Source organism: Phytophthora cinnamomi, assembly GCF_018691715.1.
Source record: "Phytophthora cinnamomi strain GKB4 chromosome Unknown Contig50, whole genome shotgun sequence".
NCBI lineage: Eukaryota > Oomycota > Peronosporomycetes > Peronosporales > Peronosporaceae > Phytophthora > Phytophthora cinnamomi.
Genome location: NW_027150983.1, coordinates 34,846 through 273,719, shown reverse-complemented (window position 1 = coordinate 273,719; position 238,874 = coordinate 34,846). Strand labels below are relative to the sequence as shown.

Below are 238,874 nucleotides of genomic sequence, written 5' to 3'. Positions count from 1 at the left end.
AGCGAATATGATCGTAGGCGAAGCTGGTCATGCGTATTTACCCCGCCCATGTACTTTTGACACTTTCAAACCAGCTGCTGGCAAGACACCGTAGTCACAGATCCATTCATCTCGCGGAGGTTGACAGTAGTGAGTGCTGTGCTCAATTGATACGCAAAAAAATAGACGGCCTTGTTCTCGATCCACCCAAGCGCAACAAGGCCCGGGTCGTCGCGAGATATGGCCAGCTTGAACGTTCCCCTAAGGATTTGCTTTGGGTGCTTTTGGAGCCGTAAGTTACGGCCTTGTACCAACCCAACCGATTCTTCTAGATAGTTCCACAGTAACGAAAACGCATGGTGCGCAGTTGTTGCACAAGCGGTACCGACGAGTAGAAACGGTCTGCAAAAACGATTCGGCAACCATATAGGGCTTGCCGTCAAAAAGGCAAGACAGATTTCTCACGACCGCTACTGGTCCGCTTTTCGTGTCACGCACACAGCCATCCTGTTGTTGCGCTGCCACCATGGCTTGGGGAGAAAGAAAAGGAAGAGCTCCTGTATGTTCAGACCGCACCCCATTACGGCGTTACTCTGTCCACAATATCCTGAGTACAGATCATCATTGTCGGCGGTGCTGTCGACCTCAACAACTCATTCTCTGGCAAAATATTTCCGCCATCGGTCATCATTGCATGCAGCTCGACATCATCGAATAAACTGATGATTACACAATAAAATCACAATATGTTTAATTGTGTATTTATGTTGACACTGTCAGCATGATCTATCCTGACACTGACAGTGTCGGCATAATTCTCGAGGATATCACATTCATGTCACCACAAGTCTTACCTCGGACGCGTTTATAAAGTTTCAATGGTGCTTCTACCTTTGCCAATTCTTTCAGTAGCAGTTAGTCCTCTTGCTTAGCTTCTACACTTCTTCCTCCTCTTTCTCGGAAGACGAGATTTCGTCTAACCCATCCTCCGCTTCAGGTGTATCTTCTTCATCCGATTCCAAGCAAGGATTTCCATCGGAGGTGAAGAGAGTGGGGGTCCAGTTGATATGAAGCACAAGCCGTACGCTAGGAGAGACACTGCTCGATACGATAGCAATTTCTGTTGCAGTGGGAGGTGCAGGAACGATCGTTGTGGTACTACCCGATCCATTGCGGTCGTCAGTGCCAGGATGGTGTTCGCTCGTGCTCTGACAGGAGGAACCACCAACAGCGTCTGAAGAAAACATGTGGATGAGTTTGTGAAGCGTATGCGGATTGAGGGTTTTTCGTTGGGTGGTTTCTGGAGTGAAGGACAGTTTCGAATCGGTCTCCTTCCCTCCAAGACCAAGATGACTTCTGGCAAACGGAAGCGCCACGAGGGTCTCACCCGGACCATAGCATAAGTGTTCTAGGAGAATGCAGACGTCATTCAAGAGGTTCTCGTCGCTAATCGTGGCATGATAGCCAACCATGGTACCCTGCTCACCGTGAAGTTGACGAAGAAGTCCAGCGAGCTGAAGGCAGCGGGCGGGGATCCAAAACTTGAATCTGAACCGTCACTCCACGAGATCATAGTCGGTTACAACAAGAAGAAAGCCAGTACCTGGGAGGTTGTCAGGATGGAGGACACCCATGCGTACTGTGTTTTCGTGTGGTCAAATGCTCGGAGACTATTGGGCAAAGAATAAGCGAGAGCTAGAAGAAGATATAAGGACTATGGGAAACAGAAACGAATGAAAACAATTTTTTAAATTGTTATGTGTGTCTTCTTGTGCTGCGGGGCCCTGGTACTCCTCTTGCAGCATGCTGATGACCCTCTGTCGGCTATGCTTTTGTTGCCGCCTACCGTGGCTGAGCTGTTACTGCTCTGAGTGGTAGTAATCTTTTGTGTGCACAATTCTGTCATTTGGCTCAGAATTTGGAAAGATATCCGGATTTGTGCCAGCATGTGTCATTTCCCCCGGGTGCGCGTGCCCGATACGGTAGAGTTCGCACAGTACAGTAAAAGCTCTCACTTCCGGTAACGAGGTCCGACCATTTCCCAAGATTTGCAATTTTATTTTAAAGGGACCGCAATGAAGCACACGTAAAATATATATTATAAGCTCAATTGCGAAGCACGAATTATAATATCTTCTACGTTGACGTCTTCGTCGTAAGTAGTGCCATTGGGATCGCCGCACCTTTCGTCTACACCGTTAAAAACAATACCAGTATGTCGGAAGCAGTTTTCTATGGCCGACTTACCCTGCAGCTCTTGCCAAATCTCCTTGCTCCACCTCATTGCCTGCAACTAATCGACGGCGTAGGACTCCTTCTTCAGCTTCTTCACGTCCTTGACCTTTTCGTACACCCAGAGAAGCTGCCTTCTCCTGTACGCCCGCTTGAACAGTGCAATGATGCCGGCGTCCATGGGTTGCAAGAAGGTAGTTGTATTCGGCGGTAGGAACTCCACGCAAACGTTTGTACACACCAGATCGCCCGTCTTATGAGAAGACGCGTTATCTAGTAGCAGCAGGATATGACGCCCTGCTGCTCGCATTTCCCGATCCAAATTGTGTAGCCATTCACGAAAAATCGGTCCTGTCATCCAGGCCTTTGCGTTGGCCCGGTATGAGAAGCCGAGGCTTTCAGCAGAGCACTTCTCAAAGCAACGGGGCTGCTTGGCGCGGCCCAGAAACAACACCGGTAGCGCGTCCGTGCCGTCAGCGTTGGCCGTGAAAGCAAGCGAAATACGGGTCTTCTTCTTCTTGACCCCTCGCGCCCGTTTCGTACAAATAGACCGAGCCGGGGCCATTGCATAGCAAAGCCCCGTCTCGTCCATATTGTAGATGTCCTTAGGAGGGTAGAGATCCGTGATTTCTTGGAGGCGTTGACGTCCTTGGGCCACGGCGGCGGGGTCAGCGGATCCGGCCTCGCCGGGCCGATTACGGTAGCGAAGGCGATGCCTCCGTTCAAATGCAGTAAGCCAGCCGTCGGAAAACCCCAGCTCCCACGCGTCACACAGCTCACGCTGAATGTCTCTTGCTTTCACCCTTATCAGCTCGCGGGACAGACAGACGTTGTGAGCCTCCACCGCTTGGATCCACGCCCACAGTCGCGTCTCCAGCTCCGCCGAGGCCACCTTCACGGGCTTGCGGCGGTTGCCATCACCGTAGTCCTTGCTCATGATCAACGCGGCCTTCTTGCGTATGTCCGAGACGGTCGACTGGGCTGGCGCGCGCTTGAGTTTGTAGTGCGCTTTAACCCATGCTGCGAGCGCCGCTTGTGACATCGTGGGGCAGTCGGTTGCCTTCTCGATGAGACCTCGCTTCTGATGTATTTTCATCCAGGCCCCCATGGCGTGCTTCTGCTTGTGTCGCTCTGTGTTATTTCTGTAATGAAAACCTGCTAAAGGTTGGCTGTGCGGTTGCTCTACGGCAATGGTTGGTGTGCAGTAGTTCGCGCCAAAACGCCCGCCAAAGTTTTGTAACAATAAACCTTTCCAAATAGATCGCATCTTTTTATCCGGGATATCACTTTATACCAGTACCGGAAGTGGGCGCGCTTACTGTACCAGATCAGCACACCAGCTGGACGGGCAGGCCGACACGTGATCCACTGTCTGTACAAACCTGCAATAATCAATGCATCAACTATTACAGCGTCTTGGTTCGCTACGGTTGGTTAGCATCCACTCGCCCCATACAAGATTTCTATGCCTGCCCACCGAAATTCAGTGAATTACTATCACGGGATGAAACTCTCGCAGCAATTGTATTTTGTGGCCCTTCAGTTCATGTACGTGTAGCTGTGTCTGTGATAACAGCATCGAGGCAACACTTCCTGTGGCAGGTCTTCCAAGCTGAGCAGGAGAATGGTGGATGCCATCCCACAGAGATATCGCCAAATTTCCACCCAACAACTTACTGACAGTAACCGTGGCGAAGCTGGCAGCTTTGCTGAGCGCTGGTCACCGAGGCGTGTCCCCACTTCAAGCCAGCAGATTGCGTCTGACGTGGCGTGCTGGCAATGCGGGATGAGCAGCAACCATCTGTTAACCACAAACAGGCGATATCGTTTTTTCGACCAATCAAATAAGCTCTATCGCTCTCTATATTTTGAGTAATTACAAAACGGACCTCGAGGGTTTCAGCAATTTTCACTTTTCGGCTCTGTCGTCGCATAACGCGAGCAGGTGCTTACATTTCGTGTTTGTATGCCCGCAGCCGTTTCTGGTGGTCAAGCTCTCTCCCCTCGAGCGCCAGCACTGCAGTGCAATCAATCCCCACTTCCGCTTTCGCCCGCGCTCGGACACCTCGTTCCCCCCCTAGTCACAGCATGCGCGCCGCCTTGCAGCTCTCCTCGCGCCGCCTTCGCGTGCCTGTCGCGCGTCTCGCCCGCACACAGTCCACGGCCGCGGCGCCCGCGTCCCTCGCCGCGTCCTGGGACCGGCCGTTCCCCTCCATCCTGGTGTCCGCCGACGGCGTGTCCGCCCAGGGCTCGTTCGCCGAGGCGCAGGCCAACTACCTCAAGCCCGACATGCAGGTCGTGCGCGAGCTGGACGCGCTGCTCCACGACAAGAAGATGGGCATCGTCGCGCACTTCTACATGGACCCGGAGCTGCAGGGCATCCTGTCGTCGCTCTCGTGGCCGCACACGTTCATCGCCGACTCGCTGGCCATGGGCGAGGCCGCCGCCAAGATGGCCAGGAAGGGCATCCAGTCGGTGGCCGTGCTGGGCGTCGACTTCATGTCCGAGAGCGTGCGCGCCAACCTGGACTCGAACGGCTTCGAGCACATCCCCGTGTACCGCCTGGCCGAGCAGAAGATCGGCTGCAGCCTGGCCGAGTCGGCCGAGAAGCAGGCCTACCTGGCCTACCTCACCAAGGCTGCCAAGACGCCCAACAGCCTGCACATCGTGTACATCAACACGTCGCTGCGCAGCAAGGCCTTCGCGCACGACCTCGTGCCGACGATCACCTGCACGTCCTCCAACGTGGTGCAGACGGTCTTGCAGGCCTTCGCGCAGGTGCCAGACGTCAACGTCTGGTACGGACCCGACACGTACATGGGCGAGAACCTGCAGCAAATGTTCGAGCACATCGCGCAGCTCCCCGACGACAAGATCCGCCAGATCCACCCGCAGCACAACCGCCGCACCATCGCCGAGCTGCTCACGCGCTTCGACTACTTTAAGGAGGGCAACTGCGTGGTACACCACATGTTCGGAGACAAGGTGACCCAGCGCGTGCGCGACGAGTACAGCCACGCCTACCACACGGCGCACTTCGAGGTGCCCGGAGAGATGTTCACGCTGGCGATGGAGGCGCAGAACAAGGGTCGCGGCGTGGTGGGCTCCACCTCTAACATCCTTAACTTCATCAAGGCCAAGACGGCGGAGGCGGTGAAGAATCAGTCCGGAGAGAAGCTGAGCTTCGTGCTGGGCACGGAGGCCGGCATGATCACGGCCATCGTGCGCGGTGTGCAGGAGACGCTGAACGCGCAACAGGGAGGAGTCAAGCCCGAGGTTGAAATTATCTTCCCTGTCTCGGCAGATGCTGTCGCGACGGAAGGCGAGGAGCTGGTGCCTGGTGTTGCTGGCGGTGAGGGTTGCTCGACTGCTGGTGGTTGTGCTACATGCCCGTTCATGAAGATGAACGACATCGACGCTCTGTTCCGCGTGGTGGAAGGCGTGTCGGCGAGCGCGACTGGCGTCGACCCGCTGTCGAACTTCTACCCGCAAAAATACAGCGAGCTGATCCAGGGAAAGACTGTCACGGACGTTGGTGTGCAGCCCATTCTTCACATGAAGTCCTTCATGGACGACCAGAAGTTCTCTGATGCTCTGGTGAAGGACATTCAGACTCGGACACCTGGCGCTGGCTGCCCGAGCTCCAACTAAAGCGTTGTTACTCGAATAACGGTCTCATGAATGTAATTTGTTCTGCTTTAACTTATGTCTAACCTCGCATGTACCAGCGTGGGTAGTCGATAAAAATGTTTTGACCGATGATGGGGCGTTGGTGTCTTTCAAGACCTCACAAATTGGTAATAGAGGCAAGCAGTCGTTGAAGAATGAAGCCCAATGCCTGTTTGCAGCAGCAAATACTACAGTATCGTCGTTGATCCACGTTCGTGTCCTCCCAGGTTCGATCACATTATTAACTGAGCAGGCTGTACAGTCAAACGTAGTGAGCATGAGGCAGTCTGGCAACGGCTCGATCCCGTGTCCAGGAGTATTTTCACTTGGTAATCAATCAACCACGTCCTCGGCGAGTCTCGGAACCACAACCAAACCCAAGCGGAGTGAGAGTGGTAACGGCTAATGATGCATGTCGAAATGAACGAACATGAACTGCTGAGGACCGAATAGCTTGTATCTATGGGGAAGGTACCACGATGACGCCTCAGTCACTTGTGACTCGGTACATGATACATGTCGAGAAAAAGTAGTGACTCACTGCCAGGTCTTGAGGTGGGGTGTTCTCAATGGCGTTGAGCCTAGGCACTCGTCAGCCCCAATGCTTCGGCAGAACCAACTGTTATTTTGTGGCGGGCTTCCAGTCTGGTCCATTGGACCATCCAAGTATCTTCTGGATCAGCCCATGGATACAGTTGTTTTCCTGACGCGAGCTCCGCCGAGGTGCGGCCAAGGCGATGTGACGTCAGCGAGTTTCCGCGTACATGTACAGCCACTGGTTTGAGGCGCAGGGTGGTTGATTATTGTCTTGTAAAGTAAACGCAGTCGGTTTTGGCTAAGGCGGTTGGGCGACGTCGTTGCGGGCATGGCCAAGCAAGCGCTGATCACCATCTTGACTGGAATCGGAGGGACGGAGTTTGGTGGAGGGACCTGTCAGTGACAGGCTGTCACTCGGTGTGGCCTCGTAGATTACGAACCAGAAGACGAGCAAGTCCTGCGGCAGGACTCCTACCTCACTCGTACATGTGAGACTCGCATCCTGCGAGTCGAAGCAGAATGGCAAACTTGAGCACAGTTCAACCATCGATACAGTTGCTATTGAATGTATGTACGAGGCACTTCGACACATGTACCGTGTACGTGTATGCTGGATGCCCGAGTCAGCTCTCCGTGACAACAACAGCAGCAGATGTCCTTTAGGCGGGAAGTTCGTCTCGTTGCTTCCCCCCGAGACTCCTTTGCCGACGATCATGGGATGGAAGTTCATCAACGTTAGTGTACATATACTGTTGACGATGGCCCCTTCAGTAAAGGTGCTCTTGGCAGGCATTGGCACAGACTGCGCCGCATCGTGCGAAGTTTCCGCCGGTGATAGTGATCGCGCGAAGTCGACGCCATGCATGCTTTCGCGATGTGCGGCTCAAGGCTTGAGTGTGTCGGTCCCATCACAAGAGCCCAAGGACTCCATGGCAAGGAGACGAGCAAAGTCCACGGACTTGCCGCAGAGTCCCCGTTATTGGCCCTATGCTGCGGCTAAGTTTGAATCGGAAGCACAACGAAAAGAAAACCTAATCGGCTCGCTGCGTCGTCGTTCCTCCTCTCTGGGCCTTCGAACGGCGTTCGAACACCAGAACCACCTGAGATTGTGGACGTCAGCAATCTGAGGCCACCGATACACCTGTCGAAGCCGCACATGCTCTTCGAGCACCAGTTGGAGCATCCAGCCGACATGTTGGCGATGCTTCAAACACGGCCGGTCGGTCTGTGTTGAGGCCTGCAACTCGGGACCGCGACTTTCAACAAACTCACTCGCTGGGTTGATGCGCGAGTCAAAGCCAAACTCGAGCAGTCAGGTACTAGTACACTGTAGAAGCGAGCATTTCGCTGTTAGCACATCTTGATCGCACTCACCGGCCAGCTGGAAGCGCGGCAGAATCTGGTCCAGTCTCAATAGCAGGGCGACCCACGGCGCTGTCAAAGCAGCTGGACACCAAATGGATGCCACCCTAACAGCAAAAGCGGATTAATGGACAGCTCTTCCTTTACGGCGCTGGTCCGCGCTGTCTGTGCCACGGGCGCTGCGTCGGGTGCTCTCTGATCGCTCCGGTTGTCCCAACACGAGGACGGAAGCCACGCGCGTGCTCACGGTGTCCTCACAATTCAATTTGCCTCCGCTGAAGCGCATCGACCACTACCAGCTTCTCTGATCAAGATGCAGACTCCGAGTGCTCTTCGTCTCGCGGCGGCTGCTGCTGCGGCCTCGCTCGCCGTCATGACTACCAACGCGCAGCTTGTCGGCACCAACCAGGCCGAGACCCACCCGTCGCTCACGACTCAGAGCTGCACCAGCAGCGGATGCACCGACGAGGACACGTCCATCGTGCTGGACGCCAACTGGCGCTGGCTGCACAAGGAGGGCACGTCCACGAACTGCTACACCGGAAACACGTGGGACAAGACCATTTGCACGGACCCCAAGACGTGCGCGTCCTCCTGCGCGCTTGACGGCGCCGACTACACTGGAACCTACGGTATCACGTCGGAGAGCAACAGCCTGAGCTTGAAGCTGGTGACGAAGGGCCCTTACAGCACCAACATTGGCTCTCGCGTGTACGTCATGGAATCGGAGGACACGTACAAGGCCTACAAGCTGTTGAACCAGGAGTTCACCTTCGACGTGGACGTGTCGGGCCTCGACTGCGGTTTGAATGGTGCCCTGTACTTCGTCGACATGGAAACTGACGGTGGCATGAAGAGCTTCCCCAGCAACAAGGCTGGCGCCAAGTACGGCACGGGCTACTGTGACGCCCAGTGCCCGCAGGATCTCAAGTTCATCAGCGGCGAGGCCAACATCCTCAACTGGACCCCCAGCAAGACCGACAGCAACGCCGGTACCGGCAAGTACGGTGCTTGCTGCGCCGAGATGGACATTTGGGAGGCGAACAGCATCAGTAACGCCTACACTTCGCACCCGTGCACAGTGACGTCCAAGGCTGGCGGTGCTTACCGTTGCTCGAGCGCCAAGGAGTGCGGCTCTGGTGACAACCGCTACGACGGAGTGTGCGATAAGGACGGCTGCGACTTCAACCCGTACCGAATGGGCAACAAGACGTTCTTCGGTCCCGGCGCGGACTTCACCATTGACACCACCAAGAAGTTCACGGTGGTGACCCGCTTCATCACGGACGACAACACGGCCACGGGCACTCTGAGTGAGATCTCTCGCTTCTACGTGCAGAACGGCGTGACCCACGAGATGCCGCACTCGACCTTCTCGGCCGTCAAGGACATGAAGTCCCTCAAGGATGACCAGTGCTCGGCTGCCAAGAAGCTCTTCGGCGACAAGGACGACCACAAGGCCAAGGGCGGCCTCGCGCAGATCGGCCTCGCTATGAAGCGCGGCATGGTGCTGACTATGAGTCTGTGGACGGACAACGTCGCCCAGTGCCTGTGGCTCGACTCGGACTACCCCGTGACGGCAAGCGCCTCGAAGCCTGGTGTCTCGCGCGGCACGTGCGCTAAGACGTCCGGTGTCCCCAAGGAGGTCATCGCCAAGCAGGCCGACGCCACCGTTCAGTTCAGCAACATCCGCATTGGTGACATCGGCTCGACGGTGAAGGGCATCAAGGCTGGCACGACCACCACGACCCCGACGACCAAGAAGACGACCCCAACGACGACCACAAAGCAGGCCACCACGCCGTCGGCGGCCACTACCGAGACTGGCAAGGAGGCTGACCCGAAGGAGGTCGGTGCTGACGCCGACACGGAGGCTGCGTCGTCCGCGTCGACTCCCGATACGGAGGCTGCGTCGTCCGCGTCTACTCCCGATACGTCCACCGATTCGGCCCCCACCACGTCCACCAGCTCGTGCAAGCGCCGCCACTAGATGCCATTTAAACTCTGATGTGTGAGAACGATTATGTGTCGAACTAAGAGCTGAAGCACCTGTAGCTTGCGTTAGAATCCTTAATGGAAATGTTGTTCCTTGTGAAGTTCCCATCCGGTCTATTACATGTACAATTCGCTCACGTCAGGTTGAGTCACCTGAGCGATCAGGCTGAGGTGACATGTCGTCCTTCTTCAGTGCGGCTGTGTTGTTACTTAAGTACAAGTTGCAACACCCAATTCTAGAGCAAACTACATTTCCATTAGGAGTCTAACCCAATCTTACTACGTGAGGCTGATCACTTTAGATCTTACGACTACGATACGCACGACACAGTCCAGAACCATCTTCACTTGGACACCCTTTGCTCACGTCTAGTGCCTGCGAGCACGAACCTTGCACGAACTCGTCGACGTGGCCGGGGCCGGCGTGGCAGTTGAAGCAGCATCAGTATCGGAGCTCTCTTCTGCAGTCGAGTTGGCTTCAGCATCGACTTCAGAGGCGGAGTCGGTCTCATTGTCAGCCCCGTTGGCCTCCGAGGAAGCTGTAGTTGTCGAAGTCGAGGTGCCGGTCGACGTTGAAGCATCCGACGAAGTAGTAGACGGCGATGTGGACTGAGAAGTCGTCGTTGTGGACGTGCTGCTGGACGGTGACTCGTCGTCCGCGGAACTGACCGAGGCGGTCGGGGAAGTCGTCGTTGTGGACGCACTGGTGGACGCTGAAGTGTCCGCGGAACTAGTTGATGTGGACGGTGATGTAGTTGACTTGCTTGTTGAAGTTGAAGTCGAAGTGCTGGTGGACGTCGAGGCGTCTGACGAGCTGATCCCGTCCACCGTGGTGCCGATGTCACCGAAGCGAATGTTGCTAAACACGACGGTGGCATCGGGCTGCTCCGAGATGACATCGTCAGGGATACCCGTCGTCGTGGCGCACGTGCCGCGAGCAACACCTGGGTCAGAGGTATCAGCAGTCACTGGGTAGTCCGAGTCCAACCACAGGCAATAGGCAGCGCTGTCCGTCCACAGACTCATGGTAAGCACCATGCCACGCTTCATCGCAAGACCAAGCTGCTCGAGTCCGCCCTTGGCCTTGTGGTCATCCTCGTCGCCGAACTCCGTCTTCGCAGCAGAGCACTGGGACTCCGTCAACGAGTTCATGTCTTCGATGCCCGACCACGTCGCGTAGGGCATCTCGTAGCTGACATCATCTTGCACGTAGAAGCGAGTGATCTCACTCAGCGTTCCCGTCGCAGTGCCATCGTCAGTGATGAATCGCGTCACCACCGTGAACGATTTCGTCGTATCAATGATGTAGTCCGAGCCCGGACCAAAGAACGTCTTGTTACCCATCCGGTACGGGTTGAAGTCACAGCCGTCCTTGTCACACACTCCGTCGTAGCGACTGTCACCAGAGCCGCACTCAGTCTCGCTCTCGCAACGATACGAACCACCTGCACTCGACGTCACCGAGCAGGGGTGCGAAGTGTACGCGTTGCTGATGCTATTCGCCTCCCAGATGTCCATCTCAGCGCAGCACGATCCGTATTCACCGGTGCCCGAGTTGCTGTCGGTAGCACTAGCCGTCCAGTTGAGGATGTTGGCCTCACCACTGATGAACTTGAGGTCCTGCGGGCACTGAGCGTCACAGTAGCCCGTGCCGTACTTGGCGCCGGCGGCGTTACCGGAGAAGCGGCTCATCCCGCCGTCGGTGTCCATGTCGACGAAGTACAGGGCGCCGTTGAGACCGCAGTCGAGGTTCGACACGTCCACGTCGAACGTGAACTCCTGGTTCAATAGTTTGTAGGCCTTGTAGGTATCGTCCGATTCCATGACGTACACACGAGAGCCGATGTTGGTGCTGTAAGCACCGTCGGTCACCAGCTTGAGGGTGAGGCTTTCCGTGTCAGCCGTGATGCCGTACGTTCCAGTATAGTCCGCACCGTCGAGCGCGCACTTGGATGCACAAGTCTCAGGGTCGGAGCAAATGCTCGTGTCCCATTCGTTACCCGTGTAGCAGTTCGTGGTGGTGCCGACCTCATACAACCAACGCCAGTTGGCATCCAGCACAATGGACGTGTCCTCGTCAGTGCATCCACTGCTCGTGCAGCTCTGCGTGGTGAGGGACGGGTGACTTTCAGCCGTGTTCGAGCCGGCCTGCTGTGCGGTTGCGGTCATGGCAGCGAGCGAGACCGTCGCCGCGACTGCCACGAGGCGAAGGGCGCTCGGAGTCTGCATCGTGGAAGGTTAACCGGAGAAGTGGTTGATGGGCTTCGGCGAAGGCAAATTGAATTGTGAATGGCGAAGGCAAGCTCGTCGGCTGGGCCGCACTCAAGTGCGATCATTGGGGACTGGTCTCGAGCGCTGTAGGGGGTGACCACGACAAGCTAAGCCCATATCAACAGCTATCTGCTGCACGCAGCTGGTTTGGCGATATCTTCCTTCGTGCGAGAAATATCGCTTTTCATCGACTATCTTGCTCTCCTCTACCCGTGACGATGGCCCCTGCAGTGCAGGCTGCACTCCCTTGGGTGTTCACCACCTTCGTTTCCGCTAATGCAGTGGTGGCTTTAGTGCAGGCAGGCGCGTTTCCGAATCGGGGCGTCCAACTATAATAGGTTGAGCCGGACCAGGATCAACGTCAGCGTTGACTGGCCAGATGGAAACAGCTTGTTGGTCCGAAGATTCCTTATCCAAACTGATGCTACCGCGATCACCTCGACCGTGAGCCCACCTCTCAATGTTGCCGGTGAGGAAGTAAGTCGTTCGTGCATCACGCACCAGCTCTACTTTGGCTGTTTTTAGTCGAGTTTTCGCGCTAAACATTTCAACATTTGCCGCAGATAGTCAAGCTGAAGGCACAAAATATCGTCACCCTCGATGTCACGTACGGATACAACACCCAAAGCTGAAACAACGTACAAACTCATTATTCGCCCCAGGCGCTGTTGTTCTGCTAGCAACCTCGCTCAACTTCATACGACAAGCAAATGCACACGTCACTACGGAAATGTAACATCTAAACACCAATGTCTAGTAGCCCTTCGTCTTGCACTGCTTGGCCGGCGCCTTAGTCTTGGTAGCTGGTGCGCGTGTACTAGCACTTCCCGAGCCAGATTCGGTGGTCGATGGGCTGTCCGTACCAGTGCTAGCGTCCGCAGGGGCGGTAGTCTCACTTGTATCCTGACTCGACTCCGCTACAGAAGAAGTGGACGCGTTGTCAGCATCTGCACCAGTCTCAGCGCTCGCATCGGTTGAAGTTTTCGAGCTAGATTTTTTGGTGGATGTGCTTGTGGACGGAGCAGTCGTCTTGGTCGATGTCCATGAACCAGATGACTCAGTTGACGCTGATGGAGCAGAGGTCGTTGTGGAAGCACTGGGAGACGACGAGGAGCCCGACGCACTCGTCTTGGTTGTCGTACTGCTGCTGCTTGAATCGGTGCTGATACCATCCACAGTTGTGCCAATATCTCCAAAGCGGATGTTGCTGAAGACAACGGTGGCATCAGCCTGCTCGGAGACGACAGTGTCCGGGTCACCACTCGTCTTAGCACACGTGCCACGCGCAACACCGGCCTTTGATGCGTCGGCGGTGACCGGGTAGTCTGAGTCCAGCCACAGGCACTTCGCCGCATGATCGGTCCATAGGCTCATGGTAAGCACCATGCCGCGCTTCATCGCGAGGCCGAGCTGAGCAAGTCCACCCTTAATCTTGTGGTCATCCTTATCGCCGAATACCTTCTTCGCTGCAGAGCACTGCTTATCCGTCAGCGAATTCATATCCTTAAGGCCTGACCACGTGGAGTATGGCATCTCGTAGGTCTCGCTGCCTTGGATGTAGAACCGCTTGATATCGCTCAGAGTGCCTGACGCACTGCCATCCTCCGTGATGAAACGCGTTACTACCGTGAACTTCTTGGTGGTGTCGATCGTAAAGTCCGAGCCAGGACCGAAGAACGTCTTGTTACCCATCCGGTAGGGGTTGAAATCGCAGCCATCCTTATCACACAGGCCATCGTAGCGGTGAGCAGTGCCCGTACCACACTCGGTCGCGCTCTCGCAGCGGTATGATCCACCAGCCTTCGACGTCACCGAGCAGGGGTGCGAAGTGTAGGCGTTGCTGATGCTGTTCGCTTCCCAAATATCCATCTCGGCGCAGCATGAACCATAATTACCGGTGCCGGAGTTGCTGTCGGTGGCGCTGGCCGTCCAGTTGAGGATGTTGGCCTCGCCGCTGATGAACTTGAGATCTTGAGGACATTGAGCATCGCAGTACCCCGTGCCGTACTTGGCACCAGCCTTGTTGCCCGTAAAACGCTTCTTGCCACCGTCGGTGTCCATGTCGACGAAGTACAGGGCACCATTCAAACCGCAGTCGAGGTTTGACACGTCCACGTCGAATGTGAACTCCTGGTTCAACAGCTTGTAGGCCTTGTACGTGTCATCGGACTCCATCATGTAGACACGCGAGCCGATGTTGGTGCTGTAAGGGCCCTTCGTCACCAGCTTCAAGCTCAGGCTGTTGCTCTCCGACGTGATACCGTAGGTTCCAGTGTAGTCGGCGCCGTCAAGCGCGCAGGAGGACGCGCACGTCTTGGGGTCCGAGCAAATGGTCTTGTCCCACGTGTTTCCGGTGTAGCAGTTCGTGGACGTGCCCTCCTTGTGCAGCCAGCGCCAGTTGGCGTCCAGCACGATGGACGTGTCCTCGTCGGTGCATCCGCTGCTGGTGCAGCTTTGTGACGTGAGTGTCGGGTGGGTTTCGGCCTGGTTGGTGCCGACAAGCTGCGCGTCGGCAGTCATGACGGCGAGCGATGCCAGCGCCACAAGGCGAAGAGTAGACGGAGTCTGCATCTTGAACAGAGGAGCCCGAAGTGGTCGATGCGCTTCAGCGGAGGTAAATTGAAATGTGAGCAATTGGTGTTCGTGCATTGGAAGCTGCTCAAAGGAAACGAGGGCGACAGAAGCGTTCTCCATGGATGCTGCTTGGCAGCACAGACGCGACTCCGTCAAGCGCAGCACGCGCTCGCCTAGAAGTCCGTCCTGTTGGCCCTATGGTCTTGGTGAGAGCATGTTGCCGCGTGATCATGCACACCGAATGAGCGACGCTGTCACCGATTGTACTGAGCGCTGGTTCTCTTTGCGCCTGAAACGGACAGCGGGACGGCAGGATCGCCGCGCGCCAAGCAATTCTGTGGTGAAATTGCGATGACTGCCACTGTTGCAGTCGTAAAACTGAAGCAGCGGAAGGTTCGTCCCGAGCAGCTGTTCCCATTTACTGAAGTTGAAGCCTAGTCCGGCACCGCGAAAGTCTCAGCAGCAAGGCCTGCACCGACGCTTGTCAGACTTCACACAGTGCCACCAGTCGGACTTCACACATGCCTGCTGCATCGTGTCTTTGGTGTCCGTGCTCGACGGCTCCGCGAAGCAGACACGTCAAGACGCTGCTTCTGATTCGAGTCACTCGTTGCCATGCTTTAGTTCCGCCGCAGCAGACGATGGGGCCATCCTCGCGTCGCTTCCGTCGCGCGTGCTTCGGCGATCACGAGCATGCAAGTTCGTCGAGCTCACCAAGTAGACTGCAGAGTCGAAATTGCCTCGGCTCACATCGTACTTCGAGGTGCAGATGCATCTCATGTTTCCTTCCTGCCTTTTCACGTGAGCCCGAAACATACTTCAGTCGAAGCAGGGTTCTCCGTTCTGCATGCACACTACTGCAGCAACCACGACAGTCTGCACGAAGGCTGCATGCTGAACACCACGCTCGGCGACCACGAGGTCGCGCGTAGGTCGCCTGGAAACATGCTGGTCGAACTTGACTTTACAGTGCGTGTTTCTGCCAGCCGACCAGCAAACGCCTGCCAACACGTGCTTGGGTGGGGCGATTCCGTCCGCCCAGCCGGCTCGGGCGTCATGTTTAACGGGTCTTTGCGTCGAGCTCAGCTGAGCTCAGCGCGATGTCTTCCGCACACATCATTGTGGGCCATCCGTCGCCCTCTGTCCCCGAAACACGTGTGCGCCAATTCCGAAGCAGCACAGGACGACGATGGACGCGCCGATCGACGAGGGCACCAAGCGCACGGTGCAGAAGATCCCGCTGCTGGCCACGCGCGCGGGCCCGCGCGACGGCGAGCAGTGGACCAAGCGCCTGAAGGAGGAGTACCTGGCGCTCATCCAGTACGTCAAGATGAACAAGGAGGCGGACAACGACTGGTTCACCATCGCGTCCAACAAGGCCGGCACGCGCTGGACGGGCAAGTGCTGGTCCTTCCACAACGGGCTGCGCTATGAGTTCGACCTCGAGTTCGAGATCCCAGCCACGTATCCCGTGGCCAACCCGGAGCTGTGCATCCCCGAGCTCGAGGGCAAGACGTCCAAGATGTACCGCGGCGGCAAGATCTGCCTCACCATCCACTTCGCGCCGCTCTGGCAGAAGAACGTGCCGCGCTTCGGCGTCGCGCACGCCCTCGCGCTCGGAGTGAGGCGCACATACACACACACACACACACACTGCTGCACTTGCGGCCTTGACCGGGTTCTGACTGTTGTTGTTTTTTGCTACTGCAGTTGGCTCCGTGGCTCGCTGCGGAGGTGCCCGACCTGGTGGAGCGCGGCGTGATCACCCCCGTGTAGATGCAGAGGAAAGTGGTGCACGCCCTTGGTGGCTGGGCTGGAGATCGCTGCTTTGAGGTGCAGACGACGGGTTTTGAGGGCGAAATGCTAGTGGCAGAGCTGAGGAGTTCAGCAGCTTTGGGTTTTTATACATCTTCCTTTGGATTTGTTACTCTGATGCGCTTGCTGTCTGTAGTCGTGCATCGGCACGTAAATAATGCAGTCTACGCGGTCGGCGCTCGATCGGCGCACTTGCTCGCTTCGGTTGCGGAGCGGCGCGGTTAGATGGGGTTGTCTGCTTGACGGTGGTGGTCTCAGCGTGTCTGGCCCGATGCTAGGCACTGTGTGGAAAGCGGGGGGTCCTTGAGTTACGGCAGGAGCGAGAAGAGGCGGTGCGGAGACAGCAAGGTTGGTGACGGGACGGGTGCGGGTAGCATACATAGAGACGAAGCTGGGGACGACGTGACTATCGCTGGCATGTTGGAGTGGGAGCGCTGCGACTCGCCGTGTGAAGCTGGACCGCTGGAGCTCATTTTGGTGTGGGCGCAGCAATATCCTGAGCGTTGGGCCCACTTGGGGCATCCGAAGTAGTCGCACCGCTTGCCTCCACCGTGCGAGCGGCACAACCGGTTCTGGTGAGCGTTCTTCGTGCAGCCACTGACGTTACACTGGCGGCCTCCGCCGTGCGACTTGCACAGACCGCGCGTTTGTGCGAACTTGGAGCATCCGTCTTTCTTGCAGCGCGAGCCGCCGCCGTGTTCAGGGCACTTGCCTCGACTGAGGGCGGACTTGTTGCAGCCGGAAATGTTGCAGACCTTGCCACTGTGACGATTGCAGAAACCTGCCGAGCGGCGAAGGTTGGGACAGTCGGGGTATGTGCAGCGCAGTTGTTTCCTGTCATTGCTCGAGGATGAGGTGGCGGCAGTTGACGACTTTTTCTTCTTGAGCGGGGGCATCGTCAGCAGTGGCAGCGGTGCAGGTGGGAGACATGACGTCAAGAAGGACACACCGGACTTTTCGGACTTGACTCCACGCATGTCCGAGTCCATTGACACACTGTCCTGGAAAAACGGTTGCGGAAGACGTGCGAACTCTTGAACAAACACGCGAGGTGGCGAGACAATCGCATTGACAACGGAGGCGGGCAGCGGAGACTGGTTTGGCAAGGAGAAGCTAGCGCAACTGCGGCTGGACAACGGCTGCAAGCGCGTGAAGTGGGGTGAGTTGTCGAAACAGATCTGTGGAAATGAGACGTCAACTTGTTGGTTGCTGCGCTTGGAGAGGCCGGGAGTCGAAGCACCGAGTGAATCCCCGTACAGCTTGGCGGGTGTGGGCGGCAGCTGCCGGGGCGACGCAAACTCGCCCTCGAGGAGCAGCTCGCGAAGAATGTCACTTTCCTCGGAGCCTACAGCCGACGCCCGTCGGTCTGTTTCAACGAAGCCATTTGCGAAGAACATCTTGGGACACTGGAGATGAAGGAGAGAGTTGAGTGACCAGCTACGTGTTGAAGTGTGTCGGTGGGACACTTCAACAAACGTTTAGGTGGAATACAGCAAGCTGAAGAGGCGTGACTGTGGGGAATGCTTCGCCGTAGGGACGGGAAGTCGAGAAGTGATCTCGAATCCGCAATCGTCGGGTGGGGCAATGTGCCAAGGTCGGAACGCAGAAATGCCAGTCGATGCAACAACCGGTCACCCGCCAGTCAAGGCAGCTGCTGCCCTACTGTGCAAAACGACCCGCGCGTTTCCGAAACGACCAGTTGGCCTCAGCGTTGGTTGAAGAGCTGGTTGGTATTGACGGTCAGACTGTTCCGCGAAGACCAGGAGTTGCCACCACCAAGCCGTGCACTAGCAGACCACGCCCAGGGCGCTGTCGTTTGCCGTTGGCAGGTGTGCCGTTGACCGCCTATTAATACCGTTGCTGCGCAGCGGATTCATCCGTTTCAAGCCAGATGACTCTGAACGCTACGTTGGGCCGTTGGAGCTCGAACCGTTATCGGACTCCAAAATGCATAACGGATGCCACCACTGCAGCAAGTGCGGGGCACGCAACTGAGCGTGGCGCGAAAACGAGCGGGGTATGCACACCAAGCTCCAGGATCGGTTTTCTGTGTGAGCAGCGACTCCGTGGATCATCTGAGGCTGGAATCCAAAACCACCACGAACGGATCAGGATGAATTGACAATCCAATTCAACACTCGAGGAGGCACTAAAGTGACGAGACACGGGTTGCCGCTCACCACATTCCCATTTCTCTTGGTCGGTAAGGACTCGTCAAGTCAAGCGTGCCTCCCGCTTGCATATCGCCCTGACGAATCTTTCGCTGCTCGAATCAAACTTAGTTGCTCTAGCTTGATTGGGACCTTGCACACCGGGCAGGAGGTGAATCCATCCTTTTCCATCTGCATTAGTCGATTAGCAAAATAATCAGTATACTCCATTTTCCCACACCCGTACATCGCATCCATGGTTGATTACCTTTTTCCAACAAGGATGGCAGCAAATGTGGCCACAATGTGGTGAGGCAAATGCCTTGCGTGTGATATCGTAACACACAACGCATTGTGGGTCCTTGATGATCGCTGCCGTTGGAATGTGCACATGCTGAGTCTTCCTCCGCTTTTGCTGAAGCCGTTCGAAGAACGTTGACATGTCTTTAGACCGTGCTTGAACAGAGCCCCTTTGAGCACCGCCAGCTACTGTGATATCCAGTCCATGGCTCTTGGCAGCCTCAATAAACCGATCGCACATGGCACCATTCAATACCTTCGGCATCAAGTCCAATAGCTCCTTGCAGGCTGGTTCTCGAAGAAGATCACAGATGCCACTCAAAGCTGCATCGAAATCTTCTCCAGCGTGAAGCTGTCGCACAAAGCCGTACAGTTTTGGGACGTCAGCAGGCTGAAGCACCTTCCTTGCCACGGCGGGAAATTCGGCTGCAAACACTTTCTCGCCTGTCGTCTCTCCATCTGGTGTAGCGCCAGTTTCCTGTTTAGCCGAAAATTGTTGTCTTGCACTTTGCCACGACTGCGTGTCATCCCCATCGACAACAATGGCGCTATCAACGCTACCATCTCCGTTCAGGATCCTTGGTGCCGTAAATGGACGTGCAATCGAAGACGTTGTATTGACCATTGCTGACTTGGATGTAGATATGAGCAGTGAGCCCAACGACCGTTTCTGATGGACAACTGGCCTTGGCATGGCTGGAGGCGGCAATACTGCTTTCCTGGGTTCTAAACATTGAAATAATGCAATATCTGTCGGTTAACAACCAGACCAATTTGTACTGAATCAGTAACACAACGCCAAACCTACCTGTTATCTCAGGATCAGGAGGATGCCGAAGAAGCTGTGGGTTTACATATGACTGGCCATCTCCAATCGCCGTTTGAGAGCCTGACAGCTCCGACGCATTCGTGGATTGGCTAATCTGTTCACTATCGCTATCAGATGACACCTTGGAAGCCTTTGACAACGCTCTCTTCGACAATCCAATAGACTTGGGCTGCTGCAGCACCTTCTTGACAGATGTCTCTGGTACTGCCCTTGCTTTATTGTTCTTGAAAAATCGAGTCAATCCAATATGTGCTTCACCTGCAAATATGTTACACCACGGTAAGTAACCGATGTAGCTTCACACAACAGTTGAAGGGTATCGCACGAACCGTAGCCTCTGCATGTGTGGCAATAGGGTTGCAACCATTTCGATAAGCATTCCTGCTGCTGCTTCAGCGCAAATCTCTCATCCAGTAAAATGATGGCTCCATAATCATGCCGATGACGAATGACACGTCCAATGGCTTGGTTGACTGCTCGCGACGCTTGCTGGATATACCACGCGTTGCCAGTAAGTTTCTAGCACGAAAGAATGTTAGCGGATTGCTGGCAATACATTGGCGACGTCCAACTACTTACCAATTCTCCAGTAGGCACTACTGATTCATCCAATATGCTCTTCTTCAGAACAATCTTCGGGTCTTTCGTTGGTGGGAAAGGTAAGCCAGTGATAACGACTGCTCGTCCTTTATCGTTTGAGAAATCAATTCCTTCACTGACCTATTTCACAGCACAGACCACACATACGCAATTAAGTTCACAAGATAAGACCGAAATGGTACGTCCTACAGTCGTACCTTTCCTCGACACACAGCAAAAAATACTGCTCCTTTCGGATTGTCTGTGATAGCTTGATGATATTCATCAACCACTGCTTTAAAATCCGCACGACCCCGCGGCTCCACAAATGTTTGCTTCTGTTGGACGATGCGGTCCCAAATCGATAAAGCTGATTCACCCACTGCGGGACGCCGCCACTTGTCGATGCTCTCCTCCAAAATGGAATAGGAAGGGAAGAAGACAAGCAAACCGTGGGGAACGAGACGAGTAAAATTCACGATTGTGTTCCCCAGTTCCAGAAGGTAAGTTTCAGTCGACCGGAAATTGTAGCTTGAATTCAATCTTTTGCCAGTCACACCAGTGCCCACCACACCCACCCAAACCTGATCGGCGTCAACCACGTGATTGTTTTCAAGGCGTACCGGGAAGTCGATCCCGAGCTCTTTGACCGTCGTATCAAGCGGAGAAAGAGTTCCACTATGACACATCGACAATGATGTAATTAGATACCAACATCAATTTGACTCATAATAATCAACCTTACCTCGTTAGGATAACGTTGTGGACGTTGTTGGCGCAAATTTCACGGAAAGCTACTCCAGGATGGAAGCACCAATAATTGAAGACACGGGTAGTCGTCTTATTTTTCCGACCACCGTTGAACAGGCGACCTGCATTTGAATACCTGCTATGGAAATTTCCCCAGGAGTTAATAGATTACTTCGGGTCATGAGGAGGCATCTTGACGCACCTTTCTCGGACTTCTTGAATGTGAACCCTATAGTTTTTTGCTGACTAAAAACAAAATCGAATATTAGAGTTGGATTACTGACGAATTCAGCGAGTCCAAAGAGGGTCACCTGCAGATGCTGCTCTTTGCTTCGAAAGATAGTACCCAAAAATGACAGCATCGTATCGAGCTTTGAAGCAGCTCGTTGCGAATCATCTCCTCCATGTGCCACTTCTATAATTTCTTCAATCATGTTGAGAACAAGCGGACATGTCTCGAAGTTCACGTTGAACTGCTCAAAGAATTCAAAAATATACTGCCCCGGCTACAATGCATAACAATGTAGGCTTCAGTGAATCGAACGCACTGGAGTTAATTTTATTGTACGCTGTTCTCACCTTCGTGAACCCTCCACTCGAGGACAGCGGGAATCCGTTAAGACCTTTGTCAATCTCCATGAAGAGCGCTCGGAGCGTTTGAGTAGACTAGCACGGGTATCGTTAGACACATTATCGCATGTGCGCAGAGAGAAGCATAATATCCATACCTCCATCGTTAGATTGCTGCCAGCTTCCAGTTGAACGTTATTGTTTTGCAGAGCCCTGATGAAGGTGTCAACTTCAGAAATGCACCCAGATATGTCGTTCGATGAAAGCGCGTAGGACGCAGCTTCACTGGCTATCGATTCCTGGGCATACCACGGTTCACGCATATTAAACAACAGCCCACGTACATATATGCAAGCCTCCAACGTGTGCGTACCACATTGTGCGCTTCGTCGAAGATCAAGATCGAGTTTTCAATAGAAATACCGATTGAGCGACGAGCCATAGGATCAATAAGATAGTTGTACGGCACGAAAATAATCTCAGCTTCAGGTAACATATTCCGTGTCAGGAAGAACGGGCAAATCTGCAAAACGGGCACAAATCACCGTTAATCATCACGCCTGACGCCGACTATACGCCCAGCACCCACAGTCTTCTCCTTCATAGTCGTCACCAGCTCTTCAATGTCCATAATTGGTTGCGCCTGCTTCTTGGACCTCTTTGCGTACGCATCGAAGCCGAGTTTGTACATGCACCTAGAGCACCCATCTCCTGATCAGAACCAGTCCTTAATCTGCATCGCCAGCCACGACACCAACCTCCTGTCCTTGCAGGTGGAGCGACACGCGAGGTTCTGCCGCGTGCCTCGCAGCTTGGACACCTTCTCGTTCACGCAGAGGTGCTCTCTGGAGCCCAGCACCGCCACGCTGGGGCGGTAGGACGTGTTTTTGAGCTCCTGCACCACCTGCTTCAGCTGCGAGTGGGTCCGCGACGAGTAAATGATCCTGGGCAGCTGCGGCGAGTCGCTCTCTGCGTCGCTGCCGTAGCCTTCGTAGGCCAGCGTCACGCCCGGACGCTTCGCAGCGCTTGAGGCAGCCGTTGCGTTCATTCCCAGCGTCTTCTGCAGCTGCCGCCGCCATGCCAGCGTCGCGCACAGCAGACACAGCGTCTGCTCCCAGAAATTTCGATAAAATACGTTAAGTAAAAGTTATAGTAGGGATTTCTTATAAGATCTGCAAAGACTGGCGGACCTTGCCCGTGCCCGTGGGGCTCTCCAGGATGGCGTTCTGCTTGGACGTGAGCGCCAGCAGCACCTTCTCCATGTACACGAGCTGCGAGTCGTAGGGCGGGAACGGGAACTCCACGGGGATCCCGCAGATCTCGAGCCACACCATCACTCTTGCGCTCTTCCGCACTCGCGCCGAAACCCGAAATGTTGCACTTGTGTACGCCACACCGAAATGTAGTGTTACACAACACTATGGGCCGTACACAACGTGTGTACTGCACACCAGCTTCGAGCTCGTCACTTCAAGCGTTAGGATGCCGTCTGCCAAGCTCGCGGTGGCGCTCTACCGCTCGCTGCTGCGCAGCGCCAAGGTGTTGGACGCCCACGAGGCCTTCAAGGCCCTGCTGCCGCGCGAGGTGGAGTGGCGGCGCGGCGCCAAGTGGTGCGACTTCTTCGGCTCCGGCTCCTCGTGCGCGGCCGCCGTGCGCTCCGAGTTCCGCTCGCCCAGACCTCGCGCGGAGCTCGACGACGCGCTGGACGAGGCGCTGCAGATCAACAAGGCGGTCTCGGAGCGCGTGCACCTGCTCTACCGCGACGAGGACGACCGCCAGCTGCTGCGCTTCACGGAGGTGGCGCTCCCCACCACGTTCGACGAGAAGTACGAGTGGGAGAAGGCTCAGCTGGCGGAGCAGGAGGCGGACGCGCTGGCCGCGGCTCTCGAGCTGCTTCAGAGCGCGTCCCACCTGCTGACGAGTGACGGACTGGACATGACCGACAAGATCCGCCTCGCCACGGCCTACTACGTCGAGTCCATCAAGCTGTTCGAGACGGCGGACGCCCACGCCTACCTTGGCTGGCACTTGTACCTGGACGGGAAGGTTGACGAGGCCGTGAGCGAGTGCCAACGTGCCATTCAACTGGACCCGGCGTTCGGGAACCCGTACAATGACTTGGGACTCATTCGAGTCGACGAAGGCAAGCGAGATGAAGCTCTGGAGCTGTTTCAGAAGGCGAAGGCGGCTCCGCGCAACGACGTGAGGCACTATGCGTGTCAAAACCTGGCGGCCCTGCATCTGGAGGAGAATCGAGTCAAGCAGGCGTTGCATGAGTATATCGAGTCGCTGTATTGGATGCGCCCTGATGAGACGAAGCGGAACATGATCCGAAACACGGTCAGTGATATGGGAGATGTATTGATCACCTTGGCGACGAACAAGACGGCGACGGAGTGAGGACAATGATCTGGTGTGTGGGTGTGGTGGTGGTGGTGGGGGGGGGTCTCAAGTAAATGAGTTGTGCTGAAGTTTGTTTTTTGCAAGAACAAGGCCGTTGCTTAGTCATGGAGAACTTGGAGTGTGAATTCAACGCGTGCTTTACGAACTATTTAAGTGTCGTCGCTATGCTGGTGTTGCCGTTGGACCTTTCTCCGCCATTGACGCCCTGTGCGTATTGTGGCTGATTGAAGCATATCAGCAGTCGTCCAAAAAGCAGCTCGTTCACCTTCTTCAAAAGCAACGAGAACTTCGAAGCCATCTGCGCTGTTTTCCAAAGCAAGTACCTCTACCCGACCTGCACATCGAACAGCGGTTGCGTTGTCGGCAGGACCTTTTACATTTGGGCGGTCCTGCTCCAAGCGAAACATCAACCAGGTTGAAGATTCCTTCTCACTTTCGTCATGTTCGTCTTCAGAGAGCTTGAGTTCCTCTTTTGTATCGACAAATTCACGAATCCTCTGGACAACATCCTGTATCGAAACGCAGCCAAATTGCACTGAACGAACACAACCAGGCATCGATTAGCTACAGGCAGTACGCTGACAATACACCAGAGACGACATACCTTCTTGACTGTGTAGCGGCACCTGGAAGCAAAGTTCCTGTCTACGATGGGCTTCCTTACGCTTCCCCAAAACCTTTGTCTGCACAGCCAGTCATTCCAAGTTAGCCAAAAGCTTCACGGCTAATTGCATACTGTGAGCGGATTTTGCCGATATGGCTGTGGTAACTTACAGAGGGATCGTCCATCACATCGGACGAAAATGTCCACGCGATTCCCCAACGCTTGGTCCGTCCTTGGAAAAACTCAGTAGTCCTAGTACTCCGCACTTGCTTTTCACGGAGCATCGCTAGTAGTTTACGCAAACTCGACTTCCTTCCAACCATCGAGGTGAACCAAAGCACGCGTGTCTGCAATTCCACACTTTCTGCGATCATACTTCCAATAAAAGCAACCTCTCCTCCTGGAAACACCATTTCGTTGGCACTGCCCATACAACTTGCGTCTGGGTTTGTATCCGCCTCGTTCATATGGTCGAAGAACGGCGGGTTGCACATGACAAAGTGGAATCTGCGATCTGGTGGCTCATCCTGCAGCGGTTCCATCAGCAATTTGTTCGTGTGTGTCCGCTTGACCGAAATCACCGTTTCCAGATGATTGCGGACCACGTTTTTCTTCGCACACTCATACGAATCAGAGTCGATCTCCGTCGCAATGAATTTCCACTTATTCATGGTGGCACCAAGCAGCGCGTAGATACAATTCGCCCCAGTCCCCACATCAATCCCCGACACTAGCATCTCTTCAGTAGTGGAAGGCTGATGGTTTTCGCCTGCAGTTTGCTCCACGAAACTCTTGCAGGCTGCTTGACTGAGCAAGTCTTCGATCCAGTGGAGGTAGTTAAGTCGATTCGGCAGCTAACAGCAATAAAAAAGCAAAGGTGAGGTGGCACAATTCACACCTCAACCGGTTGACGAGTCCACCTACCGGTGGACACAAGCGGTTAATGGGGATCTCCCACTCCAGCCCGAAGTCATGCAGCAGCAGCGTCTTCGTCAGCTCCCTGGGCAACAGCATGCAGCCTCAGTCCACCCCGCTCATCCACTGAAAACACCAGTAAGTATTACAACACCTGACTGCGAAGGGGTCGTCCCACGCGAGCGACGCTCGACACTTGGCCTCGTCGACATTGCGCAGACTGTCGCAACGATAGTCGGTCAGCAGTGGAACAGCGACCAGCGTCACCAACTGAACGCGCCACTTACTATTGCTTGAACTCCGGGTATTGCTGGCCCAACGCGTAGAAGTCCGGCGGGCTGTCCTTGTATCGGTTGCGGTCGTGCGCCAGAGCGCCGAGGTGCGGCGTCGGCCGGCGCCTTTCGCCGCGCATCGGAACGGAGCTGCTCGCCAGCGAAATTTGCCTCGTATATGGCTAGTGTACCACATAAATGGTACCGCTGGCGAAGTTGAAGTGACCGACACTTCAGTAGTTGAAGTGAACGGAGAGTTCCAGCACAAGAGTTTTCTGTGAGAACTTCACCACATTCGGAGTGATTGATGATGGAAGCAGCTTCCGTGAGTTTCACATTTTGCAATCTGTCTCGGAGCAAAACACCCATGAAACTGATACACGTCATTGCTGTTGGTGCAATGCTCATCGCTTTGGTCTCTTCTCCAGCTGGCACGGCTGAAGGATTGACGGCTGAAGCCATATCAAACAATGGTGAAGAACTAACGATGACTCGTCGGCTTGATAGCAATGTCGGCTCGGATGAGCATTCGTCGGAGGTCACGTCTAACGAAGGTGAACGCGAAGGCGACGAGAGTGACGAGAGCGACAACGTTTCAAGTGTCCAGAAAGCGGATTCAGAAGACTCAAGTGATGAAGAAGGATATGAGAGTCAGGACTCTGATAGCGTCGACTCCTACGAAGAAGATTCCAACGGCAAGATTTCCCAACGCGCTCACGGCTCCGAATCCAATGACACTGACCACGACAGCGAAGAAGCTTGTAGAAGTGATGACAGTGAGCTACTGCGCACTCCCGTGACGAGGGTTCCAACGACAATAAAAACGACGAGAGTGCGGTATTAAACGATGAAGCCGAAGCCGAAGACGAAGACGATACCGACGACACCGACAACAATGATGAAGATGAGTACGAAAGCGAGTAGGGTGGCTGCAGCATAAAACGTTGCACTATGCCTTGCGGACCTGAAAAAAGCTTAACATGTTTCTATATGACCTAATAGCAGGGCACTTTGCTTGTAGCCGCGTTTGAGTAAGAAGTGTGCCACTGCGGTTGGTTTCTATATCATGCATCAAAGCGTCGAGCATCCGCCGCCTTTCGCCGAGCTTGGCTGCTGCGAACCGAAGCACGAGGTCCCTCTGATCGCCTTGATTTGTTCCTTGTAGTGCTGGCACCGGTATTACGGCGAGCAAACAGGGGTGTTGCTGTCGCCGTAGATGATTTCGAGGTTGTTGACGATGTACCGGTAGCTTCATCCAGGGCCTGCACCACGTACTTTATAGATACGGCCGTGGCCTGCAGGTCGTCACGCATAGACGCCATAGCTGCTTCGCGAAGAATGGCATTCACATCTCCAGCGGACAAACCAGCAGTGCGCTTGGCCAGGTGGATCGCTAGTGCCTCGCGAGAATCGATGACTGGATCGTCAGAGTAGTTAACAGGAACCTCCTCCAGAGCTTGGAAAATGATTTCGCGTCTTGCATCTTCGTCGGGGAAGTCGACATGAATATGAACATCAAAACGTCTGCAAGCAAACAGAGGTCGTGTTAGATATGTTGGTGTGAATTCGCGAACAGCATCGTACGTACCCTGGCCGAAGAATAGCTGGATCAAGCAGTTCCTTGTGTGTAGTGGAGGCGAGGATAACAACGTGTTGCTTCAGAAAGTCCATGCGCGCCTCGTCACTTGCTAAGCTCAGCTGAAGCTTGGTTCGGCTGGTATTAAAACCATCCATTTCGACAAGTAGCATACTCAACATGCGATCGAATGTCTGTTCGGTGCTTGTATCGAAGCCTCGCAGTGGTGCAATACTCTCGATTTGATCGAAATACAGCACACAGGGTGCTGCATTTCTGGCAGTGGCAAAGAGCTCGCGCAGAGCCTTTTCAGTATCACCAACAATCTTCGTGAGCAGATCGCTGCATTGGACAGACACGAAGGAAGCAAGACCACGGCGACGGACTTCTTCGGCTACTGCATGAGCAAGGTGCGTTTTACCGGACCCTGGCGGCCCTGTTAACAGCACACCTTTCGGTGGAGTCGTCCCGAATCTTAAAAATCGGCTGCAATCTTCTAGTGGCTCTATCAAGGAAACTCGTAGAGTTTGGATGGCATCTTTCATACCGAAAACACCAGAGAAAGCATCGGAAGACCTGTTTCCGCCGTGACTTTGAATAGACGTAGACGCTGGTTGTTGTTGCTTTTGAGATACGTGATGCGTCTGAAGAACAGAAGGGTAGCTCACAGCACGAGCCTGCTCAAAATGGCGAGGGCAAACCGTAGCGATACCTTCAGATTTTGTAGTTGCTGCCTCGTTCAAACAATACTGCAGTGCTTTCTGGCAGAGGCTCAAAAGATCGGCACCAACAAATCCACCGGTGCTTTCACTAACCTGATCCAAGAACCCATGATCAAGTTTGTCGTTTTGCCATGTCCTCGTTATAATTCGCAGAATCTCGAGCCGTTCAGTTCGAGAAGGGGGCTCAATCTTCACAATTTGATCCAACCTTCCGTTGGAAAGAACTGCGGCGTCCACATCGCCAGGACGAGTAGTAGTACTCAACACGTATACGCGGTGTGACGACGCCTTTATCTTCTCAAGCGACGAAAGCAGCGCACCCAGGACGCCAATCTCCAGAGCACTTTGCGAATCTGCTAACGCGCGTCGAGACCCAGCAATCGCTTCAATTCCATCGATCAGCAACACGCACGGAGCTTGCAACACTGCGCTCTCGAAGATCTTGACCAGCTGCTTCTCTGACTGACCAACATACGTCTGGAAAATATCCGCCGCATTCAGAAATATCGTCTTCACCCCGATGCATTTGCAAATAGCCTGCGCTAGTGCAGTTTTACCGATTCCAGGCAGTCCACTGACGAGAGCACCCACACTTGGTTTCACCGTGCCCACTCCTTCCTGCTCCGGCGGTCCAAGCCGTTGCAAGATCGTCAGCAACAGACTCCTCGCGTATTTGTCAACTCCTCCAAGTTCTCTCGCCACTTGACCCACATACACATCAACCGGTTGGAATGCTGCAGCTTTCAGCGCGCCCTTCGGTTGCTCGTCCCCTACAAAACGCAACTCAACCGTCGAGGTGCTCGAAACCGTGGCGAACTGCTGGCAACAGCCCGAGCCCGCGGACTCCCACTCGACCTCCGCAAACCTCACGGCGTCTCTGCGGTTCAGCCAGGTCACCGACGAGCGCCTGCCACTCCACACCACAGCTCCGTCCAGCAGCTTGGCCGCGATCCGCTGCAGCCCTCGAGCCACAGCACTGGGAGGTCTCGTCCGAGCCAGAAACTCCACGCGGACGCTGGCAACGACGCCGCACCTGCAATTGCACTTTGTCCCTCCAGTCGCCAGCTCCTCGTCCCCCGCCGGTTGCACTCGTAGCGTCACTCGTTGGCCCTCTGCGTTGCTGGACAACTGCAGCGCCTCAGCGAGTCCGAAAGACAGCGACGACGTGGCCGCCGCACCTCGCAGCTGCGCGAACGCGACGCGCTCTCCATTGGCCACCCGCACGTACTCGTGGCTGCACTGCACTGCAGCGCTGTAGAGGACGCAGCGCTCGTCCCTGGCCGTCGCCACGGCCGACGCCGCGCCGCCCACCACCGCCTCCACCGTCGTAGCCATGTCTTTTATGATTGCAGCGAAGTAACATTTCCCAAACCGGTGAGAATGAATAACTCATAGCGTTACTTCACCGTACGCTTTACCACGCCATCGTCGCGCAGTGTATCATAGCTGCTCGGGCGCGATGGACGTGTGGTTCGTGACGACGCAGTACCCCAAGTTCGGCGACCAGCCTCCGTACGAGACGGTGACGCACCCGGCCGTGTCGCCGCACGCGCGGCCGTTCTCCATGCGCCTGCCCGCGCTCTACCTGGTCTGGGACGCCAAGCGCGGCGTCATCGCGCTGCGGCGGCGCGAGCGGCAGCTGGCCGTGAGCCGCTGCGGCTTCGTGCTGGCGGGCGTGTACTTCCAGGTGGACCAGGCCACGGCGCTGCAGATCCCCGTGGCGCTCAAGGTCATGGACCGCGCGCAGGTGCTGCTGCAGCGGGACGACGTGGAGAGCGAGATCCGCGTCATGGGGCAGCTGCAGATGGGCGGCATCGACGCGCCGCTGGCCAACGAGCACATGGTGCGCTGGGAGTACGCCAGCGACGCCTTCAACCAGTACGTGGCCACGGAGTACGTGGCCAACGGCAGCCTGCAGGCCTTCGCGCACCGCCAGGTGCACCAGCTCATGTTCCGCCACCTGCACGAGTTCGCGCAGGAGAACGGCGCGGCCCCCACCAAGCTCGAGTGCATCTCCTACGTGTACCGCGGCAGCGGCCACGAGTGGATGAGGGAGGGCATCGACATCTTCAAGGGCCTCGTGCGCGCGCTCACGTACCTGCACGCGCAGAACGTGGCGCATCTGGACCTGGACGTGTACAACGTGGCGGTGGACGGACGCACGTGCCCGAGGATCATCGACCTGGGCAGCAGCCAGATCATGGACAATAGAGGACTCGTGGGGGCCGGGTATGTGAGTATCAAGTGCAAGCCGCTGTTCGTGTCGCCGGAGGTGAGGTCCCATCAGAGGATGGCGCCGCCGAGGCCGGGGTTCAATGGCGCGGCGGCGGATATGTGGGCCGCGGGGGTGATTGTAAGTTGTGCTGTGATATTTTTTATGGCAGGGGCCTTGAGGCGTGGAGGAGTTGGTTGGCTGACAGGTTTCTCGATGTGTGTGGTCTGTAGCTGGTGCAGTGTATCGTGTGGGGTTTCCGCGGCGGACCCACCTATTTGATGTCAAATACCAATTGGCGGCGAGAGGTGTTCAGCCATATCGACGCAACGTGCAGTCCCAAGACTTGTCATTTGTGCGTAAACTTTATCTCCATCCCCCCACTCATCGGAGCGATTATCAAGCAGTTGCTGCACGTGGACCCGAAGCAACGCCCTTCAGCGTACGAGGTCGCAATAGCGTTGCAGGAAAACCGTCAAGTGCAGCTGTTCCCTGTTCACCCGCGGATACAAGGATGAACGACTACAAGCTGAAAAACGAATCAGACGGCTAAAACGCCGTGGCGCGTTATTAATTATCAAGAAGGGAAAGCCACAATGCAGCCTGGAATTTTGCTACGATCTTGGCTACTGCGCGTACTGCTACATCGGTAGTTGCCATGCAGAATTTAGTGCCTACTGGTAGCAGGTGGCGTCGCGAAAGGAGATAGCAGTTGTACCGATGAGGTGGTAGAAGATGAAGACGTGGTGTACTGTCGTAAGATGTGTCGTTCTTGCAAAATCGACATCGTAAAGGTGAAATCCTCCTGGAGTAGATAAAGTAGAAAGATACGACACGTTGACAAGGAATCGTTAGCATGTCAACCCGTCGCTTAAACAAACTAAGCAAGCCTCCTACCGAGAACAACGTAAATTCGCCATGCTCATTTTCGTCACCGCACGAGTTATAAATCTTCACGAGTTCTCGGTTATCAAGCCCAGGGAACTTGGATCGTACCATGGTAGCAAATGCTGATAAAGACAAATATGTGAGTATCGACGAAAGCACACCACAACGTGAGGCCTCAAGCTATCATACCATCGAAGTGAGCTACGCCAGTAGCGTCTGGGATAATTTCTTGAAAGATCATTGCCCATTCATCCCGTGTCCTGTGTTTTTCAGCAGAACATACAATATGAGTGAGCAGCACCTGACGTCGTAAATACGAGATTATTATACCTTAGCTGGTACTGCATCCACACTTTCATCACCATGTCCAGTACGTCATCAAGCCCAAGCATCGATAGCATTGTCATCGAAGATCGAGCCACCGTAGCTCCTGCATCCTGACGTGAAGGAACCGATATACTTTGGAACGCAAGCATTCGCTGGCGCTGCTCTTTGCTATCAAACAATCGACCAACTAGTGGATCATCCACAAGTGCTTTCAGCACCGACTGTGATACAGTACAAGACTGGAAGTACGCTGCTTCTAGTCGTAACGCGAGTTGTCCTCCTGGGATAACATGCTGGAGTGCCAGAAGATAAAAGTCCAACGCAGTTTGGGGCAGTGGACGATCACCTGGGATCGCGTTCATGAAGCGTCTGAACCATTTCACACGCGTAGCCTCAGGCACGCCCACTACCTGTTTCGCAGCGAGCAGCAGATTCACAAGCTTTCTTTTCGCAAGCGGCTTCAAGCCCAGCTCGAGCATGTAAAGTTCCATGACAAAGTCTGCCAATGATTGGCGCTTGCGGTTCATGGCGTCGTCGTGTTCATCAGCAGCTATCTTGGCGATGTATATGCGACCAATCTCGTTAACAATTTGATAAGTCGTCCAATTCTCCTCGGTTAGTAGCTCCTCCTCGGTCTTCGGCTCAGACCCTCCTGTCGTCTGTGTAATCGTCGTACTGAGAGTAACTTCTTTCTCTGTCATTGCTCGGAGCGGTTCGAGCAGCTCTTCACACTGTCTTCGTAATTTCTCTCGGGCTCTTAGCTTCCTGCGACCCTGGTTCAACTTGCTGCTGGTTTGCACACCGGTTTCGACTACAGTTTTGGTTGTAAGTTTGAAAACGGTGGGGTCAAAGTCTGGATCATTGAAATCTGGGAGAACGTTACGATGGTACAAGAGGAACGTCGTAAAGAGCGCTGGGTTCGCTTCAAAAGGTTCCTGGTGGCAAGGAGAATTAGTTAGCAAGGAGCTGATACTACTTCGCGATCAAGCGAATGAAATGTTACCAAAAGCAGATCTGGATGCTCAGCAAATAATCTTGAAATCAATGCGGGTTTACGGTGAGCAACATCGACAAAAAACTCAGGGTGTTTTTCAAGAGTGTCTCCGAGGCATTGAGGCACCGTTGCAAATACCGCATTCAATATCGTGGTGTCCTCCCGGACGATTTGGGGCAGCGTTTGAGGGTTGCTCTTGATTACAGAACTGACGATCTCGGGGGATGAAGCAAGCACTTTGGTAAGTGTGACATTGCATGCTTGGAGTACATCTGCAAAAAAAAACGTTTGAATGTTAGTACCAGTGAAATTCTTAAATGGAGCGATGCCACCACCGACCCGAGAGAATGTAAGGTTTTGCTTTAACAACGGCCGCAATAGCAGAGGAACGGTTCAACAGGAGATCGGCAAGTCCTCGGGGATGGTTGATCAAAAATTCTTCGAGAACGCTCTACAAATGAGAACACTCCTTAGCAATAAGCACCTAGCACAAAGTACACAACATACAGTACCGTGCTCTCTCGAAAGGTGTGGCTCAGAAGAGGTAGCAAAACATCGGATCGCTGCGTAAGAACTTGCGAAACACGATACACGTTTTGCTCCAAAACACGCGCTACTAGGTTTTCCGAGCCCTGGAAGAATCATAAATTAGCCTGGTATTAAAATGAAGTCACAAGTGGGAACTTGCCTGAAATATGTGAGCGGTCAAATACGGCGAGCGCCAGAGAATAGCAGCAAACTCCTGAGGATGGCGGTCAACAAGATGCTGGAAGAGGGCTGGGGCGCTTTTCTCCGTCATGGTGCCAGGTGGAGATGAATTTTCCCCGAGCAAAGTATCAATGTTTCCTAGAGCGAACTTTTGCAGTTCGATTGAATGTGCCCGTGCTATGGCAGTCAGCAAACGTGCTATATCCGAGGCGTTGGTGCGCTGCATCAGAAGTTCGAACAAAGCGTCTGCCCTCTCCGGAATCTCCGTTTCCAGATGATATTTGAGTACCTCTTCGCACGCTGAACCAGCTAGCAGACTAATGTTACCACGTAGAAATAACTCGAACAGCTCCTTCTTATCTTCGTCAACATCTAATTGATTGATCAGGGCTTCGATACGCTGTCGAAACGACAGATCATTGTGTTTGTCTTGCCAGGGATAATTCTTCAGAGATGCCCGTCCACTACATGGCTGTTGTGTTTGTTCGGCATTTGCAATGTTCTCCAAAGCCCAAAAAGCTTCGAAGTAGAGAAGCTTTCTCTCTCGAGGTAGGTCGTCATCTTCTCGGCTGGGGTCTTGAGATGCTGGTACCAGAGTATCCACGGAATTGTTCAAGTAAAGCCCCGACTCAATCACAGTGATAATGACATCCAGCACCCGCTGATATTCAGGCAACCGTTGCGGAAGCTTTCTCAAGCAGTCCATCGCGATCAACACTGATAGTTCATCAGGATCCGCCTTCGCTACCAGTTTGCGCCGCAATAGATCTGAGGGAAAACACGTGCTGTTAGAGCGTCTGAATTGAACGGCATCACAGGAGTCGGTGAACGTACATGACTTTTCGATGTGGTCATTGATTGATTTCCAAAGCCGAGAGATGTCATCAGACGTCGCGTGGTCACCACAAGCCCAGTCGTCGACTATGTCGCACAGAAGTTGGTCTTGAGGTGAAGGAGAGCTGTAGCGCATCCAGCAATGTCTGTTAGAGACAACAATAACCGACGTCTAGCACCGCTAATTCAGATGGAACGCACGAGTCCTGCAAAGTGAAAAAGTGCCGTAGCAGGAAGGTCGTTTTGCGTTTGGCTTCCTCGTGGGCGCTCCCGTCAGCACTGAAGGCCCCACCGCGCGATATAATGCGTTGCATCTTGAATCGGTTCAACGCTAACTGGTTATTGCCTCGGATTCGCTGGAGCTCGTCCACGTCTAGACGGTGTGTGTGCGCTAGGAGGCACGCCTTGATCTCAACGTGCTCCCTCGCCCGCGTGTTAATTGGGAAGAGGAACTGCGGGTCGAAGTCCCTACTGCTAGCTGCTTGCGGGGGTTCATAGACCAACCGACCCTCGTGGTCTCTTGCCACGGGAGAGCTCGCAGGACGCTGGTGGGTCTTCTGGCTCTCCAACTCATTGGCATCAGGGATCGCAAGCCGCGAGAGGTTTGCTCTAGCACTCTTGCATTGCAGCGGAGACGTCGCAGCCACTGCCAGGGGCTTGGCACTGACAGGACTGGAAGGAATTTTCTGTCTCGGAGACACGAACGAGTCGGCTGGTTTCCCGGACAGCCTGCGAGTCGTCTGCGGCCGGACTGGCTGCGCTGCGTGTTTGCTCAGCAGCGGGTCGTCTCTCACAACTCGAAGGTTCCCGCTCGGAAGCTGCAGGTGACGCAGATTCGAGCTCCGATCCCCAGCATCTCGGCCTGAAACTCGAGAAGGAGCAGCCATGTCACCCCTCCCCCCTCAGCTCGGAAGCTGGACGGAAAGGCAACAACTTAACCCCGTCGCTAAACAGCCATAGCATAAAAATAGTGTGGAATTATAACACCAAAAGACTTTAGAGAATCCGTCTTTAGTTGGCGAACCGCGCTCCGATGGCGCCGCCGGGGTGGCTCTCGCGCAGGCGGTCGGCCCCGTCGGCCAAGTTCTCGACCAGCTGCTGCACGATGGCGTTGCAGACGGCCTCCTGCACGACGATGCTCCTGGCGGGCACGGGGCAGTCGGCCTCGTCCTCCGCGGCCGCGAGCACCGCCACGTCGCTCTGCTTGCTCAGCGGCGAGCGCGCGTCCCCCACGATGGCCACCACGCCGCAGCCGGCCTGGTGGAAGAGCTTGGGCAGCGGCAGCAGCTCCGCCGTGCGCCCGCTGTGCGACACGACGACGACCACGTCGCCGCGCTTCAGCCCGCCCAGCTCGCCGTGCACCCACTCGCCCCCGTGGACCCACTGCAACAAGTTGCAACAGTTTGCAACAAATTGCAACAGTTTAGCACCAGAGTTTGCCAGCAACACCTTAACCGCAATGATTGGGGCCGCACCTGGCTGCTGATGGAGATGGAGGACAGAGTGGACGCCAGACGCCGCGCCACGGCCCCGGACTTGCCGATGCCCGTGACGAACACGCGGCTCTGCCGGTCGTGGCACTGCAGCACGCGCGTGACGCACTGCGTGAAGCTCTGGGCCGCGTCCGAGTCGCTCGCCAGAGATCGGAACAGCTTCTGCTCGTGATGCAACAAACTTCAACTTTTAGTTGCCGACTGGCTGATGGAAAGCGTTGCCGTACGGACCTGCAGAGCGTAGACGTCACTTGCCACGGAGCGTAAGCTGGCACTGCCGCATGCGAGAGGGTCCTAGGTACAGGGCAAAGGTTTTCCCTTTAGCACACGTTTGCCTCAAGAGTTTTCCACGTTTTGCTGCCACCTTGGCGCTGGTGTCCGAGCGGATAGAGATGCCGCTAGAGCCGATTGCACGCGTGCAAGACGCAGCTGAGCGGCGCGCGAGGAGGGTGTGCGCTTGGAGCGACAGGGAGCGGAGCATGAGGTCGCGATGGTTGCCTGGAGTTGCCTGGTCGTGCAGGTCGTCGTTTGATTGGCTACAAAGGTAGGGGCGATAGAGAGGATCGCGATGGACGTCGCGGAGCTTTGGCGACGTGAGAGGGAGATTTTGGAGAGGAAGCGCCGGTTGCAACTGAGTGAGCGTCGGAAGCAACGCCGCGATGAGGTGAAGCAGTTTGTTGCAAGTGGGGGTGGGCTTGCACTGCCAGCGACGACGTTGGCGGAGGTTGAGGCGGTCACGAGTCGACCTGGTGCGGACGCAACGACATGCTTGGTGTTAAATGGAGAGGACCAGCCAAGATGTTAACCTTTTGAGCGTAATGTATGTGACAGGTTTCCTCCGCGAGCAGTTGAAGTTGTCGAATCTGACACCGTTAAGGCGGTGGTATCTGCAGCTGCAAATGCTGGTTGCCGAGGACTGCAAGACGCCGCAAGTTGGAGACGACATTGATTCGGCGTTGCAGGCGTGTGTGAGGGCATTGGGTCAAGACAAATCTTGCTTCGACGTGGTGTACCGCCAAGGAGCGCGGGTGGCTGACGCTCGAGAGGCTTTGCTGGACGAGAGTGCGCCCATGGACGTCCGGGAGCTCTTGAGCTTCTCCACCCGCAGCAACGGCTTCATCTGCCGCGTCACATGCGTAAACGACGGCAAGCAAATTGCAGTCAACTGCAGCGAGTGGATCGACAACCTGCAGACACACCTGCAACTTCTTGTATCCCAAGAAGCTACACCCGTGTCCGCAGCAATCTCCTTTATACACAACGCACTCCAGCAACACTAAATAAAAGACAAATAAAGGCTTCCGTCGCATTTAATGAGATGACAATCGTTGTATTTCCCATTATGCTTCGCACCACCGCAATATCCAGCTACCGATTATGCAATCAGCAACTTAAGCAGTCAGAAGGCAGGCGCCGCCGGCGGCCTTGATCTTCTTCTCGGCCTCGGCCGAGAAGTACTTGGCCTTGACGATCACGGGCACCTCCGGGAGGCGGCCCTTGCCGAGCACCTTGAAGTAGCCGGCCTTGGTCACGTCGATCACGGGGGCCTTGCCGTCCTTGGCCTTCTCGGCCTGCTCCTTGGTCTTCTCCGAGACCAGCGTCCACAGACGCTCCACGTTCACCGTGGGGCAGTGCGTGCGGTTGCGCAGCAGGTGGAAGTGGCGCATACCGACCTTACCGAAGTAACCCGGGTGGAACTTGTCCATCAGGATGCGGTGGTGGTGCTGGCCACCGGCGTTACCGCGACCACCAGGGTGCTTGCGGTGCTTGCCGATACGGCCGTGGCCGGCGCTCACGTGTCCGCGTTTCTTGCGGTTCTTGGAAAAACGGGACGGCTACGCAGGCACAAGCACACATAACACACGGCCTGTCATTTATCTCGCTCAGCCAGAATAATTTCTCTAACACTGGCGCTGGCCACAGCTTGAGGAAGGTTAGAGAGAGAGGAGGAGGGAGGCGAGGTTGCCGTCCTGTGCCGTATCGAAAGAGTTTCCTTTTCCTGTATACGTTGCCCCGCCAGTTGCCGTTGCCTGTGTGTGTATACGCGATCACTGCGTCCCCCTGTCTCCCTCTTTCTCTCGCTGTTGCCTGTGGCTGTGTTCATTCCCTTTCGCCCGAAAAGCAGAGGGCCTTACCATATTGACTTGGTGATAAGCGAATGCGAATGGGAAGCGCTAAGACCAAAGGGCTCTCGGTCGGCGGCGAATGGTTGGCTCGTTGGCTCCCAGCCCCAAGCATACAAACGCCGAGTCAATCCGGCGCCACATACAAACTCAAGTCAAAAGGGTCTGCGGCGACCATCGGTTACGTTAACCGTTGACCGGTTCGGAGTAGGTGTAGGGGTAGCACCCGAGATGGCTACATTTGTGCGCATGAATCGTCGCAGACCATGGAGCAGCAGGCTGAAGTTGCGGCGATGGACGCTGCCTGCTCGACCACAGAGAATCAAGACGTACAAGCAAGTGCATCAGATGAAGATGCTCTTGCTGCTTCCAATGATGTGTCTAATGCTGCGGAAGCCTCCCCCAGTGAAGAATTATGGGTCCGCAAATGGGACGACGCCAGTGGCTCGCTCTATTACTTCAACTTGCGCACACAGAAGAGTTCGTGGGAGCAGCCACAGGCCTACAAGGCCGTCTTCATGTCGGATCCAATGGACATGGACTCGGGGAGGGCTCCCGAAACTGTGGAATCTGCAATTGACCCTAATGACGAGCAGCTGAGACTGCAACAGCAGCAGGAGCAGCAGAACAGCGCGTCCGTGGCGATCCAGAGCTTGTACCGCGGTTGGAAGGGCCGCAAGCGCGTGAAGGAGGCGAGGAAGTGGACGGAGCAGTTCGATCCGACGACGGCACAAAAGTACTACTACAACAGCGAGACTGGCGAGTCTCAGTGGGAGAAACCTGCCGACTTCTTGACGGGGGTCAAGGATGAACGAAGCGCACGAGCGGTGAAGATTCAGAGTGTTTATCGAGCCAAGAAGGCGCGAGACCGAGTGAAGCAGCTTGCTGATGAAGAGGACGAGGAAGAGGAGTTGATGGAGCAGCAGATGCTAGATGAAGCGGAAGCTTTGGCCCAAAAGGAACTAGCGGCGACAGTTGCGGACGAGTCGAGCCCCCGAGTGGTGTGGTGCGAGTACTTCGACCCTCGATCGGGTAAGTATTACTATCGCCACGTAGCCACGAATGCCATTACGTGGGAGAAGCCGGAGACATATGTGTCTTCATGGGCGAAAGGTAGCAAGCGCGATCTAGCGGCGCTGTCGATTCAGTGTGCAGCAAGGAAGCGGATCGCGACCAACGATGTTGAGGCGAAACGGGCGAAGCTGCGCGCGCTCACTGATCCGGCTGCCATGCAACTAAAACTCGGAGAACTCAAGCAGGTATCGGTGGAAATCCAGGCAGAGATCGACGCTCGAGCACTCGTTTCGGCCGAGGAAGAGCAACAGTTCCCTCATTTGATCAACTTGTTGTCAGGGTGGCGAGAATCGCTTGAAAGCATCAAGAACCACATCACGTCGTTGGAGAACCAAGGAGAGGATATATTACTCGCAGAAGGTGTGGCATCTCGTGTTGCGCAAGCAGAGCGATTTCATAAAGCCCTGGCTGAGATGAGAAGTGAGTGTCTAACTGTACTCAGGAGTATTCTGTTGATGAACAGCTACTTCGTAGACCTTGACGTCCATCGTATCAATATCGCCTGCACCACTTTCGCCAAGTGGAAGTTGCACGAAGTCTGCGCACTCCGGGATTCTCGTCTGGTGGAAATTATTCAAGGCAGTGACATTAGTCAGATACTTGACAAAGCAGAAGCTCTTCTTCGTCGGGCAATGGGGCTAACGGACTTCAACAGCGCATCGACTTCGTCGGATGGGAAACGCTACGAAGACTGGCATCCATCAGTAGCCGCGGCACTTATTGGCGTCAGTGAGATGAAAGAACGCCTAACGCAGAAAACACAACTTCTTCGTGGTTATCGATCTGCTGAGGCCAGAAAGAGAGAGATTTCTCAGATGGCCGAGGAGGACTTGTTGGCCTCGCGACTAGCTCAGCTACGGCGTCGGCGGGTGAATGATGAAATAGACCATGCTGCGTTCCTTGTCAAGTGTCAGGAATACTGGAAAAAGGGCTTGAATCAGCGAGAAGAGGACTTACATGCAGCTGTTGCTCTTGAAAGCTCCAAACTGCATATACGATCGAAGACCCAGGAGGCGCCACACGCCGACCCAACAAGCGATCCAAACAACCACGACAACAAGTTCAAGCTATCGATATGGGAGGCTACCAAGGAAGGCCTTTCAGTAGATGATGTTCGGGCAATGGTGTTTGCAGAGATGCAAAAAGCTCGCCGCCTTGGGTACGACTTCTTGGTGAAAACCGCTCGCTCCGACCTCGGGGAAACTCTTATCCAGATCGCTTGTTGGTGGGGCCATGCGGTACGCAATGCATCGCAGAGAGTAGCAATTGTGAGGATCTAATCCCCGGCTGTATCTCAGCACTTGGTCAGATTCTTCCTAGAGGAAGGCGCTCAAATCGACGGGGTTGACAGCACTTGCAATCGTTTCTCCCTCTTGCATGAAGCGGCTCGACGAGGGCATTCGCATGTAGTACGTGGATACTTGCTGAGATGTACTACTAGCAACCTTCAATTCTGTGAACTGATCTTGAATTGTGCTGCTAGATTCGGATTCTTCTCGATCACGGGCTTTCATGCAACCTGACAGATAGCACTGGTGATACGCCATTTCACTGGTACGTCCACACAAGATCTTGCAAGTTAGTTTTTTTACTTGGACTCATGGAGAGCTTTGGTGCTGGTGGGGTGGCGCATTCAGGGCTGCGCGTAAGAACAACTATAGTGCCGTGCTCACCCTTTTGGGTGTGTATTCTTCCGATCGAGACAAGACTGCTGCTGATGCTATCATCAAGACCGTTCGCTACAAAAATTACAGAGGCAAGATGGCTTCTGCCTTGGCAAAAGGCGAACGTGTACGTGCTGCCTTAAAGGCAGCAGAGGAAGGCCGACTACCTCCTCTACGTCGTCCTCGTACGGGAGACAGCAAATCAACTGCAACGGGGTTTTCACGACGGATGACGGAAGTTGGCCATCGAGATCGAACTCGAGGTATCAGCCCCAAGAAGGGCAAGACGATGGCAATGCTGAGCAAGTCCACGAAACACGGTTCTACCCTCGATATTGATGAGCTGGTATCGAGGTAACGCTCTGCAATGAAGGCTATTTTAATGTTTCGTCAATGCATCCTCGACCTCATTTGTGCTGAAAAGAGCAGTTTGACGAGAGCTAGAGGTGCCCTGCGGCTCAATCACGGTCTACCGCCGCCAACAACCTGACAAACAATTTATCTTGCTTTAAGTTGAGTAGAAGTACCATGCTTGCGATATCAGCACCGGAGAAGATGGAGCAGCTCATGTAACAACGCCTGGACTTACAATTGTAGCGTTTGCACTCAAACTAACCTTTTCGCTACGAACAGCACTGTGTTTTCTCAGCGACTGCAGCCACAGGCCCTACAACGATTAAGCGTAGCCGGTAAGGAGTAGTTATTCTATTTTTCAAACCATAATGCTAACCATGCTTGATGTTTCGCAGATATCCTCCAAGATGCCTCTGCTGCGGCACTTATGCGAGAGGAGATTCCATCGCTGGACACCTTTCACGTAGGAAAGCAGCAGAAACCGTGTTTCGGGCGCATTTTAAAGTTTTTGCATTTGCACGAGCCCACTGGCCTCGAAAAAGATGAAGAGCACAAACGTGCAGCAGTGCGCTATCTCGCACTTCGGACAATGCTGCAGCAGTGTGGAGATATTAAGGTTAGAACGACTCCATGAAAGCATTTCAGGCGTATACGTGTACGTGACCTCCGGTTGCTGCTACGATGCAGATATCCAATATCCAGGAAGCTTGTCTGGACAAGGTTCTTCGCTGGTTCGAAGCAACCGAAGCAAACGCTTTAGTACGTGCCAACAACATCCAAGGAGAAAAACGACAGAAGCATGATAGGAACCTTATTTTTCCCATAGACATCGTCGACCGGATCTACACCAATCCTTCCGCCACGAATGGTATGCTCGTGTCGTCTCACTTTACACAGTACTTGTTACTGACATTCCTGGCTTTGTAGTCTCCTAAGAAGACCAGCTTAGCTCCCAATCAATTGCTAGATAAATGTGCCAGCGAGACGAGTTTTCTCCCGGCAAAGACCAGCACTTCGAACGCCACGGTAGCCGCAAAGCTTGAGGTACGACTGAGGTCATGATACTTGCATCACAGTACTAATGGGCTGAGCAAATTTTGCAGAAATACAAAATGCCGGACCTGCGAGCCTCCCATATTCGTCGAATAGCTGAGCTGCGTTCTCGCGGTGCGGACGTCTCGGAGGCGGTATGTTGGCTCCCAACAACGTCATAAGAGAAGAATTGAGCTGATATTATGCAATGATGCACTTCCAGAGTTTACCGATCGAAGAAAATAATAACATCGATTCTAAGCGCGAAGAATCCGAAGACTCTAGGCGCCAAGCAGTACAAGACCGAATGATCGAAGCCACATTCAAGCTGTATCGCCCCGAAACGGACGCAGAGGTTCGAGCGCAGTGAGCCTTTTCACTGCTTTGTTGGATCATCTTACATTTACTTGCTGTTGTTAGCGCGAGATGAACCTGCTGTGGCTCAGACGGCGGCAAGAAGACGAAACTACGCGTATGAAAGATGAGGAGGTTCAACAGCGAGTCCAGAAGTGGTCAATGGACCGCAGTCGCGATGAATCGGAGAACCTCAGAAAGCGCGAGTCTACAAGGTTAGTTGCAGGACTTAACCAGATCTTGCAGGAGGGTGTTGATCAGGATAAACCTTTCGCTTGGCGGAGCTCAAAAGCCCTCCACCCCGATCTGATTGGAATGGCCGCTCCATCAAATCAGCCTGCAAGTGCTCCGACGAAAGTTGGTATTTCGACGACAACAGAATCCAAGGAAGTGGTGCAGCAAGAAAATGTTGTCACCCGTAAACAACCTATGCAACCTCTTTCAAGCGGCAAGCAGCCCGGCCAGATCGTGGTCAAGAACAGAAAAGCTTCGGTGGCATCTGGGGGTGGCATGCACTTCCGAAACCAACTTCCAGCGAACTATGTCCCCCCTGGATTAGCTGCAACCTCGTCTGTGCCAAAAAGTAAGCGCGACTCAACATCTACCCCGATAAGCGCGAGGCCTGCTTCGAGCAGCAAAGAGTCTTCAGTCTCGCGCAGCAGCATAGACAGACGTGCCTCCGGGGTTTCTGACGATCCATCCAGCGCTAGTGAAGAGGAGGACGATGAGTCAGCGACAGAAGACAGTGCAATGAGGAGGCAGAAAACCTTCCGTCACGAAATTCGCCATCAGATGAAACTTCAAAGCTACCATGTACCGTGTTACTACGCTGGCGGTGGAGATCACACCGCCACGACAGGGAACTTCAAGCCGCAAAAGGTACAGCTCTACAATTTGTCCATTACCCGACATGAGTATTGATTTCCTTGCATGAACTGCATGTCCTTAGGCGCACCCACGAGGGACGATACCAGTACAGCCGTTGCCAGCGGACCCCGAGCTCCGTTGTCTTCAAGAAGCCAGCGAGATGCGTCGAGTGTTCGCCCTTCCTATCGATAAAGCACTACAGGTTGGATCAAATTGCTCTGTGCCTCTTGTAGGGATACTACAGAAGTAACCACACCTTTTCTTTTCAATTAGCAGAAGCCAGCTCCTCCTCCCATAACCACCCGAGAAGCAGAGCGGGAGGTCTCGTCGTCGCGGAAATCGGGTCGCTCCGAGACGAGCAAGCCGCGGCGTAGATCTAGATCCTCCAAGGGGAAGCGAGCCCCGACCAGTGCTCGTAGTGGTGCCGCTGTCCTGCCCCGATCAGCCCCAACCTACACATTCTCGGAGCCGCCCGTCACCGCCTCCACCAGCGACCTGCGCCAGTCGCAGCTGGAGGAGCTGGAGAAGATCCGTCGGCTCTTCGAGGAGAATCACTTGACCCTCTCGCCCCAGGCCCTCGAGCGCGGCCTGCTCGTGCCAGAAGACCGTCCGCTGCTCGAGAGCATCACCAACCTCCCGGTCGCTGGCTCACGGCTTCTCATCAACCCGCTCACGCGCCGCGCAAAGACCGCGAAGCCTAGGAAGAAGCTCAGCGCCAAGAAGAAGAAGGGCCGAAAGGCCAAGAAGAGCGCGGGCAAAAGCACCAAATCGCCCAAGAGCTCACGCCCGAGCAAGAAGTGACAACTTCAACATCTGAAGCAGATGTAGCCATTTTGGAGTCGATCACCGAAATCTGTGAGAATCGATACATTTTGCACCCATTTTCAGGGGGTGCCGTAAATAATTATATCTGTTTGTGGATGTAGCCATGTCGATGTAGCCACAAATGCCGTGGTCTGTTTTCACAAACAGATCTCGTGTATCAATATGGACCTCGAGGCCGAGAACGCCTCGCTGCGGGCGGCGCTGCGAGCGCTGCAGGAGCGCTACGACGCGCTGGAGGCGTCCGCCAGCCAGCAGATCCAGGCCCTGACGGACGAGAACGAGCTGCTGGCCGAGGCCAACCGCCTGCTGCTCGAGAAGCAGGCGCAAAGTCCGTCGCCCGCGTCCGCCGACCCTAAACGTCTGCTGCAGGTGCCCGACGAGCTGCTGCTGCCCGGGCCGGAGCTGGCGATCCGCCCGCTGGCGGCTCTGGACGACGTGCACGCGTTCGGCAACCTGCTGAGCGTCAGCGCGCACGCCACGAGGCCCGAGATCGTCGTCAGCGGCGGCGCGGACAAGTGCATCTGCGTGCACGACTGGCAGACGGGCAGGAAGCTCTGCGCCGCCTCCACTAGTGCGCCGGTGCTGGCGCTGGCCTTTAACCCAAGGAGGCAGTTCGCAGACTACTTCGTGGGGGCGGGGATGGACGCCAAGCACGCGCTGTACAGGCTGGCGAGAGGCCAGGCGGACGACTGGCACGTCGAGACGCTGGGCGAGTTCAGTGACCACACGAGACACGGGGCCTTCAAGGTGGCCTGGAGCGCGTCGGGGCTGCTGTTCGCCACGGGGTCGAGCGACAAGTCGCTCAACATCTACCGGTGCTCGCAGCTGGAGGGCGGGGCGAACGTGCAGTGCGAGAAGATCAAGTCCTTCTACTTCAACGGCACGGTCGAGGCCATCGTGTTCGCCCCAGAGCCCGATCAAGGGGCGAGTAAGCACGAGCTGCTGGTCATCGCGGTCCGAGACGACTGCTACGTGCATTATGTCGACTGCTCCACGTTCGAGAAGGAGAGGTGAGCACCATGTTGAGGCGGGGAGGCAAGAGCACTGCGGCCGGGTCTAACCTCGCTGTGCTTTGTTGCTGGTGTAGAGTCAACATGAACCCGGACGGCATCGAGCACGTTTCGTACACGATCATGGACCTCAGTCTGTCTCCGAGTGGGAAATACCTGCTGGCGGCCACGGATTCCAACCGAAACTTCATCTTTTCTGTAAGCAGCGAAGGCTTGGTGGTTGATTCCTTCCTCGCCGTGTAGGATACGGTAACTAACCTACTTGTGCGATCTTTTGTGCGTGAAGGTTAAACGGAACGTGGCACTGAGAAGCTTTTACGGGCACAAGGCTGGGCCGTACAGCCAACCGCGTGCAGCTTGGCACCCGTCAGAGAAATATGTGATCTCAAATAACGAAGAGAGTGGCGCCATCTTTGTGTGGTCCATTGCTTCGGAGCGCGTTGTGGAAACGTTTGATGCCCACGAGGCACTAGTCCGCGATCTGGTATGCCCGGCAACGGTATCTTCCTCAGGCTCACCCATGCTGGTCACCGTGTCGTATGACAAGCGAATGAAGGTGTGGGAATCGCCGCTCGCGAAAGCAGGAGTCGAGATATGTAAGTAAGGGCAGTAGACTGGATGCTGCATGTTATGAGGTGTTAATCTGAGCGAACACCTCCTTAAGATCTCTGATCTCCTGCAAAGTGGCCATCGTTGTGGCTTCCCAGTGATCCAATTTGGCTTGGATGACGCTGACCATGCTTTCTTTCCCTTGAAGTTCTTGCTTCAGTGTTTCAGCGTCGACGCGTTGCTCTAATGGAGACTGGATACGTTGTCGAGGTGCGTCTTGTCCTGGGATCTTCTTGCGATTGCTGGCTAGACTGCCTACAAGTGGTCGTGACCCTGACCCGGAAGTTGTAGGTCTCGGTGGGCTTCCTGAATCCCCGCCAGCGGTGTCATTTTGAAGGCTGGATTGGGAAGACGAATTATCAAGGTGCGGTCGTGAAGGTCTCGCGCGTCCATAGTCCACCTCAGGTTCTACCACGAAAGAGCTGTAAGATCGAGAGTTCGATAGCAAGAACTTGATCAGGGATACGGAACACACCTTTCTTGTTTCTAGGAGCAGCTCCGTCAGCGACCTTCTTCGCGACGCTATTAGCCTTGCAGCTCTTGTTATGGATCGCGAGTCGACCTTCAGCAAAGGTCCTACCACAAAACTCGCACGTCTCCATGCCATGAACGTTGTAAGCTTCTTGGGCGGCTTGGTTAAGTGCCTCCACTTCTTGCCGAGTCATTCCCCCGCCGCCTTCGCCAATTCTAGGTGGAGTTTTCGGAATAGGACGACGCTCATTCTTCGGTTTGAGTTCTTCCTGAACATTATCCGTACCATTGTCAGTTGACACCACTGTGAAGAGCACCAGCAATTGTACTCTTTGTGTGATCGTACCTGCTGGACCCAGAGTTTCTTGCACTGTTTCAAATGAATTTCGAACGAGGACAAACCGTACTGACGCCCACAAACATGGCACAAACGGGTGACAGGCCCAGCCTTTAAACCTACGCAGAGCACCGGACGATGTAATGAATTTCAAGCACGTTTTCAACCCTGCATAGCGCGCCGCTACCTGTTGCCATTTTGCCGAGAAGAAGGAAGAGCAATGAGACGAATGCGTCGGTTGAAAACTACATAATTTGACAAGAGACCGTTTCGTAGTTGTCGTCCGTTGCACTCATACCATTTTCTTGCTAAACGAGCGGGTAATCCCATACGTCGTCGTCGTCTTCATCGCCACTAGCAGTCGTTGCTCTCTTGTTGTTCGACCGTTCAAGTAGTTCCTTGTGGCGAATGCCCACTTCAAAACACCACAGCAACCGCTTTAGTGGGGCGTATTGCTCTATTGCTGCGTAGTGGCGTAGAGTCGATAAACCTGCAGCCTCCTTTTCGTCGGAGAACATCACAGCGTTTTCCAAGACACGTTCTGCGTGGAGTTGTCGAAGCTCGCTCTCGCTAAGCCTCTCCAACTTGTCTACAAAGTTTGTTCGCTGTCGCTCAGTGAGGGCTGGAAAGCCAGTAAAACGCTTAGCGTCCTAGATGCAAGGAACGTATCAAAGAGCGTGAATTCCAGTAGCCAGGCTCATGTGCTAGGAAGGTAAATCTCACCGTCTGCACCGCATTGAGTAGTACATTGACTCCTAGGAGCTGCTTCGCCTTGTTCACATACTTATCGTACTTCGACCCTGGGTTGAAGATAACTTCAGTGATCTTGTGGTTCATCAACAAACTTTTCACGATACTCCGGTATCCCAGCGATCGAATGTCTGGGTTATCGGTAACGCTGAAAGAACATGTCGTGGTCAAGTACTGAGCTCTTACATCGTCTGTCTCAACATTCAACTTACTTGAGCGTTCGAAGGGTGTTGTTAAACTTCCGCAACACCCCTGCAATTTCACTGATACCCTCGCAGCTAATTTGGCAATCTGTCATACTACATGGAAAATGGGAGACAGAGAATAAGGACCCTTTCAACGAGATGAATCCTGTTAGAACATTAGTACAATACGCACTTTAGCGAAAGCAGCGTTGCATTCTTCTTGAGAGCAGTTGAGACATCGACAGCACCAGCATCTCCCAGCGGATTTTGTGCGAGTGTCAAGGACACAATCGTGCAATTCACTTTTAGCATTTCGGCAATGTAAACGGAGCACAGATAATCCAAATAGTTGCCCACCAAGCTGAAACAAGTGAAACGTGAGCTGAATGCATCACAGAATCCAGTTATATGATAAAACGTACCTGAGTTCGCGGAGTGTTTTTATTCTCCATAGGGCGTTGCACAGCGACTCCAATCCAGAGAGCCGCTTTTCGTTAGTGCTGTTGTGCACCAATCTGTTCCGACTGAGATCAAGTTTTTCCAGCAAAGGGAAATCGTGAATAACGTTTGCGAACGCTACAAGCCCGTCGGATCGCAGGTTTACGCCACCGAGACTGTACAATATAAAACGAACGCGCCTGTGAGTACAGCTCAATTGCTAGTGAAAGCATCGAAGCAGCCTTACTTAAGCTCAGTAAGGTGTCGGCAGGACTTCAGACACTCAAAAATGGTTGTGATGCCATGAAAAATATTCGCTTTCGGTCCCGTCAGCGAATTTCCGGACAAATCTACTTTCAGGATTTTCTTGCGCTCTCGCTCAATGAGAACGCCGATTGCTGCGGCGTCCAAGTGGTTGAAGTCATGCCCAGAGAGAACCACGCTTCCACCATCTGCAGCCTGAGTTCGAATGCTTTCAACTGGGATCGGGCAGTCCGAGAACTGCAGCGTCTGCAGCGTGGTATTTGTCGCGCGGGCAATATCGATCGCCGCTTGAACACTCAGCGATATCCGTGACAAATTCAGCACCACCAACTTACACGTCTTGGAACGCAGGTACGGCACCAAAAGCCCCACGAACTCGTCGAAGATGAGGAAGCCGGAGAGGTCGAGCACAGTTTTCCCGCCACTTGCAACGTCGCGTACACGCTGCACGATCACGTCGCCCTGCGAACTCTTGAAGTTGCCTTTGCGATGCAGCACCTTGACCTCGAACAGCAGTCGCTGGTAAGCGTCAGTGATGGAGCGTCGAGTCTCCTCTTCCAGCAACACGTCCACGTCGGGAGGCACATCGCTCGGCTTCTCTCGACGCAAACCTTCGGCCGCACGGGGATCCACCGACTCGAAATGCCGCAGCAACTCGCACCCAGCGGTGCCCCGAACTTTCACCTTCGCTCGAGCCTCCATCGTAAAAAAAAAACAACACTAGCGCACTGATGCTGGACTATAATTGGCTGACGACTTCAACCTGTACAGAAAGCACACTTAACTACATATAGCTTAACGTATGTCATATTGAAACTAAATCACCAAAATGGCTACACAACAGCGGATCCTATGATCTTGAAGCGGCACACGATGTGGACTCTGCTGTACCTGCATCTCTGTCTCCTTGCATTGCTGCTGCTCTTCACGCCAGTCGGTGCAATTGAAGCAATCCCCCAAGCTGCTGATGCCGACACCGTGGTCAATGCTGACACCTCCAAAACCATTCGGCTGGACGCCAACCTGTACATCCCGGACGGCGGAGAGCTGCTGATGACCATCCAAGTGCCGCACGAGCCCATCCAGATCCTGCCAAAGGGCCCAGCTAAAGTCGTTCGGGTGTATTCCGATCATGCGGACGGGAGATTCGGCGTCGGGGAAGTGATCAACATTTTCGTGCAATTCACGAGTCCCGTCAAACTTTTGGGCCCCGGGACGCCCTACCTGGTGCTGAGGACGGGGTGCCACTCGTCCTCGTGCCAAGTGAAGGAGATCCAGCGACTGCGCTGCCAGGCGACGAACGGAAAATTCTCCCTGGGCTTCGGGCCTCAAAAAGTGGGCAACATCCCCTGGGATGCGACGGCCAAAGTGTTCGCCGCTTACCTACAGCGAATGAACCGGATCGACCGAGTGAGCATCAAATACAGCATAGATGAGAACCGCGCATGCACGTTTTTCGGGAACAACATCACCATTACCTTCGAATCTATGAACATTGTTGGGGCAGATGGAGATTTGGTGGAGTTGACGGGGGACGCGACCAATGCGGCAGGAGACGGAGTTGTGCTCGATCACATAATGTATCCGCCTCTTGTAACGGCAACAGCATGGGAGATTCAGAAAGGGGTTCTCGTTCCCGACCGGAAGGCAAACTTTGTGGCGCAGATTGCCCCTGACACGCTGAAATTTGTGTATACAGTACAGACTGGTGATAACACGACTCGACTGGACTACGCCAATAGTGACTCGCTTGCACTGTCACTTCGGACGTATAACGGGGTGCGGATTGTAAATGACGATGGCACGAATGTCCTGGCGAACACGATTTTACCTCCACCCGGCTTTGCTGGTGATTGGGAGAGAGGTCTCGGTACGAGCTTGTCGAACAACAACGCACTACAGATTGACGTGACGCCCCCATACGTGACAACAGTGACTTCTCCGCATGATGATGGCACTTTTGGTATCGGGGAAGTGATTTTAGTGCATGTGTATTTTTCGCAGCCGATTGTAGTCACTGGACTGCCTACAGTTGTGCTGGAGACTGGGGCCGTGGATCGCATTATCCCGTTTAACCAAGTAGTGCTGCCGGCTGGAAACATTGCGGAGTTTAAGTACATCGTGCAGGCGATGGATACTACACCTGATCTCACCTACACTGGAACGACTGCGTTACAGCTTAATGGTGGATCAATCCAAAGAAAGTCGACTACACCGACAACAAACGCCGTTTTGACGCTCCCTTCCAACGGAGAAACAGGCAGTCTATCCGTCAACAAAAACATCATTATCGATACATCGAACCCGAAGATTTTAAGCGTGACGACGACAGCCAAAGATGGAACGTACACTGCTGGAGATTCAATCCCTGTTATTGTCACTTTTGATACGCCAGTGGAGGTGACAGGGGCCCCAGTGCTGCTATTGAGCACAGGAAGTGTTGATTTGTTTCCGGGTCAATTCGTGCTGGCAGCACCGACGCTTACGTCGGCTTATACCGTTGTCTTTCCCTCGTTTAAACTTGGTCTCTCAACGGCATCAAGCAAGGGAATGCAGTTTAAAATTGGTGGCCAGATCTTGACTGTGGATTCCGTGTCAGGAGATGAAGTGACCATGTTGGAAAAATACACCGGCGCAACGGTAGACCCAGGTAACCTGATAAACAGACCTAATATTCCGATCTATACACCAGGATATCGTCCGGCTACATACACGAGTGGTAGTAGAACCAGGGTGCTCATATTTACATACGTGGTTCAAATTGGAGATGTATCGCCTCATCTGGATTATATTTCCACTGTGGCACTGCAAGTGGGTTCGGGATCTATTAAACGGCTATCCACAACCTCATTTACAAATGCTGACCTTACGCTTAGTACGCCTGGAAATTCTGGTAGTCTCAGTAACGTTTCATCAATTGTGATCAACACAGACGCTCCCCAAGTTTTACAAGTAAACGCGATCACTCGTGATGGAGTGTACAAATCCGGCGATGACATTTACTTCGAGGTGCTCTTTAGTCTCCCGGTTATACTTTTCCCTATAGCCTCCGTGCTGACAAATGTTGCCAGTGCTGCAGTTGAACGAGTTGCAGTCTACTCTGAAGGGAGCGGCACGACTTCACTAAAATTTAGGTTCGATTGCCTAGATGATGATCAAGTAACTGTGTTTGACTATCCAAACCCAAAATCTCTACGAGCGTCTTATGGTTCAGTGTTGGGGTGGATTCGAAGGAAGTCTGCTTCCCCCTTGCTACCCGCAGTACTTGATCTGCCTGCAGTTGGACTTTCATCAAAGGGAATCTCCATCAATCAAGCGTGTGAAGCAGTGCAGGATGTGTCCACTTCCCATGAGGAAGGCACGTACGGAGTTGGAGAATCGATCGACCTTCTAGTGACGTATTCTGCCAGCGTGAATGTTGACGTAACAGGCGGAACACCAACTCTGCTCACCACGACTGGGAACCGCGCAGTCTACCAATCTGGAACAGGAACGAAGACTCTCATTTTCACGTACATTGTCCAGCAATCAGACATTACCGGTCAAGTTATGTACCCTGATCGATTCTCGCTCAGAACGAACGGTGCTATCATAAAAGGTGTGGTTAGTTCTGCGCTATCGTCGACACTATTGCCTCGTCCTAAATTGAGCGAACTGAAAACAAAAGACGCCTTGTTTGTACAAACTTCTCCTCCTGTCGTGGTGGGCGTGTCGACACGAACGCAAGACCAAGTCATTACCATTGGAGATTCTATTGTGGTTTCAGTTAGTTTCAACTGCCCTGTCAGTGTTCCTCCACTGTCAGTAGGCACAGGAATACCGATATTGATGCTGAACGTCGGGACAGGTAATGGTGTCCCATCGTCGTATGTTGCGGTGGAAGACTACGCAGTATATTTCTCGTTCACAGTATCAGCCGGCCAATCTACCAGCAAACTTTCGTATTTCGGCAGGACCGCGTTGAAATGCTCTGGAGGCAAAGGTTTAAACACAGATCCTTCGCAGAACGCAGGACCACCGAGTGCTGTCGAGTTCAGAAACCTGTTGGTTGCAAGCTGGGCCGAAGTGTCGACCGCAACAAATACGCGACAAATTCGAGTGAAGTCGTTCGACTTGCAGCAATTTCCTCCTCTTTCGAACTCTGAGGACGGCGGAAAAGTGTCTTCTATCGTTAACTTCGCGCCAACTATGGACGCAAGCGCACCTGCGTTGGTGGTATTCTCCTCAAAACTTTATCTGCTGTGGGTAGAAACCACCTCCGCAACTAGCAACCCGACGCAGATCCGTGTGGCCGTTCTGGTTAGCCGATCTAACCAGAATTCCGCAGCTCAATGGAGCTTTGTTGATGCTCAGCCTGCTGTTAGCTTAGGGCTTAACAAAGTATCGACAGCAAGTGCAGCGGGACCTCATGCAGTGGCTCATAGCTCGAAACTGTATGCGGCGTGGCACGAAAGTGCTGCAGGGGTCGCTCAGATTCGAGTCGCGGTGTTCAATGGTGTAGACGCAGCGCCTACGTGGACGTTTGTCGATGGGAATCAAAATACTCAAGGGATCAATTATGCTGCCACCCAATCCGCTCAGAACGTGCGCTTGTGCTCGTGTGCTTTCAAGGGCAGCTCCACAAAAGTTCTTTATGCAGCTTGGGCTGAAACATCCGCCACAACTGGCACAACACAAATTCGAGTCGCTGTTCAAACCGGCACAGACTTGCTACCAACATGGACATTTATTGATGGCAATGGGGTGACGGGACTCAACGTCGATACCCAAAAGGTTGCCAAATCCCCCTCTATGCAATGTGTTGGAAGCACCAACGTTGTGGTTGCCTGGCAGGAAACCACTGCCAGTGCCGGCTCACTGATTTTTGTGAAGAAATTTAGTGGTGACTTGACGACGCCGCAGTGGACCCGACTGGATAATGGAAATGGTTTGAACTTTGACATAACCTTGTCCGCGCAGAATGTTAAACTTGCAGTTCAATTACTTGGAACGATTGAGACTTTATTTGCAACTTGGGACGAAATGGATAATACCAACACGGCAACTCAAATCCGAGTCGCGAAGCTTTTAGCTGGCACAACACCGTCTTGGAAGTTCTTGGACAGCGGTAAGCAGGTCTCAGCTATAAACGATGACACAACACATTCTGCTTCCCGGCCTATTCTCGTGTTGAGACCATCGCAAGATAGTGTCTTCACAACCTGGCAGGAAGTACATTCGAATGGTAAAACGCACATAAGGAGCAGCATATTGGCTGCTTCTGTCAGAGAATGGCAACCAATAAGCCAAGGCTGTGTTCTCCGCAAGTCAACTACCTCCACGACGGCAGCTAATTTGCTACTTCCCGAATTGAACACACCTGGGGCACTAGAGTTCGATCGATCAATTCAAGTTGAAACTTCGAGTCCTATCGCGGAAAATGTGTTTCTGGCAGGTGATATATACTCATCAATTACGTCTGTCAACACGATTCAGACAATAGATGTCTTCAACGTCGCTAGCATCACGCAAGGCGAGTACAAACTTATCTACAGCGACACGACGGAAACTCCTTGTATTAGCTGGAATGCACCAGCGACTGGTACTGGGTCATTGCAGTCTGCGTTGCAATCCATTTCTGGGTTAGCGTTACAAGTTTCTGTCACGCAGGATACGAGTGCTTTCCACGACGGGTATCGCTATACCATTACATTTTCATTCCCCTCTATGGGTTTACTGCCCCTCCAAGTTAAAACCACGCCTGATTCAACGTGCAAAAAGTTTATTTGTAATGCTGCTACGGCTCGGCTTGCATGCAACCTCGGTCTTATCCAGCCGAACCAAAACTCAAACATCCGGACAGCTGCTGGTGTTGTCGATGTCGTGGTACGTTTCTCTTTTCCTGTTGTCGTGCCAATCGGAAACCCAAAGTTAAGTATCGATGTGGGGACCACTGGGCGAGACGCCATGTACACAACACGAAGTGCCTTGCAGGAGATTGATGTGGGAATTAACATGGCCAGTCCCGTGCTTAGTGGAGGCTTCCGGTTGTCGTATGGCGACTTCAGTACAGGTGTCGGCTTGGGGACAATCTCTACGACGGACTGCATTCAACTTTTAGCAAATGATGATGACGGCGCGCAGGAAATACTCTCCAAGTTGGATGCAATTGATTTGATTAATACGATAGGAATTTACTCGGTGTCAAGACGCAAGCTACACAATGGATATCGCTACGGAATTGAGTTTCGCAATAGCGGCGACATGCTAGACCTAGTTTCCGCAGATTCCTCAAATTGCCCAGCCGTAACTGGCAGTACACAGACGATCGACATCACTGCCGCCTCTCAGATATTGACAGGAGAGATCATGATTCAGCTTGGCGACGTCAAGAGCGGCTGCATTCCATGGAATATCCGTGCCACCGGTCCAACGAACTCGATGGAGGCCACTCTAGCGAATCTGGAAAGTGACCGAGTTATCCCAGTGCAAGTTGTAAAAGACCCCTCTGCTTATGCCAACGGCGCAAAGTACTACGTTAGCTTTACAGCTCAGGTGGATGCGACGATGCCTCTTCTTGCCTTTACCGACGCTGGTTGCGCGGTATTTACTTGCACGGATGCCAATGGTGCTGCTGCTGCATGTACCAGTCTCTCGGTCAAATCAAACGCAGATTTCAGCGTTACTCGTGCTGCTTCGGAGGCCATTTCCTTCCGTTATCTCGTCCAGTCCAGCGATGAAGCTACCGCTCTTACATATAAAAGCACAGCGGCACTGGCGGGTACAATACTTCGGTCTTCCATGAATCCGACACTGGCTGCAACTTTGACGCTGCCGCGACCCCCTGTGGCGCTTTTGTCTCAAGATGGAACTACGTCCATGGCAGTTGTCAGAGCGGATCAAGTACCGATTGTTTCGCGCGTGCTTTCATCTACAGTTGACGACACATACACAGCTGGGGATGTGATAATTATTCTGGTCGAGTTCTCGGAGAATGTCATAGTCGACGGCAAACCAATCTTAGAGTTGAACTCAAACGGAGAAGCCTTCTACACATCAGGCAGCGGTTCAAATGTACTGACCTTTTACTACGAAGTTCAGGCGGGGGATTCCTCAATCGATTTGAACTATGCATCTACAACAGCTCTTCGAACGTTTACAGTCCCCAACTCGAAAATGAGATGCGCCTCGTGTTCTGGGTCTGGTATTGACGCTGATATAACACTCCCAGCATTGGCTAGCGCAGCGAGTCTTACGGGGAACAGTACCTTGGTAATCGACACCACAACACCAACGGTTGTTCAAGTATCTTCTAGTCGAACAAATACTCCGGTAGGAGGCGTTGGGTATGGCCCCGGGGATATCGTGGACGTCATTGTGACTTTCTCGGCGGATGTCACCGTGTCGGGGTCTCCGTCCTTGTTACTAAACTCTGGTGGAACAGCAACATTCTCATACGCTGGTTATCGCCAGCTTCTGGACATCGGTGTGAATGCTGTCGTGCCGATTACGTCCGGTCAATTCGCTTTCACATACAACGGCGATATGTCGGGGTGTATTGACTACGACGATGCTGATAGTGCTGCTGACACATCGCTTAAGTCGCAGCTGCTAGCGTTTGACGCACTCGCTTGGATTGGTGTTGTATCGGTCACCAAGACCGCAAAAAAGAATGGGAATCGGTTTGAGATTATCTTTGATTCGACCCAGGTGGTTGACGTACCTCTTGCTATCGAGCTGGCAGTCTCAGACATATGCGATCCTCTCCAGCCATCGTCAGCTGCACAAGAGGCTCTCGTCTCGAGAAGCATGGATAGCAATGTCGTATTTCAATACACAGTCGGTGTAGGCGACTCCGCCACGGTACTCAACGTCGTAAGCACTAGTATTTCGCTAGCGAATGGCACAGCGTCTATCATGCGCCAAGCTGCCGTCCCCGTGATTGCAGCAAACGTTGCGTTGCCATCCTCCACGGCACCTCAGAATCTGGCCCAGACAAAGACTTTAAAAGTCGACGGAACTCCTGCAGCTATCACCGATATCGTATCTGACTCAACCCCAGACACGTACGGAGTCGGTTTTCCATCAGTAGCAAGTCCAACGACAGTAGCGCCTGGCGAAATTCTGTTCCATCTCGTGTTTTCTCGTCCCGTATCGGTCGTTGGTTCCCCCACGGTGGAGTTAGCAACAGGATCGTTGCGTCCAAGTGGCGAGTCTATACCAAACCGATTCGCGACGTTTGTGAACCAGCCGCAGCCAAACCAAGTCGCGTTCCTGTATCACATCGAGGAGAATGATTACAGTGCGAACCTATCATTTCCGACTCTCAACGCTCTCACCGGTGCCAATGTTTATTGCGTGGCATCGACGATGTCTGTTCGGGCGTCGCTGGTACTCCCGAGACTCGCGATCGCGAGTGGCAATTCGGTGATTAAAATTGACGCGTATTCCGTTCCGGCGACTGTGAAGCTAGCCTCGCCGCACGAAGACGGCGTGTACGGCGCCGGCGAGGTGATCGAAATCCAGGTGACTTTTTCGAAACAAGTGGTGCTTTTGTCGGGGTTGAATCGGAATCAAGACTGGCACGCGCGCTATCCTGTTGCGTTGGAGTTTCAGAACAACATCTACATGATGTGGACTGAGCGAGACGACATGCACACTCCAACGAAAAGCTATTTGTACTTGCGAGTATTCTCTAGCACCAAACTGGACGTCGTGGCTACGACCTCAGTGTCTGCTATCAACCGTCTGCCAAACACTATCATCGAGAAGGTTGCGCTGACGGTGTGGAAAGATAATCTGTACGCTGCGTGGGATGAAGGAGGCCTGCTATACTGCGCAGTGTATGAAGGTCTTACTTCGACACTTCCATGGACTTTGATTCCCAACATGGGGGCAAACAAGAACTTGGCGATGACTGCGAGTGACCCGGTGCTACTTGTATACAACCTGGAACTCGTGATGATTTGGAGAGAGATATCGCTCCCAGCAGGAAGCAGCACTTTGGTCGGCCAGATTCGCGTCGCAGTTCGAAACGATGACAACGACGCCCCATTGTGGATTTTTCACGACGGCAACCAGCTGGACACAGGTCTTAATAAGAACCCACTGAGAGACGCAGATGATCCCGTGTCGGTGGTTTATCGCGCTAGAATGTATGTGTCGTGGTCGGAGTTGAACGATGGTGGCGTGTACGAAATCGTCATCGCAAGACGCAACATTCAAACTCGAGATTATTCGACGTGGACATATCTGAATGCGCTTCCTTCAACTCGTCCAGCATATAGTTTCCTATCTGCATACAGTCCTCAGTTTGCTGTTCGGCGCAGAGGGATTGAAGACATGGCGCTGCTAATTTCATGGTATAGGGATACTGTAACCAGCAACGTCTCTGAAGTCATAACTGGTCAAGTTCTCGACCTGGACTGGGAGGCTTCGGTGACTGGAAGCATCCCCCAAACTATCAACGCTGCGGAGGCAAACACTACAGTCGACAACGTGAACCCCAACACTATTAAACAACAATTTGTCACGTGCGGAGACAGTGTGTTTTCATCCTGGCTGGATCTGGAAGGCTCATCTGTTACCGACAGCTCTTATGTTGTAAAACTCGCCACACTACCGATTGGCGCTGACGTGTACACCGGGTGGACTTCAGCAGCGAACCAGAGCAACTTGAACCACAACCCGAAGCGTGATGCTATTGACTCGTCGTTGGTGTGTTCCACTGCTTCTGATGGCACACGTCGTGCAGGACTGGTTTGGACCGAGTACGACGGGTATTCAATCAAGCTACGATTTCGTCACTATTTGGTTGTACCAAGAACACCTGGTACAAACTCTACAACCTACGGCGAGACAATAGCGGGAGATCCCATACTGATGCTGGCTACTCAATCGAACCCGCTTGGGTATGCTGCATGCATTGACAAAAGCGGATATACCACTACCGTGTTAACGTTTACTTACATCGTTCAGTCAGGGGAATCCTCACCAAAGCTAGAAATCATGGGAAACGATTCGTTAAAGCTCAACGGTGCTGTGGTCCGCGACGTTTACGGCCAGGATCCAGATTTCACATTGTTTCCAGACGCAGCGGATCTGCGAAGCTTGAGTTATAATAACCAACTGGTCATCGACACAACGCCACCTACAGTGGTGTGTGTGACGTCCACGAACCCTTCGGGGGAATACGGCGTCGGGCAACTTTTTCAGTTTATGGTCACATTCTCCTATCCTGTGGCTGTCATTGAAGGCGATGCAGCAAGCCCTCCCACACTCTCGCTTCGTACAGATGAACTGCATTTATTGACCAGCTCGCAGGGGGTTGCTACTTACGTGGGGGGCTCTGGATCAACTGTATTGGGTTTTGAATATATTTCGCGGCAACAAGACTATTGCGAAGACCTGGACTATATGGACACGGCTTCGCTCGCACTCAATGGTAGCAGCTGGGCTATCAAGAGGAATTCCACGCGTCCGGTAACGGACGCCATTCTCACTCTTCCGCCGCCAAAGTCAGCTAATTCTTTGAGTGGAAGTGGCACAATTGCGATCAAACCGACGCAACCGAGTGTTATCGGCGTAACCTCTTCCACTCCTGATGGAACATACTACCCGGGTGACTCGGTTCTAGTTGACGTCATTTTTTCGTTACCTGTTGTCGTATTTGGGTTCCCTGTTCTTCTGCTGGAGACTGGAGGTGATTCGCCTACCCGAGCTCCACTAACATCCGGTAACGGGACGGCAAAGCTCACATTTAAGTATGACATCCAAGTTGGAGACACCAGCGCTCACTTAGATGTGGTAGATGACCGGGTCGGAGACGATCAGGCGTATTTTGTGATGTCGCTGGAGCTTGCCGGGTACTCTGAGATTATGCGAGCGTCTACGAACCCCTGCACTACTGCGGTGACGGCTTTGCCAGCTCCTGGTCTAGCGGGGTCTTTATCTGTCAGTAAAAACATAGTGGTTGACTCGACTGTTCCTGCTGTCATAGATATTAGCTCGCCTATTGCCGATGGGACCTACGATATCGGTGAACAGATCGACGTTTTGGTCGCATTCTCTCGAAAGGTGGTGGTGGTCGGAGTCCCCGAGCTTGTATTGAACGTCCCCGCGGAGTACGAGCGAACTGCTGTGTATGCCGATGGTTCGGGTACAAATACCCTCCGGTTTTCGTACTTCCCCCAGCAAGGCGACAACTCACTGAATATACCATTAGACATTTTGGACGAGAACTCCCTGATTGTCCGCCCGCTTCTCGCTGGCATGGAATATTTGCAGAACCCTGCGCAAATACTCTGTTTATCGTCAAAACCTATTTTACCTGCGAATCTTCAGCTACCGGTTCCTGGAGTTGCAGTGCGTGCTGATGCTGTGTTGAGTCTTGTTGGAAATAATCAGAAAATCTTCGTCCGAACGGATGGATTCCGCGTTGAAGCGCTCGCTGCAGACGTTCCGAGTGGCGAGTACTCTGTTGGCCAACGAATCGTCATTTCAGTTATGTTTACTGATTCTACCGTCGTGCAGGGATCTCCTCGGCTCAAACTAAACGCGAACGCAGCTACCTACGGGACGTATATCGGAGGAACTGGGTCCTCGCAACTGCAGTTCGAATATATTGTGGCAGCAGGGGACAGTTGTTTGGCACTTGAAGCCGCCTCGCGTACTGCACTGGAGCTTAATGGCGGGGTAATTTCTGATAGTGAAGGGATATACGTGCCTTTACGCCTTGGAGCTCCATTACAACCGGGCAGTTTATCAGCCAATTACCAGATTCAGATCACTTCAACACCACCTTTCGTGCAGCGAGTTTACTGCAAAGATAGTGATGGTACCTATGGTGTAGGGGATACGTTACATATCGCTGTCGAGTTCTCGCGGAATGTTGTGCTTCAAAACCCTCAGGTGGGACCTTTGCCATCTATACTGCTTCAATTTGATGGGGGTTCACGATCGGCAGCTTATGCTTCCGGTAATAATACGAACACGTTTGTATTTACGCTTCTCGTAGCGAATGGAGATTCGTCGTCGCGACTGGATTATGCTAGTCAAAATGCCTTGACGGGCACCATCTTCGCGTTGTCCACGACTCCTACAACCGCAGTCAATTTAGTACTCCCAACACCAGGGCAAGATGGAAGTTTGTCCGATTCTTCTGCGAGTGGAGTGACCTCGACGCCACCGTCAGTTGTAGACATCCGTGCCGAGACTCGCGATGGGACGTACGGCCTCTACGACAAGATCCTGCTGCAAGTTCGCTTTTCATTCCCTGTCTTTGTTAGTGCTGCGGCTGCGCAGTCCTGTGCGCTGACGCTGGCAGTCGGAGATGTTGATTTTCGAAAAGCATCCTACATTGGCGGATCTACCACTGCGCAGTTAAGTTTTACGTACGTAGTGGGGTACGGAGACCACTCATCGCGACTCGATTACGCAGCGGCAACTAGTCTTCAGTGCTCAGTTTTGCAGTCGACAGCAGTCCCGTCGCTCTTGGCCACGAATGTGCTCCCATTGCCCGGCTCAACGGGTAGTCTCAGTTTTTCATCTGCACTTCGAATCGATGCGGCATCTCCTCGAGTTTCGTCTGTATCTTCAGGGCTTGCGAATGGCGTCTATGGCGCGGGACAGCTTATCGACATCCTAATTACATTCTCAGATGCTGTACTCGTTCCAAACGGGAATACTCCACGATTGAGACTCGCCGTTGCATCAAATACCCCCGTAAATACCCTGCTTCCTAGTTCTGCCGAGCCATTTGCTACGTACACGGGAGGGTCCGGAACTAATGTGCTGAGGTTCGCGTACACTGCACGGGAAGGTGACATGGCGCTACCGTTGGAATATGCTGGTATTGACGCTCTCTCGATGGCTTCGCCCAATTTGCAGTTGACAGCAGCAGCGAATGAACTAAGACAATATCGATTTGTGTCACTGAGGCTGCCTGTTCCGGGAGCTACGGGGAGTCTGAGCAACAACCGAGACATCCATATCGATACATTGGAGCCTCCCCGAGTGCTAAGCGTGGGAACGCCGATGGCCGATGGGATTTACACTGCAGGCGATACGATCACCGTTTCTGTGACGTTTTCAGCCCCCGTGACTGTAGCAGGTCTAACGCCTACTCTACTCCTTGTCACGGGCAATCCAACTACAGACGATTCCGGTAAGAAAGCTATCTACGTTTCTGGATCTGGTACAACCGTTCTTTTGTTCGAATACCAGGTTCAAACTGGGGATCAGATTGACCGATTAGAGTACCAGCCCTGTCCACTTGCAGAACGCAGCTTTTCCATGCTGAAAAAATGGGACAAGCTAGTTATTTGCTCGAGTTCAGCGAATTCACTGCAACTAGGTGGTGTTGGTAGCAGTATCAAGCGTACGTCAACTATTCCGATGACGGACGCTGTGTTGGACCTTCCAGAGGTAAACGACTGGGCCGAGGTTCGGTTCGACACAACAAGCGATGATTTTATCTACGTTACTCAAGTAGAGCCGATAACGGGTATTGCGAAAGCCGACTTGACGCTGATCCCACCACTGGTGAACGAGTTCAGCGTTTCACAACAACGATCGGCTATCAACATCTATAGCAATGGGATACCGGACCACACAACCAAGCTGCGCGATAGTGTCAAAGAACAAAAGTACTTTATAGAGCTCCAGCGGTTCCCGACTCTGCAGAGCCAACCACTAAACCTATCGTACGTACCTGACGGGTTCAGCGGAGTCTTCCTCAATGGGATATTGTTCAAGAACAACAACAGAAGTGCCCAAGCCACCGACGACTGTGGCGGAGCGATCGATGCTGCTGGCTACTACTTCTACGTAGACCTTCCCACGTGCTATCTTACAGAAGTGCATGAACCACGCCAAGTAACACCAGGATTCGTTTCTCGACCTCCATCGGTAATTGTTGGATATGCTTTTGATGGTTTCCCTATCTACGGCTATTATGATGAGAATGGAGGGCTTCCAAGTGATTTGGACGAATGCAATGGACGTATCCGACAAAACGGACAGTACGCGTATCATCTACTGCCGCCTGAGACTTCGTCTTTGCCGTTCATGCCTTGCCTGAGGGGAATTGACACAACTTCTGCTTCTCTGGCTCAACTTGCTGTCTTCCGCTATCCGACAGACATTTCGGCAGTAGAAGGCTTGCCGTTAGCCGACTTGACCAAGTTTGACAGCTTTGTTATCGATGAAAACCCCACCCCACTTCACGCTGAAGTATGGCTCAATCCTGAAGGAATGACTGTGGTGTACACATCAACCACTGTAATTGTCCGGAGCACGGGCGTACCTCCCGCTGATAGCAGCTTTGGGCCATTCCCGAATGCATACAATCGCTACAGCGTGTTCGAGCAGGATTATGTATTCCAGTTCCCACGGAACCCGGTGGTTAGTGCGACGACTACATCGCTACCACTCGATATTCCGATTGGCGTTATGGTGAACGGGGTGCCGTTTTACTCTGCCACCTCCACTGTCTACGGCGGCAGTGTGCTAGACAGCAACAACCCAGCCTACGTCTTGTTGGACAAATGCAATGGACTCGTGGACGCTGGCGGAGATTACAGATATTATGCGTCGCCAGACTGCCTGTTACAAGAGCTTGGTGATACGGCCGGTCAACCTTCGCCTTTGGTGGGCTTCGCGTTCGATGGGTTCCCTCTCTATGGGCCATACGCCGAGAACGGCCAAGCACCTAGTGATCTCGACGCTTGCAACGGACGCATAGGAGACGATGGTACATATCGGTACCATGTAACCCTGGGCCCGCCGTTCTTGCTTGGTTGCTTCCGCGGCACTCCATCAACCGACCAAATAAGTCGAGACGCGGCGACGGACTTGTACCGAAGCCTAAGTTACGCGCACGCACTGCGTCTGAACACGGACCATCCTTATGTGGCGCACGTGTACACCAACAAACGACCAGGCAAGTACGTTGCTGGAGAAAGTGTCGACGTGGTTGTGGAATGGTCCACACCGGTTAAGGTTGACGCAACGGGCGGGGTACCCTCTCTTTCGATTCAGAATTCAACGCGCCCTGCAACGTACGATTCGTCTCGAAGCACCGAGACGCAGTCCGTATTCCTCTTTATAGTACAAGGGGACGATGTTATGCTCGAAGAATTTTCGTACAACTCGGACGTAGGTATCAAGCTTAATGGAGGACGGATCACTCGGCTGGCTAAGCTTCCCGTGCTGGACGCTGATCTGGGGCTGGTACCAGCAGATCTGGACGACGTTGAAGTAATTCGCACCAGGACGGTAGGACTCATATCAAAGTTCCAGCTTGTGCGGGACTTGAGTGTGGAGCTTCGCGGGCTGTATCATCCCAGAGCGCAAGATTTGCGTGCTCGCATTTTCCACGGCTACCGCGAGAGCACGATCTTCGACGGCTGCTGCGCCACCCGCGACGCCTTTGGCGTGCCTGATGTCCCGGACGTGTTGACGAACCGCGCACAGCTTGCTTCGGAGCCACGAAACCCAACTAGTGGAGTTGGTTGGGACTACAGTTTCAGGGATTCTGATGGTGTGAAGAACTTGGCGCAGGATGGAGGTGCGACGGCACTTCAGAGTTCAATCAGCGGCACATGCGGGCCCATGAATGCTATCGACGGGAAGATACGCAACGTAGCGGTGTCAACTCAAACGGTGGCTCGTACCCTCCCAGCAAACGAGGTGAACGAGTCTGCGTGGTGGGAACTTCGCTTAGTTGACCTCTCCACCATTGGGACAATTCGTATCTGGTTGGCAGGGGATGATGATCTCAATGAGCAGGAGTCAATGCTTCCATTGTGGGTCATGCTGTTCGACGGCCCAGCCGTTATGGACGTCGAGAGCTTCGCGGACGCATACGATCGTGCCATTTTCTTGTTTCGTGTCGACTCGAGGCAGGCTAATCGGAGCGTCATTTCGGTTGTTCCTCCACTCGGTACCAAAGCCCAGTATGTGCGCCTTGTTGCAGAGAGACCACGTGGAGTTATGTCACTTGCTGAAGTAGAAGTGTTTGCGGAGCAGAACTACGTGTTGTCGCAGTATGCTGGTGGCACTCCTGTTCGAACTGTTTACTACCCAGGAGGCGAAACGTGGTCGCCGGAAGAACCTTTCCGGTATGCATTTGGCGCGATGCCCAGCGAAGGTACTTGGATACTTGCCATCGAAGACATGGCCGTCAACGGAAGTACTCAGGCGCCGAGGTCGAATGCTACAGCAGGAGGCATTTCAGATTGGGTGATAGACATCACCAACCAAGCGGGAGAAACTGTGTCCTACTACATGGACTTTCAGGCGCAAGTGCACGCACTTCCGAGGCACGGAACACTGTACGTGTCGTTGGATGAGACCGAGCGCGACCACCTTGACATCGATGGTAACGGAATCCTAGACTCCATGGAGGCCGACGTTTACCTTCGACGGTACTCCCCGAACAACTACATTGACCTACCAACGAACACCCGCGATCGCGAACTGAAAGAGTTCCTACTTAGCTATGAGGAATACGGAGGCGTTCGAGTGCTGCGCGACCCCAGCGAGAGGCAACTGCGCCTACCGTCACTGGTGTGCGATCCCGCGTGCCTCGCTGCTATCAAGATGGACCCGTACTTTTATGTGGGGCAAGAAGGAGACAAGGCTATGAAGTTCCTGCGTGTAGTGGGCGACCGGGTGGTCAAGTACGTTCCGGATGCTGGCTTCCGTGGACTCGACGCCTTCACGTTCTCCGTTGCCATTACCGGGCAGGAGTCGCGGGTACTCGGAACGATTCAACTCACGGTGAAGGAATGCGAGGACCCGGACTGCCGCATGTCCAGCTTTTTGTTGCACCGCAGCACGAGGTGATGACTTGACGGACCGTACAGTGTCCACCTCGAACAAGTGTAAGTGGCTTTCACCGGATCGTCGTGCAGATCATGCAGTGAAAGCAACGAGCTTGCAACTCGAGGAACTGCGTGTACATGTATTCATCATGTGGTCGTGAAAAATAATCGATTTTAATCGATAATTTTTCTTAAAAGTATGTGGGTGTGCTTCAGTCAGGGTTATAATTTGGTGAGCACGATATATTTTTCTAGTGAGAAGGAATTATCAGGTAGATCGGAAACGATGCGTATAGCCGCTTAGTGCAATGTTTGACTGCTCGCCGTCTCCAAACTTCTGATAAGAGAATCTTCGTTAGGTCGTCGCAGCTTCGTATGTGTTCCTTCCTTCCATCGCAAGTCAGACTACGATGGTAGAATTAATTTAGTACCGAGCCGAGCGCATCCAGCATGGATGCTGTTAATACATATTGAAGAACAGTATTGAACAAGCGTGTTCAAGCTGCGAGCTAAAACATCGGCGGTGTCCGAACGGATTCGATGGGTGATCTGTTTCCAGCGGGCCATCGCTGGCCCAAACTAACGACGGATTGAGATCTCATTCCGCAATTAACCTGGCCACACCGAAGTATCCTGACAAACTATCCATGAGGATTTACAACACTATCACTCTTACAGCGGTTATTGTCGCGTTCCCGTCAATGCCGAACTGAGCGTTCTGACCCATGGTCGGGACGATGAGAGCATTTTCCTTCCGAGTACAGGTCATGGGGGAAAAGGAAGTCCATTCACATGCTTAGCCTGGGACTCGATGAGTCAGGTTGAAGGGCGTCGACGCGTGGTAGCTGAACCGCGGCGCCGTGGATCGGAGAGGCAGCCAACCCAGGGAGTGGTGTGGTGGGTTGAACGCGACCGCGACCGCGGCGTGATGAAGCCGAGAGAGTCCGTCGGTGGAGCGTGATGGTCGTGCCGCTGCAAAACAGCAAATGCCCTCATTTCTATCCTAAGTAGCGTTGGGAAAACCTATCCGCTCGGAAAAATCACTTTACGCCTCGCCTTCGGCTCCTCGTAAACTACCCATGTCAATCGCCGACTGGGAGCTGGTAGTCTCCGCGGCTCCACCAAGCAAGAAGTGCCAAAGCCATTTGCGCAGCACGAGTCAGAGCGACAAGTCTGATCAGTCTGATGAAGACGACGTGGCAGCCAGGACGACGTCAAGGACGACAAGAAAAGCAAGGAAGAGCCGAGAAGGGCCAGAAGGAAAAGGAGCGCACGGATGATGAGAAGAATGGTAGTCTTGAGGCGAATGGTGGCAAGGAAAACGAGGCAGATGGGGATATTAATGAAGAGGGCGACAAGAAGGACAAAGAAGACAAGGAGGATAACGATGATAAAGAGGACAAAGAGGACGAGAAGATCAACGAGAACAATGACGACAATGACGACGACAAGACGGACAAAGAAAACATGAAAGACAAAAGAAGGCAAGGAGGATAATGTGGACAAAGAAAACAAGAAGGGCAAAGAAGACAAGGAGGATAACGAGGGTGAAGTGGACAAGGAGGATGATGAGTGCAAGGATGACAAGGAACACAAGAATGATGACAGGAAGAGCGAAAAAGAAACCAAGGTTGAAGCTAAGGGTGAGAACACAGGGGATACGGGAGAAAAAAACACGAAGAGAACGACAGCCATGACAAGGGTGGCAGAGGCAACGACAAGAAAATTGCGGATGAGGATAGTACTCTTTTTCCTATGATTTTTTCTTAACACTCAACATCAAGAGTGGACGCCGCCCAATACTGCTTCATCAACTTTTCCGAGAATACTGCATGGGAAACTTGAGTGAATGGTAATACCAAGCTGTAGCCGATCCAATTCACACGACAAACCTCGATCAGTTTCACTTCAGTGTTTTCGGCAAGTTAACGACTGTGAGACACCAATTCTGACGCAATGAACGTTTCACGTTAATGTGTTCACCAGTGTTGGTGAGCAAGCTGGTAAACTCAAGGACAAAGTAACGCTACTGAAAGAAGATGCAGCTCGGGGTGCAGGCAGTTTACCTGCCTGTGGGCAAACTTGAGTTACTGGCGGAGGTTCTGCGCGGCAGAGCTGGCGGTGGTAGAAGTCGACATGCCCGACTTCGTCGCGGGGTCCGTGGTGGCGGCGGACACACCCGTCTTGGTCGCCGGATCCGTGGTGGCAGCGGACACACCCGTCTTGGTCGCCGGGTCCGTGGTGGCAAAGGACACACCCGTCTTGGTCGCCGGATCCGTGGTGGCGGCGGACACACCCGTCTTGGTCGCCGGATCCGTGGTGGCGGTGGACACACCCGTCTTGATCGCCGGGTCCGCGGCACTCGCAGTTTCCGCCGTCTGAGAAGTGTACGAGCCCGCCTGGGCTGAGGCGACCGCAGTTGAAGTTGAAGTCACGGTGCCACTGACAGCAGCCGAAGTACCGATTGCAGTCGATGGAGTGCTGCTTGTCGTAGGGGTGCTGTTGGACGTGCCGGTCGTCAAGGTGGACGCTTGCGTATTCGACGTATTCGACGTAGTGGAGGCACCGGTTGACGATGAAGGACACGGAGTCGCAGCGCCGTTCGACGTCGCTCCACCCGAGACGGTAGTCGACACGCCCGGCCAGGCCTCACTTATGCCTGTGCCTGTGCTCAAGCCACTGGTGAGTCCGCCGTTCAACCCACTCGTCAACCCGCTGGTCACAACCGAAGGCGTATCATCGTCGCACGGAGTATCCGCGGTGGTGCTGGTCAAGGCGTTGCTTGTGAGGCCGCTGGTCACTCCACTCAAAAGACCACCCGAGAGGATCGAGGACGTGTCTTCATCGCACGGCGTTTCCACCGTGCCACCAAGCATGGTGGTGCTGGTGTCGGTCGAGTCGCAACCATTGCCCGCCAACAACTCGGTGAGGCAGGCCTCCAAAGACGGAAGGAAGATACTGGCACAGGCGGCGGCTAGGGCGAGCTGGACGGCGTATCGAACGAGCATCTTGATGCTTGGTTGGTGGAGAAGAGCACACTCTTGGTTATGGGTTGCAGGGGACAAATTGCTAAGTGACAAGAATCCATAGGCGCCTTAGTAGGAGGCTCTTAAAGTAGACACGTGCGGCAAGACCTCTGTACGTCGACACCTATCGGGCGACTAGCCGCTAGTCGGCGCTAGTCTAGCTCCAAGCGCTACTCTTGCGAGCCGGAGTCGAAGCATGATGACCATCCCGTCCGCTGCTGCATCACATCGGTCGGTACATGTACTTGCATCGCTTGTAAAGTATTAAAGGTAGAAAAGGCGTGTGCTTTCACGAGTGGATATCCAAAACGCATTGGAGGCTTAAATCTCCGATGTAGCCGTGCGAGATCGTGCAGCTCCCGAACAACTTCACTGCCTCTAAACGAACACCGACACAATAGAAATATTTGGGCTGACATAGCAGAAACCTCGTTGGCCGTAGAATCGAGCTCCGGTGCAATGAATCAAGAGCCCAGTATTCGTATTCTTCGTTGGGTGCTTAGTAGGGTCCATGTGACAGGGTAAACAGTGCTTACCCTGTCACATGGGCCTCCCTTACATGGATACCTTTGAATGCCTGTACCTCTACAGATTTCCTTGTCACCATTCTGCATAAGGTGAGTTGTGCGTCCTGCTCTCTGAACCTCCCAAGTACTGGTGCGGTATTTGGTCTACACCTTCTGACTAGAAGTTCTGACGTTCCCGAAGAGGGATATCGGCATGAGGGAGATGAGCTGAAGCAACCTGCATCTATTGTAACTTACGCCTTCAGGACTGAACAGGCCTCGTTACTGCATCTAGCGCCACTGCTGAGCAATACACTCGCGTCGGGTGTGTTCATCAAGAATTTCAGCGGATTTGGGACATTTGACCTTTGCACGCTCTCGTTTCAAAAGTCCTCAAAGTGCATAGTGATCCCTGCTGGGAATACCGGGGTTATTTTCTTCAAACTGAGACTGTTGAGTTGACCAAATGACGGGAAGCGGATGTGGTCAATGGGGCCAGAAGGCCCGTTACCTCACAACACTGAGAATCATTATCTTCCATGCATCACGACTTATGATTCTCAATGGTTGAATACCCGCACAATATAATAATCAACACATCCTGAGGGTGTGTTCACCAGTTCCCCAGCGCATTAAGCGATCCACCAACTCAGACTCACTCAGCAGACTTCTCTATTCGCTAAACCGACTGAGTCGTATGCCGCTATCTGCTGTCAGCAGAATCGCACACTAGGGTCACGTAAATATGGTCTATAATGGGAGAGTATGCAATTAGAGGTTCACCGCTGGTTTCCATGCCACCGTGCCAGGACTCTTTGTGGTGGGATCGCCGACAGTCTAATCACTATCAACGTACACCATGTCTGCAATGTGGCTTTGGCCTCTGCACCCTCTATTATCGATGTGCTTGGCTTCATCCGCCACGTGTATGTACTTACTGTGCTGCTTGGGGTCTCCATCGTCGCTACAATTGTCGCTTTTCTTGCGCTGTGCGTACTCAGTGCAGTCGGTGTTCTGTGGTGCTCCATCAACTACGAACCAGGGCATTCCCCAAATATAATGCGCCTGTATCCATTCCACAATAAGCTGCTACAATTGCGTGATTATTGTCGACTTGTAGAGTAAAACGAATTCACCAATAGCTCCTCCGAAGGGCCAACATAACTCTATAATCACCGGGTTAGCACGAGTTAGCTGGCCGAACTGTGTTGGTTGACTCACAGTCAGCACCTGATGTAAAAGACTTGTTAGTGGATCGAGCCCCAAAGCCGCAGTAATACTTGCAGTAACTTATTGGTATTACTTACTGATATCCCACGATGCTCCAATGATAGTAGATAAACTGCCGCCAACATCTCCTCAGTAGTACGGCTCGTACTCCATCACCACTACTACCATTGAGTTTTAGAAGGAGGAGGAGGGGGAGAAGAAGAAGGAGGAAAAAGTACATGTAGCGGCTGGATAATGAGTAGTTGAGTTTTCACAGGATCGAGTTCGAGGGCTCAGCCAGTGTGAAGCACAAGAAGTTGTGATGTTTACGTCTAATCCAGGTACATGAGAGATAGTGCATCAGTATGTTGCGATGTCTCTACCTGCCGATTCCGTTGGCCATGTCAATTACTCATTTTTTAGTGTATACCATTATTACTGGCGGGTTTGGTACGTCACAACAATCAGCTTTTGTGGAACTGCAACTAAAGCTTCTCCAAGGCTGGGATAGCTTGGTAACCCATGACAACTTCTCAATAAATTATGTCCTCAGCGCGGCTTTGGGCACAGTCAGCCGTCTAAACCGCAAACAAATCAAATCAAATCGAATCACAAGAAATTGTGCCACGTCGAGATGTGTGAACTAGCTAGCCATTGCTCCAATATGAGGAAATAAACTACCACCAAAGATTTACCAATGATACGTGCGCACTTGTACTTCCTCGGGTGTACTACCAAATATACTGTCAAGCAGCCTTAATTTTTTAAAGGTAGTTTAAAAGCTACTTAAATTATCCAAAAACCTACTGTAGAGATTCGCATAGGTTGAGATAATAATCTTACAACCGTGAGGCAGACTGTAGTTTAGACTAAAAAACTAACGGTCGTTGGACTTGAGTTATTCCCTCTTGAAGCATTGTAGCTGCGGGTACGGGATTAATTTTACTGTTTGCCAAGTTTGTGAATATGGTTCGTGACCCCACTCCTGAGTAAGGAATCAGTCAAACGCACCAGCTCATCGAAAATTTGTATGCTTGATCGAGCGAAGGTTAGTAGCAGCTCTGGTATGAGTCATACGTCATACCGTATATGACGCACAACGCCAATCATCAGTACTGCAGTGTTTATCGGGGTCTCTGGGTTTTGTAGGAAGGCTTCAGTTGAATTCGGACTAGGTTTGGAACAAAAAACACAGTATGTACATGTATGTTGTCTAGCATAGAGCCCGTTCCTCCTGCTCAAACGCACCTCTTGCGCCTGCTTCGCAGCCGCAGCATCTGCCCACGCTACACTAAAGTATCTCCGCATCAATCTCCCTTCGGACGACATTCAAGCGAATAGATTATTTTGGGCCACGCACATTTGGTGCAATAAACATTAAAGCCTGCTACCGAACTCCATACTACGTTTGGTTGGTATGGGCATTTCGCTTCATCAATTTGGACTTGCTGGAGATAATGTGTAGGTAGTATAACATATAGTACAGACGTACCACGCGGAAGTGTATCTGCTGCGCATATCAGGCCTTCACTTCAGCAGTTTTATCTCGTCCATGTGATGAATACATAAGTGGAAACCAATAAGAAAATTCTTTGAAGTAATATCATTATTAATTGGCGAAGACCAAGCCATAGTGTGGGGGCGTCTCAGCATCGACTCCTGAGTGTTCTGCCGTGCGCGTTCGAAATAAAGAACCTTCTGGTGGCCGTATTCACCCACCCGCACGTCATCGCCGCTCGAGTCTTCATGCTCGCTCTTGTTGCGTAACCCTAAAGCTCATGCAGGTTGAGGCGGCGCTCTTGCGCACGTGAGTTCCAGGCGCATTAGTCGATAGACCCTTCGAGGTTGCTATGGCGACGAGCGCTCGTTGGTTACTTGGCGATAGCACCACCGTGGTGGAGGTGCAGTGCCCAACGGCCCGCTGGGCGTGCTGCTGGACGGCAACGACCTGGACCTGCTCGTGATCGAGGGCTTCGGCCGTGTCGCCGTCGCGCCCGGGGCAGCGTGGCGACGTGGAGGCCAGCGGCCGCATGCCAGTAGGCAGCCCGTGAACGAGTACGACTTCGCGACGGACGACCTGGGCTTCCAGCAGGTGCTGCGTGAGCGCTTTTATGAAACCCTGTACTAGTAAAAAGGTTCACGACAAAGTGGATATTTGGACAGTCGATCGGCAGTTTTCAGTACTGTACATGTACTGTTGTTATGAATCGATGATTGAAGCACCTCGTTTTGCTCGCTGCGACTCCTTGATTGGCTGGATGGTGTTGAACCTTGTTAGGCCCCAGTCGAAGTAAAACCGTACTGAGATTCCAAGTAGGAGCAGGGGTAGTAGAATGCGACGTTCTGGTCGAAGTACCGTAGACGCGCTCCGGAGTTCGTTCCCAAACACCAACGTGGTCAGAACGAGTTCTGGGAATGTAATAGCAGTTCACACACTGCGGGCCGGTGAGAGGCTCGTAGTGGCCCTGCAAGCTACATACAAGTGAGCGCCGTCACACAGGGACCAATGTTGACCTCGCCTACCTCCGTGCGCAGTCCTACATCAAGAGGCAGCGTGCGTTGGCCTCAATGGGGCTTCTCTCGCAGCGAAATGCATTGGTAGTGATGTGGGTAAAGTTAGCATATGACCCAAAACTCGTTCCGAGTCAGAACCCCATACAGAACGGGTCCAAAATCGAAACTCGTTCTGAGTGCCGCAAGCGAGTTTAGCCAATGAAAAGCAAGTTCATTAGGAACGAATTTCAGAACTTTTACTTAGGCCAGCCGCCACTCGAAATGTGCCATGATCCTGTGAATTTCATAAAAAAGTAATGATTTCGAAAGCCGGTGTAGTGAGCCAGTGAGAAAACCGGTTTGTGACATGGACCTCCAAACCAGGACAAACACCAGCAGCGAATTGCCGTCCGCAATTCGCAGCTGCCGGGTGTGAGATTCTCCTCGCACGATCCGGGATGTGTTGGCGTGCCGTTTCTTGCTTTGATGGTCGTTCGTTCGAACACCGTACATGTGCTGTATTTTTTGTTTTTCCCCCAAATTCATGTGTGTACAGTGCGAAACTCTGTACAGTGCAGCAATGAAAGCAGTGACATGTTCAGGAAAACCTGCCACCTTCCTCATTGCATTCGATTCACTAACAGCTTTGCGTTTGTGCTGACAGAAGGACAATGTGCCAAGTTGGCTCCTTATTACTAAGTAGGACAATAGTGGAGTACAATTACAGTCGTTTACAATATTTACTATTACAGTACAGTATTGCGGTGAGCTGCTTACGCACTCGAATCGCGTCCCATCATAATATGTACGAACTGTAAGTAACAAAACCTTGCACTATCTCAGAAAGTTTCCCATTAATCTCGAACAAGTGTCAAACTGGTTGCGAAGTTGTATTGCGGTGTGGCAAGATAGGGGATCTTCAAGATAGGATCGTGTGCTGTTCGTACATGAACACAGGCACACGACGGCCTGCCGATCTTGGTTCTGCACTACCCCCGCGTAGCGAGGGTCTCGCTCAAGCTGCTTGAGGTGCTCATTCAGCAATTTGCCGTGCCAAGCACACCGCCCTCGACCCACCCGGCAGCAGTCCAATACTACCAACCTCCAACTCAAGCACCATGAAGCTTTCCTACGTCATCGCTTTTGCCGCCGTGGTTGTCGCCTCGATCACCGTCCCCGCCAGTGCCACCACGGGCCTGACGACCCGCAACCTGGCTGAGGAACTGCAGGTCGGCCGTCAGCTCGGTGCCGGTGGCCTCCGCGGTGCGAGCCAGCAGGGAGACGAGACCCAGAACACGCCCACCCCAGGCAACACCAGCCAGGACGATGGCAAGCAGCAGAGCCAGGATGACGGCAAACAGCAGAGCCAGGATGACGGCAAGCAGCAGGACAAGAAGGATGACAAGGAGAAGAAGGATGATGGTGACAAGAAGAAGGACAAGAAGGACGACGGCGACAAAAAGAAGGACCAGGAGGCCGAGAAGGAGAAGAAGCAGCAGGAGAAGGAGAAGAAGCAGCAGGAGAAGGAGAAGAAGCAACAGGAGAAGGAGAAGAAGCAGCAGGAGAAGGAGAAAAAACAACAGGAGAAGGAGAAGAAGCAGCAGGAGAAGAAGGAAAAACAAGAGAAGAAGGACCAGGAAAAGAAGGAAAAACAGGAAAAGAAGAAGAGCGACAACAAGGACTCGGGCAAGCAGTCCGAGCAGCAGGGTGACAAGTCCGAGAAGCAGGGTGACAAGCCCGAGAAGCAGGGTGACAAGTCCGAGAAGCAGGGTGACAAGCCCGAGAAGCAGGGCGACAAGTCTGAGAAGCAGGGGTCGACGCAGGGCGACAAGTCCGAGAAACAGGGGTCGACGCAGGGCGACAAGTCCGAGAAACAGGGCGAGCAGTCCGAGAAGCAGGGGTCGACTGAGCCGCCCCAGCAGAAGGTGGGCCTGCAGTAAGCAGCGGCAATTGACTCCAACGAGTAGAACAAGAATGCTGGCGATACCGCAGTTTCTTCTAGGTGCATGTCTTGTCAGCAATTCAATCAATGTGTCCATTTAGTGCTTCCGTCACATATTTTCCGTTATCAAAGGCAAACAAACTGGTAAGTAGTATGTGAGCAGTCTTGTTGCTTGATACTCTAGGTGTCTATGAGACTATCGGGATGTATTAATAACCGTTCAAACAGATACATGTATTATACTGTAAATGAAACTTAGGTTATCCTAGCGGCAGAGCTAGGATTCTATGATCGATGACATCAGAGCTCAGTGCCATCAGGGCGTGTGAAGACTGAGAACTTCATGCGGGCAACCTGCAATACCGATCCTGTTATGCCGGGGCTTCCCGGGACAAAACGCAAAGAGTTCATCGACTGCACCTGTTCAGTGACCTGCGTTCATCATGCAGAGGACTGGATGCTGGAAACCTGCGCCCCGACTGCTCGCCTTTCCTTGCGCCGGGGGCAAAACGGAGACGAGGTAGGCCTCTTAAAATTAGGCTGTGTGCGAAGAAGAGAAAATACAGAATGCCCAATACCATTTTGTGCAAATCGCTGTTAAAACTCTGCCCTTCCGGGCTATCGAGACTGCTACGCACTGTATTGCTTCTTCGAGCGTGACCCCGTCCAGAGGTTATGGCGGAAGTTATAGGAGCCATGGACTCCAGCTTTCGATGCTCCTGGGGTGGAGGCTGTTGATTTTCCCGTCCGACCACGATGTCCATGACGAATGGTGCCATCTTCGTGAGGTGTTTCTCATTTTATGGCGCATCCACTCAGCCTTTGTGCTCCACGCGCTATGGTGTCTTCGGAACGACATCTATTTCCACGGCGTGCGTGCGATCAGCTCAAACATTCCCCGTTTGAGCTGCTCGTTTCAGCAACACTACCTGCACCTCTATCGCCGATCAACCGAGTTCAATCTTGATAGTGACGAGATCAGGACAGTTTTGCGCCGCCTGGGGTTCCCTGAACCAATTGATGACGACATTATTCAACTCGCAATTACGCGTGAGTGGATACCTCAGCCTTAGGTTTGATTTAGTTTTCACTTAGCCAGCACTACGACAGGTCTACCTCGCAGTTAATCAACTGCATTCTTCTTCTTCTTAACACTACCCTTGTGCAAACTAAAACCACCCCTCTGGAACAGCGACAAAATTGGATCCCCAAGTACGAGGCTGAGCTTGGACTTCAGCCTTTGAGTTCAAGTGTTGTTAATGGAGAAATTACCGAGGCATGATGCAAATTCTATCAAGCGTTTGGCCGCAAAATTGCACCAGCTGATGACGTTGCACTGCATCGTTTGGGCCCGCCGTACCGCCGGCAAAGCGCTGCTGGTTCCTGCGTGAGCAGAAGCACGTCCTGCCTGCGATACATGTAACAATTGGAGTGTCCATGTATTTCGTTTTAGTCAGACATGCTACAGCTAATAACTGTAGTTAGATGGTATTCTACTGCCTACGTCCTCCTCCTCGCCCGCACATGCTGCGAGAGGTAGATATCGTTCTGCTGCGTCGTGTTGTACGTGGACTCGGCCACGCGGCTCAGCTCCACCATGCGAGCGAGCAGGTCGTCGAATGAGCTGCCTGGTAGCTGTAGCTGCTGTATGCGCTGGATGACGTGAAGGTCGAGTCGGTAGACTACTTTTTTTTTGAGTGAGTTCAGCGTCTTGAAGCAAGTCAAGAACCCGCAGAGAACAGCTCTAACCAACTATGCAATGGAAGGCCAACTCCAGTCGCTGCAGTAAGCAGCTGTGAGATTCTCCTCTGCACGATCCGGGATGTGTTGGCGTGCCGCTTCTTGCTACATGCACGATGGTCGTTCGTTCGAATATCATACTGCATTTTTTTAGGGGGTTTCCCAAATACCTGTATACCATGTGTGTACAGTGCGAAAATCTGTACAGTAATGAAATCAGTGACATGATCCAGAAAACCCGCCACTTCGTGTCACGCGCCGACTTCTTCCTCATGGCATTAAATTCACTAACAGCTTTACGTTGTGCAGACAGATTGACAATGTGCCAATACTACTTATTCCTAAGTATGGCAATTAGTGGACAGTTGTTTACAGACTTACTACAGCACAGTACATTATGTGTTGCGGTGAGTTTCGAATGGCGTCCCTACCAGTACGAACCTGTAAGTAACAAAACCTTGCACTCTCTGGCAGCGAAAGTCTCATTTTGATCTCTCGTTGACGCAAATACGCATCAAAGCGGTTGCGAAGTTGTATTGCGGTGTGGCAAGGTAGGGGGATCTTCAAGATAGGATCGTGTGCTGTTCGTGCCGTCACAGGCACACGACGGCCTGCCGATCTTGGTTCTGCACTACCCCGTGTAGCGAGGGTCTCGCTTAAGCTACTTAAGGTGCTCATTCAGCAATTTGCCGAGCCAAGCATACCGCCCTCGACCCACCCGGCAGCAGTCCAATACTACCAACCTCCAACTCAAGCATCATGAAGCTTTCCTACGTCATCGCTTTTGCCGCCGTGGTTGTCGCCTCGATCACCGTCCCCGCCAGTGCCACCACGGGCCTGACGACCCGCAACCTGGCTGAAGAACTGCAGGTCGGCCGTCAGCTCGGTGCCGGTGGAGGCCTCCGCGGTGCGAGCCAGCAGGGAGATCATACCCAGAACACGCCCACCCCAGGCAACACCAGCCAGGACGATGGCAAACAGCACGACAAGAAGGACGACAAGGAGAAGAAGGATGATGGAGACAAGAAGAAGGACGATGGTGACAAGAAGAAGGACAAGAAGGACGACGGCGACAAAAAGAAGGACCAGGAGGCCGAGAAGGAGAAGAAGCAGCAGGAGAAGGAGAAAAAACAACAGGAGAAGGAGAAGAAGCAGCAGGAGAAGAAGGAAAAACAAGAGAAGAAGGACCAGGAAAAGAAGGAAAAACAGGAAAAGAAGAAGAGCGACAACAAGGACTCGGGCAAGCAGTCCGAGCAGCAGGGTGACAAGTCCGAGAAGCAGGGTGACAAGTCCGAGAAGCAGGGTGACAAGCCCGAGAAGCAGGGCGACAAGTCTGAGAAGCAGGGGTCGACGCAGGGCGACAAGTCCGAGAAACAGGGCGACAAGTCCGAGAAGCAGGGGTCGACTGAGCCGCCCCAGCAGAAGGTGGGCCTGCAGTAAGCAGCGGCAATTGACTCCAACGAGTAGAACAAGAATGCTGGCGATACCGCAGTTTCTTCTAGGTGCATGTCTTGTCAGCAATTCAATCAATGTGTCCATTTAGTGCTTCCGTCACATATTTTCCGTTATCAAAGGCAAACAAACTGGTAAGTAGTATGTGAGCAGTCTTGTTGCTTGATACTCTAGGTGTCTATGAGACTATCGGGATGTATTAATGACCGTTCAAACAGATACATGTATTATACTGTAAATGAAACTTAGGCTATCCTAGCGGCAGAGCTAGGATTCTATGATCGATGACATCAGAGCTCAGTGCCATCAGGGCGTGTGAAGACTGAGAACTTCATGCGGGCAACCTGCAATACCGATCCTGTTATGCCGGGGCTTCCCGGGACAAAACGCAAAGAGTTCATCGACTGCACCTGTTCAGTGACCTGCGTTCATCATGCAGAGGACTGGATGCTGGAAACCTGCCGCCCGACTGCTCGCCTTTCCTTGCGCCGGGGGCAAAACGGAGACAAGGCCCAGTAGGTACACGTTGAAGTGTCTTGCCGGAAGCGATCCAGTCACCACAGTCGACCAAGCTTCGTCGACGCTTCGAGCGGGGAAGATACCTTTGCGTCATGCGACGCCTGCTGGATGTTCTTGCCCCGGCTTCCGTGCGTGGCTGCGTTCGCGACCGCGGGGTGATACGATGTGGTTGGGGAGTAGAAAGACGGTCTTATACGTGTATGTATACTAGAATGCAGCAACAATGTGCGGCCGACAAATCTCAAGCTCGATAAGAATTTTTACAGGAACCGCAGAGGGGGCGTGCTCTCTGCGCGGGGCCTTTACGGACTGCAATCGGCCGTCCAATGCAGTGCAGGTCTGGGCAGCACAGTGTCGCCACAGCAACGACAGGAATATCTTGAATTTACTACGCCGTGTGGTGGGTGATCGCAATTGCGTTGCTTCCTCCGCGGCAGCAGCCCGTCACGTTACGTTCCGGCGTCCTGTGGTGAGGAGGGGCGTGCGCTTCAGACAGTGGCTGACACACTCGCGACCATGTGGACGATCCTAGAGACTGCAATGCAACGACAGACACGGACAGAAAAACGGAGACCGTGACCCCATCTAAACCCACATCCCACGCCGGACAAGTGCACCGCCGCACGTCACTGAACTGCCGCCCGCCTGAAGCGTGGCGATTCTGTTGCTGTCACAGATTCCGCGCACACAATTGCTGTTGCTGTGTGCGCGGGATCTGCTTCTTGGATCCTTCACCGAAGCTCTGAGCGTTAGCTTGTCACCGCGCCTGATCCCGTGAGTAACGGTATTCCCATCAAACTTCGTGCACAGCAAGCACACTCCTCAACGAACGCGCTTTTATTTTAGTCTTGGACTAAGAGAAGCTGCCTCCCCGAAATGGCGGACTAGAACTGAGTGCGTTTCCGCTTATCATCTCCGTCTGCGATTCAACTGGCACCCCCAGGTGGCCGCCGTAAGAGAGCGCAGGTTGCACACAGCGGCTGCTGCTGAAGCAGCCTCGTCTTGCCAGGAGGGAGCTCATGTAGAGGCAGCGCCTCTGACTTCGGACACGCTCGGGAAGCGAAATCCCTGCGACCTGACTTCGCATCGACGCGACAAGCTCCCCTTCTCTCGAACATAGCCGGTGTGCTGTTCGAAAGGATTTGATTGACATGCTCCATGGTCGAGAGCCTCAGCGATGGATGCTACCTACTGGTTGTAGGTGCTGCCCCAAGGCTGCGGCACAAGGCGAGACAAGCTCATTCAGCATTTTGCCGAGCCAAGCAAACGACCCCGCTTGCTTAATTGGAGGCCCGCTTCCAATACAACCTACCACCCCCGGAGCACCATGCAGCTTTCTCGCATCATCGCGCACATCGCGCTCGCTGCGGCGATCGTCGCTTCCACGACGTCGCCCACGGACGCCGCCTGGGGCTGGATGACCCCGAGCCACGACACGAAAGATGTCAAGGCCAACAACATCGTTCAGGGTCTGCAGCTTGAGCGCAACCTGGGTGCCGGCGGCGGCCTGCGCGGTTCGCAGGAGCAAAACATGCCGAGCCAGGACGACGGCTATACTGGCCAGGACCAAAACACCCCCAGCCAGCAGGGCAACACCAACCAGGATGATGACCACAAGGAGGGCGAGGAGGGCCAGCACGAGCAGAAGGAGGACAAGGAAAAGAAGGACGACAAGGAGAAGAAGGAGAAGAAGGACGACGACCACAAGAAGGAGAAGAAGGAAGACGACCGCAAGAAGGATAATAAGGACGACGACCACAAGAAAGAGAAGAAGGACGACGACCACAAGAAGGAGAAAAAGGACGACGACCACAAGAAGGATAATAAGGACGACGACCACAAGAAGGAGAAAAAGGACGACGACCACAAGAAGGAGAAAAAGGACGACGACCACAAGAAGGAGAAGAAGGACGACGACCACAAGAAGGAGAAGAAGGACGACGACCACAAGAAGGAAAAGAAGGACGACGACCACAAGAAGGACAAGAAGGACAAGAAGCACGACGACGGCCACAAGCAAAACACTCCTTACCAGGACACGCCTAGCCAGGACTCGCCTAGCCAGGACACTCCTAACCAGGACACTCCTAACCAGGACACTCCTAATCAGGACACTCCTAACCAGGACACTCCTAACCAGGACACTCCTAACCAGGACACTCCTAACCAGGATACGCCCACTCCGGCTCCGGAGAGCCCAGTCCAGGGTAGTCACGACAGTGAGGAACCCACGCCAACTCCGGAGACACCGGTACAAGAGGCGCCCACGCCGGCACCGACCGCTCCCGAGATCCCCACACAGGGCGAGTCTACCCCGACGCCGACCACCCCGGAGATCCCGACGCAGGACCAGTCTACCCCTACGCCGGAAACCCCGGAGGTCCCCACGCAGGGCGAGTCTACCCCGACGCCGACCACCCCGGAGATCCCGACGCAGGACCAGTCTACCCCTACGCCGGAGACCCCGGAGGTCCCCACGCAGGGCGAGTCTACCCCTACGCCGGAGACCCCGGAGGTCCCCACGCAGGGCGAGTCTACGCCGACGCCGACCACCCCGGAGATCCCGACGCAGGATCAGTCTACCCCTACGCCGGAGACCCCGGTGCAGGAGGTGCCCACGCCGGCGCCGACCACCCCGGAGATCCCGACGCAGGACCAGTCTACCCCTACGCCGGAGACCCCGGAGGTCCCCACGCAGGGCGAGTCTACGCCGACGCCGACCACCCCGGAGATCCCGACGCAGGACCAGTCTACCCCTACGCCGGAGACCCCGGAGGTCCCCACGCAGGAGCAGCCCACCCCGGCTCCGACGACGCCTGAGGTTGTCCAGGGCAGCCACGAGAACGAGGTGACCCCCGCCCCGACGACGCCTGAGGTCCCGGTGCAGAACACGCCGCCCACGCCCGAGACGCCCGAGCAGCAGGTGCCTCCTTCTCCGGAGAACCCCGTTCAGGGCAGCTACAACAACGAGGTGCCCACCCCAACGCCGACCACCCCGGAGATCCCCACGCAGGACCAGTCTACCCCTACTCCGGAAACCCCGGAGGTCCCGACGCAGGGCGAGTCTACCCCTACGCCGGAGACCCCGGAGGTCCCCACGCAGGGCGAGTCTACCCCGACGCCGACCACCCCGGAGATCCCGACGCAGGACCAGTCTACCCCTACGCCGGAGACCCCGGTGCAGGAGGTGCCCACGCCGGCGCCGACCACCCCGGAGATCCCGACGCAGGACCAGTCTACCCCTACGCCGGAGACCCCGGAGGTCCCCACGCAGGGCGAGTCTACGCCGACGCCGACCACCCCGGAGATCCCCGACGCAGGACCAGTCTACCCCTACGCCGGAGACCCCGGTCCCGACCACCCCGGAGATCCCCACGCAGGACCAGTCTACCCCGACGCCGACCACCCCGGAGGTCCCCAAGCAGGGCGAGTCTACGCCGACGCCGACCACCCCGGAGATCCCCACGCAGGATCAGTCTACCCCTACGCCGGAGACCCCGGTGCAGGAGGTGCCCACGCCGGCGCCGACCACCCCGGAGATCCCGACGCAGGACCAGTCTACCCCTACGCCGGAGACCCCGGAGGTCCCCACGCAGGGCGAGTCTACCCCGACGCCGACCACCCCGGAGATCCCCACGCAGGACCAGTCTACCCCTACGCCGGAGACCCCGGAGGTCCCCACGCAGGAGCAGCCCACCCCGGCTCCGACGACGCCTGAGGTTGTCCAGGGCAGCCACGAGAGCGAGGTGACCCCCGCCCCGACGACGCCTGAGGCCCCGGTGCAGAACACTCCGCCCACGCCCGAGACGCCCGAGCAGCAGGTGCCTCCTTCTCCGGAGAACCCCGTTCAGGGCAGCTACAACAACGAGGTGCCCACCCCGGCCCCGACCACCCCGGAGATCCCCACGCAGGACCAGTCTACCCCTACGCCGGAGACCCCGGAGGTCCCCACGCAGGAGCAGCCCACCCCGGCTCCGACGACGCCTGAGGTTGTCCAGGGCAGCCACGAGAGCGAGGTGACCCCCGCCCCGACGACGCCTGAGGTCCCGGTGCAGAACACGCCGCCCACGCCCGAGACGCCCGAGCAGCAGGTGCCTCCTTCTCCGGAGAACCCCGTTCAGGGCAGCTACAACAACGAGGTGCCCACCCCGGCCCCGACGACGCCTGAGGATGTCCAGGGCAGCCACGAGAGCGAGGTGACCCCCGCCCCGACGACGCCTGAGGTCCCGGTGCAGAACACGCCGCCCACGCCCGAGACGCCCGAGCAGCAGGTGCCTCCTTCTCCGGAGAACCCCGTTCAGGGCAGCTACAACAACGAGGTGCCCACCCCGGCCCCGACCACCCCGGAGATCCCCACGCAGGACCAGTCTACCCCTACGCCGGAGACCCCGGAGGTCCCCACGCAGGAGCAGCCCACCCCGGCTCCGACGACGCCTGAGGTTGTCCAGGGCAGCCACGAGAGCGAGGTGACCCCCGCCCCGACGACGCCTGAGGTCCCGGTGCAGAACACTCCGCCCACGCCCGAGACGCCCGAGCAGCAGGTGCCTCCTTCTCCGGAGAACCCCGTTCAGGGCAGCTACAACAACGAGGTGCCCACCCCGGCCCCGACGACGCCTGAGGATGTCCAGGGCAGCCACGAGAGCGAGGTGACCCCCGCCCCGACGACGCCTGAGGTCCCAGTGCAGAACACTCCGCCCACGCCCGAGACGCCCGAGCAGCAGGTGCCTCCTTCCCCGGATACCCCCTCTGTGACTCCCGCTGCGACCAAGTCCCACACGTCGGACTGCGCTTTTTAAGTTAGCAGGGCTTTCATATTGAGATATGGGTTTGCACTCGCTTTATGTGTTTTCGAATGCCAGATTTCATTTTTGAGTTTTTAATTCGGTATGATGTGTTTGCTATTATTAATATGCTCAAACTATAATACTACGTGCCCGGGCGTCGCTCAACTAACTGTCGTTTCTGACGCGGCTTTACAGAACTTAAGGGTATGTGTAAACTTCCTGTATCTGTCCGTCGCGAAGATTGTCGACTGTGTAGTTGAAGCCTGCAGCCAGACCCACGAATGTACGTACCACCAAGGTAATTTGTATCTGAGAGCCGAATGGCGGCACAAAGTTTTGTAGAGGTGAATCCAAGCCTACACATCCGTGTAAGGTTCTATAGGCGATATGCACGCGATCACCCAACTAAAAAAAATGAGTGCTTGGCTCGTGATCCATCGCAGCGGGGACGCGATTTTACCAGGACAGCAGTAGACAGAGAGGTGTCTTTATAGTGTTGCTATTCATTACGAGCGTAGATACGAAGAAACGATGCAGCAGCGGACGAATGGTTCATCATGCATCGACTCCGGCTCGCAAGAGCAGAGCTCAGCACTACAGTAGTCGTCCGGTAGACTTTCACTCTAAAACAAGAAAGATCTATTTGAATACCTGTCGCTTGTCGCAGTGCTCTTACTGTCGGCATTGAACAGCAACTACGATCGGTATGCCGTAGTTACAACAACTAACTAAAATTTAAATGTACAGAAATTCATTCGTGCTAGCTTCTCTTCGTGCGGCGCACGACTTTGTATTTTGAGTGAACATGCCAGTAGCGTTAGAGAGTATAAAGACGGGCAATTGGACTGAAATTTCGTTACCTAAATTCGAAGAAGCAGACGAAACAAAGCTACGACATTTAGCTACCTAAATTTGAAGAAGCAGATGAACACCCTGCGTCGATTTGTTTTTTGTTTGTTTGTCGTAGCCTACACGGCATGGACGCGGTTACAGGCAAGCTCTACTTGTTCTAGTCTGCGACTGAGGAAGGAATTTACAAAAACACAAAGACCTATATTCCAGTGAAGACATCTGTGTACTGCGAAGTAATTGTTGTTATGATCTGAAGAGTATCAATTGATCATATAACCAATGATAGATCGACAGGAAGATTCTTGATACGGTAACCTGTCGCCTCGTACGCTCGAAAGTGCGAGCCGAAAAGAACTGGTACGTACAAAAGTGCGGTACGGCGTTTTACAGAGAACTTGCAAATGTAAATTGTGAAGAAAGCGATGAAGTGATACGAATGTTGCAGGTTGCAAATCGCGGCCACGACAGGATCAACCGTCGCCTCCACCCTCAGGTCCACGCCATTTTAACGAGTCAAACCATCTCTGCAGTTGGAGCCCTTGTTCTACTCCAGGTACTTGGAGCGGCATTGCATGGGTTAACCTTCGTGCTACATTTGATTTAACGCGATTGGCTATTAATAATAGATTTCAAGAATATGAGCCTTTTGGTTAATACACTTCGCACTTAGCCTAGGTGGACGAATCAGACTCTACCTAACAGTTATTAAACATATTGATACTAACTAACAGTTATCTAACATATACAGCAGCTAACATGTTAGCGTTAGTGAGTATGGTGCAGATGGCTATCGATGCACTCTTCTCCCGCTTTGGTCACACCACATCTCGCTTCATCGCCGGGATATCCCATACCTACAGGCCGAAGGAATCCTTCCTGTGCACCTCATCGACCCCATCGAGCTGATCAGCCGCGTCCCCTCCGAGCGTCGTCCATTTGCGGATTCTGTGGGAGGATTGGGCATGGTCGCACATAACTTGCCGGGCTTCTCGCTGCTCCTGCTGCTGCTGCTTTTGTCTGTGGCTAGTTCTCTCGCTCTAGGTCGCCGGTACATTCGACCCTCCCCAGAACTGGTGGGCCCCGCAGTCATGTCAGTTGAACCGAGAACTGCTAAGCTTACAAACAGCCAAGGCTCTCATAGTTTTGGTGGGCTCCTTTCACATAACCTATTTAACGAAGCATCCCGGGATCCCGGATCCCCGACTTTACAGGCTTCTCACAAGAACCCGGGAGACCAGCTCCCCCTAGGAGGCTTGGTTGAGACCATGAGTCGTGCGGTTGATACCCCCAGGCAGCAGGAGATCAAGCAGCTCCAACGTGTTTACTGTCGGGGGGAGCTGCTGCACGAGGTGCAGATGCAAGAGCTCTTCGCGGACAGCAAACACTTTGTGGACATGCCGATCAAGGCCACGTCGACGGTGGAGGAGGTGCTGACTCAGTTCCAAGAGCTCAAGGCGAGCTTCGGCGACAATACAACGGCAGACTGGAAGGCGCGGCTCGCTGCGTTTGTGGATCAACACTTCGACCCGCCGGGGGCGGAGCTGGTTCCAACTACCCCACCAGATTTCCACGAGGGCGAGACGCCGACCAGAATCGCGGAGATCAGGAATGAAAGTCTGCGAGGGTGGGCCATGGAGCTGCACAAGCTGTGGAAGGTGCTCGCTCGCGTCCCAGCGCCCGCTTCAGCAGGCGAAGAGTCGAAGAGCTCATTTTTGCATTCGCTGCCGATTGTTGCAGCCCCAGGTGATCCACGGAGCGCGCTGGCTCGGCAGTTCCATGGAGAAAATGTGCTCGTTGTGCCTGGAGGCCGCTTCCGCGAGAGCTACTACTGGGACTCGTACTGGATCGTGCAAGGACTGCTCGTTAGTGGTCTCCACCAAACCGCTCGAGGCGTTGTGAACCACTTGCTCGAGTATGTGGATGAGTTCGGCTTTGTCCCCAACGGCGGGCGCATTTACTATCTCACGCGCTCGCAGCCCCCGATGCTCTCGGATATGGTGCGGATCGTTGCCAAGCTGGACGGCAATGCTACAGATGAGGGTGCAAACCCATGGGACCTCGAATACTTGCGCGCTGCGGTACCGTTGCTCGAGCGCGAGTATAATTTCTGGATGCATCGGGGCGCTCATGGTCACGCTGTGGAGGTTCCTGGTCCACAAGGTGAGACTGTTGTCCTCAACCGGTACGTGGCGCATGCTGGTGAGCCAAGACCCGAATCATATCGCGAGGATGTCAGTACAGTATCCGCTGCGTTTAGCCAAAATGACACGGCGGACAAGGCTGCACTCTACAACGAAATCATCGCCGCAGCTGAGAGCGGCTGGGACTTTAGCAGTCGATGGTTCGGCGACTACTCAACGTTGAAAACGATTCGCACCTCGCGCGTGATTCCCGTGGAGCTGAACTCCATTCTGCACCGCGTGGAGCTCAACCTCGCAAAGTTTCATGAGCTTTTGGGGAATTCTGTCGCCTCATCACGATTCCGAGAGGTTGCTAGCACACGCATGCGGGCCATGGATGCCGTTCTGTGGAGCGATTCAGAGGGCTGCTGGAAGGATTACCTGCTAGATTCTCGTGAGCATTCCCGAGTGGCATCCGTTTCCAATTACTCGCCGTTGTGGGGAAGAGCGTTCAATGCGTCCGACTCAGATCGGCTGGAGAAAATTGTGGTATCATTGGAGAAGTCTGGATTGGTTCAGGAAGGAGGAGCCCAAACAACGACTTCCGTCACAGGCCAGCAATGGGACGCGCCCAACGCTTGGCCGCCTTTGCAAGATATCATCATCGAAGGTCTGCAGGCGGCCGGCACGCCTTCATCGCTAGCCTTGGCAACGCGTCTTGTCCAGACGTGGGTGGAGGCGGGCTTCGTGGCATGGAAGAAGACTGGGCTCATGTTCGAGAAATACAACGCTCAACAGCTTGGCGGTGTCGGTGATGGGGGTGAGTACACGCCGCAGTTCGGCTTCGGCTGGTCCAACGGCGTGATTCTCTCATTTCTTACCAAGTATCAGAACCAACTAGGCGACGTTGCTGAAGTTCGTCGTCTTGTGGGTGGCTCCGATGCTTGATGAGGTTGGAGCTCGTCATGATGACTTGTTCTCTCATCAATGAAAGCCTGCGCTGGGACACATGCATTAACAAGTACGTTCTACCTGCTGATACAACCTCCCTATCCCTATTTGTCGTGTCACCAACATATTGCCGACCACTTGCTCGCATCTCTCTTTTGACGGAAAATGATAAGACTGCTAAGTAAATGCACTCACAGACAACAACGTACCGTGCATGAACAATGTATTTGAGAGAGAGAAGTGAAAGCATAGAGGTTAGCCAACCGAGGGCTCAAATCGCGAGCGTCACTTGAGTGCCACCCAACTAGCACCCCGTTTTGATTGTCTGCACACGAATTACCCAGATTCGCCTTCAGGATTGTTCCGGCCGTGCTGCAAATCGAGCCTGTGAAAGTCATAATTTTTGCTCCACCGGGTCCCAGAAGCTACTTGTAAGGCTCGTTTTGTGGCGGGCTCCACCAACCACATAAGTCGTGATTCCTGTGAGTTCTGATGCACCGCAACGCTTCCCAGCGCTGTAATTTTCTATGATCAAGGACCGCTTCGGCGCAAATTCTGCGATCAATTCGTGCTTGTAACTCGGTTTAGGCTTGCATATCTCTCTCTTGAATGGCGCGGCCGTGCCGCTGCAACTACTCGACTTGGTACAGTTAACCCATGGGCTAACCTGGAACTTTTTCAACATCGTTGGGGTTGTCATAATACGCGTCGAAGTGAACGAAGGAAGGCGTCTCTCCACTGTCGTAAACCTTGTTGTATTGGGTCGCCGTGCTATCGGTAACACAGGAGCTGACGTCGACAGAGATACACCAGCTTACCGAGTTCGTGAACGTTAGAACTGTTGCGCCCGTCGATAGGCTACGAAGCTCGCAAATGGGGTTCTGTGGCACTCGCCATCGCCAACGTAGGCGGGGATGCGCGATGGCGTAGAGGTACAGCCTGCGTTGCCATTGTACTCCTCGACGATCATGCATGGTGTCCATGCACGCGGTTGAGAGTCTTACAACGCGGTAGTAACGAGCGACACTGGGTAGGCTTGAGTTGTGACTGCTGCTCCAAGAAGTTATCCCGCCGCACAGACAAGGCTGCCCACCCATGTCTTCATCATGTTCACTCGACAGGTTAAATTCAGGGCTGAGAGAGAGTACAAGTCTGTTCCAGATCGCTACGAAGCCTCCACTAACAACCATTAGAAGAGAAGACAATTTCTATGCCTTGGTAGCTACAAATCGAGTCCTCGCCTATGGGTCACTTGCGAAATAACCGACATCAAGATACGTAGTACTACACGAAGTAGATGATTTGTTTGGGGGGAGGGGGGTGTCAAATCCACCCCAATCAAATCATCGCCCCTCGCACTACGCAATTGCCTGTCCTAGATAACCAATCGAAGCACCCTTTTTTCTGGCGAAAGCCTATATCTACGATTGCTGCCCAGCACAATAGCTGAAGTTGCATGCACATCACGGACCGTGATTCACGGTCGATGGGAGAGTTATGTAGATTGAATGCAACGAGAATCATCGGCGCCGAATTAGTTTGAAACAAACACAAACGAACCGTGTCTAAGATCGGACATTGGGCAGTGGTCATATCAAGGTCTGAGTTCTAAAGATCCCGGTGTAAGTACACTGACTGACAGGGATAATGCATAAGGTAATTTCAAATAACTGAACCGAGCCGCTAACGTAAGGAAATGACAGGAAACTTCTAGTGGCATTTCGAATCCTCGCGTATGGGTCACTATAGGGTAACCACTATTGAAACAGCCGCGAAGAATGCACTTTAGTACGCAGGGTAGTAAACCTGATAAAATAATATTGAATATTATTCATAGCGCTCTTCGAGCAATCCATCGCAGACAAAGTACCAACGCTGCGAAATCTTACGAAATACGTTGATTTTAAATGAGTGCGTCCATCGCGAACCAGAGTGCCTAACGAGTCGTGGCTGAATGCGGGTTTGGTAAAAGACTGGATTCACGTTCGAGAATCACAACGTATCTCGTTTATGCCAACCATCTAGGCGACACGGTCGCCGTGTTGGTGCTTCCAATGTTTGATGAGGCAATACTTCAATGTAGTGCATCATTACTATATTATCGTGTCGGAACTCGTCTTGATGACTTGTTCTCCATCTCTGAAAGCCCGCGCTGGGACACATGCATTAAGCTTAAGTTTCCATGCACCTACCTACCCTACGACTAATCTATGGGTTGCAAACCAACTACGATGTTGCGTTGCTATAATAAAATAGATATTATCTATTTTGCCGTCCATCAGCTCCTAGCGCTCGGCACTGCAGCCAGTGGCGGCTCGTTCTGGTTGCTGCCAAGATCGTGACTGCTGCTTGTAATTGGAGTCTTGCGAGTCATGGAATCCGCCGCAGCCAAAAGCTGTCGAAGTCTCTCGTCTCCGTCTCTAGTAACCAGTCCATCCAGCGCTGTCTGTCGGTCAATCTGGACAAGTTGCAGGGTCTCGAGCACCTCGCTCCCGTCCACTACTCTTGCGTTGTCTCCAAAATGCTGCCGAACGTTGTTACCTGCATCTCTTTTCCGACCCACGCACAGATGCAGTCCGCTGTCGTACTGACACACTTGAGCGTACATCTTGTTGGTCACTTTCAGCTGCTCCAGCAATTCCTCCAGCGTCGGCTGTTCCACGAGTCTCATCGTTTTACTGCGCAGAACCTCGCCCGCCTTTACCTCCATTCTGGCACAGGCCTCCTGCTCGAACCGGGCGTCCCCCACTGACACCAGGTCCGTGCGCATCTTCAGTCTTGCGAACACCTCCTGCACCTTCAGATGGCTACACAGCGCGTCAAACGTAGCACACTTCCAGTCAAGTTGGCTACCCCCGGTGCCGACGTGGTGGTGGTACCAGTCTCTGGCCGACACCACCTGCACCCTTTCACTCTCCCCATTGCCACAGTGGTGCTGGTTGTCCAGCAAGAACTGGCGGAGCTTTGGCAAGAAGTGCTCGGCGCTGGCCACGACCCAGGGCAGCGACGCGGCCGTGACGATGAACACGGGTCCGAACCGAGCTGCGAGTTGAAGAAGCTCCAGAGCTTGGAGCTCCAGCAGCTCCAGGCGCTGCCGATCCATCGGGGTCAATGGTGACTGAGCCGGCTTTTGTTCGAACGTCTCGATGTCCATGGGCGGAGCTCCGTCGATGAGCCCGTGCGCGACCAGCAGACCCCGGTGGTGTAGCCATGTTGTCGGGCACAGGGTGTCGTCCCAGTCGAACACCGACACCAGAGGCTTCTTGGTCGCTTGGGCGCTGGACGCAGTGGTCATGGACGTGTAGGAGCGTGCTGGAGCTCTGGATAGTGGTGGGTTTCGCCCAGAGCTGCTGCTGTAGCCATGTGTTGACACGCGCATATTGGCCGTTACGGAGCTATTGATGGATGGAGCGCAAGTGACCCGAACGGCGCGGTGATTGGCTGAGCCGATTTTGGCTACAATGTCCTGATGATAGCTGCAAGTGTCATCTAAATTTGCCCCGAAACGAGACCAATAACTGGTCGAGCTGCTCGAGAGGATCTCCAAACATATACAAGGTGCAGGCTTTTGCAGCCAGACAACGCAAGGGGCTTTCGTCAAACGGATACAGGGTTGACTTGTTACGGTAGCAAGACGAGATTCGCTCGACTACGAAAAGCGAATCTCGGCGTCCTCCGGTTGCGCCCGGCGGCTAATGGCTTCGCTTTGCTCGGGTGCAGCTCGTCATGGCGACTCACCACAAGTGTTTCTCCCTGATTTCAAGTACTCGCTGCACAAGTGCTCAAGACGCTGGAAGTTCTGATGGAGGCGATTGAAATATTTCTCGTCGTGGTAATTGTAGTGCCGCAGCAGGCTGCAGCGTTCACGTACCAGCAATCCGGCTACTGGACCACCTCCGACTGCTCTGGAGCCCCCTTCTACATGGACATCTTCCCCGAATTCAACTGCGGACAGCGCAACATCACCTACGACTGCTCGTCCTACACCTTCAACAGCACCGAGTACTACCGCACCGTCATCTGCGTCGCCGACACGCAGGAATGGACCAAGAGCTACTACAAAACCACCGACTACGTCATGATGGAGCAGTTCAACATGTCGGCGGGCGACTGCGACGACTACTTCGAAGGCAGAGTGTTTCTGGCCAACGACAGCTGCATCAAGATGATCAACTCGACGTCGTACCAGAGTGCGATCGCCAGCGTGGGGAGTGACGGCTCGGAGAGTTTGGAATTGTTCGAGGACAATGCGTGTTCGACCACCGCAGCGAAGAGTTTTTCGGTTGTGAGTTCTGTGGTAGAAGAGCATTCGTGCTATGATGGCGAGTACAAGTTTTACTCGGAGAGCGACTACACGTCGGGCAGCGGGGCCTTTGGCAACAGAGATAATAAGAGTGATGGAAACCCCGACGGTGGGTCTTCTGGTGGCACCGGTAGTAGCGGACAGAACGCGGATACAAAATCAGCATCCGGTTTGAGCACGGGGGCTTCTGTGGTGATTGTTGTGGTTGGACTAGTGGTCACTGTCGTATGCTGCATAGTGTTCTGGTGCCGGCGACGCTCGAAGAAGAAGAACCAACAGTTAACCAGCTCGACGGTTCCTGAGGACGTCGGTAACTTCGTAAATGCAGTATTGGCCATGGAAATCCCACCAACCAATGCGGCGACTATTAATTCTAGTAGAGGTGGAGGGGAAGGTGGAAGTGAAGAGGAATCGGCTCTGTGGCGTGACGAGGCTATCCTCGGAGCTCGAGTTCCGCGTGAAAAGGTTGTCGTGAAGCGTTTGATTTCCCGTGGTGGATACGGTGAAGTGTACATGGGGACGTACAACAGACAACGCGTAGCTGTGAAAATGCTACTGCCTGAGACACGGAAGAGCAAGGCACACCGGATAAGTTTTCTTGCGGAGGTGAAACTTATGGCGACGCTGGAACACCCGCGAATCGTCCGTCTTGTCGGTGTTGCGTGGGACTCGCCAAATGACCTCTGTGCTCTGATCGAGTTCGTATCCGGTGGAGACTTGCGTGCTCTACTGAGCAAATACGAAAAGGAGCATCGACCGATCGGATTCACGTACGAGAAAGTCAAGATCGCTTTCCACGTTGCCCATGCTATTACGTACCTTCACACGCTAAGCCCACCCGTTATCCATCGCGACCTAAAGTCCAAGAACATCTTACTGACGAATGAGCTGGATGCGAAGCTCACGGACTTTGGCGTCTCCCGTGAACGCGCAGACCGCACCATGACTGCAGCAGTGGGGACGTCGCTCTGGATGTCGCCCGAAGTTATGATGGGCGAACGCTACAACGATAAGGCCGATATTTTCTCCTTCGGAATAGTGCTGTCAGAGCTGAACACGCACGCAATGCCCTACGCACACGCCAAGTCCCGCGATGGATCCAACGAGCGCCTGCCAGACACAGCGATCTTGCAACTCGTCGCTGCCGGACGTCTTCGCGCCGACTTTTCTCAGGGCGGACCACAGTCTATCATGGACCTTGGACTATCGTGCGTTGCTGTGGACCCAAAATCGCGACCGACAGCACCCGAGGTACTACACCGTCTGCAAAACGTCATGCGAGACATAACCAGCTAACGGTTCGTGAGAGTCACCGTTAGTGTGTCGAATAGCGTAATTGACATTTCATTGCAGTTCTTTACATCGTGCATGTGCTATCAGTCACTATGAATTCCTTTCGAGCCTATTCGCGAAGACAGTCGTACGTGGGTCGATGGCTTCAAGAACATTGAAATCCTGACAATCAATCCACTCGACTGGCTCGATCACTTCACAATCTTCTCATACGCCGAACAGCCAGCTACATCACAACGTCGGATGACAAGTGCAATACCAGCATACATCTCGCTCGTAGCACTAGTGCTCCGGCAGCAAGCTGCAGCGTTCACGTACCAGCAATCCGGCTACTGGACCACCTCCGACTGCTCTGGAGCCCCCTTCTACATGGACATCTTCCCCGAATTCAACTGCGGACAGCGCAACATCACCTACGACTGCTCGTCCTACACCTTCAACAGCACCGAGTACTACCGCACCGTCATCTGCGTCGCCGACACGCAGGAATGGACCAAGAGCTACTACAAAACCACCGACTACGTCATGATGGAGCAGTTCAACATGTCGGCGGGCGACTGCGACGACTACTTCGAAGGCAGAGTGTTTCTGGCCAACGACAGCTGCATCAAGATGATCAACTCGACGTCGTACCAGAGTGCGATCGCCAGCGTGGGGAATGACGGCTCGGAGAGTTTGGAATTGTTCGAGGACAATGCGTGTTCGACCACCGCAGCGAAGAGTTTTTCGGTTGTGAGTTCTGTGGTAGAAGAGCATTCGTGCTATGATGGCGAGTACAAGTTTTACTCGGAGAGCAACTACACGTCAGGCAGCGGAAGCTACAGCGACAGCGGAAGTGAGAATGATGGAAGTTCTGGTGGAGCTGAGAGTAGTGCTGGCAGCAGCGGATCTAGTGTTGGGGTAATTAGTGGAGATTCGTCGAGCTCTGGGCTTAGTACTGGCGTTATCGTGGTTATAGTGGTCGTCGCTGTGTTGGCCGCAGTCGGGATCGGGTTGCTGGTTTTCTGGTGGGGACGTCGTTCGGTAGGGAGAAGACAAGAACCGAACGGAGCAAAAGATGGGGGCGAATTTGTGAGCATGGGTGAAGGAGTGACGGCGATGACCGCAGATGACATGTTCAATTCTGTGTCGGCCGGCGATGGATCAGCGTTGTGGCGCGATGAAGCCATTCTTGGAGCTCGAGTTCCGCGCGAGAAGGTGATGATTGAGCGTCTTTTGAGTCGTGGAGGGTACGGCGAGGTGTATGTTGGAACGTACAATGGGCAGCAAGTTGCAGTCAAGATGCTGCTCCCAGAGACAAGAAAGAGTAAAGCGCATCGTATCAACTTCCTCACTGAGGTGAAGATCATGGCGACTCTCGAGCACCCGCGTATCGTTCACTTGGTGGGAGTAGCGTGGGACTCGCCCAACGATCTCTGCGCACTCACGGAGTTTATGACCTGTGGGGATTTGAGAAGTCTGCTCAGCAAGTACGAGGCGGAGAGTCGACCGATTGGCTTCACGTACGAGAAGGTCAAGATCGCGCTGCATGTTGCGCATGCTCTCACCTATCTGCACTCGCTGGACCCACCCGTGATTCACCGCGATCTCAAGTCCAAGAATATTTTGCTGACGCACGAGCTGGATGCGAAGCTCACGGACTTTGGCGTCTCGCGAGAGCGCGTCGACCGCACCATGACTGCAGCTGTCGGCACGTGCTTGTGGATGTCACCCGAAGTTATGATGGGCGAGCGCTACGACGACAAAGCGGATATTTTCTCCTTCGGAATAGTGTTGTCAGAGCTGAACACGCACGCAATGCCCTACGCGAACGCCAAGTCCCGCGATGGATCAGGTGGGCGAATGCCCGACACGGCCGTCTTGCAACTCGTCGCTGCCGGACGCCTCCGCGCCGACTTTTCTCGAGGAGGCCCGGACTCAATCATACAACTAGGCCTTGCATGCACTGTCATGGACCCGAAAGCACGGCCGTCCGCCCCAGAAGTGCTCTACCACCTCCAAACAGCCCTGAAGGAGATGCAGGTTCAAGCAGCAGAAATGTAAGTATTCGTAGTTGTCACACGTCGCAGGTACTAGTTACATGTATGATCGTAAGCTCCAGTTCCAACTGCACCTGCACCACTTGCAACACCGAATACAACACTGAATGAACATTTTACATAATGCTGGATTCAAGAAAATGAACAGAAATACAACAAGCTGAGCCGTCTTCGTCTACGTCGCGTCGAGCTCTTCCCAGCAGCATCAAGCTCCTCCTCAAAGACGGGAGAAACTCGTTAGAGCTTCTTACCGCCCTTCTTCTTCTTCTCGTCCTTCTTTTTGTCCTTCTTCTTGTTGTCCTTCTTCTTCTCATTCTTCTTCTCGACCTTCTTCTTCTTGTCGACCTTCTTCTTCTTGTCGTCCTTCTTTCCGTTGTTGCCCTGAGCCTCGAAGCTCTGGCCACGCAGGCTGCGGGCAACGCCGAGTCCACGGTCGACCTGCTGCTCTTCGGCGAAGTGGTCGGACGTCAAGCCTGCAGCGGCATTGGTGGGAGCGGAAATCGAAGCGAAGACCACGACGGCGAAGGCGATGGCGTACGAAAGCTTCATGGTGCTCTGGTTGCGGATGGAATCGAGTTGGGGGTGTTGCTCGTGGCTCTGCAAATTGCCGAATGTGCTTACCCGCGCGCTTGCTTGACTTCATGTCTGAGAGGGGCGGCCGGAAAGTCCACCTCGCACGTAAGATAGTTTTTTCATTTAGCTCTGACGAGATACCCAGAACAAAGCCAATGTATCTCGTCTGTTCGAACAGCACAAGAGCTACAGTACTGGTATCATGGAGTTCCAGCAAGAGATCAAACGCAAAACTCTGATACAGCAGTGCAGAGCTCTTCTTTTTTTTACAACCGCCGCTTCGTCCGTATGTTGCATCGCTTGCCTCCACCATAATATCCACACCATAAGCTCACGCCAGTGTCTGATCCGCACGGTCATCGAGCTCCCCGGCACAGCCCGAAGATTTCTTACCCATGAGCACAGTGCGCGCAACATCGGGTTATCGCTAATACTGTAGAAGTAATGCGCACGATCTGCGACGTGTGACAACCACACATGGCTACATCTATCAGTAGGAAGAGGCAGCTTTTCTAGCTCAACGGAGTGCACTTAAAGATGGTTACATGTTCAGACTGATACTACATGTACTGTGCATGTATAGCATGTGTGTTGCATGAACAACTGATCATCATCTGGCGTCGTTGTTCTGGATAGCTCAAAAAATCTACCATTGATCTACGACAGATTGGAGCCAAATGAAAAACAAACTGTGTGTACCTTACGGGCGAGGTGGACATTCCGAACGGTAAAAGCAACGTTTGCTAAACCGCCCCTCTCAGGCCAGGTACACCGGTCGTGAGTACACAAGCACATTCGGCAATTTGCAGAGCCACGAGCAACACCCCCAACTCGATTCCACCCGCAACCAGAGCACCATGAAGCTTTCGTACGCCATCGCCTTCGCCGTCGTGGTCTTCGCTTCGATTTCCGCTCCCACCAATGCCGCTGCAGGCTTGACGTCCGACCACTTCGCCGAAGAGCAGCAGGTCGACCGTGGACTCGGCGTTGCCCGCAGCCTGCGTGGCCAGAGCTTCGAGGCTCAGGGCAACAACGGAAAGAAGGACGACAAGAAGAAGAAGGTCGACAAGAAGAAGAAGGTCGAGAAGAAGAATGAGAAGAAGAAGGACAACAAGAAGAAGGACAAAAAGAAGGACGAGAAGAAGAAGAAGGGCGGTAAGAAGCTCTAACGAGTTTCTCCTGTCTTTGAGGAGGAGCTTGATGCTGCTGGGAAGAGCTCGACGCGACGTAGACGAAGACGGCTCAGCTTGTTGTATTTCTGTTCCTTTTCTTGAATCCAGCATTATGTAAAATGTTCATTCAGTTCATTCAGTGTTGCACAGTATTCTCGTGTTTGGAATGTAGCCATGTCACCCGTCACACGTCGCAGATCGTACCTTATCGCGTGGCATAGGTTTTCATACAAACACGACTTTTGGAGTCTGTGGCATGCGTGAACATGGGTGCGCATCGCGACTTCCTCCTTATCTGCGTCTCCGTGGACGTCTAGTTCACTCGGCGTTATTTGTATGAACCGTAGGTCCTCCTCCTACATCTGCGCCGAGAAGCAACGCCAAAAAGCCCTACAAGCGGCCGCAATGCAAGCACGAGGGCTGCACCAACCAAGTCAAGTCCAAGGGCCTATGCAAGAGCCACGGAGGGGGCATCCGCTGCAAGGTGGACGGATGTGACCGCTGTGCCCAGAAGGCGGGGCTCTGCTACACCCACGGGGGCAAGGCTTGCTCGGTGGAAGGCTGCGACAAGAGCGCCCAACGGAAGGGACTATGCTACGCCCACGGCGGCAAACCGGCCGAGGCCAAGCGGTGCACTGTGCCAGGCTGTCTGATGGTCGCGCGGACAAGAAACTTGTGCAGAGCTCACGGTGGAGGCGCCCAGTGTGAGGTCGAGGGTTGCGAGAAGGTGGCAGAGCCTGGTGGTCGCTGCGGAGCCCATGGCGGAGGCAAGCGGTGCAAGGAGGAAGGCTGCTCCAAGAGGAGGGTGTCGAAAGGGCTGTGCTGGGACCACGGCGGAGGGACGAGATGCAGCCTCGAGTGGTGCGAGAACCGCGGGGGAAAGAGCGGGTTTTGCAGTGCTCATTGGGCGGAGAAACGGGGGATGGAGGTGCCTGGAGATGCCTCCTCTGATGACGATTGGGGGATTGACAGCGACGGTGCCGAAATCGCTTCCAGCTGGGTTGCTGCTGCCTCGACTGCAGATCGACGTACTACGGAAAAGAAATCCAACCCCGAGGTTGATGTCGTGCGAAAGGGGAAAGGAGAAAAATCATCGGATAGGGCTGCTGACGATTCGAAGAGTGAAACTTGAGCAGATACCACTTGTTGCCAGTAATGTGGAAAGCAGCGTTTTAGTCCACAGAGTTCTTCATCAAATCCTGGGACGGCACGCTCAACGTTAAGTTGGCGCAGTTGTTCGATATCGCGCACGAAATACGGAAGTAGCGGATCTGCTCCGTCGGGTTGCAAGCATAGTTGTGTCCAAAGCCAGCAAAAACATCGAGGTGTAACATACCCGTAGCTTTTGTGGCAAACGGGTGAAAGTCGCTCACTTTTGTCCACACGGTATCGGATACCATTGCTTCGTCGTGCAATATAGGCGCACAAGTGGCTCGTTTTCTTTTTCGGGCTGAGGTGGGAGAGTATAGGTCAGATACTTCTGTTGCGTCGGCCGAGTTTGAATCCTTGGTCTTGGAATGGTTCGAATCTAATCGGGAATTGGTCGTTCAATCAAGCAAACTCCAACGGTGTCACCAAGGCCTGCCCAGCATCTTCGTCGGTGAATGTTGGAGCTGTCAATGCAAGCTGCTGTCGACGACGTTCCCGTGGTGACCATAGCGTTGGTTGCATGTCGCGAATCCTTATCCACGAAGGGGGAGGGGGGCACTCGCTGGTACACGTTGGACGGTGGTGAAAGTGGAGTATCTTCTTGTGAGACGTGGAAAATGGGGTACAGATTCACCACTACTAAGGACCGCTACGTCGCCGGAAACACTGCAAGAAATGGGCATCTTAATATCGTGCAATGACTTGTGAGCATTACCCATATAAAACGTTATGAGCTGGCTGGTTTCCACATGATTTTCTGCAAGTAGCAGCCGAGTGCGGTCATCTCAAGTGGCTTCATGCCAAACGTATGGAGGGATTCTCGACGGATGCAATGGAATTGGCGGCCGTATATGGGCATCTCGATAGCTCCTTGAAAACCGCAACGAGGGATGCACCAGAAAAGCCATGGACAACGCCGCACCTATTGGGAATTTCGCCGTATTGAAGTATCTCCACAAAAATCGACAGGAGGGCTGCATGAGTGAGGCAATGCAGCTTGCTGCTTCAAATGGCCATTTGGAGGTAGTCCAGTGGCTCCACACGAACCGAAACGAAGAAAATCCCGGAGCAGCTTCGCGAAAATACAGTGGCGAAATTGTTGTGTAGTATTGTTCGGGAACTACCCAGAGTCATGCTCGTATCCGTGAAGCCGAAAGCGAATTAGCTTTGATGAAAGAAATGGACGAATTGTCGCCCCTATTGCTTACTCTAGGTAAGCCACTTGGGCTTTTGCCTCTCGTCGTACTGAATCGTGGGCGTGAAGAACTCGATGAACTGCTGGTCCAGCAGACGCATGCGAGGACCCGCAAAGCGGCAGTACTCGTCGATAATGGAAGTCAGCGACCAGTTCTCCATCTTGCGCATGCACCCGATCACACACCCCGTACGGTGGGTTCCTTTCGTGCAGTGCACCAAGATCGGGTGGTTTCTCACATCTTCAAAACAGGACAACACGGTCAGACCAGCAGGAACGTGCCCCCCTCCCAGACTTTCATACCCAATGCTTACCGAGCAGGTGACGCAGTGCATCAGCCATTGCGTCCGGGTTGATGCTGATGAACGGCTCCTGTAGTCACCAATCTGGTCGCATGAGTGGGTGCTCTTCCAGTTGATCAATTTGTCTCAGTCGCCGCACCTTGTTGCCGTCAATGGGGCATTGAAACACCTCGATGTTGTTCTCCTTGAAGAAGGCCACGTTCTCCGGCTGGTGCTCCTGGTGGCACAGGTATCTGCAAGTTCACAGAAATCCCAATCAATCCCAGTGGTGAGAGCTGCCAATCCGTTCGCGCTTTGGTGTTGTTTACGTACAGCACGGACTTGAGCCCGAGCTGCTGCAGGAAGGCGTGGTTCTTGCGGTTGGGGAAGCCCGAGCGGTAGACGCCCGAGGCCACCATGGAGAAGTTGAGCGGCGGGATCAGCGTCTTCTCGTACGTCGACATGCTTGAATGGAGCTCAGCAAATCGCTCTTTCTCATTGGGCAAAACGAACAAACCTAACTTGCTACGGCGGAAGGCGTAATTAGGAGTTCTGTCGATGTTAAAATTGAGCGATAACTTCGTGTTTTCGAAGGACGTGTTAGCTCTCAAGACAACCTTCTTGTCACGGAATCAGTAACTACGCGTTATGAAGGCAAAAGGGGCTAGAAGCTTGCAACAAACGGCTTCCCTGTATTTAGCGTCTGGCCTCTTAGCATCGGCTTCCGCATGGACAACTCGAGCCATTCGCTTTTTCCATCGTGCAAGTGTTTGTAGTTTTCGTGTGTCAAGTCATTTCTTTCTCTGCAACATATCACGCTCGCTCTTTCCTGGCGAAGCCCGTAACGTCCACAGCATTCGCTTACGCGGAGGCCTTGGACTTGTAAGCCGAACCGTCCGAGAACTTGTCCACCCACTCCTGGTTCTTGAGCGGGGCGCCGGGCCACGACTTCTGGAAGTGGTCCTCCGGCTTGAAGCTGGACGGGTCCTCGATACGCTCCACAAGCTTGTGCTTGAACTTGCGGATCAGACCTTGCACGGGCCAAGCGGCGGCGTCACCCAGAGCGCAAATAGTGTGGCCCTCAATCTGGCGCGAGATCTCCTCGAGCATGGGGATCTCCTCGAGCTCAGCGTCACCCGTCTCCATGCGGGTCAGCACCTTCTCCATCCAGCCCGTGCCCTCGCGGCATGGCGTGCACTGGCCGCAACTCTCATGCGTGTAGAAGTGCGAGTACCGGCGGATGGCGCCCACCATGTCCACGCTCTTGTCGAAAATGGTGACGGCGGCCGTACCCAGACCGGAGCCGCCGCGCTGCTTTAGGTCGTCGTAGTCCATCATGATGTCCTGGCACAGCTCCTCGTCCAGCACGGGCACGGACGAACCGCCAGGGATACACGCCTGAAGGTTGTCCCACCCGCCGCGTACGCCACCGCAGTGGCGCTCGATCAGGTCGCGGAGAGGGATGCTCATCTCCTCCTCCACCGTGCACGGGTTGTTGACGTGTCCGGAGATGCAGAAGAGCTTGGTGCCGTGGTTGTTCTTGCGTCCGAGGCTGGCGAACCACGAGCCGCCGCGACGCAGGATCGTGGGGGACACCGCCACCGTCTCCACGTTGGTCACCGTCGTGGGGCAGCCGTACAGGCCCGTGTTGGCCGGGAAGGGCGGTTTGAGGCGCGGCTTGCCCTGGCGGCCCTCGAGGCTCTCGAGCAGACCCGTCTCCTCGCCGCAGATGTAGGCGCCGGCGCCGCGGTGCAGGTACACGTCGAAGTCGTAGCCCGAGCCGCAGGCGTTGCGGCCCAGGAAGCCGCGCTGGTAGGCCTCGTGGATGGCCTCCTGCAGGATCAGCGCCTCGTTGAAGAACTCGCCGCGGATGTAGATGTAGGCGGCGCGCGCGCGCATGGCGAAGCCGGCGATGAGGCAGCCCTCCACGAGCTTGTGCGGGTCCTTGCGCATGATCTCGCGGTCCTTGCACGTGCCGGGCTCGCTCTCGTCGGCGTTCACCACGAGGAAGGACGGGCGGCCGTCCGTCTGCTTGGGCATGAAGGACCACTTGAGGCCCGACGGGAAGCCGGCGCCGCCGCGGCCGCGCAGGCCCGAGTCCTTGATCTCCTGCACGATCCAGTCCGGGCCCATGCACAGCAGGTCCTTGGTGCGGTGCCAGTCTCCGCGACGCAGCGCGCCGTCCACGCGCCACGTGTCCTCGCCGTACACGTTGGTGAAGATGCGGTCCTCGTCCTTGAGGCCGCCGTACACGCGCGCCATGGCCGCGGGCTGCTCCGCCGCCTGCAGTCGGTTGCATGCAAGTTGTATGGTTAGCCAGAGGGCTCGCGACAGTTTATACTGCAGGACGCCGTAGAAGGTGTCAGAGGGAGGCAGGCACGTACGGCATTGGCCACAGCAGCGCTGGTGCGGAATCCGCGCGCTGCTCGACGGCGACAAAGAGAGAGAGAGAGAGAAATGGGTGGGTGAGTGGGTGAGTGAGTGGGTGACAGGCCTGGGCTGCTGACGGACGACGCACCTTGGGCGAGCGACTTGTGGGCCACGCGAGCGGCGCTCTTCATGGCTTCCTGCTGCTCGTGACTCGGCTGAACCAAACTCACGCTGGCCGCACACGACGACGCCTTGGACCCCCAGAACGTTTTCCCCCTGCGTTGTGGGCCGTACAAATCCATCCGATTTGACAGGGATTTGTGCTGGTGTGGCGAACATAATGTCGTGTGGTAGAACATAAAGGCAACTTCAACGTGCATCGTTTGGAAGGCAGGTGTCCTACGAGCGGAGTGAGAGCAGCTTCGGTGGCGAAACCCCCGAGAGAATCGGTCGATGCGGAGGAAGCGTGGTTTTAGTGGAAGGCTCGAGCAGCTTCAGTCGCATTTCCCTATACTTAGTGCCTGCACTGGGCCGTTGCGGTGGGCAACTTCCCACTTCGTAATTCTGGCCAGCGATGGACTGCTCTGCCGATCCCAGCCTTCTCGACAACCGCCCCACATTCCAATCTGCGCTCTCGTAGCTACCCGCCAACCGGTTTATAAGGCGTGACCCAACTACAAGGATGAAGTCTGCCGTAGTCCTGTCAGCGGTTCTGCTGGTCGCTGGCGTCTACGCGGACAGCAAGTCCACCACGTTCCCAGGGCGCTGCGTGACGACCAAGGACTGCACCACGTACGGCAGCAATTACGCGTGTGTGTCGGTCGACACGAGCGTCGCCGGCCTCGAGCAGCTGAGCATGTGCATTCCTGGCGATCAAGTGTGCAGCGGCAGCATCGCCGGACTCTGCCCGACGTTCATGTCCTGGCCGGCCAAGTATCGCGTGATTCAGCCTGTATGCGCCTTCGTGAAGGTCGAGAACTGCGACCAGCAGTACAACGTAACTGTGTCAAGCACCGCTGGCAGCAATGGCTCGGTAGACGGCGAGTCGGACATCACTGTGAGTGCCGCCAATGGCACTGGCACAGTGCAGTGCTATCAGCGCAACTTCACTGTCAACAACGACTATGTCGTCGTGAACGGTATCTACCAGTGCCTCGATGAGGCCAAGTACGTTGCTAACAATGGAGGCTACATCCAGAACATCACCGACACGGTGGTGGAGCAGTGCGGCTGGAATGCCACGACTCAGACGCTGTGCAGCGGTCAAGGCACGTGCTCTCCCATCGTGGACTTTGCGCAGGACTATGAATGCAAGTGCAACGCCGGCTACAACTCGTCCGACTACTGCTACGCCGTGACTTCCAACGAATGCAGCAGTGTCTCGCAGTGCGGGACGCAGGGAACGTGTGAATTCAGTGGGAACACGACCAGCGGTGAGTGCTCGTGCAGCGCGGGTGCCACGGGTGACCAGTGCCTGCTTTGCGACGCTACTGCAAGCGCTGGCACGGTTTGCAGCGGACATGGCACATGCAGCACGAGCGGCGTTTGCACGTGCAACAAAGGCTACAACGGAACATTTTGCGGAGACTCGACGGGTGAGAAGACCTCTTCTTCCTCAACCACGTCCGCTGCTGCTTCAGTGAAGATGGGAATCAGCGCAGTTGTTGCTGCCTTGCTCTTGGCCATCTTCGCGTAGACTTACGTAGGTAGTCACAATGCATTGAATGAACTGCTTTACTTGATCACTCGCTACACATTTGCCTTGACAGAGATTGCTCAAGAGCGAAAAGCACGGTGCCTTTTATTGACACCACGCTGTGCTTTCCTACTTCTCTAATTACCTACTGTGCCAATTTTGCGAGGCTAACCGGTGGCTTCGAAGCAGTAGTTGGCAGCCGCCTGTACGTCACCTTTCTTCTTCTGCAATGCCTCAACGGCAAGCTCGCGCGAGAAGCCCATGTCGAGTAGCTGTTGAACACGTTTCGACTTACGGAAGCGAATGACAAGCGGGCGCGTCTGAGCCTTGATCATCTTCAACGCGCGGTCCACCTGGTAGTGCTGCAGTGGATGCCCGTTGGCTTGCAGAATGGTGTCGAATAGACCAATCTGGCCGCACTTTTCGGCGCCGAACATGCCACCCTTGGCCCCGCGAGGGAAGCTCGTCACACACAATTCGTTGTCTATCTTCTCTAAGTACATACCGAGTAGTAGTGATTCGCCAAAACGCACGTCGTACTCGTCTTCACCTAGCAGCGCGTTCATAGAGATCGTACGAGGGCACATGGCGATAGCTGCAGACACCGGCGTGATGTTCTGCGTGATGGAGTCGCGCAGGCTCAATTCCTCCATTTCGAAGTCGGGGTTGGCCTCCAACTCTGTTACTGCATGTGTACCTCGGCTGCTAGGGATCGTTGTTTCTTCGTCCACACTGTGAAGTTCGTCATCGCCTTGTCGCCGCAGCGATGGCCGTTCAATGTCGGGGGATTCCTCCTTAATAGACGGAGGCATCATTTCCCCTGGCTGAGAGCCCACAGATAAGCTCTTCGGTCGGTCGATATTGAGGGAGCCATCGTTCACGAAAATCCCGACCGACGAATCTTTGCGCTGATCAGGAAGCTCGTAGAACAGAAGCACCGGCTGGAATCGGCCCTTCAGGCACTCAGATACAACATTACTCCACGATCCCATCTCGAGCACGCGCGAGTCATCAAAGAGCAACCACATCTTGTGCGCTGTGCTGTAAAACAGAGCCACGTAATGCCGCCCGTAGTAGCAAACAAAGCCACGGAGGCGGTACGTCGTACGCAGACCACCATTCTTAAAACGGATGACAGGCCCGGCGGCGTCAAAGCACTTGGCCAGATCCAAGCGGTCATCGATGTTGTTCAGCACACCCTGCACCTGTTCCTTCGTGGCAGATTGGGTAGCCCAAAGAATCGAGACTGCGAACACCATGGGGAATCGATGGATGACCCGTTCCTTGTTGAGCTTTCCACTGCAACCCTTTTGCTCACACTTGGAAGCGACATCAGCCTCCTGGGATGTAAGTCGCCGGAACATCTGCTCCGTCGATTCGTACTTGCACGCATACAAGTCACTCGCGTACGTGGAATACACGAGGTTCGAGTACAGGTCCCACGGCGAACTGTGATTGCAAGATCCGCACACATATCTGTCGTAGATCTGGTGCGAAAAGACCAAGTGCGGGATACTGTTGTCGTCGAAGACTGCTTGGGGTTTCTCCTCGTAAGTGTCAGTGCTAACCACGCGAACTAGAGACTTGACCATCATCGTTGTCTTGTGGGTCTCCTCAATTTCCGTGGCGTCCGTCTGCTGGTGCATCAAGTTCAGCAAGGCGAGCAACGTTTCCTCGGCATCGTACATGGCGCCTTCCTGGAAGTTCTTGTCCGCCGAGTACAGCACACTCAATCCCTTACGGATCGCCCGCGAGTGCAGAACTCCACTTGAAGTGTCGTCGTACTCCATCATCATGGACTTCAGCGCACGCAGCACGTTGGACTCCACTGTGCGTGACTCGTCCTTCACCTCGACGTGCAGCAGGAAGTGGCGCATGGACGTCAAGTGCCAGAAGCTCTGGATCACAACGTTCAAGAAGCAGTTGTTCTCCCCGGAGGCGTTCAGCAGTCCTCGATGCACCGAGGCACCCTTCACCCACAGATTGGCCTCCTTCTTGGTGTTGCTGCTGCTGGAGAAGAGCGCAGCTGCATCCGAGGGCGAGTCCGAGCTCTGGTCGCTGCCGCCGAGCGACGCCAGCGACGTCTGCGGCGGCCAGTCCTCCTCCTCGCGGCTGGTGAGCACCCGCAGGTGGTGGATCCAGTCGCTGGCCGCCGTGGCGGTGGGGCCGTCGATCTCCAGCACCTTGTCGGCGTGGTCGTCCAGCTGCTTGACGCTCACGAGGAAGGCGAAGCGCCGGCCGTCCCAGGGCGCCACGCCCAGCACCTTGTAGCTGCGCAGCGGCTTGACCAGCCCGGACTGCAGGTCGCCCGTGCTGGGCTGGAACTTGAACGTGCTGAGCTGCAGCGTGTCGCGCGTCAGGATGCAGTAGCGCATGTGCCGCGGGCGCACGTTCACCATGCTGCGCGTCTTGAGGTTGAGCCAGCCGCGGTGCACCACCTCCCCGAAGGCGGACTTGAGGGGGCCGTTCTCGCTGGACAGCGGCGTGGGCTCCAGCGCCGTGGGCTGCATGACCGACAGCTTCATGGCCGACAGGTCGTCGTCACACACGCCACATGCAACGAACAACAGTGAGTCAGGGCGTCAGTCGGCGGGCGAGCGAGGGTGGGGGTGGCTGCTTGCCGCTAGAGTCTAAGCGGTTGTAACCTACCAGGAGGGGAGAGGGCGAGGGCGAGAGGCTCAGGGGCGCGGGCTTGGACGAATGCTGCCCCGTACCGGAAGCCGTCGCGTCGTTAGACGTTTAGCTGCGGGAAGGCACGATGGTCCGACTCGTTCTTCGCCGGCTGGACGGGCTCCGATTGGTGGATTTATTTTTAGCTGATGACGTTGCAGACGAAAAGTATCGCAGCGCTCACTTCAACTGAACGACGCAGGGGCAACGACCGGGTCCGCTTGCCACGAACTACGGTATACAAGAACGCTGGACTTGTCACGGAGTTGATGCGCTATTTACTTGTAGTACTTGCTTGGGTTGGTTGGTTGATTGCTTGACGCCGGCGTGTCGAGTTGCAGGGCTGCGCGAGCGAACGAGGTTGGTATCTGCTACCGCGCGTGCGGGCGATAGGCGTCGAGTGGCGTCAGGTTGCAGTGGCACATCGCGCACTTTGAGCACGAACAGCTCCGCAATGTATTATCCTCCCTATGCAGCAAGTGGATCCGAGCTATAATAGACGCACAGCAAACGGTGACACTCAGTTCACGTCCGAGTCGTCGTCATCCGAGTCGTCGTCTTCGTCTTGAGAAGAGGAAGTCGTGGCTGGGTTGCCGCGGTTGCGAGAGCTGCGACGCAGACCGGGGTGGTCGTCCGAGACTTCGTGCGGCTGTTTAACCGAGTGAGTGCTATTAGAACTCACACACAAAGCAGGTGACAAGGAGTTGAACGATGCTCACGTACCGACTGCCGCCTCCGCTTGCTGCTGCGAATAGACCGGCTCGGGGACTTCCGCTTCCTAGCCACACTGTTTCTTGTCGAGCGCCGGGGCTGATCATCGTCTTCCTCATCATCGCCGTCGTCGTCTCCGTCTGTCTCGCTACCGGCGTCATCGTCACTTTTCGCCTCGAAAGCCTCTTCCTCATCGCCGCTCTTGTCCGAATCAGCAATTGTTTCCTCCTCCTCCTCCTCTTCTTCCTCCTCATCAATATTTGCGTAATTTACTTGTCGCCGGTTGCGTAGAGAGCGCCTGCCGATGCCCTCAAAGTTTCCGGTCGCATCAAGTACACCACTGGTAGCAAGCTCGTGCTTCCAGCGCTCATTGCGCTTCCGCTTTTCTTTCTGGCGTGTGAGCTTCTTGAGAGCACCGCGAGACAGTGCGTGCCATAGTTGTAGATCGGCTGAATCGATTGATAGTGATAACTCCTGCACCAGCAACTCGACTGATTCCAGGTCGTTGCAGACCGTCTCCCAGTCCGTACCACCAACCTTTGCGCACCGACATACCCACACCGCTGCATTGGGCACAGTCGCAGCATCTTCCAGGATGAAGTAGGAGCGACCCGCGGCATCCGTGCCGATAGGTTCATTTCTCTGTTAAAAGACACCAACAACAGTCAGCACACAATTGCCGGTGGCGATTCCAGGCAAGCACGACTTACCATAGATTCTGCTTCTTCTTGGTCAATTTGCTCGACGAGCGTATCATTGCGGTCAAATTGAATTTCACAAAGAAACTTCAGTATTGCCACTCGCTCCGCGACGGAGAGGTCGAAGTAGAACTCTTCTCGCTTCTCTGCGTCACTGCTGCTAGCTGGGTACTTCATGTCTTCTGCAATAGCTGGCGGGTACTCTGCGTCGCGCAGGAAGCGCAGCAGGTGAACATACCAAGGGTATTTTCTACAAAAATGAAGTGAACACGACTTAGCAATGGTCGCGCAACAACCACTAGAGACGATTCGACTACGTACTTTGACATGGCGACGTTGACGTTAGTCAGCAGTCGGGAGTGTAGCTCCTCACACAACCCGTCCTCCTTCGGCTGCAGCAAAGTGTTCGCCAGGACCTATAATCCGCCACATCACAAAGCAAACACTGAATAAGCCCATGCCCTCACCAGCAGCACCAGAACAAAACCATCTCTGCATCTCACCTCCAGCGTCGTCACGACATTCGAGAGCTTCAGTCCGAGTCGGCGGAAGCGCTGCAGGAACAAGAACACGGCCGCAAAGTTGCAGTCCGTCTGTAACGCGTGGAGCCTCTGCGTGGCGTCCAGTGGGCTGCATTTGGGGAACGACACGCCTTCGGGCGCGGCCACGCCGACGAGGCTGCTGATGTCTTCCCACGAGGTCTCGTCGTAGATGAACTGGCAGCGGCGGCAGTTCCAGTCGCCGTCGGGCAGCTCGCCCTTGATCCCGTAGCACTTCTTGTGCACTGTCATGGAGCACGTGGCGCAGCGCAGCTCGCAGCGCGTGGCCTCCTCCGTCTTGGCCTCCTCGCACACTCGGCACTCGTCGGTGATGTGGATGTAGCGCTGCACAAAGTTCCTGGACGCGCCCACCGCCTTCTTCTTCTTCTTCGCTGCGGCCGCCGGCTGATCGACGTCTTTGCTGGCTGCAGCAGCGCTGTCCTCTGGCTGCGTGGGCTTCTCGCTGGGCTTCTTGTCCTTGGCGGCAGTTGGCGCGGGCTTGAACCACCGGTCCAGCGTGTTGGTGGGCGGCTTGGGCTTCGCCTTGGGCTTGGGCTTGCTGGGCTTCGACTTGGGCTCGCCCTTGGCTGCCGGCTTGCTCTTGGCCGCGGCGGCGGCCTCGCGCGGCGAGCCTAGGAGCGCCGCGGCCTCTTGCTCCGGCTGCAGCGCCATCCTTTGACAGCGTTTTGTGCGTTGGCGCCAAAAAGCGCCAAACATCGTGTGTCACACACCAAACAATGTCGCTTGAAGGTGGATCCGATCATATACATAGAAGGTGAGAGTCTATGTATTGTAGCACTATTTAGCGTGGTCCACCGTATATTAGTGTGGCGCACAGCAGCTTCGTTTCGAGCCGCCCGCCCAGTCAGTCACTCGTCAGGCCCGACCGAGCCTGCGGAGAGGGAGTGAGTGGCCGAGTGCGACGTGGAGCCCCGAGAGCGTTAGTAGCCAAGAAGCCTCGAAAGCGCGAGCCCCAGATCCCGGATCCCTTCCCCCCCGTCGCCAGCCAAGCCCGTTTCCCGCCCGCGAGCAGCCATGGAAGACGCCAAGAACCTGCACCGCCGCCTGCTCAAGTTCACGCGCGGCGACGTGACGGACCAGGGCGAGGCCCTGGAGGTGCTGCGCGCGCTGGAGAAGACCGCCGTGACGTACGCCATCCTCAAGGAGACCAAGATGGGCCACACGGTCGGCAAGCTGCGCAAGCACGAGAACGAGAAGATCGCGAGCCTGGCGCGGCTGCTGGTCAAGTCGTGGAAGAACATGGCGCTGTCCCCCAAGGCCTCGTCCTCCGCCGCCTCCAGCAGCAGCAGCAGCAGCAGGCTCCACCACGCCAAGAAGGAGGCGTCCCCCAAGCCCAGCAGCTCCGGCTCCCCCGGCTCCAATGGCCTCAAGACGGCGCCCAAGCCCGCGGCCGCGCGCGTCAGCTCCACGCCATTCATTCCGGCGGGGCTGGACAAGGTGCGCGCCACGGTGCGCACCAAGCTCAAAGAGATCCTGGAAGCCTCCGAGGGCGGAGACCCTGGCCAGGTGGCGGCCGCCGTCGAAGTGGCCATGGCCAGGATCTACCACATGGGCGCCCCCGGCGAGCAGAAGAAGGAGTACATGGCCAAGTACCGCCAGTTGTCGTTCAACCTGAAGAAGAACGCCGAGCTGCGCCAGAACCTGCTGGACGACAGTGTCAGCGGAGACCAGCTGGTCAAGATGACGGCCGAGGAGCTGGCCACGGAGGAGAAGCGCGCGCAGATCGAGAAGCTGCGCGACGACGCGTTCCAGGAGGCGCGGTTGGACTGGGCCGAGGCCAACCACGACAAGATCCAGAAGCAGACCGGTACCGAGGGCACCAAGGGTCTCTTCACCTGTGGGCGCTGCAAGTCGTCTAAGACCAGTAACACACAGAAGCAGACGCGCAGTGCCGATGAGCCTATGACGGTGTTCGTCATGTGCCATAACTGCGGCAACCGATGGAAATGCTAGTGTAGCGAATGTCGACCATGCCGCGCCCTCCCCTCTCCTCACCACCTAGTGTTCGTATAGCTAGCTGCTCCTTGCATTGTTGGAGCCATGTTGCTCTCCCTCCAAACTTCTCTGCATCACAACCCGTGAAAACAAGTCACGGCAATGGGAGGGGAGGACACAGCAGATGCACCTGCATGCGCACGTACACGTGGTGTATCTTGCGCTAAGTACCGGTGCGGCCTAGTGTTTTCTGATAGCTCTGCCCGGCCAATGTTGGTACGCAGCCAATGTTGACGCGAGCTGCGTGTAGAAATTTATAACGAGCTTATCCCCCACAACCTGGCAGCGTGCTGGTTCCTTCGTGTTGTTTTTTGTGATACATGTAGGCAACTCGGGCCCTGGCAGCCAGTGGTTCAAGCAAGTTGAAGTTAATCAGGTGTGACCAGCTCGTCACGACAGACAATGGTCTTTGGAGGTGGGCGAAAGGCCTACACGACCGTCGACGATTGAGGTCGGAGGTGAATCAACTATTCGTGCAGGCCAACCACCTCCAGGGGTTCGACAAGCGAGCGTCGCCGTCTCCAGACGATCGTGCGTGACGGACTTGCTTCAACCCCTTTCGAATATGATTGGATACATTATAGCTACTGACTGTGTATGCATTATCAGAGATAGAATTAACAACGATTTGTATCGATAACAAATCATCACTGGTATAAGGCATCAAAACATCCTGTTCACTTCAACAAGCGGTTTAGGACAACCGGTGAATGGGACGCGCCGCGAGAACGATACGCTGGCCCACCACTAGGAGAGCTCCATGGCGAGTAGTGGCGGTGACTCGCTGAGTCAGATCCGCAATTCAGCCGCCGCCATTCTCCAATTTCCACCCAAGCGAGTACCACCTTCTCCGCGCTACCAGTCGATGTCCCCGTCGTCTACCAGCTACGCCCCGAGCTGCAACAACTCGGCGGAGAGCTCTGGGCGCGATGACGTTGGGGTCTTGAAGCGCGCCACAGTACTCGCTGACTTGCTCAAGTGGTGGGACGACCGCGACATCGCCCGTGAAGGCGAAAAGCTGCTCCTGATCCCCAAAAGAGACCATCAGTGCGACCAAGCCACTCAACGTGAACACGGTCGACCCCAGCACCAGGACGCTACTCCTGCTACACCGAAGCGTGCTGGGCTACTGAGCCGTGAAGTTTTGTTCCGGGTGCTGGAGATTCTGGTGGTGATGGCTGTCGTGGCTGTCGGGTTGAGTGTTTTATCGACCAAGTCGACGGACCATGGAGTCAACAAGGCACCGGCGTTCTCGCTCCACCGGTCTGGCGGGAAGTTGCTAAGCGGGGGACACCGCTTGCGCTCCTTTCTCCGCAATATGAAAAGCCATCCGCCAGTGTTGAGCCACCTCCCGACGGACGCAGATATCCCGCTTGGAGTCCATGTGGAGCTAGAGAGAGCCATGGACATCTACTGCCGCGGACCGCTACTCCATGCCGTGCAGATGGCGAATGTCTTCTCTGACAGCAAATACTTTGTGGACATGCCGATTAAAGAGAACAGCAGCGCGTTTGATATCCTTGTGGACTTCCAGCGTCGAGGACTGGCGATGACCGAGTATCGACCGAATGTCTACGACTCTCACGAGCAGCAGCTTCGGCGCTTTATCGATGATCACTTCGACCCGCCAGGCACGGATCTGCTACCGATCACACCGTTCGACTTCCAGAGCCAATCTCACCCACCCATGGTGGCCGAAATTCAAGATGACGAGCTTCGAGACTGGGCGTTTGATCTGCATCGAATTTGGCAAAGTCTTGGACGCATTCACAACCCGAATGTCCGAGGATCGCTCCTTCGGTCTCGAAAGCTGGATGATCTGACCTTGAACCGACCTTCCAACGTGCTGATCGTGCCTGGTGGACGCTTTCGCGAAAGCTACTACTGGGACTCGTACTGGATCGTTCAAGGACTCCTGGTGAGCGACATGCCGATAACAGCTCGGGGAATCGTCAACCACCTGCTCGAGTACGTGTCCGAGTTTGGTTTTGTGCCCAACGGAGGTAGAATCTACTATTTGACGCGGTCCCAACCGCCCATGCTTACGGATATGGTGAAGCTGGTCGCTCGTCTTCCGATCAACGGTAACGAGAGTGAGTATGACGACGAGTATCTGCGAGCTGCACTGCCCATCCTGGAACGCGAATACGACTTTTGGATGCAGCACGGTCCATGCGGCCATGCAATCGAGCTGACCAAGCGAAACGAGAGTGCAGGGGATACGGACAGAGCCACGTACATCTTGAATCGCTACACGTCCAATGCCAACCACCCTCGACCCGAGTCGTACCGAGAAGATGTTCTGATTGCTGCGGAGATTTTCGATCGCACCATGCAAAGGGAAGATGGCAATGCTGCGGCCACGGAGCGATACAAGGACAAGTACTACAACAATGTCATCGCTGCTGCCGAGAGTGGGTGGGATTTCAGTAGCCGATGGCTGCGAGATCCGCTCGACATGAAGTCGATGGTGACCTCTTCCGTGGTTCCTGTAGAGCTGAACTCCATCATGTACCGAGTGGAATGCAATCTGATGGAGTTCAATCGGCATTTGAGCAATGAGGATCGTGCGCAGTTTTTCAAGCGAGCTGCAGCTCGCCGACTGGAAGCCATTGATGCAATCCTTTGGAGCGAGAAGCACCACAGTTGGAAGGATTACGACTTGGAGACGGACTCGCACTCTGCGACTGTCTCCGTGTCCGACTATACACCTTTGTGGGCGAAGGCGTTCAATTCAAGCGACATTGACCGCCTCAAGCACGTTGTAACCTCACTCAAGAGTTCGGGACTGCTTCAGGTCGGCGGTGTGCAGACCACGACGATTTTCTCCGGTCAACAATGGGACTCGCCCAACGCGTGGCCGCCGGAGCAGGACATCGTCGTGGAAGGCTTGCTGGCGGTTAACACCACGGAGTCGCACAGTTTGGCACGCGAGCTATCGCAAACGTGGATGCAGGCCAGTCTGACAGCATGGAAGCAGACGGGCTTGATGTTCGAGAAGTACAACGCGTCCGAGGTCGGCGGCTTGGGTGCTGGTGGTGAGTACTTCCCGCAGTTTGGCTTCGGCTGGACGAACGGCGTGATTTTGAAGTTCCTCACGATCCATCAGAATCTCTTGCTCGCCGAGTAGTTGGCGAGGTGACCGAATACACAAGCATTACTAGCAGTAGACAGTCTAGGTTGTAGCGTGATAGCAGTGAATGGACTAAAAACCAATAAAGCATACAAAAGAAAAACATCATATAAAGCAAGAACGCGAAGGTGTGCAGAATGGACGCCACACACGGCAATCGCGTGTGGCCTCTCCGCTTTCTATTGCGTTCGGGCCGTTGCCGGCCTGACGCGCACTACTTGCTTGCAGTCAAATGCACAGCTCGATGTGTAGGGCATGAACTCCCAACTAACCATCATCCCGTGTTTAGTTGGCCGTGGCCGGCGTCGCAGCGGCAAAGACGTACGGCTTCGCGTTGCGGAAGGTCGACATGTCCCGGATAGAGTTCGCGTGGAACTTGTACTCCACCAGCGTGTTGGAGTCCAGCATGAGGATCTCCTTCAGCTTCTCACTGCCACATAATAATACAATTGGTAAAGTCGCCACAAGCAATAAATGAACTACAGCACGCACCCGATGGCGAAGCGGGTGCTGTCGTCCGAGTTGTCGGCGTTCCAGACGGACAGCATGTCCTCCTTCGAGCGGATGGCCATGGCGATGCCGACGACGTCGAGCTGCTCGAAGGCCTCGCCGATCGCGGCGAAGACCAGGTCCTGCCACATCTTACCCAGCACGTTGGCCTTCTTCTTGATCTTGAGGATCCAGCAGCCGCCCTGCGGGAACGCCTCCCACATCGGGGCGCAGTTGGGCTGGTCCCGGAACAGGTACAGGTTCACGTCGCGGTTCAGCTGCGACGGACGCTTCACGTGGATGTAGTGGCTGCAGCCAGCAGCAACAACAAAAACAACAGCAAAATCAGCACCACTTAACCCCCCAGCACCTCTTCCACCTTTATCAGTAGCAACTCACCGCCAGAAGTCCTCCACCGTGTTGAACGTCGCAATCTTCTGCAGGTTCGACTGGTACGTTCTGCTCAGCAATAACACCACCGTCGTCAGCATTGCAACATAGAGCAACAAGGCACTGCAATTAATTGCAGCATTGTCACTCACCCCACGTCGATCTTCTTGGGCATCTTCTTGTCGTACCTGCAGCGGCAGCAACCAGCAAGACACAACAGCACCAAAGCCTTCCGTCAGCAGAGCCCTCCAGACCCCAATCGGCCGCCAACGACGCACGCACCAGAGCGACCATCCCGTCTGCAGCGGGTGCTCCTCCTCCTCCCCCTTCTCGACGATGGCGGGCGCGGCCGCCACCTCCTTGTTCGCAACTGTCGGTGGCGTGTCAACCGCCAGTCGATTCCAGCGCCGCACAGAGAGCACAAAGTCAGTCAGAGTTGGCGGCCAATGCCTTGCCAGCGCGCTGCAGTCGTGGGCACGTTGGAAGCGCCGAGCGGCGGCGACTCGCAGCGGCGCGGCAGGCAGAGAAGGCGGCAGCGACAGCACGTACGCTCCTCGCCAGCCATAATTCGTCCTCAACTACGTTTCGTGGTGTGGGCCCGTGGCCACTGTGGTACATACCGGTATTTGACGCTATTCATGTCTCAGGCGGTGGTGTGCCAATCCCTTGTTTTATTGGCAATACGTAGCGACTTAGCACAACTCGGTATCTCACCCATTTAAAAGGCCCTATTTAGCGGTTGTCGTACTGGCGTGTCGAGCCGGCGGTTTTACCGGTACCGATAGGAAGTCGAGGACGCGACGTTTGCTCTTGCATGGACCATTCTGTTTGCATGACAAGAGCATGTTATTGCTGAAAGGGTGGGCAAGTCAAGCACGCACAACAAAATCTCAAAATCCTCCTGTCCTCAAGCCGGACCCTTGTGATAGGGCCCACGGAGTAGTCGTACTTTTCGTCATGTTGGTTGGGATGGCGACGGCAATGACTGGGGCGGGGGCATTCTGATGCTGGGTCTGCCTCCTGCTCGCCAGTGGCACCCGTGTCGACGGGAGGATCGATCTGGGGCTCTGGCCTTGGCAATTCTGCGGGTCTCCGCTCCAGCCGGCCGAGCGACGACGAAGCTCACATCGGGCACCGAGCCATTGGGACGAAAGATGCTGGCACAGCGAGGGAAGCAGCCATGACGAAGCCCGGGGCTGGCCCCACTTCCGGCTTGCTGTCGGGTTCAACCGCACCGCCGAATGTGTCGTCCAGCGCAGCTTGAAGAACCATCCTCTCACGTAATAGTATCTCGGCGTGGCGGCGGGCACGAGCTGCACTGCATATCTCTTCGCGCCGCACCACTTCCTGTCGCAGCTGCTGGAGGCGCTGTTTGCATCTGTCAGACGAAGGCGGGCATATCGAACAGATCAAGCCGCGAGGCGAAGATATGCTCCACGGTCTCGTCAACGCCTCCCTAGTACTCGATCATCCGCATGGACATGAGGTACGTTTCGTACTCGTGCCCAAAGAACTGCTGGATGGAGTCCATCCAATCCGATGGACCACTGCTCGGGGTCGGAAATATTGCGAGACCCCTCAGGGCTCCGCTACCGGACAATGTCCAGGAACTGCGTCACGCTGAAGCCGCCCAAGGAGGCGCGGAAGCGCTCCACGAGCGCGCGCTAGAGGGTTTGGTACTCCCGGTCGACGGCCTCCAACGTGTTGCGAACACTCTCGTGTTCTCCAGGAGGAGAACACGAGAATAACCGCTCTCCTCAATGCATTCTCCACAACACCCCCATTGTCCTTTGGCCAAAGCTGATGACTGCCGTGCTGGCTGTCTGGGGGCAATTCTTGTACACATCCCTCTTGAGCGAAAGCGAGATCAAAACGACCTGATGAGAAAGAGTGCAACCGGAGGTGAACACCAGTGTCCATTATCGTAGGTTCACAAGCCCACACTTCCATGCCGCCACTACGAGCCATGCTCACCAGGGACTTATCCAACTTCAGGGCGGCCTCGCCTTCGTTGGTACCTCCATCACCACGCATCCGAATTGTCAGGGGGGGTTGCTTCGATTGCAATAGAGTTCGTGCGTCGTCACTATCGCTTTTGCCACGTCTTCGGCAGTCTCCTCGCTTCATCAAACTGCGCTGCATCCACCATGAATCTTTGCTGTGGTTGCTCCTGCAAGCCGTAACAATAATCACCTGCTGCACGCTCCTCCTCCTCGGCAATCTCCTCCAGGATCTGCACCGGCACATTGGGCACTACAACAGGCATGATGCCGTCGTCCGCAGTCACCTCACCATGCTCCGGCTCACCTTCAATGGCAATTTACTGCTGCGCACCGTTGTACATTCACTACAGTGGTGCCACCATTTTGGTCGGGGATAACGATCGACCCCATTATGGTCAACTGGCCAACGAAATGTAACGGATGCGGCCTGGTGCACCGCTACAACGGACCCTCTTCTTACCCTCTTACAGCTTAGCTGCAGAGGATGATGCACGCCACCGACGTAAATGGGCGATGGCAGCAGTAGTGGTGATTAGAAGTCGTTAGTTGATCTAAGTGACTACAATATACCACAAAAAAAAAAAAAAAACGATCGACCCGCCCAGGTCTGTCTCGACAGCCACGACCTCCTTCTCGGTGTAATCTCCCGGGTCGTTGGCCATCTCGATGGTCTGCTTGCAGTCCTCGACGTCACCCACGGCGATAACCTGATCGTGGTCGCCATCGTTTCAACATATCCGGCTCCTCCTGGTTGGCGTACGGATTCGGGTCGCTGTCAAAGCCCGGCAGCGGTTCTGGCACAGGATGTCGCCATCGCTAATCTTGACAATGCGCTGCTGCTTGCCAGTGGGGGATTCAACCACCTGGGCTCGAGTCTCAACGTAGTCTCCGGTGCTGTCCTGGATCTGCACGGCGTCGTCGGGCTGGCCCACGACAACGACTGGCTCGGTCTCACCACTGGGTGTGACCACATTCACGACCTGAGCGTCCTCACTCAACTCGGATGCCACGTCAGCAGGCAGCTCCGGCACCACCACCGTGGTGATGTCGCCCTCAGCGTTGGGGACCAAGGTCTTCTGCTCGCCGGCCAGTGCCTCGATGAACTTGGCCTCCGTCGTGGAGTAGCTGCCCTGGTCGTCGCGGGTCGCGATGGTCTGCTTGCCGTCGCCGACGATCAGCACTTGGGCGGTGCCTCCGTCGGCGTCGGGATCTCCGTCTGCTGGCTGTCGGCCGGCGCGGCGGCCTCGCTCGCCGCATGCAGTAGAACATCTCGTGGTCCGTCGCGATCTCCTCGTCGGCCTTCACCTTGGCCTCCTTTCGCCGCCGAAGCCAGGAGCTGCCACGAACCAGGATCACATGCCGCTACGCGCCGTCCTCGGCAGTCTCCTCAACCTCACGGGCTGCCCCTAGGCGATGCTGTCTCGGAACTTCGTTCCAAGTGCCCCGAAATTAAAAATTTCGGGGTACCTGTGAGAATCGATATATCGTCAGTCGAATCGCCCGAAATTAGCGCTTACTTCGAAAACTTATCGATTCGAATCCGTCCGAAATTAGCGCCGAAGGCGCTTTGGCTCGGCTTTGGAACTTGATAGTCTCTGAAACCGAATCGCGTTCCCGAAATTAGGCCGGGAGAAACCCATTCCCGAAATTAACTCGGCGAGTCTGCCAAACAGGCGCACACAAGATCGCGCCATAGATCTTTCTGGATCCGGGAGAAACTGTTTTGCATACTTCCGCCCATATACAAGTTTTTGCGTTGTGTGCTAAGTTTTAGGGTAGTTGAAAGCCAGAAACTTGGTTTAACGCCGATTCTGGATTTTACCGTGAATACCGGCTTTTGACGCCGATTCGTATGTTTTAACGCAGATTCTGGGTTTTACCATGGATTCTGGATTTTACCATGGATTCTTGTGCTTTAACGCTAGAAACCCGACTAAGTGCGAGCGTTGCAATGAAAAGTGTAGCCATGTTCACGTCGGAGACCTTCGTTGTTGTTGTTGCTGCTGCTGCTGAGGTGCTTGCCTGCTTGCTTTCTGCTGCTGGTGGCTCGCTCTATATCACCCCGGAGCAGCGCGTTTAGACCCACGTCGAGTGATTGTCTCCAACTAAAGCGGCGTCAATCAACCCGTTGTAGCCACGTTCACTGGAACTTGTTCCAAGACGCCAGTCTCCACTGTTGGTTGGATTGCTGTCTTCCAGCAGCAACCTCACCGCACATCGCCTGATCTTCCCCCAGCTCTTCTCCTCTGAGCTGAGTAGCTAGCAGAGCTCCTCGAGCTATAACCGGACGATCTCCATCTTGCGTGGCTTGCTGGTCAGCAGCTGCGTCTTCTCGTTCTCCAGCGTCTGCTCGCACTGCTTCACCGCCGCCTTCAGCGTCGTCAGCATCTCCTCGAACCTGCGACCACAATTCACCAAAACGTTACGCCGCTTTCCGCCTAGAACCTAAAAAGTTACAGCGGGAATGTAAACTAAACCAGACCTGCGCTGCACCTCCTCCTGCGCCTCCTTCTGCTGCTTCAGCTGCTGCTTCAGCTGCTGCTCCAGCGCGTCCGCCGCGGTCTTCTGGGCCTCCACCTGCTTCTTTAGCTCCTCGGGCGACGCAGTGAGGCCTCTGGGAGCCACAGGCGCGTCAACCGCCGCCTCCGCGCCGTCCAGCAGCTGCTGCGTCCACTGCGCGTTCTCCTGGTGCCGCTCGAAGCAGCGTCCTGGCATTTTTTCGCGTTGAATCAACTGAGTTGAAACACATGATTAAAGGCTTAAACCCCAAACAGTTGATTCAACTGAGTTGAAACACATGACGGAATAAAGCGGGGTTCTCCATCTCGACACGCTGTGCAGCATGGCGTTGCCGATGATGGTGTTCTCGCAGTTCTGCAGACCGAGCTGGCCTATGACCACGTCCGGGTAGTTCTTGTAGTAGGCGTGGCGGCCTCGATGGCGGCCAGGCCGAACGTCTCGGTGTCCTTCTCGGGTCCACGAACTTGTGCGCGTGATGACAATACATCTGTACTGTAGTCGTCGTTTGCTTTCACGCGCCTTGCTCTTTCTCAGTACTATTTGCACGAGTACTTCGTGTCGAGCAGGACAATTGCTTCAACACTTCAGCACACTTTTTCTCATTTGACAAAGTGTTGGATGTAACGAGGAACGACGTTATATATCTACGAACGAGTTACCAAGTGAGTGGACAGGAATCCTGTTCCGTATTGCCAGGTATCCGATGTGGATATCGGGGTTTCCAGCAGCAAGCTTCATCCCAGATGTTATGAAGGAGTCTCGAGGTGACCCGAATGCGCGAGAACGACGTGATAGACAGATTCAAACTAATACGTAGGACACAGCAGTCGCTCATTCGTGAGTTTTCTCACTTGTCGCTAAGTGTTCTCTCGCGCTTGGTGCCCGCGAACAGATCCGGTGAACACTTTTTGCTGGGACACGTGTGAAAACAAACGATGACTACTGTTCAGTGTACTACATGTAGATCACTACAGTACAATGTACTGTACCTTAGTCATCGTTGGCGGCTAGCACTTTCTTAGTATGCATTATTTGCATGCACGAGTACTTCGTGTCGAGCAGTGCAATTGCTTCAGCATTTCGGCTTTCTCATTTAGACGTAACGAGGAACGACGCTATATCTACGCACGAGTTATCAAGTGAGTGGACAGGAATCCTGTGCACAGACATGTTCCGTATATCCTGTCAGGATATACGGAACATGTACAGTAGGCTGGGATTTCCAACGCTGCAGTGCAATGATTACATTTTGTTTCTTCATGGTTGCGTCAAAGTACAGGCGCGGACGAATTGGTGCACGGTATGCAGCTCCATCTCAGCTGTAGCGATCACTGCTGCAGTGTGAGCGTGTGTTGTCATAATAGTCTCCATGTTCAAGTGATAACAAAAACAATCGTGAGTCTCGCCAACAACACAGGCAGCTCGACCTAGCACGATGAAAGAAGCCTTGTTCCTCGAAGGTTCGACAAGACTCTTTGGCAAGAGTTTTGAGCCCAAGCAGGTGCAATTCCCAGGCACAGTGGATCCGATCCGTCTACATTGTCCGCCCACCAACCCCACAGGCTGTACAGTGCGCGTCAAAACTATAGGACCACCCCTGTGCTCCCTTATAACTCAATCAATCTTTATCATTTTGAGGTGGGGGTTCGACAGTAGGACCTGCTATGCGCTAACACTCGCGTTTTTGCACTTTAACGGGTGGCTCGTATACAAGACACTGGTTGTGCAAGGTCGACAAAATCCAATATTAACCGAAACCCCGTACAAGGCGATATGACAAGAGATTTGTAGTGGGCATACTTTCGGCAGTTAGTTAGACGCGTTAGCTCGTGCAGAACACGACGGTTACTCGCGATCCTACAAGCAACCTATTAAGTGCACTCGGACGCGAACGGGGGTGTCGGACTGAGGCGTAGATTTTAAAGTACGAGTAGCTGTCGACTGAGGCTCCCATTCACTGATCGTTCTATAGCAAATCATAGGGATACTGCTGACTTACCACTGAGATCTACGTTGGCGATCGCTTCACGCTCAATATCGCTTATGAGGCTATGTCGTGCTCCACTGCTACAGCTAACACTATTTACAATGCTAGGATACTGTCACAGCGAGCTCCCAGAGTGCTAGTGTCAACGTGCGAGCACCCGAAAGCATGCCCACTACAAATCTCTAGTCATATCGCCTTGTACGGGGTTTCGGTTAATATTGGATTTTGTATTGGGATGGGCGTGGTCCTAATTTGTGTCGACCTTGCACAACCAGTTTCTTGTATACGAGCCACCCGTTAAAGTGCAAAAACGCGAGTGTTTGCGCATAGCAGGTCCTACTGTCGAACCCCACCTCAAAATGATAAAGATTGATTGAGTTATAAGGGAGCACAGGGGTGGTCCTATAGTTTTGACGCACACTGTAGTACACAGGGTGTACAGCCTGAGGCTGTGCAGACCAGCAGCAGCAAATGTGCCGCAGTCGTGTTGTTGCAAGCGAATGCGGGAACGGCTGCCTCGATGGTGACAGTGGGTTGAACCCATCCGCCTCGTTCAAACAGCAAAAAATGATCTGCTTTCTCGGGGATTGTCGGTCGCAACCTCGGACAGCTCCAGTCCTACCATTTCGCAATAGCCAGCGCCGCCTTCAGAGTTGAGTCTTCGGGTGCCAGGACCACGCGATGGAAACTCTGCGGTTGCTTCGGTCTCTAGTTTCAAATAATGACCAGCCCGCACGCGGCCGTTTTCGTGGACCCCTCGACACGATTGACGAAGAAGTCGACGCATCAGAGACCAACGAAGCTCAACGGAGGAGGAAGCTGAGCGGCGTACTGCGGATTGGAGACCTCGCCGCGCTTCCCTGGATCGGATGGCTGTTTGTCTACGCTTTCGTGCTATTCTGCTTCTCTGCTAGTCGCTGTGTCGTTCTCAAGTCTTTGGTGACGATGTATGGGAGTCCTCGGGATTACACGGTGAGCTTCAAGATTGCAGCATTGACTCTCGGCTTCATGGAAGATTTCGTCTGCGCGACCTACTTGGTTTGTATGCTGTGGCTATTTGACACCTGCAAACTCGCTGTTATGGATCGGTTAAACTCTCGAGCTCGCGAAGTGATCGTGCGAGTCGTCGGAAGCATCGCAACCTTCACTGCTTCGTGGGTCTTGTTCGTCGTGATGATGGCTCCTTTCGCCGCGGACTTGCTGCTGGTGATTAACCGCGATATGCGCTTCTCGCTTGACCTCGTGGCCACTTTGATCAGGGAGAGACATCACCTCAAAGCTGCCCCGATATCGACCGAGGAGATCCACAGAGGCTACGTGACTGCAGCTCTTGTGGCAAGCGCGGCTACGATCTTTGCACTCGTGAGGACGTGGGATAGGTGGGCTAATCTCGCGTATTGGAATCCAACGCACATTGTGGTGGACCCTGCCAGCGCATGGGGTCGTAGTGTCAAACTGACTACTGGAATGGCTACCACATACCAGGAAGTAGCACTCGAAGAGGGTGCTGCTAGCCCGAAATCTCCAAACACCTTTGAAGACAAGGTCCTGGACAAGCTCTCGTCCTCGAATGCAAACTCCACGTACAGAACGCTTATCACCAACCACACTATCCAAGTGGCCGTAGTTCTCATGGGTCTTGTGGTCGTACCTGCGCTAGTTGTGGCAGTGCGTTGTGAATTCTCGCCTTTGGTTGCGTATTCGGCGTTGAACGCGACGCTGAATGAGCTATTCGGACACGCTCTGCAGCCCGCGCCGGCAGATGCCACGTTCACAAACGTCAATATTAACACGAATTGGCTTGAAATGTACATTCACCCGACCGAGAGACACAAGCTTTTCGGGGACGACTCGCTTTACCGCCTCACGACGGGATTCCGCGGAGACCTGGCATTTGACGTTAGTGTATCGAGCGAAAACCCGCCGAATGTCTTGGTCATCAGCGTCGAGTCATTCCGCTACCGGGATTCTCGGTATATGGTTGGGGAGGACGATCCGTCCAACTTGTTCAAGGACACTGACCTCACCATTACGCCGAACTTCGACAGGTGGGCGAAGCGTGGCGTTGCTCTTCGCAATCTCTGGACAAGCGTTCCTACAAGTCGGTCTCTGGAAAGCGTCCAATTTGCGCAGCTCCCGTATGACAGTGCTACTAAAACTGCCATCACTGGAGGAAGAGAGGACACAGAGCTTGCAGGTTTGCCACAGCTTTTCTCTGCCAAGGGATACGAAACCTTTTTCTCGACTGGTTCATCGATTGACCTTGACAACTGGGATATCTTCCTCCCTTCGCACGGCTTCGAGACCGTGTGGGACAACAAGAAGATGATTGAGCTGGCTGAGGCGAACTATAACATCAGCAATGAGGATTGGTCTGGCGAGGAGCACCGGGGATTTAACTGGGGCGTTCACGACGACGTAAGTTTCCAGATCCTTGGCGACCTTCTCGTCAACAAGACGAACAATCAAACGGAACAAATGGCAAACGGAGAGCCAAAGAAACCATTGTTCATCACGCACTACACGATCACCAGTCATGCACCGTTCGAGTCGTGGCCAACATGGTACGATAAGTCCGAAAAGCCCGATTTTTCAGCTTTCTACGAAGGACACGAGCGGGCAAAAGAAATTCAGCGTTATCTCGAGGCGAGGTACTTCACTGATTTGGAGCTGGGAAAATTCCTGGACCGCATGGCCGACGAGGGCGTTCTTAAGGACACCATTGTCGTCATTATGGGCGATCATGGCACGGCACCCGAAGTTGAAGTGATCTACACGGAAGAAGAATCCATGACACGGGTGCCAGGTGTCATTATCGCCGAGGGGCGACTAGGAAAGTCTGCAGGCCTCGTGATTGAAGACGCTGCCGAGCACTACGATATTCTCAACACCTTGGCGGATATCACGGGCGTTCCCGAGGGGGGATTCCAACAAAACGGGGTTGGGCGCTCGCTTAAGCGTAAGGTTACGTTTGGCGAGCGTGCGGTCTTCAGCAACGTTCCTGGCCGTAAAATGTCTGTCGTTCGAGGCAGACAACGACTGCGCTACGACAGTGTGACCGACGCAGTGCTGCTGCATGATACTGAGACCGACTACAATATGGCCGAAGATCTGTTACCAGGTCTCTCGCCCGAAAAACAAGCAGAATGGCTAGCCTGGCGCGACAACGGGCGCAGGATTTCTGCGTATTACACGAAGCGGTGGGACGAGAACTGTTTGCTGGCAGTAAACTGCACACAGATCAGCTAATTAGATTAACTGCGTTATTATCAAAATCGACGCCATCCTTACGTAAATGCACATGACCTGGCTGAGTCGGTTGAACCATTCAAGCTCGAGGATAAAATGCGCAGGATGAAGAATCAGCCCGAGGGTATGTGTGGAGCATCGTCGAGGCACAATGGCTGGGTCGCACGAGGACCCAGTTCTGCATGCTTTCACCACCAGAGAGAAGAAATCGTGTTTAGATAAGTACTGGTAGAGGAGGCTCACAACGCCTCCGTGCGAAATACAACCACATCACGGGAGCCTCATCAACAGAAAGATCAGCGTGCATTTAGGTACTGTAACGTAGTCGGATGTCCCCGTTGGAATTCGCTCATTGATTGATAGCCAAGCTTAAATTGACAACAGTTTGCTAGGAACGGTTCTCACTTAGTCGCATCAGTTGGTGCCTTGCTGGGCTTACGTGCAGCGAGCACGTAGTCAAAGCCGAAGCGTATCCTGCGTTGTTCGTCCTTGGGCAGTCCGCCCGACCCGAACACCTCTTCCAGCCGTTCGTCCACGCGGTCGAGAGCCTGTTGCATGGATTCGGCGAGCTCGCTGTCTCTGAACATGGGCACATGGCGTCTGCCAACCTCCAACTGGCGTGTGATCGCCGACCGACCGTACACATTGGCAAGCCGGACGCTGTTCGTGACCTCCAGTCCCGCTTTCTCCAGCTGCCGGTGCGACCAGTCGATCGGGTACTCCCGATAGCAGCGTCGACCAGCAAGTAGCAGACAAGCGTCGCGGGTGCGTGCCACCTCCTGGATAAGTTTGCCAGCCTCGTCGTCGGCGTCGTCGGCACCAGCCGGAATTTGGGACTCGCTCAGCGGCTGCAGCCCCACCAGGTAGATCCTTCCTCCCGGGGCCAGCATCTTCTCCAGGCGAGCACATATTTGGTCTTGGTAGTACGGCGCGAAGCCCTCAATGGCGCCCACGAGGTAGTCTGCAACAAACAAGCAAGGTGTCATGACAATGTAGCCATGATGAAAGATGTAGCCATTTCACGGTACCGGCGATAATGACGTCGAACGGCTTCTCGGTGGCCAGGAACTTGGCGTTCTGCCAGTTACCGGCGTGGACCTTCAACGGGGTGGCGTGCGGCGTGGCGCTGGGGGCGAACTCGGCTGAGAGTTCGTTGGCCAGAGGCTTTTCACCTGTCACGGCCACTATCTCCGAGATAAGCGAGGACGCGTCACCACGCAATAGCCACGTGAGCGAGTGGCGGCCTGTGCCGGCGTCCAGCACACGCCCCCACGAGGAGCTGGTGGCCTCCAGATGCTCGCGCTCGCGCTCCTCGATCCAGCGGAACAGCGAGTCCGTCTTGGGCTTGGGCGTCATAGCTTCGCTTGTCAAAAATGGCTCCCGTTTGCGATCCATAGTGGAATCAAGTCAAAAGGGCGTGGTGTGGTGTACCCAAGTTTTCTGTGAATTGACATGTGCAATTTTATCGGAATGAGGGCAGTGCTTGAATCAAACTTTGATGGGCAGCATGTCCAATACCAGGTGCTATGATGGTCGACTCTACATTGTAAAGGAAATATTCAAGCCGACGTGCGGCCGTATGCTTTCCGATTCCCGGTGAGCGGGTGTTGCCATCTTGTGCATATTACTGCGAGTGCAGCAGCTTGCTGAGCAAGCTCCATTCGCGTGGACAAGTTTTCGCTGTACCGTAAACGCTTCGCTTCGTTCACTCGAAGAGATCCCAAAGAGTTGTTGCGAAGCCGTGAGCCACAATTTGCCGTGTGCTGAGGCGAAACAGGAGGATATTGAAGATGGATCGGTGTGCTGTTCGAACACATGGGATAATGGCTAGAGCTCTGTTGCTCTTTGCCTAGCAGTTTTCGTGTTCGAATGCTCTGCCGCTACCGCGACTAGGCAGCTGAGAGAGCTCACTCTCCAATTCCCAGAGTTAAGCGCAACCCACTCTACCTCAACCTACCCAAGCACCATGAAGCTTTCGTACCTCATCGCCTTTGCCGCCGTGGTCGTCGCCTCGACTGCCGTCCCCGCCAGCGCCTCCACGGGTTTGACGACTAACAACCTCGCCGAGGACTTCCAGGTCGCCCCGGAGCTTGCTGCCCTTCGCAGCCTCCGCGGCGCCAACCAGGACAGCTCCAAGGGCGATGACAAGAAGCCCAAGGGCGAGCACGGCGACAAGAAGAAGGGCGGCGACAAGAAGAAGGACGGCGACAAGAAGAAGGACGGAGACAAGAAGAAGAAGGAAAAGAAGGAGAAGAAGGAGAAGAAGGAGAAGAGGAAGGAGGAAGAGAGAGAGAAGAAGCACGGCAAGAAGGACGGTGACAAGAAGCACGGCAAGAAGGACGGTGACAAGAAGCACGGCAAGAAGGATGGCGAAAAGAAGCACGGCGACAAGAAGCACGAGCAGAAGGACGGCAAGAAGGACCACAAGAAGACTGACGGCAGCAAGAAGTAGATGGTCTTCAGTGAGGGTCCGACGCGTTAGAATCGCCTCTCGGATACCTTGTTTTCGTTTCGTGCGTACAGTTATCAAGCCAATAAATGTGCATTCGCCATACATCTTTGCACAATTACAAGTCTGAGTTGTAACCAGTGCTACATCGCCGATGTCACCTTGCATTTCGCTGAACCCCCCTCCGGCTTATCGAAGCAAAATTGCACTTATGCGAACAATTTGACATCTCGCCTGTGGCGAGTCATTGCTACCGGCACAATGCCGTCGAGATCTCGGACGCTCGAGGAATGTTTCAACAAGCTGTACTGCTGGAAGATCACGTCCGAAAATGAAGCTGCGCGATGTATTTTATCTTCCTCCTTCTCGGCAATTTCGCTTACTTGGGTGAAACACACGTAGCAACACGCAGAAAACTTGCACGATTGAGACGAGCGAGGAAATACCAAAACAGTGATGGACAGGTATCTATACTTTGGGGAATCTATCTATTATAGCTATCGTCGTCAATGTCATGCCGAGTTGACAGCACTCAGCCCGCCCTTAGTGAGGATGGACTTCAGTCGGGAGCCACGTCAGCTTTAGAATCTGCTCGAGTCGTTGAGCCACTTCACCATGACCCGCTTCGAATGCGATTCGAACGGCATCTTGAATGCACACATCACCTCTCGGCTCTTTACGCACAATCTCGCTCAGCCACAGCACCACGTCGAGATGTCCGTACTTGGCGGCACTACGCAGTGCATTGCCCGGCATCTGTTCACTTCTGTTGGAGTAGATCCACTGCACCACCTCCAAGTGGCCGTTTGCCGCCGCACTGCTCATGGCATGTTTGGTGCATCCCTCCGACCGGTTCTCGTGGAGGAAGCGCACGACATCCAGATGTCCCTTTCCAGCGGCGTAGTCCATCGCCTCCGTGCTGCACGGCTCGCTGAGGTTCTCGTGGATCCACCGCACCATGTCCAACCGCCCGCTTGCTGCCGCGTAATTCATCGCCCGATACGTGCACCCTTCACTGCGGTTAGCGTGGAGCCACTGCATAACGGGAAGATGTCCGTGTTCCGCCGCCGTGTCCATGAGAAATCGTCCGCAACGACTCGAACCTTCGTGGCCGTCACCCCATGAAGTGCGTTCCGGGTAGCACTCGTTCAGCCACTCGAGAACGTGCACGAAGCCGCGGATGACTGCGGCTGCCGCCATGTATTGCCCATTGTTCCAGTCTGGGTCACGAGCTGCAGCGTAGTCGAGTGCTCGTTTCGGAAGCCCCAGTCTGCACGCACGCCCAACTTTCTTGCGGGACGAGAACGGGTTCAGGTATTCGTCCACGAGCGTCACGACATGAGGCAGCAATTCCACGTTGTGCTTGTACAAACTCTCGCGGCAGACCACGAGCGCCGTGGTGAGCTCCGGAAAGTCCCGGTCCTTTGCGAGCAGCATGGACGTGTATTTCGAGAATGGAACAGCCCACGACTGCACGTTGCCATGCTGGACTGAAGTACATGTATCCATTGATGAAGTCGAGAGGTTTCACAACGGATCGAAACGGACATCGCACTTCCAGCACATGAGAACGCAATGCGCGATTTGCCAAGTATTTCGTGTACTGGCTTGTTGTCCGCTTGCAGGCAGCGTAGCGCTGGCCAAATTTCCAGTTTAGCTATGCACAACAAGCTGAAACTTCTACACAGCTATGCAGCAGGAAGAGCAGGCACGTTGAAGCCCTACTCCAGCCCCGCAGCCACCTGACCTTCTCGTCGAGCACTCTCGGTGACATCACGGTTGCACTCATCGTCCAGGGTACTCTCGGACAATGCTGTACAGCCACTCCACCACGTTCACACGGCCCTTTAATATTGCTGCATGTCGGAACGCGAATCTTGCTTGTCTCTCGTCTTGGTTCTTCGAGTAGAAGTACTGCACGATTGCCAAGTGGCTGCTTCGTTCACGGGGTCCCACCCGGACCCTCCCCTGCGGTTCTCGTGGAAGAAGCGCACCTCCGCGAGAAGCCCATTCTCGGCGGCATCTTTCATCGCTCGGGTGCACCCTTCGCTGCGGCTCTCGTGCAGCCATCTCACCATGGCGAGGTTTCCGTGCCTGGCACCTCAATCCATCGCACGAGAAGTGCACCCTTCGCCTCTGTTCGCATGCAACCACGGCACCACCAACGGTGGTTGTCCGTGTCAATCAAAAAGCGTCGGTGTTCACTCGGATCGTCTCGCCCTTCACCCCACAGCGTCCGGTTAGGGTGACACTCGTTCAGCCACTCCAGCACGCGAACGAAGCCTCGAATGACAGCGGCCGTGGCCAGGTCCTAGCTGTTGTACACCCCGCTCGTCCAGCGTAGATCACGGTCAGCAGCGTATTCGAGAGCTTCCTTCGACACTGCAGCGGGAGGTTGACAGAGGGTTCAGGAACGCGTCGATGAGCTAGGAAGCGACGTCGCGTTGCGCTTGAATAGACTCTCGCGGCAGGCCACTACGGTCATTACGGGGAGACTAGTCTTCAGACATACTCACAGGTACACGATCTCGTTCTTCCAGCGCAGATTCACGGATGAATGACCTCGCCCCTTCCACCGCAGAGATCGTGCGGATGATTCGAAAGCCATTGGGGGATCCCCACTCTGGCTAGAAGCACAGCGAGGAGCGCATTCAAAAAGACATGTCCCGTTCAAAAACTCCACGTACATTGCCATTCTTCGTAGCTTTCTGCTTTGGAAAACCCACATTGATTCTGCATCACCCGTGGCCTATTGCAGACGCTTGCGCTTGATCGATCGCTCCAGATACTCCGCCACCTCCAGGCGCCAGGACCTACGTGCGATTTCCGCGACCTCGCGGAAGCACGCGTCGCCTCTGCGTTGCTCGTGGGCCACGCCACACAGCCACTTGACGACGTCGAGGTGACCGTACTGGGCCGCATGCCTCAAAGCAACTCCGACGCGACCGCCGACGCAATTCGCGTACAACCACTGCACGGTTTCCAGGTGCCCATGCATCGCGGCCAAACGCATGGCGCCGCTGATACTGGGGCATTCGTGAGACCGGTTCTCGTGGAGGAAGCGAACCACATCAAGGTGACCGCGTGCGGCCGCCCAGAGCATTGCGTTCGGCGAGCACGACTTGCTGGTGTTGTCGTGAAACCATTTACGCACGTCGAGATGGCCACACGCAGCCACAGAGTCCATGACGCCTTCGGAAGGAGCATAACCCTCGCTCCGGTTGGCGTGAAGCCACTCCAACACCGCCAAATGGCCATTCTGGGCGGCACCGTTCATGGCGTACTTGGTGCACCCTTCATGGTGGTTCAAGTGCAGCCACTTGACCACCTCGAGGTGGCCGTTGGTAGCGGCGTCGTCCATTGCGCGGGTGCTGCAGCTTCCGGTGTAGTGCTCCTCAAGCCACCACACGATGTCGAGCCGGCCGTTGCCTGCCGCGTAGTCCATGGCTCGATGTGAGCAGCCCTCGCTCCGGTTCTCATGAAACCACTGGAGCACCGGAAGGTGTCCGTGCTGGGCGGCGACGTCCATGAGCGTGATCCGGTCGTAGCCAGTGTAACCATTGTCCCAGGCGATGCGCGAGGGGTAGCAGTCAAGGGCCCACTGCAACACGTGCACGAATCCACCCTTGGACGCCAGAGCGCCAATGTCGTAGCCGTCCACCCAGTGCGGGTCACGAGCTGCAAGGTACTCGATTGCTCGTCTTGGGAGACCGAGTTCACACGCTCGGCGCACGCTCCAGCTGCGCGAGAAGGGGTTCAAGTACATGTCCAGAAGGCGCACGATGTGTGCGAGCGAGTCCGCGTCAAGCGCCAGACACGTGCGGCACACCATCAGGGCGCTGGCCAGCACGGGGAAGTTGTCGTGCAGTACGGCGGCAGAGTCTCTCATGGTTGCCACTCTTCACCACTGCCCGGTGAAGGTTTGGGAATGAAAGCCTTCGAGGGCACGATACCGTGTTTCCTTTCTGCAAATGCCGCGTCTTCTAGGCTTCTGTGGTTCTCGAGCAATATAGTGGAAATACTGCGTGGTGATGCTCGGATTTCTGTCGAGGTGACCCGTGAGGCCATCGTCGCGACTTCCTCGTTCGTGGAGAGTGATGTCTTAACGGCACTGTATGATGAGCAGCGCATTCCAGCGGAAATGGTTGTTGCGGCGTTCAGGAAAGCGTAATCCCAGAAAATGGAGGAACTCATCAAGTTTCTGCCAAGCAAGGTGGTTCAACAACAAGGTCTCGACGCTGCGCTGGCTGCAGAAGTAACGAGATGGAAGCGCCTAGACGCTGTAACATTTCGTGAGTAGTTTCTGACTGCTTGAAGATGACAGAAGAACCGGTAGACCCCTTCCACCTATTGCCATTGTATTGCCTCAACTTGTAGCTCATGCATACCCCTTCTTCCTAGTGCAGTGTGAACCGCATCCCTTGAACTGTGTTGAAAATGTGTTCAATCTTTCACCACTCCTTACGCTGACACGGACGGGTGCCTCTTTAGCACTGCCTGCTCCACTGTAAACTCACCAAACTGACGCGTCAACCGTCGCAGATACACCTCCAATAGACTATGAACGTCGCGCATCACAAGCTCAATGACGACTTCGTCCAGAAAGACAGCTTTTCAAACACAGAAAAATGAAGATCTCAGCTTGAAGAAATTGCCATACATGAGAATAGACAAGTGAGACTTACCGAGATCCTCCAGTTTCTTTAAAGTGGCGGGGTCCAGCTGCGTGCGCTCAGCTTCAGCTTCAGCGTTCGGATCGTTCACTTGCTCTTGCGTTCCGTCAGCGTCAGCCCGCAGTCCAAGGAGATTTTCTGTCGACATGAGTCCATTCGCCAGACGAGTTAGCCTTGGAGATGTTGACAAGCACTACACGTCACGTACCGATGCCCCGCGTGGAGTTGAAGAACATGCAGAGCACCGCCGCGTACTCGTCTAGTTCATCGATGGGTCTGAAAAAAATAATTCGGGGCATAAGCTTGAGCTCACTGCAACAACCCAAGCACCTCCATCCAACCTCACAGACGTACACTGAAACTGACGGTGCAGCGCCGACGCGTTCCACAGCAGCGATGGCCTGCTTCTTGACCATCCGACCAAACCCGAAGGCTAGGTTCGTCAGCTTCCCGATTCCAGACGAGTGAGCGTCTGCATGGCCCTCTTCGGCCTGGACAACACAGAACTCATAAGCTCCCCAACCTCCCATACACACAAAAAGCAATACTCACGCCGCTGCTGCGTGTCAGCTGCGGTGCAGCCGAGCTCTTGTCCTGCGGCAGGAATGGGAACGACCGGGTCAAGTGCACGCGCTCCTGTCGTGCGAACTCCAGCAATGCGTCCAGCTCCTTGGTGAACGCTGCTTTGGCCGTGTCCGAGGACAACGGCAGCGCATGCTGCGCGACACAAAAAGACACAAACTCTCCGTCAAGCTCTGCTTTTTGTGTTCTAGACAGCAAAATGGTCTTCTTCAACAACGGACACTGGTCTTCTCGAGGCCCTGCTTGAGCTGGTGGAACACTTCAACTTTGAGAGGCACGCCCGCCAGCTTGGCCCGGTCTTGCTGCCAGATCTCCTTGGGCACGAAGAGCTTGGGCGAGAAGAGCGCCCCCACCTGGATGGACTTTTCGATGAGCTGCATCAGGTGGAAGCACCCGAACGGCTTGGACACGACCACTTCGTGGTACCGGGTCTAAAATACGCCACAATACACAAAAAATAGTCTTTGGTCAGTGAAAAGTGACGACCATTTTTGCAGCCTACGGACGTTGATATTGAGCGTCGGCATCTGCTCCAGCATCTCCTTGGACACGCAGCGGCGCGTGGCCGGCGGCAGCAGCGACGCCCTGTCGCTGGAGGGCGCCGGCGAGTAGATGGAGGCGGCAGCTTCGGTCGAGAAGATCTCCACTTCCTCCTCCTCCTCGCAGGCGTCGTCCACTTCCATCTGCTGCTCCGACGGTTCCATTGTTCAAATTGCGATCCTGTGTCATTTTACATTTTGGTCGGACCAAATTGGACTAAATACACTATTTTAGTGTCGTTGAAGTGACCAAAAGCGTACAGCTTGAGGAAGGCGAAGACAAGTACGTAGGTCGATAGATAGAGTAGATTGCTTTGAATGCTCAGGCTTCTGCATCCCCAAATCGACATAATTTCAATGGGACGGATGGCTCGTCGTCCATGCTGCTGATATTACCGCTTTCATCTGAACCTCTTACATCCTCTTCCGGTTCTACCTTCGCGTCCTTGCAATGTCTGTGCATGAACCTCCCAATAATCTTAGCTGGATTAACAGTTCGTCGGCGAATCTTCGGCCTATGAATGCAAGCAGAGGTCGATGGTTAGTTTCCATCCACTCCTAGCCGCTCATGGACGCATCACTCACCGGGCCCGACGCCTTGCCCAACGCCTGCAGGAGCTGCTCGACTTCGTCCACGTTGTTGACGTACAGGTGCGCGTTGCTGGGCTTCTTGCCCACTGTGCAAGTGAACACGTGGTGAAGCGGACCCTCATCGCCCGCTGCGAGGAAGTCCTCGAAAGTACCGTTTCCAGCTCGCCCGTGCACGCTCTCCTCCGTGCGTTCCGCGTAATAGTCGTAAATAGCTTTGAACATGCTCTCGTCCGTGGTGTCATCGCCGATACAGAACAGGAAGTCCGGGTGCCCGTGGCTAATGCTCGCGTCTTGCGTCAAGATCTGTCGAGCCACCACGCCCTTGTTGAGACCCTCCGGCACAATCTCCAGCAAACCCTTCTTGCGAATAACATTGACCGGCAGGTCACGGATCACTTCCTCCAGGTCATTCTGCAACGAGTTGGCCTGCAGCAGCCCCCACTCGGGATCCGTGGAGCGGAAGTTCCAAGCAATACTTTGCTGCGCATAACGAAGCACGCTGCCGTTCGTGCGCGTGCAATAAACTCTCAAGATTGGATCCACTGCCTCACGGACCGGGCGCCAGTCGAACTTGAAGCTGTGCTGGTGCCAGTGGCGGTCGCTTGGGTTGCTGTCATCCTGCATCGTGGTATCACCCGCATTATCGATGTCAATGGACCGAGCCCACGAATAAAGCGCACCATTGTCCGACACGAGGCCAAGGCCGCGAATGTGTCCAAGCGATGCAGTTAGATCCGACTTGGTCACGCCACTGACCACGAATACCGTGTTACGCGGGTCATTGCTCAAGTGTGTCAGAGCGTCCATCATGCGTGGCGAAGGTCGCTTGCCTGTCACAGCCGTGAAATCTTTCTTCACATACATCGCAATATTTTCACGAGCGATGATAGTACCACCGTAATCTAGCAAGAACACGCGACGCTTGGACTGCATGTACGCCTCCATGACCCTGTTGATGTTTAGCTGCTTGAAATCAGACCGATCACCCACGCGCATTACGTGTGACCGACCAATTTCCATGTCCATATACTCCATGTTCGTGTATTCCTCGTCACCCTCAGCATTGTCCGTCGCCTCATGCAGCACAGACAGCACCTGTTTCGTCCAGTTCGCAGCAGGCTGGTTAGTGATGTACGGTAAATCTCGAGCGCGACGGCCTAGCCGTTCCTCATCGCTCATCGTCAATGCATGGTCCAGTGAGTTCACGAGCCCTGTAATGTTCCACGGATTGACACGCACTGCGCCATTAAGGACGCAACAGCAAGCAGAAAATTCGCTCAGAATAACCACGCCTGGCCGATTAGACGGGTTTACACCCTTCGCAAACACAAACTCCAGGGGCTTCAGGTTTAGTCCCTCGCGGATGGACGTGACCATTAAAATATCGCTGGCGAGCCACAGCGCTAGCCGTTCCTCTATAGTCAGTGGGGAAGGCGATTCCTCGTAATCAATACACTCGGGGCCGTGCGCCTTGGTAATTCGATCAACCAGCTTCCGGATCTCGTTGCTGCTGTAATTCTGATCACCCAGTCGAGTTTGTGTCAGGGTCGCACGCTCCACAAATACGAGTTTATCTTTCCACGACGGGCAGTTGCTGAAGAACTGCTCGAACGCCAGCATTTTAAGCGGGATACCGCTTAGCCGCTGGCAAACATCTACGCCGGCAATGAGAACCTTGCCAGCATGCTTTTCGCGAAGCTTACGCGCCATTTCTTGCACTTCTGGACTTTCGATAACCTCACGGATGAGTGTTGTTTCGATACCCACGTGGCTAATCGTAATAACCACGTTGCGACCGCGGTAGTCAACACCCAGGTTTCCACCGCGCCTAGACTGGTACGTGAGGCCGAGGAACCGTTTGCACGCATTAAGGAAGTGACGCGCGTGATCGAAAGAGTGAAAACCCACAATATCCACATCCAGCACGCCCTCCAGCAATTGCGTGCCGTGCGAGAGCTCTCGGAACACCTCGGACGTAGGGAAAGGCACGTGCAAGAAAAACACCATCTTGGGTCGCTTGCGGTTTTCGCTCCTGCATGTGTTAGCCAAGTACGACGGGAATAACAACAGGTGATAGTCGTGCACCCACACTGTGTCGTTTTCCTTGCACAACTCGCCAACCCGGTCAGCCAGCAACCTGTTCACCTTCTGGTACGCGTCCCACCACTCGCCATTGTTGCGTTCCTCTTTCCACTCAATCACCTCCGCTCGGTCCCAAATCGCGTAGTAAATATCGAGAATATCGACATTGTGGAACATGGGCCACAGCTTGCTTTTGCAGTATCCGCCATGGTGGTTCGCAGCCAGCTGGCGGTCAATAAACACGGGGATGCAGTTCATGTCCGCCAGGATGGCCGTGATCTCGCTCTTGTCGTCCTCCGAGAGCTCCTCCTGGTCCATGCGCGCGTGGTACGTGACGCAGCCCACCCACGTGGTGTTCATGCTCTCTGCAATGCTGTTCTCGCTCCTGGAGATCAGGCTGTCGCGGTTCCACTGCACGGACCAGGACCCGTCCTCCGCCGACTTGGTGAGCTTCACGGGCAGGTGGTAGCACACCAGGAAGAGCATGGCGTCGGGCGACGGGTGGTAGCTGGACGGCATGTACCTCTTGTACCTGCTCTGGAGCTTGCTGGTCTGGCGGAACCTCTGGCTCGGAGAGCCCGTGACGCTGCTGCGCGGGGACTTGAGGTCGACGTCGTCCTTGTCGAGCGCGACTCTGGCGGCCAGCCTAGCGGCGGCGTCCTTGTCCTTGTCCTTGTCCGTGTCCGTGTCCGCGTCCTGCTTGGCCTCGTCTTCCTCGGCCACGTCCGCCATGTCCTCGGACGCGTTGCTCTGCCTGGGGGTCGAGGGGGCCTCGTCCCTGCGGCGCTCGTAGACGAGCGCGCGGTCGCTGCGCTCGCCCGTGGGGACGAGCTCCATGTCCTGGTCGAAGTCTCCGTACTCCTCCACCACGAGCATCTCGCGGCCCTCGGGCACGAGCACGCGCTCGCACTCGATCTGCTCCCACGAGCTGAAGACGCCGCCCGAGAAGAGCGCGTACATGTACTGGTGGGGCACGCCCCGGGGCAGGATCATGGGCTTGACCGTGCTCCAGTACGGGTAGTCCTCGGGCGTGGTCACGAGCGTCATGCTCTCGTTCGGGTTGAAGTGGCCCATGACGAAGGACGAGCCCGAGCAGTGCACGGTCTCGCCCAGGCGGCTCTGCGCCTTCACGCGCAGGTGCACGCGCGTGTACGTGCCCGTGTTCACGTCGCCGTCGGTGGACGACGCCGTGGACTTCCAGCTGGCCAGGTGCGGCAGGTGGCCGGCCGAGCCGGGGGACGTCGGGCCGTCCGTGGCCGCGGCCGAGGGCGGCGGGCCGCCGCCGGGACTGGCGCTGGAGCTGTTGCTGTTGCTGCTGCTACTTGGCGCGGCCGAGTCGTTGGCCGCGCGGCCGCGCTTCTCCGGCCGGAAGGACGTGGGCAGCGGCGGCCGCTTGCCGTCGTGGACGCCGGCGGACGGCCACGTGGCCGAGCTGTCGCTCAGCGAGAAGCCAGGGTGGTCGGCCATCGGAGGGGGAGCACGCCAAGACGGGCCGCTATCTATCTGTCGCCCGATGGGCCGCTGAAGAAACGTCCTAATCTCGTGTGGCACACCCAAAATGAAGCGTACTTAGGCGGAAACGCAAGATTCGAGCGCGAGCCAATCGTTTGCGTTCAAACGTCAGCGGCCTTTTGACTGGCCCTGCTTCCCCTCAGTCAGTCGGTCAGTCAGTCTCACTTTCCGCTCGCGTCTCCGACGGCCCGAACGCCCATTGAACACCTCCGCACTGCAGCTCTAGCCATGGCGTCCGACGACTCGAAGCCCGTGCTCTCGAAGGAGGAGAAGGCGGCCAAGAAGCTGGCCAAGCTGGCCAAGAAGGCGGCCAAGCTGGAGGCCGAGGCGGCCGGCGTCAAGAAGGAGAAGAAGGTCAAGAAGGAGAAGAAGGACAAGAAGGAGAAGAAGAGCAAGAAGCGCACGCGCGACGACGACGAGGACGACGACAGCGCGGACGCCACGTCGCCCGAGATCTCCGAGGACAGCGAGGTGGAGGCGCCCGCCGCCAAGAAGCCCAAGGCCGAGAACGAGAACGCCACGCACGTGGGAGGCCAGGAGAACCCACCGCTCGAGAGCTTCGACATCTGCGCCGACACTGTGGCCAACCTCAAGGCGCGCGGCATCCACACGCTGTTCCCCATCCAGGCCATGACCTTCGACAAGATCATGGCCGGCAAGGACCTCATGGGCCGCGCGCGCACGGGCATGGGCAAGACGCTGGCCTTCGCGCTGCCCGTGATCGAGCTGCTACTCAAGGACAAGCGCCCACGCTCGCGCGGCCGCGCGCCCCGCGTGGTGTGCATGGCCCCCACGCGCGAGCTGGCCAAGCAGGTGGCCACCGAGTTCGAGCAGTCGGCGCCGCAGCTCGCCACCGTCTGCATCTACGGCGGCGCGTCCTACCAGTCGCAGAACAACGCCTTCCGCAGCGGCGTGGACATCCTCGTGGGCACCACTGGCCGCGTGATCGACCACATTGACCGCGGCAACCTGCGTCTGCACAACTGCGAGTTCCTGATCCTGGACGAGGCCGACACGATGCTGGAGATGGGCTTCCGTGAGGACGTGCAGAAGGTTTTCACGGCCATGGAGCAAGTCGAGAACCAGAGCTCCGGCAGGCGCCAGACGCTGCTTTTCTCGGCCACCATCCCCAAGTGGGTGAAGGATGTCGCCGACAAGTACATGCAGAAGGACCGCGAGTACGTCAACCTAGTGAAGGACTCCGACGACCAGGCCTCTACGGACGTGCAGCACATTGCCATCCCGTGCCACTGGCAGGGACGCCCCACGCTGCTGGCCAACCTGCTCGGTGTCTACGCCAAGAAGGACTCGCGCACGATCATTTTCGCTGAGACGAAGAAGGACTGTAACGAGCTTGCTGTGCACCCCGAGATCAAGACGGACTGCCAGGTGCTGCACGGTGACATTGCCCAGGAGCAGCGTGAAACCACCATGAAGGCCTTCCGCGAGGGTCGTCTGCGTCTGCTGATTGCCACGGACGTTGCCGCCCGTGGTCTGGACATGAACGTCGACCTCGTGATCAACTCGGAGCCTCCTCGCAAGATGACAGGTATGGCCGATGTCGACACGTACGTGCACCGTTCCGGTCGTACGGGCCGTGCTGGTAAGAAGGGTATCTGTATCACACTGTACACCAACCGTCAGCGCGACCAGCTCAACCAGATCGAGCGCAAGATTGGCAACAAGTTCATCATGAAGGGCCCCCCTGACCAGGAGGACCTGATCAAGGCGTCTGCCGCCAAGGCTCTGACTGAGATCAACAACGTCGACCCGTCCATGATTGAAATCTTCCAGGAGCAGGCTAGCGAGCTGCTGGGACAAATGGAACCTGAGAAGTGTCTCGCTGCTGCGTTGGCGTGCATCACGGGCCACACGAAGCCGCCGCGTCGCACGTCGCTCATGTCTGGAGTGCCCGACTACGTGACCGTGCTGTTCACGAGCTCTAACTTCATCCGCGCGAAGGGCTACGTATGGAACGCTGTGAACCGTGACATCCCCGAGAACTTCGCGAACGACATTAAGCAGATGACTTTGACGGAGGACTCTATGGGTGCGTGCTTCGACCTGCCTATCGCTGGCCTGGAGCTTGTGGAGAAACTGATTGAGGAGGGCGGTATGAACTGCCCGTATTCGATCCCGAAGACGATGCCAAAGCTGCAGCAGTCCGCATACCAGATGCGTCAGCAGAGCTTCGGTGGGGGCCGTGGAGGTCGCGGCTCCGGTCGTGGTGGTGGCCGCGGCGGCCGGAGCCGGGGCGGCAGCGGTGGTCGTGGGCGTCGTTACTAAAGTACTTCAAGCAACAACCTTGATCCAGCCGAGAACCAGGTGCAGGGCGAGGTGGTAGTTAGATAGGAATCTCCCAACTCCCTAACGTTAAATATTGTATAGAGGTTTGTCATTCATTTTTCACCCAAAATACTATACGTAGTACTACCGACCAAGCATTTCAAAACGCAGTCGAGCACAGACGTACAGTATTGAGGCCCTGGTCCAAGTGAAGAACGAGTGCCAATGAACCGGGGGTTAGGTTAATAGTTGAGATGCTTGGCCACGACTGGCACATGTGCTGTGGCTGGTCCAAGTGTGCACCGCCAACCACCACGGCCACCGTTCATCCTGCCGCCCCGAGCTAAGTACATCATCGTCAAGGCGACACGCTTGACTAGCTTGTGGTTGGCGTTGGGGGCGGGATGGCGCGTGGTTGCACTGTAGATTTGTTGCGCCAAATTGACTTGACCTTAGTATGGTAAAATAAGGAGATATGATAGGCCACTTTGATCTATTTTATATGGTCTGATTGGATAATACAAAGGGCAACTATGGGCCATTCAACCGTAGGAAAGAAGCCAGCGCTACGCTGGCAGCAATGATAAGCCGAGGGATGTGAGGGAACCAGGCGATTTATTTGCAATCACTTCCAAACTGACGGCCAACTACACAACCTACAACTATTGCACGTAACATCTCAAGTACGATGACGGCTACCGAGGCTAAGACTGGCGGCGGCCTTGAGAGATTCAACGGCAAGTCCTACACTATGTGGAAGGACAAGCTGTTGACAAGCGGCAGCCTGAGGCGCTGGTACTCATGGCCGACTTCCTGCGGAGCAATCCGGAGAAGCCAGTGTCACCGACCACCAAAACTCCTGAGCAAGAGGCGCTCAGGATGAGGTGGGACGTGGTGCACTGGAAGAGAGGGAGGGGCGGCTTGCACAACCTGCTCAATCAGGTTCTGCCCAATTTCTTTCTGTCGACACTGCCGGACGTGGTGTCCGCAATAGACCCATGTGAGGTGATCCGGCTCCTCGAGAAGGATTTTGGTCAAGGGGACGTTGCCGGCCTCATTGAGTTAACACGGTCTTTGACTAAGTTGACATGCAGCCCCTGGCACGACCTAAGAACCCTATTCGCGCAACTTAAGAAGGGAAGGAACGAAATTAACAGGAAGACGCGCAAGCTTTTTGACCAGGACCTGGTGACGGAGTTCTGGCTTTGCGTGGAAGTGCTGTCCCAACTGCCGAGCGAGTTCTGGGCCTCGTCGATTTCGATGTCCAATGAGGACTTCACGATGGACAAGGTGGAGGGAGCTTTGCGCCGAATTTTCGGCGACAAGTCCAAAAGAGAGGTGGGCCTTATGGACAAGGGCCAATGTACGCCCATCGACAGTGTCCGGGCCAAGCCTGGACAGAAGCGAAAACCCACCGGAATTGAAGGAGAAAAAACATGCTTCTACTGCTTCGAGGTGGGGCACTTTAAGCCGGACTGCCCCACGAAAGCGGCCGACAGGGACCCGAACCGCCAGGGCGGGCCTCTTTTCCGGACTAACATAAAGACGGCCCCGGGCGCTAAGAAAGCGAGGAAGGCTGCGATCAACACCATCAAGGCGGTGGTAGTCGACGGAGAGAAGCGCTCGACAGAGACGGAAAAACCGCCCTCGAGAAGGCCGAGGAGGACCAGATCTCCGAAGCCTGGATCCTGGAAATTGCGAGGACGACGGCAACTCAGCTAAGTCGCCGCTGCCAACGGATATGGACGAATTCGAAGCTATGGTACGTAAGCGCTATTCGTCTTATTTGAGTTATTTACGGAACCTAAAGTTAACGAGTGATATGTGGGTCGTTGAACGTTGTACCGGTGCAGGCCGAGGAATAACCCAGACCGAAGCTGGTTTACGGGAAGCCTGCAGCCTGGTCAGGGCCACATCTTCACCTACGGTAATGGTACCGTTTCACATAGTGCACATAAGGGATCAATAAAACTTAACGTTTTAAACCCTGAAGGATATTTGAGTGCGTTAAGTTTAAGCGATATTTCGTACGACCGGAAATGCGATAGTAATTTACTGAGTGCATGCTATTTGGCTGAGCAAGGTTACAGGCACTTTCAGTCGAAATCTGGAGATTTCCTGTTTTTCTTAGGAAAAGACTTCAAGCTATTGTTTGCAGCAGTGACCATAGGCGAAGTATATTACTTACCAAACGTTAAACCAGTCCGAACGAACGTTGTTGCTGTCCAAAGCAGTAAATTTGGCTACACGTTGAAATAATGGCACTAACGACTCGGCAATGTTGGTAAAGAACGTCTCATTAAAACGATAAGTAACGAAAAGATAGTAGGATTGCCAAAACTTTCCTACTCTGACCTTAAGTCGGTACATTTCTTTTGTAAGACATGCGCACAAATGAAAGATCGCAGAATGTCCTATAAGAACATGGTGGGAGTTAAGGCCACTGAGCCACTCCACACTCTCCATATGGACTCTACTGGAAAGTTAAGGGTGAGTGGATTGTATGGTTCATTTGGTTACCACTATGCTTTGTCTGTTGTAGGTGATGCTACAGCTTATAAGTCGTACTTTGTTGTGAAATCGCTAAAGGAAGCTCCCGGTAAGATACGAGACTTATTGAAAAATCTGTCAGTCCAATTTCCGTTTAAGGTCAAAAGAATTAGAACTGACGGAGGTACTGAATTCCTGAATACAGAAGTATCTAAATTATGTTCTACACTCGGTTTAGATTTTCAAAGTTCAAATGCCGAATCCCAAGAAGAAAATGACATTGCAGAGCGAGCGCACCAGACGATGATGGCTGGAGTTCGCTGTGCACTTAGAGGAGCAAATATGCCTGCAAAGTGGTGGTCAGAAGCCTAAATTATATTGTAGATGTCACCAACCGCCTACCGATGGCTAGACTAGGGATGGAGACCCCGTATGAGCTACTGTACTGTAAGAAACCAAATGGTCTGGCATTGCAAATTTGGGGTACGACGTGCTACGCACATGTACCCAAAACAAAGCGAACGGATCCAAAACTCGGTGATCGAGCGATCGTGTAACGGGGTTACACGTACAAGTGACTACAAGCCACTTGTGAATTTAACAGATAGGATATCTGTTAAAAGTTTTAGATACTTCCTCACCTTGGTGTAAGGCACACCAATGGATACATTGAAGTGGGCCACTACAATGAGTGGTCCACACCTACCCAAAGATCCTATTGGTAGAAAGCAGCATCTTTCTACCAATTAGAGACGTGCATATTGGCGGGGCTCTGACAGCCAGCCGCTGTCAACCCTTTCATAGATGATAAACAGTTTTAGCAGATTTTGGAGGAAGATCAATTTACAAACAATACAGTTCTCATTTTACCTAATCTAAGTCACTTGGAATCCTATCTGATTTAACTTATATATGTGTATTCAAATATAATTAACTCAAGTAATTACTAAGTACTTACGCTTCCTCATACACGAAGCGCAACGTGTAAGCTAAAGTAGTGAGCCAAAGTAGGCCCACTACAATTATCGCCAGTGTGAAAAATAACGAGGTCCCGGACATCGACGCGGAAATGCGTGAACAATTGCGCATGGACATGTCTGAAACTGACGTGAGCGAAAGAGTGATACAATATTTCAAACGGTGTCATGACATCATCGATGAACACATTGGAATCAAGTTTTCACCGGTTCTGATGGCAGGCAACAACTTTGCCGTATTCTGATCGCGTCGTTAGAGCCCAAGGCTCTACTCGATGAAGTGCAGCGTGCAATTTGTTTTAGGCGCGCAAAGCGAAGGAAGACGAAGTGCTGCTGCATGACCTGGTGCTAGAGAAGACACTGGACCAGGAGCGTGCACACCAGAGCCAGAAGCGCACAAAGCGCGATAGGAGCGATGGTATCGCTGAGCGTCCAACCCAACGGGGCCCTGTCAAGCAACCAATTAAGAAACCAAGGCTCACCAGCGAACCACGTAGCGCGAGCCCACGGCCGCCTACGAAAACAGCTGCAGATCGGCCAAAGGTGCCGCCCACTCCATGCCCCCACTGCAGCGATATGCAATGGCTATCGGAATGCCTGAAGGCATCCGATGATCAGAAAGCTGAAATACGCCGCAAGCTTCGCGCACAGCGAGCTAGCGACGGAAATAAGCGAACCGTTGCCAGACTCAAGCGTCTGCGTGAATGTTTGCCCTCCGAAGAGAAGTCGCTCCTACTAAATGGAGTAAGGTCTGTGCCATTCTGCGCTGACACCGGCGCGGATCGGACTGCTGTCGGACGACAGCATGTCGAGCAACTACAACAATTGGACCCATCAGTGACTGTACGGTCTCTTGAGACCCTAGTTGTGAACGTAACTGTGGGGGACCATGAAGTTACCTGCATGACATCTGTCCACCTATGTTTGCTGCTTAATACAGCGGCCTGGCCCGTCTCGCTCCATGAGCCAGTAGAGTGCCTTATTATCGATGACGACGATCCTGAATTTATTTTAGGGCAACATGTACTAAAGTCGCTCGGGATCGATATTGACCGGCAACTGGAGCAGTTGGCGGTGCGTGGGGAGGACAAAGACGATGAAGAACTTGAGGTAGAGGATGATCTGCCAAGCCTGCCCTCCTCGGGCGCCGACAACGACCTCCGCGGGGCTTTCGAGCAGCTCGTGGCCATGGCACTGAATCACGGCTTTCCACGCAGGTTGGAGCCGTAGCTCCGTGCCATAGTGCCGAAGCATGACATCTGGAGGCTCGAGTTGGGCAACGACCCACCTGCAAAGGTGGACCCACTGAAAATTCGACTCAAAGGTGGTGCGAGCGCCGTCAAAAGTAAACCGCGGCAGTACCGTCCCGCGGTGCGCGCGTTTCTACGCGAGTTCAACGACAGGCTCGTAGAGCTCGGCTGGGTATATGAAAACCCAAGCAGCCGCTGGGCCAGCCCAGCGCTGCCGGTACGTAAGCCCGGTGAAAATAGCGATGAGTACCGCCACACATGCGACTACAGAGTCGTGAATGACCTCATCGAGGCACTCACCAGCACGATGCCACATATGGCTACATTGCTCGAACATACTCGAGGCAAAAAACATTTTGGCTTGTTCGACCTACTGAAAGGGTTTTGGCAACTACCGCTAGACGAACTTAGCCAGGAGTTAATGTCCTACATTACGGACACCAAAATTTACACTCCTCGTCGTGTTCCTCAGGGATGCTGTGATGCCGCCGTGCATTTTCAGCAGACGATGGAGCGATGCTTCGATTCGCTGTTGTATGGCTGCATAGTCATTTGGATTGATGATCTACTTCTATTTTCCGATGACATCGACACCTATGTAACCAAGTTAGAGGAATTCTTCGACTTGGTGGCTATGTATGGGCTCAAACTGAGCGCGAAGAAAAGCAGTATCTATCAGCAGTCTGTCAAATGGTGCGGGCGCATCATCAACAGTGATGGTGTTTCGCACGACCCCTCTCGCATTGACGCGCTACGGTCGATGCCTTACCCGACCACAGTGGGCCATTTGCAGCAGTTCCTGTGTGCTGCCAACTGGGTGCGGGAATATATTGTTGACTATGGTCATGCTGTAGAGCCATTACAGCAGCGACTTGATACCGCTCTCAAGCGTGGAAAACGCTCAAAGAGCGTCGCTGCTGGCATCTCGGTCACACTGACCGATGCAGAGCGGGTTACTTTTGACAAGGTGAAGGACCTATTGGCTACGCCGGTTACTCTAGCACTCCCAGACGACTCGGCCACCACTATTGTGTGCTCTGATGCGTCTAATAATGGCTGGTCAGTAATTGTGACTCAAGTGTCGGACTACGACGCTAAAATACCTGTCACCGCACAGCAGCACAAGTTGCTCACGTGCCTCAGCGGCACTTTTAAAGGTTCTCAGTTGAACTGGACGGTGATTGAAAAGGAGGCATAGCCTATTGTAGTGGCCTGTGAAAAACTAGACTACCTAGTGATGCGACCTCAGCAATTTCGCCTATTCTGCGACCACCGCAACCTTATTCATGTGTTCGCTCCGCACGTGAGCATTAAGAAGCACATTAGAGGCAAATTACTGCGGTGGGCGTTGAAGCTCATGTCATACCATGATATTATAGAACATGTCGACGGTGTAGCGAATGTGTGGGCAGACATGCTGTCCAGGTGGGCTGGGCAGCCAACAATGAAGGTCAAGTTGAAGCGATTTACTAAGAAGCAAACCAAGAAGCAGCAAGCAGCCCCTCGAGCACACTCAAGGCAGGTCCTCCGGCCTCTAGACGACGAAAGATTCGTCTGGCGCTCACTGGCCGAGATTCGAACTGCACAGCAGCAGAAGCAGGCTCCTGTATGGTCCGTCAGAGACAACGATGGCGTCCTACGGGTTGACCAGCGGGTGTGGATACCGCGAGCGAGCTCAAACTTGACTCAACGCCTGTGTGGCATTGCACACTGTGGGGCCCAAGGCCACCGAGGAGAAACGGCAATGGTAAATCACCTGCGCCGCATCTTCCACATCCCCAACATCCGGGGTGTGGTGCACGCATTCGTGTCAAGCCATCTACTCTGTCCACATGTGAAAGGTCCACGAACGATCCACCGGTCATGGGGTGAAACGATCGGAACGGAGTCCTACATTGGGATTTTCTCTCTATGGGTGAGTCGTTTGGAACCAGCAAATACTTGCTGGTGCTCAATGACCACGCCACGCACTTTTGCGAGCTAGTAGTGTGCGACACTGCGGACAGTGCAGTTGCTACGGCAACCATTCTTGACTGACACAGCCGATTCGGTGTCCCACCAGTATGGGTCAGCGACAACGGTAGCCTCTTCAAAAATGAAGTTGTGGCTGAGCTCTCCAAGAGGCTCAAAAGCCAGCAAACTTTTACATTGGCATACAGTCCTTGGATAAACGACTCTGTAGAGCGCGTCAACCGGAGACCACACAGTAGATCCGTGCTATCATTCTAGAGTACAAAATCTCTGCTAAGGACTGGGTTTACCTAGTACCTCTATTGCAATCTAGCATTAACCATACTGCTGTTCCATCGCTCGACAACCGAGCTCCGGTTGAATTGTTCACTGTACTGCCATGTCCATCGCCATTGGCAGAATGCTACCGCGCTAGTGCCAAGAAGCTAGTCAAATTTCCGGGCAATTCGGCAGCCATCTCCAAACATTTGGCCGCATTGCGCAACAACCTGCACAAGCTGCACCAGCCCATAGCTGACCAGCGGCTGAAGCAGCGCCTGCTCAACAAAAAGCGCGAGCGCGGGGAGAATGTAGTGAACTTTGACGTGGGGGACTATGTCCTGCGCTCACGCGTTGACGAGAAGAGAGACAACAAGCTCCTCGTTTCGTGGCAAGGGCCATACACAGTGGTCCGTGGCGACGCACACTCCTTCCGAGTACGTCACTTGGTCACTGGGGATGAGCTAGATGTCCACCCATCAAGACTTAAGTTCTATGTGGACAGTAGTCTTCACGTTACCGAGGAAATCCTCGAGCACATGGCCTTCCAAGACATCCTTTTGGCCATTAGTGAGCTGAAAAAGCATCGCTGGAGCACTACAATCAAATACTATGAGATCCTAGAAAGCTGAGAAGGCTTGGAGTCTGTAGAAGACTCGTCGGAGCCGCTAACAGCTCTTGAAAAAGAAGTCAAGGTTCTACGTGACCAATACATTCAAAAGCAAGACGCCAAGGTGTGCAAATACTAGAAGGACTACCAGTCCCAATTTCAATAAATTTGGATGCATACTTTTGCCAAAATCAAACATTTTCTTCAATCCCTTCCTGGATTATGCTACCATGTAGCTATGCAATGTATAATTATTTTGCACCACTTCCGACCCCAAACGGTCCAATATTAACTCCGAAACAATTCGGTAAGTTCAACTTCAACGCGTTGCACCTGTAACACTTGTTACATAGCATAGGCATGGTACAACGGCCCGTTACACCTGGTACATATCCCGGTGTAATTGCCTAGTCGAAACCACGTTATCGCCACTAGCTAGACCATGCTTGGGGAGGCAGTGTAGTGGACGAAATCTCCAGCCTGTCCAAGCTAGCAGCTTCAGCACCAACTCGTCGCAGTCAATAACGGCAAACGTGATGACTGCGACAACAAATCGTGTGCATAACGAAAAGCAAGCGTAGCATAACGTAAAGCTGATGACCAGCCAGAAATCCAGTGCGCCATAACGACAAACTTGATGACTAGCTAACGACAACCTAGATTACAGTAGCTGCGGCTTCACTGGTTAGCAGGAGCCGCAGCACTAGGAGTACCTCGTGTCCTATTCACTTTTGCTATGTACCTTTGGCAATACACTACGGCTAAACTTCCGGGAACTTCGCCGACCCCCCCCCCCCAGCGTGTCTTCGATTTCCCTGCAGACACTACATTTTCCAAGTAATGCATGCACCAGCGAGTTTGATACATTTCCTGTTATTGATTTTCTTTCTTCATTTGCATTCGCAAAGCTCGCGTCTGTGCATAGCTCTACCTTAATAGTACTATTTCCATTATACTCTAAGCCATACTCCGACGTTCCTTTCAAGTACTTTAGTACTAGCTGAGCCGCTCTCCAATGAGTCTTGTTATAGCAAGATAAATACTTGCTCTTACAGCGTTTGCTATATCAGGTCTAGTGCCTCTTACTAAATACATTAACGAACCAACCAAACCCCGGTAATCAAACGGCTGAGCCGCTATCTGTTCAGGCGTTAAATTGATTTCCTTTTCTAAAACCACACTCTTAGCCTGCGGTGTGGGCTCTGTAGTACAGTCCTTCATTTGAAACTTTTCTGAAAGGTCCTGAATGTACTTCTGTTGCGACAGACGCAGTGTTTTCTTTTCTAGATCTCTTTGGATCTCCATTTTCAGCAAATAGTGCAACTCACCCAAATCTTTCATAGTAAACTTGGCAGACAACTTAGCTTTTAGATCATTGATTGAGCTCAAGTGTGAGCTAGCGATCGTAAGGTCGTCCACATACACGCACACAATAAGCGTGTGTGTGACTCCTTCGACCTCCCACCTTTTCAAATACAAGCAATGTTCTTTCTTGTATATGGAAAAGCCTAATTCTTTCAGAAAAGCATTTATTACTTCATACCAGATTCTGGGGGCCTGTTTTAGACCGTACAGACTTTCCTGAAGCTTACAGACTAGCTCAGATCCATCGCGGAATCCTAGTGGGTGTCTCATGTGGATACTTTCACTTAGCATGTCATTTAGGAACGCAGTAGAAACGTCCATTTGGTGTAGATGCAATTCTAGAATTGTAGATAGTGCGAGCAAAAGCCGCAGGGACTCGTACCTAGCGACAGGGGCAAATACTTCCTGGTAGTCAATACCGTACATTTGAGTGTTCCCTTGGACTACCAACCGTGCTTTAAAACGGTCAACTGAACCGACCGCGTTATATTTGACGTCGAACACCCAGTGACAACCTAATGCTTTCCGCCCTTCTGGAAGGGTTACTAACTGCCATGTGCCATTCCTTAGGCCCTGGTTTCTCCGTCTGGGTCTGGGAATAAATTAAACGATTCTGATTGGCTGGCTGTTTATCCCCAGACAAGCCATTAATTCCCACCTCCAAGGGGGTGGGAATTGTTTGAGGATTTTATTCCGAGATAGGCATCAAGTCGGAGAGGCAGACAATCGCGTGGTTGCCGTGGAAGGCAAAGGCAACGACGCTGCAGCGCTTGTGGCACGTACTCGGGGGACCCGGGAGGAGCGCGCATCGTCTCAGCCGGAGCTTCTTCGCGGGCAGAATCTCCTCCGTCGCCAGAGGCACTCACAGTGGCGGGCTGCGCAGGGGGTGGAGAGGCCAGCAGACGGAGCGCCGCATCCGGCGCGGGCAACTACAGCATCTCCATGACACTTGTTTGCATGCCGATATAGTGGACATTTCCAATTGAGAGGCGTCCTCCCTCGATGCTAGAAAACGATTTTGACAGGGTATGTAGCAGCAACACAATCCCCAGCTCCAGCAATCTGGGGACAGCGTTGGGGAATTGCAATTTCGTTTATTCCGAGACCCAGTCCCAGACGGAGAAACCAGGGCCTTAATAGGACCTCAAATTTTGTCCTAATGGCACACTCCCACTGTTTAACGCGTTCGCTAGCCCGCGCCTCCTTTATAGAACGTGGAATGGGAATGCGTTTCTTACACGTTGTAACGTTATTTAGCAGTGTGACATATTCTGTGAGCCTGACGTTACGGGTTCTTTTTCGGGTAGACCTCCGTCTGTCTCGGCTGACCCCTTTTTCTACTCCCTCTATTCGGGATGTCGGTGGTCGCGTGACAGATACTGAAGTTATGGCTTCAACTTCGGTGGTCGCATCAACGCCAGCGTCTGTTCTAGATCGCTTTCCCAAATTCTGTATGATCTTTTCTCCTTCCTGATCTACGCTACTATCTTCAGTAGGGAAAGATCTTTGTATCATAGCCTCTGTACTTGTTGAGCTGACGTTACGTCACGAGCTATAAGGTATTTGTTCGCCTTGACGTCTAATAGCCGATACCCCTTATATTTGGGTGTCAGTCCCAAAAGTTTACACTCGATCTGTAGTGGGTCTAACTTGACTCACTACTTTAGCTTACACGTTGCGCTTCGTGTATGAGGAAGCGTAAGTACTTAGTAATTACTTGAGTTAATTATATTTGAATACACAAATATAAGTTAAATCAGATAAGACTCCAAGTGACTTAGATTAGATAAAATGAGAACTGTATTGTTGTAAATTGATCTTCCTCCAAAATCTGCTAAAACTGTTTATCATCTATGAAAGGGTTGACAGCGGCTGGCCCACTAATATGCACGTCTCTGATTGGTAGAAAGATGCTGCTTTCTACCAATAGGATCTTTGGGTATGTGTGGACCACTCATTGTGGTGGTCCACTTCAATGTATCCATTGGTGTGTCTTACACCAAGGTGAGGAAGCATCCAAAACTTTTAACAGATAACCTATCTGTTAAATTCACAAGTGGCTTGCAGCCACTTGTGCGTGTAACCCTGTTACACCATCCCCCCTTAAGGTTAGACGCGCGGGGTCTCCGCACGTCAATCTTCTGAATTGACCATTCGTCAATTCTCCGCGCTTGGAGAAGAAATCCGCGCTCATTCAACGATGAGCGCGCCCCAGACGAAGAACCCGAAGGCGGTGGAGAGTCATCCCTCCATCGATGACTACTTCGAGCGCCAGAAGGCGAAGTATGGCGACGTCGTCGACTTCGACGACGACGATGAAGACATGGAGGACGAGAAGGACTCGTCCTTAAAGCGCAAAGACTCAGTGTCGAGCGAATCGCTCGACCCCCATGCTAAGAACATTCGCCCGCGTGAAGGGGACGAATCAGACGCTTCGAGTCCGAAGCGTTCGCGAACTGAGAGTGATACCCCACTCGCTTCCGCTGGGGCTCTCAGTACTCCGCGCGCTGCTGCTGCAGCGCGTGATGTCAAAGCTCAAGGCTCTCCGCGCGCTGCAGGTGCAGGTGCAGCGCGCGATCCATGGATGCCGTCCGCGCCCGAGATCGCGGACCGGTATGGGAACTCGGTACCTCCGAATGAGGTGCCGTTATACGTATGCAGCGCCATCAAAGACGACGCCGTGGCTGCCGAGCTGCACTTTGATGCGGAACGCATCAAACGCGCGATTATTACATCGGACTCTTACATGAGCTCCGATGGTTCCAAAGCAAGAAGACATCTTCTCGCAGCTAAGTGCCCGAGTGACAGGCACTTTGTCAAAGTTGGAGCGCTTTTGTTGAGAACTTCAACAAGAACCCGAGTGCTTACCGTGATCGGATTAAGCAAGCGCGTGATCGCTTCGAGACGTACTCGAAGCGTGGAAAGTTGGAGCAACTCCACGTTGCTGCGGAGGAGGCTCGGGTGCCGTGCGCTGTGCCCGAGGGCTTTCAGTGCGCGAAGTGCTTCCCAGGCGCGGGCTGCTTGAGCGACCGCGACCTGAACGGGTGCACGTCATTCCATGTGCCTGAGAGTCTCAAAGAGCTCCGTGCTAAGTTCTTAGCACGTGAGGGTTCGGGCGCTAGCGATGACCGCAGCGCTCGCACTACTTCCGCTGCGCCAGCGCGTACTGCTCTTCGTACGCCCTCACCATTTCCGGAACGTCCTCCAGCAAGACGTTCCGCGGCTCCCATGTATCTTGACGGGGAGAAATCCTCTCCGACGAATACGAAAACGAGCCCCTTGAGGGTTCGTTTTCGGGATACTATGGTCAACAATCCGCTCAATAATACAGCAGGTTGAGCCGTGGGCGTCACGGATCGGCGGTGGCGGGGGTGGGAACACGCCCCAGGTATGATCAGCCCCGGGCTGATCAGTATGCGCCTCTGCACGACCGGGTGACCGCCGTGGAGCGTTTGCAGGGCGCTGAGTTCGCCGCCCTGAAACAGGAGCTGGCGAACGAGAAGGCCCAAGTCTCGCAGACCGCCTCGAATATCCAGGTCGAGTTGGGGACCCAGATGAAGGGGTTGCTCCAGCGCGTCCGCGCTCTGGAGGAGAGGCTGCTCGTCGCCGAGGCCAAGGCTTCCGCTTCTGCCTCGGCTCCTGCCGAGGCTTCGGGTCAGCCGAGCTAGATGGCTCGTGCTGCAGGTGTGGCTTCAGCCGTCCGACGTAAAAGATCGGATGGAGGCACATGCTAGACGGTATGTCTAGCGTGTAAGCGTTGCCGTGCCGTGCCAACACAGTGAACGGCCCGATGAAGCGCGGAGCAAGCTTGCTTGCTCCGAAATCCGAAACTGCATGTCTAGGCAGGTTTTGTGTAGCTAACAAAACTAATGAACCAACTTTAAATTCATTTGTGTTGCTTCTGCCCGCATTGCCTGCGTTCAGCTTCTGTTGATCAACAGAAGCCGCTATTGTGACTTGGACAAACCGAATTACGGCTTGTCTTTTGGTGATGAAACTGATTGCATCCGAGCTGAAGTCATTCAGCTCGCTCTCCGCTAGAGGCCCGGCCTCTGCGTGGTTCTTTGCGGTGTCTGCGCCCTGCGCAGACCCGTGGTCGTTGGCCTTGTTGTTGGGGGAGTCTGCGCCCTGCGCAGACTCATGTGGTTTGTCCATTGTTGCAGCTGACACTGTGCAAGTGTCAGCGGTTTTCTGCGGCTGCTGTATTGCAGTCGTAGATCCTCCCCCACTTAAAGTGGGAGCCATCACTCCGAGTAAACTCGGTAGGCGTGGATGCCGCATGGCATTCACGTAGAACGGTGTATGCCCGGTCGAGGCATGCACTGAGTTGTTGATGGCAAACTCTGCCATCGATAAGCACTCGCTCCAGTATTGGAACGAGTGAGCGTAGCTCTTCAGAATGTCGACGAGCACGCGGTTCACGCGCTCGGTTTGGCCGTCCGTCTGCGGATGATCCGCAGTCGACATGGAAAGCTGGCTCCCAAGAAGTGTAAACACTTCTTGCCACAGGTGCGCTGTGAAGCGCGGGTCTCTGTCCGACACGATGTCGGACGGCATGCCATGGTGTTTGAACACCATGTCGACGAGCAGACGGGCCGTCTGCTTCGCAGTCACTTCTGCCGGCACCGCGGCAAGATGTACCATCTTGCTGAAGCGGTCGACGAAGACCACAACACCGGTATTCCCTCCGCTGTCCGGGGGAAGACCAAAGATGAAGTCCAATGACATGGACTTCCAACACTCCGACGGAGTCGGTAGTGATTGCAGTGGAGCCTGCGCGAATGGCGCAGGCTTTATGCGTTGGCATACCTCACAAGCACGGATGTACTTGTGCACCCACTTATACTGGTGGTACCAGTAGAAGTCCGTATGTCTTCTCACGTCCGAGATGTCCCGCAGTCGGGGCATCATGATATTCGTACATGATCCTGAGTCGCAGGTCATGGTCATTTGGCACGACAACGCGGTCCGCGTTGTCGTCGACTGCATTATAAAGAAGCAGTCCGTCGTGCACCCGATATCGGTGTGCACGCGCACGAAGGTGCTTGGGCAGCTTCTGACGAGACTTGTCAGAAGGCGCTGTGCCATAGGCCAGCAAGAGTTTCGTGTCCGCGTCGTGCGCGTACGCGGTCTTCACGTCGTCCAACAGAGACGACGTGGGTGTGCTCGTTCGCATGGCGTCAATGGCATTGACGTCAGCTGCTTCTGCATAGTCCGGCCGACGTGATAACGCGTCGGCCACTACATTCAATCTTCCGGGTTTGTATTCGACCCGGAAGTTGTACTCCGCAAAGAATGAGAGCCATCTCGCCATTCTTTGTGATATGTGGCGACTTCACTGCGGTGCGCCGTGATGCATGGTCGGTGTAGACCACAAACGGTCTACTTCCAAGCAAAACACTCGGAACTTTGCGAGTGCATATTTCATGGCAATGAGTTCCTTGTCATGCACCGGATAGTTGTGCTCAGCTGGCTTGAGCTGACGCGATTGGTAGTAGACGACACGATCACGACCCTCGTGATCGTGCTGCATCAACGCACATCCGATTGCAAAGTCGGATGCGTCACATACGACGTGGAATGGACGATCTTGGTCAGCCACTGCCAAGATCGGTGCCTCAGTCAAGCCCCGCTTGACTGCATCGAATGCCTTTGGCAATCGGTTATCCAATTCCACACAGCTTCCTTCTTAAGAAGCTGTGACAGCGGGCGGATCTTGCCCGCGTAATCCTCCACGTACTTGCACAAGTACGTGGCCAAGCCAAGGAACTGCCTCAGTTCCTTGACACTTGAAGGCGTTGGCCATTCATTGATCACTCTGACCTTTCCGGGTCACCTTTTCCGGGGCGAACACCATTCTTCCCTACGAGACACCCGAGGACGGGTATCTCGCTCGCCCCGAAGATACACTTCTTCAGGTTCGCATAGAGCTTATGCTTTCGCATAAGCTCAAGTAGCTTCCGGAGATGCACCCTGTGCATCTCTACGTCGGTTTTCCCGTCCACAGCCCGGCTGTGGATGAACACATCGTCGAAGTAGCTCGGTGCGAAGTCGCGCACCGAGCGCAACAAGTGCGTCACGCACCTGTTGAAGGTCGCAGGGGCATTCTTAAGCCCCTGTGGTATTACTAGCCATTCCCAGAGCATGCCGTTTGGCGTGCTCACTGCCGTGAGAGGGATATCGCTCTCACGCATTAGGATTTGATAAAATCCATCTCGCAAGTCGAGAGCACTGTAAACGGTGCTCCCGGCCATCGAATCGATGATAACATCTTTTCGCGGTATCGGCGTCTGCGCCGGTACCGTCGCATCGTTCAGCTTGTTGTAGGCATGAACGATGCGCCATCCGCCCTGTGGCTTTGACACAGAACGTCGGAGCACTGTGCGGGGACTTTGATTCCCGCACTTGTCCTGCTTTACGACGACTTTCAAAGAAGTCGTCGATCGCTTTTACTTGCTCTCGCGGCAGTGGCCACTGCCGCGTGACACAGTACTTCGTGCCCGGCACGAGATCAATCTCGTGCTGAATGCCCTTATCCTGCGGAAGCTCCGCAGGAATCTCTTCCGGGAGTACGTCTTTGTACTCCCTCAACAATTCGTAATAAGGACTCGACTTTAACGAGTCCCAACCTTGTTCCTCGAAGCGCTCTCGCTTCGTCTTCGCACTGAGAGTGTCTTCACTCTCAGTGGTACTTCCCATGAAGGGCTGTCTCAGTTGTTCGCTCGCGCTCTCCGTTCTTTCGCTGTCCGAAAGAACGCAGACTTGCTCGATGCGTCCATCGTGCAAGTCGCGCGTGAAGCGCTTCCAGTCATGACTGGAAGCGAAGTCAACTCCGACGCCGTCGTCGGAAGGTTAGCGAATTCCATTTCACGATACTGGAATCCAGTATCGGTGCGCGTCAAGACGCTTAGCGTCTTGACATTCGGCGTCACCGCCGCAGTCTGCCCAGCAGACTGCTCTTGTTGCGTCTCGGTCCCGGACCGAAACTTGCGTAGCGTTTTCCGCTTGCGCCGTCTTCTTGTTGTGCGGAGACCGGCTCCGCACAGTTGTTCTTCTGGTCCAGGCCCGGCCGTGGACAGTTGTTCGCCGGCGGACCCTGTCCGCGGGCGTGCGGTATCAAGCCCGGCTTGACCGCATGTTCCTTCGTGCAGCCCGGCTGCACGGTAAAGTGTCCCTTCGCCGGCAGACCCTGTCTGCGGGCGCGCGATATCAAGCCCGGCTTGATCGCATGGCGCTTCGTCGTGCAGCCCGGCTGCACGACAGCATGTAATTGCGTCAGTGCGGTACGTTTGCAACCGTCCGCACTGTTTGCAGCGTCAACTCCCGGAGTTGACACGCCTTCGTCACCTCGACGCCATTCATTGGCGGAGCCCCTCATGACCGAGGGTGCGTCGGCTCCCGGAGCCGACGCGCCGTTGTCGACCTGACCACTTCGGGTCAGGGACTGTCCCTTACACGCTTGAACGTGGGTGTTGGTTCCCGGAACCAACACATCCTTTGCTTCTGACGTCGGCAGCATTGCCGACGTTGGTTTCACTTGTGCGCGTCCTCGCGCACTTCCTGGGCACTCCGGGACAGCAGCATAAAGCGCTGTCTCGACTGATGAGCCGCGCGCACCTGCTGGTGCGTACGCTGCGGTAACAGGGCCATCGCTCTCTGTTCCGCTGTCGCGTCCGAAGCGCACGAGCGTGCGCTTCTTCCAGTCTATCACCGGATCATGCTGTGGCTTGCTCGGCATGCCCATTACCACGTCGAACTTATCGTCCAGGTCCAGGACGATAAAGTGTTCGACAAACACTCGTTGTTTGTACGAGAAGCGCACGTTCACGACGCGCTTCTCGGTCTTCACGATGGCACCTGTTGCCAGTCGCACTTCCAGAAGACTTCGAGGTACACTTACCTCCTCGAAGTCAAGACTCGGCAGGCTCCGTAGTCGAACAAAGTTGCTCGACGCGCCTGAATCTACCAATGCTCGAAGAGAGTCACTCACTCTCTTCGAGTAAACCTCAAGATGACTAGGCTCGGCCTGTCATCTTGTTTCTTGCAGCGAGAGCTAGTCTCACTGGGGGCTGCAGTCCTCAGTGTCGCGTGCCCGATGTCGGCACGCGTGACAGCATTACCAGTAGGGCGCCCCGCGCCTACTGGATGTTCGCGGTTTTTGTTGGTCCGCGGCGATGCCCAGCATCGCCAGGACGGCCACCTCCAGGGGGCATGGGAGCTGTACACTCCCGTGCAAAGTGACCGATCCTTCCGCAACGGAAGCATCGCACGTTACCTCCCTGCTGCTGGTAACCAGCAGTTGTTGCGTTCGAGAGGTCCATTGGCTTCGAACCTCCCGTCCTCGCTACCGGGCGCGGTTGCGGCCTCGGTACATTTGCATGGAGTTCAGCCTGCCGCAGGCTAAACTCTTCTTGCATTGCGAGAGTAATCGCAGCTTCGAGAGTACTCGGGTACTCTCGGAAGAGATAGGTCTTCACAGGCCCATCTCTCAGTCCCTTCATGAACGTGACGACCTTAGTCGCCTCGTCTATCGGGTTGGTCACGATGTTCGAGACCAAGTACCGTGCACGCTGCGCGCAAGCATGAACGTCATGCTTACCCTGCTGAAGGTCGAGGAATTCCGCCCTCGACCGGAACTCATTTTGCGGGGTTCAAACGCTTGTCTGAGTTCCTCTTTGAATATCTCGTACGTGCTAAAGCACGTAGGATCTGAGAGTCGGCGTCCATACGCCCAACTCCTTGCGCGTCCGCCAAGGCAGGACATGGCGAACGCGACCTTCGACAGCGGGTCGACGATACGTCGAGCCGCAATGGCTGTGTCGAGTTCGACAAGCCATCGGAGGAGAGGCTCGCCCTCTCTTCCCACGTAATTGCTCACGCTCAATTTTAATGATTGAGCACGCGGTGTCGTCCCCGACGACGCTGTCGCTGAGGAAGCAGCATCGCGCTGCTCCTTCATGATGAACCCCAGAGCAACACCATGTTGCTCTGTCGGCGATAGCGTACGCAGCATCGTAGCTATCGCCGCCTCCCCAATGACTGTTGACAGTCGTTGGAGGGCCTCCCACTATGGATCTGACAGGTGGGGGTAGTCCGCGCGTGCAACATGCGTTGCAGGCGTATTGGAGCTCTCCATGGGCACCTCCGTGCTCATGGGGTTCTCGGCTCCGCGTTCGTACACCCTGTACGAACGCCACGTAGTCGGTCGTTGGACGGACTACAAAGTGCTGCCAGGTGTAGCAGGCCTACTTTAGCTTACACGTCGCGCTACGTGTATGAGGAAGGGTAGGAGTTTATTAATAATTTGAATTATGTATACTTGAGTCCGCAAGGGTAATATAAATCAAATAAAACACCAAGTAGCTAGTTTAAGGTAAAATGAGAACTGTATTGTTTGTAAATTGGTCTTCCTCCAAAATCTGCTAAAACTGTTTATCATCTATGAAGGGGGTTTACAGCGGCTGGCTGTCAGAGCCCCGCCAATATGCACGTCTCTAATTGGTAGAAAGATGCTGCTTTCTACCAATATAGGATCTTTGGGTATGTGTGGACCACTCATTGTGGTGGTCCACTTCAATGTATCCATTGGTGTACCTTACACCAAGGTGAGGAAGTATCTAAAACCTTTAACAGATATTTATCTGTTAAACCATACGACAAATGTCATGCACAAGTGACAGTTGTCACTTGTGACCGTTGTCATGAACAAGTGACTGTTGTCACTTGTGTGTGTAACCCCGTTACACTAGGGACGCCCATCGGCGAGGACAGTGGCGTCCTGCAGCTCAACCGGACCGAAGAAGGCCCTGGATCACCTGGCAACTACGCACTCGGGCGGGACGTCATGTCCGCAGGCGGCGGAACGTGCTGAACGCGTGCCGAGCGCTCCGTGCGGGGGACGGCTGTGGTGAAGTGCGTTTGGAAAATGAGGGGAATGAGAGCATCTAATCTGATGCCAAATGGTGCAATCATTTCGCACACCCTCAGATGGACACAATCATTTCGACATGGATACAGATACTGGTGAAGATCAACCGGTACCAGTAAATTGGTACACCTTCAATAACTCCGACCAGGGAGCCAGTTTGGCAAATGTGAGGCTGGGGACCGCCGACACGTGGCGTACCTTAGTATATGGCAGAGAAATGGAGAAGCTGTGTAGTTTTAGCTATTTACCCAGTAACACGGAGAGAGATTTTCCTTGCAAGACACTAGCGCCTTCCATATTCCGGAGCTGGGAAGTATATTAGCCCCCTCCGACGACCAAGGAACGCAATGTCACGCAGGGAGAAGGCACTCAAGTCCCCGGATAGCTTGGCCGGGCTGCACACATATCTCCACCGCTCCAGATCCCGCCAGAAGGAGGCGGTCAAGCACCAAAAAACGGACAAGAACGATTGGAACACACCCAAGGGACAACATCGCGTAGATTAAGTTTATTCGAGGCAAAATCGACACTCTAACGACTGCTGCGTGAAAGGTTTCCACGGCAGCGTCAAACCGAATCCCCCAAGTGTCGTCCACACCTGTTCGACCCAAGATCAAGCCCGACATCTTCCAAAGTCACCTTGGAAGAGCGTAATAGCCCACACCGACGGGTACACAAGGTGAGCAAGATCTTCAGGCCCTTCACGGCAAGCGGAATACCCCCTCCATTAGTCGGTAGTCTGGACACCTCTGTGTGTGAGCGCGTGACGCGTCGTAATCTTCGCGAAACCACTACACCACAACGTCGTGTCAATTTCCCCCGCTAGCACGTCGACCAGGTTATCGTCGTTCTTCAGCCACCTGCATTCTTCCGCGTCAAGCGGAGCTTGAAATCGTATAGTGAAAACAGAACTTATCATCAAATTGCTGTTCGTAGAAGATTTTCCGATACAGCGCGTCCGCTTTCGCGTCACTTGGGGTCTTCGTGAATGCACCCGATTCGCCAGGTTAGCGCAACTTCCCCTCCAATCTGAATCTTACCCATCATTGTTTGAATGAAGAGAGCCTCGCGAATGGTCGACAATGAAGAAAACTGCAGAAGCTGGAACATCAAGCACAACTGACCAAGGTTGATACCAAGACATGTTTGGATGTAGTGGGTCTAACTTGACTCACTACTTTAGCTTACACGTTGCGCAACGTGTATGAGGAAGCGTAAGTACTTAGTAATTACTTAGGTTAATTATATTTGAATACACAAATATAAGTTAAATCAGATAAGACTCCAAGTGACTTAGATTAGATAAAATGAGAACTGTATTGCTTGTAAATTGATCTTCCTCTAAAATCTGCTAAAAACTGTTTATCATCTATGAAAGGGTTTACAGCGGCTGGCTGTCAGAGCCCCGCCAATATGCACGTCTCTAATTGGTAGAAAGATGCTGCTTTCTACCAATATAGGATCTTTGGGTATGTGTGGACCACTCATTGTGGTGGTCCACTTCAATGTATCCATTGGTGTACCTTACACCAAGGTGAGGAAGTATCTAAAACCTTTAACAGATATTTATCTGTTAAACCATACGACAAATGTCATGCACAAGTGACAGTTGTCACTTGTGACCGTTGTCATGAACAAGTGACTGTTGTCACTTGTGTGTGTAACCCCGTTACACTAGGGACGCCCATCGGCGAGGACAGTGGCGTCCTGCAGCTCAACCGGACCGAAGAAGGCCCTGGATCACCTGGCAACTACGCACTCGGGCGGGACGTCATGTCCGCAGGCGGCGGAACGTGCTGAACGCGTGCCGAGCGCTCCGTGCGGGGGACGGCTGTGGTGAAGTGCGTTTGGAAAATGAGGGGAATGAGAGCATCTAATCTGATGCCAAATGGTGCAATCATTTCGCACACCCTCAGATGGACACAATCATTTCGACATGGATACAGATACTGGTGAAGATCAACCGGTACCAGTAAATTGGTACACCTTCAATAACTCCGACCAGGGAGCCAGTTTGGCAAATGTGAGGCTGGGGACCGCCGACACGTGGCGTACCTTAGTATATGGCAGAGAAATGGAGAAGCTGTGTAGTTTTAGCTATTTACCCAGTAACACGGAGAGAGATTTTCCTTGCAAGACACTAGCGCCTTCCATATTCCGGAGCTGGGAAGTATATTAGCCCCCTCCGACGACCAAGGAACGCAATGTCACGCAGGGAGAAGGCACTCAAGTCCCCGGATAGCTTGGCCGGGCTGCACACATATCTCCACCGCTCCAGATCCCGCCAGAAGGAGGCGGTCAAGCACCAAAAAACGGACAAGAACGATTGGAACACACCCAAGGGACAACATCGCGTAGATTAAGTTTATTCGAGGCAAAATCGACACTCTAACGACTGCTGCGTGAAAGGTTTCCACGGCAGCGTCAAACCGAATCCCCCAAGTGTCGTCCACACCTGTTCGACCCAAGATCAAGCCCGACATCTTCCAAAGTCACCTTGGAAGAGCGTAATAGCCCACACCGACGGGTACACAAGGTGAGCAAGATCTTCAGGCCCTTCACGGCAAGCGGAATACCCCCTCCATTAGTCGGTAGTCTGGACACCTCTGTGTGTGAGCGCGTGACGCGTCGTAATCTTCGCGAAACCACTACACCACAACGTCGTGTCAATTTCCCCCGCTAGCACGTCGACCAGGTTATCGTCGTTCTTCAGCCACCTGCATTCTTCCGCGTCAAGCGGAGCTTGAAATCGTATGGTGAAAACAGAACTTATCATCAAATTGCTGTTCGTAGAAGATTTTCCGATACAGCGCGTCCGCTTTCGCGTCACTTGGGGTCTTCGTGAATGCACCCGATTCGCCAGGTTAGCGCAACTTCCCCTCCAATCTGAATCTTACCCATCATTGTTTGAATGAAGAGAGCCTCGCGAATGGTCGACAATGAAGAAAACTGCAGAAGCTGGAACATCAAGCACAACTGACCAAGGTTGATACCAAGACATGTTTGGATGTAGTGGGTCTAACTTGACTCACTACTTTAGCTTACACGTTGCGCAACGTGTATGAGGAAGCGTAAGTACTTAGTAATTACTTAGGTTAATTATATTTGAATACACAAATATAAGTTAAATCAGATAAGACTCCAAGTGACTTAGATTAGATAAAATGAGAACTGTATTGCTTGTAAATTGATCTTCCTCTAAAATCTGCTAAAAACTGTTTATCATCTATGAAAGGGTTGACAGCGGCTGGCTGTCAGAGCCCCGCTAATATGCATGACTCTGATTGGTAGAAAGATGCTGCTTTCTACCAATAGGATCTTTGGGTATGTGTGGACCACTCATTGTGGTGGTCCACTTCAATGTATCCATTGGTGTGTCTTACACCAAGGTGAGGAAGCATCCAAAACTTTTAACAGATAACCTATCTGTTAAAATCACAAGTGGCTTGCAGCCACTTGTGCGTGTAACCCCGTTACACCATCCCCCCCTTAAGGTTAGACGCGCGGGGTCTCCGCACGTCAATCTTCTGAATTGACCATTCGTCAATTCTCCGCGTTTGGAGAAGAAATCCGCGCTCATTCAACGATGAGCGCGCCCCAGACGAAGAACCCGAAGGCGGTGGAGAGTCATCCCTCCATCGATGACTACTTCGAGCGCCAGAAGGCGAAGTATGGCGACGTCGTCGACTTCGACGACGACGATGAAGACATGGAGGACGAGAAGGACTCGTCCTTAAAGCGCAAAGACTCAGTGTCGAGCGAATCGCTCGACCCCATGCTAAGAACATTCGCCCGCGTGAAGGGGACGAATCAGACGCTTCGAGTCCGAAGCGTTCGCGAACTGAGAGTGATACCCCACTCGCTTCCGCTGGGGCTCTCAGTACTCCGCGCGCTGCTGCTGCAGCGCGTGATGTCAAAGCTCAAGGCTCTCCGCGCGCTGCAGGTGCAGGTGCAGCGCGCGATCCATGGATGCCGTCCGCGCCCGAGATCGCGGACCGGTATGGGAACTCGGTACCTCCGAATGAGGTGCCGTTATACGTATGCAGCGCCATCAAAGACGACGCCGTGGCTGCCGAGCTGCACTTTGATGCGGAACGCATCAAACGCGCGATTATTACATCGGACTCTTACATGAGCTCCGATGGTTCCAAAGCAAGAAGACATCTTCTCGCAGCTAAGTGCCCGAGTGACAGGCACTTTGTCAAAGTTGGAGCGCTTTTGTTGAGAACTTCAACAAGAACCCGAGTGCTTACCGTGATCGGATTAAGCAAGCGCGTGATCGCTTCGAGACGTACTCGAAGCGTGGAAAGTTGGAGCAACTCCACGTTGCTGCGGAGGAGGCTCGGGTGCCGTGCGCTGTGCCCGAGGGCTTTCAGTGCGCGAAGTGCTTCCCAGGCGCGGGCTGCTTGAGCGACCGCGACCTGAACGGGTACACGTCATTCCGTGTGCCTGAGAGTTTCAAAGAGCTCCGTGCTAAGTTCTTAGCACGTGAGGGTTCGGGCGCTAGCGATGACCGCAGCGCTCGCACTACTTCCGCTGCGCCAGCGCGTACTGCTCTTCGTACGCCCTCACCATTTCCGGAACGTCCTCCAGCAAGACGTTCCGCGGCTCCCATGTATCTTGACGGGGAGAAATCCTCTCCGACGAATACGAAAACGAGCCCCTTGAGGGTTCGTTTTCGGGATACTATGGTCAACAATCCGCTCAATAATACAGCAGGTTGAGCCGTGGGCGTCACGGATCGGCGGTGGCGGGGGTGGGAACACGCCCCGGGTATGATCAGCCCCGGGCTGATCAGTATGCGCCTCTGCACGACCGGGTGACCGCCGTGGAGCGTTTGCAGGGCGCTGAGTTCGCCGCCCTGAAACAGGAGCTGGCGAACGAGAAGGCCCAAGTCTCGCAGACCGCCTCGAATATCCAGGTCGAGTTGGGGACCCAGATGTAGGGGTTGCTCCAGCGCGTCCGCGCTCTGGAGGAGAGGCTGCTCGTCGCCGAGGCCAAGGCTTCCGCTTCTGCCTCGGCTCCTGCCGAGGCTTCGGGTCAGCCGAGCTAGATGGCTCGTGCTGCAGGTGTGGCTTCAGCCGTCCGACGTAAAAGATCGGATGGAGGCACATGCTAGACGGTATGTCTAGCGTGTAAGCGTTGCCGTGCCGTGCCAACACAGTGAACGGCCCGATGAAGCGCGGAGCAAGCTTGCTTGCTCCGAAATCCGAAACTGCATGTCTAGGCAGGTTTTGTGTAGCTAACAAAACTAATGAACCAACTTTAAATTCATTTGTGTTGCTTCTGCCCGCATTGCCTGCGTTCAGCTTCTGTTGATCAACAGAAGCCGCTATTAGACTTGGACAAACCGAATTACGGCTTGTCTTTTGGTGATGAAACTGATTGCATCCGAGCTGAAGTCATTCAGCTCGCTCTCCGCTAGAGGCCCGGCCTCTGCGTGGTTCTTTGCGGTGTCTGCGCCCTGCGCAGACCCGTGGTCGTTGGCCTTGTTGTTGGGGGAGTCTGCGCCCTGCGCAGACTCATGTGGTTTGTCCATTGTTGCAGCTGACACTGTGCAAGTGTCAGCGGTTTTCTGCGGCTGCTGTATTGCAGTCGTAGATCCTCCCCCACTTAAAGTGGGAGCCATCACTCCGAGTAAACTCGGTAGGCGTGGATGCCGCATGGCATTCACGTAGAACGGTGTATGCCCGGTCGAGGCATGCACTGAGTTGTTGATGGCAAACTCTGCCATCGATAAGCACTCGCTCCAGTATTGGAACGAGTGAGCGTAGCTCTTCAGAATGTCGACGAGCACGCGGTTCACGCGCTCGGTTTGAGCCGTCCGTCTGCGGATGATCCGCAGTCGACATGGAAAGCTGGCTCCCAAGAAGTGTAAACACTTCTTGCCACAGGTGCGCTGTGAAGCGCGGGTCTCTGTCCGACACGATGTCGGACGGCATGCCATGGTGTTTGAACACCATGTCGACGAGCAGACGGGCCGTCTGCTTCGCAGTCACTTCTGCCGGCACCGCGGCAAGATGTACCATCTTGCTGAAGCGGTCGACGAAGACCACAACACCGGTATTCCCTCCGCTGTCCGGGGAAGACCAAAGATGAAGTCCAATGACATGGACTTCAACACTCCGACGGAGTCGGTAGTGATTACAGTGGAGCCTGCGCGAATGGCGCAGGCTTTATGCGTTAGCATACCTCACAAGCACGGATGTACTTGTGCACCCACTTATACTGGTGGTACCAGTAGAAGTCCGTATGTCTTCTCACGTCCGAGATGTCCCGCAGTCGGGGCATCATGATATTCGTACATGATCCTGAGTCGCAGGTCATGGTCATTTGGCACGACAACGCGGTCCGCGTTGTCGTCGACTGCATTATAAAGAAGCAGTCCGTCGTGCACCCGATATCGGTGTGCACGCGCACGAAGGTGCTTGGGCAGCTTCTGACGAGACTTGTCAGAAGGCGCTGTGCCATAGGCCAGCAAGAGTTTCGTGTCCGCGTCGTGCGCGTACGCGGTCTTCACGTCGTCCAACAGAGACGACGTGGGTGTGCTCGTTCGCATGGCGTCAATGGCATTGACGTCAGCTGCTTCTGCATAGTCCGGCCGACGTGATAACGCGTCGGCCACTACATTCAATCTTCCGGGTTTGTATTCGACCCGGAAGTTGTACTCCGCAAAGAATGAGAGCCATCTCGCCATTCTTTGTGATATGTGTGGCGACTTCACTGCGGTGCGCCGTGATGCATGGTCGGTGTAGACCACAAACGGTCTACTTCCAAGCAAAAACACTCGGAACTTTGCGAGTGCATATTTCATGGCAATGAGTTCCTTGTCATGCACCGGATAGTTGTGCTCAGCTGGCTTGAGCTGACGCGATTGGTAGTAGACGACACGATCACGACCCTCGTGATCGTGCTGCATCAACGCACATCCGATTGCAAAGTCGGATGCGTCACATACGACGTGGAATGGACGATCTTGGTCAGCCACTGCCAAGATCGGTGCCTCAGTCAAGCCCCGCTTGACTGCATCGAATGCCTTTTGGCAATCGGTTATCCAATTCCACACAGCTTCCTTCTTAAGAAGCTGTGACAGCGGGCGGATCTTGCCCGCGTAATCCTCCACGTACTTGCACAAGTACGTGGCCAAGCCAAGGAACTGCCTCAGTTCCTTGACACTTGAAGGCGTTGGCCATTCATTGATCACTCTGACCTTTCCGGGTCACCTTTTCCGGGGCGAACACCATTCTTCCCTACGAGACACCCGAGGACGGGTATCTCGCTCGCCCCGAAGATACACTTCTTCAGGTTCGCATAGAGCTTATGCTTTCGCATAAGCTCAAGTAGCTTCCGGAGATGCACCCTGTGCATCTCTACGTCGGTTTTCCCGTCCACAGCCCGGCTGTGGATGAACACATCGTCGAAGTAGCTCGGTGCGAAGTCGCGCACCGAGCGCAACAAGTGCGTCACGCACCTGTTGAAGGTCGCAGGGGCATTCTTAAGCCCCTGTGGTATTACTAGCCATTCCCAGAGCATGCCGTTTGGCGTGCTCACTGCCGTGAGAGGGATATCGCTCTCACGCATTAGGATTTGATAAAATCCATCTCGCAAGTCGAGAGCACTGTAAACGGTGCTCCCGGCCATCGAATCGATGATAACATCTTTTCGCGGTATCGGCGTCTGCGCCGGTACCGTCGCATCGTTCAGCTTGTTGTAGGCATGAACGATGCGCCATCCGCCCTGTGGCTTTGACACAGAACGTCGGAGCACTGTGCGGGGACTTTGATTCCCGCACTTGTCCTGCTTTACGACGACTTTCAAAGAAGTCGTCGATCGCTTTTACTTGCTCTCGCGGCAGTGGCCACTGCCGCGTGACACAGTACTTCGTGCCCGGCACGAGATCAATCTCGTGCTGAATGCCCTTATCCTGCGGAAGCTCCGCAGGAATCTCTTCCGGGAGTACGTCTTTGTACTCCCTCAATAATTCGTAATAGGGACTCGACTTCAGCGAGTCCCAACCTTGTTCCTCGAAGCGCTCTCGCTTCGTCTTCGCACTGAGAGTGTCTTCACTCTCAGTGGTACTTCCCATGAAGGGCAGTCTCAGTTGTTCGCTCGCGCTCTCCGTTCTTTCGCTGTCCGAAAGAACGCAGACTTGCTCGATGCGTCCATCGTGCAAGTCGCGCGTGAAGCGCTTCCAGCTCATGACTGGAAGCGAAGTCAACTCCGACGCCGTCGTCGGAAGGTTAGCGAATTCCATTTCACGATACTGGAATCCAGTATCGGTGCGCGTCAAGACGCTTAGCGTCTTGACATTCGGCGTCACCGCCGCAGTCTGCCCAGCAGACTGCTCTTGTTGCGTCTCGGTCCCGGACCGAGACTTACGTAGCGTTTTCCGCTTGCGCCGTCTTCTTGTTGTGCGGAGCCCGGCTCCGCACAGTTGTTCTTCTGGTCCAGGCCCGGTCGTGGACAGTTGTTCGCCGGCGGACCCTGTCCGCGGGCGCGCGGTATCAAGCCCGGCTTGACCGCATGTTCCTTCGTGCAGCCCGGCTGCACGGTAAAGTGTCCCTTCGCCGGCAGACCCTGTCTGCGGGCGCGCGATATCAAGCCCGGCTTGATCGCATGGCGCTTCGTCGTGCAGCCCGGCTGCACGACAGCATGTAATTGCGTCAGTGCGGTACGTTTGCAACCGTCCGCACTGTTTGCAGCGTCAACTCCCGGAGTTGACACGCCTTCGTCACCTCGACGCCATTCATTGGCGGAGCCCCTCATGACCGAGGGTGCGTCGGCTCCCGGAGCCGACGCGTTGTTGTCGACCTGACCACTTCGGGTCAGGGACTGTCCCTTACACGCTTGAACGTGGGTGTTGGTTCCCGGAACCAACACATCCTTTGCTTCTGACGTCGGCAGCATTGCCGACGTTGGTTTCACTTGTGCGCGTCCTCGCGCACTTCCTGGGCACTCCGGGACAGCAGCATAAAGCGCTGTCTCGACTGATGAGCCGCGCGCACCTGCTGGTGCGTACGCTGCGGTAACAGGGCCATCGCTCTCTGTTCCGCTGTCGCGTCCGAAGCGCACGAGCGTGCGCTTCTTCCAGTCTATCACCGGATCATGCTGTGGCTTGCTCGGCATGCCCATTACCACGTCGAACTTATCGTCCAGGTCCAGGACGATAAAGTGTTCGACAAACACTCGTTGTTTGTACGAGAAGCGCACGTTCACGACGCGCTTCTCGGTCTTCACGATGGCACCTGTTGCCAGTCGCACTTCCAGAAGACTTCGAGGTACACTTACCTCCTCGAAGTCAAGACTCGGCAGGCTCCGTAGTCGAACAAAGTTGCTCGACGCGCCTGAATCTACCAATGCTCGAAGAGAGTCACTCACTCTCTTCGAGTAAACCTTCAAGATGACTAGGCTCGGCCTGTCATCTTGTTTCTTGCAGCGAGAGCTAGTCTCACTGGGGGCTGCAGTCCTCAGTGTCGCGTGCCCGATGTCGGCACGCGTGACAGCATTACCAGTAGGGCGCCCCGCGCCTACTGGATGTTCGCGGTTTTTGTTGGTCCGCGGCGATGCCCAGCATCGCCAGGACGGCCACCTCCAGGGGGCATGGGAGCTGTACACTCCCGTGCAAAGTGACCGATCCTTCCGCAACGGAAGCATCGCACGTTACCTCCCTGCTGCTGGTAACCAGCAGTTGTTGCGTTCGAGAGGTCCATTGGCTTCGAACCTCCCGTCCTCGCTACCGGGCGCGGTTGCGGCCTCGGTACATTTGCATGGAGTTCAGCCTGCCGCAGGCTAAACTCTTCTTGCATTGCGAGAGTAATTGCAGCTTCGAGAGTACTCGGGTACTCTCGGAAGAGATAGGTCTTCACAGGCCCATCTCTCAGTCCCTTCATGAACGTGACGACCTTAGTCGCCTCGTCTATCGGGTTGGTCACGATGTTCGAGACCAAGTACCGTGCACGCTGCGCGCAAGCATGAACGTCATGCTTACCCTGCTGAAGGTCGAGGAATTCCGCCCTCTACCGGAACTCATTTTGCGGGGTTCAAACGCTTGTCTGAGTTCCTCTTTGAATATCTCGTACGTGCTAAAGCACGTAGGATCTGAGAGTCGGCGTCCATACGCCCAACTCCTTGCGCGTCCGCCAAGGCAGGACATGGCGAACGCGACCTTCGACAGCGGGTCGACGATACGTCGAGCCGCAATGGCTGTGTCGAGTTCGACAAGCCATCGGAGGAGAGGCTCGCCCTCTCTTCCCACGTAATTGCTCACGCTCAATTTTAATGATTGAGCACGCGGTGTCGTCCCCGACGACGCCGTCGCTGAGGAAGCAGCATCGCGCTGCTCCTTCATGATGAACCCCAGAGCAACACCATGTTGCTCCGTCGGCGATAGCGTACGCAGCATCGTAGCTATCGCCGCCTCCCCAATGACTGTTGACAGTCGTTGGAGGGCCTCCCACTATGGGTCTGACAGGTGGGGGCAGTCTGCGCGTGCAACATGCGTTGCAGGCGTATTGGAGCTCTCCATGGGCACCTCCGTGCTCATGTGGTTCTCGGCTCCGCGTTCGTACACCGCGTACGAACGTCAAGCAGTCGGTCGTTGGACGGACTACAAAGTGCTGCCAGGTGTAGTGGGTCTAACTTGACTCACTACTTTAGCTTACACGTTGCGCAACGTGTATGAGGAAGTGTAAGTACTTAGTAATTACTTAGGTTAATTATATTTGAATACACAAATATAAGTTAACTTAGACAAGACTCCAAGTAGCTAGTTTAAGGTAAAATGAGAACTGTATTGTGTGTAAATTGAGCTTCCTCTAAAATCTGCTAAAAACTGATTATCATCTATGAAAGGGTTGACAGCGGCTGGCTGTCAGAGCCCCGCTAATATGCATGACTCTGATTGGTAGAAATGTGCTGCTTTCTACCAATAAGATCTTTGGGTATGTGTGGACCACTCATTGTGGTGGTCCACTTCAATGTATCCATTGGTGTGTCTTACACCAAGGTGAGGAAGCATCCAAAACTTTTAACAGATAACCTATCTGTTAAATTCACAAGTGGCTTGCAGCCACTTGTGCGTGTAACCCCGTTACATTGGATCCCTTCGCAGTGTGCAATTCACTCAGCACTTCACTTAGTGCACTTCACGCGAGATAGGGGCTGTTGTGCGCTGTGGGCGTACAACAGCTCCTCTCATGTATAATGATATATTCTGGTTTTTGGATCCAGAGGTAATGGGTGGGTCATTCTGACCCAAAATGACTCCATTGCTTATATCTACAACCCAAACTAACTTCCGATACTTAAAACTAAGTTAAGCTTACTCAAGAGCATAACTGAATGTAGCGGCTTTTTCGCCTTGGCCCAGTATTGCATACTCCTGATATCCGTTCGGTATCGAGAATAGATTCCCATCCATAACTTACGGATATCCGAGTAATCTATTCTGCGAGGCGAAGGCTTAGACATGCGCGTTTTATACAAAACCTAATTGCCAATTCACGGTATCATGGCCGATGCGAGAAAGAGTGAAAGCTCCGACGCTACCTCATCGGAGAGCGTCAAGCGTGCGCGAACGAATCTAGTGAATCAAGTACATGAGCGCAATACCTGCTGAGAGATTTATGCCACCGGAGCCCACACACCAGGCTAGAGACTTGGTCTGGTGGGGTACCTGTGGCTATCCAACCCATTCCGGGACGAGAGCGATGGAATCGCACAGACAGAACAGGTAAATCCACAGATCCAGGGGACCGCACAGAAATACCGATATACCTTCCACCGCCCACTATTGAAAGCATGCTGGGGGTTGCACCCCCAGACCCCCGCAGTAGAAAAAATAACTCCGAGTTGCGGCAACGGGTCCGTTCGCTGGAATGCTCGTCGCTGGACCCGATTCCGCAAATACCGCGCGGTCCTGCTTCGCGGGCACCCCGCGCGGGTTTGCTGCGACTACGCTCCTCGCAACCGCTCACTACCGTCTACTATTAACAGCACTACTTGTCCCATATTTTCACAATCTGTGGATTTCACCGATTTGTCTGTGTGATTTACCTTACGTACCGCGTCCGGGACCGGGTTCCGACATGTGGTCGCAGCTACGAACGGCAAATCGGTGTGTGTGTCCACATTGCTCAACATTTCTTTTTACCGCGGGCGACAGTATCGGTATCGCCATTGTGGGCAGATCACGCAAAAAAATATCCAGTCAGCGGCTAGAAATGGACACCTCGATATTTTGACAATATTGTTGCGGACGGAAACAGTTTAACCTTTACTCCCCACAGAGCCCACCTATAAATATTTGTTTAGAAGCTACTGCAAATACCTAGTGTACGTAGTTCGTTTAAAAATAGAGAGGAAGGTCTGAGCTATCCAGCGCTTTTTTTCGGTCACAAACGAAGCTGTCTTCAATGTAAAACTCGCTATGGGAAATCGTGTTCAAGGAAAGTCTAAAGGGACACTGGGCAAGGAGGGTGTCGTTCTGTCGATCGACAACAGCAAACGCCAGCCATGGTACAGCGTTCAGTGGGGCGATGGATCAGTACAGGCAGTGTCGGCGCGTGCAATACAGCTACTACAGCCCCTCAATAGCGATGCAGCCACGCGGAACCAGCCTACGGCGTCTCTAGAGTCGATTACCGCTTTACTGTTAGCTGGTGCTGATTCGGGGCTTGGCTCGGGTGACTGGTCATCTTCTGAGTCGGAATCGTCTTCAGAGGAGGAGGAAGATGAAGAAGATAGCGTAGATGTTACGTCTACGATGGTCTCTGGTATTTCTAACGACGGAAAAGTACTTGCCCACAACCGCATCTGGGAATTTTGCTCCGACCTTCTTGTCGACCCTGCAACGCTGCAACGCAAGCGCAAAACTTTTTTTCGTTGGCCATCGACGCTAGCGTTAGGAGAAAAAAACCTTCGCCAAATATTGCTGCTTGATGTACCCGTGGTCGACTATACAAACAACTCTACAGCACACGAATGCCAGGTTGGTGGAGCGTAAGCAGTGCCCAATTGCTGAAAGCGACTTGTTTCGCTTTCTAGGAGTTCGTCTTGCGATGACAGTCGAGCCTCGACGCGGTCCCTTGCGGACCTACTGGGAAAAAGCAGTCCCTGAGGGCATGGTTGGCACAGCCGTTAACTTTGGCGAGCGCTACTGCATTATCCGACATGCCTTTGAAAATATTTCGGCCGCGCTCTCTTTTTCCGATGATGTACCGTCAGATGACCCATGGAAATCTATTAGGCCGCTGATAGATGGATTTAATTCACGCCGTCGCGATGTAGTATCACCCGGGGAGATTATTTGCGTGGACGAGTGCATGAGCGTCTGGCACGGAAAAGAGGGTAAATACTGCCACGATGGCATACCTCACAAAACAAAAATCCCAAGAAAGCCAGAAGGCGTGGGTGCTGAACTCAAAGCTATAGCTGATGGTGATTCGGGCGTGCTATTGGGACTAGATTTGATGGAGGGAGCTGAGCGCCAACGTCAGAAGCCATACCACGCGTTGTTTGGTGAGGGCACAGCGATTGTACTTCGGCTTTCTGAAGTTTACAAAGGTAGCGGGCGTACCGTTGTTGCAGACAGTGCGTTTGCTTCGGTTAAAACCCTTGTGCAACTTGAAAATCTGTGCGGCCTTTACTTCATGGGAATGGTCAAAACAGCATCTCGGGAGTATCCGAAAAAATATATGACGGAGTGGTTTGGCACTGAGCCCGCTCCCGGGTCATTTAAGATGCTACAGAGCAAAACTCCTAAAGGCACCACGATGTATGCTCTCTGTTGGGCTGACCGCAAAGCGAAGCGCCCCATCTCAAACCGCGGAACGTCATTTCCTGGCAATGACAGCGTTCGCCGTCGACACAAGCTCATCCTAGACAACGACCAGCTGAAAACTATATAGTACGATCGACGTATCCAGCGCCCGCAAATGGTGGAGCTCTTCTTCTCGAAGTTCTCGGTGATTGATGTTCACGATCATCTTCGACAGGGTAGCCTCGAGATGGAACGAACTTAGCACACAATGCAGTGGCAGCACGGTGTGCTCGCTACTGTGTTTGGCATGGCGGTAGTGGACGCTTTCCGTGCCTATCAGTATGAAGCAGTCGAATCTGGGTTCTTAGAATCGGCTATTGTCGACTTCAACACCTTCATCTCTCCATTGGCATATCAACTGGTCTTCAATGACTTTGTAATGCACCGCTCGACGAGGGTCACTACTGCTGCTGATTTCCGTGACGACGTAGCGCCACCAACTCACACACTCTATGCATTCAGCACGCTCCCCCAGTACAAGCGTCTTAGCGGAACAATCTTGCGTGCTCAGCGCAAATGCAGTATTTGCGGGCGGAAGGCCTCGTTTTACTGCTCTGGGTGCTCGGACCCACTGCAGAACAATTTCGTTGGTGTTTGTGGCCTGAAGACACGTCGGGACTGCCACTCGCTCCATTTAAACACTACATTGGGCTAACTAGTAGTCTCTAAAAACTCTCTCTAATACATTTTCTTTTGCATTTAACTAATCCGCTTAAGCCCACCCGTGGGATATTTGCCGATCCCACGCGTGGGCTTTCAAGCTGCGTAGTAAAGATTAAAATTTAAAAACAACGCTGGTGCAGCATATCGAGAAGCGTAACTTTCAACTGGGCTACAGCTACACCAAGTCACAGCTTCGCTGGCTCGAGATATTTTGGTGGGACATTCGAGCGGCGTCGAATTTGTGCTTGGGTTCTGGTGGGACCTACAGTAGTAGGGGCTTTTGCAGCGGCAATCGACGTCGGACTGCCAGCCCTCGCAGACAGGATTCTCGACTTCTACCTCCATCCACTGGATGTCATCCAGACGGAAACCAGCCTACCATATATTGGTCCTGATTGATCCCTCCAGAACACAACGGTAGACAAAACCCGGTATCCTGGAAAGAAACTCCATCGCATCAGGCCCTGGTCCAAGTGAAGAACGTGCTCCGCGCTGGGCAATTTCAAGCCTTTCAATTGGCTAACGGTTTTGGTACACGGTACCCATTTGGACCAGTAACACAACTTCCTGGAACGCCAGCGCGACGTGTGCCAGGTTGGTACTGCCAGCCAGAGAATTATTGTGCTAGCGATGGATAGTGAAACAGTTGCAATATGTGCTGTTGTTATTGCCTGTGCCGCCGCTGCTATCATCTCGGTTGCGGACCAGCGCAGCCTTCTTGGGCCTCCAAAGCACACCTCAACATTTAGCTCGACGACCTTCGAGCAAGCTTTGCATGCCAAGCACACACATTGGTTCAAGAAGAAGCTGCGGTGCGACAAGGCTTCATTTCTGTTCATCTACAGAGCAATCTTGTTACGTGCAATAGTTGTAGTTGGCCGTCAGTTTGGAAGTGATTGCAAATAAATCGACTGCTTCCCTCACATCCCTCGGCTCATCCTTGCTGCCACCGTAGCGCTGGCTTCTTTCCTACGGTTGAATGGCCCATAGTTGCCCGTTGTATTATCCAATCAGACCATATAAAATAGATCTAAGTGGTCTATCGTATCTCCGTATTTTACCATACCAAGGTCAAGTCAATTTGGCGCAACACTCCCACTAAAGATGCCAGCGCGCCCTTCAAACGATTTCCTGACCAGTCGACTTCAACCTCTGTACTCAGATTATTTCGTGTCGCATACCCAAAATTAAAATTTCTGGATAGTGAAAATTAACTTTAATTTGAGTAAAATGTACTCAAGAGTGCGGGGCTTGCAGCCCAGACCGGCAAGAAATTCAAAGCTAGGGTTAGGTAACACTTAAAAAATGAGGATTTAGCCCTTATCTGACCTTAAATAATAATTATGCGGCAAAATGCTTCCTTTCTTGTTAACTTTAACCCTTCCTCTTGTACTTTTATCGTTCTTATGTTGAAAAACTTATTGAACGCGTTTCTTTTACTTCTGGCTTGTTAATAATTGCTTATGGCACAAAGTTCAACTTTATTTGTGTTTGATCAACAGTTATTTGTGGTGTAAAGTATTATATTTGCCTAAGCGTAGTCAATCGGTAACTTACGCGTGACAGTTCTTTACGCCCATCATAAAGCGGAGTTTTTCAAACTGGCCTTGACTTAGTGGCTTTGTTAACGCATAGTGTTAGTATTACAGTAGGTAACACTAATACTTTTCTCTTCATGTTTATCACGGGCATACAAATGCTTGATATTAATGTGTTTAGTCGACGAATGACTACATGGGTCTTTTATTCTACTAATTGCGGCTGTATTATCACACCAACACTGTGTCGGTAGTACTTGGCCGTAACCCAATTCAACCAATAGTAGTCGTAACCACATTGCCTCTCTTACACCGTCACTAGCGGCTACTAGCTCTGATTCCACTGTGTTAAGACTAATACAATCTTGCTTAACACTTTTCTGTAGTGGAGGAAATCTCCAGTCTGTCCAAGCTAGCAGCTTCAGCACCAACTGGTCGCAGTCAATAACGGCAAACGTGATGACTGCGACGACAATGCCGTGCATTGCACGGGGAAGCTCTGGATTTACAAGTCAGTTTTTCAACTTTTATATTTAAAATTTATGTGGTGATTAAAGTAATTGTAGACCTCCGCTTCGCCCTGAGACCTTCAGCTGCAAATAGTCAGTATGGTAATTTCACGCTTTCGACATACCTGTGGATAGTTCGCTGTGGGTAGCACCAACGTGCTCGTGGCCGTGGGGCTGCTCGTCATGATGTACCCGTCTCTCACCAAGGTGCGCTGGAACCTGGTGCTGGTCACGATGGTGCAGAACTGGGTGGTCGGGCCCTTCGTCGTGTCCTTCCTCTCGTCGGCCTTCTTCAGCGGCGACATTGGCTACATGACGGGGCTCAGCCTCGTGGGCTGCGCGCGCTGCATTGCCATGGTCGTGGTCTGGAACAGCTTCGCGGGCGGAGACGCTGAGTACTGCGCCGCTATTGTGGTCATGAACTCTGTACTCACCATTGGACTCTACTCGCCTTCCGCGGGCCTCTTCATCAACGACCTCCCGAGCAGAGGTCGGAAAAAATAGTGCAATACAATAAATAATCAGTTTTTTTTTCAATATATTTTTATTACTGGTCTCAATACAATATAACATTGACCCAATTATTGACAATAAATTTGTAAAAAGTGCCCCAGAATCTAGCCAATAAACCTCCAGTCTATATGCTAGGGTCACTTGAGTGCAGTATCACCGCTGGCGCAACACTGTGTGCGCCCTGGCTGCCGGGCTATAGAGGCTACTACGCATTGTTTCGTCGAGTGTAGGTGTTGTGGCAGAACCATAGGCTCCAGATTTCCGATGCTCCCTGGGGTGGAAGCTGCTGATGTTCCCGTGTGACCGCGATGTCCATGACGAATGGCGCCATCTTCGTGAGACCCTTCTCATTTTATGGCGCAGTGCGATCAGCCCCCCCCCCCCCCCCCCCCCCCCGTTTGAGCTGCTCGTATGGCAACACTACCAGCACCTCTATCGCCGATCAACCGAGTTTTTAATCTTGATAGTGACGAGATCAGGACAGTTTTGCGCCGCCTGGGGTTCCCTGAACCTGTTGATGAGGACATTCAACTGCCAGCTAGCACCAATAGATTGTGAAAATTGCGATCTCAACTGCAGTATCCCTCTGTAAAGTGATAGCAGTTGTATCATTTCTGTACCAATTTTTATTATTGTTTAGCTTGAAATTGCAGTTTTTATGAGTGGCAGACGGTGGATCCAATTCAATATCATACTGTATTCGCGGACCTCTGCTCCCGAGCCACCTGGGCATCGATTCGAGCGCCGAAATCCACGTCGCCATGTGCGAGGTCGCCAAGAACGGCGGCATCTACGTGAGCGCGTCGTTCGTGACGACGCTGCTCACATGGTACGCGGTCACCAAGGCCAAGGGTGCCACCTGGTACTTCGACAACTTCACGCCGCGCATCGGCGTGCTCACGCTCAAGGCGCTGCTCTTCACGATCATCGTGCTGTTCGCCTCGCAGAGCACGCGCATCTCGTCCAACCTGGGTTATCTACGCCGCCGTGCCGCTGCTCATCTACTTCATGTTCGTGGTCTCCTTCCTGATGGGCTGGTGGCTCGGGACCACGTACGAGCAAGCCGTGACGCTGTCGTTCACAGCTGCCAGCAACAAATTCGAACTGGCGCTGGCGGTGGCCATTGCGTCGTTCGGACTCAAGTCGGACCCAGCGCAGATGAGTGTTGTGGGCGCGTTCATCGAGATCCCCACGATGCTAGCGCTCGTGTACCTGGCGTTTTGGTTCCGGCCGGGGTCTATTCGATACAGTCAAGGGTTTGGATCTCCTGCGCGCGAAGCTCTCGAATGCGTTGAAGCATCAGCCACAGCGGTGAGAGTAGGTCTTGTCCTGTGTGCTTTTTGTCGCAAAGGTGAAAGTGAGCTAGTTCCCGTTGGATGGGAGAGAAACCATGCGCCCACGTTAGCTCCGCGTGCTATCATTGCACCGAAACTAACTACGACAGGACTGTGAGCTGGAGCTAAGTAATATGGAATATTATAGTATGCAATATTGTAGGTATTTCTAGTTGTTGCTCGTATGAGTGTGTTTGGTGACCATCATTGTGTTGGATGTGTATTGAGCATTCAGTTTTGGTGTGAAATGATAGCAACGGAATAATGCAGATATAAATCTGTTGTGGTGCTATCATTTCAAAATTGGGAGGGGTTTTGGGATCGCCCCAACAACTCTGGATTAAAATCCAGAGAACAAATCGTGTGCATAACGAAACGCAAGCGGAGCATAACGTAAATCTGATGACTAGCCAGAAATGAAGTGGCGTAGGGAGCGCCGAGAGTACGAGGAGACGATCCGGAGCCACGCCAAGGAAAGCACGGGCGATCTCATCGTGCCGGTCAAGAACACGTTCGACGAGGGGCTACTGCGCATGTGGTGCCTCCTTCGTTGGCACATTTCCATTGACGACGTCACCGATGCCCATATTATGGATGAGGTTGATAGAATGTAACGGGGATATACGCTAAAGTGGCTACAAGCCACTTGTGCTTTTAACAGATAGGATATCTGTTAAAAGTTTTTGATACTTCCTCACTTTGGTGTAAGTCACACCAATGGATACATTGAAGTGGGCCACCGCAATGAGTGGTCCACACCTACCCAAAGATCCTATTGGTAGAAAGCAGCATCTTTCTACCAATTAGAGACGTGCATATTGGCGGGGCTCTGACAGCCAGCCGCTGTAAACCCCTTTCATAGATGATAAACAGTTTTAGCAGATTTTGGAGGAAGACCAATTTACAAACAATACAGTTCTCATTTTACCTTAAACTAGCTACTTGGTGTTTTATTTGATTTATATTACCCTTGTGGACTCAAGTATACTTAATTCAAATTATTAATAAACTCCTACCCTTCCTCATACACGTAGCGCGACGTGTAAGCTAAAGTAGGCCTGCTACACCTGGTAGCACTTTGTAGTCCGTCCAACGACCGACTACGTGGCGTTCGTACAGGGTGTACGAACGCGGAGCCGAGAACCCCATGAGCACGGAGGTGCCCATGGAGAGCTCCAATACGCCTGCAACGCATGTTGCACGCGCGGACTACCCTGTGGTGTTGCAGAACACACAAATATCGTCAGATGTGGATCTCCAGCACAAACCACAACAATCGCCGAGTTAGGTCGGCGCTTGTTGGCCTGCGCAGGGGTTGTCCCCTCGCGGTTCGGTCCAACCGGGACAGCGGGTGTCTCGCCTCTCGCCGACACCTGCCAACCAAGGTCCACTCTTCCGGAGATCCGCCGAGCTAGCGGACTCCGTTCACAAACTCCTGTGCCCTCCACCAAAGGATGGACGGCGGCGCGCTAGCGCTTTTACAGGCCGCCGGGGCAGAAGCAACCCGACTTGAAGAGTAACGGCACCCGGGCTGTCCGGCGTACCGGCTCGCTGAGTTAGCGAGACTTTTCTTTCGCACTTGGCGAGCACCCAACGCCCAATCCCGGGCCGACCTAATCTCTTGGCGCTGCCAGTCGAGTACCCTACAAGCTATGCCTCTCGGGTACCGACGGCAGGCATAATCCGACCCCGTGCAGGGACTTACCGGAAAGTGTGCACGTGTTGTGGGCCTAGAAAATTCTGCTCTCTTTGTTCTTAGAGTCTCCTGGGCGCCCTGAAAGGGCGCCTCCACTATTCCTAAGGTCCTATACAAATATCAAGTGAAATGGAGTGGTTTCGGATCTCGGCCGACCCTTCACCCTCTCAGCGACGCTTCGAACTCGGCGGAGCCGGATAAGTTGTCCGGATAACCCGGCGAGCTCGACAGGGAGGTCTCGCCGACTCGGCTGAGTGCTGCTGGGCTCGCCGGGGCCCACGCTTGGTCCTCTTGTGCGCCTTCTGGCCGTGCACCGCGTCGTCTGGGCGGTCGGCGGCTCTGTTTAGCCGAGCTCAAGGCCTGGAAACTGCCTTGAACTCGGCTGAGCGTCTCCTAGCGTCCCCGCACTCGGCCCGTCGTACGTGCGTCTTCTCCTTGCGTGGCGCCACCCGTCCCTGGTCTCCGGTGCTCTTGATTCCCATTCAGTCGGCCGCGGTGCGCCCGTGAAGCCTGCGAGCTCGGCGAGCTCGGCGGACTGGCACAGTGTACCATCCAGCCGAGTAGTACCGTCGGCGCCGTTTTCCCGGTCGTCCTGGTACCTTGTTCCGCCTTAACTTCGAGTGCTCCACGAAATCTGGTGTTCCCTACACCACTACTGCCCCGGTCACGTTCCGAGCCGAGGTGGTGAAGGACTTGATCATCACTCTGGGTCAACCTTTCTCTTCGGCTCCAAACCCAACGGTCTCGTCATTCTTCCATCGTCATGCCGAGTCGCGACGAGCCCACTGCCTCCTCGGTAAGTTGCTTCCTCGTTTAGTACTTGGCGGTTCTCAGGTACTGACCAGCTTGCTCCCCCTTTCTCCAGGCTTCATCACCAAGTGTTCCAAATCCACAACCGCCTCTAGGTGTGGTGAGGTCCGCCGAGTCGCTTGGTCGGCCGTCCCGGGCTTCAGGGGTCAGCGGTGAGCGAGATGGCTCGCTCATCGATCTGACCAACTCCCTGGAGTTCGACCGGGAGTCTGGTCCGGCTTCTCGCACCTCTCCCCTTCGTCCGCCGAGTTCGCATGGCGACACCACTTCGGGCGCCGCCGGTGTTGGCCGGTCGAACTCGGCGGAGCAAGCGAGCCTAAGCTCCCTTGAGGCGCTGGTGCGGGCCGAGTCGGCTAACCGTCAGGAGGAGAACGCTGCTCTCGCCCGACTCCTGGCGTTCATCTCGACTCGGCCTCCTCCTGCCATAGACCCGGCGGGGCGACGTGCTCTCCTCTCCGCTTCTTCTCTTGCCGAGGTCACGGACGTTCTTCAGGGCCAGCAACCTACGCCGAGTTCCGCGAACGACGTGGCCGCTCTCCGGGTCGAGCTGAGCACCGCCGAGTCCGTCAACACCCATTTATCTCGGCGTTTAGACTCACTGGCTGTGGAGAACGCCGAGCTCCGGGACAAGCTGGAGGCCGCCGAGCGCGAACGTGCTCTTTGGGAGCGGGAGGCTAAGAAGTTGGCTCCATTTATGACTTCCCTCCGTAAGTCTCTGGCTGCGACCGAGGCCTCCCTCAAGACTGCCCGCGAGGACCAGTCAAAGAAGGTGGCTGCTGCTTTTGCCCACGCTGAGGCCTTCCGGGCACAAGTCAGGGAGCGCGACGCCGAGATCGCGCGTCTCGTTAACGCCATCTCGGCGCGGGACGCTGAGTACGCTACCTTGCAAGGGGTGGCGGCAAAACACTTCGAGCAGCTCACCGAGTCAGCTCGGCTCCTCTCGTCTGGGGACTCTCAGCCTCTCCGTCACGCTCAGGCCACCATCGCCGACCAGCGCCGGGTCATCCTGAACCAGAAGAGGATCATCGCCCGCCAGGGGTTTCTGCCCATGCACGACCCTCACATGGCTGCAGCTGCTGGTGCCGGTCTGGATGTACCAGGGCTCGACCCCGCCGAGCTGCAGCTGAATGCGCGCTTGTGTAGGGTGTTAGCGGCGAGGTTCCCGGAGGTGATGGACATCCCCGCCGGAGAGACTCGATCGGTCGAGTTGATCATTCATCCTCGCCAAGATGGGTCGTCAGCGACTCCGCCGACTTCGGTGGTTTCGTCGAGCTCGTCGTTTCTTGGCGTCTCGACTCGCCCATCTTCTCCAGTGTGTCCGCCGAGTTGCTCCGTGGCGCCTGCATCTGCATCTGCCGCAGGGTCAGCTCAGTCGACCCGCTCGTCGAGGCTCCGGCGGAGTAAGTCGGTGGATCATCTTCATCGAGCTCGGCTGGACACTTTGACGCCAGCTGAGCGGCTTCGCCGACTCGCGAATCCCAAGTCGCTGACTGCTGCGGGGCCCCGGCGGAAAGAGCACGTACCGCCTCCTCAGCCTTACGCCTGTCCCCTTCCTGGCGAGCCTGGGCACGAGGAGGCTGTTGCCTTGCTCGACGAAGTTACCCAAGAGCTTGGTCTGCCGAGCGTCTCTTCCTCGAGCTCGGCGGACGTCCGAGCCGGCGACCTCGGTGAAGCTGGTTCAGCCAACGACTCCGCTCTCGACTTCGACGAGCCGGATCTCACCGAGCCAGTGGTTCCTCTCGTTCCATACTCGGGTTCTCCATCACTTTCACCGGCGGTTGGTTCCGATGCTGGTACCCCGTCGGCTGGACAGGTGGTTCCACCTGCAACGGCGGCTGCCTTGTCGGCGAGCTCCGCTCCAGTCCCGAGCTCGGCGACTCCAACGCGCGTCGGCCCCTCGGCTCCGGTGGTCTCTATGACCGCTTCCAGCTCGGCGAGCCCTTCCGTGGTTGGGAGCGCGGGTCGCTCGGCTGCTGCTTCGGCTTTGGCTTCGGCGACACGCCGGCTATTATCTTGTTCGATTCCCCGGTCATCGCCGCGGCTTCGTGTCCGTGGGGCCGACCGATCCAGTTCGATTTCGTCGACCGTACTGACTCAAGCTCCAAGTACTCCATCGAGTTCCACTCGGCCTGCCGTGCCTTCTGGCTCCGCCGCGCTGACTTCGCCCTCCGGTCGGCCAGCCCGAGTTAAGGCGGCCACTGCTCGGGTCCTCAGTGCGCACCTCCTGCATGAACTGGACACTCCCGACGACGTCGTCCTCGGTCGACTGCACTCCCAGGACTCGTCCAGCGGTAACTCCGTTGACCCCACTGGGACGTCGGCTCACCGGCTGAGTATCTCGGACGGGTCTTCGGATTCCGATGATGGTGGAGGTGGGAGCGATGGACTCGGCGGAGTCGTTCCTAGGTCGAGCTCGACTGCTAGCGACGAGTGGGAGGAGAAAGCTGAAGCTGATGCAGAGGAGAAGGAAGCACGGAGTCAGGATTCACCGGACTCCGACGACATCCCGCTCCGTTCCCTTGTTTCCAAGACCCTGTCTCCTCCTACCGGCGAAGCTCAGTCGTATCACGCGGCCCGTCGGACCTTACTGGGCTCCTCCGCCGAGTCGGATGACTCGGACTCGGCCCATCCCAAGAAAACAAACACACGGTCTAAGAAGAAGCGCGTTCACAAGCACAAGCACCGGCACCGGCACAAGCACGAACGCAAGTCCAAGCACGAGTCGAAGCATCGATCCAAGTCGAAGAAATCAAAACGCCGAGCTTCTCTCGACTCGGCGGATGACTCTCGGTCAGCTAAGCGGAGCAGAAAATCGGCTCCGCCGAGTTCCCCTGGGTCGGCTAGCTCGGCTAGTCATTCTCGTCCAGCTCCGCCGAGTTCTCCTGGGTCTGCTAGCTCGGCTGGTCGTCTCCGGCTGGCCCCAGCTCGCTCAGCAGGGACCCGGATCACAGCGGGGGACACTGGTGTGCACCCCAACCTGGTGTTGCCCCTGGCTCTGCGGATTTCGTATACCGTGTTGCAGACTCGTGCCGCGCAGGCGGTCTCGCGGGACTCCCGGATCTCTCTGCAGTTGGCTCAACTGAAAGAGCTGCGGTTCCTGCACTTTGGATCTGCCCGGTGTTGGAACGCGATCCTCGGTCACCAAACTGGGCAGATTGCCGTGGATACTTCGACCGGCAAACCCCGGGTGCCTCCCACCAAGTGTTCTCCAGCTGGCATCCGAGCTTTCGCGGACGTCTTCGATCCTGGCCACCCGGCGCAATGCATCCGCCGCCTCCTTCCTGACACCCCTTTTCTCTTCTCTCCGCGGGTGTTCGAGGAGGCGCGATCTCGACTCGCTAGCTCGGCTAGGCCGAGTAACTTGATGGAGCGACTGGGTGATCTTTGGGTGAAGATTCGCGGTGAGATTCCGGCTCCGGTTGGCAGCAAGCGTTCGGGCGTCGACAATCCAACCCGGTACTTCGTGGCGCTGTATGAGCGGAATCACTGGCTCGTCGAGTCGAGTATCCTGATGGGTCTTCACCCCTCTCAGAATGTCGGCTCGACCTACGAGGAGATCGCGGAGTCGTACGGGCTCTGGCTCTTGTACAAGGCTGCTCGGAAGCGCCGCAGCGACGCCCTTCGGAGCTTGATGACTATCCTGCCCGACGAGCTACATTCGGCGGTGATGAAGGAACTCGGCGGATTGGCAGCTCCAGAGGTGGACGCCGAGCTTTTCTTCGAGCCTTCCGTTCCGTTATACCCACTGGTGAATCTCTCCTGGGTGCCCTCGGACAAGGGTTGGTGTCAGGCAGCGAAATCAGTGGATTGCAGCGAGCCTTGGCGAGCTTGGTGGTTGACGGATCCGGCGGCCCACCCTTTCAACACGTGCTTCAGATCCCGGAACGTCGAGTTCTTGGTGTTCACGTCGAAGGGGGTTGACCCTCGTCTGGTGGAGGACTCGGTCGGCGAAGACGTGGACTTGGATGAGGCGGACCCGCCCCAGATGTCGTCGAGTGCCCCGGTCCCATCCAACCGGTCAGGCATCCACATCTTCCAAGGGTGTGAAACCGGAGAACTCGGCTGGTCGGCGGAGGACCTCGATCCGCCTTCTGGGTCCCTGCTCAGCTCACCCAACCTGTGTGGGCCGTCGCCGGTGTATTCCATCTTCGGGCCAGCGTCGCCCGAAGGGCCTCTCGACTCGACGAGTCAGTCGGTGCTGCCTCCCGGCTCGGTTGGTGTCTCCGCGTCGGCCGCTCCCGGTTCTGGCGGCCCCGTGAGCTCGACTACAGCGGCGAGCTCGGCTGCGGCAGCAAGTCCAGTGATGGCGGCGAGCTCGGCGAGGGTGGCGAACTCGGCGGTGGCTGCTAGCTCGGCTGCTCCTGCTAGCTCGGCTACCATAGCGAGCTCGGCGAGTGGTTCCATGAATTTATTGGCCGCGGCTGCTTCGCTTGCGGGCTCGACTACATCATCAGCACACCGTGATGTTCAGCTTTGATGTGCCAGCTCGGCTCCTCGTGATTTCCTTTCTCCATAACTTCCATTTCGTAATTCATGCAATACATGTAGTTTGACGCAGTAACCTTCTTCAACTCGTCTCGGCCTGCTGGTCTTCGCCGAGTCGGTGGATCATCATTTTTCTGGTGCAATAGCTTTTAAGCCTCATCTGCAACTTGCACCATTTGCAGACGGTTTTCACGTTTCTTTTGCTGCAGATAGTCAAAGAGAAGTCCTCCGCACGAGAGGTTTGACAGTGGTTCCCACGTTGGCTCATCGCAGCCGACCCACTTCACTCTGAACATCCTCTGCGTCCTGGCCGTGCTTGTAGATAGCGGTAACTCGTCTTCTAAAATGGCCTCGACTTCGTACTTGTCAGCGTCCTCGTCCGGTTCCCAGCTGTCTTCCGGGAGCAGTTCCTCATCGAAGTCGAGTCGGTCCGACTCGGCGAGCTCGGCTACCAGCCGAGTTGACGGTCTCTCGCCGGGTCCAGTAACGGCTTTCAGCCTGGATACGTGGACTACAGGGTGGAACCGGTATCCGCTCTTGTCAGGAAGTTCTAGCTCGTAAGGGAACTCTTCAACTTTTTTTTACTCTGAACGGCCCATGCCATCGGTGGGCGAACTTCTTGGTCAGACCGGGTTTGACTCTTTCCATGAACAACCACACTTGGTCACCTTCCTTGAACAACGACTTCCTGGGTTCAGAGAGCTCGGCGGACTCGGAGGACTCGGCGGATTCAATGCCTCCGTCTATTCTTGTCCGCCCGGCTGAGTTGTCTTCTCCGCCGAGTTGTTCTGACTCGGTTTCTGGATCGCACCGCTGGGTTTCACCTCAAACACTAGCAAGGACAGCTCTCCTTTCGACTCGGCTGAGTGCTTCGTTGTGTTCCCTCGCTCGCCGGGCTTTCTCCCTTAGTTGGAACCCGGCGGCCAGTCCTAATGCTACTTCTCTCTGTCGGTTGGCTTCTCGGCGGCACTCCACAGCTCCCGCCGAGTCCGCCGAGTTGCCTCCACCCTGGCGGACGGACTCCGTCATAGCCTTGAGTGTAGACCTAGCGTCCCAGCCGTGTACCAAGTAGAACGGTGTTTCCCGCCGAGTCGAATCTCTTGAGTTGTTGATAGCATGGACCAGCTTCTCGGCTACGTCGTCCCAGTCGGCTCTTCCACGTAGACGCGGACCGTCTGTATCATGGTCTTCACTGACCGCTCTTGCTGGCCGTTCGCCTGTGGCCTGTAACTCAGCGTTGCTCTTGATCTCGACTGCATCATATCTGAGAACTTCTGGAAGACTTCACTCATGAACCTTGGGTCTCGGTCGTGTCGAATCAGTGACGGGGCTCCGAACCTCCGGAACACGCACTCCTCGAACGCCTTGGCGACCTCAAGTGCCCCTGTCTCGCTCATAGCCTTCGCGATCACGAATCCAGTGAAATGGTCTTGGAATAGCAGTAAAGCCGTGTTTCCCCGCCGAGTCTTCGGCAGTGGGATCACGAAATCCATGGACACGATGTGGAACGGTCTATCTGAGACCACGTGGCCCGGCGAGTATCCTTTCAAGTGAGGCTTGCTCTTGCTGGTGCTACAGTCTTCACAGGCTTGGACATGCTTGACCACATCAGCATATAACCCGATCCAGTAATAATCCGCCCGCACTCTATGGTAAGTCCTGACGATTCCTTTATGCCCTCCTTCGACGGAGTTGTGGCAATTTTGCAAGATCTCGTCAATCATGGTCGTCGGAACCACCAACCTTAGCGACAAGCCCAGTTCGCCGAGTTCGTTCGGTCTTCTCGCCTTGTCTTGTCGATACAGAAGGCTGTCTTCACTGAGTACGAACTCTTCGGCGACCTTTCCGGCATTGTGAGCTCGGCGGAGTGTTAACTGGGCGTAGTCGCCCCGCAGATAAGCCTTGAGGTCCGACCACCGCAGTTCTTCATCTTGCGCTTTGGCGATTCTTTGGCGGCGTTCTGCCTGTACGAGCACTGGGTCGATATCCATAGCGCTTGGTTCCCGGGCTTTGCCGAGTTCCGCAGGGAGCTCGGCTAGGCTTACCGGAGTTCCTCGTCTTCCTCCGAACTCGGCTTCGCCTTCCACCGCCCGTCTCTCGCTTGGAGGCCTGCTGTCTTGCTCGAATTCGTCTGGTGGACCCCTTTCTTGTTCCACTGGTGCCGGGTCGTCCTCGAATCGGACTCGGCGAGCTTGGCTCCGCGTCACCGCTGCGACCTTGGGTTCTAACTCGGCTTCCTCCGTCGAGTCTTCAGCTCGATACAGCATCTCTTGGATTCGATTCAACGTTTTCAATTGGGCCTTCCGCTCGGCGTTCAACACCACCTTCCCAGCCTTGGCTTCTAACGCTTCTGTCGCGAGGGAGTCGGCCGCCGAGTTGTAGAGGCGCACTACGTGGAGATATCGAACTGAATCCAGCTGTTCGACTAGCTTCTTGTGACGTGCCAACTCGACTTGGAGTGCTTCCTTCTTACACGCGATCACCCCCATGGATTGCTGGATTGCAAGCCGAGAGTCACCTACGATTACCAGATCAGTGACCCCGCGTTCTAAAGCGGCGGTCACCCCATTGTTCATGCCAGTGTACTCGGCTATATTCACCGTGGTCGACTGGAGGTGCGCACTCGCAGCGATCTCAATGTGCCATTCAGGCAACCGCCACAAGATCCACGAGCAGCTGCCGTAGCCACCGTTTTTTTCGGTCTTCGCCGATCCGTCAAATGACAGTACGTGCCCCTTGAAGGCAACTGGTACACGCGCATAGAGGAGTTCTGGGTCCACCCGGAAGGTCGCCGAGCTCTTAGACGGTGGGGCTACATGTGCGAGGAGTTCATCGAGTCCTACTGCCGGGGTTATCGACGCCTGCAGCAACTGAACGAAAGCTACGTCTTGTTCTCGGACTCGCTTGACCTTGAGGTGATACGGCGACAGGAGCACTGCAAAGCTGACCGCTCGGCCATAGAGAGACTTCGAGTTAAAAACCCATTCGAGCGTCGAGAACCGCGTGTAAACATTAATCGTCTTCCCAGCGAGGAGTGTATGGCACACTTTGATGAGCTGGAGAAGGGCTAGTACTTCCTTCTCGGCGGGGTGATAGCCGAGTTCGTTATCTTTGAGCACTCGGCCACAGAACCGGACTGGGTGGAGTTTACCATCGTGCATCTGCATCACTGTGCTACTCAGCGCCCAGTCGTTCGCGAATAGCATAACGTGGACGTCTTCCGCCGAGTCGAAATGCCGCAGTATTGGGGCGTCTGCTACCTTCTTCCTCAACTCGGCGAACGCTGTCTTGGCTGCGGATAGGTCACCCCCTGGCTCGAAATCGGTGTCCTTAAGTTGGTACAGTACGGCCCCATACACTGCCAAGTTCTGGATGAACAGGGCGTAATAGTTCAACGCTCCCAGGAACGCCTGCATTCCTTTCTTCGTCTTTGGGAACGGGAGCTCGGCGATGGCCAACACCTTCTTCGGATCGGCTTGAATCCCTTCCGAGGTCACCCCATGGGACAGGAAGTCGACTCTGGGCTGAACGAAAATACTCTTCGGGAAGATCACACTGATTCGACACTCGGCGAACCGGGTCAACAACCTGTCCAAAGTGTTCAGGCAGTCGTCGAAACATCTTCCACCAAAGCAAATATCGTCCACAAACGACCTGCGCTCAAACACGGGGGCCACCTGCGACTCATCCGGTTCTCCAGTCGAGAAAATATATCTGCATCCGGGCTGTTGATAAAGTCTTCAAGCGGATCGGGCTCAACCTGAGCTCGGCGATCTGCTTCGAACTTCGACATCGGACTCGACTCGGGTCTGAACTCGACTAAGTGGGTCTTCCGCTGAGCCTCCGACTCGGCTTCAGCTCGGCGGATGCGCTCGGCGAAGGCGGACCATCCACCCTTCGGCTGCACGTAACCCCACAGTGCGTTGTCGATCAATCGTTGATATATCATGGGTGCGTTCTTAAGGCCAAATGGCATTCGTAACCACTCAAAATGACCCAGTGCGCAGACGAACGTCGAGATCCACCGAGCTCGCCGAGTCATCATCACCGCCCAGAAGCCGCTCGCTGCGTCGAGCGAGCAGAACCACAGATAACTCTCAAGCTCGGTGAGCAAATCATCCACCAGTGGCATGGCGTATTCCATAAGCAGCGTGACGGCATTGACCATCTTATAGTCGATGCACAGGCGTATGTCGACCCCATTCTTCTTCAGGACGATCACTATTGGGGAGGCCCACGGGCTGTTGGAGAACGCTATGAGTCGTGACTTCAACAGCGCCTTGAGCAGCTCATATAACTTGCCCAGGTGTTTCAACGGAACTCGGTGGGCGCGTTGCCGGATGGACTCATGCCCCTGGACGTCGATGTCGCATTCCACTCCATACGCCGGTGGGGGCACCGCGTTCCCACTAGAAATCATAATGTGTTCGTGTGCCTTCAATACGTCCACCAACCGCTTGGACTGCTCCGCCGAGTGGGCCTCGCACGTCACGTTACTCGCTGAGTAGTCGAGCTGCGTCGGGACGACCTCTGCCAAATCAGGCAGGAAGGCCAACTCGTGAGCGTAGTCCTCTAACGCCAGATCTACTGCGGAATGCTCGAACTCGGCGGACTGTTGCTCTGCTATGGTTTTCCGCGCTTCGCCGAGTCGTGCAGCGAGGAGGTAACGTAGCCGGAGGTTCTCCTCCGGGTCCTCATCCAGGAATTCATCACTGACATCGACTTCTTCGCTGTTGGAACGTCCGGAGGGCGGGCCAGGTCCGGTCTCCCCCGGGATCAACTCGACTGACTTCGAAAGATGTGTCGACTGTTGTCCTTGCACCCTTGACTCAGCTGAGTTGCTCGGCGAGGAGGGGCCGCTCTGACCGGTTGGGCACGTGGCCATATCCTGGTCGTGTGTCAAGGTGAGGCGGCTGTTTCCGTCGACAACGTCGCTCTCATCGCCTCCCGACTCGGCGGAGTCATCCTGTGGACTCCATTCGCTGTTAGCCGAGTTGATAACGTGGCCGTCGTTCGCGTCTGATAGATTGGACGGGTTAGTCCGTCCAGCGAACTCGGCTAGCTCTTCTCCTCGCCGAGCCAGCAATTCCCATTGCTGGGCGCACGTGAGTCCCGGTTCGCTTCCTGCTTCGGGGGGTCGGGCGACCACCGCCTCAGGCTCCTTGTACGGTCTACGTTCCACAGCTGGCGGCTGTCGTGCCAGCCACCCTTCATACAGCTGCTGTTCTTTGTTCAATAGCACTTTGTCGATAGCTGCTTCATAGGCCAGGACCTGCCAGTCCCTGTACTTCGCCGAGCTCAGCCGGACATATCCCTCGGGAGGAAGTACCCCATGCGGGGCCCACGCAACCACCGAGAAGTGGGCTGGGCACCAGACAGCCACCGCCCTCACATTTGTGAGCACTACGCGCACGGCTTTGCCACTCCTGTTGACGATCACGGTGGGAACCCAGTCTCGCGTGCGCCGCATCCACAAGTCGTGCGTCGAGCCGTCGGGTTGTTGCTTACGCAATTTGAACTCGGCGGGGAGCCTACTCGGCAAGCTCATAGGCTCCGCAGGCCCGTCTGTGATGTACAGGCTGTCCCGTGGCATTTCCGCTGCATTCTTCGATCGAAGCAGCGGAACGATCACCTCGTCGGGCAGTTTGGCCGTCGAGTTAAACAAGTCGAGTCGGATCCCCGCAGGGATCATGAAATCCGTACCTAGGATTAAGTCGACTCCTGCATGGTGGTTCATAATCCACACATCGAACTCGTAAGCTACTTCCCAGCCGAGAGTCACTTTCACTGTCGCCTTGGTTTGGGTTGGGATTTTGTATTCCCCAATGCCTTGTACATCGATCTGCATGTCGTGGCTCACGACTCGCTGCTTCAATCGCAGCTTCTTGGCGAATGCTTCCGTGATGGCTGTCACATTCGCCCCCGTATCCAGTAGGATATTCGTCCGCTGGTCGTTCACCGCTCCCATCACAAGCGCTCGCATCCGAACTCGGCGGTCGAACTTCTGGGACGACCACCACCCCAATTTCTCTCCAGAGAGCAACTTCATCACCTTCGGGGTCGTCACCGACTCTCTCGTCCGCCGAGTCACCACCACACTATTCACTATCGCTCGGCGTTCTTCATCCGATCCGTCGAGCTCACTGCCATTACCGTCGTTTTCACTTGCACCATCACTATCCTCACTCCGTTCTTCGGGCCATTTTGCTTCGCCGACGAAAGCAAACACAAAGTTCGCTTCTACTGCCGACTCGGCGGACTGTGGCAGCCCGGTAGTGTCCAACCCAGTCAGTGTTGGCGGGCCGCCGAGTTTAAATCACTCGGCGTATAGAGGTCTTGTAGATCATCTGGCACCTTGGACTTGTCAACATTTGCCTTGACAAACGAGGCCAGCTTCTCATAGCGTTGGAACAGTTCACATTGCCCTGCATCATGGACTTGCTTGCAGAACTTGCATCGCCGACGGCAGAAGTGGACGGAGTGGTTGGCTCCATCACAGGCGGCACAGGGACCGTACGGTGGGCGTTCACGGGAGTCACGACGTCCATCATAGTCTCGGCGCTCGGCGGGCCGCCCAGTTCGCCCAGTTGCCCCGGGCGGAACTCGGCGAACATCACCCCTTAGTGTCTTCGCCGAGTTGTTGCGATCGCCAGACCAACGATCGCGATCGCTCACGTTCCCAGCGTCTAGGAAATCTTCTTCCGAGTCGTCCGCCGAGTCCGAACAGCTATGATAGCTGTCATCACTGCGGTCGCTCTCGGAATCGTACCGAGCCATGCGTCGCCGGTCCGCCACCTCGTACGGATCATCCTCCAGCACTGCAGCTGCTGCAAGTCGGCGGTCCCGGCCTTCATCTCGGCGCAGTCGCCGGTCGTCTCGGCGATAATCTCGTCGATCATCTCGGCGATCTCCACGTCGATCATCTCGGCGTTCGTCTCGTCGGTCATCTCGGCGGAGGTCACTCCGCCGAGTCGACTCAGACCGTTTCCCATCTCGACTGTACGCTCCTGCGAGCCGGTCCCGCTGCTTCTTCCGCTTTTCCCCCATGATCTTCTGGTTGATAATCTTCTCCACTTTCTTGATGTCGTCGAGTTGCTGCGGATAGAGAAGGTCCATGATGTCGTCGTCTCCACAATTCAGCAAGAAGTGCTCGACGTGATCAGCGGCGTCCGGCCCCTTAGACTCATACTGGATCTTGGCCGACTTCGCATATCCGTTCAAGCGTATCAGGAAGTAGCACACAGGTTTGTTCTCCTTGCGCCGAGCTGAGTAGTAGCGCGTACGCGCTGACTGGTCGAACTGCGAACAGTAGTAGTCCAGGAATGACTCGCTGAGAAGGCTCCACTTCCGCTGAGTCTTCTTCGGCAGCTGGCGGTACCATCCTTTAGCTGCGCGCCCTAAACTCAGCGAGAACGGCTCGCACCAAGCATCTTGTGCCATCCTCGTGCCTTTCATCTCGTAGATAAATCGCTTCAACCACTTGAGCGAGTCTTCAGAACGGTAACGCTTTCCCTCGAACTCGGCGATCTTGTCCAGCGAAGCGTGGGTACGTACTTCCAAGTACTGGGCGCTGTCGCTGTCGGTGTCGTCGAAGCTCAGTCGCTTGATTACCGCCTTCGTCGAGTCTTCCGCCAAGTCTTGATAATCCCTTTCTTCTTCGTCGTCGTCTCCGCCGAGTTCTGCTTCGTCCGCCGCGTCGTAGAACTCGGCGTACCGACCCCCACTCGACCTCTCTCTCACAGGAGTCTTCATGTGGGAATCTTCAAAGTACGGGGTCCCATCCGTCGCCCGGAACACCTCACGCCGGCCTTTCTTCGTCTCCGGCGTCTTCGGCAACGGAATCCTGCTGGGGTCTTCGCCGAGTTGCTGGGACTCGGCGGTTCGTTTTGCGATCGATTGCCGAGGTCCCGCCGGTTGTTCGAGTCCGAACGCCCATCTCAGTCGCCGTTTCCACCGCATCAACTCCAGCGAGGCTCGCCTTGCGGTCCATCCGTCCAGCATCAAGCTGCTGGGCCGACTCGTGCACCGATACCCCATTGCCTTCAGAAGCAGCATGGTATCCTCCGCCAACTGGTTGACATCGGTGCTATTCACTGGCTGGGCCAGCTCCGGCCCCAGCATAGGCCACTTCGCTTGGGCCATCGCCACCAGCCCAAACATCACCATCCAACCACTCTGCGTCTTCATCTCTTCGCCGAGTCGAGCCAAAACCTTGTTCGCACTCGGCGTATCCGCATTCTTCGTCGCTCGCGGTATTAGGGGCGGACGGTCCCCTGGAGCAACGTCGTCATCATCATCGTCCGCATCATCGCCTAGCTCGGCGGTTAAGTTTCGCTGAACTGGGCGCGGGTTTCCCACGCGCCCAACTTGTAGCGACAACTCCTCGACTTCGTCGAGTAGTTCCGCCGTCGACTTCACCGCGTCATACTCGGCCTTCATCTCTAACTCTTCCTCATCATCACTTCCATGGCCTCGGGCTTCCTCATCGTCGAACGAGACCGAGCGCGTCACTTCCGCCGTCGCGTCCATAACCATCGCCGCCGTCGAGTCCGTCGAGTTGGTTAGCTCCGCCGAGTTAGCTCTGGCCGTCGCCAGGCTCGGCGTAACAAATCCCTTGACCATCTTCTCTCTCCTTGCTCTTCTCAAACCTTGGTTAGCTGGTACCTACGAAACACAAGCACACCCCTGTTCCCGGGTCGCGGCACCAGTTGTGGTGTTGCAGAACACACAAATATCGTCAGATGTGGATCTCCAGCACAAACCACAACAATCGCCGAGTTAGGTCGGCGCTTGTTGGCCTGTGCAGGGGTTGTCCCCTCGCGGTTCGGTCCAACCGGGACAGCGGGTGTCTCGCTTCTCGCCGACACCTGCCAACCAAGGTCCACTCTTCCGGAGATCCGCCGAGCTAGCGGACTCCGTTCACAAACTCCTGTGCCCTCCACCAAAGGATGGACGGCGGCGCGCTAGCGCTTTTACAGGCCGCCGGGGCAGAAGCAACCCGACTTGAAGAGTAACGGCACCCGGGCTGTCCGGCGTACCGGCTCGCTGAGTTAGCGAGACTTTTCTTTCGCACTTGGCGAGCACCCAACGCCCAATCCCGGGCCGACCTAATCTCTTGGCGCTGCCAGTCGAGTACCCTACAAGCTATGCCTCTCGGGTACCGACGGCAGGCATAATCCGACCCCGTGCAGGGACTTACCGGAAAGTGTGCACGTGTTGTGGGCCTAGAAAATTCTGCTCTCTTTGTTCTTAAGTCTCCTGGGCGCCCTGAAAGGGCGCCTCCACTATTCCTAAGGTCCTATACAAATATCAAGTGAAATGGAGTGGTTTCGGATCTCGGCCGACCCTTCACCCTCTCAGCGACGCTTCGAACTCGGCGGAGCCGGATAAGTTGTCCGGATAACCCGGCGAGCTCGACAGGGAGGTCTCGCCGACTCGGCTGAGTGCTGCTGGGCTCGCCGGGCCCACGCTTGGTCCTCTTGTGCGCCTTCTGGCCGTGCACCGCGTCGTCTGGGCGGTCGGCGGCTCTGTTTAGCCGAGCTCAAGGCCTGGAAACTGCCTTGAACTCGGCTGAGCGTCTCCTAGCGTCCCCGCACTCGGCCCGTCGTACGTGCGTCTTCTCCTTGCGTGGCGCCACCCGTCCCTGGTCTCCGGTGCTCTTGATTCCCATTCAGTCGGCCGCGGTGCGCCCGTGAAGCCTGCGAGCTCGGCGAGCTCGGCGGACTGGCACAGTGTACCATCCAGCCGAGTAGTACCGTCGGCGCCGTTTTCCCGGTCGTCCTGGTACCTTGTTCCGCCTTAACTTCGAGTGCTCCACGAAATCTGGTGTTCCCTACACCACAACCCCCACCTGTCAGATCCAGAGTGGGAGGCCCTCCAACGACTGTCAATAGTCATTGGGGAGGCGGCGATAGCTACGATGCTGCGTACGCTATCGCCGACAGAGCAACATGGTGTTGCTCTGGGGTTCATCATGAAGGAGCAGCGCGATGCTGCTTCCTCAGCGACGGCGTCGTCGGGGACGACACCGCGTGCTCAATCATTAAAATTGAGCGTGAGCAATTATGTAGGAAGAGAGGGCGAGCCTCTCCTCCGATGGCTTGTCGAACCCGACACAGCCATTGCGGCTCGACGCATCGTCGACCCGCTGTCGAAGGTCGCGTTCGCCATGTCCTGCCTTGGCGGACGCGCAAGGAGTTGGGCGTATGGACGCCGACTCTCCGATCGTACGTGCTTCAGCACGTACGAAGTGTTCAAAGAGGAGCTCAAACAAGCGTTTGAACCCCCGCAAAATGAGTTCCGGTCGAGGGCGGAATTCCTCGACCTTCAGCAGGGTAAGCATGACGTTCATGCTTGCGCGCAGCGTGCACGGTACTTGGTGTCGAACATCGTGACCAACCCGATTGACGAGGCGACTAAGGTCGTCACGTTCATGAAGGGACTGAGAGATGGGCCTGTGAAGACCTATCTCTTCCGAGAGTACCCGAGTACTCTCGAAGCTGCGATTACTCTCGCAATACAAGAAGAGTTTAGCCTGCGGCAGGCTAAACTCCATGCAAATGTACCGAGGCCGCAACCGCGCCCGGTAGCGAGGACGGGAGGTCCAGAACCAATGGACCTCTCGAATGCAACGGCTGCTGGTCCCAACAGCACGGAAGTAATGTGCGATGCTTCCGTTGCGGAAGGATCGGTCACTTAGCCAGAGAGCGCACGGCTCCCGTGCACTACAATGGTGGCCGTCGTGGCGATGCTGGGCATCGCCGCGGACCAACAAAAACCGCGAACATCCAGTAGGCGCGGGGCGCCATACTGGTAATGCAGTCGCGCGTGCCGACATCGGGCACGCGACACTGAGGACTGCAGCCCCCAGTGAGACCAGCTCTCACTGCAAGAAACAAGATGACAGGCCGAACCTGGTCATCTTGAAGGTTTACTCGAAGAGAGCGAGCGACTCTCTTCGAGCATTGGTAGATTCAGGCGCGTCGAGCAACTTTGTTCGACTACGAAGCCTGTCGAGACTTGACTTCGAGGAGGTAAAGGTACCTCGAAGTCTTCTGGAGGTACGACTGGCAACAGGTGCCATCGTGAAGACCGAGAAGCGCGTCGGGAACGCGCGCTTCTCGTACAAACAACGAGTGTTTGTCGAACACTTCATCGTCCTGGACCTGGACGATAAGTTCGACGTGGTAATGGGCATGCCGTGGCTTGCACGGCATGATCCGGTAATAGACTGGAAGAAGCGCGATACTACGAAAAGATGTTATCATCGATTCGATGGTGGGGAGCACCGTTTACAGTGCTCTTGACTTGCGAGATGGATTCTATCAGATCCTAACGGGTGAGAGCGACACCCCCCTCACGGTGGTGAGGACGCCAAGCGGCATGCTCTGGGAATGGCTAGTAATGCCACAGGGGCTTAAGAACGTCCCTGCGACTTTCAACAGGTGCGTGACGCACTTTTTGCGCTCGGTGCGCGACTTCGCGCCGAGCTACTTCGATGATGTGTTCATCCACAGCCAGGATGTGGACAGGAAGACCGACGTAGAGATGCACAGGGTGCATCTCCGGCAGCTACTTGAGCTTATGCGAAAGCATAAGCTCTACGCGAACCTGAAGAAGTGTACCTTCGGGGCGAGCGAGATACCCGTCCTCGGGTGTCTCGTAGGGAAAAATGGTGTTCGCCCTGACCCGGAAAAGGTCAGAGTGATCAATGAATGACCAACGCCTTCAAGTGTCAAGGAACTGAGGCAGTTCCTTGGCTTGGCCACGTACTTGTGCAAGCACGTGGAGTATTACGCGGGTAAGATCCGCCCGCTGTCACAGCTTCTCAAGAAGGAAGCTGTGTGGAATTGGACAACCGATTGCCAAAAGGCATTCGATGCAGTCAAGCGGGGCTTGACTGAGGCACCGATCTTGGCACTGGCTAACCGATTTCGCGATCGGATGGACGCTGATGCAGGACGATCACGAGGGCTGTGATCGTGTCGTCTACTACCAATCGCGCCAGCTGAAACCAGCTGCGCGAAACTATCCAGTACATGACAAGGAACGCCTTGCCATGAAGTATTCACTCGCGAAATTCCAAGTGTATTTGCTTGGTCGTCACCGCAGTGAAGTCGCCACACATATCACAAACAATGACGATATGGCTCTTATTCTTTGCGGAGTATAACTTCCGGGTCGAATTCAAACCCGGAAGATTGAATGTGGTGGCCAACGCGTTATCACGTCGGCCAGACTACGCAGAAGCTGCTGACGTCAATGCCATTGACGCCATGCGAACGAGCACACCCACGTCGTCTCTGTTGGACGACGTGAAGACCGCGTACGCGCACGACTCGGACACGAAACTCTTGCTGGCCTATGGCACAGCGCCTTCTGACAAGGCTCGTCAGAAGCTGCCCAAGCACCTTCGTGCGCGTGCACACCTCTATCAGGTGCACGACGGACTGCTTCTTTATAATGCAGTCGGCGACAACGCGGACCGCGTTGTCGTGCCGAATGACCATGACCTGCGACTCAGCATCATGTACGAGTATCACGATGCCCCGACCGCGGGACATCTCGGACGTGAGAAGACTTACGTCCTTCTCAAGCGCGACTTCTACTGGTACCACCAGTATAAGTGGGTGCGCAAGTACGTCCGTGCTTGCGAGGTATGCCAACGCGTAAAACCTGCGCTGTTTGCGCAGGCTCCGTTACAATCACTACCGACTCCGTCGGAGTGTTGGAAGTCCATGTCTTTGGACTTCATCTTTGGTCTTCCCCCGGACAGCGGAGGGAATACCGGTGTTGTGGTCTTCGTCGACCGCTTCAGCAAGATGGTACATCTTGCCGCGGTGCCGGCAGAAGTGACTGCGAAGCAGACGGCTCGTCTGTTCGTTGACATGGCGTTCAAACACCATGACAGCCGACCGACATCGTGTCGGACAGAGACCCACGCTTCACAGCGAACCTGTGGCAAGAAGTGTTTACACTTCTTGGGAGCCAGCTTTCAATGTCGACTGCGGATCATCCGCAGACGGACGGCTAAACCGAGCGCGTGAACCGCGTGCTCGTCGACATTCTGAAGAGCTACGCTCACTCGTTCCAATACTGGAGCGAGTGCTTATCGATGGCAGAGTTTGCCATCAACAACTCAGTGCATGCCTCGACCGGGCATACACCGTTCTACGTGAATGCCATGCGGCATCCACGCCTACCGACTTTACTCGGAGTGATGGCTCCCACTTTAAGTGGGGGAGGATCTACGACTGCAATACAGCAGCCGCAGAAAACCGCTGACACTTGCAAAGTGTCAGCTGCAACAATGGACAAACCACATGAGTCTGCGCCCTGCGCAGACTCCCCCAACAACAAGGCCAACGACCACGGGTCTGGGCAGGGCGCAGACACCGCAAAGAACCACGCAGAGGCCGGGCTTCTAGCGGAGAGCGATCTGAATGACTTCAGCTCGGATTCAATCGATTTCATCACCAAAAGACAAGCCGTAATTCGGTTTGTCCAAGACGCAATAGCAGCTTCTGTTGATCAACAGAAGCTGAACGTAGACAATGCGGGCGGAAGCAACACAAATGAATTTAAAGTTGGTTCATTAGTTTTGTTAGCTACACAAAACCTGCCTAGACATGCAGTTTCGGATTTCGGAGCAAGCAAGCTTGCTCCGCGCTTCATCGAGCCGTCCACTGTGTTGGCACGGCACGGCAACGCTTACACGCTCGATCATGCGCCTCCATCCGCCCTTTTACGTCGGGCGGCTGAAGCCGTCCCTGCAGCACGAGCCACCTAGCTCGGCTGACCCGAAGCCTGCAGAAGCGGAAGCCATGGCCTCGGCAACGCCCAACCTCACCTCCGCGGACGCGCTGGAGCAACTCCTTCATCCGGGTCCCCAACTCGACCTGGATATTCGAGGCGGTCTGCGAGACCGCCGCGACTTGGGCCTTCTGGTTCGCCAGCTCCTGTTTCAGGGCGGCGAACTCAGCGCCCTGCAGACGCTCCACGTCGGTCACCCGATCGTGGAGCCACCGAAACATTGGAGGAAATAGTTGGAATGGATACATCTCTTCACATGATAACGACCAACTCAATAGATCACAGCAACGGCAAGCTGCTCTGTCATCTCTGCAGTGTGCGAAACATAAAAAGTCGCGATATGGGTGCACCAAGTGTGAGGTGGGTTTTCATGTAGAATGCTTCACGGCCTTTCACAACAGAGACAAGCTCAACCACTCACCTCAGCTACGATCGGCACTGGAGGCACTCTGTCGCGCCTCCACCGATGAACCCGTGGCCTTTACACGCACGAAAAACAACAGAACGATCATACCTATTGCACAACTGAAACTACCAGAGCCATAAGCATAATACACACCATTCATACCTTTAGAGAGTCTGGCCAGTACGCCGTCAGCTTCCTGGCCACGCAGCGAGGTACCGGGCCGCGTAGATTGCCTGGCATCTGGTAGAGACGACTCAGTGTCTGCCGCAGCACACGATTGCTATGCTTGCGCCGCATCAGCTTGCTCTGCAGACATCCCGCTGCCAGCCACAGCTCTTCCTCATAGTTCTTCCAGTCACAGGGCGATGTGCCGCACCAGCAGCAGAAGGGGTCGCGTACAGGTTCCATGGGACCTTAGTAATAGCACGAGCGGTCAGGAGCTGCACAAAATTGTAGAGGGAGGCATAGGAAATCAAGCGGTTCCAATTGGATGAAAACAGGCTCACAACTGATATTTCAGTCATACGATTAGTTCTAGTAGAGGTCCTGTAGGACCCATAGAAATTCGCTGGTAGTTAAGGGGTTAAACGCACCTTATTGGATATCGCGAACGTTGCAGCATTTCTGGTTGCCCTTCCTGCTAGGTACGATCGAGCCGCCTGACGCGGGGCAGGCATTCTGGGTGAAGTCGGCGGTCAAGAAGCCAGAGGTTTCGTATCTGCTGTCATCCCCTGTACCGCACAACATCAGTTTTCAGCGAAGTACGCAAGCCCTGTTTATAAACTCATTAGTCAACGTTGGTTGCAAGTTGCTACAACTAGACGCAGATTTTAAGCAGGGGTGCTTGTTGAGGCTTTGCGGCCTTTGCAATACCAGAATAACGTTATCTCTGCATTTGGCGGTAGATGCCGTTCGATAACGACAAGCAATTTGTGATTGGTTTAAAACATACTACACAAATCGATTGGTCGAAAATCATAGCCATTCGCATCACTGCCGGTGTGAACACGAAGACGCGAAGCTCTCCGCCTGTGGGATAACGCTCTCGCAGTAGGCCAGGACTTGCACGATCAGGGGTACCAAGGATCACGTCGAGACAGGCGAATATACGTACGTTAACGGCACATAGATGCTTTAATGAAGCAGAACTTGACCTATATCTACCCGCACATGTACAACTACATCTGCAGCAGCCATGTGATCCCATAGCCGATCGTTTTCATTTTATCCGAACGACATGCAGCCGGACGTGGTATACACCTAAACATGCATTGTCCGAGCCTACTCATGAATGTCAGAGCTATTCTAGTCTGCTAGTACTCGGTGGACATCGACCGTATCCAGTGCATGTACACGACAACTACGCATCACCAAGCAGCACTAACACGACTGTTGTGCGGGGGTGTCACACTACTAAATGATGAACGGCGTGGAAAGCGTATTCGGCAGGTACGTGCCGCAAAGATAGCACCAGGTAATACGGAAAATAATTAATTAGTGTTGTTCCAGCACTACTGACCTGTTGGCGTTGCACAGCTCCTACTGACCTGTCAGCGACCGTGGCTAACTGTCATTGTCAACATATTATCAATATTGAAGACCTGTTAGTCCGAGAAGCTGTTGCTTGACTACAACAGAGCACCCCGGAGGCGATCAAACATCATCGCCAGACTCTCTAAGACTCTATATCAGTTGTACTTTTATCGCAAGTTTGGCCGACTCGATGCCAGCCAGTCAAACCCAACATCTCCCGTTGTGTATCAAATGACATCTAACGCGTTCTACGTGGTACGTCTGCTCCTTTATCTAATGATATATGCGGCGCATGGAATAATGTGTTACATTTTGTAGGCGGCGTACAGCGCGGCGGCTCCGTAGCGAAACATAAATGAGGTGTTAGGTACTCTGGCGGCCCTCCATCTTTCACAGTCCCGTGGAAACGAACGGGATTCTCGGTAGGAAGACGACGAGACCGACCAAGTCAGCTTCTGCAGCCGTCCCCATCGGTCGTTATACAAGTGCTCAATCCAATATGGAGATGGCATATCACTCTGTTGGGAATTGTGGACGCTCCGATCGACGAAGTTGTCAACGTTCCTCAACACGAATACAGTTATATTTGTTTTCAATAAGTTGAATTAAATGTTTATTTGCACGTAACGATTGGTCAACCAATTCCGCCAATCGCATCGAAACGGATCGAAAATTACTATCTAAAAGTTGTGAGGTTCAGATAGAGGTGTGAATCCGTACTGTCAGCACACCTACGCGTTTCCACCCCTCTGGTGTGGAACTGCACGGTGAGTCCCACTAGCAGGTTTGAATGGACAGACACCCCGCGCATATTAATGTGGTCATTAGCTGCAACTTCATCAGCAAACTCGCGATGCAATTTCATGTCAGCAAGGCACCGGTAGATCCGCAGTATCACCGGTAACCCTAACAAGGCCTCAATCAACGAGGTGGCTTACTATTAGTGGCATTACCGCCGTAATGCTGCTGCAAAAGTTTGGGCTGGATCATGGCCAAAATGACGATAGCGCGAAGTAAGAGCTGGCGTAGCGGTGGCAGCGACTTGCCGGTGTCGCTGCAATTGCTACTTACTGAAAATCGTCAGCGTGGGGATGACCATCGTGAAAGCCTACTCCATGACGGTGTCGGTGTTCAGGATGGCTTCCGGCAGCAGGACATAGATTGTGTACTGGTCTTGGCAGCGGAGTGCTGGTGTTGCTGCAATTGCTACTCACGGACGGCGACCTCGTCATTGTCAGCGTGGGTGTGGCCATCGTGAGCGCCGACGCCGTTGTGATGTCGGTGCCCAGGTTGCCCTCGGCCAGGAGGACGTTGGTTGTATACTGGCAGTGGCAGCGGCATGCTGGTGTTGGTGCAATTGCTACTTGGGGACGTCGGCTTGGACATCGTCTGCGTGGTGATAGCCATCGAAAATGCCGACAGCGATGGGCATGAAAACCTTTGAGGGTGTTGCCGTTGTCGTTGGAGGGGGGGGGGGGGGGGGTCGGAAGGGTTTGGGAGCGCTAATTAGTTGACTGAATTGCAAAATGTTAGTTTTTAAATACTTTAGGCGATGTGAAACCCCACGTGTAAAATTACCAAAAATATTGATGGGGGCAAGGGTGATATAGATACATATGTCACGTTGCACATGTACGCGAATTATTCTAGTTTGAACGTTAGTCGAAAGCAGTGGGGACAAGATTGTTGAAGTAGGAGGCGTCGTAACCTGGCCTGGTGAAAACACCTAACGCCGCGAGCATTCCATCGGGCATCGTGGAAGTGCTGCTTTGTAGCACAGCGAATCCAACCCTGTACTTGGTGCATCTCATTGATCACCTCGGTGTAGTTGCGAATAGATCTTTTAGCTATATTCCGCCCTCCCCGATCCGCTTCAGTCAGTTCACCACGTTATTCTGCCAGCCAGCACCTGCCTAAAAATCTTTCGCAGAAGATCACGTGATGCTGTAGATTTTGTACGCGGCTACGGGTCTTACGATATGTAATCTGAAGTTAGTTCGTACAATAAACGGTAGTTTTGTTTGTCAATAACCACGCATTCGTTACCTTTGAGTTGGCTAGACAGGTTGGGACAAACGCTCCGACAAGAGTAGTGGCCTTGTTATCATTTTCGAATGCGTCCTTTTCAGCAATATATAGAGGTAGTTCAGGGACGCCCAACTTGTCCAGGCAGTAGTCCACGTGGTTGCAAGAATTCAATCTACATCGATTGGTCTAAATCGGAACATTAGCGCTGCACACTAGTCACATCTTCTCGTTTACGTACCGATCGGTGGTGACAACCAGGGGCCTCGAAAAATGGCTCTCCGAATCGTACCCGAAATTCCTCAAGCGTGACCTCATCCATTGAAGCAAGTTTGACGGTCTGTAGCAGCCGCGAAGAGAATATGAAAATGATGTGGTTTCTAAACTCGAGGGTGAACCACATCTATCCCACACGTCTGCCAAACTCGATACAGAGATCCCCAGGGTCAAACCTTCGGTTTGAGAGGAAATCAAGGATGTGCCAGTCAAATCACCTATCCTTGGGAAATATACGATCCAATTTGACGGAATCTGAAAATATTGGGGTGCGCCCGGATGCATCAACACAAAATCAAAATCACGGTATGTTACAGCTTCACTACCGTACTGGTAATCGGCTTTATACCGTCGTGATATACCTGCAATCAATACTGACACTCGTGCGCCGCTGCCCAAATTTGTAACCAATACCGCATCGCCCCTGTCCTAAGCGAACTGCAATGTATGTAGTTTACGGTACATCTGTTGCCAAGTCTCAGAATTAAATTATAAAAAGTAAAAGTTATAATAATTCTTGGTATTTTGGATCAATCAAAAGGTATGGACACGGCGGGAATTGAACCCGCGTCCATCCGCATAAAACAGCGGCGCTCTTTCCCAATTGAGCTACGTGTCCAAGCTCGCTTGGTTACCTTCGCAATTAAGTCTCATCAAAGTAATGTGTTGTATTGTGCATCTAGAAAAACTCACCGTCGGAGCTGCTGGAATAATCATCATCACTACAAACCTGTTTGCCTACAGTTCCAAAGTAATCTAACTGAGCCAAAGATCTGTAATGTGGTCAATGCCTAGAGACTTAACTGGAGACTCTACCCTGCGCGTGTCACCTAGCAGCTCTGCGCACGCAAACCCGCTAACACTCGTCTCCGCACTAAGGTCGTTCCAACTTTCTGCAATCCAAGACGCAATATCAACGCGCTTTGGCGCCACCATTTCGAAAGCTGAGCTCGGTTCTTGTTCTTGGACGCGGCTAATCTCCACATAGCAACCTCTTGCATCTCGTTTCTAGAGATAACTGCAATTTGTTCATCAAGCTGACCCGCTTTTCCGCTCGCTCTTTCTCACGTGCATGATGGTCAACAATCTGAGCGTGGAGATAGTCAACCCAGCGCTGCCGCAGGCGACATTTAAATGGCTGGTTCCACGCCACGTCAGCGGGTTGGCATACCTACGTATACCGTGGAGGCACCTTCATCAGTATGGCATTGATCGACGCAGCATATTCCAGCACCTCCTGGGTCCAATGTCCCGAAAAGTCATCCCACAGAAGTAACAGCTTCTCGTCTATGTTATCACGATAGGCGAAATGATACCACAGAAATTGGAGCGAGATGTAGGAGTTCCACCATGCTGTAGGGTTGCCGTAAATGCGACAGCCATGTAGCGCTTGAAGACCAAATATCTCTTTCCACAAACGAACGCTAAAGCCATGCCGAACTGCGTCATTATCGTTTTGAATGTTTTTGATGTCGTGACGTGCCGCACTTGTAAATGACGAACGGCGCACACTGGTTTCCGTGCCAGTCGCCCAGCAGCATCACAGTGGCACGCTCCTTGTCCTTGCCGCTACACATGACCCAAACCGTCTGAGCTCCTTTGCTGGTAATAGTCTTTCTAGGTAGGTACTCGAAGAAGTCAGCTAGAACAGCACCTCACACACACATCGATTAGTGTAGCTAACAAAAACCAGGTTTATGTAGTTGTTGTTTTTACCAGTTTGATCAGCGTTGTAGACGTTGCTGATTCCGTGCTCAATGATTGCAGCTCGTACCTCCCTGCTAAACTTCTCCTTCGCGAGCGCTGCGTCCTCTGGCGTGGTCTGGCCCTGGCCAGTTCGCGCTCGAATAGATAGCTTGTGTCTGCGCATGAACCGACGGCGCCATGAATGAGACGCCTTGAAAATTGCGAGGGAGAGTCCTTCGTCGGCTGCAACTTCCAGCGCCTTGTACTTCAGCTTCTGGCACGAAAAAGGACAGCCATCCTTACGCATAGAGCTGATCCACAGCACAATATCACCTTCAGCGTCACTAGAGAGGACGGTGCCCTGTCCACCGTAGCGTAGATTCTTGAGGTGACCCTTTCCTTCATCACAGACCGCTACAATGGGACCCTGTTGCTTTTTCCTTTTTGAAATCTGATGTTTCCGCAGAGTATCGGACTCGCTGCAATTTGGATAGAAGTGTGCAATAGCTTCGTTTACAGAATAACCAGCAGCCAGGAATTCGAGAAGGTGGCGCTTGTGCGTATAGTCGACTGCAATGCGGGTGTAGCGCTTTGGCTTTTTGCCGGTTCCTGTGGTGCGTGGTCTACCCATAGCACTTTGAACACTGAGAACGAATGGCTGGTGGCAGCCTATAATTAGCTGGTCAACATGGAATTTTAACTACAGACATGCGGTGTCAATGCATTGTTTTCATTGGCTAAAATAAAAATCCGCTTAGGACAAAACTCGCTTAGGACAGGGGCGATGCGGTATTCACTATCCTACAACATCGTTCCAACATCTCGCTTACATCATGCCCCCTATCATCAACAATCTTTCAACGTCATTATACGCACCTACATGCGTCTAAGTTGTCCAGATCCATCCCGCCCGAACATTTGTGGGATCAACAGCATGGCTGTCGGGCACGATGACTCAAATGGGACCGCCCTGCCTCTTAGATTGTCTTGTAGCAGCCCCAACCTTCCTGGAGATCAAGCCCAGAGTGCCTTTTGTGGGAATGACGAACGGCGCGGAATTTGCCGCGATCTCCCCCACTTCCGACGCAGTGTCGAATACGAGACGACTCCCGCGCCTCAACAGACCGGGCAAGCTATCCAGGATACACATGGGCAGGCTACCCCCGGAAACAAGGAGCGTCTACCCCCGCTAGTGCTCAGAACAAACGGACTCCAAAAAAGACTCGCACCTCTACACGTCGCTGTATCCAAAGAACGCCACCTCCAGCGCGTAATGCCGAAGATGGCATGATTCCACTTAGTGTAGCGTTGTCAGTCGCGGACGCCGCAGAGCTACGGATAGTGCTGGACCTCATGTTCAAGAAGCGCAAGCCAACTGGATGTTCATCTGCCTTGTCTGTACAGAGAAATACATAGGTATGGACAAGCGCGATCGGCGATCTCAGCACGCGCGGTGCGCATACTGTACCAAGTGCAATGTCGAGATTACGTTTATGAAGTCGGTCACAACTCATGTCACCAAGCACATGCCGCGGTGCCACCCGTACATCGTCAAACAAGCAAAACTCGAGCGACGAATGCAAAATCAAGTACAGCCGCTTGTTCATCATGAAGCCAATTCGGCCTCGATTGAATTAAAAGAACCTTGCACGGAAGCTGAACAGACCCGAACAGACGCCTTGGCAGCGATTTGGACTTGTAAATCGGATCGTCCATTCACGGCTGTAGAGGACAACTACTTTCGTAAGTAATCAAGGCATTTAAACACAGTTCGAGGGCGTGTCAAGATTCCGAAAAGCTGGAAAGTGCGTGAGCGACTTGCAACAATTGCTGTTGATCTCCTATCAGTGCTTAAAGAGGAAATTCGGGTGGAGTGCGAATAGTATTCAGCATCATCGGATATATGGACATCCAGAAACAAGCTCGCATTCATTTGTTTTACTCGTTACTACGTAGATAAGGGATTCAACTTTCGCAGCTGGGTGTTGGAGGTAAAAACACTGCCAGGAAAGCACGACGCAGGTACCGTTAAGGACGCTCTACAAGAAGTTTTGATATCATGGGGCTTCAATAAAGAGAAGTGCGTCAAGCTTCTTCGTGACGGTGCTACCAATGGCAGCAAGGCTTGCGATTTACTCGGACTGAACTCGATGTCGTGCTTGGCGCACTGTCTCCACCTCCTGGTGGGATCTGGAATTGTGAAACAGAAGTCGGATACGCCAACAAAACAACTGCTTAAAGACGCAAAATCGGACAAAGATGTCGATGATGCAGTTGAAGCAGAGGCCTGTGAGGAAATTGACGCATTTATTGGTAGTGCGTGCGAGAGCGCTCGGTCGGACCTCGATAAGCTGCGTTCGGTGGTGGAGCAGTTCCGTAAACTAGCAGTATGTTTTAGCCGGTCGACGAAGGTGATGGATAAACTCATATATCTTAAAAAAAACGCCACTTCAACCAACCACCGATTGCGCCACACGTTGGAACAGCGCTCATGCAACAGATTCGTTCAAATTTGAAAAAAAAAATCGAGTACGTAGGTACGAGCGGTGAGTTTGCAGATTCTATAGCTGCTCAACCAACTACGGAGCAATGGTTTACCATTCGCTGCTGCTTAGTAGTTTTGCTGGATTCATTTGCTAAAGCTACTACTGGGCTAGGAGGTGAGAAGTACCCTACACTTGTCATGGCGGTTCCTGTGTTTTGGCAGGTGACAAGAAAGCTGAACAACCAACCAATTTTTGCATCAGTCGTTCGTTCCGTTGGAAACGAACCATATGTTCCACGAGTTGAAGCGCTCATGCACTCGATCCGTAAAGCATACCTTCAGCTTTTTGATGATCGATTTATCAACCCCATTACCGTGACGAAAAGATCACTAACGCTTTGACTACCGGTGCAAGTAGTGCTGATTGTAGACATGCTACTGTCCATAAGAAGGCCAAATAATGGATATGATTGGGCAACAATAGCTCGCAGGGTAAGGGGGGTTGCTTACGTGCAGCATATTGTCCAGGAGAAATGTAGTACACCATGGATTATGCACTCGTTTGGCGAGGCTATGTTAGAGCACCACAAAAATCTTTGAACGTGTCGTGTTTTTTTTTTCATTCCCGCCACAAATATCTTTGTCCCCCCCCACACACACTTTCTACGCTGGAGACCAAGATCGCCGATGCACTGGCAGTGAAGATGGTGGAGCCTCGGCAGATGGTGAACGTGGGCGGATAGAATGCACCCAATCTGTGGTGGCCTGCGTGTAGATGATTGTCGTAATGGTGCTTGCGCTGCAGTTCGAGGTCGCCAAGGCGTCGGGGCTGGAGGTGAAGGGGGCGGTGGGGGCATGATCTCCCCACCGCTCCTACTGATGAATGTTGCGGTGGAGATGGCGATAGCGGCGCAAGCATTGAGGGAGCGCCGCCGTTAGTTCAACCAGTGGTCCCCGGCGTATGCGTAGGCTGTGCGATGGTGCTTGCTCATGTGTTTGCAATGGTCAAGGTTGGGATGTTCATCGTGAGCGCCGACACCGTGGTGTCGGTGCACACGTCGGCCTCGACCAGGAGGGCGTTGGTTGTGTAGTGGGCGTGGCAGCGGAGTGCTGGCATTGCTGCAATTGCTGCTCAGGGACAGTGACGCCGCCAATGTCCGTGTGGGTGTGACCATCGTGAGCGCCGACGCCGTAGTGGTGTCGGTGCTCAGGTTGGCCTCGTCCAGGAAGACGTCGGTTATGTACTGGCAGTGCCACCGGAGTGCTGGTGCTGGCATTGTTGAAGTGCACGTGTGCACTGCAAGCGAGCGGCTGAGGATTGGCCGCAGAAGATGCGTCGGCAGCTGCGACTTTCCCTGCCACCTGAGAGTGGTAGCGCGGTAGTAGATGCAAGGTACCATGTAGAGGCCGAGCTGGCAACATGTAGCTGGGGCAGAGTTAAGCTCAATCTCACTCTCTCTTTTAATGCATCGTTAGCAAGTGCAATCCCGCCCGAGGGCAGGACTTTCAATAGGTTATGAGTCCAATGACACGAGCCACCGACGAGGCCAGCGTCGACGGCGCACAAGCCCCGACGCCAGCTCCGCCCGTCACTAGTCGCGCAAGGACTGACATGGTCGACGACCCTGAAGAGATGAGCGCCGCCGGAGTCCGCGAAAGGGACGAAGGCACCACGGCTGGCGCTAATGCGCCGGCAACTGGAGATAACGCTGCGGAGCTGATGCCACTCCTGCGAGGAGTAGTCGGACAACTGGAGCGACTTGAGGAGTCGCAGACCAAGCTCAAGGCCTCCCAAGACAAGCTCGAGAAGCGGTTGGGAGAGGGCGAGGCGAGGCGCGTGCGCCCGCAGCAGCCCACGACGCCGCCGATGGACTCCAGCTTATTCGCGTCCGCGTTGGGTCGCGGCGCCCGAATGCACATTGACTCGCTCGGTGGGTCGCCGCATACGCCGCTCACCACGACGCCGAGGCGTCCGGTGCTTACTCCGCAGTACTTCGGGCTTCATCAGCCGGGGTACGGAGTGCCCATATCGAATCTGCAGCGCATGTACGCCGCGGCGCAGGCGCCCCAGCCACCGCCGGCAACCACGCCAGCTCCGCCGAATCACCAGAAAGACCAAGCCCAAGCTGGGCATCCGCCCTTCCAGCAAGGAGGCCAGGCCGTGCGTTATCCTGACGCACGCCAGAAGAAGCTGGCGATACGGCCGTTCGAAGGCAAGGAGTTGTACGTCGGCCTGGGTTCCGGGTTCCTCGAGTGGGGCCGCCGTTTCGAGCGGTGGGTTGCTTTGGGGCAGTCAGCGTGCGGCTTCGCCTGGCCGGAGGATGTCAAAGTAGACCTGCTAGGACACTACCTCTCGGGAACAGCGGAAAGATACTACAACAAACAAGTTGAGACTTGGTGGGCGCAGATGCCCACGCTCCAGTTCGTGATGGAGCGCATGTTGGACCAACATCACGCCCGCGCAGGCGATGAAGCTCTTTACGTCGCCCAAGGAGTCCAAACGTTCGTGGCCCGAACATTACATGTATCTCGTGGCCATCTCCGAGGCATGCGGCGGAGGCGCCGACTACATCGTGTTGAACAACATCGTTCAGTACGCGTCCGCGGACTTGCGGACGGTACTGATGGCGAAAGTCGACGGTACAAGAATGGACTATCTCCAGCAGGCGGAAGAGCTTGCCCACTTTGCGCAAGCCTGGGAGCTCGAGCCCGCCAAACGCAAGAACCTCGGCAGAGAGGTGGCCGGTGCAGTGGGCGAGCGACGCGGGAAGGAGACAAGGACCTGTCATGAGTGCGGAAAGGTTGGGCACCTGCGAGCAGTGTGCCCCAATCGAGCGCAAGGAGGAGGCCGGAAGCCGGACCTCACACTGGCTGTGAATGAGATACCAAGCAAGACTGGTGAGGCGTGGATACTGGACAGTGGCTCTACCCGCCACTTGGTGACGAACGCGTCGTGGCTCGACGACGCGAAGGACTGCGAAGATGAGTGCGTGCAGCCGGACGGCAACGCGCTCAAGGTGACAAAGCGTGGGACGCTTACGCTGCGAGTCACTGCATGCGGACAGCCGCAGACGGTGAAATTTACCAACGTCTACTACGCGGAGAACGTGGCCCACCTGCTCTCGCACGGGCAGTTGGACCAGAAAGGATACTTCTTGATGCGCAAGAGCGGACGACCTGTCGTCGCTACCCACGATGGAATGCATGTTGCGTTCGATGTCGACCTCCAGAAGGGCGTCCTGGTGGTACCAGGCACAGTGGAGTGCAAGGCCGAGATGCCCTCGGACGTGATCATGGCGGCGCTGCACGAGACGGAAGCGGAGCCCGTGGGTGCGTCGGTGGACGTCCAGCAAGGCACGTTGGTGGACTTCCACAGGCGCCTGGGGCACCTCAACTACGACGCAGTCGAAAGACTCGCGCAGGTCCCAAGCTCGGGGATCGAGATCATCGACCACAGGCGCGTCAATTGCTTGACGTGCGCCCAGGAAAGCAGTCGAAAAGCCGGCAATCGCGAAAGGATACCGGTGTGCACTCCCCGATTGGTCGCATAGGAGGCGGGATTTGCTCCGACCTCAAGGGGCCCATGACACCGCGGGATCGGCTGCAGAACAGGTATATGGTCAATTTCGTGGACCATAAGACAAATTACTGCCGAGTGTTCCTGGCGAGGACAAAAGATGCTGCATCAAAGCAATTTGAGCACTTCCTCATATTTTTCGAGAAACGATTCGACTGTCGAATTCACGTGCTAAGGACCGACTCAGGTGGAGAATATCAAAACGTAGACTTATTCTGCAAGAACACGGGTGTCGTGCGTCAAAGGAGCGAAGCCAACAATCAGGCAAGCAACGGCAAGGCCGAACGCATGCACCGGACCATAATGAATATGGCCGGGTGCATGATCTTTGCGTGCGGCTTGCCGCTCAACTTCTGGGGTGACGCGGTGCAGTATGCGGCGTATATCTTGAACCGGTCGCCGACGAACTCCAACCCGGGACGAGCTTCGCCGCTCAAGGTGCTGACTAAGCAAACTCCACCTTTGGGAGAGATCGTGGTCTTCGGGTCACCATGCACGGTGTACCGTGACCCACGAAACAAGAACTTTTCTAAGCGAGCCCAATAGGGCATGATAGTGGGCATCAGCGAAGAAACCAAGGGGTACAGGGGATTCCTACCCAAGGACCGGGTGGTAGTGACCACCCAACACGTGAAAAACATCGAGACGCTGGATAAAACCCAGAACGAGCAGGTACAACGCCTGTATATGCGTGAAGACGACGGCACCGACGAAGATGAGTCCACGGGTGATGCTGCGGTTGCCGCTAAAGCGGCCGACACTGGAAATGCTACGACTGCTAGTCGGCGCAAGAAGAAGGGCAAGGGGCGTGCCACGAAGAAGCCCTGGCACCGCGAAAGGCACATGACGCGATCCGCCGCGCGCAAGGCTGCCGAAGACGCGGACAACTCCGACCAGCACGAGGAGCCCAACACGGGTATCGTGAACAACGTAATGGAGGTGGACCCCAAAAACTCTCGCGAGGCTATGCGTAGCCCGCACCGAGATGGCTGGCTGAAAACCATGACCGAGGAGCTGGAGGCCCTCGAGAACAACGAAGTCTGGAAGATCGTGCGCATGCCGAACGGCGTGCGCGTCTTGCACACGAAGTGGGTCTATAAGACCAGACGAGACGCCGAGGGGTTGCTCGAGCGACTCAAGGCTCGACTTGTCGCCTGCGGCAACGAGCAGGAATTTGGGGTCAACTACGGCATTAAGTTCGCCGCCGTCATCGAGATGACGAGCGTGAAGATCATCCTAGTACTGGCCAGGAAGTGGGGAGTGCCTGCTAAACATGGAGACGTACCGAATGCCTACGTAAAGGTCGAGAAGGAAGCCGAACTAGACATCTACCTACGAATCCCGCAAGGGATGGTGCTCCCGAAGGAGCTATTGGTGCAGCTTGGAGTGACAAGCGTCAACGAGGTTGTGCTGGAGCTGCGCAAGGCGCTCTACGGCCTGAAGCTGGCCGGCCGACTCTGGAGCAAATTGCTTCACAAGAAGCTGATCAGCATCGGTTTCGCCCAGAGCCTGGTAGACATGTGTGTCTACTTCAGGCTCCAGGCTGGTGTTCTGCTAGTGGTGGGCGTCTATATTGACGACCTGCTGGTCACCGGGACCGAGCAAGCCGCCGTGGATGCGTTCTTCGGTGAGCTGGACACGCTCTCAATCAAGGATCTGGGGCGTGCACACAAGTTCCTGGGGATGCGGGTCGTATACGACGACACCGACGGGTACTACCTGGACCAGGAGGTGATGATCACCAACCTGCTAAAGGAGCATGGCATGGAGCACGCGCATGGAGTGCGGACGTCAATAGGAGATGACTCAAATGAGTGCGCGCACAAAGACGCTGGTCTGCTCAAGGCGAACGAATACAACGGGGCAGTGACCATCTCGGACTTCCAGTCATTAGTGGGGAGCCTGCTGTGGCTTGCGAGGTGCACTCGGCCGGACATTGCGTTCGCCGTGCACAAGGTGACTCGGAGCACGCATAGTCCAACCATGGACGATTGGAAGCTCGCAAAGCGTATACTCCGGTACCTCACGGGGACTCGAGAGCTGCGCCTGGGCATGCAAGGCAAGGCCGACTCGGACGAGCCACTGGAGGTGGTCGCGTACAGCGACGCTGACTTCGCCGCTGACAAAGAGGACCGCAAGTCCATCACGGGCCGACTAGTGACGCTCGACGGTATGGCTGTAGCCTGGGTTTGTCGGAAGCAGGGAGGTGTGTCCCTATCGACGATGGAGGCCGAGTACACGGCGGCCTCCGTGATGGGACAAGAACTGTTGGGAGTTCGCGAGCTGCTGAACAACCTCAGCGTGCCTCTGGTGATGCCGATGCCCCTACGTGTCGACAACCAAGCGGCACTCAATCAGTTGAACGGAGAGAAGGCGTCGTCAAAGGCGAAGCATATCGACACCAGAATTAAGTTCATCGTGCATTTCACCAAGACGGGGGTGCTGGCGCCAGAGTACTACGAAGGGAAGAGTATGCCCGCGGACGTGCTCACTAAAGCACTGCCAGCCCCGAGGCTGCGCGAGCTGAGGGGCATTGTCGGACTGTCCTAGTCGGTTTGGTCGCATCGACCGACGAGGAGGAGTGTTGAAGTGCACGTGTGCACTGCAAGCGAGCGGCTGAGGATTGACCGCAGAAGATGCGTCGGCAGCTGCGACTTTCCCTGCCACCTGAGAGTGGTAGCGCGGTAGTAGATGCAAGGTACCATGTAGAGGCCGAGCTGGCAACATGTAGCTGGGGCAGAGTTAAGCTCAATCTCACTCTCTCTTTTAATGCATCGTTAGCAAGTGCAATCCCGCCCGAGGGCAGGACTTTCAATAGGCATCACTGGAATTGCATCGGGTGGACGTCGTCCTGGCCCTCGCGAGCGTTGGGGTGGCCATCGTGAGCGCCGGGTCCGTGATGGGGTCGGAGCCTTTGTTGGCCTCGTGTAGCATTGAAAGTGTGTGACTCCACTGCGAGCCGCAGTCTGCGACGCTTGGTGCATAACGGTATCTTTCCGTAAACATTAAAGTTTTAACGTTAAAAATTTGCGGTACTTGCCGTTATCGTGTGTAACGGCGAAAACACTACTCAGGAGCAGCGACAAAAATAGATTCCCAAATATGAGGCTGAGCTTGGCCTTCAGCATTTGGGTTCGAGTGATGTTGCTGAAGAAATTACCGAGGCATGATGTAAATTCTGTCAAGCGTTTGACCGCGAAATTGCACCAGCTGAAGACGTTGCACTGCGTCGTTTGGGCCCGCCGTACCGCCGGCAAGCGTTGCTGGTTCCGGCGTGAGTAGAAGCACGTCCTTCCTGCAATACATGCTACAATCGGAGTGTCCACGTATTAGTCAGACATGCTACATCTAATAACTAGATGGTATTCTACTGCCTACATCCTCATCAGTACTATTATTTAACACGGATCATGTAAAATATTATTTCATCGGTTATTTAACCCCTTGGTTCCCGGAAAAAGGGGGCCAGAACACGTAAGCGAACGTCGTAGCTTACGACTTATCCATGTACCATTGGTTTTGTATGAGGCATAAATAGGACGTGGGTTTAGGTACATAAGGTTTCGAGAGGTTTTCAATTCAATGTCGTCAGTTATACACCTTTTAGATATCGAAAGCAGCGGCCATGTCGTAACTTACTCCTCGAGAGCAAATCTAACGATAGAAAAAGAGCAGAGACGTTGCGCAATGAATCCAGGCAAGCCAAAAACCAAAGAAAAAAGGTGCGTTGCTTAAAAAAAATGCATTATCAAGTGCCTACAGCTCACGCATCAACTGAAACGCAGCTCACTCATCACAAGCCTACTCATCCTCGCTGCATTCTTCATTGTCGGACTCGCATCCGTCGTCGCTGCCGTCTGCGCGGAGCTGGAGTTCGCGGCGGGTCTTCTTGCGGACTCCAGCTGTCTGGCCGGGACGACGCAAGACCACGCGCGTCCCTAGGTGCGTTGGGATCGCCTCGCTGGCGCCGAAATCGTCGTGCCAGATCTCAAAACAGGTCTTGGCTTGCCCCTTGTACTAACGTCGACTTTTGTTACACAGCCAACACTTTGCGTCGTCCACCGAGCAGCGCTCACAGAACCAGGTGGTCTGGTAGGACTCTTGTGCTTGTTGACTCGCAACAGCGCGCACACCTTGCAGGCACGCTGCCTGCGCTGCCTGCGCTTCTGGACGCCACTGACCGTCACCCAGGCTTCGATCCGCTACGACGCGTGCATGTGTCGTGCGCGCGCTCGCTTACGCTTCTGCGACCCAACCGTCGGCGTGGCCACGACTCCAACGAAGTCGTGGGGCTTCATCTGCAAGAGGTTCTGTAGCAGCGCGAACCACTCTCCGCGCGTCAGGCAATGTATGCCGGCCATCCTCGCTGCCTCCTTGTGCGTGAGGTACGCGTTCACGAACGCCATGTCCACGAAGCCTAGGAAAAGGCTTCGGCAGTACTTCTGAAATTTGGTAGAGGTCTGCAGAGAGAAGCGCTGGAGGCGGAGCTGATCGTGCACATCAACTCCGCCCATCCAGCGCTGGTAGTTTGACACAGCACTCGGACACGGGACGGTTATCGGCCCCACACGCTTGCCATTCGGCCCGATGCTCGACTCCCTCATCGCCGAGCATCGGGCGGAATGTCAAGCGTGTGGATAGTCCGACTGTGGTGTCAATCTGGGATGCACCCACCGCCGGACTCGCAGCGCCCGTGTCTGCCGCCGAGCCAGTGTCCGCCTCTGAGCCCGTGTCCGCCGCCGTGCCCATGCCCGTGCCCGTGCTCATGTCCGCCGTGACCGTGCCAGTAGTCTGTGCTGCCGCTGCGCTGGCAGGCTGACCCGCAGATGCGATTATCCCTTCCATCACGCCGGACTCAAGCGCATACGCGACTAGTGCGTGTTCACCAGCGAATACTCCACTACTATCAGGTTTCACGTATCTGTAACATACACACAGGTCATATTAGTTCAGATTCAAACAGCACGCATTAGTCTATACGTACCGCCTTTCCGTAGATAGACCTCTAGGCTTCTTGTACGTCCAGCCCACCGCCCGAAGTTGCCGCCACAAGAAGGGAAAGTCGAGGTCGCGGACAACTGCGGCAACGGCGGAGGTCTTCTCGCGCTTGTTTGAGCGGATGCGCACCAGCCCGCAGATTCTGAAATGATGAGTGAGTGGCATGTGTCCATCGGCCGGCCCCCTAACCCAGCTTCGTTTTGGCGGGATTATGTCCCCGCCGTTGAATTTTCTCAAATACCTCTTTGGTCTTATAGTTTTGAAATGACTTAAATAAAGTATTGCCCGAGCAAATCTCTATTGTTCCTCGCGCTATGTCGTAAGTTACGACATAGCAAAACTGATACGTCGTAAGTTACGACGTCGGGAACCAGGGGGTTAACCATCTACATTTACCCTAATTGGACTATTTCATCAGAATCAGAAATCGAGGAAACTACTTCTTAATACCATCTGGTGCGAAGGAGGTCTCCTCCAAACCTCCAAGCACCACAAAATGAATCTAACCTATTTAGCGCATTGTCGCTTGATGTAAATTTTCTGAGTTATAGAAATTCGATCCATCCTGATATTTGAATATACAGTCAAACCTGTTTATATGATCCTCCCTATTTGAGCCTTGCCATTTATTTGATGCAAGCTTTGTTGCTACCAAATATTTTACTTAGCTTTTGTATAACCGCTGTTTATATGTATACAAGGTATATGAGTCACATTTTGGAGGACCAAATTAGGTCTAACCTGTTTATTTGATTCACACTGTTCACGACCACACACTCTTCAAACCCCCCACTGCTCAACGCCCAACGCCCAACGCAAGCCAGCCCCCTTCCCTCGCAATGTCTCCTCGCACCTGTCTGACGCTAGAACAAAAGCTCCAAGTGCACCTAAAGCTCAAGCAGAATCCTGGCATGAACAACCCCATGCTCGCTGAGTGGATCTACGCGACGTTCAAGGCCCGGGTCAGCCGTGCCACACTTGCCCGACTGCGCAACCTGCCTTCTTCCTACTTCAGCCACGTTGACCTGAGTTCAACCAAGCGGCGCCGAGTGAAATTCCCACAGTTCGAGCGGGAACTGAGGGAATCTTTCTTTCAGAACGACGCTAAAACGGCAATGGCGGACGACGTGCTCCTGCTGAAGGCGCATCAGCTGGCGGAGCGCTTAGGCATCGATTCCACGCAACTCAGGTTTAGCAACGGCTGGCTCCAAAGCTTTAAGAAGCGCAATGGTATCCGCTCCCATATGCTACACGGAGAAGGTGGAGATGTAGAAGATGATGCAGTGCGTGATGCCAGGCTAGAGCTACAAGAGCTGGTAGCACAGTTTGCAACCGATGATGTGTTCAACTTCGATGAAACGGCGCTTTTCTATCGCCTGGCACCTAACCGAACGTTAGCAACGACTATCCGCAAGGGCAAGAAAAAGGAAAAACAACCTTTGACTTTGGCCTTCTGCTGCAACGCCACTGGTTCCGACAAGCTCGACCCAATTGTCATTGGTACGGCCAAAAACACGAGGTGCTTTAAAAAGGGAGCGGCAATTAAAGGTAAACCTATATTGTACAAGTCCTCCAAGAACGCCTGGATGACATCCGTCATTTTTGACGAATGGCTGCACCACTTCAACATGAGAATGGCGGCCTCCAATCGCAAGGTCCTACTTCTAGTCGACAACGCTTCGTGCCACAAGATTCTACGAAACCTGACTCATGTGACCGTCCACTCCCTCCCTCCTAACATGACATCCACTGTCCAACCGCTAGATGCAGGTAAATATTTCATCAGTATTGTGGTAAGACCAAAACTAACCAACTCTTTTACAATTTTTTTTATTTAGGTATCATCCGGTCGTTCAAGGCTCGGTACCGAACGTTTTTGTGCGGTGGTGTTTGGATGCGCTTGAAGCTAACATTACACGCAAGCTCAACGTACTTGAGGCTGTCCAATTCTCTATAGATGCTTGGGCTGGTGTGACGCCAACGACGATTACAAATTGCTGGGTTAAAACTCGCATTTTGGGCGGAACGATGCTGGGAAGGGTCCGCGCTGACACGAATTACATTGAGGCGGTATCCGGCAATGAGATGGAGGAGTTGACAGCGATTTTATCGAAGTGGGAGGGCGCTATGAGCGCTAGTGAGTATCTGGCAGTGGACGAGGACGTTCCTGCGCACGAGCCAGATGTGATAGTGGACGAAGCAGCATGAAGTGATGCAGTTTCGCAGGACGAGCAGGAGGAGGAGGAGGAGGATCAGGAACCCACAATTCAACCTGCCATCGCTCTGAGACACTGCATGGAGCTGTCTGCATTTCTGCTTCAATGCGGAGAGCAGACTGATAGAGAACGAAGAGCTTTACAGACCGTGACCGCTTTGGTTCGGGAGACTACAGTGAACGCAAAGCGGCAGCGAATTATGCGCGATTTCTTTACGTGCACCACATAATTATTTTTTAACTGAGTCCATTTTATATGAGTCATTTTTGTAGATGGCCACCAACGGGGCCTCATATAAACAGGTGTGACTGTAGTAAGTATAGATAGTCATATCATACGATCCAACGATCCAACTACCATCCATGATTGCTCTATCATTCAATTCGAAGTATTCATCACTTGAGGCTATGTTAAAAGACACATCCTACTGTAAATGGTAAATGAAACAAACCTGGTTTGCTTATAGACGAGAATACAGTATCGTTGATAAAATGTTAGGTCCATGCGAACGTGGTAAAGGTTTAGAAAAGGAGGTCAAGTACAAGAAAATATATTTCTCGTGTAATATGACCTGATCCATTCTAAAAGTGCGAACAAATATGAACGAAGTAGCAGATTCGTGCCCACAAGAAATCAATGCGTAAATTAGCTGGAAGAGTCAAAATCAAGAGCGAAGACGCGACTCAGTAGATTTCAAATTATTTTTTTCAAATTGACTTTTGATGCTAGCACTATACTAATTCCATTCTGATACAAGGCTAAAAAAATATAACAAGTTTTTACGACCCGAAATATAGACCTGATATATATATATATATATAGCTATGCTTGGATACGAACTCGAAGGACTACGCCGGCTTAAGATCAAACCCATTAAATGGGGTACCAGCAACCGGCTCAAGGTGCGAGGACGCACAGGTAAGATGGTTTTTGTCGTAAAGCCAAGCCTTCCTAAAAATATGCGCCTCATTGCCAAGCAATACAAAGTCTCCATGTATAAGCTCAACAAGCGAATCTCACCCGATTATGTCCAGGATGTGAAGTATAAGATGGCTCAGGGTATATACGGGGAAACGCACTCAAATGAGCATATCCCAGCAGGAGATTTCTACCACAAGCTTGAGAATGTTATGAACCCTCAGACCAAGGCTTACAAAGTCAATATTGCTCTCGGATATACGATGTATGATCCCGCTAATTCTATTTCCACCCTCGCGTTGCTAATACCTACGTCTTCGACAAACCATTCAATATCAATAGCTGTGCTGACGTGTGAAAGGTTATCACTAAGATTCGACAAAAGGAGTGATCTGACACGCTCAACTATCCGAAGTCAGGAGTCAAGGTTAAGGAGATAACGGGTTTCAAGATCGTTATCGATTATCGAGACGATACTCTTGGTTATAGCTACGCTCTCGTCCCTGAGTTCATTAGAAACATAGATATATCGTCAAATTTCCTCGAACCTATGACAAATGCGTATTCTTTTGCATCGTTTATCATCTACAGGAGAAGAAGCAACGAAAGGTAGTATTGATGTGACGGAAGCATTCGAGCGTCATTGTTCATACAAGAAGCTAAACTACTCTCTAAGTCTTTACAAGAGCTTCAAACCTGCCGTCTTGCTTAAATTCGATCAACTTGAGGAGTGCTTCAATCTAAATATCAATATCTATACATTTGATAAAGAGACTAAAACAGTTGAATGCAAGCGTCCGACCGAAGGACTCTCAACATTCTATCATATGACAATCATGCCTTCTACATCATGGATATTGATCGTGTCCAAAGCAAATACATTTGCCCTAAGTGTACTATGGCTTTCGACAATGCTGAAAACATGCGGTTCCACAAGAGGAATAAGTGTGATCAGATCAATCTCGAATCATTCATCAAGGTTCCCACCGTCTATAATGCTAAGGAGAATAGCACCAAGCGAATCCTTCGAAAGTATTTTGCCAAGGATGTGGACCACTACCTCGATCACTTTATCGTTTTCGACTTCGAAGCCATCCCTGAGGACTACGGCCAAAAGCATGGTGCAAATACTATATTCGATACCAAGCGTGTTCATGTTTCAGTCAGTATCTGTGATTGCTTGACTAAGGAGAAGCAATGCTTTGTCAATGAGGATCCTTGTGCTCTGGTCAAGCATATGATTGTCTATATTGAGATTGTGTCAAACAAGATCGAAGACTATAACAGAGCCAAGTTTGATAAGCTCTTCAAATCTATTTATTTACAGTTTTTACACCTTGATAAAGCTTATCCAGGGATTATGGATGGAGTAAATCTTGGAAAAATTCATCAGAAGAAGAAGGAAACCCCTAAGTTGAATACATATCTAAAGCTCAATAAAAACTTATAAACGATGATTGTGATAGAATAGAGTTACTCGTTGGACAGTCACCTACGATTGGATTCAATAGTGGATCGTACGATCTCAACCTCATTCGCAATGACCTATTCGATATTATTGAGCACGATATCAAGAACGGTGGCTATATGTGCATCGCTACAAAGGCGTTCAAGATGCTCGTCATGATCAACTACGTACCCGCAGGGACAAGCTATGTGAAGTGCCTCGAAACGTACCTCGATAAGTGTAAACGTGAAGACCCGATTCGTTGTACCTGTGAGTTGGGTAAAGGTGTATTTCCATACGGATACATCACGAGCTTCGATGTTCTCAATGAGACTGAGCTACCACCTAAGTCAGCGTTCTACAGCAAACTTCGTAAACAACACATCACGGATGAGGAGTATTCCTGCGTACAGTTCGTTTGGGAATACTATGGGATGGAGACGATCAAGGACCTATTAGTTTGGTATAACAATCTCGACGTTGTTCCACTAATCAAAGCTATTAAGGCTCAGCGTGAGCTATTCAAGCGCGTCGATCTCGAGATGTTCCTCGATGGAGTGTCTTTACCCGGTTTAATTGAAAAGGTTATGTATCAGATCATTGAGTATATATCCCAGGATAAGGCACCAGCTGATCCATTTCCATTCCCACTGAAGAGCTTCCAAGTCTATATCACGCAACAAGATGCGGAAGCTAAACTTGAAATCGGAATGACTATGACTCATATTGCTTCGATAATGCGAAATCAGAAGTATCTGTGCTCTCTATGCTTCTGCAAGCTCGACGAAACGTCTGTTTCAGTCGATCGTATCAACAATAAGCTCGGCCCCATCGATGAGAACGCTATGATCACATGCATTGAATGCAACATCGTTCGTAAGGATAGGAACATCGAGGCTTTCAGATATAAAAAGCTGATTGAATTCAATGCTATCAGTTAGTCTTCTCGATTGATGAGGAGGAGTCAAATATCTATCGTAAGATGAAAGATCATATCTCTGGTGGGCAATCTATCATCTTCAGTCGCTACGCGAAGCGGAATGAGACGAAGATTCGTGGAGGTAAGATCTGTAAAAAGATCATCGGCTACGATGCTAACGCTCTATACCTTTGATGCCTTGGTAATGTTATGCCTTGCGGACGACTTACCACTATCGAAGAGTATGATGGTATCATTGATGATATCAAGAATGATAATATCTTCGGCTTCCTTGAATGTGATATTGAGACTCGAGAGTACCTCAAAGGCTATTGCAGTGAGATGACACCAATATTCAAAAACGTTGATATCGAACCATCAGCGGAGGTAATTGGACAACATATGAACGACTTCAATGAATTGAGGGGCAAACCCAAGTCAAAGCGAGGGCGTACAAGCTCATTGGAAGCTACTTCGGGATGAAAATATTGATTTACACGCCTGTGCTCAAATGATTTCTCAGTCATGGTTTGGCCATCACACATACATACATTTGTATCAAGGCGAATAGTCATCGTCCATTCAAGTCATTCATGGACTAGGTAACCACTGCACGACAAATAGGTGATGAAGATGATACCAAAGACGTGATTGCTGATATGAAGAAGCTTGCTAGGAATGATGCTTTCGGTAGCTCTGGTATGGGTATGAGCAAGCACAAGGAAGTAAGCTACGAGTCTGATCCAAACGTTATTAACAAGGCTATCGAACATTTAACTCATAAAAGTCTGACCGAGTTCAGTGGTGGAATAGTTGAGCTTAGCAAAGATAAACGTCGCCTTAATCGTACAAATCCGATTGAGCTATCAATCACCATCTATCAGTTAGCTAAGCTACGTATGCTTCAATTCTACTATGATTGCATTGATTTCGACTTCGATCGCGCTGACTTCGAATATCAGGATATGGATAACGATAGTGGCTATATTGCCTTTAGCGACGAGAAGCCTTTCCCAAATCTTATCAAGCCCGACCTTATTGGTGATTTCAATGAGCATAAGTATGCGTGGTTTCCGAGGGATGATAAGAAGGATAAAGTTGCTTTTGATCGGAGAACACCTGGCTTGTTCAAGGAGGAATATCGTTGCAATGCTATGGTTAGCTTATCGAGCAAGAACTACGTCTGCTACGTTCCCGATGAGGAGTGCAAGATCAAAAAGGATAAGTGGATCATTACGGAAATGAAGTTTATTTCAAGCTATCTGCCAAGGGGATTCAGAAATCTAAAAATATCACAGAGCTCACTCCTGAGAAATTTGAATCCGTTATCAAGAAACGTATATCGATTCAAGGTACCAATACTGGTTTCCGTGTCTGTAGAAATACGAATTCGATGATGACTTATACACAAACCAAAACAGCTATGGGGTATTGTTACGATAAGCGAAAGGTGGGAGACGATGGTATCTCAACCAAGCCACTTCCCATTTAAGATAGCTCTGGAGAAAGCTATTATAGAGTAAAGCTATGGACGATCTACTTGAAGATTTATTCTATGATCCTGAAACAGGATTCATCTCATCTCGGCTCTCTATCAGAAGGCTGAGCTAAAGATCCTTCTATTCGATTAAAGGACGTTCAAGAGTGCTATAAGGATAAGTTGGACATATTGCGTCATGTTTCACAGAACAATAACTATGACAACTTCAAAATCGCTTCTCTTGATCGTAACGCATGGCAAATGGATCTAACCTTCTAGGAGAAGATTCCGATCTTACCAGGAGTCGATATCAATTCTCGTTTAGGTTTCGCGAAGATCCTCAAAAATTAGGGAGCAGCAGCAGTATTAACTGGAATTGAACAATTCGTAAAAGACGAGAAGGTTGATATCTTCACATCCGATAGTGGCAAGGAGTTCTTTATTCGAAAGGTTCAGGGGTTTCTCAAGGAAAACAATACAACCCACTACAACAATGATGCAGGCTACCATGAGACGATGGGCAAGATTGAACGCTTTAACCGAAGCATTAAAATGCGACTATTTCGCATGAAACGACCCTTGACGGAAGGCCTCCTGGCAAGCTTAATATCCAACTGCAACAACACTTGTCATACGGCTATTAAAATGACGCCGAATCAAGCCAAATGCACTGTCAGATACAACGATTTTGATCATTATAGTCAATTAGCTGAACGTGTGGAGAATGATATGAGGATATGAGTTACAGTACTCTATCGACTCTTTAAAGGTGTATTTGATAAAGAAAACGCGCGATGGAGCAAAAGTGGCTATGGAATCGTTGGTATCGACGGTTATCGGGTTCAGATTCGATCGAAAAAAAGTCATAGACTCTACAAGAGTCCCAATGATATTAAACTATTCAACGCTCAGACGACTGACGCTCCATTCCAAAGCGGCGAAATCTATGAGTCTCGGCGACTATTTGAACACATAAAAATGCCTTCCGGCAAGCTCAAATACTTAGTCAAATGGAAGGGATTTGACGAACCGACATGGGAGAGTCAAGACAATTTGAGGTTGATCAACAAGGCAATGTGAAGCAAGATTGAGGGAGAATACTTCAGACGATCAAAGAGTGATTGAAGCTAAATTTCGTAAACTCACTGGTCTCGGTTTAGGCATCTCAATAATCCTCTGGTCAATTCTTTTCTTAGGATTATGTTTTCTAAGCTCCTCAGCCTGATCTTGCTATTATCATCTACGCAAGCTGACAACGGATCGTAGTCAAAATACTCAATATCCATATTTTCTTGGCTATAGTATATGTATACATAAGTATAACATCCTGAGATAAATATCTCTATGACTTGCCTAGCCATCACACTACTTAAGAAGCCATGCTCAAGAGAACCTCTCCCCTGCGGATATTGCTCTCAACTCTCGAAGGACTACAAGATCCAAATGTACAAAACATAATTGAAGAAGATGCACACGCGGATGCGCATTTTACTCAGAGAAAGTCAATAATATGAATATGATGCACACTGATATCCACCGACTCGACTACATTAAGTATCGACTTCAGCTGTTAGACTCGACGTGCCCATATCGATTCATATGTTGCGATCTTTGCTACAAAGAAAACATATTTGGGCTACCACGATGTGTACCAGGATGCCTACATACATCTACTCCAGAGACTCAACCCGATCGCCCATAAATTCACCATGAGATTATGGGACTCATCCGATGACATACAGGACTCAACGGAATATAAACGTCGATTTATAAATAAATTATCACCCAACACATATAGGATTCGACAAATGTTTCCTAATTTCACATCGCTAGCTCAGCGTGAGCAAAACCGCATTGATATACTTGAACGAACGAAGCTCCGCGTCCGACAGAAACATGCAGCTCGACAAATGTTTGCGGAAGCGTCATAAGCATCGGACGCAGGTAAAACCATCTCACTTGACAAGTGGTCCACACAGGACTCGAATGATCAGGTTGGAGATGATGATTTAAAAAAGCCTTGAGTACTAACTGAAAATCAAGATAATTCACTAAAATCCTCCCAGAAAATCCCTGAGATCTCATCACTCGGAATCAACACTGATCCACTGGAACCAAAACCTATTATGGTGGAAGCTGACACGACTGAAAAACCAATCATGGTTGAAGCTGAAGCAGTTGCTAAACCATCTACGACAAATATGGGGACTACAGCTAAACCAAATTTGATGGATAGCTCCGTCGGTGTTAAACCTGATATGCTGATGTAGGGATTGAGACCTTAGACAATGTAGTCATCCGAGATCGCGAGGAGCAGGTTCTATCACGAAATTGGATAAAAGCCTTCTACAAAGCTAATCCAAACTGGGCGACCATCGGAATCCATCCTGTTATGAAGTATGGTAGAGATGCTGAAAAACGTGTCATTCGGGAAAATGGTTCTCTCCGTTATGCACGAAGTGGTAAGAAATTAAAAAATATATGACTCAATCGATTGGGTTGATACTGAAGATAAAATCCGAGATGTTCTTTATGATGGTGAGAGCACTTCGATTGATGAAATAAGTGCCATGCGCGCTGAAGATAATTCGATCGGACGTCAAAGTCGACATCCACCACCGCGATCTGATAGAAAGAGGAGGGGCGAATACGATTTTGAAAATCTAGATACACCAATAAAAGATCCAAGCCTTAATCTAAAATATTTAGATCTATCGACTTCTTCAAAGTTAGATGGCAATGATGCTAAGAGCAAGCTGACATGGGTTATCATTCAGAATAAGGATTTACTCGAGGCTAATAAACTTCACAAGAGCATCACCCCAGTGTTCAAAGATGGTAAAATCTATAGTAAAGGCTATCTGTAGATCGACAATAAATGTATTGCCTTTTTTGTAAGGATTATAACAGACATTGGCCAGCTGACCAGGAAAAAGTTAGTTGGATACTTGCTCTTGACAGGTTCTTATCAATGATCAAGGAGAAAGGGCTGAATTTTAGTATCAAATACTGAGATGACTAGTGAGAAGGTTGCAAAACCTCATGAGCTCGCTGAAGATCTGGTCGACGAACGACCAGGGGGTTAAACTGGTAAAGATGAAGACATGAAAAAAACTCCCTCTGTCCCAGATCTTGAAGCTAAATTGATCCTCACTGCATATTATAGGAAGTTTGCTGGAAATGATATCAAAATTGCGGTAAGATTAAGCCAAATTTTTAATTCGGACAAAGATGTGAAGGTCCACCCAACGGATTATCTCGGTAAGCCAACACTTGCTAAGCCATTATATTTTAGGAATGCTCAGGACAATGAAGTGAAAGGCAATCGAATGTCTTATCTAATGAAAACGATACGATGGATGGACACTTTTCAGTCTCTTCTAACTGAACTTGAAGACTGTGGAAAATATGTTGATGATACCGGAGACACGACTATCGAAAAAAATCTTTATGATAATCTAAAGTTGCTGCGAGAAGCCATCTTCAGCAACGTTTCTGATGTCAAAACACCACTTGGTTATGAAGATTACGGTGATGAGAACCTTCAAAAGGGCTATCATGAAGCAGAAGCAACGTTTCAAACATATGGAGAAGCTATGAGTCAATTGGAGAAGCATATCCACGATTTAAAAAATCAAACTCAGACGCCGACAGAGAAGCTATAAGAGCATCAAGAGCAGCGATAAATGCAACTAAGGTGGCTTATTCGATTAAACTTCGCGAATATCAAATAGCTGAGGCCCAACCCCGTGTATCGGGTCGCGGTGGACTAAAAGGCCGAGGGCTACGAGGGGCAGGAGTAGCGCCATTGGAAGGTGTTGAGCACAAAGGTAGAACATACAATCTCAACGACATTCAAGGCAAAGCGACTCCATCAGCATACGTTTGTCGCAAGATTGGTTCTAAATTCATACGACTTGACCTTGACATGCGAACGCTGACCATCGTTCAGCCTAATCGAAGAAAGGTAGGTCCGATGCGTGAGATCGGCGATTCTCTACAGACCATGACCAAAGACCTAGTTTTCGGAAACGATATCAGTCAGGCAAAGTATGATCATCTATCTATCGATGATAAAAATCTCTTCAAGGAGTTCCTAGAAATGACCCGACTTCGATAAAAACTTCGATCAGCACCTTGAAGATCCGCTCGAGTCGCTTCAGATGGAGTACGATAAGCTCAAGGGTGAGATGATGCTCGGTAATACCAATCCATCGATTTTCAAGCAACTCAAGGCAGTATGCGTTGACATGTACTCCAATCGAGTGATTTCTGATTCTGAATTCAAATCTATTATAACGCGACTACGTAAACGATAAGCATGGGCGCAAGCACCTAAATCAGATTTCTAAGCTTGCTTATCGTCACGTTCACGATAAGCAAGCTTAGAAATCTTGATTTAGGTGCTTGCGCCCCTGAAACTATGATTTAATGTTAGTACTAGATACCAAAAACATTTCCAAGAGCTGAGGGCTCTATAACCTCAATGCTGATCAAAACGTTGCTGAGCTTACGGCTATCATGAAGGATCTGCTGATCGAAGATCGCCGGGGCGAGGCTGCGCCCGCTCCAATCAGGCGACTGGGCGTACAAAAAGAAGGAAAAAAAGACGATCAAAACCTTCGCACTATGAGAGCATTGAAGCAACTATTTTTTTTAACTCATCCAGTCGTCCATACACATCGAGTCGATCCGCTTTGAGAATCTCCAACTCAGTCTGCTGTCTCCGAATCAGCTTATGGAGGAAGCAACTCATTTTGGAGTAGTCAACAGTCATCTGAAGTCCTTCCAGATCAACAGACTCGTCCTCGACATGTAAATCTGGATTCAAGTCGTAGTTGATACAATGGTAAAGGTAGTTTTCCACGTGAAGTGAGGTAGTAGTGTTGAAGCAAGGCGGAATGAGCAAGCGGACGAAGCTGGGGAAGATATGGTTTGAAGCAGAATGAAGGCATTACGGCCAAGAACTCAACTTGAAGACCCAACATCTAGTTGTGCAGAAAATGGGTAGGTGGGCTGGCCAATGCCGATCCTGGACCAGGAATCTTGGCCCCCCCTTGCTGTCGTGGTTCATTTGGAGTTATGTCGACGCGGGAATCAAGCCCTCACGACCGCGCCACCGTACAAGTGCTGTGGGCGTTTCACCAGCATTGCGTCCAGCACAACGCCTGCCATATCGGCGTAGTTGTAGGAGGCAATCGGAGCCCATAGCTACGTGCTCCCGTATATCCTGCTGGACCACACACGGCACGGAAGCCAGCTGGTGGCGGTGGACGACGCGGTGACCGCTACGCCCTCGCTCTGCTTCCAGGTGGACGTTCCCAGGCACGGATGCTTTCGTCTGGAGCTCGGCATAGAACCGTACCACTGGTTTCGGCGCGGCTCCATGTCGGTCCCCAAGGTGACGACGGACCGTGTGGATGACGTCTCGGCTTGCACGTTCAAGGAGGACTCCGTGGACCGCGTCACGGTCGACGGGTCATGCGGCAACTCGCCAACCAAGCATAAGACGAAGCGCCAGACGAAGCACACGAAGACGCACAAGAAAGCGCACCGGAAGAAGCACCAGAAGAAGCACTAGAAGCACCAGAAGCAGTACAAGACTCAGATCCATGTCATGGTCCGCGACGCCAGCAAGCTGAGAGTTGGGAGAAATGAGCGTCGGCGCCATGACCAAGTACAATGTCGGGAAGTCCTTCTCCGTCATTTATGCGCACGGTGCGGTACACCCACTACGAAGCTCGATTTACATTTCTTCGGGGGCTTCTCACTTCTCCACACAAGCACCCAGTCATTGGATACGTGGCCGCAACACTCCACCGACGACAACCAAAGCGCGCAACAGCTAGTTTTCGGTTTGCCTGGTGAGCGGCCCTGACGATATCGGGTAATGCCTTCGAGCTTACGTTCCCCTCGACCATACCGTAGTGGGTCTAACTTGACTCACTACTACAGCTTACACGGTGCGCTACGTGTATGAGGAAGCGTAAGTACTTAGTAATTACTTGAGTTAATTATATTTGATTACAAAAATATAATTTAAATCAGATAAGACTCCAAGTGACTTAGATGAGGTAAAATGACAACTGTATTTGTTGGTAAATTGATCTTCCTCCTAAATCTGCTAAAAACTGTTTATCATCTATGAAAGGGGTTTACAGCGGCTGGCTGTCAGAGCCCCGCCAATATGCACGTCTCTAATTGGTAGAAATATGTTGCTTTCTACCAATAGGATCTTTGGGTAGGTGTGAACCACTCGTTGTGGTGGCCCACTTCAATGTATCCATTGGTGTGACTTACACCAAGGTGAGGAAGTATCTAAAACCTTTAACAGATATCCTATCTGTTAAAATCACAAGTGGCTTGTAGCCACTTGTACGTGTAACCCTGTTACACCAACCCCCCTTAAGGTTAGACGCGCGGGGTCTCCGCACGTCAATCTTCTGAATTGACCATTCGTCAATTCTCCGCGCTTGAAGAAGAAGCTCGCGCTCATTCAACGATGAGCGCGCGCCAGACGAAGAACCCGAAGGCGGTGGAGAGTCATCCCTCCATCGATGACTACTTCGAGCGCCAGAAGGCGAAGTACGGCGACGTCGTCGACTTCGACGACTACGATGAAGATATGGAGGGCGAGGAAGACTCGCCCCCAAAGCGCAAAGACTCAGTGTCGAGCGAATCGCTCGACCCTCATGCCAAGAACATCCGCCCGCGCGAAGGGGACGAATCAGACGCTTCGAGCTCGAAGCGTTCGCGAACTCAGTGCGATACCCCACTCGCTTCCGCTGGGGCTCTCAGTACTCCGCGCGCTGCCGCTGCAGCGCGTGATTTCAAAGCTAAAGGCTCTCCACGCGCTGCGCCTGCAGCGCGCTATGGATGCCGTCCGCGTCCGAGATCGCGGACCGGTATGGGAACTCGGTACCTCCGAATGAGATGCCGCTGTACGTGTGCAACGCCATCGAAGATGACGCCGGGGCTGTCGAGCTGCACTTTGATGCGGAAACGCATAAAAGGCGCGATTATTACATCGGACCCTTCCATGAGCTCCGATGGTTTCAAAGCAAGAAGACATCTTCTCGCGGCAAAGTGCCCGAGTGGCAGGCACTTTGTCAAAGTTGGAATGCTTTTGTTGAGAACTTCAACAAGAAGCCGAGTGCTTACCGTGATCGGATTAAGCAAGCGCGTGATCGCTTCGAGACGTACTCGAAGTGTGGAAAGTTGGAGCAACTCCACGTTGCTGCGGAGGAGGCTAATGTGCCGTGCGCTGTGCCCGAGGGCTTTCAGTGCATGAAGTGCTTTCCAGGCGCGGTCCGCTTGAGCGACGGCGACATGAACGGGACACGTCGTTCTGTGTGCCCGAGAGTCTCAAAGAGCTCCGTGCTAAGTTCTTAGCACGTGAGGGTTCGGGCGCCAGCGATGACCGCAGCGCTCGCACTACTTCCGCTGCGCTAGCGCGTACTGCACTTCGCACGCCCTCACCATTTCCGGAACGTCCTCCAGCAAGCCGTTCCGCGGCTCCCATGTATCTCGATGGGGAGGAAATCCCCTCCAACGAATACGACAACGAGCCCCTTGAGGGTTCGTTTTCGGGATACTATGGTCAACAATCCGATCAACAATCCAGCGGGTTGAGCCGCGAGCGTCACGGATCGGCGGTGGCGGGGGTGGGAACACGCCCCGGGTATGATCAGCCCTGGGCTGATCAGCACACGTCTCTCCACGACCGGGTGACCGCCGTGGAGCGTCTGCAGGGCGCTGAGTTCGCCGCCCTGAAACAGGAGCTGGCGAACCAGAAGGCTCAAGTCGCTCAGACCGCCTCGAATATCCAGGTCGAGTTGGGGACCCAGATGAAGGGGTTGCTCCAGCGCGTCCGCGCTCTGGGGGAGAGGCTGCTCGTCGCCGAGGCCAAGGCTTCCGCTTCTGCCTCGGCTCCTGCCGAGGCTTCGGGTCAGCCGAGCTAGATGGCTCGTGCTGCAGGTGTGGCTTCAGCCGTCCGACGTAAAAGATCGGATGGAGGCACATGCTAGACGGTATGTCTAGCGTGTAAGCGTTGCCGTGCCGTGCCAACACAGTGAACGGCCCGATGAAGCGCGGAGCAAGCTTGCTTGCTCCGAAATCCGAAACTGCATGTCTAGGCAGGTTTTGTGTAGCTAACAAAACTAATGAACCAACTTTAAATTCATTTGTGTTGCTTCTGCCCGCATTGCCTGCGTTCAGCTTCTGTTGATCAACAGAAGCCGCTATTGTGACTTGGACAAACCGAATTACGGCTTGTCTTTTGGTGATGAAACTGATTGCATCCGAGCTGAAGTCATTCAGCTCGCTCTCCGCTAGAGGTCCGGCCTCTGCGTGGTTCTTTGCGGTGTCTGCGCCCTGCCCAGACCCGTGGTCGTTGGCCTTGTTGTTGGGGGAGTCTGCGCAGGGCGCAGACTCATGTGGTTTGTCCATTGTTGCAGCTGACACTGTGCAAGTGTCAGCGGTTTTCTGCGGCTGCTGTATTGCAGTCGTAGATCCTCCCCCACTTAAAGTGGGAGCCATCACTCCGAGTAAACTCGGTAGGCGTGGATGCCGCATGACATTCACGTAGAACGGTGTATGCCCGGTCGAGGCATGCACTGAGTTGTTGATGGCAAACTCTGCCATCGATAAGCACTCGCTCCAGTATTGGAACGAGTGAGCGTAGCTCTTCAACATATCGACGAGCACGCGATTCACGCGCTCGGTTTAGCCGTCCGTCTGCGGATGATCCGCAGTCGACATGGAAAGCTGGCTCCCAAGAAGTGTAAACACTTCTTGCCACAGGTGCGCTGTGAAGCGCGGGTCTCTGTCCGACACGATGTCGGTCGGCATGCCATGATGTTTGAACACCATGTCGACGAACAGACGGGCCGTCTGCTTCGCAGTCACTTCTGCCGGCACCGCGGCAAGATGTACCATCTTGCTGAAGCGGTCGACGAAGACCACAACACCGGTATTCCCTCCGCTGTCCGGGGGAAGACCAAAGATGAAGTCCAATGACATGGACTTCCAACACTCCGACGGAGTCGGTAGTGATTGCAGTGGAGCCTGCGCGAATGGCGCAGGCTTTACGCGTTGGCATACCTCGCAAGCACGGATGTACTTGCGCACCCACTTATACTGGTGGTACCAGTAGAAGTCCGTATGTCTTCTCACGTCCGAGATGTCCCGCAGTCGGGGCATCATGATATTCGTACATGATCCTGAGTCGCAGGTCATGGTCGTTCGGCACGACAACGCGATCCGCGTTGTAGTCGACTGCATTATAAAGAAGCAGTCCGTCGTGCACTCGAAAGCGGTGTGCACGCGCACGAAGGTGCTTGGGCAGCTTCTGACGAAACTTATCAGAAGGCGCTGTGCCATAGGCCAGCAAGAGCTTCGTGTCCGCGTCGTGCGCGTACGCGGCCTTCACATCGTCCAGCAGAGACGATGTGGGTTTGCTCGATCGCGTGACGTCAATGGCATTGACGTCAGCAGCTTCTGCGTAGTCTGGCCGACGTGATAACGCGTCGGCCACTACATTCAATCTTCCGGGTTTGTATTCGACCCGGAAGTTGTACTCCGCAAAGAATGAGAGCCATCTCGCCATTCTTTGTGATATGTGTGGCGACTTCACTGCGGTGCGCAGTGATGCATGGTCGGTGTAGACCACAAACGGTCTACTTCCAAGCAAATACACTCGGAACTTTGCGAGTGCATATTTCATGGCAAGGAGTTCCTTGTCATGCACCTGATAGTTGCGCTCAGCTGGCTTCAGCTGACGCGATTGGTAGTAGACGACACGATCACGACCCTCGTGATCGTGCTGCATCAACGCACATCCGATCGCGAAGTCGGATGCGTCACACACTACGTGAAATGGGCGATCTTGGTCAGCCACTGCCAAGATCGGCGCCTCAGTCAAGCCCAGCTTGACTACATCGAATGCCTTTTGGCAATCGGGTGTCCAATTCCACACAGCTTCTTTCTTAAGAAGCTGTGGTAGCGGGCGGATCTTGCCCGCACAATCTTCCACGTACTTGCACAAGTACGTGGCCAAGCCAAGGAACTGCCTCAGTTCCTTGACACTTGAAGGCGTTGGCCATTCATTAATCACTCTGACCTTTTCCGGGTCAGGGAGAACGCCATTCTTCCCTACGAGACACCCGAGGACGGGTATCTCGCTCGCCCCGAAGATACTCTTCCCGTCCACATGCTGGCTGTAGATGAACACATCATCGAAGTAGCTCGGCGCCAAGTCGCGCACCGAGCGCAACAAGTGCGTCACGCACCTGTCGAAAGTCACAGGGGATTTCTTAAGCCCCTGCGGCATTACTAGCCACTCCCAGAGCATGCAGCTTGGCGTCCTCACCACCGTGAGGGGGGTGTCGATCTCACGTATTAGGATCTGATAGAATCCATCTCGCAAGTCAAGAGCACTGTAAACGGTGCTCCCGGCCATCGAATCGATGATGACATCTTTCGTGGTATCGGCGTCTGCGCCGGTACCGTCACATCGTTCAGCTTGTTATACGCACGAACGATGCGCCATCCGCCCTGTGGCTTTGACACAAAACGTCGGAGCACTGTGCGGGGACTTTGATTCCCGCACTTGTCCTGCTTTGCGACGACTTTCAAAGAAGTCGTCGATTGCTTTCACTTGCTCTCGCGGCAGTGGCCTCTGCCGCGTGACACAGTACTTCATGCCCGGCACGAGATGAATCTCGTGCTGAATGCCCTTATCCTGCGGAAGCTCCGCAGGAATGTCTTCCAGGAGTACGTCTTTGTACTCCCTCAACAATTCGTAATAGGGACTCGACTTCAGCGAGTCCCAGCCTTGTTCCTCGAAGCGCTCTCGCTTCATCTTCGCACTGAGAGTGCCTTCACTCTCAGTGGTACTTCCCATGAAGAGTTGTCTCAGCTCTTCGCTCTCGCTCTCCGTTCTTTCGCTGTCCGAGAGAACGCAGACCTGCTCGATGCGTCTATCGTGCAAGTCGCGCGTGAAGCGCTTCCAGCTCATGGCTGGAAGCGAAGTCAACTCCGACGCCGTCGTCGGAGGATTAGCGAGTTCCATTTCACGATACTGGAATCCAGTATCGGTGCGCGTCAAGACGCTTAGCGTCTCGACGTCCGGCGTCACCGCCTCAGTCTGCCCGGCAGCCAGTTCTTGTAGCGTCTCAGTCCCGGACCGAGACTTGCGCAGCGTTCTCCGCATGCGCAGTCTGCTTGTTGTGCGGAGCCGGGCTCCGCGCAGTTGTTCTTCTGGTCCAGGCCCGGCCGTGGACAGTTGTTCGCCGGCGGACCCTGTCCGCGGGCGCGCGATATCAAGCCCGGCTGGACCGCATGTTCCTTTGTGCACGGAATGTGTTCCTTCGCTGGCAGACCCTGTCTGCGGGCGCGCGATATCAAGCCCGGCTTGATCGCATGGCGCTTCGTCGTGCAGCCCGCCTGCACGACAGCATGCAAATTGCGTCAGTGCGGTACATTTGCAATCGTCCGTACTGTTTGCAGCGTCAACTCCCGGAGTTGACACGCCTTTGTCACCTAGACGCCAGTTATTGGCGGAGATCCTCACCGCCGAGGTTGCGTCGAATCCGGGAGTCGACGCGTCGTCGTCGACCTGACCTCTTCGGGTCAGGGAGTGTTCCATGCGTACTTGAACGCGAGTGTTGATTTCCGGAACCAGCACATCTTCATTTTCCGACGTCGGCAGCACCGCCGACATGAATCCCACTTATACGCGTACTCGCGCTCCAGTTGGGCACTCCGGTGCCGCGACATTAAGCGCTGTCTCGACTGGCGAATCGAGCACACTTGCTTGTGCGTGCGCTGCGGAAACAGGGCCATCGCTCTCTGTTCCGCTGTCGCGGCCGAAGCGCACGAGCGTGCGCTTCTTCCAGTCTATCACCGGATCATGCCGTACAAACCACGGCATGCCCATTACCACGTCGAACTTATCCTCCAGGTTCAGGACGATAAAGTGTTCCACAAACACTCGTTGTTTGTACAAGAAGCGCACGTTCACGACGCCCTTCTCGGTCTTCACGATGGCACCTGTTGCCAGTCGCACTTCCAGAAGACTTCGAGGTACATTTACCTCCTCGAAGTCAAGACTCGGCAGGCTCCGTAATCGAACAAAGTTGCTCGACGCGCCTGAATCTACCAAAGCTCGAAGAGAGTCACTCGCTCTCTTCGAGTAAACCTTCAAGATGACTAGGTTCGGCATGTCATCTTGTTTCTTGCAGCGAGAGCTAGTTTCACTGGGGGCTGCAGTCCTCAGTGTCGCGTGCCCGATGTCGGCACGCGTGACTGAATTACCAGTAGGGCGCTTCGCGCCTACTGGATGTTCGCGTTTTTTGTTGGTCCGCGGCGATGCCTAGCATCGCCACGACGGCCACCTCCAGGGGGCATGGGAGCTGTGCACTCCCGTGCAAAGTGACCGATCCTTCCGCAACGGAAGCATCGCACGTTACCTCCCTGCTGCTGGTAACCAGCAGTTGTTGCATTCGAGAGGTCCATTGGTTCTGGACCTCCCGGCCTCGCTACCGGGCGCGGTTGCGGCCTCGGCACGTTCACATGCAGTTTAGCCTGCCGCAGGCTAAACGCTTCTTGCATTGCGAGAGTAATCGCAGCTTCGAGAGTACTCGGGTACTCTCGGAAGGGATAGGTCTTCACGGGCCCATCTCTAAGTCCCTTCATGATCGTGACGACCTTAGTCGCCTCTTCAATTGGATTGGTCACGATATTTGAGACCAAGTATCGTGCGCGCTGCGCGTAGGCATGAACGTCATGCTTGCGCTGCTGCAGGTCGAGGAACTCCGTCCGCGACTGGAACTCGTTTTGCGGGGGCCCAAACGCTTGTCTGAGCCCCTCTTTGAATATTTCCTACGTGCTGAAGCACGTAGGATCGGAGAGTCGGCGTCCATACGCCCAACTCCTTGCGCGTCCGCCAAGGCAGGACATGGCGAACGCGACCTTCGACAGCGGGTCGACGATGCGTCGAGCTGCTATGGCTGTGTCGAGCTCGACAAGCAATCGGAGGAGAGGCTCGCCCTCTCTTCCCACGTAATTGCTCACGCTCAATTTTAATGGTTGAGCACGCGGTATCGGCCCTGATGACGCCGTCACTGAGGAAGCAGCATCACGCTGCTCCTTCATGATGAACCCCAGAGCAACACCACGTTGCTCCGTCGGCGATAGCGTACGCAGCATTGTAGCTATCGCCGCTTCTCCAATGACTGTTGACAGTCGTTGGAGGGCTTCCCACTATGGATCTGACAGGTGGGGGCAGTCCTCGCGTGCAACATGCGTTGCAGGCGTGTTGGAGCTCTCCATGGGCACCTCCGTGCTAATGGGGTTTTCGGATCCGCGTTCGTACACCGCGTACGAACGTCAAGCAGTCGGTCGTTGGACGGACTACAAAGTGCTACCAGGTGTAGTGGGTCTAACTTGACTCACTACTTTAGCTTACACGTTGCGCAACGTGTATAAGGAAGCATAAGTACTTAGTAATTACTTAGGTTAATTATATTTGAATGCACAAATTTAAGTTAAGTAAGATAGGATTCCAAGTGACTTAGATGAGGTAAAATGACAACTGTATTGTTTGTAAATTGATCTTCCTCCTAAATCTGCTAAAAACTGTTTATCATCTATGAAAGGGGTTTACAGCGGCTGGCTGTCAGAGCCCCGCCAATATGCACGTCTCTAATTGGTAGAAATATGTTGCTTTCTACCAATAGGATCTTTGGGTAGGTGTGAACCACTCGTTGTGGTGGTTCACTTCAATGTATCCATTGGTGTGACTTACACCAAGGTGAGGAAGTATCTAAAACCTTTAACGGATATCCTATCTGTTAAAATCACAAGTGGCTTGTAGCCACTTGTACGTTTAACCCCGTTACACATACAGTCGAGCACTCGGTACACCTGGTGAGCGGCTCTGACGCTGCCGGGTAATGCCTTCGAGCTTACGCTTCGCTCGACCATACAGTCGAGCACTCGGTACGCCTATCAGCCTTGAGCACAATCGGTGTACGTACTTAGTTGGGTCAGGTCAATGTAGGTCATTTGGGTATGGCCATTTCGGAGGTTGCAACTCGGCACCATGCCTCTCAAGCAAGGCAAGACATCTTCATGCCTTTGACGTTAACCAAATGAACCACATTGACCCCTAATCTGATTGAATGCTGCAAAAGACCTGCCTTCAACATATCCTGAGCACAATATCCAAGATGCATGGGAAGTCCTCCGAGTCGGTTTGTATTTGAACATGCCCACCTCAACTTTTAGTAGAGCATCGCACACTTCGTCCTTCACTGGTTCAAAGCAACGCTTGAGGCGGCGATCACTGTATGTGTAGTACGCTGTACTACTAAGCATCGAACCAGCGCAAGCGATGGCTCTCTGGGCACTGTTTACAGGTCTTGTAGTGCTCACTAAGCCTCCAGATTGCTTGACATATGCTACACAAGTTGCTCCCAGCCTCTATCGTGGTTGAAACCGTTACACAAACATACAATTCATATAGAGGCGTAGTAGTACCAATTCCGACTCGTCCCGCATTTGTTCCTCCTAACAGCGTCACGCGCGCACTATCAGTCGTTCCAAATCATAAATCGCAATTGCTCATGGTTCCGACGTACATCGCATTAGTCACTGTCGAACTAACTCCATTTGACATCTGAATGTAACCCCTACAGGCGTTGCATCAGATCCATAATAATTCGAGCAGATCGTATATGTTCCATCGAGCCAATTGACACCGTCTCCAGTAGTGGTTTGCCACGCTGTATGAGAAGAAGCTGGCGTATTAACCAGAACATCACTAGCGGCTCGAAATAGGTTTGACCAGGTATTTCCGCCGACAGCCACTCCTCCTCCAACTATAAGCGTTCCCGTGGTTTGTGATGTAGTGGCTATAGCTCCACTTAAATAAGTACTACCTGAGTTGATCCACAAAGAATGAGTGCTCGTAAGTGTCATATTGGTTCCAGCGCTAGGATGACCAAAGATACGCAATGTGGCCGCTTGTGTAGTAATAACGTCTGTATTAATAGCCGATATCGTTGAAGCTGCGAAACTATTCATTACAGCGCTTGAAGCTGTATTAGAGGATGGTGTTGAATTATTCGTGCAAGTTGCTCCAGGTACACACAGCTGAGGACCAGAAGTAGTTCATGAGTTAAGAGATAATCCCGATGATGCAATAACCAAGTTGCGGTTAATCAAAATTCCTCCGGAAACGATTAGAGCTGCAGTAGATGACGTTGCATACGTCGTATCGCTAATAAGCGTTTTACCGCTGGATATCATGAGCGCGTAAGGATTCATTATCGGAACATTCGTTCCGGCCACAGGAGCTCCACTTATATAGAGAGATGCTCCAAATGTGTATGATATATTACTATTCGTTGCGGCGATAGTGCGTGCGGCATGACAGGTGATAACAGCGTATGATACAATCGAATTGGCTGATGATGAGCTGTCCGTATATGTAGTAGCTAATCCACTGTATTGAATATCTTGACTGAGCCAGTCAATAGCGCTCATCGAAATCGAGCCGACGGTGAGATTTTTAGCAATACCAACTCCTCCAGAAACGATTAGAGCACCTGAACTACCTGATGAGCTATCCGTTTCATTTGTGAGAGATACTATTCCAAAAGCACTGGAAGCACTGTTAGTAGTAGCCCCAGATATTGATTCAACCAATGACAGAGATGTTAGAGTTCTAACCGATGTAATATAGGTTGTGGAGCTGTCGTAAGCGTTCCCGAAAGATTAGAAGAACTAATAGTGCCCGTGCAACTAAATTCAGCGCATTTAATACCTCTATCAGTTGTAATTGATGATGATCCTACGTTTGCAACTGACATAACGCTACTTGATCCATTTAGATAAAGGCCCCCACTACTTCCACTCTGTGTAATTGTTGAGGTTGGAGATGACATGGAGATCGAAGCAGCTACTGACCCTACAAACGATAGCGCGTTGCTGGACCCGCTAAAGGATTGGCTACCACTAATGGGTAGCAATGATAGAGTGCCAAGACTCGTGATATTAGGTTGCAAAGCAGTTTGTAGCGTTACCGTCAATGGTCCAGACACCGTACGACTACTGAGTGTGCCAACCGATGTAATATTGGGTTGTGAAGCAGTTTGGAGAGTTGTCGTCAATGGTCCAGACACTGTAAGACTACTGAGAGTGCCTACGGTAGTGATATGAGACTGGGCTGCGGTTTGGATGGTTCCAGTAAGGTTTGCAGCTGATGGTTCCAGTGATATTACCCGCTGCATCAAGTACCGGTGATTTCGATAAAGCTGCAGTGCCAGGTGTAATACCGAGTACGTAGCTTGGCGCCGATGATACTGCTGAACCGTTAACAATTAGACTGGAGCAACTTAGTGCTCCTAATCCGCTGAGTGATCCATCTGGAGCAACGACAAGTGCTACTCCAGGAGTAGCTGTACCAACCATTATACCCGTAATATAGCTCAGTCGATATTCATTAATACCGAGATATAGCTTTTGTGCGTATGCATATGTCAAGTATTCCGTCTGATCAAGCGAGAGGTTGAATGCTGGATTGTAGCATGAAGAAACGCAATTAGGCGGGGGATAACTAAACCAACTCATTTTTAGTATCTCTTATATAAGACCATCCACATTATTAGTCGTGGGCTCTATTCCAGACTATGGAGAATCACTCCCAAGGCGGTACAAATCTGTGTCAGTCGGTGATTTCAAGGAACTAGGTATCAAAAAGCTATTTAGAATGGTAATACTGGGTCCATCGTTCTCTGGTAAGAACAATCTGGTTTTTTATATCCTGAAGCATTCGCCTCATGTTTTCAGTCATCTCCATATCATCGCGAGAAATACCACCAAGAGCTATACGACTAGCTGAAGGATAAACTTAAAGGATGTGTCAGTTTCCATGAGACTCCGCCTAATGTTGATGCTATCCGATGCACGCCAGGCCACAAACCTGAGCTCGTTATCATCGATGACTTTTCGAATGATAAGTCCTTTCAGATGAATGTGTTCAGCCATTATTTCACAAGGGGTCGCCATCATAAACTATTGACTATCTTCCTGAGCCATAGCTGGTTTGCTACAGATAAGATGATAAGACTCAATACTGAGTATATGGCGATCCTTCGCGCGAATTCACGTCGCGATCTCAAGCTACTAATAACTGATTTGAACATTCCTGGTCTCACTGAGGAAGGCGTTCTCTATTATTATAATCGATATGTCGAGCGCGGAAAGCGCCAGATGCTATTCACCTGTATTCGACAAAGGGAATTGGTCTCCCAACGACGACACAATTTCCGCGTTTGATCATCAATAATTCCAATTTTAGTTCGATTGTTGGCTTTACAGCAGGAACATGTCCAAGTGCGTCTCAAACCACTTCTACGAGTCTTCTGAGTAATACCATCCCTGCTATTAGTCCTTCTACTAGCTATAGTGCGGTGCGATCTAATCAGGAATGACTTCGTGATTTCAGGAGACACGATGGCCTGTTTTGATAATGGAAATGCTCGTATAGGCCAACAGATTCAATACTTCCCATCTCATGAAACTTGGTGCCAGACGCATGACGGCCCTAGGGCGAGTGTTACTCTCTCGATATGAAACTAGAACAATCAACCAGTGAAATTCCGTGATAATAGCATTAATATCATGCTTATACTGGGTAAGAAACGAAGCTAAAAAAATGTTTTTCTTCCTAGTATGATCACATCGTGAAAGAGCCTCCGGACTTGCTTTTACGCATAGAACGAAGCTTAGCCATATGAGCCTTAGCTTCTGGAGAGCCCTTAGCAAACTTAGATTTCCGCTTAGTCGCAACGCCTACTCCATATCGACGTCTGACGCTATTACGAACGCTGTTGGTGAGCTCGCGATGATCAGGCTGGGTTGCCATAGAGTGGAGGAAACGCTCACCCTCATCGATGACGTCAGAAATGACCACCTTTGTCTTAGCATATCGGAGGGCATTGCCCGAATGATGTTTCACATCAGAGAAACTAATTCGACCACCTTACTTCTTCGCTGCTATAACCATCAACCCCGACGCCGGTTAGAGCTTTGATACCCGCACGAGCTGGAACGGCGAGTTCTGGCTGTCCTACCGCGGTAGCGAGAGCTGGAGTAGCAGCATCAGTAGCCTTGCTTAGTAGTCCCAAGGCTTTGGCGAATTTGAAACCAGACTTGATTTCCGACCAAATCTTACTCATGATAGAGCCTCCTTGAGCTTTCTTGTAGCGTTTCTTAATTTCGTGATTCGTGATGTGAAGCCGGACGCCGCGACCGCCCTTTTTGACTTTTAACGCCTTCTCATGAGATTCAGGGTGCAAGTGTAATTTGGCACCTGTTCCAGCCAGCTCGGCTGCTGTAAGCGATAGCTTGCCAGATTCGACAGTTTTACGTAGCTTATGTGCGGGGACACCGCTTGAGATGATAAGTTCACGGTACATGATCGTAGTATATTTAACTCAGAATTTTAAAGCACTACGATGTTTAAATTATAAAATCGTTTGAAGACATCCATGTGATCATGCTGCTTCGCATATAGCCAAATGATACACCATATGCCGCAATATTCTCCATGTGCTGATTGGGTCTGAATTTCGTTATATTTGCTGATACCATTGCTTGTTGGTGGGCCTTCTCCCATTCCATCGTAGTATTCGTGATCATGGACCGCTGTCCAGTGCCCAACGTCCTGTTTTGGCTTTCGTAGAAGTATCAGAAAGGATCATTTTCTCGGGAGAGCCGATGTGATCTCATTCGACTCATAGATTTGATCAAGATGGATATCGTGCTTTTTCGCTAAAGATATTAAATCGTGATCAGATGATACTGGTTTGACTAAGTTCATTTAATTATTTTTTTCGTAGATCCTATATCGAGAGCTATATAAGTGCTCTCACACCAAGCAAAGCAAAGTTTTGCACTTCGATATCTTCGTTGTCTCAATGCCGGATACTCAATTTGCCGATCATTTTCTATATCAGTCTTCGCTGAAGAGCGACCCGGCCGTCAAGGTCAGTTCACGCAAGCGCGTTCCGTATGTAATCGATCTAAATCAGGGTTCATACGCGAATGGCGGTATCACAATCGATGCTACTGCCCAGCGCAATGGCGCGGAGGGTTTCGCATGCCATCGCGATGCCTGCGTTGTAATCCCGTACAAAGAAAGCATGAAGAACCCCAACGCAAATACTACACTTGCAACTGTAACCAACTGTCTATCTGTTGGTCTTAAGTGTGGTATTTGGAATATTATCGATGATATGTCTCGGGCTCAATGGCAAGTCTGTCGTGAGTACAAGCGTCTTCTAAGCAACCCTCCAGTAGCTGGTG

The 238,874-nt window shown here is 53.7% G+C and overlaps 51 protein-coding genes across 60 annotated transcripts; 25 read left to right on the top strand and 26 right to left on the bottom strand.

Annotated features, from left to right (window-relative positions):
• Positions 1–4,299: 4,299 nt before the first annotated feature.
• On the top strand, positions 4,300–5,862 carry IUM83_06524 (putative quinolinate synthetase A protein; the record flags this gene model as incomplete). The annotated part of the gene is made up of 1 exon (XM_067930744.1): positions 4,300–5,862. The coding sequence occupies one exon, from the start codon at positions 4,300–4,302 to the stop codon at positions 5,860–5,862; it is 1,563 nt and encodes a 520-aa protein (XP_067789879.1).
• A 2,230-nt stretch (positions 5,863–8,092) lies between these two features.
• Positions 8,093–9,769, top strand: IUM83_06523 (putative glycosyl hydrolase family 7 protein; the record flags this gene model as incomplete). The annotated part of the gene is made up of 1 exon (XM_067930743.1): positions 8,093–9,769. The coding sequence occupies one exon, from the start codon at positions 8,093–8,095 to the stop codon at positions 9,767–9,769; it is 1,677 nt and encodes a 558-aa protein (XP_067789880.1).
• Positions 9,770–10,143: 374 nt separating this feature from the next.
• On the bottom strand, positions 10,144–12,003 carry IUM83_06522 (putative glycosyl hydrolase family 7 protein; the record flags this gene model as incomplete). Its single annotated transcript, XM_067930742.1, has 1 exon — positions 10,144–12,003. The coding sequence occupies one exon, from the start codon at positions 12,001–12,003 to the stop codon at positions 10,144–10,146; it is 1,860 nt and encodes a 619-aa protein (XP_067789696.1).
• A 795-nt stretch (positions 12,004–12,798) lies between these two features.
• IUM83_06521 (putative glycosyl hydrolase family 7 protein) lies at positions 12,799–14,616 on the bottom strand (the record flags this gene model as incomplete). Of its 2 annotated transcripts, XM_067930740.1 has the most annotated exons (2): positions 13,103–13,207; positions 13,288–14,616. In XM_067930740.1, the coding sequence occupies 2 exons, from the start codon at positions 14,614–14,616 to the stop codon at positions 13,103–13,105; spliced, it is 1,434 nt and encodes a 477-aa protein (XP_067789882.1). The 2 variants fall into 2 exon arrangements, with proteins under 2 accessions (XP_067789881.1, XP_067789882.1); XM_067930741.1 differs by having other exon boundaries at positions 12,799–14,616.
• A 1,192-nt stretch (positions 14,617–15,808) lies between these two features.
• IUM83_06520 (Ubiquitin-fold modifier-conjugating enzyme 1) lies at positions 15,809–16,395 on the top strand (the record flags this gene model as incomplete). The annotated part of the gene is made up of 2 exons (XM_067930739.1): positions 15,809–16,240; positions 16,330–16,395. 2 exons carry the CDS (start codon positions 15,809–15,811, stop codon positions 16,393–16,395), a joined length of 498 nt encoding a protein of 165 aa, XP_067789883.1.
• A 347-nt stretch (positions 16,396–16,742) lies between these two features.
• IUM83_06519 (WRKY transcription factor 19) lies at positions 16,743–17,831 on the bottom strand (the record flags this gene model as incomplete). Its single annotated transcript, XM_067930738.1, has 1 exon — positions 16,743–17,831. One exon carries the CDS (start codon positions 17,829–17,831, stop codon positions 16,743–16,745), a length of 1,089 nt encoding a protein of 362 aa, XP_067789749.1.
• An 822-nt stretch (positions 17,832–18,653) lies between these two features.
• IUM83_06518 (regulator of telomere elongation helicase 1-like) lies at positions 18,654–22,946 on the bottom strand (the record flags this gene model as incomplete). 2 transcript variants are annotated; one of them, XM_067930737.1, is made up of 18 exons in its annotated part: positions 18,654–18,776; positions 18,853–19,236; positions 19,329–19,362; positions 19,550–19,610; positions 19,693–19,971; positions 20,043–20,232; positions 20,293–20,433; positions 20,511–20,705; positions 20,916–20,970; positions 21,038–21,181; positions 21,245–21,288; positions 21,354–21,548; positions 21,622–21,708; positions 21,771–21,911; positions 21,986–22,135; positions 22,202–22,307; positions 22,371–22,720; positions 22,803–22,946. In XM_067930737.1, the coding sequence occupies 18 exons, from the start codon at positions 22,944–22,946 to the stop codon at positions 18,654–18,656; spliced, it is 2,823 nt and encodes a 940-aa protein (XP_067789747.1). The 2 variants fall into 2 exon arrangements, with proteins under 2 accessions (XP_067789747.1, XP_067789748.1); XM_067930736.1 differs by having other exon boundaries at positions 21,038–21,178.
• Positions 22,947–23,094: 148 nt separating this feature from the next.
• Positions 23,095–24,012, top strand: IUM83_06517 (Mitochondrial TOM complex subunit Tom70; the record flags this gene model as incomplete). The annotated part of the gene is made up of 1 exon (XM_067930735.1): positions 23,095–24,012. The coding sequence occupies one exon, from the start codon at positions 23,095–23,097 to the stop codon at positions 24,010–24,012; it is 918 nt and encodes a 305-aa protein (XP_067789750.1).
• Positions 24,013–24,160: 148 nt separating this feature from the next.
• IUM83_06516 (putative methyltransferase METT10D) lies at positions 24,161–25,946 on the bottom strand (the record flags this gene model as incomplete). Its single annotated transcript, XM_067930734.1, has 7 exons — positions 24,161–24,318; positions 24,386–24,550; positions 24,620–24,698; positions 24,790–25,473; positions 25,544–25,619; positions 25,689–25,754; positions 25,822–25,946. 7 exons carry the CDS (start codon positions 25,944–25,946, stop codon positions 24,161–24,163), a joined length of 1,353 nt encoding a protein of 450 aa, XP_067789834.1.
• Positions 25,947–26,985: 1,039 nt separating this feature from the next.
• On the bottom strand, positions 26,986–29,439 carry IUM83_06515 (Cell division cycle protein 48; the record flags this gene model as incomplete). Its single annotated transcript, XM_067930733.1, has 4 exons — positions 26,986–27,010; positions 27,082–27,330; positions 27,395–27,520; positions 28,313–29,439. The coding sequence occupies 4 exons, from the start codon at positions 29,437–29,439 to the stop codon at positions 26,986–26,988; spliced, it is 1,527 nt and encodes a 508-aa protein (XP_067789752.1).
• A 124-nt stretch (positions 29,440–29,563) lies between these two features.
• On the top strand, positions 29,564–30,834 carry IUM83_06514 (CAMK protein kinase; the record flags this gene model as incomplete). Its single annotated transcript, XM_067930732.1, has 2 exons — positions 29,564–30,457; positions 30,550–30,834. The coding sequence occupies 2 exons, from the start codon at positions 29,564–29,566 to the stop codon at positions 30,832–30,834; spliced, it is 1,179 nt and encodes a 392-aa protein (XP_067789751.1).
• A 149-nt stretch (positions 30,835–30,983) lies between these two features.
• IUM83_06513 (Sodium/hydrogen exchanger) lies at positions 30,984–34,954 on the bottom strand (the record flags this gene model as incomplete). The annotated part of the gene is made up of 10 exons (XM_067930731.1): positions 30,984–31,121; positions 31,214–31,326; positions 31,394–31,464; positions 31,535–32,466; positions 32,535–32,797; positions 32,865–32,976; positions 33,038–33,157; positions 33,214–34,001; positions 34,068–34,192; positions 34,269–34,954. 10 exons carry the CDS (start codon positions 34,952–34,954, stop codon positions 30,984–30,986), a joined length of 3,348 nt encoding a protein of 1,115 aa, XP_067789753.1.
• Positions 34,955–35,078: 124 nt separating this feature from the next.
• On the bottom strand, positions 35,079–36,041 carry IUM83_06512 (KpsF/GutQ family sugar-phosphate isomerase; the record flags this gene model as incomplete). Its single annotated transcript, XM_067930730.1, has 4 exons — positions 35,079–35,450; positions 35,543–35,722; positions 35,792–35,854; positions 35,925–36,041. 4 exons carry the CDS (start codon positions 36,039–36,041, stop codon positions 35,079–35,081), a joined length of 732 nt encoding a protein of 243 aa, XP_067789838.1.
• An 87-nt stretch (positions 36,042–36,128) lies between these two features.
• IUM83_06511 (uncharacterized protein) lies at positions 36,129–36,840 on the top strand (the record flags this gene model as incomplete). The annotated part of the gene is made up of 2 exons (XM_067930729.1): positions 36,129–36,309; positions 36,392–36,840. The coding sequence occupies 2 exons, from the start codon at positions 36,129–36,131 to the stop codon at positions 36,838–36,840; spliced, it is 630 nt and encodes a 209-aa protein (XP_067789754.1).
• A 111-nt stretch (positions 36,841–36,951) lies between these two features.
• On the bottom strand, positions 36,952–37,698 carry IUM83_06510 (60S ribosomal protein L27a; the record flags this gene model as incomplete). Its single annotated transcript, XM_067930728.1, has 2 exons — positions 36,952–37,395; positions 37,696–37,698. The coding sequence occupies 2 exons, from the start codon at positions 37,696–37,698 to the stop codon at positions 36,952–36,954; spliced, it is 447 nt and encodes a 148-aa protein (XP_067789847.1).
• Positions 37,699–37,949: 251 nt separating this feature from the next.
• On the top strand, positions 37,950–43,829 carry IUM83_06509 (uncharacterized protein; the record flags this gene model as incomplete). Of its 2 annotated transcripts, none has more annotated exons than XM_067930726.1 (16): positions 37,950–39,995; positions 40,056–40,166; positions 40,241–40,311; positions 40,395–40,775; positions 40,943–40,990; positions 41,055–41,110; positions 41,171–41,391; positions 41,463–41,534; positions 41,602–41,643; positions 41,703–41,819; positions 41,879–41,962; positions 42,031–42,162; positions 42,228–42,376; positions 42,866–43,040; positions 43,111–43,230; positions 43,305–43,829. In XM_067930726.1, the coding sequence occupies 16 exons, from the start codon at positions 37,950–37,952 to the stop codon at positions 43,827–43,829; spliced, it is 4,350 nt and encodes a 1,449-aa protein (XP_067789893.1). The 2 variants fall into 2 exon arrangements, with proteins under 2 accessions (XP_067789893.1, XP_067789894.1); XM_067930727.1 differs by having other exon boundaries at positions 43,302–43,829.
• Positions 43,830–44,015: 186 nt separating this feature from the next.
• Positions 44,016–45,928, top strand: IUM83_06508 (WD40 repeat-containing protein; the record flags this gene model as incomplete). 2 transcript variants are annotated; one of them, XM_067930724.1, is made up of 5 exons in its annotated part: positions 44,016–44,863; positions 44,941–45,061; positions 45,150–45,459; positions 45,621–45,682; positions 45,764–45,928. In XM_067930724.1, the coding sequence occupies 5 exons, from the start codon at positions 44,016–44,018 to the stop codon at positions 45,926–45,928; spliced, it is 1,506 nt and encodes a 501-aa protein (XP_067789895.1). The 2 variants fall into 2 exon arrangements, with proteins under 2 accessions (XP_067789895.1, XP_067789896.1); XM_067930725.1 differs by lacking the exon at positions 45,764–45,928 and having other exon boundaries at positions 45,571–45,659.
• A 660-nt stretch (positions 45,929–46,588) lies between these two features.
• On the bottom strand, positions 46,589–48,619 carry IUM83_06507 (Zinc finger C2HC domain-containing protein; the record flags this gene model as incomplete). The annotated part of the gene is made up of 6 exons (XM_067930723.1): positions 46,589–46,930; positions 47,004–47,178; positions 47,243–47,329; positions 47,409–47,576; positions 47,638–47,829; positions 47,901–48,619. 6 exons carry the CDS (start codon positions 48,617–48,619, stop codon positions 46,589–46,591), a joined length of 1,683 nt encoding a protein of 560 aa, XP_067789686.1.
• Positions 48,620–48,790: 171 nt separating this feature from the next.
• Positions 48,791–64,744, top strand: IUM83_06506 (YHYH domain; the record flags this gene model as incomplete). 2 transcript variants are annotated; one of them, XM_067930722.1, is made up of 2 exons in its annotated part: positions 48,791–50,102; positions 61,320–64,744. In XM_067930722.1, the coding sequence occupies 2 exons, from the start codon at positions 48,791–48,793 to the stop codon at positions 64,742–64,744; spliced, it is 4,737 nt and encodes a 1,578-aa protein (XP_067789687.1). The 2 variants fall into 2 exon arrangements, with proteins under 2 accessions (XP_067789687.1, XP_067789688.1); XM_067930721.1 differs by lacking the exon at positions 48,791–50,102 and adding an exon at positions 56,267–57,051 and having other exon boundaries at positions 60,640–64,744.
• A 1,163-nt stretch (positions 64,745–65,907) lies between these two features.
• On the top strand, positions 65,908–66,219 carry IUM83_06505 (uncharacterized protein; the record flags this gene model as incomplete). The annotated part of the gene is made up of 1 exon (XM_067930720.1): positions 65,908–66,219. One exon carries the CDS (start codon positions 65,908–65,910, stop codon positions 66,217–66,219), a length of 312 nt encoding a protein of 103 aa, XP_067789827.1.
• A 590-nt stretch (positions 66,220–66,809) lies between these two features.
• Positions 66,810–67,730, bottom strand: IUM83_06504 (uncharacterized protein; the record flags this gene model as incomplete). Its single annotated transcript, XM_067930719.1, has 1 exon — positions 66,810–67,730. The coding sequence occupies one exon, from the start codon at positions 67,728–67,730 to the stop codon at positions 66,810–66,812; it is 921 nt and encodes a 306-aa protein (XP_067789685.1).
• Positions 67,731–73,167: 5,437 nt separating this feature from the next.
• Positions 73,168–77,078, top strand: IUM83_06503 (putative suppressor of necrosis 1; the record flags this gene model as incomplete). The annotated part of the gene is made up of 2 exons (XM_067930718.1): positions 73,168–73,881; positions 76,620–77,078. The coding sequence occupies 2 exons, from the start codon at positions 73,168–73,170 to the stop codon at positions 77,076–77,078; spliced, it is 1,173 nt and encodes a 390-aa protein (XP_067789898.1).
• Positions 77,079–80,479: 3,401 nt separating this feature from the next.
• On the top strand, positions 80,480–82,405 carry IUM83_06502 (uncharacterized protein; the record flags this gene model as incomplete). 2 transcript variants are annotated; one of them, XM_067930717.1, is made up of 3 exons in its annotated part: positions 80,480–80,490; positions 80,568–80,871; positions 80,930–82,405. In XM_067930717.1, the coding sequence occupies 3 exons, from the start codon at positions 80,480–80,482 to the stop codon at positions 82,403–82,405; spliced, it is 1,791 nt and encodes a 596-aa protein (XP_067789900.1). The 2 variants fall into 2 exon arrangements, with proteins under 2 accessions (XP_067789900.1, XP_067789899.1); XM_067930716.1 differs by lacking the exons at positions 80,480–80,490; positions 80,568–80,871 and having other exon boundaries at positions 81,378–81,388; positions 81,466–82,405.
• Positions 82,406–84,510: 2,105 nt separating this feature from the next.
• On the top strand, positions 84,511–86,313 carry IUM83_06501 (the record flags this gene model as incomplete). 2 transcript variants are annotated; one of them, XM_067930715.1, is made up of 2 exons in its annotated part: positions 84,511–85,427; positions 85,503–86,313. In XM_067930715.1, the coding sequence occupies 2 exons, from the start codon at positions 84,511–84,513 to the stop codon at positions 86,311–86,313; spliced, it is 1,728 nt and encodes a 575-aa protein (XP_067789825.1). The 2 variants fall into 2 exon arrangements, with proteins under 2 accessions (XP_067789825.1, XP_067789824.1); XM_067930714.1 differs by having other exon boundaries at positions 84,601–86,313.
• Positions 86,314–88,594: 2,281 nt separating this feature from the next.
• On the bottom strand, positions 88,595–89,611 carry IUM83_06500 (protein kinase; the record flags this gene model as incomplete). Its single annotated transcript, XM_067930713.1, has 1 exon — positions 88,595–89,611. One exon carries the CDS (start codon positions 89,609–89,611, stop codon positions 88,595–88,597), a length of 1,017 nt encoding a protein of 338 aa, XP_067789897.1.
• A 507-nt stretch (positions 89,612–90,118) lies between these two features.
• IUM83_06499 (TKL protein kinase) lies at positions 90,119–95,693 on the top strand (the record flags this gene model as incomplete). The annotated part of the gene is made up of 4 exons (XM_067930712.1): positions 90,119–90,728; positions 92,175–92,812; positions 92,895–92,935; positions 95,522–95,693. 4 exons carry the CDS (start codon positions 90,119–90,121, stop codon positions 95,691–95,693), a joined length of 1,461 nt encoding a protein of 486 aa, XP_067789767.1.
• Positions 95,694–95,962: 269 nt separating this feature from the next.
• IUM83_06498 (uncharacterized protein) lies at positions 95,963–96,828 on the top strand (the record flags this gene model as incomplete). The annotated part of the gene is made up of 2 exons (XM_067930711.1): positions 95,963–95,966; positions 96,044–96,828. 2 exons carry the CDS (start codon positions 95,963–95,965, stop codon positions 96,826–96,828), a joined length of 789 nt encoding a protein of 262 aa, XP_067789768.1.
• Positions 96,829–98,054: 1,226 nt separating this feature from the next.
• Positions 98,055–98,785, bottom strand: IUM83_06497 (Tyrosine phosphatase; the record flags this gene model as incomplete). Of its 2 annotated transcripts, XM_067930709.1 has the most annotated exons (4): positions 98,055–98,281; positions 98,355–98,412; positions 98,482–98,575; positions 98,655–98,785. In XM_067930709.1, 4 exons carry the CDS (start codon positions 98,783–98,785, stop codon positions 98,055–98,057), a joined length of 510 nt encoding a protein of 169 aa, XP_067789772.1. The 2 variants fall into 2 exon arrangements, with proteins under 2 accessions (XP_067789772.1, XP_067789773.1); XM_067930710.1 differs by lacking the exon at positions 98,355–98,412 and having other exon boundaries at positions 98,055–98,201.
• A 397-nt stretch (positions 98,786–99,182) lies between these two features.
• IUM83_06496 (NADH dehydrogenase [ubiquinone] flavoprotein 1, mitochondrial) lies at positions 99,183–100,882 on the bottom strand (the record flags this gene model as incomplete). Its single annotated transcript, XM_067930708.1, has 3 exons — positions 99,183–100,604; positions 100,706–100,743; positions 100,840–100,882. 3 exons carry the CDS (start codon positions 100,880–100,882, stop codon positions 99,183–99,185), a joined length of 1,503 nt encoding a protein of 500 aa, XP_067789774.1.
• Positions 100,883–101,373: 491 nt separating this feature from the next.
• Positions 101,374–102,387, top strand: IUM83_06495 (uncharacterized protein; the record flags this gene model as incomplete). The annotated part of the gene is made up of 1 exon (XM_067930707.1): positions 101,374–102,387. The coding sequence occupies one exon, from the start codon at positions 101,374–101,376 to the stop codon at positions 102,385–102,387; it is 1,014 nt and encodes a 337-aa protein (XP_067789775.1).
• Positions 102,388–102,554: 167 nt separating this feature from the next.
• Positions 102,555–105,069, bottom strand: IUM83_06494 (putative inactive ubiquitin carboxyl-terminal hydrolase; the record flags this gene model as incomplete). Its single annotated transcript, XM_067930706.1, has 2 exons — positions 102,555–104,906; positions 105,037–105,069. 2 exons carry the CDS (start codon positions 105,067–105,069, stop codon positions 102,555–102,557), a joined length of 2,385 nt encoding a protein of 794 aa, XP_067789632.1.
• Positions 105,070–105,577: 508 nt separating this feature from the next.
• On the bottom strand, positions 105,578–107,677 carry IUM83_06493 (inactive ubiquitin carboxylterminal hydrolase putati; the record flags this gene model as incomplete). Its single annotated transcript, XM_067930705.1, has 5 exons — positions 105,578–105,706; positions 105,781–106,410; positions 106,479–106,716; positions 106,788–106,882; positions 106,970–107,677. The coding sequence occupies 5 exons, from the start codon at positions 107,675–107,677 to the stop codon at positions 105,578–105,580; spliced, it is 1,800 nt and encodes a 599-aa protein (XP_067789769.1).
• Positions 107,678–108,040: 363 nt separating this feature from the next.
• On the top strand, positions 108,041–108,979 carry IUM83_06492 (Transcription elongation factor S-II; the record flags this gene model as incomplete). Its single annotated transcript, XM_067930704.1, has 1 exon — positions 108,041–108,979. One exon carries the CDS (start codon positions 108,041–108,043, stop codon positions 108,977–108,979), a length of 939 nt encoding a protein of 312 aa, XP_067789770.1.
• Positions 108,980–110,423: 1,444 nt separating this feature from the next.
• On the top strand, positions 110,424–112,151 carry IUM83_06491 (putative trehalase; the record flags this gene model as incomplete). The annotated part of the gene is made up of 1 exon (XM_067930703.1): positions 110,424–112,151. The coding sequence occupies one exon, from the start codon at positions 110,424–110,426 to the stop codon at positions 112,149–112,151; it is 1,728 nt and encodes a 575-aa protein (XP_067789771.1).
• Positions 112,152–112,439: 288 nt separating this feature from the next.
• IUM83_06490 (putative eukaryotic initiation factor 4E) lies at positions 112,440–113,651 on the bottom strand (the record flags this gene model as incomplete). 2 transcript variants are annotated; one of them, XM_067930701.1, is made up of 6 exons in its annotated part: positions 112,440–112,584; positions 112,647–112,952; positions 113,043–113,102; positions 113,191–113,221; positions 113,316–113,403; positions 113,583–113,651. In XM_067930701.1, 6 exons carry the CDS (start codon positions 113,649–113,651, stop codon positions 112,440–112,442), a joined length of 699 nt encoding a protein of 232 aa, XP_067789901.1. The 2 variants fall into 2 exon arrangements, with proteins under 2 accessions (XP_067789901.1, XP_067789902.1); XM_067930702.1 differs by having other exon boundaries at positions 113,186–113,221; positions 113,583–113,598.
• Positions 113,652–115,119: 1,468 nt separating this feature from the next.
• Positions 115,120–116,214, bottom strand: IUM83_06489 (putative storage protein LPV; the record flags this gene model as incomplete). Its single annotated transcript, XM_067930700.1, has 2 exons — positions 115,120–115,286; positions 115,797–116,214. The coding sequence occupies 2 exons, from the start codon at positions 116,212–116,214 to the stop codon at positions 115,120–115,122; spliced, it is 585 nt and encodes a 194-aa protein (XP_067789675.1).
• Positions 116,215–117,313: 1,099 nt separating this feature from the next.
• Positions 117,314–117,751, bottom strand: IUM83_06488 (uncharacterized protein; the record flags this gene model as incomplete). Its single annotated transcript, XM_067930699.1, has 2 exons — positions 117,314–117,434; positions 117,519–117,751. 2 exons carry the CDS (start codon positions 117,749–117,751, stop codon positions 117,314–117,316), a joined length of 354 nt encoding a protein of 117 aa, XP_067789674.1.
• A 2,965-nt stretch (positions 117,752–120,716) lies between these two features.
• Positions 120,717–122,792, top strand: IUM83_06487 (sulfatase-like protein; the record flags this gene model as incomplete). Its single annotated transcript, XM_067930698.1, has 1 exon — positions 120,717–122,792. One exon carries the CDS (start codon positions 120,717–120,719, stop codon positions 122,790–122,792), a length of 2,076 nt encoding a protein of 691 aa, XP_067789617.1.
• Positions 122,793–123,193: 401 nt separating this feature from the next.
• IUM83_06486 (protein tyrosine phosphatase) lies at positions 123,194–124,148 on the bottom strand (the record flags this gene model as incomplete). The annotated part of the gene is made up of 2 exons (XM_067930697.1): positions 123,194–123,753; positions 123,821–124,148. The coding sequence occupies 2 exons, from the start codon at positions 124,146–124,148 to the stop codon at positions 123,194–123,196; spliced, it is 888 nt and encodes a 295-aa protein (XP_067789616.1).
• A 610-nt stretch (positions 124,149–124,758) lies between these two features.
• Positions 124,759–125,244, top strand: IUM83_06485 (putative secreted RxLR effector protein; the record flags this gene model as incomplete). Its single annotated transcript, XM_067930696.1, has 1 exon — positions 124,759–125,244. One exon carries the CDS (start codon positions 124,759–124,761, stop codon positions 125,242–125,244), a length of 486 nt encoding a protein of 161 aa, XP_067789615.1.
• Positions 125,245–125,732: 488 nt separating this feature from the next.
• IUM83_06484 (uncharacterized protein) lies at positions 125,733–126,678 on the bottom strand (the record flags this gene model as incomplete). Its single annotated transcript, XM_067930695.1, has 2 exons — positions 125,733–125,738; positions 126,031–126,678. The coding sequence occupies 2 exons, from the start codon at positions 126,676–126,678 to the stop codon at positions 125,733–125,735; spliced, it is 654 nt and encodes a 217-aa protein (XP_067789614.1).
• A 1,312-nt stretch (positions 126,679–127,990) lies between these two features.
• Positions 127,991–129,130, bottom strand: IUM83_06483 (uncharacterized protein; the record flags this gene model as incomplete). The annotated part of the gene is made up of 1 exon (XM_067930694.1): positions 127,991–129,130. The coding sequence occupies one exon, from the start codon at positions 129,128–129,130 to the stop codon at positions 127,991–127,993; it is 1,140 nt and encodes a 379-aa protein (XP_067789613.1).
• A 572-nt stretch (positions 129,131–129,702) lies between these two features.
• IUM83_06482 (uncharacterized protein) lies at positions 129,703–131,200 on the bottom strand (the record flags this gene model as incomplete). The annotated part of the gene is made up of 7 exons (XM_067930693.1): positions 129,703–129,851; positions 129,927–130,052; positions 130,123–130,190; positions 130,269–130,405; positions 130,467–130,631; positions 130,718–130,927; positions 131,003–131,200. 7 exons carry the CDS (start codon positions 131,198–131,200, stop codon positions 129,703–129,705), a joined length of 1,053 nt encoding a protein of 350 aa, XP_067789612.1.
• Positions 131,201–131,523: 323 nt separating this feature from the next.
• IUM83_06481 (trehalose-phosphatase) lies at positions 131,524–135,175 on the bottom strand (the record flags this gene model as incomplete). The annotated part of the gene is made up of 2 exons (XM_067930692.1): positions 131,524–131,550; positions 131,621–135,175. 2 exons carry the CDS (start codon positions 135,173–135,175, stop codon positions 131,524–131,526), a joined length of 3,582 nt encoding a protein of 1,193 aa, XP_067789677.1.
• A 273-nt stretch (positions 135,176–135,448) lies between these two features.
• On the top strand, positions 135,449–173,388 carry IUM83_06480 (DEAD/DEAH box RNA helicase; the record flags this gene model as incomplete). Its single annotated transcript, XM_067930691.1, has 6 exons — positions 135,449–137,414; positions 138,267–139,105; positions 139,162–139,268; positions 139,360–139,433; positions 144,594–144,889; positions 173,020–173,388. The coding sequence occupies 6 exons, from the start codon at positions 135,449–135,451 to the stop codon at positions 173,386–173,388; spliced, it is 3,651 nt and encodes a 1,216-aa protein (XP_067789676.1).
• A 770-nt stretch (positions 173,389–174,158) lies between these two features.
• Positions 174,159–175,345, top strand: IUM83_06479 (arsenical-resistance protein; the record flags this gene model as incomplete). Its single annotated transcript, XM_067930690.1, has 3 exons — positions 174,159–174,384; positions 174,482–174,708; positions 175,142–175,345. 3 exons carry the CDS (start codon positions 174,159–174,161, stop codon positions 175,343–175,345), a joined length of 657 nt encoding a protein of 218 aa, XP_067789805.1.
• Positions 175,346–201,222: 25,877 nt separating this feature from the next.
• On the bottom strand, positions 201,223–201,767 carry IUM83_06478 (CENPB protein Homeodomainlike; the record flags this gene model as incomplete). The annotated part of the gene is made up of 2 exons (XM_067930689.1): positions 201,223–201,416; positions 201,491–201,767. The coding sequence occupies 2 exons, from the start codon at positions 201,765–201,767 to the stop codon at positions 201,223–201,225; spliced, it is 471 nt and encodes a 156-aa protein (XP_067789715.1).
• Positions 201,768–205,470: 3,703 nt separating this feature from the next.
• On the top strand, positions 205,471–210,072 carry IUM83_06477 (Integrase catalytic core protein; the record flags this gene model as incomplete). The annotated part of the gene is made up of 3 exons (XM_067930688.1): positions 205,471–206,274; positions 206,411–206,962; positions 208,186–210,072. 3 exons carry the CDS (start codon positions 205,471–205,473, stop codon positions 210,070–210,072), a joined length of 3,243 nt encoding a protein of 1,080 aa, XP_067789798.1.
• Positions 210,073–211,724: 1,652 nt separating this feature from the next.
• On the bottom strand, positions 211,725–212,652 carry IUM83_06476 (uncharacterized protein; the record flags this gene model as incomplete). Its single annotated transcript, XM_067930687.1, has 3 exons — positions 211,725–211,832; positions 212,197–212,443; positions 212,507–212,652. 3 exons carry the CDS (start codon positions 212,650–212,652, stop codon positions 211,725–211,727), a joined length of 501 nt encoding a protein of 166 aa, XP_067789807.1.
• Positions 212,653–213,359: 707 nt separating this feature from the next.
• On the top strand, positions 213,360–214,477 carry IUM83_06475 (uncharacterized protein; the record flags this gene model as incomplete). Its single annotated transcript, XM_067930686.1, has 2 exons — positions 213,360–214,290; positions 214,359–214,477. 2 exons carry the CDS (start codon positions 213,360–213,362, stop codon positions 214,475–214,477), a joined length of 1,050 nt encoding a protein of 349 aa, XP_067789702.1.
• A 10,283-nt stretch (positions 214,478–224,760) lies between these two features.
• Positions 224,761–225,081, top strand: IUM83_06474 (uncharacterized protein; the record flags this gene model as incomplete). The annotated part of the gene is made up of 1 exon (XM_067930685.1): positions 224,761–225,081. The coding sequence occupies one exon, from the start codon at positions 224,761–224,763 to the stop codon at positions 225,079–225,081; it is 321 nt and encodes a 106-aa protein (XP_067789806.1).
• Between the last annotated feature and the right edge of the window lie 13,793 nt (positions 225,082–238,874).